At 45.0% G+C, this 240,572-nt stretch overlaps 1 protein-coding gene across 3 annotated transcripts; it reads right to left on the bottom strand.

The window, feature by feature from the left end:
• Nucleotides 1-4,753: 4,753 nt before the first annotated feature.
• Nucleotides 4,754-183,450, bottom strand: Me3 (malic enzyme 3). 3 transcript variants are annotated; one of them, XM_085682983.2, is made up of 15 exons: nucleotides 182,271-183,441; nucleotides 181,911-182,108; nucleotides 107,543-107,676; nucleotides 105,623-105,772; nucleotides 68,666-68,741; nucleotides 59,161-59,322; nucleotides 49,637-49,740; nucleotides 26,003-26,112; nucleotides 10,772-10,869; nucleotides 10,364-10,477; nucleotides 8,367-8,472; nucleotides 7,788-7,930; nucleotides 7,087-7,260; nucleotides 6,438-6,536; nucleotides 4,754-5,125 (listed from the first exon to the last, which is right to left on the bottom strand). In XM_085682983.2, exons 2-15 carry the CDS (start codon nucleotides 182,091-182,093, stop codon nucleotides 4,964-4,966), a joined length of 1,815 nt encoding a protein of 604 aa, XP_085539109.2. In that variant the 5' UTR covers nucleotides 182,094-182,108; nucleotides 182,271-183,441; the 3' UTR covers nucleotides 4,754-4,963. The 3 variants fall into 3 exon arrangements, with proteins under 3 accessions (XP_085539109.2, XP_048291092.3, XP_087757688.1); XM_048435135.3 differs by having other exon boundaries at nucleotides 182,456-183,441; XM_087901562.1 differs by lacking the exon at nucleotides 6,438-6,536 and having other exon boundaries at nucleotides 182,456-183,450.
• Between the last annotated feature and the right edge of the window lie 57,122 nt (nucleotides 183,451-240,572).

Genomic DNA, 240,572 nt, shown 5'->3' with positions numbered 1-240,572 from the left:
GGGCTTTCCACTGGAGACTGGGCATATGTTGCGCGAGTTCTAATTGGTCTTATTAATAAAAATACGGAGCCAGATATCGGGGCAAATGCTAAAAGATCAGAGAAAAGAGCAAGCCACAGCCCACTCTTACTTCTCATTCAAAAAAAAAGGGGGGGCAACCTCATATCTCCTCCCACCTTATAGTCCTCTCTCTGCCCAGCCATATCACTTTCTGTCTGTACAGACCTCCAGACTTCTATGGTTAACTAGTGGCTAACTCCATCCTCTGATCTTCAGGCAAGTTTTATTTGCGTTAGTACAAACAAGATATCACTACAAGCATATCCCCGAGGGAGAATGACTCTTCTTCCCTCAGTAGCCATAACTGCCAATAGCTCCTACGCCAAGGGTAGATCCTCAGGACCCCCCTCATCCATCAGATGCTCCTCTAGAGCCCCGAGCTAGCATCAAGCACGAAATTCTGCCCGTGGCACAGGCCTCAGATCTATTCAGAAGGAAGCTGGTTATCCACAATAGTTAAGCCACCATTGGGTCAGTTGGCACATATTGCTGGGCAGGTTGCTGTTGTGCCGTGCACTGTCCAATGCTGATGGGACCTTCGAGGACTGTTTTTTCCTAGGTAGGCTGCAGACCATCTTCTGACAGAAAAAGTTCAGGTCAATTCCAGCTTAATTCCATCCACTATACCTGCATCTAAAGTGTACTGTATGTTAGCAATGGGAGTCTTACCATCTAGCTATGGTGGGAAATCAAGGGCAATGATGATAGCTTGTGTTGCCTTGGGGTTCTCTGGGACCTCCCCAACCAACCACTTGTAAGAGTTTTCATTTAATAACCTATTATATGTCCACGGCTCTATGGGTGAAGGCACCTGCTGCCAAGCCTGAGGAACTAAGTTTGATTCCCCAGGACCTACACTGCAGAAGGAGAGGACTAAATTATTTTTTTAAAAAAATATCTATCTATCTATCTATCTATCTATCTATCTATCTATCTATCTATTTATTATGTCTACAATATTCTTTCTGCATGTATGCCTGCAGGCCAGAAGAGGGCACCAGGCCTCATTACAGATGGTTGTAAGCCACCATGTGGTTGCTGGGAATTGAACTCAGGACCTTTGAAAGAGCAGGCAATGCTCTTAACCACTGAGCTTAACCGAGGACTGGCTTCTTGTAACTGATCTCCATTTGTTTGTGGTACGGCGATGCACACATACAAACAATAAATGTAATAAACGTGGCAGGCAGGGAAGGGAATGGGGAGAATGAGCATCAGAGGCCAGGGATGTGGCTTGGGTCGGGAGAGTGCTTGCTTAGCATAAGGAAGCCCTGGGTTCCATCTCCAGTACTGCACGGAGTGGAGGACCATGCACGCCTGGAATCTCAGCTCCTGGAAGGTGGAGGCCGTAGAATGAGGGTCTTAAAGCTATCCTTAGCTACAGAGTGAGTTCAAGGCCAGCATGGGGCTGCCAAGACACAACCCAGGACTTGTCTATTTTTAGTAACACAGAATTAAAACTCTAAAAAACTCTAAACATCATTCCAGACCTTATGTTGTTTATCCAGCCATTTCAAACCTGGTCAGTATAGAGCTGCTCTTTGCTTGCTCTCCAGCGTTCACCTCCCCGCATCTGCACTGGTAGACATCAAGTTTGCAGCAGTTGCTTCTGTGAGATTTTAAGTTTCACAGTGATGAATGCATTTCCGTAAATCTCATTTTATGCTGTTTTGAAACCTCTGCTTTGAAAAGTCGGCTTTGCTAGAAGCTTAGACAAGATCCATTTGTATGGAAGCAGCGTGTGTTTAATGCCTTGTCATATCTATGTGTGTTTGGCATACCAGTCGAAGGAGGAGGGCTGAAGACAGGACGGGAGAGAGCACGAAGCAGGATATTGTGTAGGACATAGGGTTTGTAATTTAGAGAGCATTTTGTAAGTGTGCATGTGAACGTGTTGTGTGTGCGTGCCAGAGGTTAACCTCAAATGGCAAGTGGCTTCCTCAGTTGCTCTCCTCGTCAGTGTTTTGAAATAGGGTCTCTCAACCTTTACCTGGTGCTTGCCGACTGAGCTCGGCTGGTTGGTCAGCGAGCCCTGGGGATCACATGTCTCTGTTTTCCCATGCCTGGGATTACAAGTACATCCCACCACTCAGCTTTTTGTTTTGTTTTGTTTTTAAAATAGATTTTAGGGATTGAACTCAGGTCCTCACGCTTGCATGGCAGGCACATTGCTTACTGCACCATCTCCAACCCCTAGTATTTTATAAAAAGTAGAGATGTTTTGCCTTTGTGGCTAAAACAGTGCTATTATCCAATTTCTGAAACCCCTATTTTTTTTTTTTTTGCCAAACATTAGCAATTGCTTACTACCTATTACTTTGGTCGAAAGTATATTTTCCCTCTGTTTTCCCAACCAGAACTGGATTAGTTTCTACTAATCAATTGGACATTTAATAGTTTATGTTTTTTCTTCGAGACATTGTTTCTCTGTACCCTTGACTGTAAACTCGATTTGTAGACCAGGCTGGTCTCGAACTCACAGATAACTGCCTGTCTCTGCCTCCTGAATTGGGATTAAAGGTGCATTGCACCACCACCTGGCAATATTTTTTGTTTTTAAAATTATATGAGTTAAAATTAGGGTTCTTAATAATTATTTTATTATAAAATTGATGAAATGATTCTGTTTTAATGTTAAGCTAACCACATTTTCGCTATAGGAAAGAGTGGTTTAAGTTGTGTGGCAGAAATAACTGGAGAGAGTGCTTGTCATCACCAGGTACGATATGAGTTTAAACATCTAAAGAAATAATGAGGGCAAGAGAGACTTCCAAGATGTTGTCATAGAACAAATGCATTATTAAGAAAATTACAAAGTTTCACAGATTTGAGTTCACTTTACTGTAAATGATAATAATTCTAAACTTCATATACCTGATAACACTGAGTCAAAATATGTGAACTAAATATGGTCAAAACTGCAAGGAAAAAATTATCTTTCAGAAATAGGCCGAGTAGAGAAAAAATCAGTAATATGTAGAATTGAGTAAAGTAAAATAAAAATCCCCAGACAAAGGATATTGTATCCTACCATGTTGGTGCACATATTCTTTTTAAGATGTGAACTTTTTGTTTTTAAAATTTGACCATAGCATTTGAAAAAAAAAAAGATTCCCCAGCAAACTGAAACCTATTTCAACAAGTCATAACAGATTCTCTGGCCATAATTCAGTGATATTAGGAATACATTTGGAATTCTGAAAATCTATGTCTACATGGGATGTGGTAGATGATGGAACCCCAAGACATGACCTACAACAACTAAGGACATATGAAGACTTTCCAAAAGTCGCGTATTAGGAGAGATACGAGAGCGAGGAGAGGAATATGAACTATCAGTAGACGTCTTCCTTGGAGGGAGCCTTTCGGATGGAAGAAACCATTTCCTTCTTTGGGTGCGCTTACTGATTCTGGGCATGGAATAGAAAGGATGAGTTTGGGTCCAGGTAGATGGTTTCTCCTGTGGAAATGAGAAGTTCAGCCAGGCCATTGGTGGTCATGTGGGGCTGATGCAATCGATCAGAACCTTGGAAATCTTAGCCGGTTTCTTCTGTCGTTTGCAACTGTGCTCCCCAGGACACAGGCATTAGATATGAGATTGCCATTAGAGATTTAGTGGTGAATCTCCACAAGGACTCACTGCTCTGTTCTCTTCCAGAAACGTATAGTGTTAGTTTTTATATTTAGGTCTACGCTTTGGGGGCATTGTTGGCTAAGTACTAGTACCAAGGAAGCCGATGCTGGAAGAATAAGACCTGAGCAAGAGATGACTGATTCATGACTCTGCCAGATACTCTTCGTGGAGCTTAAGAGTTCACCTGGATTGCACCGAGAGACAGTCAAATAGTGCACTATATGCAGCGGGAATCCTGGCTGAAGTGGCACCAGGGGTAGGTCTCAAAGCGTGATTTATACAGAGAAAGGAGACTGGAAGCCAATATCCCAAACAGGCCAAGCAGGGGCTCCAAGTCTTTCTTTACTGTTTGCTGTGCATGTGTGCAGTCATGAAAACAGGGGAGGTAAAGGTTTTCACTAAACGTCACCTCCACCAGAAATTTGAATTGCTCCATTACTTCAGGGTGAAGGATGGAGGGGAGAGTGTGTCCCAGGCCTGGGACGTTAAATCAAATCTTCCTTACAAATCAAATCGAAGCCTTCCCTGTGGCTCACGCTCTTTGCTCCTCTTTCTCCTCGTTCTTTGGCATGCAGATCCTTCTCATCCCTATTTCTCTAGTTTTCCTTTTAGTAATGACAACATAAAATGTACAGTACTCAACAACCCAAAGGGCAGGGACCCTTCTTGATGAGCCTCTGGCCACTCAGCCTCCACCCACACCCTACTGAGCCTTGAAGGTAATGTATTCTTCTGAAATGAATTCACTCCCTGATGGGTGGACCACATTTTCTGGCAGGTGGCTTTGTTTACATTCCTTGAGTGCCTATGACGAATCCGCCCTTTAGTCATGGGACAGAGCACAAACACTGCTCTCCTTTTGTGTCTCATGGGAAGCATCCTTTCTTCCCGGAGCTCTATGACTTCCCTGTGAACATTTTCCATGGACACAACACTTCCTCGCTTATGGAAAAGGACTTGAGTTCAAGCTAGACCTTGAGCTCTACAAAGGTGGGTTTCTAAGCAGAATTTCCCACAAGGCTTTGATAATAGCAATTAACAGTAAAAGAACCATTTGGAGAGGATTCAGAGAAGTTTTATAGGAGAGCTTCCAGGGCCTTCAGGAACAAAGCTGACACCCGCTGCATGCCTCAGCATCTCCGCAGAACACACAAAGTAAAACAAATGACAAACGAACAAACAAAAAATCACCATCGTGACAAGGCTGGCCATTTTGGAACGTTTATATTGTATTTCTTCGTCCAGCCCAAACAAGTCCCAGAGCGTGCATCAGACCTTCTGAACATTCATAGCTTCCTTAGGCCAACTGTAGGTGTCTAGTGTGAAGGAGTCATAGTCTGGAGTGTAGATCAGAGATCTTACAAAAGCCTCCTTGTCCTCAGGCTCTGGGTAGCAGGAGGCCAGGTTGTGTTTATAAGCATAGTCGAGGACCTAGGAGAAACAGGTTTGAATGAAAAACTAGATCTATGGGAAAATCGGCCTTAAAAGCCTCTTCCTTGGCAGCCAGGGACAAAGAATATCCCCTAAAGGACTGGTCATGTTTCTCTTCAGTTGCCACCCATGACACCACCGGAAGGGGAGGATTAAAACTTTCTCCCTAGATAGCTTGCTTCTTTCCCAAGGGGCTAGTTGCCCCTCTCTCCAGAGCTCTGGAGACAGATTCATACCCAGTGCCTGGGCCAAGGTCAAAGAGGCCCAGCCCATTATTATCCCCGTTTCTAATTCTCTGCGGGTTTCCAGCCAATGATAAATTTGATGAGTTCTTCAGCTTATGGCCTGGGAAGCAAAATAGTGATCACCTTATTCTAGAGTGATGATGAGAATATAGTTAGTAACAGTCCGCCTGCAACCCATTCCCATGGAGACCGATGTGGTTGAATTGGATGATCATCTTGTGAGCAAATAGTGACCCCATGAAGGAAGAGGAATAGGTGAGCTGAACCGGGATCTGGATTGTTGGACTTCATAATTGCTTTGTAAGGGCGCCTGCACTGGACAACTCACGGGGGCTACTATAGTATCGCTGTGTGGTGTACTTTCTGAGACTGTTGGTTATTCTTACAGAAAAACACACACTAATGGAAAAAATATCATGTACCTATTATCCAGCTTGGATAATTATTGCTTGAAATTGGTCTTTATTATGTTTTCTCTGAAAACTCATTATCTTTGCATAGTCTGGAATGTTCTGTGAACCCGATCACCTCATCCTCCCTTAAAGAGAGAAAGGGGAAAAGTAACTCCCCACTCTGGCCAACAGGAGCTTTTCATCCCTGAAGTTTTGGGAGGGAGGAACTGCTGGGCTCTACAGAGAAGCAGCTAAGGTTGAGGGAAGTGAAGGCATTGGGTCACAGGGACGCCTCTGCTGATTGCCAGAGTGGGGACTCCAAAGCTTGAGTCCTTCCTATGATGTTGTGCAAGCTGGCCTTTTCCATAAATGAGGGGTTATGATTCATTAAAAGAAATTACACCCACATTCTGGTTCCCGAAACCGTGGCCTCTGATGACTTTCCTTCCTATGTTTGTGGGGGAAATGTGGGAGCTTTTCTAGAATGCCTGGGTGGGTGTTTAGAGCGGGACTCAGGCTGTTGAGCAGGCAAGAGTTTCCCACCTAGTCTGTGGGTTACATGCAGTGAGGCTCAAGGAGCACAGGTTTCCAGGGCTGCCGAGCCCTCCTGACGTGTAGGGGTGGGTGGAGCCACAACACCTGTGCTAGAGGGGTACAAGGGAGGACGCCCCTTACTTTGACTGCAATTCTCAGAGACACATCTCGGATGGTGTTGAGGGGTGGGTACAATCTCCCCTGGGACAGGTGCTGCTCAGAGACTTCTTGGGCAATATGCTAGAGAAAGAGAGAGAGAGAGAGAGAGAGAGAGAGAGAGAGAGAGAGAGAGAGAGAGATTGATTTTCCCAAAGCTTGCCCAGGTACTGTGACCTATGCCACACACAGCCCTAAGGAAGCTTAATGCTTAGGCTTAAACAAACACTTATTCTTTCTGTGCTAAGCCTGGCTGGAGTTTAAAACAGCACGAGGTTCCGTGAATTCTAGAAGGAAACCACTAAGACCAACATGGATAAGCTTGTGACCAGCAAACAAAGACTCTGTCTTCTGACAGATCACAGCCTGTTATATAGGAGTCTCTGGGCCCCCTTACTTACTTCTTAGGTCCTAGCCTCCTCCCACATCCTTAGTATCAATCTGGGTGGCCATCTTAGCAAAAAAAATTTCTTGCTTCAAGGTTCCATGAACCTTCCTTTCCTAGGCTTGCTTCTTGTCTGGGGTGAGTGGGTAGTAGATAAGAGAGGACGAATCCAGGGGTCACTGGGCCTAAGGACCTGGTGTTGAGCCACCAACCCTACTAGAAGCATCCTAGGGAGAAAAGCAGTGGTACCTCTGCCGTGAGGAGGAAGATTTCATCTGGGATGTGTCGGATCCCACCGGCAATGACGCCCAGGGCGACCCCAGGAAACACATAGGCATTGTTTCCCTGACCGGGAATGAAGGTCCTGCCATCTTCCAGAGTCACATTCTTAAAGGGACTTCCACTGGCAAAGATCCCTCGGCCCTGGACATAGGAAAAAAATCGGAAGTGGAACTTCAAGACAGGTTTGGGGCAGCCATGGCATTCTATTTTTATCTCTTAAATGTTGGACCCATACCCTCCCCTATGTGTCCAGAATGATGAGAACTTGATAAATACTCTGAGAACGCTTCATTTACTTGAACAGAAGGCTAAGCCTTGCCTCCCTTCAAGTTACTGAGAGAGGGGGCCATGGTGCTTCTTCCCCCAACATCTGGGAGGGCCAGCACGAGATAGTTGCCTCGGGAATAAAGAAACTCTGCTGGACAAAGCTCGGTTGTTTGGGGGAACCCTGAGCAGTCCAGTATCATGGAAGAGCTCTGGCTTTAGGGTTAGATGGAGACTTGAAGGTTAGTTCTATTTATTAGCTCGATGATCTTGGGAAAGCTGGCTCATCTTTCTAAACCTCAGCTTGCTCACGATGACGGGGCACCCTCTGTCACCCTCCTCGGGTTGTTGGTAGTAAGAGCTGCTACTCTCTCAGCTGGGGGCAGGAAGGACTCCCCGCTGACCTCAGTGACCCGGTAGCACTTCTCAGCTGTGCACTCAGCCTTGCTGGTGGGGTTGCTCAGGGCAAAGATGATAGGGCGCTCGTGGAAGGAGGCCATGTCCCTCAGAATCTGCTCCGTGAAGGCTCCTGCGACGGCAGCGACACCTACAGGGAAAACGGGGGCAGCGGAGAATGCCTACTCCGTACGAACAGCTCATTTCCCCTCTTGTGGCACTGGTGAGGGAACTAGGTACCCCATGGCAGACTTGGGAATCCTAGGGATAGAATCTGCTGTTGGGGATGAGGGAATCCTGTTGCTTGAGCTAGCTAAGACCTCTTGTTCGTTTCCGGGAGACCACTGGTCCATTTCCGGTCTCCGATCTTGAAGGTGCACCTGAATGCCATTCCCGAATCTGCGCCCTCATTTCTATGGTTTCTACACAGCAGTCACCCAATAAGTTTATGGCATTGAACCAGGCATGGGATAGGGGAGACAGCTGTGCTTCTGTAGGTGGTTTGTGACTCTTCACTGAGTCTCAGACTATCTATCTGCAAGTGGAGAGGGTTAGCTGGGCTGGGTGGCAGGACTTCTTCTTCCTACCTATAATTGCTGTGGGCTTCACCAGCCTCACTACCTCCTCCAGCGAGTTGACTTCAGGATGGTCTTGGGCAAACATCTCCTTCTCATGGTTCAGGTGGCTCCTACCCTGTAGGAAAAGAAGGAAGATGGAGTAGCAGTGGCGTTGTGGGCCTTCCGAGCAGAGCCTTGATGTGTTAGAATTCAGACAGCGTTTCTGATTGAGCCTTGTGTTTTGATCTGAGCCTTCAGAATAGTGAGGTCCAGACCCTTTATCAGATTTCTTAGTAGAACCTAAGGGAATGCATACATGTGTTTCTTCCTTCCTTCTTCCTTCTTTTTTTTTTCTTAAAAATGTATTTTTATTTTAATTGTGTGGGTATTTTGCTGCTTGTATTTGTGTTCCGCATGCGTGCAGGGTCTCTGGAGGCTAAGGAGGGTACCAGGTTCCTTGTAACTGAAGGTACAAACAGTTGTTAGCCACCATGTGTGTGCTGGGAATCAAATCAAATCTGGGTCCCCCAAAAGAGCAAACAAGTGTTCTTAACTTCTGAGCCATCTTCTGAGCCACATGGAAGAATACATAAGTATTTATTTATTTATAATAAATTATTAAAAATAAAATATTTAAATATTTAGAATAAAAATGATCAATAAATCTTTTATTTTTAATTTTGTTTGTAGCTACTGGGGGTCATGGGTTACAGGGACAGTATAGAAAGACTCTTAGATTCCTTAGCCTCACTGAACATGCTGGTCATATGAAGTGCAGCCTACAGGTTTGCAGAAGGACAGGGCCTGGAGACTTTCAGTACCAGAAAGCTAATGTGAATGGATTTAACAGGATCCATTAGTCCTGGAGTGTCCCTGAGCTGAGTCTAGGATCGGCTGATCATGCCAACCGTGCTTGAGAAGCTCCAGATTTCTTTCCATCTCTTCGAACAGGAGCCCAGGGATGACAGCTTGGCATCAGTGTTGGTAAATGGGTGCACTCATTTTGACGGCTCCAGCTGGCCTCGGGAGTGCCAGAGGGAAGATGCCAAGCCTACAGTTCCTTGACTAGAAGTCAGCTCAATAGAGTGGATCAAATGATGTTGGAAAAAGCACAAGTGAACAGAAGAGTCACCAATGTCTGGTAACCTGCTCAGAGACTGTTCCCTGGATTGATGGGGGGATGGGAAGATGCATACCAGGCCCACGACCCTGTCCACAGTGCTCTGGCTGTGCAAGGTTGTGGAAGAGAGTGAGCCTGTGTCTTTTGGAGGACTATGATTCAATTTGGCTGAGGTAAACTGAGGGTAGGAAGTGGTAGGAGAGAAGGAGGCTGGAAGGGTATTCAGGTACACAAACAGGCACACACTCCTCATAATACCCCCCCCCATACATACACACCATCAAAACTTTTCGGATAACAGCAATTAGAGCTTTTGCTTTAGAATTTCCTTTTTGCTTTTCATCCTGTCTTAGAATTCTGTCCCTTGGAGAGCCCTTCCTTCCTTCCTTCCTTCCTTCCTTCCTTCCTTCCTTCCTTCCTTCCTTCCTTCCTTCCTTCCTTCCTCCTTCCTTCCTCCCTCCCTCCCTCCCTTCCTCCTTACCCTCTCTCTCCCTCTTTCCCTCCCTCCCTTCCTCCTCCTCTTCTTCTTTTTCTGAGACAGGGTTTCTCTGTGTAGCTCTTACTGTCCTGAAACTTGGTAGACCAGAATGACTCAAACTCACAGATCCACCTATTTCTGCTTCCCCAGTGCTAGGATTAAAAGCGTGCACCACAGTGCCTGGCTAGAGGCCTCTTTAGGTTTAGTTCTTGGCAGCTCTATGTGCCAGGAATCTCTAGTTTTTTTTTTCTTTCGAGACAGGGTTTCTCTGTGGCTTTGGAGCCTGTCCTGGAACTAGCTCTTGTAGACCAGGCTGGCCTCAAACTCACAGAGATCCGCCTGCCTCTGCCTCCTGAGTGCTGGGATTCAAGGTGTGCACCACCAGGACCCAGCAAAACCTCTAGGTTTTCAGACTTGAACAATAAATACCTTGACAATCAGGCCCCTGGAGTCCACCATCCAGATCTTCCTTATGGCTTCTGCCTTGGGCACACCTTCCTTTTCCAGGGCCATAACCAGGAGGTGGGCGATGCCCATGGCTGCCTAGGAAGTACCATAAGGATGAGATTTAAGCTCAAAGCACATAGTTATTCAGCATACACCAGATGTTTCACCCAAATGAGCCCTTCTTTTCCTTAGCCCCACAAATCCTAGGAAGCCCAGTTGAATCTTTCCTTTGAGAAACTCAAATATTGAGACTCAAAACGCTGCAACGATCAGAACACACTCATGTGGCTTCCTCTGGCTGGAACCCCAGACCATCTCTCTGCAGAAACACTCCCACACCTGTTCCTCTTCTCAGGATAGCCGCTGGAGAGTTCTCCTGGCGGTACTTACCTCCCCAGCACCTTGGAAAACAAACACATGATTGGAGAGCCTGTTCTTGGTGATTCTCAGAGCGGCCAGGATCCCTGCCACGGCTACAGAGGCTGTGCCTGCAACAGAGTGGACCGAATCAGCTTGTGGCCCCGAGCCCTCAAACCCACAAGTAAAGACTTGGCAGAGTTCGAGAAAAGCAGCTTTTCTTAACTCTTAAAGAAATCATATCTCTGCCAGGTGGTGGTGGCGTGCACCTTTATCCCAGCACTCAGGAGGCAGAGGCAGGCAGATTTCTGAGTTTGAGTTCAGCCTGGATTAGAGCAAGTTCCAGGACAGCCAGGGCTACACAGAAAAACCCTGTGTTAAAAACAAAAGCTAAACCAAACCAACCAAACAACTCCCCCCCGACAAATAACCCCCAAAACAAAAACCAAAACAAACTAAAACAACAAAAACTAAAATTATATCTGGCTCAGAGGTTAAGAGCACTGACTGCTCTTTCAGAGGACACTTCCCAGCACCCACACGGCAGCTCACAACTGTCTGTAACTCCCGTTCCAGGAGACCTGATACCTTCACAAGGACATCCATGCAGGTTAAACACCAAAGCACATGAAATAAAATAAGAAAAATGTTTAAAAAAATTAAAAAAAGCAATGTCTGCAGGTAGGACGATTCAGGACAAACTGATGCCATCTCCTCCCTTCTACTGTTAACAACAGTCTGAAAAATAGTCCCCGGCCTTGCTACTTGTCCATGGGAGACAACCAGCTAGCCAGGTGCTGTTACTGCTATTATATGGCGGGATATTCAATCACACCGTGAACTGAAAGTTTGTATCTGTACTAAATAAAAAAACAAAACAAAACAAAAAAACAACCTTTGGTCAGGAAGCAGAGCCAGCAACTAGTGCACAGAAAGAAATCATAGAGAGAAAGGAGTCTGGCTGGAAGATGGATAGAGAGACGCACAGGAAGTAGTAGGGAGGGACTTTGAGTGTGATGGTCGTTTTGGTTTGGCAGTGCAGAAGAACTCTCTTTCTGCCACTCAGGAAAAAAGGGAAGGTCAGCTAGTTGCTCCTCCACCTCTTCGGGCTAGCCGGTTCTTCACCCCAACTTCGGACTCCCAAGTCTTTATTGGTAAATAGAACAATAGAGATTTAGTTTAAAACTACATTTGGTGGCCGCTGCAGGAGGTGGATATACGAGACCCATCAGGCTGCTACCAGAGAAGCGGACCAGTAACTGGGAGCCGCAATAACTGGCTGAAACAGCAGTAGATTCAGGTGCAGCTGCCGTGTTAGCAGGAAAAAAAACATTTTTATTAACAGACGAAGCCACGGGATAAAGGTAATTAATAGATGCCAAAAAAAAAAAAAAAGAAAGAAAAGAAAAAAAGAAAGCATGGGGAGTGGATAAAATTCTGAGTGACTGTGTATTGTTGATAGGGGCACAGCCATGCCAGGGACCCCAATACCTTAGTCCCATGGGAACGGCCAAAGCCTTTCTTAGTCTGTGGGAATACTGAGTGACTGGGAGGGTACCGAAGGCACCTACTGAGGCTTCCTACCCCAGATGTTTACAGCTGGAGACTCCTCTCTCCTACAGACATGAGCTAACCCCTCCTCCTGTGCCATGACAGGCAGGCAGAGTCCCATTTATTGCGTCGTCCTGGTGTCCTCCATCAGAGGGAGCATGGTGAACCCCACCCTAGCTTCTCTATGTGTGTGTCTGTTATTCCCTCCGTGTCTTTCGTTTCTTCATGACTGTTGTCATCCTTGTCAGGTTTCCCGGACTAAGTCACGCAGGATGCGACACCCGTAGAATTATTCATTGAAGGGATAAAGACATTTAAAAGTCAGGCATGACGGGACCATGAGACGCCAAGTGATTGTGTGTCGTGAGGTTCCCATCTTACCCACCGCATCATAAGATTGCACGTGGCAAGAACATGCAACCTGGGATCCGACTCCGCAAATGATGCACTGTATCCTTTCTTCCACAGCCAGAACACATGTGCCTCCCACAACCCCACCAGATAACCCGCAGAGTTTATGCTTCCCGTGACTTCAAGTTTGTGCCCTGCCTGGTTAGAGATGACCTTCCATTAGGAATCACAGCAGGCTGCTATTGGATTGGGGATTGGGACCGCCACCTGTGTTTTTCTCGGCACTGACCGAGGAACCGAAGAGGACTCATTTGTCTGGCTGTAGGGGTTGATTCTGATAACCAAGAGGAAGATAACCACCAGGAGGAACATGGCTGGAGCTGGGGCATCCTCGGGGGGTATCGATAGTCCCATGCATGCTAGTAAATGTTAAAGGATGTGAAATCTAAAGACAGGCAGGACTGTTGGTGCTCCAGGACCTGCAGAAATGCAGCGATAGGCCACTCTACTGGGTGAGGAACCCTGGCCAGACAAAGTCCTGTCTGAGGACAAGAAAACATGGAATGGCTGAGGAAGAAATTCTGAGCACCACGTGACATTATACGGAAGGAAAATATCAGCTCAGAACCTCCAAGACCAAGTTCTCAGCACAAAGAAGATGTAGGGCAGGGAATAAGAGACAAAGGCAGGAAGAGGAGGACAGGGGAGAGCGGGGAGGGAAAAAGAGAAAGGGGGCAGCGAGATTTGTCCAGGAGGGACAAATGACGGCCTCTGGATAGAGAGGCGGCAGATGCGGCACACTGGAAAATGATGGTTTGTAAAGGCAAACTGAGGTGTTTAATTTTAACTGGGCATGTTAATTAGGTGAGCCAGGGGGAGCTTTCTGATTGCTGGACTTCAATACTTTGATAGCTGGACCTTCGCAGTCAGCCTCGGGGGGGTTGGGGGGAAAGTGGCCAAATAAGGGAACAGATCTTGGTAGCTAGTTTTAGGAATGTAATCTTGGTTTTTAGCAAGGCAGAGGGAATGGCAGAGACGGGCAAGGCCTGCCAGAGCCATGTTTACCCTGCTCAAGTTGGCCAAAGCCCCTTCATTATGACTGGCTAAAGAAACTATCAAGCAGCCATGGAAACTTCTTTCTTGGTTATATCACAATAGACAATGGGAGACATTGGCTAATTCTTTTTCTCCCTTGATCATTTAATAACTTTTTGGAAGCTAATTCTATACTTCAGTCTTGAAGGGGCAAGGTTTTTAACCGTGACTGTGTTTGAAGAGCAAGTGAATTCTTTCCAGCGATGGTTAGTGTAACTCTTGCAAATAACCAATGACTTCAAGACTTGTTTCTTCTCATTTTGGGCAGAAGGCGAGACTGTCTTCACTTGTCGGAGATAGTTCGCTTTCGTTAGAGTTGCTTTTGCCATCTGCAAGTCCAAAGGTGTGGAAATAGGCGCAAGGACGCTGAGTCGGCAAGAGAGTGGACTCTACCAATTAACACATAGTTCCTGAGCTTACACTGAAGAGCAAAAAACCAACAGGGCTCTGTGCCGGGATCTGCCAAAAGGGGGCACTAGAGAGCAACAGAACGGCTCCAGGAGGAGAAAGGAGCACCATATCCAGCATTGTCTCAGTCTTTTAGAAACACAGGTAAACTGTAGGACATTTAATAACATTTGAATAATAATAATAATAATTTGTATGGTCTTATCCTATGAAACATTAGCATAGTCTAAAAAGTGTCATTTATTTGATAACGAGATTTAAAAGACCCAGAGTTTAGCTTTTGCCGCCAGACAATCCCAGACTTGATTCTTCCCTTCCACAGTGGCCACGAACCCCGTCTGCAATTCATACATTGCTGAGCTCACAGCGCGTGCGCACCAGCCAGCTGCCCCCTTCTCTGTTGTTCCTCAGCCCCAGAGGGTGGTAGCAGAGTCTTATTGTCTCTTCTGCGGTTCAGTTCTCACAATTAACACTTTTTATACTGAGTGTTCTTGGTCCCGGTCTCTGGTACAGACCCTGACTTATACTGAGGGCTCACAGCCAAACTACATTCACAGGGTCAACACTAATGCAGTCACAGGAAAGGAAGCTAAGGTGGCATTGTTTATGGTTTGCTCCATTTTCCCCAGTTAGAAAACAATAACAACAAAAAACCCCATGCTGTCCGTGACTGCTGGTGAAACAAAGAAAAGTTGGGAGGTTTCAGTGTTCTTTTCAATATAAAGAACAATTTTTTTTTTTTTTTAAGAAAACGGTTTCCCAACCTACCTCAAGACTCAGCAATACCACTTTTGGGTATATACTCAAAGGTTGCTCAAATCATACCACAAGGACATTCATAGCAGCACTGTTTGTCATAGCCAAAACTTGGAAACAACCTAAATGTCCCTCGACTGAAGAATGGATAAGGAAAATGTGGTATGTTTACACAGCAGCAAAAAATAATGACATCTTGAAATTTGCAGGCAAATGAATGGATCTAGAAAACATCATATTGAGTAAGGTAACTCAGACTCAGAAAGATAATTATCATATGTATTCACTCATACGTGGTTTTTAGACATAACGCAAAGAAAACCAGCCTACAAATCACAACCCCAGAGAACCTAGACAACAATGAGGACCCTAAGAGAGACGTACATGGATGTAATCTACATACATGGGAAGTAGAAAAAGACAAGATCTCCTGGGTAAATTGGGAGCATGGGGACCTTGGGAGAGGGCAGAAGGGGAGGGAAGATGAAAGGAGGGGAGTGGAGAAAAATATATAGCTCAATAAAAACAATTTTAAAAAAAGAAAACGGTTTCTTCCTTTATAAATCTATAAATCTAGAGCATAAGATATTTTTGTCCTTCGACCTTATTATTCTATTTTTGGAAATTGATGGATGGGAAACTCTGAAATATGTATAGCAGAGCACTTAGGACAGTGTTGTTTGTTATACAAAGTGGTGGAAAAATGGCTGAGTAAATCAGCTAGGATAGTCATGCAGGAGAATACTTCAGCCACTGAAAATGGCTACTGTGGGGACTGCAGATAAGGTTCAGACTGGAAAGTGTTTGTGGCTCAGGCATGAGGACCTGAATTTGGGTCCCCAGCACCCATGCGTAGGCTGGGCATGGTGATAGGTGTAACCACAGACTGGAGTCAGGAGGATCCCAGAGGCCCACTCTCCAGCCATGGTAAGCATGGCACTGTGTCTCAAAGAATGAGGTGGGCATCTCAGAGAAGCAGACCCAACCTCTGTTCATATACTTGCGTGAATGGGAGCACACACCTGCACAGAACTCATGCACACATTTTTATTAAAATTTTTTACGATGGTTTCATAGCAACCCAGGGCACGCTCTCAGGAAGTAGCTAACATCGGTATGGATATCTAAAGCCCTCTGGATTTATGTGTGTTCATTCAGGGCTGACAAGCATGGCAGGACAGCTTCTCCCACTGAGGCATCCATCAGCTCTGTCATTGGAATCAGTTTCTGCTCCTCAGAACGCTTTCTGCTCTCAGGGAGGCCATTTGCAAATCATTCACCAGTAGATGGCGCCAAAGATATTTTATGGTAGATGTTTCTTGGGCTAGACAGTCTTCGAGGGCTTTTCTCTGTCTGGCTATCAAGTATCTTTTGAGGTTAGAACCCGAGGGCTGAACAACTGAATTTATCTTCATCACGGAGAGCTGGATGGAGGCTGAATCTGGTCTCCCATAATTGCATGGAGGAGGATACCGACCTCTGCGGGGTACTGAAGGGAGGGTGGATTGGTCTAGGGTCCAGCAGAAAAGCCTTCGGAAGGGTTGGTGTGGTCCACAGCCAACAGCCTTTCCTGGGTAGCCGGAGGCAGCAGAAAAGGCCATGCGGGCTTTGTGGGAGAGAACTGTGGGGGGTATGGTAAAGTGGAGGCTGATGGATGAGAACTTTGGCAGGAGACATCAGTGTTCAGCTGAACGGGGTCAGGACGAAAACCGGCGGCGAGTCTCATAGATTTCACTGCACACCGCAATGAAACAGAACAAAGGCCGCTAACTGCCATTTATTTACTACACCTTTGCTGTGTGTTGTGAGGTATGTGTGTGTGTGATGGGGAAATGCATGTGTGATACATGCATGTAAGGCCAGTGGAGGGTTTCAGGTCTTTTCCTCTGTTGCTGTCAACCTTTCTTCTTCGGGACAGGAAGCCAGAAGCGCACTGTTTAATCCAGGCTGATCAACCGCAAACTCCCAGAGTCTGCCTGTCTCTGACTCCCACCCCCAGTGTTGGGGTTAAAGAAAAGAGCAGTCACACCTGGCTTTTTGTGTGTGACTTGGCCTTGGAGATTCGAACTCAGGTCTTCAGACTGGCACAGCAAATGAACCTCCTCCAAGCTCTGTCAATTAGTCTTATGGTAAACTTGGCGGTGTGCCTTTGCCCACGTAATCTTTATTAAAACGCCATGGAGGAGGTGAGGTATTCTTGTGTTTCCTCTATGGAGGTTTTTAGTTTTAAACTTCCTCTCGGTACAGGGAGGCTCAGAGGAAACAGATGCAGCCAGAAGTTGAACGGATTACGTACGCAGGACTTCACTTCAACGGGTGAAGAAGGATGAAACGTTCCAAGATGTTGTGCATCTTCCCAGCAGGTCTCCAAACCCTCTGCACCCTTTGCCACCCCTGCAGAAGCTGCGGAGGTCCTTTCTGCTCCTAGTCAAAGCTACCTCCATGTGCCCTGGGATCTCCTTCTCATGGACCTGCCAAGTTTTTCTCCCATTCTTACCTCTGTTCTTCGTCCTCAGTTTCCCTCTCTCTTCTGGGTCATCCCCATCAATGAATAAACACACTGTGAAACTTTTATAAGAAAAAGAGTCTTGCCTGTATAGGCCCAACCCTACTCCTTTCTGCCTTCTATAGTCAAACCCTTCAAAGAGTCCAACGTGACCACTGCCTCCATTTATTTTCTTCTCTGTCTCGGGGGAATCCAGTTGACCCAAGGGACCGGTCCACTTCTTGTCGAGGTCACTGAACAGTTCCACCTTGCCAAGCCCGGCAGCCAGTTCTCAGTTTCCTGTCCTTTAGCCTCTCAGCCATACTTGGCACCGCGGCCCGCTGCTGCTCGGGAGAACTCTTCCTGAATATGGCTCCCAGAACCAGACATCTACGGGCCGTCTACTTCAGCTGCCTCTCCATGGTCACCCTTCTGGGACCCACTCTGGAGGCCTCGCTCTAGGGGGGCAAGGTATCTTAAATTCCAGATCAGAACTCAAGGCAGAAAGCAGCAAGTCTTAATTATAAAAAGGGATCTTGGCAAATCAAGTTATTGTCTCCACCGCTAACTCCCGTTGCTGGGTGAGGCAAGGGTTAGTTCTTGGGCGGTGTGCCGGAATTTTAAAATGGAGGGGAGGAAAACTGCTTAGAGTTTTGGAGGTAATCACCCCAAGAAGTCTGAGAGCCTAGGGCTGTGGGAGAACGTGGCTCGTGCCCACAAGTGATGTGAGCTGGTTGTTCCCATTCGTGATGAAAGACAAACTTTCTTCTTCGGTGGGAATGTTTCATAATTACACTTCCTGCAAACAGAATACTTGAGGCTGTAGGTTTAGCAAATGACAAAAAGGGACAAGCTGCGAATATTCCTTTAAACAGTCCCGTTTGACCGAGTTGGACCAGTTTCTCTGAACAGATTTTGGGAGGAAAGGGTGACAGTGTCAGTAACTGGCAGCCAGAAGGATGGGGAGGGGTGGGCTGGGTCAAGGGCTGGTTGAGGTGGTTGTGGATCCTGGGTCTCAGGACTGGATGGCTTCAACAAAGCTAGGCAGACTTTTGCCTGCTCCACTGCAACTCCCTTCCCAGGGCAGCCAGACGCTGTCTTTGTTCACTACTCATTCACAGGCTTCAAGGGCTGACCTGGGGCCATCGAAAGCAGCAGACAGAGCAACTTTTCTCTAGGAGCTGCCAGGACCACTTCAGCAGAGGCCGAGTCCTCTTTCCAGTCCCCTGGCAAGACCTTTGAGACTGCTTCAACATGGCCGTGTCATAAAAGACTTTTCTAGAGCCCCAGGGTGCTCTAGAGTGCAGAAATTAAACTGTGGGATGTAACATCAGCGGTCAAGAGTTTCTGAACGCGCAGTAACAAAAAGCTAGTTTCTAAGCCGAGCACATGGCAGGTCTGAGGTGATCTGGCAGGGCTCGGCTCTGTTGCATTGTGGGGCTCATCTGCAGCCCTGGTTCTGAACATACAACATGCTTGCTTAGCACTGCATGCGTGATACTAGCATGTAACACCAAGCAAGTTTGCCTGAGCTGCCCTGGCTTGGGCTTGAGCCTGGTGTTTGTTGCAAATTACTGTCTCTGCTGTATCCACAAAGTTTTCTGCTCTTATAGATAAATATGGTTTAATTATGGAAGAAAAGATATAATATTTTTATACTGCCATTTCTCAGGTTATAAATACTAAATATGTGCATCTTTGGGTTGTTTTATGTTAGAATGAACGTTTTCCAAATTGCTCTTTGTGTGGTTGCCTTTAGCTTTATAAATCTTTGTTCAGTGAATTTGGGCTTGAGAGTAAGAGAGAATTTCCAACAGTTTCTGACCCAGCCCTAGACACGCTTCCGCTGCTTTGTGCTACATCTGTACATGAAGTGGTGTTCTCAGCATTGATGGCTTTAAAATGAAAATACTTCAACGCCAAAAAATGTTGAAGCTGGCTTATATCCTGCAGTGTCAAATGTTCGCTTGTGATTTGATTTTTACCTTTTTATTTGATTTTAAAATTAATTGTACATGCCTCATTACCATGAAAACTTGCATTCATCTTTAATAAAAGGCAAAAATTACAAGGGTACCAAAGAGTTGTTTTAAAATAAATTTCATATTGATTTGATATCAGTCAATGTTTGATTTGAATACTCAATCTATATACTTTCATGTCCAGGGTCCTGGCAAAGGTTTTCTGAGTTTCCTCTACACGTTCCTCTGAGGGGTGGTGGGTGGGAACAGAGTAAGAAGTCTGCTCTCGGAATAGTTCCAAAGACTAGAGCGGGCCTCTCCTGCCATAGTCTGCAAGGACCTGTGGGGAGGAATTGTCCTTTCTTAGCTTCTCCAGGTCCTCAGTTGCCCGGCTGCTGGAAGAAGAGGTTCCCGAGGAACCACTTTTAGATGTAAGGTCGTGCTGGGATTGGTCCTAGGAGTGAGCAGCCTCAGAACACATGGAGAAAGGAAGGTTGTGGATGCTGGGGAGAAATGAGATGGGAGTGGGGTGCTGAACTTTGTTGTGGGGAAGATCAAGAAATGGCCTGGGACTCTGGATGTGTGTGGTGGGGAGGTGGGACATGAGTCCTTGGTGGCTTTCAGTGACATTGCTGTTTTGCAAACAGGACAAATTAGTGGTTAAAAAAATCTTTGGGGTTCAGCCACTCGTGCTTCTGTCTGTGCACATGGTGGCACCTGTAGCCAACTGTACCCACTGAGGTCATCTTTCAGCTATTGGTAGCTCTGGGGAACATTCTGTGGAGTGGAACTCCATTGCCTAGTCCTCGGTCATGAGAAGAGAGGGGTCACTTGGGTGCCTGTGGCATGGCCTGGATGTAGCATCCCGAGGGAGGTCACACTTGTGCCTTGAAGTATAAAACAAAGTTAGCCAAGATCAGGAGCAAAGTTCTAGGTGGAAGAATCAGCAGGTGCTGAACCATGGAGCTAGTAGAAAATCCACAGACCAGTGAGTTCAGTGCTGTAAGAACAGGCACTGTGGGGTGACGGGGATGGCTCAGTGGGTAAAAGCCCTTACTGTGCAGTCCTCATGACCCAAGTTCAATTCCCCAAACCCACAGTCGAAGGCGAGAACTGACTCCTGCGGGTTGTCCTCTGATCTCCCACGTGCACGATAGTGCGCACACCGTCACACACACACATCATACACACAGCAATAATAAATAAAAAAAATTGAGAAAGGAACAGAGGGCACACAGGAAAGTGGAGAGAAGCACAGTGGCCATGGCTTCCTTTTCAACAGGCTTCGGTAGCATTGTGCTCACACGTTCTCCTCCTTCTTGTCACCACCCTGTTTTGGGTCTTAATACCTCTTCCTCATGCTCGATTTACGCTCTATAAATACTAGTAATAGGTCCCATGACCTGAGCGCAGCTGAGTGGCTGTTCCTGTACACGCCACACACACACACACACACACACACACACACACACACACACACACACCTCAGTTAGTGCAACGTGGGCAATGCCTCAGATACTTGGCAATGAACTGGCAGAGGTTCCAACTCACTGGAGTAGGGGCTGGCTTGAGAAAAACATACAGGTTGCTCTGATATTTGCTGATTCCTAGTCATGGTTATGAGTTCACTTCAGAGGAAAGGTAAAGAATGCTACATATACTACTTGGCTAGAACCACAGAGCAGCCAAGTGAGGGTTGGGAGACCGGTGCCGAAACTTGAAAGTGAGAAAGAGTACGAGGCTTAGGGGCATTTGCTTCTGAGATCCCAAGCAGTAGGAAGGCAGTGGAGGCAGGAAGATCACCTCAAGTTCAAAGGCTAGCCTGGGCTACACAGCAAGACCCTGTCTTAAGAACAAACAAACAGACAAAAAAACCTCAAACAAAAACATAATTGTGAAGGGGTGGCATAGCATACAGGCATCTTGTCAGGTTGTCTATCCTTGAAGATGTATGAGGGCTAGAGGCAAGGGAAAGTTTGGTTGGGTGGAGTGTGTTCTGGAGTTGATGAACCCATTGTTTCTTGCACCCCCAGTCATATTATGTAGTTAACTTGCAGTGGAGGTCAGGGCCCAAGGTCACTAGATCAGCAGCATTCTGTGCCTGATTCCTCTCCTACAAGCTATCCTTCCCAAGGTCAAAGTTAGTCTCTCCCCAGCACAACTACCCCCACGGCCATTCCCCTTCCCCGTCTCTCTCCTCTCCCCCAACAGCAGAGATGTTCCCAGCTGAAACAACAAAAGTCACCTGAGCCTCCTCCGGTCCAGCATTCCTGAAGAGGCTGCCAGCAATGAGTCAGCACATGGGCAGCTCTGTGCGCCAAGAACCAGCCTGGCCCGGGTGGAGGATGTCTATGGGCCAGAGCTGGGGTGAGGACGGAGGAGACAACCAGGAGGAAGTCTCTGTGCCCCGGCTCCAGAGATCAGCCCTGTGGGGTCTGTGGGGTCTATCTATGATTCAGACAGTACAAATAAGGTACTTGATGTTACACACATTGCGGCCCACAGGAAGCTCAGCTTAAGGCTCCTGAGGACTGTGGTGCCATCTCTCCCTGCTCCGCTGAGGATAAGAGGCAGGGCTTATGCCTAAGCAGGCATCGAAGATCTAGTCTCATCTTCATGGGGGCCCCCTGGTTCCAGTTTTTACAGTATGTGGGCCACAGGCAGATTCTGAGACTATTCCTACAGCTTTCTGGGGTGGACTGTGCCTGCCCAAGCTAGTGCTTGTGTGAACAGAGGCAGAGAACGCTATAGAGACTCAGTGTGGACCCTGAAGCCTCAACTAAGCCCACTAGGAGCTCAGGCCAGATGAGGGATGAAATGATTAGACACATTTCGTCATGAGTGCGGCAGGGCAGGACTGTGGGTGAGGGCTTTCTGCAGCTGAGGCTCTGCCTGCATCAGCTGAGGCAACAAGTCTACTCGAAGGAAGATGCAGATGGATCTCCATGACAACCTCTTCCCATTTTGATTAGTTCTAGGGGCACATCTGCATATCAGGCTGTGGTCACGAAGGCTGTGATGATCTTATAGAGTGCCTGTCATTCTTGTTCTGTCTCCTATTTCTTTCCCTGAGTTCTAAATTCATGACTTCTGTCTTAATTTCTGAGAAAAGAATAGGAAATTTATCTCCCTTTTATTTTTTATTTTTTGGTGAGAACCAGAAATTCTCCAGCTGGCTTTGTCTGAGAGTCTATAGATAGGACTCAGAACTCAATGAACTTAAACAAATGAATTGATTTAATTTAAAAAATTGCTCATGCATATGAAATTATACATATGTGCATTCATGTCTAACATCTGAGTATGAGCACCTGTGAGGTGCATTTGTATGTGCACCTCATACATTTGTATGTGTACCTCATACATTTGTATGTGCATCATACATACATGAACATATGTATGATGATCAGGAGAGTGACGGGCTGCAAGGCAGGGGCCAGCACAGTCATTTCTACAGGAAGAGGTGTGATGTGGGAATGTTGTTTGTATGTGTGAGTATCATGCATCCAATGTGCCAATCATTGAGCTGGGAACTGGGGATCAAAAATAAGTAAGCCATGGTTCTTGACTCCAGGCGTTTATCATTTAGTGAGAGGCAGAGAAGGCAATGGAGTCATCCAGAGTGAAATGGTTTGGATAGGATGCACCCTCCCACAGTGCACATGCTGAAATCTTGGCCTACGCTGGTAGATCGGGCCATTGAGAGGTGACTGGATCATGGGGGTTCTGATTTCACCAATTAGTCCATTGAGGGGATCAGAACTTTAGGGTGTTGATGAGAATAAGGGAGTAGGGTCTGGTTGGAGGGAATGGTTGCCAGGGGCGTGCATTTTAAGGATATATCTGGTTCCGAGACCCTTTTGCTCTTTTCTCAGTACTTCCTGTTGCTATCAGGCAATTAGCTTTGCCCCACCTCCTGCCAAGATGCTCAGCCTCATTACAGGCCCCGGCACAATGGACATGCACTGCAACCTCTCCGCAAGTGAGCAACAATAAACCCTGCCTTCTTTAAGCTGTGTTTCTCAGCCGTTTGTTATGACAATGTAGAACTGATTGCTGTAAGAGCAGACGGAGTAGAACACATGGGTGGGTACCCAAGCCAGACAACCTCTGGGCAGGTCACCCACTAAGCTGAGTCTTGGAGGATAAAGGAATTCCTCAGGTGAACGTGATGGGAAATAGCTGGACACAGTGGCACACTCCTGTACCTCCAGCACCGGGGAAGTAGAGGCAAGAGGGATAGGAGGCTGAGACCAGTCCTGGCTATGTAAGACTCTGTCTCCAAAACCAACCAAACAAACTGAAGGGACGATTAGAGGACAGGGAAGAGGTCTTTCTCCCAGGCCATGTATTTCAGCAAATGGGTGTAGAGTTTCTCACAAAGGGATGGAGAACATAGTGAATCATTGTTTCCCTCTTAGGGGACCATTGTGGCATCAGCGTGGGGGAGATGGAGGTGGATGCACAGCAGGACCCTGCTGTGTTCCTGTGCATGTTTATGAGGCTATCATAACCTGTTTGTGTTTACAAGTCTGTCTGTCTGTCTGTGCATCTGGAGCCCGTGTACCAGGTGTGCTGACCATATGGACTTGTTTTCCACTTGGCAGCCCAGGGGACTCTGACCACGGCCGTCCTGTTGCTGACTCATGTGTGAGTGGCATTGCAGGGGAACTGGTCAGCAGGTGCTTCCTCCAGGGCCGCAGGCACACGTTTGCCCGTTAGGTTGGTTGAGAGTTGTGAGTTGACTGGCAGGCAGTGAGAGGATTCTCTTTGCCTCCAGCCAGCTCTCTTGGGCTGTACTGCGGAGCTGCAGAGTACGTGGCTTGTTGGGATGCGGCTGGCACAGCCCACCAATGCCTGTTGCAGGCTTAGGTATTAGCGGGGCGGGGCGGGGGGGCTAGACAGACAGTATGAGAAGCTGAGTTTTCTCTTTGGGTCTTCCCTTCTCTGGGCATCCAGTCCCCAGGCCCTGAAATAATGTTTGACCTCATTGTTCTAATAGTGTGCTCTAACTGCATTGTACCACTCCTTGACATTTACAACAGATCAATGCAAATAATTGATCGTATTCCTATTACTCTCTAATGTGGACCAAAAGAACAGAAGCACTTGGCTGTGTGGTTTTAAACCTGGAGCAGTATGGTAAGTGGTTACGAATGTGGAATTTAGAGTTCAGAAAGCTGAACTCAACTTTCATTTGAACACTGTCTGGGTAGACAAGTTACTTATTCTCTCTGTGGCTTGGTTTCTTCATCCAGAAGATACAGACACTAGTAACTCATAGGATTAAATGGGGGCAGTTCCCAGAACAGCGCCTAGTGTGTCACAGATGTAGCTGGGATATGTTCTCTCGAGTATACCCCTAGCTGTCTTCGTTGTTCTCACTTCTGGAGTGTGAATGCCAGCCAACTTTACTCAACAATAAGATGGTTCCATACCAGTTCATTCTTTTCATCTGACATGCACTGTTGGTTTAACGGGCGTGGCTCACAAGCTTCATCTGTTAAGTAACAAGATATGTGGAGCCATCAAGGTTCCCCCCGGGCCTCACAGAAACCTATGGACCCTTCTCACTGAGAACTCCCGGGCCAGATAAGAACATTGCTGAGAAGCCTCCGTCCTGTTCCAGCTTCAGATACAGGCACCCCCAAAACAAGAAGCAACTTCCTGCAGGGTTTCTAAGACTCTTGAACAGGTGACCAAAGGACATAGTGTCCAAGATGCTTTATACTTACTCTAGAAATGCTCTGTGTCTCCGGTTGCCGGTACCTTTCAACCCTGTAACTTCCAGCCAAGCTTAGGAAAGGACTTGTCATGGCTCTCTGATGGGCGCACCTTGTGTTTGGAAAGGCTATGAGCAAGATATTATGGCTAGAGAAAGCCATTCTTATGAACATTGATGTTTTGATCTGACAAGTCATGGAGTAATATTTTCTGTGTATAAGCTCTCCCCCCCCTCTCAGCATGTATATGTATGTGGTTGTATATGCACGCATGTGTGGCATATGCACATGGTGCCAGTGTGCCTAGAAGCAGAGGAGGACACCGAGTATCACTAGTGTTTTATCTTATGGAAACAGGGCCTCTCATTGAAACAGGAGCTAGTCTGGAGGCCAGAAACCCCCAGTGATCCTCCTGTGTCAGCCACACTGGAGTTGTACGCATGTGCAGTCGGCTTTTGATGTGAGGGTGGAATCCAAACTCAGTCTTCATGCTTGGGCAGCAAGTGCCATTTACCTTGGAAATGGAAGCTTTCAGTCTCCCAGTCCCAGCCCTTGAAATCTTTACAATGCTTTCCTGATATAGTTATTGCAACCTCAGAACAGATAATAAAACCATAGTCAGACACTGATTTTTCAAGTTCAGGTAGCTAATAATTGACAATAGTCTAAAGAATTTCTTATAAATATGAAACCACACAGTTCCTACCTACCTCTGAAGTAGTAATGATTTCCATTTGGTGCTTATGCACACCAAAGCTCAGCCAAGTGGTTCAAGGTCACAGAGCTAAGAATCGGCCAAGTGGAAGCCGACTCCAAGTCTAGCATTGTTTCTTAAACAGGTTCTGGCGGCAAGCCAGCTATGAGATGAGATTTCCACCCCGGCTTTTGGCATGTGTTATTACCCAGCGACTTTGTTAGGTGGGTGACAGTGTACCTTGGATATCATCGTTGAACATGCAGTACTTGTTGCGGTATTTGTTGAGCAGACGGAAGGCATTGGCGTTGGCGAAGTCTTCAAACTGGATGAGGCAATTGATTCCGAACCTTTAGGGCCGAGAAAGACAGAGGAAAGAATGTGTGATTACCTCCTGGAGCGGATCCCATCGGAACTGAATACGGGGGAGGCTCAGGACAAGAGCTGAGGGCAATGTGGGTCCTTCCTCCTATTTTTTTTTTTTTTTTGTCACCGTACTGGATCAGCAACTCCCAGAAGTAGACTTTTGCCTACTCCATGATGTATGTAAATGGAGAGTGTAGGGCCAAGGGCATCACAGTCTACCCATTCAACCTCACTGTATCTAATGGGCTCCCCCCAAACCACCATGCCCACCGTAGGAGCATCACCAAGGCGGAGACAGGTCCTGCCTTCCGTGCAACCTGTGGATCCATGATCCCAGCAGAAAGCTCACTCCAAACGCAACAGTGACTAAATCACTCGGGGTCTGGAAGCTTCCAAGGCCTGCTGTCACCCTCCCCAGACCCAGAGGCTTGGAATCATTCCACTCCTCCACATGCATGTGTTATTCTCCAACAAGACACAGTCAAGGCTGAGAAAGGCCACGCCATGGAGCCACTGTTATCCTGGTAAAGATGTTCCCCACCTTCCCGGATTAGAAGAACAGTTAGTAAACTCAATGAAAGTGTGGATCACTAGGCCCGTCTCACAGATGACTTCAATCAGGGTCCGTGGGACGAGGCTCAGGAATCTGCATCCTCAGCTAGCTCCCTAGACGGCTGTGATTACAGAAGCCTAGAAATCTAAGAAACACAGCCTTGGTGGATGAAGGCAAAGCCCAGAAGGCTGTTTGACATGACTCACTGGAAATCTATGCCTGTTAGACTTCATGGTCTTGATGATAATAATATTGGCTCTGTCAGTATTTCATAATCTCCTTTTCTTTTTAATATGTGCTACCTTCTGGGAAGCCGAGAGAGAAGCTGCTTACTGTTTGTAGAAAGACTCTTCAGCCTAAGACCTTTCTTTGCACGTAAGCTTAGTCTACTGTTTCCCTTTGAGTCTGGTATTTGGTGGCTGCGTCTCCTAGACTTTCTTTACAGGAAGAAACAATAGTCAGCATCCCATGAGTTAATTTGTGATTTCAGGAACAGGTCATGTGCCTTCAGAAGAGGGTCCTGATTGGGCCACGCTGGGTGCATGACAGGCAGAAGGGACCTGTTCTTGCCAAAGCAATGTGGACCACTGTGGGAAGATTTATTACCTTCTAGAAAGGGTGTGTGGGACCTATTTGGTGGCAACTTTCTGATGAGGTCCCTGCCTATGAGGGAGTGAGCAGCAGTGATATGACCCAGAAAACACAGTTCAACCTCCACTTTTTGAGCATGGCTTCCTCTGTTGAATAGAGATGCTGGTGACTGCGTAGACCTGTATATCTGCCATGTGTCTCTGGAGCCTCAGGGATGCTGGTGGGGCACTAGGAGGTCAGTTCATATCACTGAGTCCTTAGTAGAGCACCACCACTGTGGCATGCTGGTGCTAAAGAGCACCAGGCCCGAGGCATGGATTCTCATGGGCCTGGCCTACAGAAGTCATACAGGAGAGGTTAAGGGATTAGGATTCAAAACTCTCAGCTCATGATGGAGAGAAATAACAGATACAATAGATGAAAAGGAGGGTGAACGTGGAAGAAGTCAGAGACTTGAAGGGGTCAGTATGTAAACTGTCTGACAGGGGCTGTTCCTGGGCCAGGGAACATCCTTGGGGATGCATGTCCAAAGAAGGGCAGGCTTGAGAAGGTTCAGAAGTGCTAGGAACGGTTGGGTTATTAGGGCCATGTGGCTTTATATTCTATTCCAAGTAGGAATTAGATTAATCTGAGTTGTGGAGGTTTTGTTCATGGGACCAAGGGGAATTTCTCATGTAAAATTAAACGAAACACGAAACAGAAACACACTGAACAAAAAAAAGATATTTATAATTTTTGCCTTATTGTTTCCTTAGCAAATGAGTGGCAGTATTGCTTCAAGGTCAAGTGTGTGAGTATATGTGTGTGTGTGTGTGTGTGTGTGTGTATGTATGTGTGTGTGTGTGTGTATATATATATATATATATATATATATATATATCAGTATGTGATGGAAAAATACACACCCATCACTTGTTTTGTTGTCTAAGCTTTTCAGAATTTTTGCCCCAGGCTAGTTGTGAAACAACACTGGAAGTCTTATGTATACCAAAATGTCAAGACATTCTGTTCCCTACTCCCAGTCCAAACAGTTGCAATTCATAACCTGAACAAAAAAATTCACAGTAAATTTGGGCTTGACAGGCATGACATTATATTTATGAGTGGGTGGTTTTATTCATTATTTCTATTCATAGTCCAATTGTCCTTCAGTATCCAAGGGAGATTTGTTGTGGAACTCCTCATGGGTACCAAAACTGTGGATAGTCAAGTCCCTTATGTAATATAATCTACATACATTGCCCTGTATAATTATTTGTTGTATATTATTTATCATACCTTATATATTGTAAATTCTGCATGTAAAATGCTTTATGCTATTTAGTCTAATAACAGAAAAGCATATATATAATATATATATTATATATATATATATATATATATATATATATATATATTGGATCTTCTTAAACATTTTCAGCAGGGGATTGGTTGAATCCATGAGTGTAGAATCTACAGCTATGAAGGGCTAACATATTATTAGGCACCCGTGTGTGGGATGTGTACAGCAATGCTTGTTAAAGACTATTAAACCATGGACTGCACTGTTGAAAGAAATTATGGAACTACTTTCTAAGAGGTAGAAAAATATGGTGATCTATATGTAACTATACACAGAGATAGCAGCATGAAATGCTGATCGTCATACCTCATAACACAAGGGAGCTCGAAGAGAAACATTCCACAGCCCTCTCTCCTGCCGTCCCATCGAGCTACAAACCAGTAAGTCTTCTGAGGGTCACGCTGAAGCTCAAGGCCGATGCTGCGCATTTTCCGTCATCCAACCCAGTCCCTTACACCTGTCTTCTCCCCTCTTCTTGAGCCCTCTGGAGCTAGAACTGTGATTGAAAAAGTCCCACTACTCTGACTGCTTCCTCGTCTGACCTGGTTGAAGTTTAGCTTTTCCTCTGAGGCCACTACTTCCCCTACCGCCTTCTGTGTTGTTTCTCACACCTGGGAGTCTGTGACAGCTCCATTTTAAACCAGTTGTGACTCTCTCAAAAACTTACAGGGAAGGAAAAGCAGTCTGAGTGATGGGTTGAGAGGCTCAGAGCCCCTAACCATCTCATCAGTGCTTCCCACTCCGTGAGTGTGGATAAGAACTGCAGCCAGAGGGTTGGGTGGTGGTGGCGCACACCTTTAACCCCAGCACTCGGGAGGCAGAGGCAGGAGGCTCTCTGTGAGTTTGAGGCCAGTCTGGTCTACAAAACAAGTTGTAGGATAGCCAGGGCTTGTTACGCAGAGAAACCTTGTCTTTAAAAAAAAATTGCATCTGAATGAGACTAGGACTTAGCACTTTGCAGTCTAAGCGATACCTGCTGGCTGCAGCTGATAGTGCCATATTTGCTACATAAAAACTTTGATTTGTGTAATTAAAATTTGCTAAGAGACTAAACCTCAAGCTTTTAGACCATACAACACAAAGATGACCACATATGACAGTAAACATGTCAGCCAGCCTAGTCACTTGTTTCACAATATGCATAAATTTCAAGCCATAAAGGTTATATAGTTTAATACAGAGAGCTTTTGTTTATCAGTTACACCTCCATAATACTGAAGAAGAAAGTCACCTTCATCACTTAGTCCTTACAAGAGCCCACATAAGTTGGCAAAAGAGATCTCATTGTGCCTGTGGAACAACCGGGAAGCTACAGCGGGGCCAAGGCAAAGTAAGAATGGCCAAGATCATAAACACTGATGACAACTTATGCTGGAGAGGTTGTGGGGGAAAGGGAACACTTCTGCATTGCTGGTGGGAGTGCAAACTGGTACAGCTGCTTTGGGTATCAGTATGGCGATTTCTCATAAAATTAGGAAACAACCTACCTCAAGTCCCAGCAATACCACTTTTGGGTATATACCCAAAGGATGCTCAATTGTACCACAAGGACATGTGCTCAACTATGTTCATAGTAGCTTTGTTTGTCATAGCCAGAACCTGGAAACAACCTAAATGCCCCTTTAACCAAGAATGGATAAGAAAAATGTGTACATTTACATAATGGAGTACTACACAACAGGGGGAAAAATAATGACATCTTGAAATTTGTGGGAAAATGGATGGATCTAGAAAACAACATACTGAGTGAGGTAACCCATACCCAGAAAGACAATTATCACATGTACTCACACATAAGTGGCTTTCAGACATAAAACAAAGAAAATCCAGCCTACAATTCACAATCCCAGAGAACATAGATAACAAAGAGGACCCTAAGAGAGACATATGGATCTAGTCTACATGGGAAGTAAAAAAAGACAAGATCTCCTGAGTAAATTGGGAGCATGGGGACCATGGTAGAGGGTAGAAAGGGAGGGGAGAGGAAGGGAGGAGAGTGGAGAAAAATATATAGCTGAATAAAAATAATTAAAAAAATCAAATGCTAATTATCAGTTAAGTACTTGTAAAATCCCAAGAACAATGGTAACGAAGCAGTTGCCGTTTACAGGGTGCCAGCGGCTGGGCAGCTCATTGAGTTTAGAATTGCACTGTCTTGCCTTCACCACCGCTTCCAGAGGAGGAATCCTGAGCCGCTTCAATCCAGCTGTATTTAGTGCTAAAGCAACCCATATTTACAAAAGATAAAACTCAACAGGTAGGGGAGCTTGACTTCTTTCTCAGTTAGAATGAAACACGGTGCAGAAAACACTAGTCAGGGAGCTAGAAAAAGAATTTTCTTCTGTTGTCTCTGACCAACACGCACGCATCGTCTTTCTCTCTGGCTCACAGTCCCCTGATCAGAGGCCATTAGAACTGGGCACAGGTTACTTCACGCTTGAGGCTGGATTTGACATCTGGACATTTCCCTCAGACATTTCTTTAAAATGCGGTGGGGGAGGCAGGAGACAGGGGTCCTTCCTACGTAGTTCCTAGTAGGAGTTACACATGGCAAGGAAATTTGGACAGTCAGTCTTAGGGTCCTTTCTGTACTTACACAGGCAGACCAACAGGTGGCCATCCTTCAGGAGCAAACTCAGAAGGACCACCAAGTCTCCTTCAGTCTGGGCCCTGCTCAGAGCCCCTTACTCTGGGCTCCCCTCGACCCCCTTGGCGCCGACAGCCTTTCTACTGCCTTGGCAGAGAAACCCTGACCCCAGAGGCTGCTGCTTATCTGTCCCCATCAGCCCCTTTGAACTCTTCACCCTGCGGCTCTGGCAGCCGCAGAGGAATGTCTAACACTTCTACAGAAAAATCCTGCCTTGGAGAGAGAGGTTCTGTCATGACAAATTGGGGACTCCCAGACTTCTCTACTCTGGGGTGCATCTGGGAAGCGTTCTTTGAACAGGGCTAGGGCTCTCTTATAGGCACAGGATGATGGGCGGATGTCTGATTTCTCCCCCAGGCTGTAAATGGTGACCTGTGTCTGTGAGACAGGTTGCGAAGACCTAAGCCAAAGCCAGCAGAGTTGGGAGTCATCAGGGCCAAGCCTTCCAGGATAGGGCCCTCTGAGGCTCTTCCCCTCATAGGTTGGTCGGAGGTACAGAGTGGGGGTGCTGGAGAGAGCAGAAAGTTCCAGAGGCTGCAAACCATCTCTGTTTTAGGAATCAGGGCCTGTCAGTCTTTGAAACATCTAGTCTGACCCCTTGCAGACCTGAATAAACATGAGGAAGCCAGAAGGAACAGGTGAGCTTGCTTAGCCTGCATCTGAATCCAATGACGAAAAGGTACCACTCATATTCCCAAGGGACTGCGCTCCGCTTTCCCCATGAAAACCACGGGCAGGTCTCCCTTGGCCCAGTGCCTAGTGAAACCATCAGCATCAGTCACCACACCATGGAAAATTACTTCTTTTCTTTTTCTTTTCTTCCTTCCAGAAACTAGAACTGGCAGAATCATGAAACTCGAGGTCTTTAAAACATTTTACACATTCCATTACACTGAATGCCCTTGAAATGCTCTCAGATAAATTTCCCTAGTAAAATAAGTTTGGATAGCTCTTGATATTACATGTACCAGATGTGGTGTGTATTAAAGACTTTGAAAAGTTATGTATGAAGGAAAAGGTTTAACCCCGCAGTTTCTAAACTTATTTGACCACAGGCTTCACCTTGATGTGTCTCTCCTCTCCCACGGCAGTCAGAGTACACTTTGAGAGATGGGACTGCTGCATAAAGAACTTCGTGTTTTGGGGACTGGGGATTCAGGGCAGCACCATCTCTCTCTGGAATCACTGCACTGCTGCCTCTGTCTAGCATCCTAAGGTGACTGCTCTCACCACCTTATGTTGGCTCCCCTCCCCCACGCTTGCTCAGCATCTTTTTGAACACAGACCTGTGTAGGCCACTTAGCCACATGTAACAGCAATAATTAAAGTAAAGGAGTTCATAAATTTGGTGGGGAGGCATAGGAGAGCCAGAGGGGCAAGGGACGGGTGGAGGAGATCTAGCTATGTTCGTGAAATTCTCAAAAAATAATAAAAAAAATTTTAAAGTTCCTCTTGCCAGGTGGTGGCGGCACATGCTTTTAATCTCAGCACTTGGGAGGCAGAGGCAGGAGGATCTCTGTATTCCAGACCAGCATGGTCTATAGAGTTTCAGGAATTCAGAGTTACATAGAGAGACCCTATCTCAAACTAACCACCAAAGCAATGGCAACGACAAAAGCCTCTTAAGGGGCTCCCTCTGTTTTTGGGAGTCAGGTTCATGTTCATAGGCACGCTCACTTTGGCCTTAGTCTAATTGCTCAGCAGCCACTTGTGTCTCCCGACATGCTGGGTACATGTTGCTGCTCCCAAGCCACTGTGAATCATTATACATGGCTTCGCTTCAGCTGATAGTTCTCTCTGCCTAGGTTTCCTTAAGCCTAGGCCAATGCCTATTCAAACTGTAGGGCTTGTCTCCAACACCATCTCCTTTCAGGAACCCTCCCTGACCTATTCTTAGGATAGAGTGAATTCTTTTCTCCTAAGGGAGCACAGGATATGCTGTTTGTCCTAATTAGGGTTTCTATTGTAGTGAAGAGACTCCATGACCACATCAGCTCTGACAAAGGAGACATTTAATTATAGTGGCTGGCTTACAGTTCAGAGGTTCAATCCTTTATCATCATGGCAGGACATGGCAGCATACAGGCAGGCATGGTGCTGGAGAGGCATCAGGAAGTGGACTGACTTACTGGGTATAGCTTGAGCATATCTGAGACCTCAAAGCCCGCCTCCACAGTGAAACACTTCCTCTAATAAGACCACACCTACTCCAACAAAGTCACACCTCCTATTAGTGCCATTCCCTTTGGGGCCATTTTCTCTCTTTCCAACTACCACACTGTTCCTTTCTATAATAACATATCCTATATTGTACGGCATTAATTAAAATTTTATTCTAATTTTATTAGAGTACTATAATGGGCAGGGTATCCTCTATGCCTGGAACTATACACTGAATATGATATAAAAATTCACTTCAGGGCTTGTGAAATGGCTCAGTGGGTAAAGAGGCTCACCACCAACACTAACAACCCAAGTTTAATTCCCCAAACTCACTCAGTGGAAGGAGAGAGCTGACTTCTTCTTTCTCCTTCTCCCCACTACCTCTTTTGTGATCAAGGAATTTTCTTCCTCATGAATTCCATCCTGACCACAGTTTCCCCTCCCTCCAGGCCTCCCAGTTTCTCTTTTCCACCTGCCCTATCTCCAGATCCACTCCTCCCCCATTTCCCTTTAGAAAAGGTCAGGTCTCCCAGGGATAGTAACCAAACATGGCATATCACGGTGCAATAAGAGTAGGCCCATCCCCTCAAATAAAGGCTGGACAGGACAATCCAGGAGGAAAGGGGTCCTAAAAGGAGGCAGAAAGAGTCAGAGACAGCCCGGTTCCCACTGTTAGCTGTCCCGCAAGAATCCAGGAGGAAAGCGGTCCTAAAAGGAGGCAGAAAGAGTCAGAGACAGCCCGGTTCCCACTGTTAGCTGTCCCGCAAGAATCCAGGAGGAAAGCGGTCCTAAAAGGAGGCAGAAAGAGTCAGAGACAGCCCGGTTCCCACTGTTAGCTGTCCTGCAAGAATCCAGGAGGAAAGCGGTCCTAAAAGGAGGCAGAAAGAGTCAGAGACAGCCCCGTTCCCACTGTTAGCTGTCCCACAAGAACACCAAGCTGCATGACCCTAACGTAGAAGTAGAGGACCTGGGCCAGACCCACGCAGGCTCTCTGTCGGTTCAGTCTCTGTGAGCTCCTAGTCACCCTGTTTTCTTGTGATGTCCTTGATCCCTCTGGCTCCTACAACCCTTCCTCCCCCTCTTTCACAGGATTCCCTGGGAGCTGACTTCTACATATTGTGGAAACATTTCAATTCCACAAGCTAGTCTTAATATCCGCGTTGAGCAACGGAACCTGCTAGAATGCCAAGATCGCACAGCTAGAAGGGGGCACCAGAAAACAGAAAAGGGATTGCAGCACACCTTGGGAAGGGCAATAACAAAGGCTGGTGCAGACATGTGGACACGTGGGAAAACTTAGGGAGGGCAGGTAATTCTGCTTTATGTGGGGAGGCAGTAAGGCCTTCAAAGAGCAGGGACTCAGAGTTGGGGCTTAGAAGAAGAGCACAGGTTCCTAGACAGACTGTGTGGGTGTGGATGGGGGAGGAGGGAGGTCTTAGGCAGAGGGAACAACATATACACATAGAAGGGAGTGGAAAATCCATAAAGCTTGATCTCGGGAGAGGGGAGTGCAAAGGGGGTCAGTTTGGGGAAGATGAGGCTGGGTGGAATCCAGACTCACACCTTAAAGTGACTTTACAAAGAGGCAGACATTCTTCAAGAGAGCAGAGACCTGCTGAGGGGTTGCTGGAAGGTTCTGTGTCAACCCCACTCAGACTAGAGACATAGGGAGGGGAGGCAGGCACTTGACTGACACACTGCCTTTATAAGATCTGCCTGTAGGCAAGCCTGTTAGGCATTTTCCTAATTAGTGATTGATGTGTAAAGGCACAGCCCATTGTTGGTGGGGCCACCCTTGGGCTGGTCAAATCCTAGGTTCTAAGAAAGAAGGCTGAGCCAGCCATTAAGCAGCATTACCCCATGGCTTCTGCATCAGCTCCTGCCTCCTGGTTGCTGCCCTGTTTGAGTCCTGTCCCGACTTCCTTTGACGATGAACCGGGAGTGATATGAAAACCTAAACCAGATACACATTCTCTTCCCCAAGTTTTGTTTTGGTTATGTTGTTTCATCACGGCAATAGTAAGTCACCCTAAATGAGACAGAGGAGCATGGGCAGGGAGCAAACATGCGTTTCAGGAGGTTCATCTAGCAGAGTAGATGACAGATAGTTAGCTGGGAGGGCATCCTGGAGACAGCTTCTTGTGCACAGTGGGAGAGGTGAGGGGTTGGTGTCTGACAATGGGGATATGGAGGGGAGAAAGGGATAGAGGAAAAAATGTTCAGAAAGTAAAAGTAATAGTCACAAGGAAGGCAGATTATGGGGAACCAGAGAGGGTTCGGACATCATGAGTCTGGGTCCATCCCTTGCTGCATGTATGACCATAGAGAAGCAATTCGACAAGGATTTCGGTCTTCACTGGCAAGGCAGAGGGATGACAACACCTCTCATAGGTCCTGTTATGGATGTTAAATGAGATAATGCATATAAAGGTCTGACATACTGTAGGCACTGATGGAAACGGGCAGTGTTTGATAACAGGGCAGATGCAGAAGATGAGGAGCTCTGTAAGAGCGGGGCTCTTTCAGATAAAGAATAAGGAAAGAGAGCTCAACTTTCTAAGTCAGACAGCTGAGCCTGGGGTTCTCGGGGCATTTGAACGGACTTGTCTACAACGTAGAGAGCTGTACATGAGGTGCAGGAGGGAGACGTATTCCACTGGGGGGCAGTGTGAATTGTTGAGATCATAGGATTGAATGAGGGTCCTAAGGAAAGTATTTATGCAGCAGGCAGGGAGCAAAGCTGAGGACAAAAATCCCAGGACATCCACAAGATCAGAAAGGGGCACTTAAGAGTTCAGCAAGGGCAGTGAATAGAGAACCACAGTGATGGGGAGCTGCAGAAGCAGAAGCCTACGGGGCAGTTGCTGCAGGACCCATGTGAAGGCTGAGATCCGTAGTGCCACTGGCTGCTGTCAAGTAAAACACGGATCCAGAGTGTCCACTGAGTCACTGTTTGAAAACCACTGGCGAGCCTTGCAGACTGCCATGTTGGGTGGAGTGGTGAAGGGGACCCATGATGCATAGCGTTAATATGGAAAACAGGAGAAAATGATAAAGCATTCTAAAATGTTTGGCTTCCAAGTGTGTGTGGTGGGGCAGCCACCAGGGGGCGAAAGACTGAAGGGTGGATTTGGTTTGGAGATGGGAAGTGTCCACAGGAGGCACATGAGCTGGATTGGAGGAGAGGTAAGAGATAGGAGACGAGGGATGGAACAAAGTAGGATGGATTGGGGGAGATCCTAAGAAGCTGGGAAGGGGCAGGAGCTAGCCCAGCTGAAGTGTGAAGATGTGGTCAGATACCATGGAGCAGACATTAGCTGTCTCATCCCAGTTCACCCACAGGCACTGAGGGCGTGACTGTTCTAAAGTCACGGGGAGGGGACAGAGTTGAAGAGGGATGGATTCACAAGGATGTTAGGGGAACTAATCCATCGGCAAGGATGCAGGAGATCACGGATGAGATAGCGGGCCCACCGAGTCTAAGAAAGAGAAGGCAAAGCAGGGTGAGCACAGTGAACATCTTCAAGCACACGAAGGACCATCCAGTGGCTGGGAGCTGAGCCGAATGTCTTCTGCGCACAGTTAATGGGCAGAAGAAAGAGAGACCCAGATTCTAGTGCTGCGTAAGGTAGAGGTTTCAAATACGGGGCTGACTGTGGTTGCTGGTCACTGGAGGTGATATTGTGGTCACTGTGGCTTCATTTGGTGAGGAACTAGGGGACGGGATTCCAGTCTGGAGTGTGAGGGGGGACCTCAGAGAACTTCTACTTCCCATATCCCAGACTGGGAAAGCTCCTCTTATGCCTGCCTGGAAGCCAGACCAGCAGGCTCCTTACATGACATTCTGACCTCATTGAGGGGAAATCCCAACAACTATCAAGACGGTCTCAGGAAGCAACGATTTCCAGCAAACATGTCAGGATGATGTGGCTACTCCTTCATCATTATGAGGGGGCGAGTCCAGGCCAGACAGAAAACACTTTATGAACAGTTGGATTTCCTCCGGAGTTTCCCTGTTTGTCTCGGTTCCTAGGCAATCACACAAGGCATCAGTAATCTCCATCTAGGAAGAGGGTGGAGGCTAACTGCTGACCTTTCAACCTCTCAAAGGTCAGAGGTCACTCCTGAGCTTTTTTTTTTCCCCCTTCGAAGTTACAGCAACTCAGTCCACACACTCCTGTTCATAAATCTCCCATCCGTTTCTCTCACCTGCCTGGAACTCCACAGACAACGGATCCCATTTTCTTATAGACTGTGTGTGTCGATTGTCATGAGGCCATGGGTACCCTTCACAAAGCCTCTCTGATTATTTGTATATCTCTGTTCAGGGCTGCTACAATCCATGATACAATCACACACTCATCTTCCCCAGAGTCAGAACTTCTCACGGAGAACTAGCTAGGCTCCATGAGGACTTATGGCCTCTGATGATAAAACAGAGAACCAGACCATATTTGGAGACTGTCAGCACACAGTGTGTGAGGACCATCTTGAAATGCTATAGTAAGAACTTAGAGCCAAACAATGCTCTTTCTACAGTCTTTTAAAATGCAAACCCAATCCTTACACTTTCATTGCGGTCTGGATGTCAGAAGCTAAGGGTTTCCCTCGCTTATGTTGTTTTAAAAACTACCAGGAGGAGCCTGAGTACATGTGCTTCGTCCCCTTGGGGTTGAGTTGAGCTGGCTGAGGTTTGAGGTTTGCTGAGAGCTGTGGAAATTGCTCAGCTCTGGTGAGTGACGGGGCAATCGGACAACTGTCGTCAAGAAGGAGAAATTGGAGAGGAAGGGATGACTCACCTGAGTGAGGATGCTTCATTCACCATTGGAAGAAGGACGCTTAAAAGAAATCCCACACTAGCTCAGAATTGAGAATAATAGAGGGTTATTTACTTAGGGGTAGACTCACAAATCAGAATCCTCTGCTGGAATGGGGAACAGCAACCAAATCCTGCAGCCAGAAAAGAGTTCCGATGTGCATTTTACATCGGCATAAATAGTATAAGAGGCCACGCCCAAGTGGGCGGGTAACTTAAAGGCTACTGGCTGTAGGAATTCCTACACCAACCATTGGAAGCTAGAGACTGTCTAGAATAGTAACTGATGTCTAGTCCCTCTACAGTGCCCTTTGGAGAGGATGGGTACACACTAACTTTGTCCTTGACCAAGACAGAGAAAACAGGAGTAAGCTAAGTAGAATAGCTTTAATAATGCGATTTCCCTCTCTTTTGCTTTTTTGGTTTACTAAGGAAGTGTCTGGAGAATGTTAGCTATCATTTCCTTCATGTGAGGGCACAGCAATAGGAAATATCCCATTAGAAAGTGAATTCTGTAGTTAGACCACCTTTATTCGTAATTCAGCTCTGCGGTTAAGTGGGGGGTGTGACCATGAGCAGTTTCCTTCACTTCCTGGGTCTCAGGTCTCTCATCTGATAACCCATGTTGTGGTCAGCATTGTTTTGGATGTGTGAGCTACATCAGGAGATGGAAAAGATATGACAATCCCTTACCATGACTTATATTTTAGTGATATAAGAGAGTCACACACCTAGTTATTAGAATCTGATAGAATTTATAAGAATATGGCCCATGGATTAAGTGTCTAGTCCCCAGATACTGCCAGGACGTGACCATTAGGAGATGGGGACTGTCTCAGGGTTCTATTGATGTGAAGAGACACCATGATCACGGCAACTCTTATAAAGGAAAAACATTTTTTTACATTTTTAGAGGTTTACTGCATTATCATCACAGTGTGACTTGGTGGCACGCAGGCAGACATGGTGCTGGAACTGAGAGTCCCACATCTTGAAAGGCAGGCAACAGGAAGTGGTCTGTGATACTGGGAGTAGTCTGAGCTTTGGAGACCTCAAAGTCTGTCTCCACAGTGACACACTTCCTCCAACAAGGCCACACCACCTAATAGTGTCACCCCTTTGAGGACCACTTTCTGTCAAACCACCATATTCCTCTCCCTGCCCCCCCCAAAGTGTATAACTATATCATAATGCAAAAATGCATTCAATACAACTTTAAAAGTCCCCACAGTCTATAATAGTTTCAAACTTGCTTAAAAGTCTCAAGTTTAAAGTCTCTTCCGAGTCTCACACAATCTCTTAACTCTAATTTCCCCGTCAAATCAAAATAAAAAAAGAGATCACACACTTCCAACATATAAGGGCTCAGGATATACATTACTGTTCCAAAATGTAGGGAAGGGAACAAAGTGAGGAAATACTGGACCAAAGCCACACCAAAAACCAGCTGGGCAAACTCTACACTCTGCATCTCCATGTCTGATGTCAAAACGTTCTTCAGAGCTCCAGCTCCTTTCAGCTTTGCTGACAGCAACAGAACCCCTTTCTCTTGGGTTAGTTCCACTCCCTCTTAACAGCTTTCCTTGGCAGGTATTCCATGGTTGTGGTACCTCCAATATCTCGGGGTCTCTGAGGCAATCCAGGCTTCAACTTCACAGTCTCACACAATGACCTCTCTAGGCCTCCACCCAGGGACATACCTGGCACATGCCTTCCCTCAGCAGCTTTCCTTAGTCACAGGAGAAACTTCTATGGCCCCTTTCTATCCTTATATCTTTAGAACCACATTGCCAAAGTGGCCAAATTCTGCTGCTCTTTGGGGCTGGAATATGCTCCCCTCATTCAATTACATCTTTACCAACTTTCTGTTTTCTAAGTTTCCTTCACTGCCTAAGTTCAGCTGTTTTGGAACTTGCTTCATAGACCAGGCTGTCCTCAAACTCAGAGATGCACAGTCTTTGCCTTTTGAGTCCTGGGATTAAAGGCATGAACCACCACACTCAACTTGAAGCTTTCTTTTAATTCCTTTCACAAGTTGGAAATTTAGCTGGATGGGACCTCTCCTTGAGATCTCCACTCCCTTTATTCCATTTCTTAATCTTTTTGTCTCCTTGAACACAGGATTTCATTCCATTCCACTTCCTGATGTTTCTTTTCTCCTTAAATTTTATATTTTGTAATTTACTCTGCTCAGCTTGTTTCTTTCCATTATAAATCTTCATTAGAGTTACTTCTAATAACCATACAACAGAGCCTATACTAGGCTGTTTTGAGATTTTCTCTGCCAATAGAATTAATCCAAATCTCTTTACTTTAACTCCTGGTAGATTTTTTTGGACAAGGGCAAAAAGCAGCCACATTCTTTACCAAAATATCATAAGAATAATCTCTAGGCAGCGTAATAAAATTCTTCTCCTCTGAAACCTCTTGAACCACCCCCCCCCAGCTCAAGTCATTCTCAGCACCACTGTCTTCCATGCCCCTACTACTATGGCCCATTAAGCAATGCTTAAAGCATTCCACTGCTTTCCTAACCCAAAGTACCAAAGTCCAAATTCCACCAAACAAACACATGGTCAGGCCTATCACACCTACATCCCAGTCCCTGGTACCAACTCCTGCCTTAGGGTTTTTATGGCTGTGAAAAGACATCATGACCACAACTCTTATAACGGGAAACATTTAATTGGGGTGGCTTCCATTTTCAGAGGTTTAGTGCATTGTCATCACGGTGTGACATGGTGGCGTGCAGGCAGACACGGTGCTGGAGCTGAGAGTCCCACATCTTGATAATAGCTTGAGCATAGGAGACCTCAAAGCCCACCCCCACAGTGACACACTTCCTCTAAAAATGCTACATACCCACTCTAACAAAGCTAAACCTCCTAACAGCCCCATTCCCTTTGGGGCTATTTTCTTTCAAACTACCACTGAGGTCCTTAGGAAATGGGGCACTTTCCCTCCAAGGGGGTTATGAGACATGGCTTGACAACACACTCTTTGCTATCATAGTGTCTCCATCAGAGACCACAGCAGTAGATCTTCCTGATGTTGAACTGGAACCTCCCAAACTATTAACTAATAGTTATTATCTTCATCATTAGAGTGATGATGAGCTGACTAATTTAGGGCTGTTGACAATGTTAAATAACTTAAAGCAAATGATTTGCTTATTGGCCTTAGGCATCTAGATTATACCAGTATCTAGTGCACCAAGAAGGGAAATAGATACTTTTTATTAATTATCTTTTTTTTTAATTGAGAAATGTTCTCTGGGTGCTATTTAACTCATTGTGGTAGTTTGAATGTAATTGCCCCCATAAGCTCATAGGGAGTGGCACTAGTAGGAAGTCTGGTTTTGTTGGAGTAGGTGTGTCCTACTTACAGTGACCCAGTTCACTTCCTGTTGCCTGTAAGATGTAGGACTTTCAGCTTCTTCTCCAACACCATGTCTGCCCACATTCTGCTATGTCCCACCATGATGATAATGGACTAAACCTCTGAAACTGTAAGCCATCCTGTTGTGGGACAATGCTCTTGTACACTGTAAAGATTTGTCACTCATATTGGTTTAATTAAACACTGATTGGCCAGTAGCCAGGCAGGAAGTATAGGTGGGGTGACCAGACTAGGAGAATTCTGGGAAGAGGAAATGCAGAGATGCAGTCACAGGCAAGGTGCAGAGGAAGGAAGACGAGAATGCCTCACTAGAAAAGGTACCAAGCCACGTGGCTAGACATAGATAAGAATTATGAGTTAATTTAAGAGCTAGTTAGTAATAAGCCTGATCAATAGGCCAAACAGTTTAATACTAATGTAAGCCCCTATGTGTTTATTTGAGACTGAATAGCTACAGGATTGGGCAGGACAGAAGTTCTGTCTACACCACCCCATTAAATGTTCCTTTATGAGAGTTACTGTGGTCATGCTGCCTCTTACAGCAACAGAAACACTAGGACACTCCTAATTACAGTTTTTTTTAAATTACAAAAGAAGCATCTGTACATAAATAAATAAGCATGAGAAAATGAGTAATTTGGTGAGCCAGATTCCCGGGCAATCTCATTCTGTCATGGCAATTGCTATTAACAATTTGGTGAATATGCATCCAGATAATTCTTTGCTCATGTACTGATTGGTTTCAACTGCTGACTTACCAGAACCTAGAACTGCCTGAGAAGAGAGTCTTAGCTGTGGGATTGTTTAGATCGCATTGGCCTGTGGGCATGTCTGTGGGTGTCTGTGTGCAATTGTCTTCACTGTGACCCAGCCCACTGTCGGTGGGACTATTCCCTATTCAGGGGGGCTTGGGTTGTATAAGAGTGGACACGGCTGGCTGGGCAGTAATGGAGCAAGGGCCCACGAGTTTAGTCTTTATCTGCTCTTGACTGTGGATGTGCTATGTCTGGTTGCTTGAGTTCCTTCCTTGACTTCCTCTGAATGATGGACTGTAAGCCAAATAAACTCCTTTTTCCCCCCTATCCTCTATCTTGCTTTTGGCCAGGATATTTTATCACATCAACAGTGGTGAAACTAGACCACTTTATACCAGAGCTTACAAACACAGATGTTCATGTTTCAACCCAGAGACTCTGAATTCTTTATAAACACCCTTGGTGATTCAGAAGAAAAGTTAGATGTGTTTGGGGGCATGGGGGTTAGTTTGGCATTTATATACCTACTTGATTTAATCCTCTGCTCTGTTCTGCAGTGGATAGGGAGTTGGGGAAGGAGGGGTTGGATATATCCAAGGGAACATAATCCAGCAGGTTTTTGTACACTAGAGGAATCAGTTTCCATTTTATGGAGAGAAAGGAGAGGGGAATAAACTTGGCTTACCTCTGGAAATATTCTGAACACATGGAGAATAGATGGAGGCTGCATCAGCCTCTGACTCGCTATTGAGTGAGAGAAGCTGCAGGACCAGCTGGAGTAAATGCTCATGAACTTAGAAGGCTGGGCCCCAGAGTCCTCACAGATACATTTCATATGTGCTACACACCTTGTCACCTGCTCAGGGAAGACAACGCCACCACAACACTCTTCCCTGTTGAACACAGAATCCTGAACAGATGAGGTTGAACAAGAAATGAGACCTTCTACTTAACCTTCCTCACTGTACCTACCAACAATATCCCAGCCGAATCCTAAAGTTCACAGAGCACTCAGGCACAGTTCAGGAAGTGGTGGAGAGTCACACTCTCTTGTTCCCTCCTTCGGCCTCAGGGGCTGCAAGCAGCCCCCTAACTTTAACATTTATGGGCTGGGAGCTCACAACTTTTTATATTTCCACCAGAGGACCCACTCTTTCTGAACTACTGACTTACATCGACACTGAGCCAAAGAAAGCATGGAAGGTCAGGTTATCCAAACACCAGCAGACACAGATGAAATGTCCTGAATGCAGCAATTTGGAGAACAGGATCAGGATGTTTTGCTACAGGGTCTCATTAAGAAGCCCGGGCTGGTCTTAAATTCATGATCCTTTTGCCTCATCTTCGTGCCTGCTGGGCTCACAGGCATGTGTTCCCATGTCCTTCTGAGAGCAGAGGTCTTTATACAGTTGCAAATTACTTACTAGCCTGGCTTAGTAGCTGGAATATAGCAAATGCTAGGTATGGATGCCTTTCTGTATCACACAGTACATGTCTGTGGAGATATATGTAGTGATGCCATTATTTCCTCTGCTTTTCTACCATTTCTAGAGCATCTTCTATGCTCTTGTCTGTCTCAGGACGATGGGTAACGGTAGTCTTTTCACGGGTGACTTCCAGTGAACCGTGCCTTGTATTTAAACCTTTATATTACCTCCTGCTTCAGAACTCAGGGTGTACCTGTGATTTGACTTAATTAGTATAAATAAGGTGGTGGCAGCTATATTGTACAAGTTTCAGATGTTATTCTTTTTATATTACATTTTCTTGAGTTTTGTCCACGGGTCCCACGAAATATGGTAATATACACCCAACCCTCTAACTTACCCCATATTTACCCAAGGTGTCTCCCTCCTAACTTCACGCTGTCTTCTTTTGTCTAATAATCCACTAATTCCAATCAGTGTTGCCCATATGTATGGTCCCAGGGCTGCGGTCATCCATTAGAGCATGGGAAACCTACCAGTGGCTACAGGCTTAAAAACAAACACAAACCCTGGATGATTCTTCTTCCCCAGCAGCTCTCAGCTGCCAATAGCTCCTCAGTAAGGGGTGGGGCCTGGGGAGCCCCTTCCTCATTTGTGATGGAATTGGCTCTCTGGATCCTGTGTAGGTCTTGTGTAGGTCACCGTAGCTGCGGTGAGTTCATGAGTGGGATAGCCATGTTGTTTATAGAAAATCACCTTTCAGGGCTCTCTTTCTATCCTCTCTGCTAGCTTTTACATTCTTTCTGTCGCCAAGTATCATTATTTTTGAGAAAAAATAACATTTTATGCATATGGTTGTTTTGCTTGCACGTAAGTCTGTGCACTACATGCATTCCTGGTACCCACAAAGTTCAGAAAAGTGTGTCAGATCCTCTGGAGAAACTGGATTTGCAAACAGTTGTGAGCCACCGTATGCATGGTGAGAATCAAATTCCAGACCCCTGGAAGAGCATCCAGTGCTCTTAGTCACCAAAGCGTCTCTCCAGCCCCCAGGTACCATTCTTAAGAAAGCCTGGCAACTTCTACGTGGTGTTCTTGGGAATCCTAGACTGACTGTATTAAAATTTCAGCTCTGTTGTTAGGAGAGGAAGCCACACGAGGCAACCATGGAGGGAGACTGAGCCCCTGAGACCGCGAGGAAAAGCGAAGCTCAACATTTCTAGAGCAGCCGAGCGCAGCCATATTTAGTGATCAGTAGTAAGACCACCAAGTGAGCCACCCAACTAAGTTACCTCAGCTTGCAACAATCAAGAGCCAGTAATGTAAGCAAGAAAAAAAAATGTGAATTAACTCTTCAGCTCTACTAAATTTCAGAATTGCTATGACCATGTTTGGCAGAGTTGGAGACTCAAAGTCAGACCCTCATGACTGCTATGATGAACTCTGCTACCAAACTACCCAGCCCTCCAAAGTGCTCTGGTTGACTCTAGAAATCACTGATTCTGGAGCTCAAGCAGATGAGCAATGCTGCTCCACTGGCTTTGCTGGGGATGACAAGACTGAAGCCACCTGGAGGAAAAACCACTTTTCCATAAAGCTCGCTCTTCACTGCCTTCCCCAGGGAAGCTGCTTTTCCACTCTCTTCCTCTGCCCTCCAATGAAAGACACCTAGCTACAAACTTAGCTCACTGTTTGTTGGGAAGAGATAGAAAGGCACAAGTCATAAGATCTTCCACTCAGTAACTTTAGCTTGAGAGAATTGAGGATGTGTGGACCTTACAGGTGGTAGGATTACTTTTTGTTGTTTGTTTTGTTTTTCATTTGGTGTTTTTTTGAGACTACTCAAAATTTGTGATTCCCTAAGACTTTCTAACTAACCTGGCAGCCATCTTTGCTCTCTCTCTCAGTCTGATCAGGATATTGTGGAGAGAGTAGGCTGTGCTTTCCAGGTATTGGATGAAAAGCTTTAGGTTACCCACCAAACGTAAGGTCAGAAACAAGCAGGATGAACCACAGAGGGGAGCTGGAGTGAGGAGGAACCACTAGATGGAGAGAGTCCTGGGAACGTATGACGGAGCACAGAACGAGGCTCCGGAAGAGCAGGGTGCACATCAAGGTTGAGAGGTAGCGTTAGAGGTGAGCCTGGGCAGTGGCTGGCTTCAGGGCTGAGACATCCAAAGCTGTCTATAAACATAACTTATCTGCAAGGATCGTTAATTGTGAATAGTGATTTCCACTATGCTGTGAACCTTGTGTGTGTGTGTGTGTGTGTGTGTGTGTGTGTGAGAGAGAGAGAGAGAGAGAGAGAGAGAGAGAGAGAGAGAGAGAGAGAGAGAAGATAGCCATGAAGCTAAAAATGAAGATGATTTCCTTCATACAGTAAAGGTCTTTACAATCAGGTGTTTTTCTTATTACTCTAACCCAAGCAGCTTAAAAGTCCTTAGATTTAAAGTTTGTGGGAGTAGGGCTGGGCATGGTGGCACATCTTTAACCTAGTACCCAGAGGCAGAGGTAGGCAGATCTCTGTGAGGCTGAGGCTAGCCTGGTCTACAGAGCAGTTTCAGGACAGCCAGGACTATACAGAAAAACCCTATTTTGAGCCTCCACCCCTCAAAATAAACAAGACTGAGAATTTGTGCAGCTAATAGGAAAGGAGGTGACCTCTTTCATGGCCTGCCTGAAGGCCGAAGCTGCTGGCAATATCAGAAATCTGTTAAAGCGGGCAGATCTCGGTTTCCAGGTGCAATCGCAAACTAGAGCATTCCCTGTTAGTAACTTAAATAAGAAATATAAACAAAAACCATAAAGGAGAACTTGTCCCACCAGGACATGGTACCCAGACACGATGCTTCAGGCCCTACTACACAGGAGAGGAGAGAAGCAAAGACAGAATGACAAGGGCTTGGAAGGTCAATCTGCCTCTGGTTTGACAACCACACTCAGCTTTCTCGTGTGGCTCACAGATTTATTTATTTGCTTATTTATTTATTTATTTATTTTTTGAGACAGGGTTTCGTGTAACCCGTGCTGGCCTAGAATTTGTTACCGGGGCTAACCTGGAGCTTCGTCCACCTCCTAAAACCTGGGGTTGCATCTGTGTGCTGCCGTGCCCAGTGGACATGGCTCTAGGGATTGAACCCAGGACCACTGAGCGTGCTAGGCAAAGCACTTTACTAACTGAGCTGCATCCCAGTCCCTGCGGCTCACAGACTTAACCGGATGTTCCTCTGCTTTGGCGTGTCTTCCTCAGGAACCACCTTCAGGATAGGAATTGAGCCAGAGTGAAATCTTGTCAATACTTCTCTTTTTTACCACCTAGAACCTACGGATGCAGCAGTTAGCAGGGAAGGTAAAAAGAGGAAGCTTTTTATTGGCAGGATGTTTGGGCAGCAATGAGGGCATTGAAGGCAGGAGTCACGATTTCCCAAGGTTCTTTCTTAAAATATAGTGTGTTTGGCTTCAGGGCTTCTGACTCAGCCTCAGGCCAGGCATTCCATCTCGGGGCTAGTCCATTCCCAAGAGTACCTGGGGAGACCAGCTCATTTTCCACCTACAGTGTCGACAGAAACATCTGTTCTAGGTTGTTAGAAAATCAAAACAATGAGCTGTCAACCCATCCATCACCTCTCTGCAGAAGGACACATTCCTGCTGACTGATACACACCCTTCCCTAAGGGTTTACCCCGGACTGCCTGTGTGTCTGTGGAGCTGTGGATTGATTTTGATGATGATTTGAAAACCCTCTTACATCTTAATTTATTTAACCTTCTCCCATGAGTAGCAAGCCTTCTCTTTGGGGAACTGTGGATTGACTACTGACTCATAAGCAGGCGACGGATCCCGGAAACAGCAAGCAAAAAATTGGCTCTCTAAAACAATGCCATTCCCTTTGCTCAGGTCACAAAGCCTTATAAGAAAGAGCGTGTGGGTGGAGTTGGCACACTGAGTTCACCTCACAGTCCTGCATGGTACATCGTGGGTACCTTGTGAACCAAGGACTTTGTGAGCCACGACAGTGACCTTGTCATCTCAGGGCTTCCCTTCTTCTTCCATTAAAGTGAGCAAGATAGTACCTATCCTGCCAGCTCCATGGCCAGACCAGAGTAATGGAGTGGGAAGAAGATACATTCAGGAGGCTGTGCTGCTTGAATCCATTCATAGTGTCACCACCTAAATGCCAAACAACGTATCCTGGCGCTCCTTCCATGACAGAGGACACATAATCAGATTTCAGTGTACTGTGGTGCTTACTCTGGGCCCCAAATGGCCGTTGTTGGCCCTGCAGCCTTCGGCTCTCCTTTGGACATACAGAAACAAGTCCAATTCTCTTCTGGAAGAATAGCTTGCAGATGTCCAGAAGGCACCCTACTCCTTGATCCAGAGTGGCCTCCGAGCCTTCTCACTGCCAAAGCAAGCATTTCTTTCCCTCCACTGTCAGGGCTATTGTTCTTTAAAGGTACGGTTGGTCTGGACTTGGAGGTGGCATTGAGGCCGTCTGAAAGGGGAAGGATGAAGTGGGACGCACCCCCCCCCTTTGTTCCAGATGCTGCTGTGCTTCTGTTAATGCACCAGTTTGTGAATGAGCTTCTTTGGTGACCACATCCCAGCAGTGCATTTCCCTGTGGTCTTGACTGTCAACATGTAACCTTCAGAGCATCGCGCCCCTTCATCCAGTTTGTCCTGCCTGCTACCCAGGGCGCTGGTTCTCAGTTCTGACCAGGACTTGCAGTCTGCCAGTCCTACAGCTTTCCTCATCCCTCCCCTGATTCCTGCTGCTCCAGGTCCTCATTTCCCTTCTTCCTCAGCCTAGACCTTTGGCACACCATTGTGGCAATCCCCCCCAAGTACACTTTCAATTCCCTTCTTGCCTGGAAAAAGACTGAGTCTGATTCATCTGTCTCAGCACCTCTCTTAGCACCTAACTCCCTCTGCGTCGACTCTCTTCCCATGACGCAGTGTGTGTATCAAAGCCTGAACTTCTCCAGGTATGCATTTGGTCCCCGGCTCTCTAGCTTACTCAAATTTCTGCTCCCCATTATTAATTTTCTGTGCCCCATTATTAATTTTCTCTTTTCTGCAGCACCCTTCCCATGAACCACAATACGACTTTATCTATTTTCCAGGGAGAACAAAGAGTCCATAGGTTCCCTGAATCACCGAAGCTCTGGCTTGCCCAGCTTGTGGAGGGCATTACTAGAACTCTGGTAGCATGCCAGTGGGTGTGGGCGGCCATGGTGGCTGGCAGAATAAGCAGGGGAGGAGGGTGGAGCTGCCAGCATTATGCTCTCCAGAGTAGACAAGAGCTCCCACAAATCTAGAAGACTTGGATTTGGGGAGTCTGCTGTACTGGTCTATTAACATTCTCCTAACCTGACCTAACCGTGTGTGTGTGTGTGTGTGTGTGTGTGTGTGTGCATGCACGTGCACATGCATGCGTGCGTGAAGATGAATATGGCGAGCTGCTTTCCAAAGCCATTTTATTAGGAGGCTAACGTCTTTTCACCAGAAGAGCAGAGTCTGTATTCATACAAACTACCCCGAGTGGTTCAGACCCAGAGGGTTTCCCTCCCGGAACAACAGAATCTAGCAATCTCCACATCCCAGTGCCTTCTTGCAGTTATCCTGGAGACAGCCCCATCCCACATGGCTTCCAGACTTTCAGGTGCATGTGTCAAGCTGAAAGTTTCAGACCACCCTCCCCAAAGGATAGAGCCACAGCCTCTTTTGTGAATTCCACTCTCCCAAAGCTAGGCTTGACTTTGGCCATGGCACGACTTAAGAGCTCTCTCCCAAAGGGACAGCACGGCCCACTTACTTATCCGTCACGGCCTGCATGAACTCATCCAGGAGGTCATCGTACGCCTTCCCACCAACACGCCGGTGTTTCAGGCCGATGTACAGAGGGTCTCTGAGAAGCTCCTGGAACAGAGAGCACCCACTTACTGAACCCGCTCCACTCTTCCTGGTTTATCCTCGTTTTCTGTACAGCGAATGTCCAGGGTTAGTGGGAAGGACAGGAGGTAGGAGGAGAGAAGGAAGGAATCTGCCTGGGTTTCCCTACCTCCGCCGAGGGGAAATCTCTGGAATGGTCTGGAGGCTACAACCTGGCTCAGGCTGGATTCCCATGCAACCCCCACTTTAGGAACGAGTAATGCCTCCATCAGACACAGTCTTTCAAGCCCTGGCTATAGGCTCTGGGTTTATTACAGGGTTTCTCAAAAGTGTCTATCCTGACAGCTTGGCTTGAGTAATTCTTTAATCTGAAAGCTGACCTGCATATTATAAGATATTTAGCAGCATCTCCAACCTATGCCCACCAGAATCCAGCAACATCCGCAGTTGTGACCATAAAAATGTCTTTCCATATTGCTAAAGGTATTCTTAAAGGCAGAATGTTCTTGGTTGAGAACTTCTGAGGTTGACTTAAGGTAGCATCTGGATTGGGGAGTGGGGTCTCATCCTCTTTCCCTCAATATAACTTATAAAACATTAATTAATTCAGTAAAATCTTACCTGTCATGTACCTCACACTCTGCTAGGTCTTGGGGATACTAAGTTATAATGATACAACTAGATATTCATCTAAGAACGATGCTCACCTCGTTCCTTAGCCTTGGCAGGTAACTCTCCATTGCCTCTTGCAACAAAACTTTCTGTCACAGTAGCCACATGCATATTGGGTCTTCCTTTTGTTTACACATGGCCTGACCAGCTTCTCCTATTTGGCTTCCTATTTCATCCATACCCCTATGGATCAGTAGACTAATTCATGCATAACACATTTATTTGTTAATTCATTTATTTCAATAATCATAGAAGCTTCATCATATATTTCAATAACCATAGAAACTTCATCATATACGAGGAAAAACACTTGAAAAAATGTATAATGTTCTTAATGGGCAAATCTAGACAAATCTCAAGCTATATGATATGAAAGAAAGCCAACCCCCAAAGATTAAATACCACCTGATCCCATCTACATACCATTCTTGAACTAATAAAGCTATAGAGATAGGGACCAGTCATCAGATATTAGGAAGAGGAAGGGGAACATGGGTATGGTTATAAATGGATAGCATGAGATATCCCTATGATAAAACTGTTCCATAGCTTGACAGCCTTAGTGGTACAGAAATCTACATAAGTCACAGGATTGATAGCAAATAAACACATATGTATACACACACACACACACACACACACACACACACATGAATGTATGCAAAAACTAGTGAATTGTGAATAAGATCCATGGATTGTGTCATGGTCAATTTCCTGGTGGTATATAACATGCTACCATTGAAGAAAACTGGCTCGTTGGTATAGGGACTCGTGGTGGTTTGAATGAGGACTATCCCATATAGACTCACGTATCTGAACACTTAGTCCCCAGTTGGTGGTGACTTTGGGGGTGAGGCTGTGGCTCCTTTAGGAGGTGAACCCTTGCAGGAGAAGGAAGCACATCCTTGGGGCTGGGATTTGAGGTTTTATATCCTTGTTCCTCTTCCTCTCCCTATGCTTCCTGTGTGCAGATAGAATGTGAGCAGCCAGCCTCCTGCTCCTGCTGCCAGGCTGTGTCATGCCATCCCGACATTACGAACTCTAGCCTTCTGGAACAAGTTGCTTTTGGTCATGGTATTTTATCAGAGCAACAAAAAGTGATTAATACAGAACACACTGTATTTTTTTCTGAGAAGTGCATGCTAATCTAGAATAATTCAAAATAAGAGTTCAAAAATAAACAAGACTATCAAAATATGTGCAACGCATGCCATATAAACATCACATATTTATTGAAATCGACACCCCTGCTTGCAGCCTAGAGCAGTGTGACAATAAAGGAGAACAACTGATTCTGCGAGGGTGCTCACGGTGTCCTGAGGGTGTGGACGAGGAAACTAACTGCCACAGAGAAGGATGGCCCTGCTTTGGGAGACAGTGTAGCGTATGAACACATAGAGTGGGAAAGCAGCTGTGCTTGAATGGTGAGTGGGAACTGCATTGTGGGGGAAATGGTCAGGCCTGAAAAGATGGTCAGATCCTAACAGATTAGCTGGGTCTCCAGGCAGACGGGCACAAAAGAAGGTTCGAGGTTGGAGGCAGAGTGCGGGGAAGGTGGCTGGTATGCTTGGGAAACAGGAACTAACCCTCTGCTGCAGCCTCTTGGAAGTTCCCGGAATAAGAGCTCATTGACAAATTCATCGCTGCCGGCCCATCTGAGCTGATGTTGCAAGATGTGAAGATGAAGGCAACGTGACTCAGGTTTTGCCTCCACCGGGACAGGCTGCTGTCCTTGGAGGGAGCGTTTATGGCTTCTCCGATCTTCCTTCTCACGGGTCAGATGAGGATAAAGTGTAGCCACACTGAGTGCTCGTGGTGACCAGTGGAAGATTATGAGAGAGCTTCGTGAATTCCAGCGCCTGGTATAAAGGGCAGCAGGCATTCAGGCTCTGACAGCTTCTGCTGTGCCCTATGCTGAGGCCTTAACTGTGTGGTCACAGCAGCCACGGGAAGAAGACAGAACTCTAAAACCGGAATCTGTTGCAGGAGGGCGGTTTCAGGGCCATCTCCCATCCATATTCTCTCCAGAAGGCTTAATGATGAGAACAGGGGCAGGGACGGTTAGGGCAGAGCATCCTTCCTAAATGAGGTCATTTGATACAGTCTTTGCTCACCAGAGACTCTTCTGGGCTGTCCTGTAGGCAGAGTTCTTACATTCCATCTTTGCTTCCTCTTTCTATGAGAGTCTTGTCAGTACTGTATAGTCTGAAGGTCCTTCCAGCTCCCACCACCTCTCTCTCCCTCCCCTTACGAAGCCGTCACGTACGTATTTCCAGGAGGACTTGCGATATGGGTTTTACTTTTTATTATTCCCCTATGTTATGAACGAAGTAACAAGATACAGAGAGGTGAAGTCACCTGCCCCAAGGCCTTTTGTTGGTAAGAGTAATAATTGGTATTTGAAACCAGAGTCCCTGCTCCTAGCCTGTGGCTTTGGTGGCTCTTCTGCTCATTGGTAAGATTGACATGATGTTTAATCCGCTGAGTCATACTGCAGCCTGATGCAATGTAATATGCCCCTGTCTCACGCCTTTGGTCGTGATGGGCAAGTACCCTTTCAAACAAAGATAAATCCTTCCTCCCTCCCTTCTGCTGCCTCTTCTAGGATCCATACGGCAACAATGAGGGCAATGAGTGCTGGCACCCGAAACCTTTCAAAGACATCTTTGTGTTTGATTTTTATAATACTTGAAGTACTTCAAAGCTAACTACAAAAATGGGAGAAACTTAGGAATAGAGATGACACTAAAGACAAACGCGCTTTACGCTTGCAGAGAGCTTGCGAGAAGAAATTCCCTCGTTGGATCTGGTGCCTGACTGTCCCATTCCTGTTGTACAGATCAGGACATTGGAGGTCAGTGGTTTAAACAAACTGCCCAGAGCCAGGAAGAAGTGGCTCAGACTGGCTCTCAGGGTAGCATCCTCTCTTCCCCATCATTTGATGTTGTGGGGACCAAGGAGCTAAGCCCCAGCTTCTTGTCCTCACTCTCTGTCTGTCCCTGCCGGAAGAGTTGAGCAGTAGCTGGCAAGGTCTAGAAGGTCTGGGTTTCTGGGCTTCGGAATTGGACAGATCTGAGCTTGAATTCACACCCTATCAGTTAAGCTCAGAGACTTTGGGCAAAGAAATATAATCTTGTTTTGTTTCTTCTTCTGTGTCGAAAAAGATTAATAGTGATTCCTGTCACACCATGTGATTTCTTGAAGAAAAGTCTGTTCCTTTCTCACTGACATCTCCTCAGAGGTCACACAGCATCAGCACCAGCAAATCTAGGAACCGGATACCAGCTTCCGGAGCAGGACTGTTGGGCTAAGAGAGATGCCAGCCTAAAAACGTAGATCTTGGAAATCACCTCCTTCAGCTTCTTCCCAATGGATTCCTGAGACTTATAAAGGTGAAGTGAACTGTCTTGGGTCACAAAACCCACTGGTGGGAGTGGAAGGGAAGAAACCATTGTTTTAGAACAGGATAGGGACTGAACTTATTCATTCCCAAGCTCTGGTGTGTACAAGGTACCCTGGTACCTAAGCATTAATTTGATGGCTAAATTTTTTCTCTGTTAGATGGTTACTAAGTTCCCTTTGGAACTAAATAAATAGTGATGAGAATTATAGGTGAAATAAATTTACCCAAAGAAGGCAAACTGGAGCTTCTTCCTTTGCTGTGGGAATTGGGCTGAGTACACCCTCTGGGTTGTTTGCCTAGCTCTGCCTTGCTAAGGTTTTCCTTGGAGACAAAATGTCATGGAAAACAAATAGTTTTTCCTCCTCTTCCCTGGACATATCACGGAATGTTGTATCTAACCCTCTGGTTAAAAAAATATTTACCTTGAGTAGCAACAGGCAGGCTAAGAGGTCACGAAGAACATTGGTGTGTCCAGGTCATGGCATGGGGTCTACCCCATGGCCATAGCACCCTCCCCCAAATCTGTGTAGCCAGGAGGTTATGGCCTGGTATCCACTTTGTGGTCATAGCACCCTCCCCTCAAATTGTAGTTATTTCTATTGCTTGTTTCATGGAAAATTAAGTTAAGCCCAGGAGAAGGCTGCAAAGATTCTGGTGTAGCATCCTCACACGTGCATGCGGAGAGTGGGCTCTCTGGTAGTATCGCACCATGAAGTTGAGTATTCTAGTCTCAGGGACAACAAACTTGCAGAACAGAAGAAACTGCCGACCCCAGCATAGAAACTGACTCCGTTCCTTCTCACTAAGTCTTCGAAGTCTGGGTCTGCGGCCAGTTTTCCCCTGAGTCTGCCCACAGATGTCAGCATCCTCATCAGCCACATAGCGGGTTTCAGAGGGCCACATGGCATTGTCCCAGGAGGTGAACACAGGTTCAGGAGTTCAGGAAATATTAGACTCTCGGGGCTCAGGAGGGCAACCTGAGCACTGCGGGCTGCTCCAAAGAATCTCACTGTAAAGTACCATGTGCGTAGGATTTCAGAACGAATCCTTAGGGAAGACATTTATGCTCTGGGCCTCTTTTCTTACATGGAGCGAAGGGTTTGGTATGAGATACTGCCTCTAGTCCCTTCTTCCTTGGACAATATGACCATCTTGTACTTGGTTTCCTCCACACGCAGCCACGACTCCTCGCCCCGAAGCCTTTGGAACCGAACCCTGGGACATCCCTCCTCTATGGAATCCCTGCTCCATGCGTTTGTTTTTCCAAATGTCCTTGGTGTTGGCGGGTAAAAGTGACTCAGTTTCGGGAATGTAGAAGCAGATGTTTCCTTTCAACAGGAAGCTTAGAAGGGTGTGCTGACACTCATTCAATTGCTGTCACCTCAGGAGAGACACACACAGTGATGGTTTTGCTATTTGGACACAAAAACATCTCACAACAGTGTCCTCCCTGTACTACTATAGGCAGTGGAAGCGATAAGATCCAGCTTCCTCCCCTACAGTCCAGAATCGCTCTCAGCGAAAGTTGTACCCCAAGAGTCCTGGGGAAAATTCTTTGCAAAGAGATGCATTAAAAACATTTATTTTATTTTATTTCATTTTATTATTTTTTAGAATTTTAGACACCAGTATTGTATTGACATCATTTCAACCCATAATCTCCCACCTCCAACACCTCCCATGCCTCTCCAACTTCCTTTGAACTGTCAACTTTAAGAGCCCTTCTTTAATTGTGTGTGTGTGTATACATTATATATATGCATGTGTGTGTTTTCTCCAGTGTTCATTTACTGTTGTGCTCATATGTATATGCATTTAGGACTGACCACTTAGAATTGGATAACCTATCAGAGGGACTGTCCCTGGAGAAAGCTGATTCTCACTCTCTTCACCCAGCAGGGGCCCTGTGACACTTCCTCAGTCCATGCTGGCATCTTACCTGGTGTTGTCCTCATGAAAGACTCACAAACAGATGCGTTTTGAACAAAGAGTCGTACTATGAGGCATGGCATAGCAAACCCATTTGAAGGGGGAGAAACATGGTCTTTGTAACGCTGGTTCATTTGGCAACTCTGAATTCTCATGCTTGGAATCCAGCACTCAGGGGAGAAGCAGACACTCTGAGTGATGATGTAATACATGATCCATTATGTGGCAGTGTTGAAACCCCGACAGCTAGACAGCCCCACCCAGGCCTGGTTCATTTATCTCCCTCAAGCCTACCAGAGTGCCCGACACCTACTAAACACTCAGTAAACTTTGATTAAAGGAGTAAAAAGAAAGGGTTCATAAAATAACCTTGATTGAAAAAAATGAGAACGAAATACAGGTGCATTGTGATTGCAGCAAAGTAACAAATTCATCTATATGTGCGTGTGTCATGAATAAATACTGAAAGGGGCACAAACAGGGAACTGTGGGAGAAATGTCATTTCTTTTAAGAAATGCCTTAAACCCCAGCACTCGGGAGTCAGAACTAGGTCACTGTAAGTGTGAGGCCAGCCTGATTTATAAAGTGAGTTCCAGGATAGCCAGGACTGTCTCACAGCGAAACCCTGTTTAGAAAAACCAAAACAAGAAAACAACAACAACAAACAAATAAAAGAAAAAGAAAAAAGAAAAAAATAATTTGAATAATATTCTGAAGTTCCTTTAGTTATCTTATGGATCAAGAGATGAGGTTGGCTTATCAAACACCAGAATCCCAGCAGGGGTGGGATATGGCAGAGGATCTTGGCTCTGAATAGAATCTCTTTGAGCCAATTAAAGTTTCTGGGCCTCAGTTTTCTGAAGGGGAAAGAGAAGGCAGTGGCAGAGGCTTTCACTCCGTGCTCCTATGAGGCTCAAACTAGGTGAAGGTCCTGGTCCACGACTGCCACTTGTTTGTGGAGATCGATTCTGATGGATTTGTTACAGATCAAGGCCGTGTTGAGCAGCTGTAGGGCTTGTGTTTACCACCCAGCCCTATCTCGTAGGACAGGAGACATAGCAGGGGGAGCGATTTTAGAAACGGCAGTGCTGCTCTGTAGGAGTCAGGTCTAAAGAGGTGAAGTGACTCTCCTGGCCTGTTGGTGGCATGGGGCCAGGGCTCCGCTTCTTAACCCACTTCTCTTGTCCTCTACTGCCTACCCCGTGACCCCATGAGGTTTCTGGCTCTCAAGGAAGGTCTCCTTCTGGATCCCTCAATTCAGGGAGGAGATTTCATCTCAGGGTGGAGCCTGAGGAAGCTGGAAGTTCTTGCTAGGAATTAGAAATCTCATTCTTGTTTAGAAACCCAGACCATTCTGTCTAAAGATGAGGAAATCGGTTTTCCTTGAACTGAATCATTGTGGAATAGCAAATGTGGATCAAGAATCTGAACCACAGGGCTGTGGAGACGGCTCGGTGATTAAAGCATTTGATTCGCAAGCATGAGGATCCAAGTTCAGCCCCCAGCGACCACATGGAAAAAAGCAGTGCACACCCACAATCCCAGCACAGGGGACGCACGCTGGCAAGATCCCCAGAGCTCACTATTTAGCCAACCCATGTGAACCATTAAATCCCAGATCCCAGTGCGAGACTCTGCCTCAAACAGCACAGTGCTGGAGGAGGAAAGGCATTGGAGGTTTTTCTCTGGCTAACACATATTAACTGTTCCCCCAATATGTACGTGTACTCATCCCGCTAATCTAGACGAACACCCACCTCCAATGTGTACCGGTATTTCTGCCTCTAGGAATTTGTCCTAAAGAGACATCAGAGATGAGAACGATGTCTGATCTGCAAAGTGGGGACCGGAGCACAGCTGACCTCTGCAAGAACTTTGGGAACACCTAAATGTGCAGCTGTGTCGGCTTCCCTGCGTGAACTGCGGTACAGCAACCAAATGGAGGAATGGTTGTTAACCCCAGAGGGAACTCCTGACGTATGGCAAACTATAAAGAGCAGGCTTCAGAGTGGTAAGGCAATGCAACTCCAAGTTTGGTATTTGTATGGGTTTGGAGAGAAAAGAGACTGGAAGAAAAAAACTTTAAAAAAATATATTACATATATGCAATATATATGCGATACATATATGTAACATATGTAATTTTATTTAATGCATAAATACATAAAATTTCATTGTATAAATATATAGGGTTGCTTGGTATAAACTCAAACATCTGGCCGGGAGAAGGGAACTTGGTTTGGAGCAATAAGTTCTGCCCTGACTGGGCAGCTATGAGGCTCGTACCACCGGCCCCGTCTCATAGGCCGGTCGGGAGACACAGTAGGAGGAGGAGACTTTAGAAATGGCAGGGCTGCTCTGTAGGTGATCAGGTCTAAAGAGGTGTATATATAAACATACTTTTCATAAGCATATTAAAAACATCAAGATGCTATATCTATAAAAATGTACTGATAATGTGACTAACAGTTTACCTTTCATACATCTCTGAGTTTTGATTGTTAAAAGAAGAACACACACCGATCTTAAATTAAAAAAATAAATGAGATTTAGAAGAAATTCCCTTTACGTATATTATAGACGTGTATGAAAATATCATAATGAGACTCACTTTCACTATTATTCATATATTCCATAAAATTATAATTTGCAAAACGTGACAATTGGATAGAGAAATATTTGCTTCATTTGTGAAAATTACTGAAAGTTTGAATTAAGCAAACAATTTGGAAATGAAGATAAAAAAAGAGAGTCTTTTTGTTTTGTTTTGTTTAGTTTTGAAACTCACTCTATAGACCAGGCTGTGTTTGAATTTGGATTAAAGGCATGAGCCATCACTACCTGTGGAAGCTGCTTTTTTTTTTTTCCTGTCAGTCATAGGACTGAGAATTATAGCCAGAGACAATGTGCCAGCGTGGTCCCAGGAGCAACAAACTCTTGCCTGGGGGTTAATCTCCTTGACAAGGTCCCTGAATCCTACAGGAGGATTGACCTGCATCTTAGCTCAATTTCTCTCACTTGATCTGCAGGACACTTGTCTGCTTGTCCCCAACATCTCAGCCTGGACCTTTCCTTTTGAACTTTAGTTTATACACTGAGGCAAATTGTCTTGAAAATGAAGAACACAGACTAATCTCAGCACTGGCTGCTCTCTCAGAGAGGAGCCCCAAGGAGGATTGCAAACTTGTTGGGTTCATGAAGCAATGGAAGTAGTAAGACCAGGGCATTGTGGGCACAGAGGAGGAAGATGCAGAAGCAAGAGGACTCAGAAGCAAAGGGGCTTGGGAGAGAGAATTCACTACTTTACAACTGTGTGGGAAGAGTGGGGGTCGAGAGCACCCTGGGAACGAAACTGCCCATGTGGATATAATTATTCCGCAAAAGCGCCCCCCACTTCATCTTCCTTTGGGCTCAAAAGCTGCTGACTTGGACAGCCTGTTACCTCATTGTTGGTGCCCACATCGAGCAGGACGGGAAGGCACTGCTGTGGATTGACTCCTCCGCATGCGGTGTACAGGGCCAGCTTGCCCACAGGGATGCCCATGCCGTAGCAGCCCAGGTCTCCCAAGCCCAGTATGCGCTCTCCATCGGTCACCACCACAGCCTGAAAAACACAGCAGGGCACCGCACCCTCAGTCGGGAGCACCCTCAGTCGGGAGCATCACCCCCATGACAAAGTGCTCTTTTCAAAGTCCTAGCAGCCTGGCCTGCCAGCTGGACACCCGCTGACTCTGCTGGGAAGAAAGCAGCCAGTCTGGGACAAGGCCAGAGGGATCCATCAACTGCAGGTGGCTGGTCCTTTCTGGCAAGGGGGCAAGAGAGCTCGCTGAGGCCAAGTAACAGAAAGATAGCATTCCTTGCATTCTGAAGATTGGGTCGGGAGCCGCAGAAACAGCTGGAGAGAAATCACATCTAGTCTTTTTTTTCTCTCTCTCAGAGAAACTGGACAGCCTCAGCCTGAAACCTGGGGCCTGAGACAGGAAGGGAGGGGTATGAGAAAGTTCAGGCCGCCGCTAGAACTGTAGCATCTTGAGGCCAATGTGCAAAGAACAGAGCTTGCAATATTTCTTAGAATCACAAAACACAGAATCAAGCAGATTCTTTGGTTGTCTGAGGATAAGCTGTTGGCAAGGAATCACCGAGGGCCAACTGTGTACTAGACACGGTACTGGTACCAATCGTACATGCATCAGATGTTGACGGAGCTCCTGGTGATGACCGACATGATTATATGGTTATGACGGATGCTCATTTCACTCACTTAATCAATACGCACAAAGCACCTGTTTGCTATTAAGACATATCCTGGGGGAAGGAACTTTAGTTTGATTACCTATGCAGTTAAATACGTGTGAAGTCAAATGAGACAGGGAGCATATTTATCTGCTGTTACAACTTTGGGACAGAGGCCTGAATGCAACAGGACAATGCAGGGGGAGGAGAGATTGAGATGTTCCCGTAGGGTGACTCACTCTTAGAAGTTCTGCACATGAGAGGATGCACACACCAGAATCAGACAAGAAGCAATTGTGAGGGTGCAGGCAGAATCAAAGACCTTTAATGGGTGTTGTGGAATATTGCTTTACCTAGGCAAAAGGGTGTTACATTCTTTTATGCCACAGAATGTTACTGCAACCGTGTATAGGTGTGCTTATTTGTTTTCGTTGCATTTGTTTAATGATGTAAGGATGGGTATTTAATTATGTGAAGATGTGCATTTGTCCCACCTTGCCTCCCTAAAGCACCTGATTGGTGTAATAAAAAGTCGAACAGCCAATAGCTAGGCAGGAGAGGGATGGGTGGACCTGGCAGGTGGAGACAATAAATAGGAGGAGAAATAAAGGCTAGAGAAGGAGAGAAGAGGAGGAGGAGAGAACAAGGGAGGAACAGAGAGACACTCCCGGAGCTGGAAGCCAGGCAGTTACAGTCAAACACGAGAACCAGTGAAAGTCAGATACACAGAAGGGAAAAAAGGAAAAAAACCCAAGGCAAAACATAGATAAAGAGAAACATTAAAATGAGAGCTAAGATAAGGCCAAGCATTCAAAACTAACCAGTCTCTGTGTCATGATTTGGGAGCTGGTTGGTGGCCTGAAAGCAAAATCCTGGTACAAATAGGAAAGAAAGTTAAGGTTCAGGATAGACTTGTGTAAAAGGTGTTGAGAAGCAAGGAGGCGTACTTTATATGAATGGCAGAATAGGGTGGGAGGGACAAGCCAACGAGCATCAGGACAAGGGGAAATCCCCTGGGGTGACAGTGAAGCTGTTTGTATGTCACTGCAACCAGCACACGATCATGGGCTCCCATTGTCTTTGAAAGAGCTAAATCTGTAGGTATCTCATCCATCCATTGAAATCCAGCTTTTTCCAGGACTGAAGGCTCTGAGCGATAGCTGTCCTGCGTGACCCCCGTGGTACAGTGGACATATCAGGGTTTAGTTAGCCTATGCAGGGCAATGCTAGCATAAAGCGATAAAGACCTGTTCTTGCCCTAATTGTGGTTCACTGCACAAAGGCTGCCTTCCCACTTCATTTCTCCAGGGGGTGAAACACATATGGGTGGCTTCTTCTGCTGCCCTTTCTTTCTTTCTTTCTTTCTTTCTTTCTTTCTTTCTTTCTTTCTTTCTTTCTTTCTTTCTTTCTTTCTTTCTTTTTTATTGTAGGTGCAAAAATTCTAAAAGCACTCATCTGCTTCAGAAGTTGAGTTTTGGAGAGTGCAGCAGGCCCGTGGAAACCCCATTTCCCTTTCAGATTGCTCTACAGCTTCTGTAGTGAGTGATCACAGCCCACATCCACACTCCCTCCCTCTCCCCTGCTCTGGGCACAGGTATGGCTATGCTGTTAATTCCACTTCCTAAGTGAGCAAGTCGAAGCTCAAAACCTTCCTGGTCTGTATATACTTGCCGTATGTCAGCCAGATTCCAGTGACTGGGTTGATGGTTCCACATTAGTTATCTTAGAAAGCCTAGATGGCTTGTCAAGGTCACCTTGGCAAGTATGGGACTGCCTCCTGGTCAGGCTTTGGGCTTCTGGGTCAACGGTGTTTTTGCTACTGTATCTTACGGTGACAAAGCACCTGTGTTCTTGGCAAGTTCTGCCCTGCCTTAGCACTCAGTGTCTGTCCCTGCCTCTGGTCTCCACCTGGCAGCATTTCCAGCTAGAGCCTGTACCCTCATGCTGCCTCTGGGCCCCCAAACGACATTTCTGTACCATCTAGCCTGTCCAAATCAAAGATTACTGACTCTGGTTCCCCTCCTGAAGCAATTCTTCGCTCTTTTTAGCAGGAAGCTGCTGTGTATCTATTTCTCTGAATTAAAACATTACCTCCTGTGGAGAGGAGGAGGAAGGCCAAGAAGACTCCTCAGGAAGGAAACACAACACACAAGCCTCAGGGATTAGAGACTTACAGGAAGATCCTGAAAGTTACAGGAACCACAAGATCCATCCCAAAGATTACACAAACAGCGACAGTTGCTGGGGAGAAGAGACCCCTTGGATGGCCAAGCTGCCTGTAAGTTGACCAGGGAGCTCCAGAGATGCAGCTTTCATGTGTTCTCACCATACTGGAGAGGGCTTTTCAGTGTTGCGGCTGCCTAGGCGTCACTTCTGCTCCTGTAAGCAGCCCCTCAACCATTGCCCTCAACAACAAACTCCCCGGTCACTAAGGTATACTTAAGGTATTCTTTTCTCCTTTGACATTTTTTACTTCGTTGCCTTCTTGTCAAGGGCTAGGTAAGGTCAACGGCCCTTTGGGGTTCTGGGCATGGAACAAGGACCTCTGGGCTTTTCTTTCTTGTCATGGCATGCTTGACAAGACCAGCAATGGACTGGCGCCAGGGCTCTGGAGGCACCAAGGCCAGTTTCCCTGTAAAGCTATGGACAAATGTTCCAGACACAGAGATGGGAAATGCTCTGCTTAGTGTACCTGCATGTACCTTGCAAAAGAGAAAGAAGAGTTACTCTCCCCATAATTCTGCTGCCTGATGAACCTTACAGATTTGTGTGCTGCTCCCTCATTTGAGGAGTACATTAGGAACTGTGATGAACAAACTCCCTAGCTTGGGTCACCAGTCCTCACGGTCCTTCTGACCCCCGCTTTGGATTCTTCTTTTCTCGCCCCTGCTCTTCCTCTTGAGAGTTCCAGGAAGAACCGCTGGTCTCATCACCTCCCTTCTTATTTTCCCACATCTTCCACGCTCAAGACCACTCAAACTTCTTTGATTTTTCCTTGAGCTCTGTCAAACTTGTCCAGTTGGCTATCAAGTTCTGCGGACCTTGCCCGCTCCAGTCTTCTGGCATTTGTTCTATGATCCTCACACCGTTTCTATTGCCTTTGACCAGACAATCTGCTTGTCTCTTATACCGCTTCTGTGATTTTCTGGCTGTTCTTTCTACTCTTGGAGTCTCCCCATCCTGTTTTATTTTTTACAGAGCACATCTGGATGTATCAGTTTCTTGCCCCCTTATAAAAAAAACCCAAAGATCAGACATTTATTTTTTTGTCTGATCTTTAGGATTTCCACGGGCTAGGTCCACTCTGCCTTTTGGAGTTTCCTGTCTTTTCCTTGCTCCTTCCTAACTAAAATATTTCCGGTTCTGTGTGGGACGTGCACTTCCTGCAGTACGTGGTGTTTTACCCATCTGCTTTTTCATGTCCTTGACTGAAATTCTGCTATTTTGTGTGTGGTTCAAGGAACAATGCAAAATTCACTTGTCTTGCCAGGTGATAGTGGTACACCCCTTTAATCCCAGCACTCGGGAGGCAGAGGCAGGCGGATCTTGGAGTTTGAGGTAGCCTGGTCTACAGAGCTAGTTCCAGGCCAGCCAGGGCTACAGGGAGAAACCCTGTAAAGCAGTTCACTCGTCTCCACGAAGCTTCCCTCCTGGGCTTCTCACTCTTCCTTTGCACTCCCAGAACATTTTTCCTTGCGCCAAGCAGCCAACAGTCTTTTCCGTGTACTATAAATATTCATGTTTCCACGTATTTCATAAAAGCTGTAAGCTTTTTAGGGGCAATATCAGGTTGTGTTATTTTTGATTCCTTAGTTGTTGGCTCTGAGGCCAGCAATGTGACACATAGTCCATTAGCCAGGCAAACCATCTCTCCAACAGTGTGGAAACAGCTTCTCGGCTGGGCAGAATTCAAAGCCAGTATCGTTAAATTTGGAGAGAAGGTATTGCCTCTCACTGTTCCTGATAGCAATCCGATTAATGCTGGAACCACTTAATTTGTTCAGGGGGTTGCCAAGGGCTTAGGGAAAGTCTGGGCAGTGTCTTTGGGTTTGAAAAGCCAGCAGCAATTTCTGGAATGACAGAACTCCAATTTCCTTATTTGGCTGTTGGAAAAGTCACTACACCCCTGTTTCTTAGACAAATGGAGAGGTTTGAAGGATAGTATGCTATGTTCCTTCTTGCCTGCCTTTCTCAGACCTATGATCTTATCTGACTTGTTGGATATGGTCCTTAGCTTAACTAACCAGAGGCTGATCGGAAGACCGTGAGTCCTGGCTTGCTCGCGGGCCGTTTCAGATTTATTAGTGGGATTATGGGCTGCCGGCAAGAGTTCTCAAGCCACTTTTTCTTCTTCCTCTCGCTTCACCCTTTGGTCTCATCACCCCTCCTTCCTTCCCCCCACTTCATAGCACAAATAGCACACATTCCTTAGTTTCAAATCTTGGTTCCACTCCTCACAAAGAACCCAGTCTTTCAGTTCCCTTGTCTCTAGAACAAAGACAGCAAGAAGCCCTGTGGATGTCAACAGAATTCGATGCATCGTTCTGTGCAAGGCACTTGTATAGTACGGCATGAAGGGGCTGGAGAGGTCTGCCCAAGGTTGTTCCTTATTCACGAGTGAGGGACTCTCTTCCCTACTGCTGTTCTTAGTCACCAGCCTATCTGGAGAAATTTCTTTACCTGACCTTGCCCAGAGGTCTTAACTCTTCCCCAAGATCAGCCTACAGCCGATGACTGACCACACCAGGAGTACACAGACACCCTGCCTCAGTGTCCTCCCCTCTTTTAGGAAGTACAGTTGTTGAACCAAGAGCTCTTCCTGACAAGTGGATTTTGGTCTCAGAAAGTTTCAGCAAGCCCTATCTCTGACACCAACACCGAAGGTGTTCACCACACCGTCGGCCTGTGCATGGTAGACAGGCACATGGTGCTGGCACTCTGGACCATGCTTTAACACCTGTGTGGCGGGTGTCTCATGGTGGAAGTTGCTGCTTTGGCTCCACCACACAGAGTTCTCTCTCCTCAGGAGTGTTGTTACTGGGTTGGGAGAGATGATTAGGAGTCTAGGGAGCTGACAGGGAGAGAAGTTCTCAGTTGAACCTTTCTCCTGCTGGAGGCAATGGGCACTCCGAGAAGAAGACAGGACACGGTGCTCACTCCTCTGTATGATTTACAAGGGACAACTTTTTTCCTCCTTGGAGAAGAAAGGCCTCAAAGCTTCGAGAGTCCTGGCCTTGAGTCATAGGTTCCTCATGGTTTTCTTCTCCTGGACTTCAGGTTTCTGACTCTTCAGCTGGGAAACCACAGAAAGTTAATTTTTCATCTTCCAAATCGATTCAGAAGGTCTTCTGAAATGAATCCCCCTCTCTAGCCAAGCAGCCAGCAACACTAGGTTCCAAAGACTTCCTAGGCCTCGAGAAACTGCCTCTCTGAATCAACCATTGAGGGCGGGGTGGGGTGGCAGAGCTCAGCCACAAGATGTGGTTTAGACACCAGCATTCACCTGTGGGTGACCTTGTGAGTACCTTGCATGCTCCTCTGAGCAATGTCCCCTCCTCCTGCCCATCCTCCAGGGCCCAGCTTGGGGCTTTCAGGAGGAATTCTTTCTGAGCTGAGACACTCCGTGCCTGTGTTAGCTGTGAAGGGGTGATGAGCAGAGTCCCTGTGGAAGTGGACAGATTTTTACCCTCTCTTTTTTAGCGAACAAGAAGGTCTGCAGGTCGGAACATTCCGAACTTCTGAAGGGGTACCTTGGGTGATGGGGGAGGAAGCCTTCAGAGCCGGGCTGGTGAGTGGGGCAGGGTAGAGCGTGGGGTGGGTTAGGCAAAGTCCCGTCAGCTACCGTTAGTTTGTTTACACACCATGATTCAGGCTCTATATTCAGAGGGCCCAGTTTTTCCAGAGAAGCCAAAAAAATCCAAGTGCTTTTATATTTATTGTTTTAAACGAACTATGCTTTAAAAAATAGTGCCTATAAATTCAAAAATTTTAACAGGCGCTAAGGGCCAAACCAAGTACTTCTGGGTACAAGGCATATGGCGACGCATCTGTGGTCTCTGATTCCCAGAAGAAACCTCTGTCTCCCTGTCTGCCCTTTGACCCTCCGTAGCCACAGATGCTACAACAGCTTCCAATACCTCCTGTAAAGACAATGTTCATTTGCATGCGCTTCAGTGTCCCCCAGTGCTATCATGCCTAAACCACAACAGGAATGTGAACCTGGGGATGCCTATCCGCGCGTACAGTAGGCAAGGGGGATTTTCACGATCAGAAGCCCTGTGTGTCTGCTTGCAAAATCAGCGCCGTTTCCTCTAGGTGGTCACTGGAACCTCTCAAAAGTGAGACAGAAATAAAGGGTGGGGATTGTCCGAGGCCTTTACCTGTCCCCTTTGGAGCCTCCAGGGGAGGGAGGCTGGACAGCTGGTACTGCCTGTCTACACCTCACCCTGCAAGTTCCTCTCCTTGGCAGCAGAGGCATGGTATTCCGCCCTTGTTTCCAGGTAAGTCATCTAACCAGAACGTGAATTGTTTGAATTTGGTCCTGCCCATCTTTATCACAGAGCTTCCGGGAGCTTCCGTAGAGGAGATGCTTCCTGAAGGGTGGTCAGATGCAATTGAGTTACATGGCTCTCACCAGACTTGATCAGCTCACGCATCTTACACCCTTCTTAAGAGGTCTGGATGTCTACCTGGGGCCTACTTTAGGCTCTCTTCCTCCAGAATGTGTAAAGTCCCTGTTTCTGTCCCTCTGGTCACTGTTACTGCCCCTCTGGGAGTTAGTAGTCAGTATTTAGAAGGGGCTTAAGATACGTTTATTGAAGTCAATAGTCACTTAGCTCCTATGCTTCTATTTTGAATTTATATCCTGAGTTTTTAACCATGGCATGAAGAATTTGGAGACAAGGTGTCTTTCAGTTTTATTTTGATTTTTTTTTTCAGAGACAGGGTTTCTCTGTGTAACAGTCCTGGCAATTCTGGAACTCATTTTGTAGATCAGGCTGGCCTCAAACTCACTGAAATCTGCCTGCCTCTGCCTCCCAAGTGCTGGGCAGTTTGAAACTTTTGTAGAAGGACCTAATACTAATCATGAATATTGGGCCCAGCCAAGGAAACAACTGAGGTTCGATTCCTGTGCCAACCTGGAGGAAGAGGTATCTTTTCATTTCCAGTTGAAGAAGAGGAATTTCCTTTAGATGTTCCAATTGCTCACAGTTTGCCTGGTCGGACTGTATGCATTATCTCTCTGCCTGACACAGTGCCTGCACACGGAAGATGCTCAGTGCGTCTGTTGACCGAGGCTATTCACCTGGGTGGGCACCTGCTGGGAGCCCGTTGATGCATGAGGCTTCTCTGTGGTTGAGCTGTCCAGGCCTACGGAACAGATTAGTGTGCAGGACTTCAGCACTGTGCCTGCCCAGGTTCGCCCAAAGTTAACTCTCCACTAAGTGGGCTGGCTCCCCTTAACGTCCTCAATATTTTATAGAGTATCATCCTAACACACTCGGGAACTATGCTTTCCTGGGATAGAGGCCAGGACTTTCAAGGCCAAGGCCTTACACATAACTGGAGTCCAGGCGGATAACCCAGGGCAAAGTCACACCCAGAGGGAGAAGTGAGGACAAATTATTTCCCGTGGCCAGTACTGAACTTTGGCTGTAGCTCAGACCTGGCTGCAGGGAGCTGAGGTCCTAACCCTTTTCTGCTCTTGTTCCAAATTCTCACACTGCCTAGAGAGAGCCTGGTATGGGCGGAAAACCATTAGAGGCCCTATTTGGTATCTTCTGGTGAGGAATGGGCTCAGGGAACCAGCAGGGGTGAAAGAAGCAGACCCCGCAGAGATCCACACCTGCCAGGGGAGCCAGGGTAAAGCGAACAGCTGGCCCCAGGGTTACACTGTGTTTACCTCCAGTACGTTCCTGGGCTGGAAATTCTCTCACGAAGGAGAGAATTAGTCTCACTTACGTTACTTCCAGTGAAGATAATTACCTCAGATGCGCCCCTCCACGGGCAGCACCATACAGTCTGCAGCCCATATTGTCGGCTCATCCTCCCCCTCCCCCCGACATGCTTTGAGGAGACTGGATATTTGGGAAGCAGTGTCAGCTTGGCTTTGTCACTCTGCGCATCTCTCTGCTCAGTGCTACTTGGGCACACCGACCCAAGCCCGCTTGCTGTAAGCTTTCCATGCAGCAAGTCCTCACCGGTGTCTGCATAACCCTCAACCTAAGGCCCTGTTCCGAAGTCATTTCCCCGCGACGTCACCTCAGAGCTCTCGGAGATGAAAGTCCTCCTACCTCTGTGATCAGCTGCAGCTCCCTCTGTGCGGTTCACTTGGCTCTGATCACCTTCCACCTGGCTGGTCTGCTGTGTTACTGTCCTGTTTTCATTACGAGGTATCCGTTACTCCGGAAGAGGGCCATGCTTGGTTCCTGTCTACATCCACAGTGCATTCAGCAGGAGCTCAACGCATGCAAACATTTCTTTGGACTAATATGAACTAAGAACAATTTTGCCTAGCTGTGCAGTTAAGGCAAATCTCTTCTGTGATGCATTTGTGGTGGTTCTAGCTGGTGTGCGATCAGGGCCTGGGAAGGGCGGGAAGTATCCTGCCTTCGGTGTCATAATGGCTCGTTTCATAGGTAGAAATAGCACCAATACAGATGGCGATGATTCCTCCAACACGCAGGGTAATAGCAATAAAAGCAGGATCATACCTTGATATTGTCCTCTGGCCAGGAGTTCAGCATGGTTGCAAGGTGGCCCTTGTCATGAATGGTGATGAACAGCCCACTAGGAAACAGAAGCATGCACACAAAGAGAAGCCAGGCAGTCAGTATGGAAACAAAGCAAAGACCCTGAGCACCAGCATCAACTGCATTGCCCACTTTTGCCCCCAGCCACGCGGAAGATGGATTTTGTCTCAATGCTCTGGAGGGTCCTGGTGTCTTTCCCAATCGCTTCTCTCCATAGAATCAGGAGTGCGCGGGTCAAGGGCATGCCTGCCTGGAGCCATCTTCTCTAGAGAATGCATCTTCTCTTCTTTTTTCTCTACATCCGGTACCAGAATCCCCTGACTCACTAGCCCCACAACTCCCTTAGCTGCGATGGGTCTGCTCTCCAGGTACTTGCTTCAGAGCACAGACCACATGGCCAGGACCAGAAATTGGACATGTGGGTTGGGATGTTCAGATATGTGTGCACCAGGCTCTGAGATGTAGCTGGGAAGGGAAGCGGGGGAGGGGTGCTTATGAAATATTTTTCTCTGTCTGCATGAGAGTCAATACCAAATTTAGACTTAGCCTTCCAGTCCAGCAGAGGGCGCAGTTGCAAATGTAAGCTAATAGAGCATGCTATGCTTCATAGCTTGCTACTTAGAATGTTTAATACAGACTTCAAAGGCGTGGATATGAATCTTCTGTTTTAGGGCTAGAGATGAGAGAATGTGTACATTTGCAAGTTCCCTCCTCGCTCTTTCTCACATTAGTAGATAACCTGTAAAATTTACACACTCAAGTCTTTATCATTTTAGAAGTGCAACAAGGTTTCCTGGCTTCTGGGAGTGACATAGGATAACCCTTCTGAAGACAATTATTATAAAGTCACTCATATATAAACAATTTATATTACCGCTACGCTATGAAATATGTGTTTTTGGTTTACAGCCAAATGGTGCTAGAAGCGGCAAGAGCATCTGCCTTTGAAAGCAGGAGCTATTCTTTGCAGCTTTCTGCCTGGATGCAAGCCTATCTCAAACGACTCAGAACAACAGAAGGCCGACTTACAGAAGGCCCGAGAACAGGGTTGGGGTTAGGAAGAGCAGCTGGGCAGTGCAGGGGAAATCGGAAGGGAAGAAACTTCAGGGACCCTCAAGTCTGGGTATAAAAAGCCCTGCCGTTGGATGGCTGTGAGTAGCAGGGGCACTGACACAATTGGTTGTAGCAAGAAGCCCAAAGAACTGAGCAGAGGCCTCAGTTTTGGGCAGACGGAGCTTGGAATTTGAATTCAGTTTAGTTAACTCTCTTAGAACAAAGCATAATCCAGCATCTATAGAAGACAGGATACCAGGGGAGATATCCATTATAATGACGTGCTTATATCATTTATGTTTAGGTTTTCAAGATAAAATGTGTGTGTGTGTGTGTGTGTGTGTGTGTGTGTGTGTGTGTGTGATGTCCTCACACACATGCCGGTCACCCATGCATGTGAAAGTCAGAGGTTGAAATCGTGAATTTTCTACCTTATTTTTTTTGAGACAGTGTTTGGCTGAGCTGGGTGACCGGCAAGCCCCAGAGCTAGCCTTGCCTATTCCTCCCTATTGCTAGGATAGCAGCTGTGCATTGCTGCCCTCAGCTTGTTTTAAATGTAGGTGTTGGGTATCACACTGGGGCCCTCACGTGTTCATGGAAAGTGCTGTTTCCCACTGAGCTATGTCTGCAGCCCCCATAAAGAGTCCTGAACGCCATCCATTTTCAGAACGATTCTTCCTTCTCTCTTCTATCACTAAACTGAAAACAAACAACCAACCAAACCAAACCAAAATGAAAGCCCAGCTTGTCTTCAGAGTTGCTGCATGCCGTTCCTCCCTCTAATTCTCCACCCACAGTAGTGTGTTTTTTATTAGCTTTGTATGACTAAACTTTCAATAGCTTCACCATTTTAAAAGCAATGAACACTTTCCAGCTTTTATCTCCTCTGGTTTATTTTTTTTTTTAAGAATTATTTGTTTTTATTTTACATGTTTAAGTGTTTTGTCTGCATGTGTGTATGTGCTCTGTGTGTGTGCAGTACCCCTGGAAGCCAGATGAGGGTGCTGGGATTCTCTGGAGCTAGAGTTACAGGCAGTTGTGAGCTGTCTGTTGAAGGTGCTGAGAACTGAACTCTAGCCTCTGCCAAAGCAGCAAGCTGTTTCTCCAGTCCCTCCTCCGACTCCTTGATAGAATCTGATACTTTTGCTAATTCCCTGTCCCCAAATGTTGGCTTCCCCAGTCTCCATTTTTTGAGTTTTCCTCCTTGTCTGACTACTCTTGTTTATTCTTTTAAACTGGCCATCCAGCCGTATTTGTGCTAACATTTCTCAATATTTCCCCTCAGTCTTCCACTTTCAGTATTCTGTGTGATCTCATCAACGCCAAAAGCGTTTGGACATGGACCTTCGGATATCTCCACTAGAATTTCTCATTTTAGGTGCTATTGACATTTTGGGTTAGAGAATTCTTTGCTGTGTGGGTGAGGTTGTCCTGAGCCCTGCAGGGTTTTTGGTATCATCTTTTGCCTCTACCCACTATATGCCAGAAACTCTACCCTCTACTCTGCTGTAACAACAACAGCAGCAACAGCAACAACAACACAACAACAACATAGAAACAGCAACAACAGCAACAGCACAACAACAACAACATCTCCAGTTATTAGCAAGTATCCCCAGAGGGGACAAGTGTCATTACAAACTTGGAAGGAATTGCTCTAGACTTCTATTAACTGCCGGTCTGATGTATGTCAAGGGCACTTAAATTTAACATGTCTACGACCAAATTTAAGATGGAGGCTCTCACCAACAGTGACTGAAAGGCAAGATAAAGCTGACTCATTCTTTTCATTCACAAGTCTCAGTCACACCGGCTTCCTTTCCAGACCCTGTGCGGCCATGTCCAGGCTGCTCTGCCACTATGCTTCCTCACTTTTCCTGCAGTTAACTCCTTCGCATTATTCTGGAAATTTCCAAGTCCAGGTAGAAGGTTCTTGGTATGAGTTCACGGTCTGTCAGCCTTGCAGGCACAGTCGTGTTTACTGTGTGGCTCCTTGGCTAACGTGCCCTCATGAGACTGTAAGCATCACAGAAACAAACCGTGTGTCTGTTTTTGTTGTCGTTCAACACCTTCCCCTCCAGCTTAGTTTGTAACCCGTGCTGGGCACATCGCCTTTGGACACATGGAGCTGTAAGCCAACAGGTGATGATGGTCCAGCAACAAAGGGGAAAACCGTTGGATGAAACTAGGTGAGTCGGCACTAAGGCGAGGTGTGTGTGCCCTGAAGGGACCCTGTGGGTGGTGCTGGGCGCTGCTAGTCAGAGCACAGAGGATGGTGAATGGGCCAGGGGAAGGAAATACACTGAAGAGTTGGGGGTTCAGGTTCTATTTTTGAAGCGGGCAGTGTAAGCATCTGAGTTAACTTACTCATTAAGCTTGATAGCTTCCAGGTGAAGAAGACTAGACTAGCCCTCCCCCCAGGATAGGCCTCTTCCACTCAGACTGTTTCGAGCTGTTTCATTGTCAGCTGAGGTTCTCAGGAAAACGAGAAGCCACACCTGTGTTCTACAAGCTGATTAAAACGGTGATTACGGAGGGTTGGAATGCTGCCAGATCATCTTCCGCTATCTTTAGTTCTCTGTGTCTGACCTAACATCCTCTGATTTTTTTTTTTTAGGCAAATACTTTGGGGCGTATTAACAGATCTCTTATTCCACTGAAAGCTAAGAATGCTATCAGATAACATCGGAAGCCTGTAGCAGATGAAGAAGAATATTTGTTTTTCTGTGCTGTACCCTGCCCACCTGAGTACAGTGAAAATTCCTGATAACCCTTGCTGACCTCACCTGTGGACATCACGTCCCCTCTTTCCTTTAGAACCCTCCTCCCCTTCCTTTTGTTTTATTGAAAACCATATTTGAGCTCGAAGTCCTCACCACTCCTTAGGCTATACTTGTTAAATTCCATTTTTTGCTTGCTAATCTGTCTTTTGCGAAAGGGCTTATTCCAGCAGAGAACTATGAAGGGCAGGCAGGCCTCTCTCTGTAGGAGAGTGCTTCTCTCCTGCACTAACAAGGAGGCTGCTTCGCACTAGGAAAACCAGGTGCCAGCCCCAGATTTATTGATGTCTCACTTAGGGGAATCATCTCACCCACAGCAATGCCCGTGGCACGTTTCTGGCTTCGTGGCTTTACTTTGGAAAGGTCTGAGGCCCCGTAGGATGTTTGGTGGGGGTGGGGTGGAGGAGCACGTGTGTGGATGGGTACCAGTCATGCTCTGGTGTAGAGCTAAGTGGAGCGAGTGGTGTGCAGCTAATTGCAAACACAGGCAAAGTGTGATTACTAAAATTATATGGTGCGTTAAAATCAGTCCTCTTTATTGATAATAAGAGGGAGAAGGGGGCGGGGTGAACAATTTTACATTTAAACTTCCGACCTGATGAAATGTTGAGGGCTCATTCATTCTCTTTCTCTTAAAGCGTATTTATTGGGGCTGCAGAGATCAGCTGTAACATTTCCCCCTTCTGAAATGTATTAAGAGTTTTTAAAATGTTCTTATAAACTATGTAGCAAAGGACTGCTCTGGATGTGGGTTTCGAGGTTTTCTTCTTTCTGTGACTCTTGTTGGCAAGGGAGTGTGCTAATCCAGAGAAGGATTGTAGGCCCCAGAAGGATTCTCGAGAGTTTGTAGGCAGAGAGTGAAATCCCGAGTGAATGTATCTTGTTGACAAGGCAGGGCCATGCTGAGGACCCCGCGTGTGTTGGATCCTGGGACTGGGCAAAGCCTTCCCGAGGAAGGCTCAGAGGAAGTGCAAAGCATCCTGGGGTCTGAGTGAGTGCTGAGGGTGGTGCAGGAAAGTTCCTGAAGCTTTCTTTCTCTACCAGCTACAGCCTGAGGACTGCCCCTTAGAGAGACTGCTCATGCAGGGAGGGCCTGAAGCTGCCTCTCTGCTCGTGTGTATAACAAACGGGGGCTGCAGCTTTGCCCTCCAAGTTTCCTGTGTCCTCAGGGCTTTCATTTCTCCATCCCTCCCCTGCTCCAGTTAGGTCAGTCCCTGGAGTTGGAAGCAGATAGGGAGGTAGGGGTATTTTCATTCTCTGCCTGAAGAGCATCCAGACCAGCTCAGAAAGAATCGCCTGTAAAATGTCCCCAGTAAACTATTTTCAGTTCTAGCGACTTCGCACTCAGGGGAAATAAATGTTTCCAACAGTAAAGGGTGATGGGATGGTTCCTCCCATTTCCATAAGATGTTGCTAGCCGAGGAATGCATTCCTCCTCAATGACCTCAGAGAGAGTACCTCGGTGCCTTGGTGCTTTGGGAAGCTCCCTTTTCAGTCCTGCTTGGCTGCATCTGGAAAGCGTAATCACATGGTAGTGATCGCAGCTGGTCCGATGGTCGGAGGATTTAAAACACGGCACCGCCTAAGGAGGCTGCCTGTGGCTGAATAGGCATATGAGAGGGCTTCTGGAGGGAGGGTAGCACAGACAAGGGGTTAATATGCCTGCTTTGCAGCCACAGCACCTGGGCTCAAGGCCTGACGCTGCCAGTCCCTGGTAACACACTTGTGCACATGTTACTTTTCTGTTCCTAAGTCATCTGGTCTTCACATGCAAAATGGAAGAAGTGGTCCCACGTGCTGTCTATCTTGGCTATAACGTGGTGTAGGGGGTCCTTTTGTTTATGTGTTGCTTTCATTGGTTAATCAATAAAGAAACTGCTAGGCCTGATAGGGCAGAACTTAGGTAGGCGAAGACAGAACTGAATTCTGGGAGGAAAGAAGTAGAGTCAGAGAAAGCCACCATGGAGCTGCCAGGTCAGACATGCTGAATCTTTCCTGGTAAGCCACGACCTCATGGTGACATACAGATTATTAGAAATGGGTTAAATCAAGATGTGAGAATTAGCCAATAGGAGGTTAGGGATAATGGGCCAGGCAGTTTTTAAATGAATACAGTTTCTGTGTGGTTATTTCGGGTGTAAGCTAGCCGGGCGGCCGGGACAACAAGCAGCCTCCTCCTCCTGTTACAATAATAGTTAAAGAGGACAGACCATATTTAAATAGTGTCTTACAGTGTCTCCTATACACTGGTCTATCGTGTCTGGTATGACTCAACAAACGGTAGCTCTTCCTGTTGCTGGCCATGTAGGCTCACGGGTCAGCTTGTCTGGCCTCAAATGCTGGCACAACATTCTGGAGGCATAACGCTCATACCAAATGCCTGGCAAATGCTAGAATCTGATTATGAGCATGCCTTTTGGTTAGAGTGACAGCCTGTCTGTCCCAAACCGTGATTGGCAGTTGCAGGGCCTTTTACTGATGTCAGAGGAAGATCGTCAGAAATAAAGTATGGTGGGCAGAAAATCTCTCATGTAGAGGTCATTGCCTGGTGGGGACAATGTGGTGGTTTGAAAGAAAATGGTCCCCAAAGGGAGTGGCACTATTAGGAGGTGTGGCCTTGGTGGAGTAGGCGTGGCCTTGCTGGAGGAAGAGTGTTACTGTTGAGTGTAGTCAAGCTCCAATCACAACCAGTGAGGCAGACCCCTTCCTGTTGCCTATGGGTCAAGATGTAGGACTCTCAGCTCCTTCTTCACCACCATGTCTGCCTGCAGGCCACTGTGCTGGTAATGGACTAAATCTTTGAAAATATAAGCCATCCCATAAATGATTTTCCTTTATAAGGGTGGCTGTGGTCATGGTGTCTCTCTTTACAGCAATAGGAACCCAACTAAGGCAAAAGTTGATACCGGAGATAAGGGTATTGCTGTGATGGGCCCGACCATGTTTGTTCGGAGGAATATGGACTTTGGTACTTTGGGTTAGAAAAGCAATTGAAAGTCTTAAGTGCTCCTTAATGGGCATCTTAGTAAGAACATGGCAGACAATGGTGCTGAGTGTGACTGGAGCTGTGGGGGCCTGGTTCAGGAGGTTTCAGAGGAGAATAATATTAGTATGTGACCTAGAAACCAGTCTTATGATATTTTGGTGAAGAATGTGGCTGCTTTTTGCCCTTGTCTGTCAAGTCAAGAGTTTTGGATTCATTCCTACGGCAGATGAAAACTCTAAACGGCCTCATATAGACTCTGTTGTGTGGTTATTTGTGGTAACGCTTGTTGCGTAGCTTTGGCCAGCAAAGAAAACGCAACACCGGATTCTTCTCAATTACAGTTTAATCAAGAAACCTTGAATAATCTTCTGACCCCGGGGAAAGCCAGCCCACATCTAAAATAGCCCCTGGGTAGCCAACTCGAGCAAGCCACGTGGGAAATACGGATAGGCCCAGGTACACAGAAACAAGCCAGATCCTTAGCTTTAGCCATGTATGGAGTTATTTACAACTGAAAGCACATTCCACCCAGGGGGTGGGGTGTAGAGGTCAGCGCCATCTTTAAGGTGTGGCACAAAGCAGCTCACTACAAATGCTAATGAAGATTTATAATGAAAAGGAGCAAGTTGAGCTAGGAAAATTACAAAATGTACAAGCTGAGGAGAGAAGTAATAGCAGGAGTGGAGTTGAGTGGAATGGAGCTACATCTTGTTTTGAATGAGATAAATGGGTTAAGAAATGGAATAAAGGGAGCAGAGACCTCAGGGCTAGATCCCAACTTGTGAAAAGGAATTAAAGAAAAGTTTAGAGTTGGGTGTGATATGACACCTTCAAACCTAGCACTCAGAAGGCAGAGGCTGGCAGATCTTGTAGTCAGAGTCCAGCCTGGTCTACAGAGAAAGTCCCAGAATAGTCACACCTAGGCAGTGAAGTGAACCATGGAGACTAGAAAGCTGGTGAAGACGGAATTAGACAAGGGGGCTATGTTCTAGCCCCAGTAAGCAGCAGGACTTGGCAGCTTTGGTCATGTGGTTCTGACTTTAAGGAGAGAAAAAAACAGGTTATGGAACATTTCTCCATGACTAAGGAAAGCATCTGAGGACCAGGCCTCTGTCAGGATGTCCCTGAATGGAGACCCAGAGAGGCCACTGTGTGAAGCTGTGAAGGAGAAGCCTGGATTGCCTTGGAGCCCCCAAGATGTCAGCGATTCCAAAGTCGTGGGATATCTGCCAAGGAAAGCAGGTATTTCCCCAGTATACTCCCTTCCCCATATCATGTACCATTATACGCTGGAAGTATGTGATTGTTTTTTTCCCTTAATTTTGATTTTAGAGGGAATTACAGTTAAGAGATGGTATGAACCTCAGAAGACATTTTAAATTTTGGACTTTTAAATATTGTTGAAACTGTGACAGACAATGGGGACTTTTAAAGTTGTACTGGATGCATTTTTGCATTATGATATGGTTATAATTCTTTAGGGGCCAGGGAGTGGAATGCGGTAGTGTGAATGTGATTGGCCCCCATAAGCTCATAGGGAGTGGTGCTATTAGGAGGTGTGGCTTTGTTGGAGTAGGTGTGGCCTTGTCAGTGCATATGGAGGAAATGTGTCACTGTGGATATGGACTTTGAGGTCTCCTGTAGTCATGCTATACCCGTGGGACAGACCACTTCCTGTTGCCTCTGAGTCAAGATGTAGGACTCTCAGCTCCTTCTCCAGCACCACATCTGCCTGCATGCCGCCATGTTGTGCCACGATGATAATGGACTGACCCTCTGAAAATGTAAACCACCCCAAAGAAATGTTTTCCTTTATAGGGGTTGCTGTGGTCACGGTGTCTCTTCACAGCAGTAGAACACTGACTAAGACAGAATAAAAGGTTGTTTGGTGATACACAGCTGGGATTAAACATTGTCTAGGATCCCCGAAAGAGCTAATGTTCAATGAGGGTGAGATTAAAGGCATCTTGGGAGGAAGCATAAATCACAAAAGGACAACATCCACTCGGAGCTTTGGAGTAAGGGTGCAGAGAGAGGAAGGAATAAACACATGTTCAACGAACGTGCACTGAGCACCTAAGCTACTCCTCTACCTACTTCATCAATGAGATCTGAAAGGAATTTTTGTTATTGACCACTCATCTTGTCATAAAGCCAAAAGTCTTCTTTCTATCCATGTATGAAAGTATTGTTTCTGTTCCCCCAGTGCAGCCTCTGCTATCTCTTCCAGGCACAAGGATTTGCCAATAGGAAGAACAGCCTGGTGGTGACTGTGGCTAAACAATAAAACAGAAGCGGACATAACCAACCTGTCTAAGAGCCAGTGTGTGATTTATCCTCTTTATCTCTCTTTGCCACAGCAACCCATACAGTTCTAGATAAAGCTACTTCCGGAGCCTGGGACCTGGAGTGAGGGAGACACAGAGTTCAGCATGAGGTGGTTATTGGAGTGTGTGTGTGTGTGTGTGTGTTTACATAAGCATAAAGTGAAGTACAGAATGGTGACGTGGGATTTCCCTCTGTATGCTATGAATACCATCGCTTAATAAAGAATCTGCTATGGACCTATTGCAGTGCAAAATAGGGCAAGGTAGGAATTCTAAACAGATAGAAGACTCAGAGATGCCATGTAGCCTCCACAAGAGACAGATGCTGGACACTGGAAGGAACCTTACTGGTAGGCCACAACCACAGGGTGATACACAGATTAATAGAAATGGGTTAATTTAAGATGTAAGAGCTAGCTGGGAATACAGTAGAATTATTGGCCAAACAGTGTTTTAATTAATACAGTTTCTGTGTGGTTATTTCTCATCTAGGCGACCAGGAAATGAACGAGTACCCTCCAGCTACAGAATAAAGCCTATTTTAAAGTTTATTTTACATGTGTGTGTCTGTGTCTGTGTGATTGCATGTGTACACATATGTGCTCACAGAGTCCAGAAGAGGGCATAAAGTCCCTTGGAGCTGAACTTACATGCATTTGTGCACCATCTGATGTGGATGCTGTGATTTGACCACGGGTCCTCAAGACCGAGTAGCAAGTGCTCTTAACTATAGAGCCACCTCTTCAGTCCCATTGAGATTTTAGAATTGTTTGTTGGAAAGCATGACATCACCATGGTCCACTTTGATCAGCAACCTTCCCCCAGGGATGTCTCACACACAAAACATGGACACTCTGGCGAAAGCAGAAGGGAGAGGCCGACCCCTTTGAGGGGGTTCCCAGTTTCTTTCCCTCAGCTAGAACTCCGACGATGACAGCCATGGAAGAAGATTCCATTCCTGAAAATATGCTTTGGGAGTAAATGACGGCTTGGAAATTATAGATTTCAAATTACATCTCATTTGATGAGACCATTTGCTGTTTAGGAAGGGTTGGGCTGCATCTGTCTTATTCATTGTGGTAAAATTGTCGTATGGCACGGTGCCATGCACACAACAGGTACTCTCTAGTCTGTACATGCATTGGGAACAAGGAGGGTGCATGATGAGTGTGCACAATGTAGCACCAAAATGACATTAATCTGGGCCTTGAATTTCACACTTACAAACCGAGTGCGTACCATCTCAGGATGTTTATGTGAAGGCCTCCACCAAGCAACATGGATTGTGTGGCCCCCCTACTTAGATGTTAAAATCTTAACCCCACACATCCGTGGCTTTACTTAGAGATAATGTCCTCATGGGACAGCCAGTTAGGATGATGTCATTAGGGTGGAACTTCTTTTCAGAAGGGTGCTGGCCTCGGAAGAAGGGAAGACGGTGCCATATAAAGATGATTGATGGTGACGGATGGAGGCTGAGGAGACCAGACTGCCATGTCTGAGACAAGGACGGCAAAGGTTTACCAATGAACAATAGAGGCCTGGGAGGGCGAAGGGGGATTGTTTCCTTCAGCGGTCAGAGAGTCCTAGGCCCTGCCTTCAGACCTGTTTCAGAGTGACAAATTCATTCCTGTTGTTCCAAGCCACCCAGCTTGTGCTAACTTGTTCCAGCAGCAATAGCAGTTGAAGAAGCCAGCTCTCCAATTCTTGTGTGGTAGCCCCGAGGAGCTGGTCAGCACAATTCCTTCTCTATATGTTTCCCAATTCTAAACTAATTTTTCTCATTCGTATTTTTATTTTTTATTAAGTGAGTTCTTCGATCATTTCATACGAATTTGTGATACAGCCTGGTTACTCTCTTCCTCTACCCTCTCCTACCGTCACCCAGCTTTTGTCGAGATGCACCCCACCAATCTTTCTCAGATGAAGGACTCTTAGTTTACTGTGTGACTCACTTGGTTTAATCAGGGCCACCTGTATGATCATCAGGTGACTCTCCATGGGAGCTTGGTGGGGGTCACCAGTGGGCTCACCATTGAAGGCAGTCACTCCCCCTGTCCTGACTACCAACAGGAAACAGTTTAGCCTCAACAGGCAGGGCAAGCAGGCTCACTTCTCTCTCCTTGTCTGGCTGTTCTTGTGTAACCACTGCAGCTGTCTAGAGTTCATGGAGGCAGTGGCTCTGTGTTGCCCATACGATGGCACGTCACACCTCTTTCCCCCATCCTCTGGTTCTGGGAGCACAATGTTCTCGGAGCCCTGGAGGGGTGATTTAAGTACCTTGTTTAGGGCTGAGCAGCCAATCAGCACTTACGCTCTGCATCTGGTAAAGTCCTAGGTCTCTGCCCTCATTGCAGTTCACAAAATAGAGGAGAGGCTTCCCTGATTAAGGTCAGGAGCGATGACTGGTGTTAGAGGCCAAATTAGCTGAAAGTCTTCATGAAATGTCCTGAAGTGGCATGGGCAGGACTAAAGTGAGTCCGTGTAGCCCAGGCTAGCCTCAAACTTGTTGTGCAGCTGAGGATGACCTTGGCTCCTGATCCTCCTACCACACTACCCTCTGTGTGCTGGGATTACAGACTTATACCCCAAGGCTCAGTTCATGTGATGCTGGAGGACAAACTCAGGGCTTCATAGAGAACAGGTAAGCACTTGACTACTGAGCTACATCAAGTTCAATGTCTGTTTTCCTAAATTCAGGGGTGGTGTGGGAGGTCCTTCTGTCTATGTGTTATTTTCATCGGTTAAAGAATAAAGAAACTGTCTTGGCCTGTGATAGGGCAAAAGAACAGAGTTAGGCAGGGAAAACTAAAGTGAATGCTGGGAAAAAAGGAGGCAGGGTCCGAGAGTCGCCAGAGTCAGACATGCTGAAACTTTGCTGGTAAGCCACTGTCATGTGGCGATACACAGATTAATGGAGATGGGTTAAATTAATATGTAAGAGTTAGCCAGTAAGAAGCGAGAGCTAACAGGCTAAGCAATGATTTAAGTAATATGGTTCTGTGTGACTATTTCGGGGCTGAGCAGCCAGGGACCAACAAGAGGCTCTCCCACTACACAGGGGCAGCCTCCCCCATCCAATAGAGGCCTGTGAATGACATCACTGTCTCCAGTCTCCATCAGGAGGCAGAAAATTATTCTTGACTTTGAGAATTCAATGACACCGGAGAGAAAGCAAAACAAAGATAATGTTCACTCTTGAGAATGTTATTGCTTTTTTGAGAAAAAGTCTCTTAACCCTTATCTTGAGGGTCTGCCAGGGAGTGACCCTTCGACGGGTCTTCAAATAGAACTGGAAAGAAATGACAACCCAGACCAACAAAACCCATTGAAATTCACAGCATTTGTTTAGACTTCTTGGCACCAAGTCCAACATAAAAGGAAGACTTAATTAAAACAGGGTCAATTGCATTGGGGGAACCTCTGCAGCACACGCAGGAGGAGAGGCCTGCCCTTTCAACCCCATAACAAAGACTCGCTGTTGACAGAGAACCGCCATTCCCCACAGTTTTGGCTGGAAGGCAACCCATTCTTTGAAAAAGCCACGTGAAGCTATTTTAAAAGCCCACCAGCACTTTCCCTAAAATCAGTAGCGCTCAGGAGAAACAGTCTAAGTGTAGGAAGTAGACTGAAGCATCCTCTAGGCTCTGCAGGCCACAGACCTAGAGAGTATGAAGTGAAACCAATGCCCATGGTCTGTGGGGGCATGACGAACATGCCCACAGACAGGGTAGGTGTCAGTGGTGCGTCACGTTGGCTTTACTTTCTCTCCTGCGGAACAGTTTGATTATTTAAGCACACAGAAGCACCACAGCTTAGTTCCTGTATACTGGACAACCCATCCTGTTTGGACTCTACTTCCTTCTGAGGTGGGCTGCTACAAAGGGAGTGGATGGGTCTGTGCTCTTCACCACCCTCTGGGGGTCCCCTTTCTTCTGACCTTCTTAGATGACAGTGAACTTCCAGTGGGCTTGCTTTTGGAGAGAGGCTTACAGTTGGGGCAATGATTTTTATCTAGGTGACACCAACTGGACGTTGGGGCGCAGAGGGATCTCTTGATCTCAGACCTGTAAGGTGAATCATCACCTTCAGCCAGCATAGCTTCATGTATTATGTTTTGTGGTAGACATGGTGCTGGGCACATGGGACACAGGGACAGATGGAATCGGCTCTGGTCCAGAGGCCATTCTGAGTTAGGATCAGAAAACAAACAAACAAACGAAAAGTCCAAACCAGCACAATAGAGTATGTAACAACACCATTATTGGAGAATTACAGATAAGCATTAATAGCACAGCTATATCTCAGCATGGAAGAGCAGAGCTGGCTCAGGAAGCCCACTGGCCATCTCCTCTCTCCGTCACCTCCTGGCTAGTGTAGTGTGGGCTTCCCTAGGTAGACTGAGCATCACAAAAGGAGGCACCATCCCCTCCCCTCCCAGTGATTCCCATGGGTGTGCACTTATGCAGCTGTCTAAACACAGTTCAGCTGGCAGATGCAGGCCAATTTCATTCACTCTTTCCTTGAATGTGGGAATGGGGCAGTGAAGCCAGGGCTGTAGGAATTTCCCACCGGCTGCGGGATTATGAGATTATCAGACCTTTCCCAATCTGCTTCCCAGCAAAGGCAGTAGAACAGAAAACTACTGAGACCCTAGACTCTTTGCTTGTAATCCAGCTCACAGAAATCCCTGGAATCACGGCAATAACTTGGATTTGAAACCAGACAGAGCTGGGTTTCAACTCCAGATCCACTGAAACCTGGATGGGTCATCACTAGAATGAAGCTGGGATCATTATGTCCATCCCACTCAGCCCATGTGAGTGTACCCATGCACAGCAACACGATGCCATCAAAACAGCCTCTTGGTACGTTCCAAGTTGGGTTAGAAATGTTTGCCAAAAAAATATAGGTCAGATCCCCCAAGGGACCCTGAATTTCCTGCCTTGGTTCAAAAACGGGGCAACTGCAAATTCTGGTTTCCACGTGCCCTGATGCAATCACTGTTTGCTTTCCATTTTGTTCTGCAGAACTTGCTGATCTGCAGATCTAGCACACTACAAACACTGAACGCCCACTATGAAAACTCAAGGTTTTTTTTTTGTTTCAATTTTAATTGTTATGGGGGTGCATGTGCGGAGGTCAAAGGTCAATTTTCATGGAGTCTATTCTCCTTTTTCGTCTTTGTGTGGGTTCTGGGGCTCAAGTTAAGATTGTCAGGCATTTGCAGCAGCATCTTTACCCACTGAGACATCGTGCCAGCTCCACCCCCACATTTTTTTTAAAAGGTCATTTTTTTAGTTGTATTTTTTTTTTTTGGATTCTTCTCCATATAGTCATTGAGATCCAAATAATAAGGGGCTTGAAAGATGGCTCAGTGGTTAAGAGCGTTAGTTGCTCTTTCAGAGGATCTGGGCTCAATTCCTAGCACCCATGTGGTGGACCATAACCATCTGTAACTTCAGTTGCAGGAGATCTGATGCTTCCTGCCAATCTCCATGGCACCAGACATGCAAGTGGTACACAGACACATATGTGGGCAAAACAAACACACATTAAAAAAAATGCCCTGGCAACAACAACAACGTAATAAAACAAGCAAACTCAAACATGCCGAATGAGATACTTGATTTGCAGATGGTACAGCATCCACTCAATGTCACAAGTCTGGGAGCCAAGTGTAACTGTCCCTTTACAACCAGGAGCTGTGATGACATTGCTGCCATAAGAAGGAATCAGAGCTGGGGAGAGGGTCAGGGCGTAAAGTGCTTGCTGCACAACCTGAGTCTGGATCCCCAGCTGAGTCTGGATCCCCAGCACTATGTTTTGTAGACGTTAGCATGGCCAGGCACATCTGTAACCCTGGTGCAGAGACAAGCAGGTCCCGAAGCCTTTTTCGCCAGTTGCCTTAGACAAAGTGGTGAGCTTCAGGTTCAGGGAAGACACCGGTCTTAAAAAAATCAGATGAACAACAACCGAGGGAGATACCTGGTATTAACATTTGGTATTCACATGTACCTGCATATACACAGCACACACATACTATACACACACCACACTACCACACCCCTCACATACACCACAGACACACACCACACTCCTCACATACACCACACCACACATACACACCACACACACACACACCAAACACACACAGATCACACATAGCACACACCACACACACAGACACCATATATACACATATACCACACACATACCACATGATACACACACCAAACACATACCCACACCACATACACTCATATAAACACAGCACACACTCACACACACACCAAACACAACACTACGCACACACACACCACACACTCATACCCATACCACATATATGCACAGCACACACTCACACACATACCACACACTCACACACAGACACATATACCACACACACACACACACACACACACACATATCACACACACACACACCACATACACACAAATACACCCAACAACAAAAAGGAGTCAGAGCAATGTACAAAAGCAGATGAGAAGCTACTTTGCTTCCTGTATCTGGCTGAAGTTTAGATATGCTTCTCTTAACACAGAGAAAACTCCTAAGAAGTTTGCAATTATTTTATAAAATTAATTTTTGGCCTTCCTGGATTTTGCAAATAGAATATATTTCTCTAGCCTCTGGGTGATTATGAGGTGGATCTGGCAGCAGAAAATTGCTGACTTGAATTCCCCAGGTTGGGGAGGAATGTCTCCATCCACATTCTCTGAGTGAGACGGTTCCGAGGAGGTACGGAAGGTATGCAAACACTAACGACCGCAGGATTTCATAAAAAGCCTCCACACGGAAGCCAGCAGACTGCCCTGCACGTCTATTGCATTGTCTGCCCCCTCCGTGGTCAGCAGGGAGGAAAAGGCCACACAGGTGGCATTTCAGCTCAGTCCACATAGAAAATGACCATGGAATCGGAAAATGCCAACCCTGCAGCTCCCAGATGCTTTCAATTAGACCCGAGAAGGTTAATATAGTTTCAAACATGACTGGAAACATTCAGATATGCCAAGGAACCCAGGAAGAGTGGGTACAAAGGAGTTTCTTTACCTATTGTAATATTTACTCTTCCAGAAATAATTACCACAGACCCCAGAGCCCCTTTATTCCAAGAAGTCACACTGCACGCTTATTGCTTGCTTTCCTGGCCACGAACGTGGCAAAGGCTCACACATGTCTCTACTTTATAAACCAAACTCCTCGCTGTCTCCTTTCGGCTGCTGGCGAATCGGATTCTCTGGGAAATAAGGTTTTGGAATGCGTTCTAACTCAGAATTTTGATATCCGAAGCAAATACTCATCAACCCGTGATCGCTGTCCTGACTCAGAGGCGGCTAGTGAGTCAGTTGTTTACACATCTGTGTGAGATGGAGAAAAACATCCTCTCTGCTCGCTTTCCCAAGGCAGGTTGAAGAAGTCCTCACACAGACCTTTTTCCACTGGCTCATAAATCTCTGCAGTTTCCCAGCCCTCACCAGCACGTGGAGACACCCTGACACAACAGGCCCCTGTGCAAAAGCTATAAAAACTCAAATGCATTTCATGTGAGCATTTCTGAGCAATCCTAAGAGTAGGCATTGGAGGCCTATCTTGAAGCAATTTGTAAGCGGAAGTCCCAAACCTCTTTCGTTTATCATATGAGTGTTTCTGGGGCTGCCACTGCAAATTAGTCATGAAAGCTGGAATTTAATAAGAGACAGAGGAACACAGTTTCCAAGAGGACAAAAGTTCACCGGGAACACATACAGTTGAATCCCAGAGACCTTCCACACTCGAAGCAAATGTTAGAGACAGCAAAGCGCCTGGAACTATTGTCTCCAAAACACCACTCAGCTGGTGCTGTTAATCAGGAAGGACACGTTTGACCCACTTTGTGGTTTTGACCAAGTTTAGCCTTCAAACTACTCATATCATTAAAGGAAGAAATCCCAGAACACTCAGATCAGATTAGTCAGTGGCCAAGAAAGGATGTGCTTTGAAATGACGAGAATGTCTGCATCCCAGGGATAACAGGCCTCGCGGAAAGCACTACATCTGTGAGACGCTGGAGAGCACAGGTTCAGAGGGGCTTTCCCAATGTTTCAGACTTTGCTGTAGCAGCGGCATCACCTTGGCAACCAGTCATGTTTGAGCCTTAGTTTTCTTACCTATAAAGTAATAGCAACAAACAAACAACACACATACAAAACAAAAAACAAAAATCAAATTGAGAACAATACAATTATATATGGTGATGTGGGAGGTCCTTCTGTCTATGTGTTGCTTTTATTGGTTAGTGAATAAAGAAAGTGCCTTAGTCTGTTGGCAGAACTTAGGTAAACGGGGAAAACTGGACTGAATGCTGGGGAAGGAAGGTGGAGAGGGAGACACTATGGAGCTAGAAATGCTGAAACTTTGCTGGTTGGCCACAGCCTCGTGGTGATACACAGATGAATAGAAATGGGTTAAATTAGTATGTAAGAGTTAGCCAATAAGAAGCTAGAGCTAATGGGCCAAGCAGTGATTTAATTAATACAGTTTCTGTGTGGTTATTTTGGTTCTGGGTGGCCAGGACAAACAGGCAGCTCTCCTCCAACAATATGGAAACCAAAGGAGAATTCATAGAAAACAGTGAACACACTGCTTGTTGCATTTGGAGTCAAAGAATAAAATTCCTTGGAGAAAAGACTTAAAGCATTTCAATATTAAAAAAAAAGCTATCAAACCACGTGGGCATGATGAGATAGCACAAATCTTTGATCTCAGCACTTGGGAGGCAGAAGCAGATGGATCTCCATGAGTCTGAGGCCCTTCTGGTCTACATAACATGTTTCAGGCCAGTCAAGGAAACACAGTGAGACCCTGTCTCAAAACTAAACAAAACAAAACCAAATAAACAAAACCACAGATAAAAACCAAACAAACAAAACAAAAAAGCTATCAGAATCTGGGCAGTGGTGGCACATGCCTTTAATCTCAGTGCTCTGTGAGTTTAAGGCCAGCCCGGACTACAGAGCAAGTTCTAGGACATCTAGAAACCTTGTCTAGAAACCCACCCCCACAAAAACAAAGACAAATGAACCCCCCAAAAAAACTAGCAGAGTACAGGAGGCAATAGTAAGGTATACAAGAAAGGAACAAAGAGGTCATAACTACCAGAACACTGTTAGCAAAATGGTAGCAGTCCTTACTCATTGATAATTATTTTAAACGTAAATACATTAAATTTGCTAATCAAAAGTTAGAGAATTTCTGAATATATAAAGTACAAAGAAATCAGACATATGCTTCTAACTAGCGACTCACTGTATTTGTGAGGAAACAGGCTGAAAGTGAGAGAGGAGAAAAACTATTCTATACAAATGGACATCAAAAAGGAGAGGTAGCTATACTGAACATCAGAAAAAGTAAACTGTAAGTCAAAAATTATATAAAAGAGATACAGAAGGTTATTATATGATGGTAGAGGAATCAATTCATCAAGAAGGCTTAATGATTATTACTCCAAAATTAGAATTATGAATTAATTCAGTAAGGTTGAAGAACACAAAATGGTTATAAAATCAGTATTATTTCCATAAATAACAATGAGCTATGTAGAAAAAGAAATTAGGAAAAGTCCTATTTACAAGAGTTCCACGAAGAGTCCTTGGGCTAGGTGTTATGGTGTTTGCTTACACTCTAGTCTTAGGGAGGTGGAGGCAGGAGGATCAGGAGTTTGAAAGACAGGGAATGCAAGGCCAGCCTGGGCTACATAACAAGACCTTGTTTCTTAAAAAAGTCAGACAAATTAAATTGAACAAATAATAATCATGGATTAAATGTTAATGAGGTAAAAGATAAGTATGCAAAGTTGATCTGATACAAAAAAGTGCTGTATTTAGCAAATTTTCAGTAAGTAAAGTTATTTTTATAATTCTTATTTCATGTAAGCTAGCCTCCAGGAGTCTCCGCGTCTGGCCTCTACCATCAGTGGAGGAATGTTGTGACCAGGGCTACATACCATGGGGCTTGTTCTAAATTCTGCACACACAAGCCAAATGCTTGCAACCTTCCTCTTTTGTCCCTGTGTTAGAATATCTTAGGTTCACACAGCTAACCTTCAGTCTCATGACGGGCAACTATCTAACAGCGTTCTCAACTTTCACCTGCTTCGGAAGCTACTATGAAAAGTCAAACTATGGTGTTGGGAGACACAGCAGGCTTATTCTTTTTGTTTCTTGTCCTTAATTACGCTTATAAATTATTTCAAGAATTATTTACTGAACCCTCTATGAAAACACTTGAGATATTTATCTCAATGTGTGAAACAGACAAAACCTTATTCTTATAGAACATACTTGCACTCCATCCAACCATCCATCCATCTATTCATCATATCCAACCATTCAATCCATCCATCCATTTATCCTATCCTATCCACCCATCCATCCATCCATCCATCCATCCATCCATCCATCCATCCATCCATCCTTTCAGTTCTCTCATACGGTGAAGAGCACAGGAGATGTTAAAGAAAGAGAAAAAAAATATACACAAATGAAGAAGACACAGTGCTCCCTGGGCGGCATGGCAGATCTGAGAGGAGGCGCTGGGCTCTCACAGTGATTTCTGCAGCAGAGAATTCCAGAGGACACTGTCTACAGATTCAGAATGGGGAACAAAGCATTTTTACAAATGAGCTTGGAGGCTAGAGACCGAGGCTGGTAAAGGACAGATGTTTGAGGTAGATTTCCGCGTAAGCAGAGACCTATCGGGATAAGAAGAGAAGGTAGTTGGGCATAGAAAACTTCTGTGAATTTTCATCCATTAATAAAATATATGACAGATGGTCAGATTAAATGAAAATACTACAGACTAACTAAAGGTGTTGATTCAGAGAGGGGGAAAACTTATCAATCACCTAGTAATCAAACTTTGCTTTTGTTTTGCTTTAAAACTTAGGCTTAAGGAGAAAATAGTCTTGATTATTTTCCCGTGAGGTGCCAGCAGTGGAGTGGGCTCCTGCTTGGGTCAGCTGTCTGATGCTCTGTATTGAGCCGGAGCAGTGTTTATAATTCACAGCCCGTAAGCTTCCTGCAGCAGGGTTGATTGTGGGTCATTGTGGGTCCTCTCCTGATACCGTGGACTGGGATTTTGAGAGAGACGACTGGAGTGTGTAATCTTTATAAGTAGTTTCGTAGGAAACCTTAAACCAGGCTCAGGTCATTCACTCTCAAGCACCTTCTCGCTTTGATGATAACAATAATTTAATTGCTTATCATCTTCATTATTTTACACAGCCCCCTTTCTGTTTTTCTTCTACCACTACTTGAATTTAAACTCTTTGTACTTTCTCTGATTGGAGATATCTCTTTTTCTGCTCCTCACCCCTGGACACCCCTCCTTCTATCCCCACTGAGTCTGGAGGGTCTTTCGGCTTCATCTATTCTTCCATTAAGTAAAAGGGTCACCATGACAACCTCACATCTATGTCTCTCTGCTTGACTGCACATGAGAGGCACTGATTGGCTCGCCCGGGGTCTACCCTGTACTGGGAGACAAGGACAATTTTTTCAAGCTCACTTGTGATGAGCATTGGACATTGTTATTAGACCTCCAGAACCAAGGGTTTGGGACACGTGGGTCATGATCTTCCACTCCGGCAGTTTATTTCTCTCCAACTGATTGAGCGAGATTTGAGGACCTCATTATTTTGCCAACAATGGAGAAAGTCTATTCTCTAATTATCCCTCTAACACAGAAACTTTTTGTGATTACGGCAATGTTCTTTTTCTAGTGCTTAAATATAACTAAATCACAGGAATACTTAGTGACAACTGACCACGCCCTGTGCAAGCATTCTTCCTGAAAATTCTTAAATGAATGAAGCCACATTTTATGTTCATGTTAAACAAATTTAAGACTGAATTATTCAAAGTTACAGTTAAAGCTCTTTGGGTTTAAGGAGCTATAACAGCAACCCACACCTCTGTTTCTATCAGAAGTTATCAGGAAAAGAAGATTCTGTATATCTTCCAGCTCCTAAGTATCATAAAGAAGGACCAATGGGGCGTAGGATGTTGATTTTTGCCCATTAGCAAACAAATATGGCTCCCCCGATGGAATTCTAAGATCCATTTATGGCTGAATGGCAAATAGAAAGCTATAAATCCTAGACCTGGGCTCAGTTCTTTCCTTTTGTTATTTGTACAGCTTTGGGAGAAGGCACTTACTGTCTTGAGTTCTTTATTTCCCTGTGTGAAAGTGGGTTTCCCTGCTTCACAGGGCAGTTTAAAGGACTGTATTTGGGTCCACCCTAAAGCCTTGATGTACTATATACGAACACATATGGCTACAATTCATAGACAGCATCTATCTATATAGAATTTGAGGGCAGAAAAGGTTTAGAAGAGGTGTCCAGCCGCTTGCCCTGACTTGCACCACTGGTAATCAGGGCGTCACTTCCTCTCTTAGTCATAGTTTAAGCTGTTTGATTTATGGATCTGCAACCCTGCCATTGTATGCTGTGCAGGGAGAAAAAGCTACAGACATGCAGAACTCACAGGGCTTGTAAGAGCTAATCAATTCCAACCAATCTGTTCTCAGCCAGGGTTCTACCTACAGCTTCCTGGAGAGATCTGAGTCTCCTATTCAAAGACCTCTTAGGAGGCTAATTCCACATCCTCTTCTGGAACCTTGAGTTGGGGAGTTGCTTGACAGTGTTTAGAATGGGCTGCAGGGGCACATAGGGAAGGTTTATGTTGGTCAGAGGTGGATTTTAAAATGCAAAGGCTGGTAAATACTCGGATCCTAGCTCAGTGTGGGAGCAGAAGGCCCCTGAAGGCCTTGCTGTGTGCTCTGCCTGTGCGGCTGGGAAGAACCTGGACTTTCTTTCCGAGGTTGTATAACCAAGCACCTTGACACTGTAATTTACAGCCCTACCCCACCCTGCTTCATCATATGGGACAGCAGCCTGAGACTCACAAGCATGGACTCCTGTAGGTACCTGCTACTAATTTCCTTTAGCCTAGGGAAGTGTTTGCTTTGTTGTTAGGGATAGAAGGGGTTGACCGTATTTTTTTTAAGAATACAGATTGAGAAACACTGGATTTTAGCAATGCAGGACTAGTGGAGGGAGGCCTTAGGACAGTACCCACACAGGTTTGAGACCAGCAACTTGCTAGCACACGGTCTTGGGTGTGCCTCCCTCTACCTCTGGGTCTCTTCTCTTGGAAGCACAATATCCTCTGACTTCTCAGGGGCTGTTGTGGGATTCAGAGATAATGAAGGCAACTTGGCCATCACAGGACCAGCCAGTGGATAATAACACATGAATTCAGGAGTGTTAGTTATGATCCAGCTCAGTGTTGTGTTTCAGGGGCCCGAGCTCTGCTTCCCACACTGTCAAGTACATCAGAAAACAGCCCACAGTCTGACAGCCCCCATTTCCACCTGCATGGACGGTAGATCCCCACTTCTCAGGGCCTCGGTTTCCATCGCTTTATCCCAGACCCGAGGCATTCTCAGGTACTTTGGTTTTCCGTGTTCTCTTTGGGTTCTCGGGGAAATCTTTCCGAGATACACTTGTCTTCTAGGGTTCCCCCACTCAGCTGTCCATCACCTCCTTCCCCTCAATAGCCCCAGCCAAAGTCCTCACATCTGTACGCTCATTCTTGCTGCCCCTATCCTGGCAACAGACTGATCTTGTAAAAATCTTTTGTTCAGGGCAGGCTGACTCAGTGGGCAGTTTCCTGTCCTGGAGATAGATGTTCAATGACCAGAGAGAAGCAGCCCCAGAAGTGTGAGAAAGGATAGTGAGCTGATATGGGCGGGCGCTGTCTCTGGAGCCTGGTGTGAACCGTGCCTCTACTGGACAGTAGATGGCTAAGCCTTCTCGGGGTTATTCAGCTGTTTCACTTTCTTCCTCCTGAAAACAGGGTCAGTACACAACGCTTGGGGTTAGCTTTGTCAACTTGACCCAGTCTAGAATCACCTGAGCAGGGAGTCACAATGAGGATCTGTCTAGATTAAGCCGGCTGTGGGCATGCTTGTGAGGGATCTTCCTAACTGAGTTAACAGAGGTGGGGAGAGCCATCCTGAATGGGGCTGGCTCTGGGCTAAGGGAAAAGGAGACGTGAACCGAGTACCAGCATGCACCTGTCTTCACCGTGGATGCAGTGTGGCTAACTGCCTCAAGCGCCTGCCACTGAGAGACGATAACCTTGAGCCGTGACCTTTCTCCCTTCAGGTGTTTTTGGCAGAGCATTTGGTCACAGTGACACGAAAGGAAATGACGCACACCGTGTCAGAGCCCTTGCTGTCAGTTTAACCCAAGTCCAGAGTCTCCTGGGAAAAGAGAAACTCAACTGAAGAGTTTCCTTGGTCAGACTGGCCTGTGACCATGTCTGTGAGGCATTTTCTTAGTTGCTATTAGATGTAAGAACGACCAGCCCACTCTAGATGTGCCATTCCGAGGCAGACAGGCCTGGGTTGCATAAGGAAGCTAGCTGAGCGAGCCAGGTAGAGCAAGCCAGAAAGCAGCATTCCTCCGTGACCTCTGCCTGCATTCCTTCCTCAGCCTCTCGTGGTGGACTGTGTCCTGGAAATCTAAACTGAGGTAAACAGTTTCCTCCCCAAGCTGCTCTTGCTCATGGTTTTTATTGCAGTAACTTTGATAAGGCAATTCATGCTATTCCATAGGAAATACTGTGGGATCTGAATGAGAAGTATTTGCAAGAGTACCTGGGTCATTGGATGCTTTGTATACAGAGATAAAAGCTACTTCCACCAGTCAAGGGGATAATCCAAGCATCCCACCAGGAAGGGCAATTGTTTACAACTAAAGAAACAGAGGCCTTTGATTTAACTAGTTAAGAAGAGGACATTTACTTTATATAACAAGAAATCCAGAGGTACACACTTCCCGGATTTGTTTGGTGTCTGAAGACTGTCCATGTTTCCACTCTGCTGTCCCTGCATTAAAATTATAGAAGGGGTTGCATTCATCATGGCTGTGGAATGACTGTTGCAGTCATTTACAGACATCCAAGATAGTTGTCAGAATGTCTAGAAATGTCTAGAGACTCCCTTCTGAAGTTAAATCCCTCTGGTAGATCACTTACGACATTTTTGGTCAGAGTTCAGTCAGTATCTATATCTGAATCAGTCACTGACAAGGAACCAGAGTATTAGGATAACTTGAGAATAATTAAGACCCACTGCTTGGTTCTTGGAGGGTCAAGGCACTTTTAATGCTTACAACAATTTGGAGGACGAAAGAAAACTGGAAAACTTGGCGATGTTAAGAAGGAGGCAGAAGCAGCTGACAAAGCCCCCCACATGTCCTGCCTATGCAGTTTAGAGAACTCATCCAGTTAATCTTTGTGTGCCACGACCTAGGCTGGACCATCTTCCCAAATTACATAAAGATCCTTTCAAGGCATATATTAGAACCAATAATACACAGAGAATTTCTTCACCATAATGAGTTATCTTAGTACTAGTATCTAGTAAAGTAGATAATCCAAACCATACATTATTTATTGGCTTATATGGCCTTAGAATCATTCCTAGTTGGGCTATAAACTCTTTAAGGAAATATATCAGGAATCCACGAATAAACAAACACCCTATTCCATTTGGAACTTTATGTGTTTATGATGACTGACCATAAAGATGATGCTTAGTCAATGCTTGTTGAATTTCATCAAAAGAGTCTCTCTCTCTGTCTCTCTCCTTCGTCCCTCTTTCACCTCTTCTTGTGTCTTTTTTTTGGAAGCTTGAGTTTGAACTAAGGGTTTTGTGCATCCTAATTGCACGACTCTTTCACTGAGATGCGCTCTTAGTTGCCGAAACCCTTGTATAAGTGCTCTCTCTGGTAAGGGCTTCAAGACAAGTTGCTCAGGAGATCCAGGAAAATATCATATCTGGTTCTTTTCTTAGAAGCCTTTGATCCAGGAGGAGAGAAAATCCAAGTGTGTCCATCTTCGACCCCAGCTATCTTCCGCCTGTTAGCTTCCTGGAACCGTTTGCACCATGCTGCTGATAACCACATCTGGTCTTGCTCTAGTGTGCATCTCAGTTGCTGTGGTAACCACCATGGCACAGAGCAATTTGGGAGGTGTGCTGCCTAGTTTATGTTAGGTTGACACAAGCTAGAGTCGTTTGGAAAGAGGGAAGGTCAATTGAGAAAATGTTCCCATCAGACTGGCCCACAGGCAAGCATGTGGAGCATTTTCTTAATGAATGACTGATGTGGGCGGGCCAAGACCACGGCAGGTGGTGCCACCCCTGGGCTGGAAAACCACAAGGAGCAAGCCAGTAAGCAGTTTTCCTTTAAGGGTTCTGCTTCCATCCTGCCCCGACTTCCCTCAGTGATGGAGTGTGACTGACAGTTGTAAGATGAAATGAACCCTTTCCTTCCCAAATTGCATTTGGTAATGCTATTTTATCACAGCAATAGGAAGCGAACTATCACAGGAAGAAAGGGTTTATTTCACAATCCATCCCTGAGAGAAGCCAGGACAGGAACTCGGGCAGGGGCCAAGGTAGGAACCATCAAGAAAAACTGGTTCCTAGCTGTTTCTAGGCTCTTGTTCAGTTACTTTTCTCTGACAGCTAGGTCCACCTACTTAGGGATGGTACTGCCCACAGTGGGCTGGGTCCTCCAACATCAGTTAGCAATCAAGCAAATGCCCTACATACATGTCCACAAGCAATGTGAGGGAGGCAGTTCTTCAGCTGAGGTTCCCGTGTGTCAGGTTGACACACCCAGATTAGTCACCACAAGTCTTGAGTTTTGTTTTTGTTTCTAGCACTTTAGACGTGCCCTTCTTAATGCATGCCTTTCGTTTCCCACATTACCTATCCTTTCTAATTTCTGATCCTTACAGACCTGAGAAAAGACAGTTTAAGAGTTTGTAAGAGGGGCTGGAGAGATGGCTCAGTGGTTTAAGAGCACTGGCTGCTCTTCCAAAGGACCCAGATTCAATTCCCAGCACCCGCATGGCAGTTCACAACTGTCTGTAACTCTAGTTCTAGGGCACCCTCACAGACAAGCAGGCAAAACCCAGTGTACACACACACACACACACACACACACACACACACACACACACACTAAATTTAAAAAACAACATCTCTAAGAAACACATTCAAAAAGTTTACCGTTACCCATGAAGACAAGGGGATTTCTAGAGATCTGCATAGCTGTGATGGTCTAATGCCAGGAAATAAAATAATAATAGCTCTGGGAGTGGGCTAAGTGAGGGGGGGGTTCTTTTCTTGTTTTTCTTTTTCTTTCTTTTGTTTTTCTCTTTCTTTCTTTCTTTCTTTCTTTCTTTCTTTCTTTCTTTCTTTCTTTCTTTCTTTCTTTCTTAGGCAAGGTTTCTCTGTGTAATAGCTCTGACTGTACTCTAACTTGTTTTGTAGACCAGGCTGGCCACCTGCCTCTGCCTCCTAAATACTGGGATTATAGTCATGTGCCACCACTGCCCAGCAAAGGTGGGCTCTTTATGACAAAGCAACTTTTAATTTTCTTCGAAAAGTTTTATGCTAGTAATTGGCTAGTCCTCGTCTAGCCTAGAACCTTCCAGAACATTTGCACTGCTTGAGACTCTTTTTGAACTAAACTTAGTGTGAGTCAACACAGCCTTTAGTACATTTTACAGGTCAATGGGAGATCAAGGTTGTTCGAAGAAAGGTTTGCTCAAGTCCTGTTTGTCTGTACGTATTTCCTGGTTTGACTGAGGAAATCCCCCCCCCCCCCCCATAATAACTCTTTGATCACCGTGGCAGGGATTGCCAGGGACAAAGGAGGAAGAGGACAGAGCCAGTCAAAGAGAAACAAAATCAGTTTGTTTAAATGGTCAAGGAAATCTGCCTTTGGCCAAAGGAAGTCAAAGCGAGAACACCCCGTTCTACTTAATGAATGTCTCCAGTCTAAGTAAGGAGAATGTGATGTTTGTGTCTACATGGGTCCGCCCCATGGTTCCCACCTCCACGCCCAGCCTCCTACAGTCAAACTCACAGATGGCTAAGTAGTACCTTCAGTCCTGTCCACAGAGCAAGCTGCTCCTTTGGAGGTGAAACTCCTAGGCAGGTCACATACAATTAAGCATGTAGTCCCTTTAAAAATGCAAATCTTGAAACCGGTAAAAAGAATGAGTCAATTCTCTCTACGACTGAAGTCCATGTCATTTAGACACGCAGTAATTTTTCTTTCTCTCCCCCACCTCTCTGCTTCAGACTGTTTCAGTCACGTGGTATGGATGAACTATTTAGTGTACTCCTTGAGACATTTGTGTCAAATAATAGCTAAACAATGTACCTTGGAGAGGCTCCCCAGGCCTTATATCCATTCCAGCAGGGATTTCCAAGTCACAGCACCAAACCGAACTTAACAATCCTGGTGTGCCCAGCTGGTCTGTTTGGAAAAGTGCCCACTTGTGGATCAGAGCTCTCAGCGAAAATGACATGTCTGCAGATAAGCCTGCAAGCTTTCTCCTGTCAGAAAATGAAAAGAATGTGTTTTCACCTGCTTTCCGTTTTTATCTCAAATACCACAAACCTGAGTGGTAACTTTATCGTTCCAATGCTCCAGTCTGCTCCACAAACTGGAGATGGCCAGGGTAAAGATTAACACTCGAAATCCTCAGTAAAACGTCTCCTTCTGCAGATGAAGAAATTGAGGTCTGAGAAGGGGTGGGAGACTTCCAGAAGGTTACACTGTGGGTGACAGGCACTGGGGTGGGAATCCATGTTCATGACTCTCAGTTCTTTGTTGGAGTAGGTTGTTTGTTTGTTTCCTGGCTGCCCAGAAACCGAAATAATCACATAGAAACTGTATTAATTTAATCACGGCTTGGCCCATTAGATCTAGCTTCTGACTGACTAACTCTTACATCTTAATTTAACCCATCTCCATTAATCTGCGCATCATCATGAGGTCGTGGCCTACCAGCAAAGTTTCAGCACGTCTGTCTCTGGCAGTGGCTCCATAGCGTCTCTTTGCCTCTGCCTCCTTTCTCCCAGCATTCAGTTTAGTTTTCCCTGCCTACCTAAGTTCTGCCCTATCAACAGGCCAAGGCAGTTTCTTTATTCACCAATAGTATTCATAGCATACAGAGGGAAATCCCACATCAGTTCTTTCTCCCAGTGTGCAGTGGGGATCTGGAAGTACCTACTCCTGCTTCCTTTAAATGATCTCTATTCATTTTGCTGTGAGCTGCCTTTCACCTGCCCTTAGCTCAGTGGTTCTAGCAGCAGCAGCAGCAGCAGCAGCAGCAGCATCATCATCATCATCTCTGGACCTTGTTAGGTATGGACATTTCCTGGCCCCCTTCTGGACATGTGGAATGTGTATCTTAACAAAGTCCTCCTGATTGTTTTCATGCATGCCAAAGATGGCGATACTTTGATGCTGGTGCCAGTCAATCCACCAAGGGCATTGGATCCATCTGAGTGCAGAACTCCTCCTCAGTTTGGCTCCTCTCATGGCAGATCCACTCAATTTACCTCCGGAGAAAAGGGGGTGCCTTGCCAATTGGTGAACTGGAATGAGTGTGGAAAATGGCATCCACTCAGGCAGCTCTAGGGACCAATCACTGACACATCTTTCTCTCTCCCATTTTCCCTAGTTTCTTTCCCTGGACCCTGTGAGCTGCTGCTCTGTTTCCTGTTCCGTTATAGCTGGCATTGTCTTTGACTCACCCTGACCCTGCTCTAAGATCCATAGCATCCTTTCCAAACTACAGAGTTCTTTCTATAAAATTATTATTTTTTCCAGGTTAAAATCCTGGATAGGATGTCAACGGGCCCGGCTTATCTTTGGAGCCAGGCTACACTAGCCATGACTCACTGAAATGATTCTGTTGAACATGGCATTTGTTACCTGCTGACATCAGCTGAGTGGGCACCTATGACTACAAGGTGGCTAATGTCACAGGGGTGTCGTGAGAATGCCACTGCATCTTGGAAGAGCACTGACCCCCTCCTGGCCCAGCAGCCCTGTGAGGCGTGAGAGAACTCAGCACTGGAGATCAACAGCTTGATTTACTGAGGACTCAGAGGTAAGTCCTGTTATATTGTGACCTTAGTCTCCAAGTCTACGTCCAGACTGGGATGGCTTACAAGGTAAAAGACACGGGCTATTGACTCTGAAAGTCATGGCAGTTCCAACTAGAAGGGATCACCCAGCTTGGTGGTTTAGCAGCTGTGGCTCCTGTTAGAACTTCCGGAGAGCCTTTGAAACTCTAAGGGCCTTTTTCTAACTCAGGGATTTTAATGAATGCTCCCCAGGTATTTTTTTTAATGTGCTTTGAGGACCGAGAGCAGCTGGCCAGACACAAGTCTCTTCACTTCACAGGTGGGAAAAATTAATCTCATCTGCATAATTTAGACTATTTACTTCAAGATCTTGTCGCCAGCTTGATTATAGAATTTCAGTAATTAGATCAGAAGTCGTTAGAACTGGAAGATGGTCTAGAAGTCAGGTCCCTAACTCTGACACTTTACTTAGTAAGAATGAGGGCGATGACTTGCCCTAGGGTTTACAGCCCAGAAGGGGATCATATGCAAAGAGCCCAGACCTCATGATTCCTAAGACGAAGACCAGGAGGGCCAAAGGAGAAGCCGAGGAGACCCAGGGGCAGACTTCACCTGTTCTCCAGGGAGCCTTCCCAGCAGTGCAGCTCTGATGTTTTTGTGAAGGAGTCTGGGTGGAGCATGGTACGGAATAGTCTTGGCAAATGGAATCTCTGCTCTAGCGCCTTGGGGGTAGAGGTGAGGTGTATCCAATGATCATCTTTGCTTTCCACCTGCCTTCTTCTGGTTGTGACAGGAATGCATGTGCGCGTATGCGTGTGTGTGTGTGTGCGTGTGTGTGTGTGAATCAAAACTGACAGTTGGGTTTAAATCCAGATTGTCATATGCTCAAAGACTATGTCCTGTATCGGGGTCTCCCCATTTGCTGGGGTGACTTTGCTGTTGTTTTCCACACTAACTTTGTTTAGGATATTGATACCCATTTTTCCTGTTTGATTAGAAACGGACTCCGGGGCACATTTAGAAAGCAGAGGTTCTCTTTGTATATGTGAAGATAAAAATGTTTCAGTGTGAGAAAACAGGGCACATTAGGTGTATTGAGCAGGAAGCAAGAAACTGCAAGCCGAATGAAACTTAGCCACAACTTTTTATGGGGAGTGGGGTGAGGAAGGAGAGATGAAGCATTAATGCCCCTTTTAGTTAGCGGGGAACTTTACCATCAGTAAAGCATTTAGCATCTCTGACCTTCACAACAGGCCCCAAGACGTGCACAGTTTCTGTGATGTAAGCTTGGAGGTGGGGTAGCTGGGGGCTAGGGATGTCTGGCTATTATTACGGTTGGGAGGCTGACACTCTTGTGGACTCCAACCCCATTGCTCTGCCCATCCTGGCATACTGCTCCTTCCACCTGTGGCTTTTCATGCGCATTCATACCTCTCTCTTCTAGGCCAGTACATTGTGCATACAAGAAGGCAGGTGTTTATCTATCAAGCATCGCATTTACCATGGCTATGGGAAGCTGGCCTGCAGGTCCAGAAAGAGCACAGAGAACGGCTTCCGAGTTAGCTGTAAGATCTCGGTCAGGCTAATTCCAGTCTCTTTCTCAGTAAAATAGCAAGTGCTTTGTGGGAGTTCCTAGCCTAGGGCCCAATCAAAGACATTGTAAGCATCCAATAAATGACAGCTCTTCATATCCTGTGTGTATAGAATACTGGCCTGGGTGCAGAAACAGATCTGTTTGCAGAGGAGGATGGTGGCTTGGCTCAGGGCCAAGGGATGTCATCTTTTTTAAAAAATCAAATAAATCTTTAGGTGTTTTCCACAGAGCATCCAACTTTTTTTTTTTTTTAACTCAGCCCTCCTTTTTCTCTTAGTCCTTGTAGGTACTTGCTAATGAATTTGTTACTTAAAACTACAGATAATTTTGTTTAGCATCTGGACCAAACCACGGAGTAAAGTGGTGTTTCAGAGGACAGAGATGCCCACATTCTGAGTGAGTGGTGTCTTAGTTAAGGTTACCATTGCTGTGATAAAACACCATGACCAAAGCACCTTGGAGAGGAAAGGGTTTCTCCAGCTTCTGCTTCCACATCATAGTTCATCACCAAAGGAAGTCAGGACAGGAACTCAAGCGAGGCAAGGACTTAGGGGAGGGGACTGATGCGGAAGCCACGGAGGAGTGCTGCTTACTGGCTTCCTCCTCGTGGTTTGTTCATTCAACTTGCTTTCTTATAGAACCCAGGACCACCAACCCAGGGATGACACAACCCACGATGGGCTGGGCCCTTCCCCATGAATCCCGGAAATGAAGAGAATGTCCTACAGGCTTGCCTACAGCCAGGTCTTAGAGAGGCATTTCTCAATTAAGTGTCTCCCTCCCCGCTCCCCGTCCCTCTGCTATGATTCCAATTTGTGTCAAGCTGACCTAAAACTAGCTGGTACGGAGAGGGTGACTGAGTCAGACGACGTATCCTAGGCGAGCCGGGGAGCTCCCAGTACTGCGTATGACCAGGCCCTTTCCAATGAAATCTCAAAATCTTCCCATGCAGCATAAGCATCGCTCTTCTTTCAGACAGAAAAGGCGCGCGTGGGGCGGGGTGGGGTGGGGGCGGCGGCGGCGGCGGCGGCGGCGGGCGGGGTGGGGGCGGCGGCGGCGGCGGTGGCGGCGGTGGTGTCGCTATGCTAATTATCAGGGTTATCAGGACCTGAAACTGGAGGTCAAGATTGTCCAACTTTAAAGTCTGAGCTATTTCCACTTTCCATAATCCAGCTCTCTGATAGATTTGCCTTCAACCCAACCATGAGTCTGGCTCCTCAGTCTCTTCTGATAGGCCAGGAAGTGGAACCCACTCTGAGCAAGAATCCTGCCAAATGGCTTTAGCGAAAGTTTTTAGCTTTGATGTCCAATCACCTTGAAACCTTATTACCACCCCCCACCACTCTACTTCTTGGCTATCATCCCCAGTTTTCATTGTTAGAATTGAGTCTAATCTTGTCCGTTGGGGCAAGAGTCTGCACAGCAGTCCCTATACCTATGACGATGTCCTCCATTAGAACAAAGTCTGCTGTACTGTCTTAAGTATCATGATAACTTTTTCATTAACACCTGCATCCATCCACCCAGGCACACCGAGACTCAAAATGCTATAGCCACAACTGTGTGTGCGCCAGCTGGAGTCTAAGAGAATGAGGAAGGTACAGAAACGTTGATGAAGGGTGGGTAGTTTGGGAGAAGAGCACTCATGGACCCTGGCTGCCATATTGGCTTCCTCTTGACACCTATCTTTTGGGTTGAAATCTGTCCTGGCCTCCCTCCAGCTTTCACTTGTTCCCAGTAACCATTAGTGGGTTCCCCTGCCAGTCAGACCAATGGAAGCCCAGGCAGAGGTTGTTCCAGGGAAAAGCAAGTAAGGGATGAGGGAGAACCACTCTCCTTATAGAGTTAATCAAGGTTTTTAGGTCCCCTGAGATACTCTTTTCCTTCTTTCCAGGTTCTGGGGTGATGTGGAGTCGAGGTGTGTTAGAAGCCTCATTTCTAGTGTTGGCTGGACCTAATCAGCTTTGGTGCAGGACCAGGTCCTTCCACAGAGCGTTTCTTTGTTAACAGCAACCTGGCAGGACTATTTATCATTTAAGAAACTGAGAGGGCCTGGCTCTCCTCCTCTGGGCCCTGGGGCTGTCCTTCCCTCAGATGTTAATCTACAAAGTCATCCTAGGCCAGGTCTCAGATGAGGCTCAGGGCTAGGGCAGAACCCGAAGTCTCTGCTCCCTTGGAAGCTTGGCTGGTGTGAAATCGACACCTGGAAAGAGGCCAGATGGAAACCCAGGGCAACAACTCAGGGTGTCCCACGTCAAATCACTTCATTGGGCAGTCATCTGAAGAAGGGTTTGTGGAAAACACACCGTGCTAGGTGTGAAGGACTAATCCAAGAAGACACTTCAGTCTGCCTGAACCTGCCTTAACCTCGGCCAGCTGCAAGCCAGGGGCCTGACAGGATCTTTCCTCTGGGGAGAGGCTCTGAAAATGGCATCTAGATAATCGTCACCTCACGCCCTGGGCAGCCAATCATTGCTCGAACTGCAGTGGTGCCCCACCCTGAATGCCCATCGTGTGTGCCCAGTCCTCAACTATAAGGCGGTGTAGTGAACAGCGGGGCAGCTTCTTGCTCACACTCTGGTTCCCAGCACACAGGTCCAGTCTTGGCTTCACCGTGTGACTTTGGGTAACTTATTTCTCTGTGTCTCAGCTTCCTTGGTCTATGGAAGATAACAGTGCCTACCCCCTGAGGGTGTGATGATAATTAATAGATGTGTAAAGATTTGAGGATAGTATCTGACCTTACAGTTATAATTTTCTCCACATCCAGTTCATTTTTTTTCCTGGTTACCTATTTTCTCTCTCACGCTGTGTCCCCCACTGCAGCACCCTCACTACCTGTATCTAGAGATGTTTTCTGTGTGGAGGTGGTTCAGGATCCTGGTTCTGCACACATGGAGCCCCACCTTGCTACCTCTGCTTTGTTTATTAGAGAACCACAAGTCTGGTTTGACCTGAGCCAGGAAGCGCTCCCCGTCAATCCAACTCCCCTGACCATGTGAAAGAGACTTCATTTTTAGGCAGAAATCTTTGTCTGTTCTACCCAGACCCTCAGAGCTCCGATTTAGCTGCCACGGGGAGCCAGATCGCTCGCCTTCTAACAAAGCCTGGTAGCGAGACAAATAAAGTGACAAATTTCATACATTTTCTTGGTAGAGGCAAACACACACAGAGGTCTTAGAGATAGGAACGGGGGCTACAAAGAGAATAAAACAATATAATGATCAGGACCAGAGGGCAACACAGAGCTGAGCAGGAAAGATGAGAAGGAAGCAGCCGTCGGACATTTGCCAGCAAGACTGCTCCAGCCTGCCTCATGTCAGAACACACCAAGGAAGGACACAGTCCTCTTGATCCACATTTCTTCCTGAGTTTCCAACAACTACGACAACAACGCAACTTTTCAAAAGAGTGGCATGTTCTTTTCTGTTTCCCTTTCCCATTCCCCGGTGAAACATTCATAAATTCCACCAAAATGGTCCTTTCTTAGGTCTGTCAGGTCCAAAGGAAACTTCATGTCCCCAGAATCTGGTGGTTAGACAACAGTCAGCCTTCTTCAGGTACTAGGCAAAGGGGCCATTTTCCCTCTCCCTGGCCGAAGAGTCAAATGACATCTAAGATGCTATCAGCGTATCAAAGCTCATGCTGGCCTCCTGGCTCCCTCAATATCACAAGTACTTGTTACTCATTTCAGGTCCATGCTGACATCCTGGTTCTTCTCAGCGCTCCTCCCACCCTACACTTGCTCCTGCCTGTTTCCCCAGTGACTAATTTCTCCGTATAGTCCTGCTATTTCGGCTATGCTTCTCCCTCCCTCGCTCCCCTCCTTTCTTCCTCTCTGCTCGGCTCCTGTTTTCTCTCACAGCCAGGCCCTGTCTGCTGGCATGTCCACTTGACTTTCTCTCTGCTCTGGACTCTTCCAGATGCCTCTGGCTGTTTTCTTCCCCATCTTTATAATAAAAACCTCCCCCTTCACCATATCACAGTTTATACCAGGTCAGCACCAGCCTTCCTCATGTCCCCTATTGACCCAGGGAAATCTAGTCATCTTAGTGGCTGGAAAGGCTACCATTTCTGTCGTTTCTTGACCTTAATTTGTTTTCTTTTGATTCCATGGGCCCCCGATATGCGCCCCCTTTCCTTAGCTAGATTGTTTTGTTTCTACTATTTATGCTTTAGCGATTTCAGACACGGATATTCTGAACTTCTGCTCACGTCATCCCTGTGATTCTCATGTCTCTGTCTCCCTTGGAAACTCTTTCTTTCCTCCAACTTCGATGTCTTTTCCTTCTTTTTGACTCACTGAGTTTAACTGAAGTTATTTGCAAAGGTACTACTTGGGGTTATTTACTGGAATGTGGGCATCTTATCAGTGGCTGCCACTGAAGAAAATGATGCACCCCCAGCACCCATTACCTGCCCGTAGTTCCTCAGTGATGGGTGGAGCCCCATGAGCTCCTTCTATGTGTATGACACAAAGTCATGGCCCAGCTACTGCAGCTACAGTGAGCTCATGAAGAAAACGTCCCTGTCACGCCCAGAAAATGCTTTTTGCAACCCTCCTCCCAAGCGTCTGGCTCATATGTTCTTTCCACTCTCTCCTCTGGATGTTTCCTGAGCCTTGGAGCAGTTGACAAAAGATGTCTCTCCTAGGCACAGCCTATAGACAACTCTTTCAAATCCCAGTCCTTTGCTATCATCTGTCCCAGCCCAGCAGCAATGAGAAGAAGCAGTCGCAGTCTACGATTACATGTTCCCTGTATAACACAGGCTTTCAAAAGTGGTCTGTCGTCAGTCAGGGGTGGTGGCAAGGGGTGGAAGCTAGGGGAGCAGGAGAGCACAGCTTTGCTGAATCGTGAGTTTCCAGGCCAGCCCGGGCCACCGGAGAACCTGTCTTCAGACACTCAGCCGCACCGGGAGGTTGTGGCGCACTCCTGAAATCCCAGCACTCGAGAGGCAGAGCTCTGTGAATTCGAGGCCAGCCGAGGCCAGCCGCATCTACAGAGTGAATTCCAGGGCAACTAGGGCTACCCAGAGAGAAACCCTGTCTCAAGAAAACAAACAAACCCCAGGAAACAAACAAGCAATAAAATGAAAAATTAAATCATAACAAATGAAAACAAAGCAAAACAAGAAATCTAATTTATAACTACTCTATAAATGTCAATCATGCAGTGGTTTTGCAGTGGTTATCAACCTGTGGGTCGCAACCCCTTAGTGGTCAAACGACCCTTTCACAGGGGTCACCTAAGCCATTGGAAAACACAGATATTTATGTTACAGTTCACAGCAGTAGCAAAATTACAGTTATGAAGTAGCAACGAAAATAACTTTGTGGTTGGGAGTCACCACAACATGAGGAACTGTATTAAAGGGTTGTAGCATTAGGAAGGTTGACAACTACTGGTTTTGCAGGATACTGTACATTTATAATGGCTTTCCTATGATATCCTATTACATATAACATATCTAGACCCTTCTTTTATTGTTAATACAAGAACTATGTCATTACAATGATCAGGTACCTTGCACTGAGAATCACTGAGACCATTCCTATTTTTCTGGCACAAACAGATTTATACATGTATTTTTTTTCAGTACTAAAAGTGAAAATAAAAACTATTTCTTTAGAAAACTTCTCTCAAATCCTTTGGCTTTAGGAGACAATGTGATGCACTAATTTTTGCTTATAGAGTGACATTTTCTATTGAATCTAAGTCAACTCCAGATGGAGGGATAGTGATTTAAGGGCTGGGAAGAGAGCATGTGTTTGGTGTTCAGGGCTATTTATTTGTCCTCAATTACCCAGAGGTCTGTAGCTTATGTTGGAGATGAACAGGAACAGGGGAAGGACATGGAGAGGTGACAGGTGGGGACTGAAAACTGTAGGAACGACTCCTCTGAGCAACATGTTGAACGCTTATCGTTCGGAGGTGGCGAAGATCCAATATCCCCTTGCTAAAGTCTCTCTCAGTTCATTTCCAGGCTGGTGATGTTTTTTTTTACCGAACACATGCTTAAAATCAAATGTCTCCTTGTTGGGCCATTGACTCTAACGTAGCCTCAAACAGGTAAGAAAGGACACTGGAAAGGATTTCCCACCCTCTACGGGCCAGCCTCTCTGTGGTCCCCTTAGTAGGTACTCACCGAGGACGGCGGAAGGTCAGGCCATATTGCTGACAGGCGAGCCCCACCGTGGGTGTGTACACAATGGGCATGAATTTCTCCACGTCTGAGGTCAGTACGCGGTAGAAGAGCTTCTCATTGCGGTCTTGGAGAGTCATGAGAATGATGTACCTTGGAAAGGAAAGAAAACGCCTGCTGATCCCAGGGACACCACTACTTGGCCGACACCCCCCCATGACGTCATTGTGATTCAGAATGGAGGCCTTGCTCCAGGAAGGAGTTACACTCGGCGGCAGCCACGCCTTCAACCCACCGCCACTGTAGGGCATTCCATTTTCCTAGCCATTTGTGTACGTTGTTTCTCTCTAATTCTGGACTCTACTCCCCTCCTCCTGGAACCCTTACCAGCATACCACAGTCCGTACGGCTGGGGAGCCTTCTTAGCCTTCCTCCCAATCACCTGTTGCAACGAGAGTCTCTTGGGAGCGAGTGTGTGAAAGTAGCGAGCCAGGAGTAAGGCCCCCCCAGCTCTCAGGAATATGCGCACTCATCTCTTCCTGATCCTAGAGCATCATTTCAGGCAAGTGAGAGACCCATGAAGTTGGAAAGCTTTGAGAAGGCCAGCATTAGAGCGTAGTTTTGGACGCTCATTCTTTTTGGTACATTTAGCGGGAGTTTCTGATGGTTCAAAGCTCGGGCACGGATCGGTTTGCTGGGATAATCTGCTGCTTAACTTCTGGTTTGCTCTTCAGGATGAGGTGGCTGGATGGACCAAAGGGAGAGAATGTTTGACTTGGTGGCAACGTGGTCTTGGGGTTAATGTGAGCAGTAGCCGTGAGCTTAGTGCTTTAGGAGTGGGGACGTGGATGTGGGCAGGGACATGCTTGCTTCCTGCTTCTCAGAAGGTATGGGTGACTGGAGGAGATACGGGGAGCTAGGTGCAGTATGACCCTCACATGCTACTGAACTTTGCCCTTCGTGGGCAGTTAGCTGTATGGATGTAGAGAGAACCATTATATTTTTAATATATATCTGCTAAAGTCCATAGCAAGATGACACTTTTTTTTTTAAAAAAAAAAAAAACAAACTTACACAGAGTTTACTATGCCCCAGGCAACATTCTAAGTACATCATAAACACATGCATTTAATTCTCATAAAATCCAATGAGTCAGATACCATTGGCACAGTCATTATACAGGGGAAGGACAGAGTTGGCAGAGTAACTTTCATTATTCAATGCAGGGAGGTGGGTTTCACCCATTCTAGAATCGGTCTTACATCAACTAGGCTTTGCCATCTCTGAACTATGTATAGCAGAGAGTTAAATTCATAGACGCTGAAGTCAGTGGCATTTAAATCTGATGCCGACTCATGGTGGGTACCTGGGTGGTGACTACCACCTTAGTAACGCTGAACATTGACTCAAAGACTCTGAAACGGGATCTTCGTGGTTGTGTCTCCACTGAGGAGTATTCAGAGGGAACAGTGCTCTTATTTGCTGCCCACGACCTTCAACACAGCATCTAGATCCTTCTGAAGGCATCCTCTCTCCACGACCCCTTTCTCCACTGTTCCTCTTGCTGTCTTCCTTAACAGCCCCATCTCCAGGTTTTTGCCCCAACTCCGGCTTAGTGAGCTGCCCTCCCGCAAGTGCCTGCTGACTGCTGAGTTGTTTCAGCAAGGCTTCTGGGACTGACTCATCTGTGTGATCGCTCAGATGGCCTCCCAGACTCCGCTGGTCGAACCCTGGCTCATTTTAGCTGTGCTTCTGCTCTAAGCCTCATCTCTAGGGAGACCGTAACGCTTTTTAGAGACAGAGCTGGATCTGAAGTCTCTCCGGTTTTCCTAGTTACAGAGAATTTAGAAACCCTTTGGGAGCCTCAAGGCAGAGCAGCTCAGCCTCAGGACTGGGCACAGAGAACAGACTTCAGCTACTGACTTGTCCAGGTCGCTCGGCTGCTTCTCATAGTATCTCATGATGCGGAGGAGCTGGACATCCTGGCTGAGGAAGCAGGGCGGGATCAGTCCATGGATGCCGAGCTGCAGTCTTTCTTCAAGGGTAAAGGCCATGCCCTGGAGAAGAAGAAAGGAACACACTTTTAACGTAGGTCCAGGAAGCCAAGGGATGGATGTTCCATCTGTAGAAGCTGAAGTTAGTGCGGATTAGCAAAAAGGGATGGACCCAGATCTCACCTCTGCTGTTTCAAAGGGGGCTGTCTTGTGTTGTATTCAGGCCTCCTGACGAGACAAACGAGGAAGGCAGATACTTCAGCAACACTAGATTTTGCTTTTTTTTTTTTTAAAAAAAAAAAGAAGCTGAGGTCCATAGAACACCAGACTGTAGAATAATGCTCCTTCTATGCCTCTTCCTCTGAATCCTCCCTCTTTTTTAAACAATAATTTAGCATATATATCAAAGTTAATGAATAGACAGAGTGGCCCACCATACAGCTAATCCTTTTAGCTTATTCAGAGCTCCTTGATTTTTATCATGCCCACGTGTTATCCAGGATTCCACCCAAGCAAGCCACATTATATCTAATCATTTCCTTAGGCTAGAGTTAGCTAAGACGATCCTCAGGTTCCCTTAGCGTCTTACGACCTTGATCTTTAGGAGAGTGTTTGTCAGGTCTTTTGGACAATACTTCTCTGCTAGCACAAGTTGAGCCTATCTCACAATTATGGTGGGGCTGTAGGCTTTCAAGGAAAGACCACAGGAAGAGAGGGCATGGTCTCCGCTGGTGTGGATCACAGCCATCAAGCTGAGGTAGTGCTTGCCAGCGTCTCCCGCTTTGGAATTACTCTGCCCTGGGAATTTGTGTGTCCGAATTGGTACGTATCAGGATAGACTCATGCACGTTTGGTTCCCACTTTGGCTTATGGTCCAGTGTTGCCTTATTTACGTTATTGCTTGTATTACTCCAGCTTTGGCTTTTGGGAAATCTTTCAGTTGATTTCAGTATCTTTTGACACACTCCCAAAATACAGTTTTGTTTGTGTTAAGTAATCCCTTACTTTCTGGTACTCCAGGGATGCTCATCTTGTATATTGCCTGCTCTGGTTCTAGAACCATCCATTTCTTCTAAGATCCTCGAGTCATTTTACTGTAGTTTGCTGTTAGAAACCAAGGTCTGGCCGGGCAGCAGTGGTGCACGCTTTTAATCCCAGCATGCTTTTAAATCCAGCAGAGGTAGGCAAATCTCTGTGGGTTCGAGGCCAGCATGGTCTACAGAGTGAGTTCCAGGACAGCCAGGACTGTTTCACAGAGAAACCCTGTCTTGGGAAAACGAAAATAAAAGAAACCAAGGTTTGGGCATTTTTTCTTTTTTCTTTTCTTTCTTTCCTTCCTTACTTCCTTTCTTATTTTTATTTCTTTGTGAGGCAGGCTTTCTCTGTGTAACAGCCCTGGCTGTCTTGAAACGCGCTTTGTAGACCAGACTGACCTTGGATTCATGGAGATCCACCTGCCTCTGTTTCCCAAGTGCTGGGATGAAAGGCATGCACCACCATTGCCCGGTTTGGGCATTATTTTTATTGTGCTTCTTGCTCTGAGGTTTCCTAGTTTGCATTTTCTCTCAGCTTATAGAGCAAGGACATATAGGCATGCATTATAAAATGTGCATCATGCATATTTGCAGATATTTCTATAATTCCTTTTTTGAGCCTAGGTAATATTCGTACCTAAGCCTGTAAATCTGACCCATACCACTTGGGTCATTCTAGTCTCATTCCCTTGCTGATCTGGAAATTCTCACTCAGTCGTGCATTCGCCTCCCAACATCTGCCATCTGTTTATTTAATCTCTTAGCTCCAGCAGGCTGATGCAGTAAGGTAAAAACCCTTAACTTGGACCACTTTGGGAAACAACTTTATAAGATAGAGTCTATAGAATAGATGAAATTTCTTTGCCTTTAGACTTACAAACTTCATTCATTTCCAAAGCTACCTAAACAGACGCTTCCCCCTCCTCCATATTCGTGGAAATTGTTCTGTAAATTTATAATGTGTATGAAATCCCATGGGCTTTACCTGTTCGTCCCTTCTTCTTTGGCAAACCTCTGGTGGCCACCGATCTTCTTTTGCTCTCTCTACAGCGCCACCCTTTCTAGAATGCCGTGCAATTGGCGAATGAGAATATCCAGGCTTCCTAGGCTAGCTTCTTTCACTTAGGAACCCAACTAACATAAACCCAGTTTAAGTTGTTAAACTTAGGCACTTTAAGGCTTTTGTGCCTTTTCATGACCACAGTTCATTCATTTTATCAAGTAACATCCCATTTGCATTTGTGCCATAGCTCATCTCTAAATATACACAATTATATTCTATATTTACTTACAGCCACTCTGTGAGGGACATTTAAAGATGTCCACTTTACAGACAAGAGGGCTCAAGCAGAGAGGTTACCTAACTTGCTTCGTGCTGAACTGCCTCTCAAAAGCAGGGTGTATCCTGCAGCCTGTGAGGACATTTGGCAAGGTAGTTTTGCTATGATTTTTCTAGGTTAGAAGGTAGTCGATCTGATCAAAGGAAGAGAATTGGAGTGGAGGAAGCATGAAAGGCACATTCTAATTTCCTCTTTGTATGTGGTTTGAAGGCCAGGACTCTCTGAGACTGGGCTCCCCATAGATTTATAGAGCAGTAGCAACAGATCAACCCCAGCTTGTCTTGAAGACCATTTCTTCTCTGGGAAGTACAGGAACTGTGCAAAAGGCCTACCGTAGATAGGACACTTTGCTTGAGAAGATGACACACAGGGACATCTTCAAAGTATTCCACACAAATCCAAAATCTGCTTTATCAAAGATTTTCCAAAGTTACTGAAAGGTTGGAGATGTGGGATTCGGAGGAGACACGAGGCAGAATGGGGATGTGTGATTCAGAGGGGCCGCTGAGACAGGAATTCTTTTTGGATAAGAGATTTACTAGAAGAGTTATTAATGGCATAGGTGTACATACAAATAGAGAGACAGCATGTCAGGGACATATGGTAGGCAGTGGACCCATGAGGCAGAGTGAAATTCCTCTTTAAAAAAATGGTTTTAATGTTATAATCACACAATTTCCCCTTCTCTTTCCTCCCTCCAAAACTTCCCATATATCCCCCTTACTCTCTTTCAAATCCATAGCCTCTTAAAAATTGTGTTACAATATGTTTTTGTGTATTATATATATATGTATATATATACACACACATATATATCCCTAAATATATAAATACAACTTATTCAGTTCATATACTATTATTTGTATGTATATGTTTTTACGACTGAGGCTTCTTCTTTTTCTTTTTATAAATCTCAGAGAAGTGGAGAGGTTTATGCAGTCTGTCTCTGACTTCCGGGGTGTCAGGGGAGGGAAGGGAATTCTGGAAGGGATATGCTATTCAGACGATGTGGGAGAAGAAGGGCACATTTAGTTATGATAGACCCTTGCACTGGTTGGCGATATGCCTGCTAATGGTGGCCTTGTGTTATCCTGGAGCTTGGCAACTTGAACCTGTAACTTGCTTGGAAACATGACAATGGCATGTGCCATTCTAATGAAATCTAGATACCTGAAGATTCTGTTAGAGGGTTCGAGAGTCAGAGACAGGCTCCTGGTGGCCACACTGCCCTTTCCTCTACAGCAGTCCTGAAAAAGAGGTTGCTGCAGGTGGGTACGGCCTGATCAGCCTGTAGTCTCAGGCCCAGCAGTTACCAGTTTCAAACACCCCTGGTGCTTGCCAACAGCTTTGCAAGCAGGGGGCACCATGCCAGTTCCCAGATTCCCTTGGAAGGAACAACCTTGCACACAGATTGGTCATCTTTATATTTTTCTTCCCCAAGACAGGGTCTCACCATATAGACCTGGCTGTCCTAGAACTCATTATGTGGACCAGGTTGACCTCGAACTCACAGAGATCTGCCTGCCTCTGCTCCCCAAGTGCTGGGATTAAAAGTGTGCACCAGTAAGCCTAGCCAGACTGGTGACTCTTACCAAACACCATTAGGTAGGTGTCTCTTAACTGATTTGGAAAGACTGCGGTTGCCTCTCCTTGGCAGCAGGGATCCCAGGGATTCCACACATTTAATTATGACATCATCTTTGCTAATAGCCACCGTGGCTTTTACTAACAGCCTGCTTCTCTCTACAGGCTTAAGTGTTTCTCTTGGCTGACTTCCACCAACTTCTTTTGTATTTGAGGAAAACGAATGACTGTTTATCAATGGGTAATTTTAAGGGTTTAAAGAAATTATTTCTAGAAGCTCTAGATTTATAAACTGGCAAAGCGGAAAGACAAGTTAGCAGTTCCGTGGCTCTAAAAGGGAAAAGCATTCTTTTTTGCAGGGGGTACGGAGGATTGGATCCATAGCCTCGCGCAGGCTAGAAAACACTCCTCTCCTGAGTTATATTCCCAGCCTTCTTTTCATTTTAACTTTGGGACAAGGTCCCACTAAATTGCCCCAGCTGACCCGCAAGTCTCTAAGTAGGTTAGGTTCACTTAAACTTCTGATCTTGCCTTGGTCTCCAGTACCAGGGTAATATGGCGCCTTAAAGACCATTCACTATAGCAGAGGGGAAATGTACTAGGACTTGCATTGATCTGTAAGAGGAATACATTTTGCTAAGCGGCGCTCAGACTCTTGGTCTGCATGTCAGAAAGTCAATTTCCATAAAGTCTACTTGAGATCTTGTGGTAAAAGTGGGGATTGTACAATGTGGAGGGATCAGTAATCGGTCACCTACCAATCCTTGTCACACTGAGAAATTACAGCTTTCCTGCACTTTGTAAACAGAGCAACAGATGATATCATCTAGTTTCAACAAGGCCCTCAAAATCAGACAGATGGATTTTGAAAAATGACTACTTTCATAATTAAATTGAACCTCATTGGGGCTGGAGAGCTGGCTCCGTGGTAGGAGTACTCACAGAGGACCCAAGTTCAGTTCCCAGCACCCACATTCACCTGTAACTTTAGTTCCACGGTATCTGATGCCCTCTTCTGACCTCCGAGGGCACCAGACACATATATGGCACACATTCATGCAGTTAAAACACTTATACACATAAAATTTACAAAAGATTGACCTCATACCTGAGCAGCATTCCTTAGCTAAGATCTGTATGTGGGGACCTACCAATTTGTTACTGGTTTGAAATGTTTCAGCTGTTTGGGCATTCCCATTCAGTCATTCACCACCTGCTCTGACTTTTCCCAGGGGACCACTAGACTGTTGCGAGACCCAACAATGGACAGGCTGTCACCTGCTTAATAATCGAAGGCTTGCAGCCACTCGACTGTCAGTGACTAGACTGAGTCTGTTTTAATGTTTCTCTTACTGTCCCTGACTTTGTCTTGTCCATCACCTCCCTTCCAGTCCAGGCCCTGAGCTCTATCTATTTGCTAACCTGCCCATGTTCTCAGGACAGAGCTTACTGGTACCAGAGAGAGAATGTTTGCATAGATCTCACCATCAAACGCAGCGCTCAGAGGCAGCAGCCCATCAGATAGAACCCCATCCTATCTCCTGCTGTTCTGAGATCCAGGCTTCCTAGCGCCCCTGCTCCCGACGACCGAGCTTCTCCGGTTTTCTTTGGCCATCTGCCTCGTGTCTCTGGACCCACAGCGATGCCATTCCTCCGGCCACATCGTCTTGTTTATTTCACAAGCGTCGGTTAATTCCTACCTGTGCCAGGCCTGCCGTACAAGGCACCGGGGCCTCAAATAGAAATAGTCTCTGGTCTCTGTCCTCACGAATTTACTTAGGCAGACACATGGCTCAACATGAAATAACAATGAAGGCCCCCTGCCATGGTGGGTGAGGCTTTTCCCCCACCTAGAGGATAGTGCTGCTATTTCATGTGTTGTGGGATTAACCAATAAGGCATGCGAAAGGCTTAGCACAGACATGTGCACATAAAAACACTCCGTGAGCAGTAGTTTCTCTTATCACTATTATCATTTTGTTCAGGGGAGGTGACACAAGTAAGCTCCCTAGCAGACGCTGGAGATGAGCCTTCAGGGGCTCTTCAGAGTTAGGCCGGAATCAGGGCTAGAAATGACATCACCACAGTACGGCGGCTTGTCCATCGGCTCTGACAGGGCCGCCGCACCTGCCACTCCAGGCATTTCCCTCCCACGGTCACATGCATTCTGCCTGTCTCGACTGGACACACCCCAGTGCCCCTGTCCAGCACACTCTGACTACTTCCTGGTGTTGGCTTTCCAAATCCTAGTCAGGTCTTCCCAGGAGCTTCATATAGATACGCTAAGGGTCTATGACTCTTCGACTGGTCCATGGCCTTGTGCAGATGGGTGTGTCTGCACTTGTGAATTTATACGTATGGACCACAATGTACACATAGCTTTTCCCTTTCACCAACCATCATTAGAAGGAAGCATTAGCAGACACACATGCCACAGGCTTTCTGACCCACGCGTCATTACGTCATGCTCTTTGCTGACTGCTTATGTGATAGGCAGCCTCCTTCATCAATAAGTTATAAAGCACAGACCATAGCCTAGCTGAGACAGGGCTGTGCACTCCGCCCTGAGGCATAGTTAAAGCTGATTAGCTGTTAGAGGACCGCACGGCATTTCCTCCTCCTTTCGCACATTACTTCTGGACTCCATTTGTCTGAGACTTTTAAGACGTAGGGTGATGATTTCTGGCTGGATCAGGAAGTGGGGTTAGCAAGGCTGCCGTTCTCTCGCTGTTCATCACGTTTATGAGGGTTCTTAGCTCACTCCTGGGATAGATAGATGGAGTCTCAGAAATGCAAGCTTTGGGAAGTCTCTGTAGACAAAGCCCGGAGAATGGCCTTTTTCCCAGACATACTTTTGTTCTCAGGTATAGAATTACATATCCAGAGAACTGTTGCATGTTCCCAAGAGGGGAGTTGAGGAGAGGGCTCAGGGCTGGACTCTGCTACTTCCTGCTGCTCTTATATACAGGAGGCACGTGACTTCCCGGCTACAATATACCTGGAAATTAATGCTCTAGTTTGTCGATACAGACGGGGCATGGAGGTGTTGCCGTCACACAGGCAGTATGGGGAGCAGGAGAGAATCTGAAAGATGAAAACTCTCCATTCAGTTTCTACGGGCTGTGCGATCCTACGGAAGTCACTTCAGCTCTGAGCTCACTTGTTGCTTTGGGCGGTAGAAGCAGACTGGAATACGGAAGTTAAACTCACTTTAGATCAAGTGTTTTTAGGTTGTGGTTGGTGAAGTTTCATACTGTTTCTTGTTAAGGACTACAGGCAATAACTATTTAGTATAACTAGAAAAAAAACCACTTTGGTGTTTATTTCCTTTCGAAGCAGAACAATAAATTCTTTCACGACAGAGACTATACATAAAGAGCAATCATTAAATAAATACACGGATGGGGGAATGAACGTTATATGACAAACACTAGTTTAGATCCTGTGGAGTCTGAATGAGAAGAGAACATTCCAGATACCTATAGGCCCTAGGTGACTCATTCTTACAGCAAACCTCACTAATATTTCAAAACACCAGTCTGTTCAGTGTTGTTGTGAGAAACATGCTGTACAGCAGTCCAGACAATACAGTGGTCACTGGACACACATAAGAACTGGGTACTTGAAATTTGGCTAATGTAAATGAGAAATAGGATTTTAAGGTTCCTTTTATTTTAATTAACTTAGTATAGAGGTGCGTACTCCTTTGGACAGGGCAGACCTTTCTCACATTGAAGGTCATTCCCAGCCAGGCCTAGTAGAAAGGATGGGAACTGAGTTCTGGGAGGTTCTGAATCTCTATATATGTGCTGAAAAGCGAGGGACTGAGACATCAGACCCTTGGCCTTGTATCCTGCCTCAGTTGCACGGAGATGCTCGAATCCAGTACCATTCAGAGTAGTGGTTTGCTGTGTAGAGCAGGCCGAGAGAGCTGGGGGACTTAGAGCCAGAGGCAAACTTGGTAACAGGTCAGCACCCTGAGGGCTTCAGCTGCACCTGGGTGGCAATGTCAGAAGAGACGTCTAAAGGAATATGGGATCTTGCCTTGGCCAGCCTGGTGATGTGGAAGCTTCAAGAAAGGTAGCCCGTTTTTTTTTTGTTTTTTTTTTTTATGATGGATGTTTTAAAAATTAAGGAAATTAACTTAAAAGCTATTAAGTATGAATCCATGCAATTAAAACCTATGAGGGGGCAGAAACTTTTATAGAAAATAACCGTTCTTTCCAAGAGCCTAAATGGGTATGCTTTGCAAATATCACAAACAATTGGCGTGTCTCATGATGGAGCTCTGTGGTTTCCGGTATGTTCTTACACAAGTAGGAGTGTTCTGAAAGAGTTTACTACCTGGTCTATGGCTCTGTTGAAGTGTGGCCACGGAGAGGGGAAGTAAAAAGAGTCAATACAGGAACTGGGGAGGCTCAGTGGTTAAGAGTACTTGTTCTTCCAGAGGACTGGGGCTCAGCTTCCAGAGCACAGATGCTGATCTATAACCATCTGTAACTGCATTTCCAGGGAATCTGACGCCGATGCCCGCCTCTTACCCCCATAGGTACCACTCATGCATGTGGTGCCCAGACCTCCATGAAGGCAAACAAAATGGATAAACCTAAAGAAAATTTGGATACAAGTCTTTAAGACACCATTAGGGATGCTCTCTTCTTAAGCCACAGGCTTTGAAGGAGGGCCTCAGTAAGAGACGTTTGCACCAACGTATCTTGACAACCTAGAGATATAATGCTGACTGTCTGTAAAACTCGGGGCAGCACCTAAGCCTGACTGTGTTCCAGCTCAGCTGGAGCCTATTTTGTTTCAGACTTTACAAGGTGGCAGTGTGGTTGGGGCTCCCAAGTGCCTGGAAAGTAGTCACACCTCTCTTTGCCCTTGAAGCATCTCAAGATCTTCAGCTTCCTCTAATGTTTTAAAAGCGTGTTCTGAATAGCCGCGATACCAATAGAACCAGCTACTACAGAGAAGCCAGTTTGGAGAGCGTACTCCAGGAGTGTGCTTCTCAGCTCAGTTTCCAGTGCTGAGTCTCTAGGACTTACCAGAGACACACTGCACTGCAGCTGATCTTTTCCCGTCTTCATGGAACATCACATAAGCGAGCTGTGTTTTTCCAGGCCCTAGTTTCACCTATTTTGGCGAAGTGCCCAATTTATGCTTCCTCCCTTTCGTGGGAATGTAGATGGCTCAGCAAAAATAATATGCCAGGACATAATGAGAGTATAAGGGCTAGGGCTGTCAGTAGCTACAGGAGGAACAGAGATGGCTCCACTCACTCCTTTTGCCAAGATAAAAACTGTATCTAAACCTGTTGGTTTGGGGGGGGGTGATGTAAGTCTTGTGGATAGGGGAATTTCAGAAAACAGAGACAAATAGTGGTCTATGCCAGCCTGGGATCCCCACTGGCTAGGTTCTGAGCCTCGTGTTCCTATAGAATCCAATGTATTTCTTGCAAGCTTCAACCTCCTGCCTTCAAAGAACCATTTGCTAGTCCATCTTCCTAGGAGACAAGGGCTTGACTTGATCTTAATGTCTTTGACTTGCAGCACAGGTCTAGGTTTTTATAACTCACACAAGAAGCACGAGCAGATGAACACAGTCTAGGAATCCCACATGACAGGGAAAGCTGTGTGGGGAAACCTGTTCTTACCCATCCCGTGTGTCACCAACGGACACCACTGTCACAAATTTCCCAGCAAGGGATTTCCTCAAATTTCAAGTAAGACTAGTTTTGTGAACACAGTTTAGTGAGTACCCAACAAGAGGCAGCTAAGCCTAGTCATTCTTAAAAACAAAGGCAATGATGTAGCTACCTCTGTGGGATGCTTAGAGATATCAGTGGATGGGGAGGCAGACAGCCAAGGATCTTTCAAGGTGAATACTCAGCAAGGTGACCATGGAGAGAAAGAGTGATAGAATTTGCTATACAAACACTATGCCAATCAATACTCTAAAGCCCTCCCATCCTCAACACAGCTCTAATAGCGAGGGTCAGGGGAGGCCACGGGTGGAGAGAAGGAAAAGAGTGGTGTCCTTGCTTGGAAACTTTCTTGCCTGCTCTACTTCACTTACCCTTTTCTCCCAGGACCTCTTCAGTTGAAGACTCAAGTCAACTTCCCTCCCCATGCCATGCCTACCTGATTGAGCCAGTACAGTTATAAATTATTTGTGGCCTCCGGTCTCCTTCCTTTGTGTTTTTATCAGAAGCCATGATAAGAAACATCTTTTTTTCTCTCTACTGCTGCACCACCGTGAGTTTTCTTCAGTGTAGCCCAGGCAGTTCCCATTGGCTGTCCTCCCCGGCCCCTCTTTATCCCAGGCCCATTTACTCACGTTTGTCTCAGTGTGGTAGACCAGTAGTCTCTGACTGGTAGATAGACAGACAATAAGAATCACGTATGTCTCTTCAAAAGCTAGCATTATGTCTGGAAGACCAGAGAACCATAAGTCTTTGTAAATTCTTTATGTGATTCTGATACTATTCAGATTTGGAAGCTGCTGTCCTAGGACTTTTTTCTATCTGAGTTTTTTTTAAAAGAAAATGAAGGAGGTAAACGCCACAAATAAGAGCTTCAGGGACAATGTAAGCTTTCCCTGATCTACCCTGGCTCAGTCCAGTAGCTAATGCTAGTCATTCCTTAAAAATAAAGGCAATGATGTGGCTAATTCTATGAGATGCTTAGAGATAAGTGGATGGGGAGGAGGTGGTTGCTCAACATCCAGTCCTGCCATCTTTTCCTTCAAATTGTCGGCCAAGCTTCCTAGATTCCTGTTGTGGTAGAGCCTAGGTTTCCATCCCAACACTAAGTGGTCAATATTGCCACTCGAAGTTACTCTAAATTTGGCTTTAACCTTTAGTGGACACACCTGTGATTTGGAACAGACAAAAGGTTGCTTGCTCCTGTGGAGAAACAAGATTGCTTAGGAAGCCCTGGGTTCGTTTTAATTAATGGAAACTACATATGCAGGGGATTGGGAAAGGAACATCAAGTGAGACCCTAGGGCTCCACATACAGCGCTGTTGGAGCCCTCTCCATAGTCTACCGAATCAGAATGAGAAGCCTGGATCCTCTACATCTGAGGCCTAGAGTGCTGTGCTCATCAATGTCCACCTCCCTTAGATGAGAGAAGACCATTTTATTCTTCTACTCATTTATTAAACAAATGCCAGGCTCCTCTTCTGTACCAAGTGCTTCGCTAGATGCTTGAGTGGCCACTATTTACCCTCATCTGTGCGGAAAGGTCCTAAATCTTTGCTTAATATTGGTATTAAGGTTGGGCCTCATGTTAAACATTAATTTAGATGGATTTACTGCTTGAGAGGTGAAAGGAATCTTGACCCAGTATCTTTGTTAATGATAAAAAAATGCCTTACATATTTTAATGCTTTATTGTGTTAAAAATGTTCCCATCTGGATTATGCCAATTGAACCTAGACAGGGCAGGTGTTATTATCCCCATTTACAGAAGAAAAAAATGAAGCCTAAATGGGTCATGAGGATGTGATTCCCAAGGGACATTCAAAGTCACATGAAAATAATAGCTATTTCTTTTGGAAGACTAGCTTCTGCAAAAATGTTGATAAGAAGCACCATGGGAAAAGAATGGAAGAATCTGCTCCCGAAGTACTTGACAACTCTGAAATTTTGTCCCCACTGCACAGGACGTGAATAGATAGAAAGATTCTGCACAATTCTCTTGGGAAAAGTCAGTGGCAGTCTGGATGCTGCACAACCCTGTATCCCCAAGAGTTTATTATTTAAATTTTTGACCATGTTATTCTTGGCTCCCTGATGCCTCTCACTCAGCTGAACCTCACCAAGATAACAGCAGAGGAGCAGCCGAGAACAAAGGGGGCAGCTTCCCTCCTCCAACAACGTAACTGCGCCTTGATGGGTCCAAGCCTGGGAGGATTGGTTCATAAAGGGGACTATAACTAGAGTAATGAAACAAACAGTCATGCCTTGAGAGGGGCTCAGAATAGACCTTGTACATGCATACCTGGTGTGTGTGTGTGTGGATGGGGGTGAAGGTGCCAGCATGTGAGATAACACAATTAAAGACAAGCTATCAATAGTGCTTTTCTCTAGCTGTTGATGAAGCTTCTAGGCCTTCCATGGACCTAATCCTCATTCCCCTGGGTCCTGACTAGCTCTGTTATCTGCCCATGTGAACCAGGAAGGAGGTCATTTTTCAAGAGACAAATGACCATTGTGTGTCACAGATAAGGGTAACCAGTCTCTGTCTTGTCCCCAGCAGGCACCAGTGCAAGATCGAGCACCCATTGGGGAGTGGGTTTATAACAACTGCCCACATCTAAGTTCATTGTCGGCGATCTGGTTAGCTTTTCCTCAGCCTGACACAAGATGGAATCATGTGAGAAGCGGGAATCTCAGTTGAGAAACTACCTCCATCACACTGACCTGTGGGCACGTCTGTGGGAGCCTTTTCTTGCTTATTGCTTGATGGAGGGGATCTAGTGCCACACTCGTGAAGGTAGTCCTGGAGTACGTAAGGAAACAAGATGAGCAAGTCACGGGAGCAAGCTAATAAGCAGTGTTCCCCCAGCATCTCCGCTGCAGTTCAAGCCTCCAGTTCCTCCCCTGAGCTCCTGTTTTGGCATGGCGGTCTGAATGAAAACGGGCCCTACAGGCTCATATAGCTGAGTATTGTCCCCAGTTGGTGAAACTGTTTTGGGGATGATTAGGACCTGAGGCCTTCTTAGAAGAAGTCTTGAGATTCCAAAAGACTTGTGCCATTTCAGATGTGTTCTCTGCGTCCTGCTTGTGAGTTAGATATGAGGCTCGTAGTGGCTATGTCTGCTGCCTATTGCTTGCTGCCTTTGCTTGGCCGTCATGTACTCTAATCTTCTGAAATGTAAGCCTAGTTCAACACTTTCCTTTATAAGTGGCCTTGGTCAGGTTGTTTTTTTCAGAGCAATAGAAAAGTAACTAAGACCCTTGGCTTCCCATTGATGATGGACTGGAACCTGTAAGTCACATCAACTCTTTTCTCCCTGAGTTGCTTTTGGTCACGGTGTTTATTACAGCCATGGGAAGAAAAGTAGGAGCGTCAACATCTGCAAAGAATTCCTATTTCTCATGAGAAGTGGCTTCCAAACCTTCCTATCTAATTTATTGTGTGTTGGGGTTTATTTGTTCCTGGTTGCTTGGCTCTGAAATAATCACATAGAAACTACATTATTTAAATAACTGCTGGGCCCATTATTTTAACCCTTTCCTAGTAATCTGTGTATCGCCACATGGTTGTGGCTTTTGGCATCTGTCTCTGGCAGGGTGACATAGCTTCTCTTTAACTCCTCTTTCTTTCTCCCAGCATTCAGTTTAGTTTTCCCCGCCTATCTAAGTTCTACCCTATAAACAGACCAAGGCAGTTTCTTTATTCACCAATGATATTCACAGCATACAGAGGGGGAATCCCACATCAGTCAGATCCAAAGGAGACTCCAATTCCCTAAACTCTAAAAGGCAGTCCAAATATCCGGAAATGGACTCAATCTGCATTACAGGAGGATTTCTTGCAGTTAGATAAGCTTCAGTATTTCTCGGGAACTTTTGGATCCCGTTCCCCTCTACCAAAAGGAGTCATTTTCCATGGGACATATGGACTTGTGCCTATTAGATACCAAAGCTCATGCTGGCCTCTAGGCTCCCTCAGTATCACAAGTTCCTGTTACACCCCTCAAGGCCCATGCTGGCATCCTGGCTCTTCTCAGCACTTCCCACCCCTCCCCTGCCCTAAACTTGTCCAGATTATGGGCTTCCCTCTCCCAGCTCTTCATTATCCTTATAACTCTGCTCGTTTCACCTCTCTCTCTCTCTCTCTCTCTCTCTCTCCATCTCTTTCCCTCTGCTGGCTATGTCTTTCTCTGCTCTGGACTCTTTCAAATGCCTTTGTCTATTCCCTCTGTCATATCTACAATAAAAACATTCTACTTTACCACACTATAGAGTGGTCATGTCATCAATTTATACAACTACCACTACATAAGGAAGACCTTGAAAATATCCCCATTCTGCAGATCAGAAAGCTAAGGCAGAGACAGTCCCAAACTGTGGCCCCCAACAAGGTACAGAAATGAATCCCGAGTCTCAATTCTATTTCAGCATGCTGACTCTTTAATTCATTTAAACATTCATGCCTTTAACAATCGCGCTTTGAATAGTAGATTTATCCCAGGTAGTTGTTGTTTGAGAGTGTGTGTGTGTGTGTGTGTATGTATGAATGTATATATATATATATATACACATATATATGTATATGTAGACATACATACATACAGCCTTTGCCTTTATGTATCACCAGTCTAGGCATCTTTTAATTCAAACCAGTTTCCTTTACAGTCTTCTTATTTTAGAAGTAATTTAGATTTTTGTGGTCTGGTTTAGAGCCTGAAAAGTTGGGTGATCAGTAGAAAAGCACAGGGTCCCTTCATGTGGACACAGAATAATTTTCCCATAAGAGGCAGGGGCCAACCAGCAAGGGAGAACTGATCTGGAAGTTAGTTCCTGGGTTCAAATGGTGACTCAGCCTCACCTGTTGTGATCATGGATAACTTTCCTAATTTTTTTGAGCTTCAATTTTTATATCAATAGAATGAAGACTGTAATATCCACTTCAAAGGATCGTCAGGAGACTTGCTTGGAGGCCCCTATGTGATATGCCTGGCTAGTTAGTCCTTAGTCCTTGAGATAAACACAGCAGTGGCTGGGCAGTAGCTGGGCCCTTTCTAAACGCCCTGGGGAACGTGTGGGTTCCCTAGCCAACTACTTATTTGTTTTAAAAATAATGTTCATCCTTTCAGCCTTTACCCTCTGTTGGTTCTACTTATTCCTTGGTTCTCAGAGTTTAGATACTACTTATTTGGGAAATATGAGTTGGTGCTCAATAAATTTTAACTGGTAGCCTATCCATACCTAAGTGGATGAAATAAACTCAAAGGGGACTGGACTGAAAGTCAAAGGTTCAAGATCGCCTTTGGAAGGACATTCCATGTTTCATTAGATTTATTTTTAAAAAAAGGAGGTGGGGTCTCAAGCCACGTCAGTCTTTGTTTTCATCAGCATTTGGCTTCTATAACCAACATCGAGCTGTTTTTTTTTTTTTTTTGTTTCCTCCTGAGATAAAATCTGATCCTTGTACTTGATGAATTAATTTAGTATCCCTTTCTGTTAATTCCTCATTTCATAAACTTGGTTGGCCCTGAGGTCTGTGGGTCTAGGGACTTTCTGTACATGGTAAAACACTCTTGTGTGTCCGTGTTTTCCAGGAGTGCCACTGGAACGCCTACACATGTGGCTGGGCTCTCCCGGAGTAACATCTCCTGCTCTGAAGGAGGTCATGTTGACGTCCTCTGAGACCCACGGGCTGACCTCTCCTCTGACTGCTCCAAGGAAAACAGCCCCATGCCAGAAGCTATGTTTAGTGTCATTAGGCTAAGAGAGTCTTCTAAAACCTATATCCTGTGATAAGTAAAGTCAACATTTGAAATCTCCTTTAATGACTTCAGCTACCCCTCAGAGGCAGTGAATTCAACATAGTGAACAGCTTTACCATTCTCAGAGCAAGCAAGCTTTCCCATGCCTGTGTGTGTGGATATGGGAGCCCCTCTGTGGGAATGCCTTCCCAGGCCTGTCTGCCCATCACTAGAGTGGGTTTAAGGCGAGGGCATGAACTCACATTTAATGAAATATTGATTCTCAAAATTCAGTGTGCAGCAGGAGCACCTTAGTGACTGACTTTTATTTCAAGTCTAAACATTATGACCTCAGCAGGATTACCTGCATCAGAATTGAAAGTTTTGATTAAGACATCAGCCTCAACTCTCAAGTTCAGGAGTCAAGTTGACTCCCTCAGTCTTTGAGAAGCACCTGAGTTGACATAATTGATTAGGACAATTTACCAAGGAGAAAAGATATGTGAAGATGCACCTTTTGAACGAGAAAAAAAATTGCAAGAAAGGGAAAACACTGTTATTTGATATAACTATTAAGATAATTGACTTAAGATAAGAAAATTGCATTTTTCAAAAGCACAGTGATGTCACTGTTGTGCCATGGTTTATGAAGGAGATGCATCAAGGAGGAGAAGAAGCAGGAAGAGAAGATAAAGACCAGGAAGAAGAAGCTGGGTAGGGGTTGTTCAAGTCAAGTAACTTTGCCTTTTTGCAGTTAAACCTTGGTGAGAAACCAAGACTAGAGATTGACTTTTTATAGAGAACAAATCTCTGAGCCATACCCCTCTCCCTCCCTTACAGCATTTTAATGGTTGAAGATTACTGTGAACCCGACAACCTAAGGTTTATAAATAAGGTTTATAACCTCTTAGAACAGGTTCCTCACTGCTCTTTTGCTGATTGGAACCATCCTGCCCACCCTGCTTAATCAATTTTATCATTGTTTCTTCTTCATTTCCTTTACTCATTCATTTATCCATTCATTCACACTCACTCAATCATTCTTTTCAGGGAGTACATACTGTGTAGGTTGAATGATGGTCGATCCAAGAAAAAAAAGGAAAGGTCCCAAAATATTACTCATTCAGGTAGAACTCACTCACAAAATGCAAGGTCAAGTGATTTGTCATTCAGAACAAAATGATACCATTTTTTACACAGAAAGTTGTGGAGTGACTATATTCTTTGTATTAGATAGTAGAGGAGGCAGTGGGAATGCAGTTGGAAAAAACAGAAGTGTGATTTCAAAATGGGGTGACAGAACTATAAAATTACCCATACAATATTAAAAGGGGTGGCAGTACTATAAAATTACCCATACAATATTAAAAGGGGGTGGCAGTACTATAAAATTACCCATACAATGTTAAAAGGGGGTGGCAGAACTATAAAATCACCCATACAATGTTAAAAGGGGGTAGCAGTACTATAAAATCACCCATATAATTACTGTAGGAGAAGAAATACTACACAGCAGTTGTAGGCAGTGCAATAACAATATGTAAAGAGCTGGAAGCCCGGATGTGGGTGGCTTTGGAGGTGTGTGCGTGTGTGCGTGTGTGTGTTCATGTGTGTGTGTGTGTGTGTGTGTGTGTGTGTGTGTGTGTGTGTATGTTCTGTGATTAGATGAGGCTTCCACGAAGGAGCGATATTTGAAATAATACCTGGAAGATAAAGAGTTAATTAACTTCAACAAGAGTGTTAGGGAAACTGGATATATACATGCAAAAATTAATACTGGATTCTTATGCACAGAAATGGATTAAAGAATTAAGACATTAGACTGGAGACTAATATTTCCCAGGGAAAAAGCTTTACATCTTTGGTCTGGAAAATGATTTTTTAAAATTGGCATGAAATCTCGGGAAACAAAAACTTAACAAGTGGAATGACAGCAACTCAAAGCCCTGGGCACAGCCAAGTTAGTGGGCAGCGCAATGACTGGCGATCTGAAGAACCAAAGAAAATATTTGTAAACCACACAGCTTAAAATATAAAGAGAACTTGACTCAGTGGAAATGCTAATAACAAGACAAAAAAAAACCCCAAATCAAAACAGCACCAAACCTAACTTGGCCCTTGGGATATTCGTCCGTTGGTGAGATGTTTGCTTGCTACACATAAAGCCATGCTTAGTGCTCCAGCACCATAGAAACCGAGTGCATAGACATACATTTCTAATCCCAGTGATCCAGATAGGCACTGAAGTTCAAGAGCTTCTGTGGTAGTTTGAATGTCATTGGTCCCCACAATCTCTCAAATCTTATAATAAGGAGTGGCACTGTTAGGAGGTGTGGCTTTGCTTGGGTAGGTGTGGCCTTGTAGGAGAAAGCATGTCACTGTGGAGACAGGCATTGTGGTCTCATATATGCTCAAGCCATGCCCAGTGTCTCAGTTCACTTCCTGTTGCCTGCAGAACAAAGATGTAGAATTCTCAGCTCTTTCTCCAGCACCGTATCTGCCTGAATGCCGTCATATCTCACCGTGATGATAATGAACTGAACCTCTGCACTGTAAGCCACACCATTAGACGTTTTCCTGTGTAAGAGTTGCCGTGGTCATGGTGTCTCTTCACAGCCACAGAAACCCTCACGAAGATGAGAAATGAGGACAGTTATCCCAAGTTCACAGTTTTAGGGGTGGCTCACCCACACTTCCGCTAACAGGGTTGGATCTGTTGTGCTGCCCTGGTGGGTGCAGAGTCTGCTCTCTAGAGCGTTGCAGTTGGTGGGGATTGGGGATGGTTCTCCCACTCTTATGCCTACAGGCATAAGCTCAGGTTGAGAATTTTAACACGTCATGAAGGGATCTTGATGTTTTGGAGACTTTCTTAAAAGTACCACATGATACAGTTATAGTAAGACAAAAAATATCAACCAATGCTCCCTACTCTGGCTTTATGCTTAATACTTTACAAGACAACACTGTGGTTTATAACATGTGAGTCCCACACAGGCTTTGAGACTCAACACACAGCTACCAAGCTTTGGAACTGGATTATGAGCCCTTTGCCGTGTTTCTAAGTTTAGCAGAATTCCTGAGTTTAAAGATAAAATATACTAAACACATACTAGAAAAAAAAGAAGTCTTCACTCATCATCTAGAGATAACCGTGGTATCATTTTGATCTATTTTCTTTCAGTCCTTTTTCCATGCCTATTTAAAGAGACCATAAAGGCAAAATCTTCGCTTAAACCAAGTCCAGATCATCCAGCATGGGAAATTCAGAGTCACTCTTTTCTCTACTTAGAATGACATAGTTCATACTTTCCCATGTTAAAACTCAAATCATCATTAAAAACCAAAACCAAAACTAAACCAAAAACCACAAAACAAAACAAAATAAAAACTAAACATGTCACCTAAGTCTGTAGCATGTAACCCAAGTGACTTTGCTTTCTAGATATGTGTATACAGAGCCTATTATATATGGGATACTGTTTTAGGCACTTGTGTCTTATGAGTAGATACAATCATTATCCTCCCTTGACAGATAACGAAATTGAGCCTAGAGAATTGGACGCTCAAGATATGACCCCATGGAGTCTGCCCTTAGAGTCCATACACTGAATACTATAGGAAGAGAACTTAATTATGGCCAGAACAGTACTTCCTTGGTTCAATGGGTTGGGTCAAGAGAGACTTCGTGAGTGACTTTTATGAATCAGATCCTGTGCTGGCCCAAAGTCACCAAACTGTGAGTGGGAAATCAGGAGTTCAGATGTGGCTGCAAGTCTGCCAGACTGAAGGCCTTGCTCCATCTACTGTATCCTACGTCACAAGTATTTTCTCCTTGGAACTGATGTTTTAGGGGCAAGGTTGCATAGGACATGGCTTTCTTGGAACCCAAAGTAACAATTAGAACCCTTCTCTCTGGTGAGGGCACACGTGCCAGGGCTGTCTCTGATCTGACCCCTCTTTGCACCTTCCCGGTCCCAGACAGTGTAATGTGGTCCAGGTGACTCAGGATTTGCCTCTTGGATTCAGAAGCCTGTAGGTAACAAACGACTGTCTTTATGAATTCCACCAAGTGTTCTTAGAACCCCAGGCTTGGGCATTAGAATTCACTGAACTTTTAGCTATTGGAAACTCCTTTACGGTTTTTTCCCTTGACAATTCACACCGTACCTCAGACTGCTTTGGTAGCTCCCCTAATAGTCGCTTTCATGTTTCAAAACCTATGAAATGACATTTTTGAAGGGAATATTCATTTTTCCCCCCAATGGAAAGTACGTATACCTCATAATGCTTTAGTAATAGTTACCAGATGGATTAAGGGGGATCTGATGAAGGTTTTCTTTAGCTAATTTGAGAACACACTGAATTTCAGTCTCTTTTGACTACTATTAAAATGGGCAGAATAAAAAGTGCTTTATACATTTTCTACTTGTGTAGTTTTAATGTGTTCATCATGGTTAGTGACATATATTAAAAGTTAACTCTCCTTTTTTTCCATTTTAGAAGTGAAGGTTCCAGGAAATCCCTAGAAAATGTTTAACTGTTAGGACTAGATGCTTCAAAATAATAATAGTTTCCACTTAAAATTTTGGCAAAATACTTCCTAGTCAGTACGCATGCTCTGGCTTTCCTCTCTCTGATTCTCAAAGGAGCCTAAAAGACTTTACACAGAGTTGTTATCTACTTAGAACATCAGCCATGCTTTGTGCAAGCCCATGGGAGGCCTGTCCCTTTCTGAATGGAGACAGAGGAGTGGATGGGGAGGGGAGTAAGTGGGAGTGGGAATGGGACAGGAGAAAAGGAGGGATGGGAACCTGTGGTTGGTCCATAAAACAAATGAAAAAATGTTAATTAAGTAAAAAAATTAATAAAGTAAAATCATACATTACAATTGATGGAAAGGTTCTGAATGTCCATCTGGTCTACCTTATTCATACTGTAGATGAAGAAACAGAAATTTCAAAAAGTGACTTTTAGACATAAATCTCGTTCCACATGTAACATAAACTCCTTGTATCACTGTGTCTTTATTTCACCTTACTCTCTCTGAATTTTCCCATTTCTGTCACTTTTCCAATTTCCCTTTTCAGACCCAGATCCTTTTGGTAGTGGGAGTAGACCAGGTTGTGAACAGCCAAATCTGGCAAAGGAGAACAGAAACTAGGGGGAAGGTTCTGGAGTCAGCCAGGAAAAACATAGTCAACGAGTCCCGAGAAGGCACGAAGCCAGGTTATTTCTGCAGCATATTTCTCCAGAGGACAGAGTCTGTGATCAGATTACAGAAGTGCCGTAAGCAGATAAGGGGAGCCTTGGTAACAGGCGCTCAGAGGAACTGCACTCAGTAACAGTGCTCCCCATCACAGGCACTGAAGTTCAGAGTCAGGGCAAGAATGTGACCATGAGGGCCCCCCGGAACTGGAATACAAAGTCTGGAGCACAGTTCCAAGGAACACATTTATAAGGTCAAGGCAGAACGAGAAGTGACCTTCTGGCCCGGAGTTCTTTGGGCTAATGTGGAGCCATATGGAGGAAGCAAGGACTATCTAAGGACATCATACAATCCCATGTGTTTCCAGCTTTCTGTGTGTCCTGACTGAGGTCATGTGACTGTTTCCAGTCAAATGGCTGTGATGGGAAGCAGAGACTGCAGTAACCACATATGTTGTTAATGAGGCAGGGAGGGTACTGGATGTCTTAGAGAACAAACCTATTGTCACTTCTGTTCTGTGACGGATACTTCTGGAACGTGTACAGCCTTAGTTAGACATTGCAAGGTTTTTTTTTTCTTAGTCTAAGGACTTAATACTTTTCTTTGATCAAGAAAGTATACCTTGCTACATAGGTACTGCTCTGAGAACAAAGAGAGAACAAAGACATTTCCTCTATAAAACCAATGCTATCCGCTATAAAGCAGCTTGTCTTGTTGGACAACTGAAATGGAAAAATGAACAACAGTTGGGATTTTATAAATTAATACCCTAAGGCTGGGGATTTAGCTCAAGGATATGGAACCTGTCTAGTAGGCCCAGGAAAAAATGTGATAGAATTGGCAAACATGTTTACATGATCTAAAGTCGGTACATTGACATTTATACTTAATACTATACCAATGAGTGAGGCTAATGTTATTCTTCCCATTTGACAGAACAGGAAACTGAGGTACAACAAGTACAGACAATTCCAGGCAGAGGAGATGGCCGAGTGGACAACGCATTTGTCACACAAGCCTGCATGCTGGAGTTTGGATCCCTAGAACCCGTGTGAAAGCTAGGTAGGTGAAGCAGATGTCTGTAACGCCAGCCCCTGAGAGGCAGGGGCAGGGCATCTCAGCGACACTGGCTGGGATCATCAGATCTGAGTTCAGTGAGCGCTCCTGCCTCAGTTTTAGAGGCAGAGGGCAACTTAAGAAGATTCCTGAACCAAAGTGTCCCTCTAAATGCACGTGTACACATATATGTGCCCCCACACATGCAAACATGCATATACACGTGTACATATATGACAGACATACATGCCAAGAAGAAAGAATGACATGTTTGAGGATATTAGCACAAATATTGGCATGAATATTCTGAATAGACGAACCTCTAGGTTTGCAATGAATTGTTAAGAAATTATTTTTTAAACATAATATTTTATTGATTCTTTGGGAGTTTCACAGCATGTGCCCCAATTTCACTCATTTCCCTGTCCCTCCATATCAGCCCTTCCTTTACCCTTGTAGTGCCCTCCCCAAAGGAAAATGAAAAAAGAAATAGTAAAAATAAAAAATAATTAAAAAACAAACAATCCCCCTCTAAACAAAACAAACAAACAAACAAAAGCACCCGTTTCACTCTCCCGTCTTTCTGGCCTCTCCGTTCTTCTTGATGTCTTTGGGAACTGCAACATGTCACACAGTAGACCCTTTGTGCAAACAGCTTTATTTGTGAATGTTCATTGTGTAATGAGTTGCTGCTCAGGTTCAAGGCCTCTGGCTTCCGTTAACACCACCAAAACTGACCCTCACAGAGACTCCTTCCTGATATCCCACCATTGCCCTGAGTCATAGAGATCCTTTGGCCTTCATTTCATAGGATCAGTCCTTTTACATGCTCCAGCAGGTCATAGATGTTGGGGATTGCCAACTCAAAGCCCTGGACATGGGGTGTCTGGGTGGTAGCTGAGTTGGTCAGTTCGGGTCACTGGGACAACCCCTCTCATGTGAGGGGAGGAGCTAGTGTTCCCAAGTGTGTGGTGGGGGAAGCTCTCCTATCAGGGGTGGGACCAGCTCTCAGAAGGGGGTGTCGACAGAGGCTGCGTGTTGGTTTCCCTGCTGCCCAACCCCCCAAAAAATCACACAGAAACTGTAATAATTACCACGTTGTTTGGCCAATGGTTCAAGCGTATTCTTAGCTAGCTCTTATATCTTAAATTAACCCATTTCTATTAATCTATGTATTGCCACGAGGCTGTGGCCTACCAGTAAGGTTCTGACATCTTTCTCCTCCAGCAACTCCATGGCATCTCCCTGACTCTGCCTTTTTTCTCCCAGCATTAAGTTTAGTTTTCCACCTAGCTCTATTCTGCCCTGCCATAGGCCAAAGTAGGTTCTTTATTAGCCAATGGTAATGTAACATATTCACAGCATACAGAGGAGAATCCCACATCACTGGGGGGACAGCTCTCCTGAGGCCAGTGAGGGGGCATGGTCAGCTCAGCATGGTCCTCATACTTCAACACGCTGTTCATACCTCAAACACATGGTTTGCATGGGCCCCTGTGACAGCAGAGGCAACAGACATCAACACAGACCCCTAGCCATGGCAGTACCACAAACCCAGGCATAGTCAGTAGCAGCAGCTTGGCTGACACCAAGGCCAGGGGTGGAAGCATAGCCCACTCAGATTGGTATCATCCTGGCTGCAGGGGTGGTTCTCAGACACCAACATGGCCCCAGGTGGGGGCTCAGATCCAGATATTCACGTGGCCTTCCGTGGTAACAGGTGCCATGAGTATCAACACAGACCTTGACTGTGGTAGGGCCACAGACCTGGCTGCAGCTCAAGCCTGGAGGTCTCCATGGTCCTGGGTGGCCTCACAGGTCACTCAGCTTGGAATGACTCCTGTAGTGGCATGGCCCTTGGGCACCAACGTGGTCACATGTGGCAGCCCAGACCCTGAGCATCCTCACAGCCTTTGGTGATAACAGGAGCCATGGGCATCAACACAGACCCGGCTGTGATAGTACCACAGACCCAGACATTGCCCTTGGCAGCAGCCCAGATCTGGATGCCACCCCGGGTGGCAAGCAGGTCTCCCACATCAGCCCATTCCTCATGGCCTTCACCTCTGCAGATCTGCATCTCTCCACAGGACACGAACCATTCTGCCTCTCTCCTCCATCATGTATCTGCTCACCGTAATGAGACCAGGCAATTCAGGGCAGGCCTGTGGTTTCTTATTCCTACCTATGCCAAGTGGTCCTGAGTGGGTATGTGTGTGTCCTCCACCTTCCCAGCCCCCAAGAAATTATTGTTTTTATGTATCAGCTACTACAGTTAAAGCAAAACCAATTCATTGCATCTTATGTATTTTTAACATAAAATGAACCACCTTACAGTTAATGTTTGAAAACATGAAGTACATTCACAACTGTGCAGTCAGTTATCTCTGTCAGATTCCAAAATACTTTCCTTACCCCCAAAGAAACCCTATACCCACAAAACATTTGCTTCTTATTCCCCCTATTCCCTGGACCCCAAGCAAATTCCAGCTCTGAGCAAGCAGTAATTACTTTCTATGTCTACAGATTCCTTGTATTGGATGTTTCATATGAATGAAATTGTATAATATACAGCCTTTTATATTGTATTGTATATTTATAGTTATTGTATTATATGTATTGTATTATATCTATATTGTATATCGGTTCTTTTGCTCAGCATGATGTATTGAAGTTTATTCATGTTTTATCATGTGTCTGTGTGCCATTTCTTCTTATGGTATATCAATATTTTATTTGTGTCAGCAAACTATTTATTCTTCTATCTGTTGATGAATACCTAAGCTGTTGATCCATCCATCTGTTGATGGTCAGGGCCTGATGTCCAGTTTGCCAGCCTGGATTCCGGTGTGCACCACCAACTCTCCCCAGGGCATCTCCAGGCTACACAAGCTTCTAAGTCCTGAGGTTTTTGTTCTGGGAGTTCATGACCATGAACTAGTCCTAGGAAGTTGCTTAGGACAAGGCAATTAGATGAAGATTTTTGCCAGGGTTCCCTTTATCACTGGTAGCAGTGTGACTACTAGCCAAGCTTAGGACTCAGCCACCCAACATATTCGTTCTAGAGAGCTCTGAGGCCTTTCTTGCCCTGGTGGACAGTGACCTGTATTTTCATGATGTGTTACATTTTGTTGTGTTACCGTGAAGTTAGTTCCCTTCCCCGAAGAATGGTTGCTTTTCACTAATAGTTTCTATTTTCAGCTCTGTTTATCTATACTATTTTGAATCTGTGTAACGACCCTTTAAATCAGGCTTATTTAGATTTATGCCCATTTTACAGATGGACTGGACAAGAGGCATTCAGAGGAGAAGGAGTAAGGGTTTAAATACAGACAGCAGAAATCCAAAGACCACAATTATTTTTCTTCCAGTTTCTGACATTAGTGCTCTTTCAGAATCTTGTGTTTACTGATAATTTTACCTTTTCCAACACCACCAGCTCCACGTGTCTCCCACAGCTTCCCAAATCATTGACTATCTTTGTATCCTACTGAATTATTACCACCCCTTTCTTACTTTCCTTCTCCTCTTCTCTGTATGTGTGTATGGCATGTATGTACATGTTGTGTGTGTTTACAAGTACCTGGTCATGTGCACATGTACATGCACGTGAAGCCCAGAGTTTGGCACTCAGTATCTCCCTTGATTACTATCTCCCTTATGTAAGATAGGGTCTCTTGCTGAACCCAGGGTTCAGCCTGGTTAGCAAGCTTCCCTTAAAGATTCCCTGTCTTGGGATACACTCTGAGATTACAAGCAGCCTCCCCCTCCACCCAGCTTTTTTTTTTTTTGTGGATTCTGGTCTTTGGCCTTACACAATAAGTATTTCACTGACTGATCCTCTCCCCCAAGCCCCGTCCCAGCTCCATCTTGTTTCTGAGAGCTTTTGAAGCCCATTCTCCAATGGCAGCCCCTGGAAATTCACTTTGCAGAGGGAAGACTCTGCTGTTCCTCCCTCCCAGGGCTGCCTGCACCAACAAGAATAACAACATTGCCACAGGACCCTCACACAGCAATTATCAGTTCATCAACCCATTGCTCCCTAATGCCTTAGGGGACCATGACGGCAGCCATAAGTTAGAAGAGGACCTGCTTACACAGACATTGAGACTGAGGGGGTCACTTGCCCCTAGTCAGATTCCTGGCTCCAAATGTACCATTCACTCCCTAGGCCTTTGACATGCTGTGTGCCTTGGAGTTAGGGAAGCATCTCAAAACCTGGCTTAGAAGACTCTTTCTAACTGGGGTCAGCTTTGCCAGCAATAGCTCACTACAAAAGAACGAAGGCATCTCTGGCCACTTGCAGCTAAACATAGAACTGACACCCAGAACACTGGTCCAGGCTAAAGGTTCCCCAGTGGCCTGTCCCTGGAAGCCATCTCAGGGTGCTTTGGATGTTGTCACATTCCTCTACAAAGGCACGCCATTATGCCCTAGGAGTTTGACAACACACATCTCTGACTATCTACTGACTGATGGTCCCAGAGTTGCTCAGGCCTTAACTCCCTCTTTGGGTCTAATGCAAATCCTTCACTGCACACTGGGAACAGACCCTTCATCCACAGTGCTGATGACTCTCCTGCCAAAAGAGTAGAAGAATTTTGGTCCGGCGACACGGTGCCTCTGCTCCGTGATCACTTGACTTGGAGGTCATTTGTCTGGAAAAATCTTGCTTTAAATTAACTGATGTTAACCTTCCTGTCTTGGCCAGCCTGTGTGTCACCAGGAAAAGGAAGTATAAATAGGTGAGCTGCTATTTGTGGTAAATAAACTCAGCAGTCAGTGCCAAGCCAGGCTTTGCCTGAAAGTCACTCTGGCACCAACGACAAGGAAAGGCGATAAGCTTTGTTTCTTGTAAGCCAAAGGTTTGATTTTTGTTCTGGCATACTGTGGGCTTTAATACTGCGGCTGCTACTGCTGCTGCCACCCTGGATTGCTGTATAGACTTCTTCCCATAGCTGGGGGTGGGACTCCAATCAGCATCGTGTTTTAAAACGACTTGCTAAGTACATGCTATCAGCTTCACACAATCACAGCCATTAAGACATCTAGCAACCCAGCCTCCCGTAAGGGGTGATCTCAATTGCCAATGTTATGGTACTTCTCCTCACTTAGAATAATCCTGCCAGAAACTACTTCTCAGGTTTACTGGCAGATCAGTTGGTGGCCTGGCACTTCACAGGGATCTGAATTGGCCGGCCTCTATTTCACTTGGTTTGGAGCCATGCCATACTCGGTATTCAATAGTTGGGAAATCACCTTTATTGATGGACCTCTATATCTACCATTACCCTGATGGCTCTAAGTCAGGCCATTCCAGGACACACATTACGTATTCAGTGAACCAAGCCCTTCTGTGTCCTCACACCCTTGGGGCCCTCCTGCCCATTTCTTCTTATCACTCAGGAGTCTGTGCAGACTTCCCGAACCTCATCTCCTCTCCCACCATACACACACATCGTTAATTATTTCCTCCTGAGTTCATAGCAGTGTTTGCAAACCAGTGAGTTGAGACATGGGCCTTTTGTTTCTCTAGAGGGAAACACTATCCACAAAGAGCCAAATCGACAGCTTAAGAAAGTACATCAGGAAATAAGTTTTTATGAGAGATCTGCAGAGCATTAGAGGTGAGACATTTTCTCCCTTCTGGGCTGTTCTTGATAGAAGGTTTTCAGTTTCCAGTTGAGTATGTCCAGAGAAATAGAAGTCAGTGGTTTTTAAATTTATTCTCTTATTTTTATGATTTATCCGTATACATAATGTATTTTGCTAATAACCAACCACATTACCTCTTCTAATCTCCCCACTTCTACTGAACCCCTTATTTCCAATAAGTTCCCCATACTTTCATGTCTTTTATGTGTAATGCTAAGATTACTAGTTAAGGTTGCTTGAGGAGCATGGGTGTGGGCCTGTATCCTGATGCATGGGCAATGTACCAGTGGGTACACCACTGATGTCAGTGACTTTTAACAAAGAATTTTTTTTTCATTACTGAGTCAAAGTTGAACTTTTAATAAACTCAGTGTGCCCTTGGTCTGACTTTGAGAACAGTGCCAGGCCAAATCTCTACCCTATTCAAAGAGCCTTCATCAATGCTCTCATTTGCTGTCTGTCCTTCAGAAAGAGAATGGCGTTCTGGAATCATTCTCTCGGTGGCTGGGAAAGAGGAGTGTGGGGGAGGGGCGTGATCAAGCTACATCATACACTTGTGTGGAAATGGCTGTGTAACATTGCGTCTCTTATGCTAGTGAGGATAAAAGACCCGGATAAATCCAGACCCCTCTAGCAGGAAAAATAGAGCCAAAAATCTAAGCAGGGAGAGAAGAATCAAAAATCTAGATGAGTCGGTTCAGTGACTCTGTTTCAGGAACTAGCTGAAGATAAAGTTAGATTATAATCTTGAGAAACAGGGAGTACCCTTGTGATTATCACTGGTATTTTCGGAATTTTCCAATGACGCCTTCCTTACCCCATTTGGATTATTGGGTTATGGTTTCTTCCCTTAAATACCCCTTCTCCCAGCTACTTGGAGCTGAACTCTCTACCCCTGTATGGGAAATGAGTTTTGGCCCCAGTGCATTGGTTCCTGTCCTGTCAATAAACCTCGTGTGATTTCAGCAAAGACTGTCTCTCGTGAGTTCCTGGGGGATCATATTATCCTGAGACTTGAGTGAGAGTCTCCCCACACCGGGGGTCTTTCAAGGGCAGTGCACAGACTCTGCCCACAAGCTGCAGGTGCCTATTGGTTATTTCTCAACTGCTTGGCAGGAGGTAGTAATTTGGGGGATATAAACACATTCCAACACAGAATTGAGTCCAGTATAACCATAAGCAGTATGCTCCTTAAATATAAGTTCACTGTTTAAAATGAAAGAACCAAAGAACCCAGAGGGTGTTCATCAGATAAGGAAGGTTCCAGAAATTCTACAGTGAACCTAATTCTAAAGTTCAGCTGCAGCAAAGAGTTCAAGAGACATGGGCTGTCTCTCTCTGTGAATCTATGTACTACTTGCTCAATTTAGGAACAATTCTTAGGAGGGGCCACTGTGGAGAGCTGAGGGCCACTCTACAATGAAATCCAGTTCTAGCAAAATTGTTACTGTTATTATTGTTATTATTATTATTATTATTGATTCAAACAGTCCGGGCTGTGTGTGAATGGAATTTGAGAAATGATCCTGAGAGTTTTGTTTGAGGATCCCTTGCTATAACAATGTCTGCGGGTGGGGATTCCACAGTTTTTCCTGGAAGTCAGAGCAATGGACTCAAGCACCCTGTAGGCGCCTTCTAGAGGTGGGAGCGAGAAGCTGCCTGTGGAATTCTGGGGCATGGCTCCTGCTCCAAATTGAAGAGCCAAAACGAATGGGACTGGTTAGGCAGGAAGGCTGTGGGGGATGGGCATGCTCAAGGTACAACAGACACTTGTGTGGAAATGACCTTGTAACACTGCATTGTTATAGCAGCCGTCATAATAACAACAAATAAAATGAACACTGGGAGTTATCGATTCTTTTCCTCCACCATAGAAAATTTTATTGATTAAAAAAAATTAAACTGGGCAGTGGTGGCACACGCCTTTAATCTCAGCACTCAGGGAGGCAGAGGCAGGCAAATCTCTGTGAGTTTAAGGTCAGCCTGATCTACAGAGTGAGTTCCAGAACAGCCAGAGATATACAGAGAGACCCTGTCTCAGAAACAAACAAAACAAACAAAAGAATTAAAACTGTATTTTATACATGAGTGAAATTCTTGGAATGAATAGAAAGAATGAACAATAATGTACTAAAAAAAGGACTTCAAAAATTTAAACACCATAAACGTTTTCTTATTTTCTACCCAGCAAAGCTGAGATCAAACATGCCGTGAGTCCATGTCTTATGAAAGAGGCAGGAGCCTGTAGTGGAAGACTGCAAATGAGAGAATTTGATTATAACTGCTGGGTTTTGGAACAGTGGAAAGAAGGAAGACGTTCCATAACGTCTCCCTTGCTATGTTGATCCCTGAAACGGCGCCCATCTTGGCTCAAGGGTGTCATCATGGCCACTGCCCTCCCTGAATCATCAATCACCGAACAGTTATCCCCTGTCTAGGACTGTAAACCTTGTGTTTTCTCATGAAGCTTCTCCTGGGTAGATACTAAAATAGCACTAAGTTACAGACCACGAGACAGGAATCTGTAGTTTTTCTTTCTTTTTTTACTTGGTGAGTGGGGGGGGCACCACCCAGCTCCCAAATAAATACACAAAGACTTACTCTTACTTAAGAATGCCTGGCCTTACAATTTCTCAGAAAATCAGGGAAAAAACTACCCCAAGAACTAGTAATAACACTTTTGGGCATATACTCAAAGCATTATTTGTCATAACCAGAACCTGGAAGCAACCTAAATGCCCCTTGACTGAAGAATGGATAAGGAAAATGTGATACATTTACACAATGGAGTACTACAGAGAAGAAAAAAAAATAATGACATCTTGAAATTTGCAGGCAAATGGATGGAGCTAGAAAACAACATATTGAGTGAGGCAACCCAGACCCAGAAAGACAAATATAATATGTACTCATTCATAAATGGCTTTTAGACATAAAGCAAACAAAAATCAGCCTACAATTCATAATTCCAGAGAACCTAGACAACAATGAGGACCCTAAGAGAGACATACATGGATCTAATCTACATGGGAAGTAGAAAATAACATGATCTCCTGAGTAAATTGGGAGCATGGGGACCATGGGAGAGAAAAAGGGGAGGGGAGAGGAACGGAGAGGAGCAGAGAAAAATATATATAGCTCAATAAAAGCAATAAAAAATTAAAAAATAAATGTTATATTTAAATCCAAGTAAACGTATTTCTATATTGAAATGGTAATTTCAAGGAAAAAAAAGAATACATGGCTTTAGCTTGGCTTGTTTCTAGCCAGCTTTTCGTAACTTAGGTAGGTGATCTCGTCTACCCTTTGCCTCTAGGCTTTTGCTTTCCTCTTCTTTCCTTCTTACTCCATGGCTGGCTGTGAGGCTAGGGCCCTTGGTGTCCTCCTTTCCTTCTTCTTTTTTCATTCCTCCCCCTTCTCTTCCCCTCCTCCTCTTTACGCTCTCTGCCCGGCAGCCCTGCCTAGCCCTCTCCTGCCTAGGTATTGGCCATTCAGCTCTTTATTAAACCACTCAGGTGTTTCAGGCAGGCAATGTGGCACAGCTTCACAGAGTTAAACAAACACCACATAAAAGAACACAGCACATCTTTGCACCATTAAACAAATATTCCACAGCACAAATGGATGAAATACATCTTAAACAAATATTCCACAACAAGAATCTATTAAAGCTAACTCATTTGTGCAAGGTCATACGTTTATCATGGGGTGATTTTTAGGAATCTGAATTTGGTTCTCATCACTTAAACACAAAAAAAACCAGTGCTTTCTCTTTAGATATAATTGGATTCAGTGAGATAAACAGTGAGCGCAACTAGCAAGTAGGCTATTAGTATTTGTTGGAATGAAAGTACACATTGAATAATTAATTCAACATGAACACTCAATGAAAATCTGCCCCTAACCTCACAAAAGACCATGGTTCTGACCTTGCAATCTATGTTTTCACAAGCACACAGCTGCTGCTATTTAATATTTGAATTTTGTTGCCTTGACCTGCATGCTGCCTATACAAGGGCAGAATGAACATGTCTTAAACTAACTATTGAATGCCTAAATTCTACTAGAATTTTCTCTAAGAAGCTTAAAATGAGTTTGGAATGATGAAAATCTGTGCACACAAATGCACACACCTTATATATACCCACCAATACATAAAAGTAAACTAGTATTTATTTAAGAATACATATTGTCCATTCCTCACTATAAACCAGTAAGATTTGCCTTTGCATAAGGAAACGTTTGGAAAACTATTGATCACAAAACAGTTTGCAGGAGCAGAATGTTAGGAACAATATAAAAGTTCATCCGTGCAAGCCTGGGAAGGACATTTGAGTTTAGTGATACAAGGAGATTAAAATAAGTTGATAAAACTAAATGCATAACATGGATGGGTTCCAAAATACAATTAGCAAAAATAATGGTAATGCTAGTTCACACATGTTATGCTAGGCATTATATTGTTTATATGTATTAACTCATTTTGTCCTTATAACAATCTTGTCAACCCACCCAAGACATGAGGATGTTGAAGAATTTGACATGTTTTAAAATGTTTAAACACGACCAAAGAGATTTAAAATCTGTTTATCCTCATATGTAGTAAAAGCATGCAAACAAACATGGGAATCAAAAAAACATAAAAATGGGGAATGTTTGATCAGAGAGGAGAATAGTGGGGGGACAGATGCAATGATAATTGTAAGGGGCTGCCAGGATGTCGCCATGGTGAGTTGGTGCCAGTGGTCCTACAGCCTGGAGGTATACAGATCCTTTGGTGCTGCAGCGTGGGCCAGAGTGCCTGGGGCCTGTGTTTTGCATTTCAGAGCCTTGGTTCCCTGACCTGTCCTGAGGCCTCGGGCCCTAGCAAAATGGCATCAACCAATCAGCATTCGAGCCTCTCCACCCTAGAAAAGCGGCTGCCTTTCGGTTTCTCTCTAGTCCCTGCGCTTTCCCTCTCTCATCCCCCTTCTCCTGCTCCTTCCCTCTTTCGTCCACCATTCTCCCTTCAACCGAGTGGCTCCAATAAAGGCGTGATATGGGAAGGATTCTCGATTTCGTGGTCGTCCATTCCTGCTGGTCAGGAAGCGCGCCGCAGATAATCTTCCACTTTTTAAGCCTCATGATTTGTGTGTGTACAGATGCACCAGTGTGTGGTCAGTGCGTGGTCAGTGCATGGTCAGTGCATGGTCAAATGTGTGGTCACAGTGTGTGGTCACAGTGTGTGGTCAGTGCGTGGTCAGTTCGTGGTCAGTATGTGGTCAGTGTGTGGTCACAGTGTGTGGTCAGTGCGTGGTCAGTACATGGTCAAATGTGTGGTCACAGTGTGTGGTCACAGTGTGTGGTCAGTGCGTGGTCACAGTGTGTGGTCAGTGCGTGGTCACAGTGTGTGGTCAGTGTGTGGTCAGTGCGTGGTCACAGTGTGTGGTCAGTGTGTGGTCAGTGCGTGGTCAGTGCATGGTCAAATGTGTGGTCACAGTGTGTGGTCACAGTGTGTGGTCAGTGCGTGGTCAGTTCGTGGTCAGTATGTGGTCAGTGTGTGGTCAGTGCGTGGTCACAGTGTGTGGTCAGTGCGTGGTCACAGTGTGTGGTCAGTGCGTGGTCACAGTGTGTGGTCACAGTGTGTGATCACAGTGCGTGGTCAGTGTGTGGTCAAGTGTGTGGTTACAGGAAGGTCTTGCATGTTGTTCCTCAGGTGCCTCCATCTTATTTGTTTTAATCACAGGCGCAACCACTGAGCTACACTCACAGCTTTGTTTCTGTTTATTTTGCCTTGGAGGCGGTGTCCTTTACTGGCCTACAACTTGCCACGTGGGTTATACTAACTGCAGCTGCAGGAACACATGCCTCTGTCTTCTCAGGGCTGAGATTACGAGCATGCACCTTCTTGACTGGCTTTTTTTTTTAACCCCCATGAATTCTGGGGATCAAATTCATATCTTGGTGCTTGCAAGGTAGGCACTTTACCAACTGACTTATCTCCAAAGCCTAGTAATCAGGGTTTTAAAAGTTATACTTCTTTCCCTGTGTCTGAACTATTTCATAATTAGGAAAGTGATCTGTAAGTAGAAACTAAACACCTTGAGGGCCCAATGGAAGGAAATATTATCCCAGTTATCTCACGGATAATGAGGATAAAGGATCACGTGTCCTGAGTCTGCTCATGAAAAGGACAATGTGGGAATTTAGCAAATGTGAAATCAGGGCTAACAGCACGTGGATGGAGCTGTGCACACAGTGGGAATGAAGCGAGGCTCAGAGCGAGAAGAGAACGTCCATTTCCCATCCCAAGACCCCGGGGAGACTGGCTCAGGTCCTGCACAACACTCTGCCTTTTCTCTGTCCTCATTTCTGGGAAAATGGGAGACAGTAGTTAGGAAGCTGCCCTTTCTGGTCCTGGTGACCGAATAAATAATTCAGTGGGTCACCTGTGGTTTTCTTTCAGACTGTGGCTGTGCTGGGGCCATAGTCTGCTACTCAGAGGCAGCCTGGTTGCCAGGGAGGATCTGTGTTGGCAACAGTGCATAACAACTGAGATTTGGGAAAAGGATGAGCATTTGATGCTACTCAAAACTGAGATAGAGACTGGCTGATGGGAAGCAGGTGGTATGTGCGGTACGTATTTTGCTGCTGAGAATCCAGCCAACTGTTTTTCAGAAATGCTGGCTCTTAGGCAGCCTTGGTATTGGGTTGGTACAGCCCCAAACTCCAGCTGCTGCTTCAAAGAAGAGTCCTCCAATAGTTGTTGATCTTGCCCCCAATCTCTTTCCCACTGTCTATTCTTCCTAGAACACACTGTAGTTGTAGAACATACTGCTGTATTGTAGAACTGTTTCGCTGGTTGTTTGACTAAGCATCTATACTTAGGATCAGAAAGTCTGTGATGGCCTAACTTAGAGCCCAAACTGTTGTTCACCAGAGACTCTGTGGGCAATAGTGGTGACCCCTTGGTTCCCCCACTATACACACAAGAGAACAGCAACAACCATGTCTGAAAAAAAGTGAGCATCCTATATCGAAGTGCCTGTTGATGGATGTGGACAGATACACACACTCTCTTTCACACACACACACACACACACACACACACACACACACACACACACACGTAGACAGAGACTGCACCTTCATTTCCTAGATGCTCAGACCCGAATAATTACACAGAAACTATATTAATTGCCATATTTCTTGGCCAATGGCTCAGGCGTATATCTAGCTAGCTCTTACATCTTAAATTCACCCATTTCTATTAAGTTTATGTATTGCCACATCTCCGTGGCATTATCTCATTTTCTACGTGTCTTGTTCCCTCGACGGCTGACCAGTGGCTGCTTGACTCTGCCTACCCTCTCTCTCTATTTCTGTTCATATTTCCCCCGTCTTTACTCTGCTAAGCCATTGGCCAAAGCAGCTTCTTTACTGATCAATGGCAATAGAATATATTCATAGCATATAGAGGGGAATCCCACATCACACACACATGCAGAGTGTATGTGTGCATATGTTAGTATTTACATATAAATATTATTCAGCTAAAGGAAGTCTTGTGATTTATAACAATGTTGGTGAACCTGGAGGACATTCCTTTGAGTGAACTATGTCAGATACAGGAAGATAAATACTGGATGATCTAGTCACAGAAACTAAAAGTATAACTGCAGCTGCCAGAGGTGGGAGCTGGATAGACATTGTTAGGAAGGCACAAACTTAGAAGACAAGGAACCACTTGCACATAGGAAGGCGACAGGAGTTGGGAAGCCTTGTATGCCTGATACTTTGGAAGAGGGTATATATTAATGTTCTTACCATGGTAAGGCAGGGATGGGTAACCATGCGAGGGGATGCAGAGGTCATTTGATAGTGGCCCTTACATCATAATGTATTACATGTACCCAATACAGCGTAGACCGTCAGTATAGATAATTACTATTGGTCAATTGTGCCTCAATAAACCTGGGGGTAATAGAAGAGGGATGAGGGTCTGGACAGCGCTGCATTGAGAGAAAATAATAAAATAGTTTTCTAAAAGGATTCAGGACAATAATAAAAAGAGTTTTGCCCCATCAGGGAACAGGGACACTTGGGAGTTGAGATTGCAGCAAAAGCCTGGAGTCTTGGCTCACCCTCTGGCTCTACAGGTTGGATTTTGGAAAACCCACTTAGCTTTCTAGAACAGTTTTCTCACCTGAAATGCAGAGGCAATGTTGGGCACCATCTCTCTTCCAGCTACTGAGTATTCACTGTGTGCCTAGCCCTGTGTTCGGGAATCTGAAATAGAATCCCACATTTTAAAATCTCTTACCTCTAAGAAGGAACTGGGGAAAAGAGAGTTTGAATAAGTTGTCCCAGTGATTCTGTTAATAAATTGTGGGGTGGGAATTCCAATGCAGGTTGCCATTTTTTGAACTGACTTGCTGTGGGATTAATAGACAGAATTGGATTATGCTTTTGCCGTGAGTCCAGGAGCCCCTTGTGTTATATATGCAGATTGGGGACTCATTTCCTGTCTGTCTGAGTCATCAGTAGGATGAGTAGATAGCAAAGGCTCCCTGAAGGAAAAGCAGCCATCTGTGAGAGATACAGGTCTCCCACGTTCCACGGTTGGCGCTCTTACCCAAGCATCTTGACTTTCTGCTTCTTGACAATGGTCACTGTCTTGGGGTTTCAACTCTGTGCTAACCTCTCTCTCTTGATGGGTGCAGAAATAGAGGTTTTCAGGTAGAATGACTCATTCAAAATCACAGAGCAAGGAAGAGGACACTTCTGTCTGGGAGTGTCCTTGCCTTTGTGAGGTGGTGTGGGGATCCGATGGTGTATGAGTGCCGATGGTGTGAGAGTGTGTGAGGGCCTCTGTTTGAGTAGCACTCTCCCTACTCAAGAAATGTTAGCATCTTGCTCTTGGTGCTGCTGTGGTTTGGGAGTTGAAACTGGACCTAACTCTTAGGTCTTACTCTCCAGGATTCTTTTATGAAATCACCTGTTGTAGCAACCAAATGTTCTTGTAGTAGCTTAAGAGCAAATTCTTGGAGCGTGTTTTTGTTTTCCTTTCCCTCCCTCCCTTCTTTTTTTCTTTTCTTACAATACGCACTCAGAAACATCTTAATGGCATGGAATGTCAGAGAATTAGAACAAAGTAGAAGGGCAAATCTGGCCACCGCAGACTGCCATTGTTGACATTTTCTGTGTTTGCCTCTGGTGACTTTGGGACAAAGCTTGTGTTGTTAGCTGTGACAGAAAGGAATGCCCTATTATATCTTTCCCTCGCCTAAATTGTATCCATGTTATGACCCGCTTTCGTAAATGTCCTTTTAAGACGCTGATAATACATCATTTTGCACATGTTCTATAATTTACTTAACTGCGTCCCTGTCGTTAGGCATTTGTGTGAGTTTTAAGTGTTTCATCATCGTAAATAACAGTCCATTTTTCCCCCCTTAATAAGCCCTTTGTGATATTTAGGCTTACTTCTCTTAGAACAATTTTCAACATGAAAATGCTGGAACTTCTTTATATTGAAAACATTATTTCATTAAGAATTTAGTTCTGGCTCCAGTTCTCAGGTTGATATTATCATTACAGAAATATTCAAGCCATCTTGGGGGTTTTAATTAAATTAGTGTCTTAAATAAACTTTTTCTTTCTTTCTTTCTTTCTTTCTTTCTTTCTTTCTTTTTCTTTCTTTCTTTCTTTTTTTTTTTTAAAGCCGTGTCAAGGTTCTATTTCATACACTGATAGGATCCACAATGGAATAGCAAATAGAAACTTACAATATAAGTAGGTCAAAAGTGACAGCGACTAGAACAAAAGTCACAAGTCAGGAATGTGGTGCGTGCCTGCAATCCCAGCACTTGGGAAAACAAGGCAGAACTAACTGCTAGGCCAGCCTAAGCTACACAGTGAGAACCTGCCCCCCATAATAGCTCAGTCTACTTGTGAGGAAACTGAAAGGAGGCAAACACAGTTAGGGGACACTCTACAGGACAGTCTGAGCAATGGGGGCCTCAACATTGTGAAAAATCAGAAAATGTAAGGACACCATTGCAGATGGTGAAACCCACTGAGGTCTTTTGCGTGGAGTCCTAGAACAGAAAAACAGTTGAGAAACGTTGAAATGCAGCTAAGTCTGGGTTTTAGTTCACAACAACAGGGCAACATTGCTTTCTTAGCTCCGACCCCTGTGCCAGGGAAGCATTGCACACTAAAGATGGGCGAGAGGTGCTGTGGGCTCTCCGTGCTATGGGGACAAGTTCTCTATAAAGCTAAAGTTTGCAAAAGATGAACAAGAATGCCACCGCCTGTTTGGAGTCCCGAAACCAGCGTTTGCTACAGCTGACTAATCTTGAACAGTTGTCTCTTTCAGCTTCAGTTCATCTATTATATAGGAACAGAATCATCGACATCACACCGGTAAGGACCTAGATATAATTAGCATTGTGACGGGCACAAATAAGCACTCACTGATTTATATTGGGAGTGCCTCTTTCCAGTTCTTAGTTTCTTTATGACAACAAAGAATTTTATAAAATAGAAATGCGGGGTTATGTAAAAAGTGGGAAAGTAAAATGCCTCATTCAAAATCTAGATTCAATATAAAGGATCCATTGCTCGAGTCTGGAAATGGAAACTGACGTGGGACTTGGTGTCATCGCCCTCGTTTTTCTATGTAGCTATTGGGTTATTCCCTAAGAGTAAGCGTAGTGAGAGTATGCAAGACGGTAAGGAGACCCCACGTCCTAGCCCTGGCTGCCCAAACGCCAGACTTAACAAATGTCCATTGTAAGACATTGTGGACATTCCTTCATTTGGGCTGCTCAGAAAAACAGTCTGGCCGAGTGCTGAACACGGCCTGGGCTTGGCCCCTATCCAGAGGCAAATTATTTTAGTACGAAAGTCTAAGGAAAATAACTCAACCACAAGCTATGTGAGCAGGAAAGGGAAAATAACCAAAGAGTAAAGGAAAACATACACTGACTTTCTCACATATACAAGTCTTTTCTTCTGGGCGCTAAACGGCGGCACAGATGCGTAACCTGATCCACAAGTTAGACTCGAAATGACAAGGGCAAGGCAAAGAACTCAGAACGTCAGAAATCGCCCTGAGCTTTGATAGTAGACTCTAGCAGAAGCCCACGGATGGACACAGTTGAAACAAGCTATTTAAGGCCACCAGCCTAGAGGGTAGGGAATGTGCGACTTTTCCTGGGGACTATTTTTTATTCACCGTGGCGAGAGAAGACAATAGCAGACCAAAGAAAAGGTTTGGTGCATGTCCAGCCTGGTGAACCAGCGGGTTTGCTGGCATTACAGGAGCACAGAGTTACATCACCAGAAAACCCCACTCCTGCATAGGTGAGCACTCGTGAAAGCTGCATTACTGGAGCCCCTTGCACAAGCTTCACGCTGCTACACCGAGAGGTCTCCTCTCTCATAGCCGCTCATTCCTATGGCACCTCTGCAAAGGGCTTTGGGAGCATTTTGAGTTTCCCGAGCCTCTGGCATCTCTCCATGAGGGAAGGTTTCGGCTTACAAGAAAGAGCTACAACAGAGGATTTAAGCCTCGGTCTACTCAAAGGATGTAGCGTCACGGGCTATCTAATTAAGATATATCATATATCTCCAGTTTTCTTATTCTAAAAATTCTGGTGCCAGCCACATAGCAAGAGTCTACAGAGTTACTACAAAGATTAAACGAGGTAATGCATGTGAAGAATGTCCATGCCAAGCTCGCCTAAAGGGAGCCATGAAGAAACACCAAGACTGGAGAGATGGCTCAGTGCAATTCTTTCAGGGGACCCGAGTTTAGTACCCAACACTCCCAGCAGGCAGTTCACAATCACCCAGGAAATCCAGCTTCAGAGGATCCAACACTCTTCTGGCCCCCACAGCTAAGTGCATTATGGTGAAAATGTCTACATGCCGACATACACACATACACTACATTTTTTCCCCAAATAAAGACCACCAGTGACATCTGACTTATCACTGACCTGGTTAAAAACATGCCTTTGTCAAATAACTATCTTACTATTTCTGTTAGTACAAAAGTTTATGGGCTAATACTGAAGCCGCATTCTTAATTATTACACCGAGGGGCAAACACATGGCACTGATTAACTTCAGCTTCTTTCTGGCTGCAAAATTTGACCTTGCGTTTTAATGTGATCTTTTCTGGAAATGAAGAGAGAGGAAGGGTGTGACCCGAGCATCATACACTAATTAGGGGCAGCAAATTCATCTTTGGGGCGTGAGCCTGTTTAGCTGATTAATGTTTTTCATAGAAGCACATTTTCTGATATAATTATATAACATCAAGAGTGCTAAATTTTGATATTTTTGGATAAAAATTGAAAAATACAGCACTTTGTTATCTGTTTCCTGTTCTGTATTATCTTCCCTTGAATCAAGAGTCCTGAGCACAATACCAGGTGTTTGCAAGGCATCCCGTAAACGTTTTGTTAAGGTGAAGGGAGTGACTCAGATTCATGACCTTAAGCAGAGGTTATAGATGCGATCAGCCTTATCAGGAGAGTGCAGTCATTGGGCAGAGTGTAATAGCCATGCGTCCTTTCATGCCAGTGAAGTCCTCTGAGACAATTTGCTCTCATAAAATGGTCTAAGATGTGATTTTAGGTTTCTTTCCAGCTTGCTTATCAAAAAGGCTTCAGCCCTCGTAGCTAGCTATCCTGTGGGGGTTTGCTATTTTCTCACATGCTGTACCTTGTGATACCAGGAACTTAACTGCTTAGGATCCTATCTAAAAGTAAGAGAGGATATAAGCATCCTGCCAGGGTGGGCAGAGCTAGATCTGAACTCAGATCTCTGTGTTGCCATGACTTCTTTAAGGAGAGATGACAGGCACCGCCCACAGGCATCCCCTGGAGAGTTAATTTCAGCTACTCATTTATGTTAATATATACATTGATTTTTTTTCTGATCAGAAGTTTTAAATTCCAGCACTTTGGTAAATATGCCAACCTCTGTCCTCCACAGCCTCAGCTCAAGAGTTTTTACCAGGCTGGCTTCACGCCAGTCTCCTGTCTCACAGTGTTTCCCATCCGAGGGTGAGCTTTCCCATGCTTGTGATTGGTTAAAAAACACAGCTCTGCCCAAGTTCCTGGAGAGACAGTCTACTTCCAAGCAAAGACTGGGTTGGGATCTCCAGGGGTCAGCTGACATCAGGGAGTTCTTCCAGGTCTCTTGGAGACATGCTCAAACCATAATACTTCTGTGTGGAGTCTAGATCCAAAATTAAAAACAAAACAAACCAACAACAAAACCAACAAACACCTATTCTCACCATCTCCAAATTTCTCCATGATGGTTTTGGGAAAAATTCTTGGCCTATTTGATATATTCATATTCTATCTTGATACAATGTTCTATGGGGTTAATAGAAAGAGAAATAACCAACACTTTCAGCAATTTCTACCCAGCTCTAAAGTCAGTAGGAAGAAATACTGTTTTTATTGGCGTCAAATTCGTGACCCTTAGAAACAATGAAGGTTAATTTCACTCTCTTAGAAGAAAACAAAACAAAAGAAACTACTCAGTGCCCTTGGACTTAGCTAACTTCTAAGTAGAATTCTCTTAAGTAACCTTCGTAAGTAGATTTTTTTAAACAAAAATGCGGAACTTTGAATTCCTGACACTTGACCTGGAGCAATCCACAGGGCAGGACTGATTTCATGACTTTGAAAAAAATGTATTTATACTTTTTTTCCTTAAAGTCTTTTTATTTATTTATCTATTTTCTCAACCACATTCATTGCTGCTTTATTAATAATAGCCACAAACTGGAGACATCCTAGATGTTCCTCAATGGAAAACTGGATAAAGAAAATGCCGTACATTTACACAACGAAGTACAACTCAGCTGTTAAAAACAAGGACATTATGAAATCTGAAGGCAAATGGATAGAACTAGGAAAATCATTCTGAATGAGGTAACCCAGATGCAGAAAGATAATATAGTATATATTCACTCACATGTGAAAGTTAACCGTTAATTAACTAAATGATTGCCAGGATTCTATCCATAGACCCAGAGAGGTTAGGTATAAAGGAAGAGATTAGGATGCACACATAAATCTCCAAGGTAGGGGGAAACAGAACAAACTTTACAGGTGGACTGGGGGTGGGGGAGGGTGGGAGGCTAAGGATCAGATTGGGAGGGTGAGGGAGGACAAGGTGGAGGGAGAGAATCCAGACACTGGAATTGAGGGGCATCTGAGGGATGATGTGGAAACCTAGCACAGTGGAAACTTCCTAAAATACAGAAACGTGATTCTAATGAGGTCTCCTCCCATTTGGATGACGGGTGTGGTGGTCTCTGTCTCCCTCCTAGGCCCTGGTAGATGTTATGGAAGAGAAACTGGGCGCTGAGTAGGCAGAGGGCTACTGCAGGACTCAGAGGGAGGTGGGAGAAGGGTGCTCCAGAAGAGGGACAAAGGTGTGCAAATGTCATCACTGAAAGAGAACGAGGCTCACAGTGGTGGAGAGGAAAGAACCACGGAGCCCGTGGAAGACCTCAGAGGCCATGCTGGATTTCGTTGTCTACTTTCCAAGTCAGATGGAATGCAGGCTCATGCTTGGGCTTGGAGAACATCTTCGTGAGGGAAATCAAGCATGGCAAGGACTAAGTGGGCTAACGTTTACAAAATGACTTACACAAACCCAACAAATGCTCAACAAATCTTAGCGCCCCCACTTCAGAACCCTGGCTGTGAGGACCCTGCAACCAGATCTGCTTGGCTCTGGTGGTGGTCAAGACTGAAAAGATGCCCTTTCCAAACAGTGTAAGAGGTCTCTCTGCCAATACGCAAATCAGTATTAAGTATAATTCTTTTGTTCTTACACGGCCCAACCACAAATATAATTTCTCAGTCAGACTTACAGTGAAATTACCAAAGGTTCTGAGAATTATGTTCATGGCCACTTGGCAAACATCCTTGGCAGCTTTTTCTGCTGACTGGTGAAGGATTTAGTATCAACCTCAAAATCACAGCCCTTAGGGCTCAGCGAGTGTTCCAGCGTCTCCTCTGACAAGGCAGATTGAGTGTTCGGCAGAAGGGTGGGCACCTGGAGCAAAGAGAGAGCTCCTGACACTGAACCCGGACCCAGAGGCCTGCAGACTCAGCCAGCTTTCCTGGGAGCCTGAACTACACTGCACAAAAGCATGTTCTTGGTTTTAGATGAGAGAAAATAGAGTCTGGAATGAAGAAACTGAAAATGTCACCTTCTCAGTAATGTTTGTGCTCAGTCACCATTTGCTAAGCCATGTGCTGTGCTGTCCGGGAGATAGTAATGAGGAGTTAATGTAAGATAATGGTGATGATGACAGATATCTTTGGGTGCCAGAATCTCACTCTGAAGAAACTGACTTTAGTAGGAGAGTTGAGATGCAAGCACATAGAATATCTCCAAGCTAGCAGATATATAAGAATGACCACCTTTTGGCTCCTACGATTATCACCACAGACCGTGGCTGTGACGGGGCTGCTCCCCGGCATTGGAGAGCTGTACTGTCTGCTCCTGTCACCAGCATCCTCCCATTATTGCTGTGCCCATGGAAACTTCTGGGAACAGCTCCTGAGGCAGCAGCTCCTAAGTGGATCCAGGCCCACAGGCTGAGATACAATGCCTGTTCTTAGCAGCCCTTCTCGACTCCACTGTTCCGGCTACACATGTAAACTACTCGGCAAGCTGAAATTCTGATGCCCAGGCCACATTCAGACCAATAATCAGAATCTCTGGAGTGACAGATGAAACTACTATTTTAAGAAATCCTAGCAGTAATTCAAAAAAAGATCACTAAAGCAAGTTTGAGGTGGAGAGCCTGTGTTCTACGATGCATCTGATTTGACATTGCGGAATATTTGAAGACATTTCTCTCTCTTCCCGTACTTCATAAGGATGACTTTTGAATTTTGTATTCCTCCTGTCCTGGTCACCTGAGTATGAGAATTATAGGTATGTTTTACCATCAGGGTCACAGGTGTGTGCAACCATCAGGGTCACAGGTGTGTGCAACCATCAGGGTCACAGGTGTGTGCAACCATCAGGGTCACAGGTGTGTGCAACCATCAAGATTACATATATGTGCAACCATCAGGATCACAGAAGTGTGCAACCATCAGGATTACAGATGTGTGCTATTATCAAAATTACAGGTGTGTGCTATCATCAGGATTACAGGTGTGTGCAACCGTCAGGATTACAGGTGTGTGTTACCGTCAGGATTACAGGCGTGTATTACTGTCAGGATTACAGGCGTGTATTACTGTCAGGATTACAGGTGTGTGCTACCGTCAGGATTACAGGTGTGTGCAACCATCAGGATTACAGGTGTGTATTACTGTCAGGATTACAGGTGTGTGCTACTGTCAGGATTACATGTGTGCCATCATCAGGATTACATGTGTGCCATCATCAGGATTACAGGTGTGTGCAACCATCAGGATTACATGTGTGCCATCATCAGGATTACGTGTGTGCCATCATCAGGACCACAGGTGTGTCTCGCCATCAGGGTTACAGCTACCATGCTAGTTTCAGGGTCTGTGTACCGTCTTTCCTGGAAGCTCTTAGTGTTTCTCTGCTGGGTCACCTGTCCAGGAATCGTATTTCATTTTAGGAAACAGTTGAGGGAACCAAGTTAGGAAATGGATTTGCAGACTGATGCAAGCCCCTCCGATGTAAGGGAGGGGACAGAATTCTGCAGTCTCTTACCTTAGTGCCATTCACCTGCTTTCGGGCAAGTATAACCTCACACAGAGAGGAGCCTTCAGATCTCATTCTCTCTGCCCTTGACAAATAGGGGATGAAAAAGACGACAGTGCCGACTGTGGCCTCCATCTGATAATCCAGCGAGCTTCATTAATGACTTGTCTTTGGGGAAAGGAAACCCGGCCTGGAAACTGGAGCCACCCTATCTTTCTCACCAGGTCATGAGAATGTCTAGGGTCCAAGTTCATGTCCTTTGTTGTAGCACTTGGAGCGGCTGGGGTGTGTATTCCCAGGGGCATGCCTCTGTCTGTGGGGCTTCAAAACGCATTTCAGGAGAAGGGCAGAATTTGCATTCACTTGTTTGTTTTCTTAAAGAAGTTTTTCAGCTAAAAACAACAAACACTGACACAGTCTTTTCAGTTCAAGAAAGGAGACTGACTAAATACCAAATTTTAGACCAGACCCTCCCGTTTCCTCCATGGGTAGAGATGCCAAATTTCTATTACCTGGAATTTATACTGGCTACGACATTTTTCATCATTTGAGGCGTAGGAATGCAAAAGGAGAACTACTTTTTTGTTGTTGTTGTTGTTGATAGAACACCAGCCATCTTGGTTAGAGTTCCCATTGCTGTGATAAGCCCATTGCTGTGACAAGACCCGAAGCAATCTGGGCAGAAAGGATCTATTTGGCTTACATGTCTCCGTTATAGTCCATCATGAAGGGAAGCCAGGGCAGGGGCCGAAGCAGAGGCCCTGGAGGAACACTACTTAATAGGTTGCTAAACTTGCTTTCCTATACAGCCCAAGACCCCTGGACAGGGATGATAACCACCCACAGTGAGCTTCCACATCAGTCAAGAAAATGCCCCACCCTCCTGTCTTTAGGCCAATGTAATGGAGCCAATACATCCACCAAGAGCCTCTCTTCTCAACTAACACTTGGCTTGTTTCAAGTTGACAGAAATCAGTCAGTTACTAGCCTTCAAATATAAGCACAGACTGACTATCTTGGTTATTTTTGTATTTCAAAGGTGGCTCCCAGGAGTCAGGACTGACTTTAAAGTCACAGGCCCGGGACCTTCAAGGTGTGAGCCCTGCAGTCATTCTGACCTTGGAGTTAGCCTCAGAGCTTACCCTGCCGCCATCCTCTACCCAGTACCGCCAGTTGTCTCCTAACAAGTTTTGCCGCGTGAAAAGTCATGACTGAAATTAGATATGAATAACAAAGTGGGTTTTAACTGCTAAGTTTTAATTCTGCTAAGCCTGACTGAGGGGTAGTATGAAGCATTGAAGAAGAAATGGAGCCTGACAAATGGAGTCTAAGATGCTTCAGCACCCCACTTTGCTTGGAATGTTTTGCAAAGACAGATGCACTTGGAAGGCTTGGGCCACCCACCAGTGAAATATCCAGGGCCTGAGGGAGGCAGCTCAGTGGCTTTTGTTTATATTATCCTTCTGTCTCTCATAACATCGTGGGCTGTGCTGTTTCAGAGGCAGATTATTGGGGAGGTCTTCGTAGGCCATTCTGGCCTCTGTGGACAGAGGTTTTGTTTCTCTTTGTGGTGCTGGTGATCAAACCAGGGCTTCTGTATGCTACAGTACCAGCCTCAGTGAGACTCTCCCTTCTTCCCTTTCTCCCTCCCTCCCTCCCTCCCTCTCTCCCTCCCTCCCTCCCTCCCTCCCTCCATCTCTCCCTCCCTCTCCCCTCTTGCTCTCTGCTATGTGTTCATGCTTGTGTGCACATACATGAATATGGGTATTGGTACATGTGTGCACATTTGTGTGGAGGCCAGACGTGGATGCTGGATGCAAGTTAGCTATCTTTCATTGTGACTCCTCATGCTTCTACTTCTGCTTCTGCTCCCCCCCTCCTCCCCTCCTCCTCCTCCTTCTCCTCCTCCTCTTCCTCCTTCTTTTTGACAAGATTTCTCACTGAACCTGGAGCTCACTGATTTAGGTAGACTGACTGGCCAGTGAGCTCCAGGAACCCTCCCCCTCCCCAGCAGGAAGCTTATAGAAGAGAGCCACTACACCCGGCTTATTTTGAGAAACACAAGTTGAACACCGCATCCACATTTTCCAGAGCAGCGCAGTTTTAGATTAAAAACCAAGCCCCCTGCAATGTTTGCCTCAGACAAGTTCCAAGCGCCAAGAAACACCAAGAGAACGAAGCGCATTTAAGGAATCAGCCCATGGCCTGGAGGAAACCCATTCCTTGGCATCTTCCCTGAGTGTCCACCTGCAGCGTTTCTCTGCAGAAACTGCTGCTTTGGGAATAGACATGTATGAGGTATGAGTCACGCTGGAGACCCAAGCCAGGATAGTTGAAGGCTGAAAGTCTTGCTTCTTAGAGCCACATAGGTCAGTGGGAAGCTATGCAGGTAAACAAGCCTGAGCTGTTAATCATGCTGATAGGGGCCACCCCGGACCTGGGAAAGAGTGAGCCAGAGTCTGGAAGACAGCTGGAAGGTGGTGTGGAAATCTCATTGCTAGCACAGGCAGCAGGAGGGTAGAAATGCCTGAGGAGGACAGAAGCTGGGGTGAGAGACTGACCAAGTCAGCAGAGCACCCCAGGGTTAGAGCCTTGAGGTTCTGGACCATCAGAGGTAGGGGGACAGTGGGATTTGGCATGAGAATGCGATATGTCAAATTGCAGGGTTGGGCTGAACAAAATCTTTTAAAAGTCAGTTTGAAAACTGTGGTCCTGCAGCTTGGCTTGGGGAGAATAAACAATCTGCTAAAGGTCATGGTGGAACCAGGATTTGAACCCAGAGATTTCCAGTTCTGACGTCCAGCTTTTCAGTCTCCGTGCTCCCCCACAGTCCTCTCTTCCCACGTTAATATCTTGGTGGCACGTAGCTCCTTAACAGGGACCCACAACTTAGAGACACAGGTGAGAGTTTTCCTACACTAACGTTAGCCCACTTACGAAACTGCCTTCAGCCTGTGAGCAGTGAAACAGGGTGAGGGACCAGAGCCACGCTCACAACAGAGAAACTGTTGAACACAGCCACACTCACAACAGGGAAACAGAACAGAGCCACGCTCACAGCAGGGAAACAGACCAGAGCCACGCTCACAACAGTGAAGCTGTAGAACACAGCCACACTCATAATAGAGAAGTCATAGAATAGAGATCCTCACTCACAACGGCCATAGACCATGAGGAAAGTTAGCTCCCCAAACCAGTTGTAAATTCAAATCTTCTTGGTAAACTCCTAAAAAACCTCCAGCACCTTCCCCAACCTACCAAATCAGAGTCTTGCTTTCAGACAGTGGTTCTCAATCTTCAACACAGTTCCTCACGTGGGGGTGACCCCCAACCATAAAATTATTTTCACTGCTACTCCTTAACTCTAATTTTGCTACTGTAATGAATCATAATGTAGATATCTGTTATGCATGATGGTCTTAGGGGACCCCTGTGACAGGGGTTGAGAGCCACGTGTCGGAACCACTGTTTGCAGCACTTCTCTGTGAATTCTGGACCTCATGGCAAAATACTCCAATCTGAGAGAGCTTTTGTGATCACCGGTACTACTGCTAACCACGGGCCCTGCACTCCCCACTGGTTGCGTGTTCTGTGAGAGAGCTAGTAACTATGTCATCATCTCTTTAACGCAGAACATTGAAGATGAAGAACGGAGGCTCAGAAAGGCTGAGGACCCGCCCATAGCCATACCGTGGCTGTGGTTCATGCTCAGACACACGGCTGATTCTACAGCTACAGTAGAATGAACTGAGTAGCTGGGAAAGTGTCGTGTTTAGAAGATGCTGGGAGAAAAGTCCTCCATGCTCTTCTGGGACAGCATCAACACTTCAGCCTCACACGTTGCTTGGGAAGCAATGAGAGACTGGCTAAGGCCAGAAGCAAATGGAGGCACTCAGAGGTCAGCTCGGCTGCTGTGTGGGGAGCTGAGTAGCAGTCTTTGCTGGGCGTTATACCGCAGCTTGCTTCCCTGGGCTTGTGTCTGCCTGGGCCTCATACGAAAGCCAGGCAGAGGCATTGAAAAGGTTTCCTGGAAAGCACGGGGACTTGGGAGTTGGTCCTCAGGCCTTCACTTCTCCTGCTTTCCGTCAGTCAGTCTTCACGTTTATAAATAACGAGTTTCCATATACCCCACAGTTGGAAGATTGAGGCTCCCTCCAACACCATAGGCATCAATTCTCTAGCCACGCACTGGACAGCCGGCCAAATCTATGACAATCTCACATCGACTCTGACGAGGGCCTTGAGGTAGTCACAGAACTGCCATGCTGGGCCTTAGGTAGTAGGGAAACTGGCTGACCCAGGTGGTGAGTAACAGGAAAGGCAAAAGCGTCCCTCAAGATCACCTGAATGGCTGTGGATAAACCCCAGGGGCATAGCTTCTCACACAGTGCAGACCACAGGTCATGGCTGTATCGACAGGAAACATATGGGAAGGAAGGGTTGTCAGAATTCCTCTCCCTCAGCCCTCCTATTCATGAGTCAGCCACCACAGCTGAGCCACAATTTGTCACTCTCCTCTGAAGCACCCCGCAGCTCCGGATTCCAGGGACACAGTCAGGATGCCGAGGGTTCCCACAGGAAAATACTGTGTGCTTCAGTGCTGGCCACGAAGTCCCCACCAAGCCTGGCTGAGCGTTTGCTTTCTTTCTTTCTGACCACAGCCACTTCCCCAAAGACATTTAAAACCACTTCATCATCTCCATTCAGCTTACGGTCTCAGCAGAGGGATGGCACCGAGGATACAGCACAGCGAAAGCTAGACATTTAGTTACTTCCGGTACATGGGATGCTGATCTGGGAGCTTGGGGAGGATTCAGCTCATTTAATTCTTCCAATGGCTCCATTATTGATCTTGTTTTGTAGGTTAAGAAATTGAGCATAGCATGCTTACAAAATCTTCCCAAGCACTCATGGTTTGGCAGGACAAGGCCAGAATTCGAAACTACAGCAAGGTTTGTGCCAGGGCCCCTCTGGCTAATGCCGTATTCTATCATAGCATTAAAACACTAGGCAGGAACAGCATGGGGAAGGAAGATAAATGGAAGAGAAATGAGAGGGTATAGGTGGCATTGAGGATGCTGAGATTTGGGGGGGTTGTAGTGTTGGATGTTGAGATTTTGGGGGGTTGTAGTGATGGAGAAGGAGTATACAGAGGTGTCTGGCTTGCGGATCAAGATTACTCCTGAACCCAGGGGTGAGAGAGGACAGTGCTTAGGGGACCCAGAGGGAAAGACTGTGTCTGTCTATCTGTTGCAGTCACTCAGGGGTTCATGAATTGAATGTGTTTACCAGGAGCTTTAGGACTCTCTAGGCACCAGGAGGTGTAGTTCTTGGGGTCCTTAGAAAGGAAGACTATCTCAGGGTAAAAGCAAAAAAGCATAGAATTGATAGTGAGGGGTTGTGCTTTCTTCAGTTACAGGCCAAAGGAAACAGTCGGAGAGCCAGACTGGAGAAGTCTGATTAAAGAAGACTCTCGGCAGCCTACAATGAAAACAGACTAAGATATAAAGCAGGCAGTAGTTGTGACTCTTCCAGAGAGCACAGTGTGTAGCAGATAAAAGCCTTTGGAAGCTGTCTCAGGGTAGGGCATGGGGGCTGGCTGGTATAGGAAGAGAGAAGCAAGCAGCAAGGCCAGGGAGTGGGTGTGGGACTTGCAGGCAGTTCACAGAGAGACACATGAACTGCAATAGATGTACCCTGGGGAGGCAGGTTTGACAGGGTGTTGGGACAGAGACCAAGTGGGCAGGCAGAAAGTATAGGAGTCATAAGCACAGAGGTGCCCATCCGGTTGGGTTGGAAAACAGGCTGACAGGAGGCAGATTATACTTTTTCACAGTTTAGGAGCCTTGGCCTTGGAACAGACACCAGGGATGAGCCAGATAAGGTGGACTTCACACAGGCTGTTGGGGACCAATGGAACAGCCTGCGGCCATCACACAGAAGGAAGCCATGACATCATGAGGACACCTAAGCAGTAATTCTTCACTCTAGAAAGGATCGTGCAGTTTTCTCTTGTGTGGTTGTGAAGGGTATTCAGAGGAGACGGGTGAAGAGTACAGACCCTGGAGCCTGAGCGCTCCACTCTGAGACCCTGCTGTGCAGCCGCGCTTGAACAACTTTCTCCATCTCTCTAGGCCTTAACTTCAAGATAGCGACAATAATAGCACCCGACTCCCAAAATGGTCGTGAGTTGTGAAATGCTAACACGCATACAAAACTCAGGGTGGTGCTTGGAACACAGGAAGCCGTACAGCACGAGGCGGTGTCGTGATTGCCCATGCGCACGATGCGTTTCTGTCGTCAAGCCGGGCTCACGTGCTTGCATTTCCTGTCTACCGCGGTGATGGGTAGAGCTGCACGTTCACTGTCTAGGCTGGGAAGTCTAAGCGCCACACAGTTAAGCAGTTGGCTTACATTTGGTGGCGTAGCTGGGAAGAGAGCAGGCCATCAGATCTCTGACCCCTCGTTACCTTTGGAGGACGGACAGGAGGAGAAAGAACAACTTGCTCTGGTACTCCTGGTATATTGTTAGATGGGTCCCTACATCCTGCTCCCAATATACTCCCTCATATCAAAAGCCATCTTGGGCATGAAGAATAGAAGGAGGGAAATAAGAGGAGAGAAAAAAAATCAGGAGAAAGACATACAATGTGAAAGAGACGGATGTTTCCACTACCCCAATAAGAATGGTGGCTTTTATTCAAATCTTCCTCGACTGGGTTTATGGAGACAAAGCCCAGGGTCCCTGCCTCACTGCCAGTCCTGTCAGGATGGTCTTGTCGCTTCTAACCTGCCAGCAGCCTGAGCAGCTCCCAGGCTCCCAGGCTCCGTGCTGACATCCTGAGAGCGGGAATCCTGCCAGCTAACGGATACATGGCCCCTGAGGACCGCATCTAAAACCTTTGGCCTCTTCTAATTAGTTCACAAACCATAGGATGTTCTGTCTTACTCCACACTCCACTTACCTGTCTCACAACAAAGCTGTGCACTTCGGTTTAAAATTAACTTACTGTGCCTTCTAAAATAAAATAACTAAATAAACCACCTGCCAAGCAAAGGATGTCTGGGAGTGTTTTAGTCCTGCGCCCTGGGCATTGTCTACCACACAGAGAGCCAGAGTTAGAGAGGATCACATTCCCACGCTGGGAAATGGTTCTGGGTCTTTTGTTTGCTTCCTCTATTTTGTTTCTTATTCTGAAGAGGAAAAAGAAAAGATAGCAGCTGGTTTGTCTATTGTCTTCTTGGGGAACGTCTCCTAGGTCCCTTTGAACATAATACTCCTAGCTAACTCTTGGAGAACAAGCTTAAATTAAAGTTGCTGATAAGGGACAATAAAAGTTCATTTCGGCAGAATTCTCCATTTTTATTGACTTGCAGTCATGAGACGAAAATGATCAAAACCCGAGGAACCTCAAATGACTATTTATGAGGGGGCAAGATAGTATTGCTGGCTCTGGATGTCACCAGGCACTGTTAAAAAAAAACTGGAAACGTCTCATGGAGTTTGGAGTGTTGTAGGTTACTTTAACGTGTCCCCAAAGCTGTGAAACCATGGCGACAGATCCTACACTCCACTTTTAACCAACAACTGGACCCCTCTGCCCTCTCTTCATTAACATAACGAAGACAAATACCGCCATGCTAAAGATTTTTGAGGCGGAATATCTGTAGTCCTCTAATTCACCTGCGGCACCCTGATTCTTCTTGTGATGGCAACAGGAACAGGGTTTTGGGTGATAATGGGGCTAAGATGAAAGCAGACTTTGCTTTGGGATTTGTATCCTTACAAGGTGATGGAGTTCTCTGCACATCTGCACATACCAGAGGAAGGCCACATGAGGACATAGTGAGAGGGATCTAGGAGGAGGACCCTTGCTCACACTCAGCCATGTAGACACCCCGATCCCACACGCCAGTCTGTTGGTTTGCCCACCAAGGCTGTGGCCCGATATTCCATTATAGTAGTTGAATCGAGATACAAGAACCTGTGTCACTGGCCAAAATGTGTCATTTGCCAAAGAAGGTGGATGATGCTATGCTCAGCCAGGAACAAGGATTCCTTTACAGAGGCTGAAGATGGGCACAATCTGCTAATTGACAGAGCGTGGAACTGGAAACTCTGGTCTTTGGCTTGATAATTTTTCTCCCTGGGTCTTCCAGGTCTGTCTTGCCATAAATGGTCTTGTATGTGGGGAATGCTTGGAGCTACAATATACACGGTGTCAGACATGGATGGCAAAGACCAGTTGGGAACCTGGGACCCCGAAAGCCCAGAACTCAAGCATTCGAGGGTGGGAGGAATGGGTTGAGCTTCATGGCTGGGGCTTACGATGCCTGATCTGAGACCTACAGGGTTGAAATCTCTGTACCACCCAGGAACGCATGGCTTCTCTGTGTCTCAGGGGAGTATTTAACCTGTAACATGGGAGCAATTACTGCATATTCCCCTTGTGGATTTTATAAGCTGTAAAACGAGATAACATCTGTGAAGTGCTTTCAGGGCACCGTGCGGCTCCGAGTAAACACTTGTAAGGAGAAGGACCAAGGTCATGGCCTGAATGGGCTCGGGGTAGCAGAGCCTTGCCTGACTATGCTGCCGATGCTGATCACAGACTCCAGTGAAAGACCACAGTGACAGCAGCCCCCACACCCGGAGCCGCCTGCAACAGCCACGGTTCTCTACCCCCTGTGAGGTTTCAGAAAGGGAAACTGAGGCTCAGAGAGGATATAGTTCAGCAGAATATACACACATTTTGAACTCAGAGCTACTTGTCTGTACTTTGGCATTTCTGTTTGCTGTGTGTGTAAGATCTTGGGAAAGTTTTAACTTTTCAGATCCTGAACCTTCTCGTTCTAAAAAAGAAAAGTTGAAATGGCAAATGACTGCCTTAAAAGGGGGATTAGGTGAAAAAGATGACCGGAAGGCGTTCCTAAGAATGTTATGTTTTCCTTTAATTACTCTTCCCGTAAGCTACGCAGGCATTGACAAACGGTAGAGTGTTCTCCAACAAGGCTGTTGGAGAAACCAGAGGGGTGGGTTTCAGAGAGAGGGAGAAGTTAACAATGTGGACGAGGTGCACAAAGAACTTATTGCTGGCCTTCCTTTGTCCTCAATATATGGAAGGAGGAAAGAAGTAGGAAATGGGGTAGAAACGAAAATGGAAAGTCAACCCTGGCGTCTCTATCTAGAACCTCCAATCCGTTTCAAGACTGACCAAGGGTAAGTGTTGTATGGAATAAGAATCTCTACAGGGACATTTAGGGAGGCCTCATTATTTCATCCAATCCTCAGCAAGCTTGTACAGTCTGCCATGAGCATGAAGCCACTGGCCAGATCTGTAGGGCTGCAAAATGCTATAGAAATGGCATTCTCTTTAGGGCATAAGACAAAAATAAAAGGAAAAAATGCTTCTCAGAAGTGCAATAAGGGTCGCTGTAGTGGGGCGCACACGGATACAAGGTGCAAAACCCCAGGTATTTGATCCGGGGCTGTCAGCTTAAGAGAAGGAAGGAGATGGAAGAAACTGTGAGTTTGGTGTGCCCAGGAACTAGGAATACACAGAGACATCAGCTAGATTGAGCCTCCGCTTCAGACGAGCCATGGGTGGTATCGAGGGCTCTGTCTTTTGTAGTATAGGAGGAAGAGAGTCACAGAAACCTTTCTTAGAAGGTGAGGTGTTTTGAAGAGCGTATCTGGTAGAGCACCCTCTAACCGGAAGTTGCTAGAGATAAGTAGAAGTTGGACCATGAAGTGCGAGAAACTGGAGACAAGGAAATGAGTATGAAGACCCTGGACACGCCCACAGGAAGAAAGGAGAGGGTTCCGAATCTTTCTAGGCAAGCCCTAAGTGAGGAGTCTGATGATACCAGAGGCTGGGCTTGAGATGCAGAGATGGTAGTGAATTCACGTGCGAATGCGTGAACACATACAGGTGTGCACAGGTGTAAACACACACACAGAACCTGCTCATTCACTCAGTGTCGCCTGTGACACCGTGGTCTGTGTCCTGACAGGAGCCTCCCTGGCCTGGCTCCGGCTGCCAACAGGTCGTCTCTTAGGTATGTCGTGCCCTCTTGTTTCTCTGACGCAGCAAACCCAAGTGGCTTCGCATTTCCAGGATAACCTCAAACCCAGAGCTAGAGGTGATGAAGTATATATAGCCTGCGAGGTGGTGCCACTGGGAACTTCCTCTTCCTCCCAAACACTGTAAGTGCAGGCTGTGTAGCTTTGCCTGGACCCAGGCAGCATAGCCAGGCAGGAAGCTTGGGAGCAGGACAACTGTGTTCCCTTCTGTAAACAGACTTCTAAATTAACACGTGAAAGGAAATTAGCATTTACTGTGGATTTCTTTTGAAAAGAAAAGAAAAAAAAAAAGAAAGAAGAACGGTAATGATTCACAGCACACATCGCAAGGAATAAAAACAAATTAAATGTTTATGGCTTTTATTTTATTATTATTTTTTTGAAGCTGTTCTTCAAAAAAGGACAGAAATGCTTGGAATGATGGGGAGAGCTCATGTAGGGTAGACTGCCTCTGACTCACAGTGCAGCTGCTGATGACGTTGGACCTCTGATTGTCCAGGCTCTGCCTCCTGGGTGCTAGGACTGCTGGCAAGTGGTACTGTGGATTAAAGCCAGGACCTTGTGTGTGCTAGGCAAGCATCCTACCCACTAAGCTACTCTCCTAACTTAGAGTTCCCAAAACGCTTACTAATATAGTGTCAATGTCTGTAAAAGGACCAGAGGTTAAATCAGACTCATTAGGAGCCCGCTGTCCTTTAGATACTCTGAGTGAGCATTTCAGACAGATGTCACTACTTTAGGAGGCTGGGGTTGTCCAACTTCTTCACAGACAGGAAAGTTTGGACAGGAACGATCAGGTAGTTCTTCCCAAGCCCACAAAACCAGGATGTAGCCTGTCAGGATACAAGCCCAGAACCCCTGGATTTCACAGCCTGGGCAGCCTCTCTTGCTTAGCCCACTTCACTCCATCAGAATATGAGAGGCTGTGCTCCCAAATGTGGCTGGAAAGCCCCCAGGAAGTCGCTAGCAGAGTGCATTCCCTATCTCTAAGAGAACTTTAGATTGAAAGGAGCCTTGGCCAGGACTAGCCTGCCACCAGCACCGACGTCCCCAGGTGAGCCTGAGAGTCAGCCCACTCATCCATAATTAGTGTTTTCTTTCTCTACTGCTTAGCACGGTGTCTTGGAGATCAGCTGCATCCTAAAGCAGTCTGTTGCTATTGTTTTCTTAATCATAAAATTCCCATTCTTGCTGAGCTTGAAAGAGAGCTGAAGAATGAAGACCTTTCCTTTAGCAGTGGAAACACTTGCGCGGAGTTTCCCTAGATAATCTATATCAGGAGGAGAAATAAGGAACAATCCAACCACAGCAGAGTGCTTCTATTTATAATTAGTGCTCAGTGGCTTGAGGCACGAAGCTCCCACCCAAGGATAAACATGTCCCCACAGGTTGTTGTTCTCCCGCTGGCCAAATAGACATCTCAGCATCTGAATCTGGACTATAAGGGAAGCCTGCACAGCAAAGGCTCAGGAACACTGTTTGGGAGGAGCCTATCCTGGAAACGGAATCTGAGCTTTGGACCGGTCTGCACTCAGGTGAATGTCCTTTCAAAGGAGCAAGTGCCTTACAGTCTCGTTTACATGAGTCTTCATGATTCTCAACAGAAACCTGTTGTTCTCTTTAAATCGAGAGTCTAAAGGGATTCAAAACCAAGCTCCACACTTAGGCAGGAGGCTTCCTTAAGAGGAACCAGGATATTCTCTTCCGAAGTATGCAATAAGCAGTTTCTCAGTTTTACATAGCTCTAATCGCTACAGCACCAGGGTAGTCCGGGAGAGCTTGCAGTTAGTGGATGTGGAGAAAATGGACTGAGCTGACCTGATTCTAATCAGAATTCCCCTCTAGATAATGTGACCAGAATTTGGATTTGGGCAGAAAGAGTCGGGGAGGCCAGAATTGACCTGAAGCCACAGGCCCAACCTCTGCCAAGAATAGGTTTCCATCATCCCCTCACTAGCAAGAGATGGGCAGGGTGAACTATAATCACCCGACAGGCCCTTGCTGGAGGGAAAAGGGACAGCAGTCAGACCATGTGATAGCCCTCCAGGGCTCAGTCCAATTCCTTCTAAGTTGTCTCCTGGTTCAGAGGAGAATTTACGCTTGGTGACATCCTGGAGCATGTTGGATTCTAGTGTAAAAGGCAACCAGAGTGGATGGAGGAGAGAGGCTAGGGAGCTTTTACCCCAGTGCATGCTTTTCCACACTGACTGTGCAGGCTACAATCTCTGTGTGTGTGTGCATGTGTGTGTGTGTGTGTGTTTTTAAAGAAGTTGTCTTACGCTCGTACAGGTCAAGATGCACTAAAGCAACAAGCTCACATTCATACTCCACAGTCCCTTGTTCTGACCCTGGTTGGCTGCAGGTCTTACACCTCATTCTTATCCCTCTTCCTCTCTCACTGTCGGACATGCTTTACCTTCAGTTACGCTTCCAATATGATAGGCAGCCCAACACTTCTTAGCTTATACCACTGACATACCTTTTTGCTCAGCTTCTTTTCTTGTCTCCATCAGTGACTAATAGTTCCAGATACATCATTCTCTCTCACCCAGTCCCAGGATCTCATCGCCAGGATGGTACCCCTTTCCTCAGCTTCCCATTGGGAAACATGGTGATTTTATAGTTCCCCAGAGATGGACATCATCATATTAACAATTAGGGCATTGGTAAGACACACGTAATGACCCATTCTCTATTTTATTGGTGTCAATGGAAGCAGATGTGGAAAATACACAGAATGCATGATGTCATATGCCTATAATCACAGTACTTGGAAAGCTGAGACAGGAGGATAGTGGGTTGAGGCTAGCTTGGGCTACACAGTGAGCCCACAACTTTCCATCCTCAATTAATGTATGTACATATATATACATATATATATTTATATACACACACAAATAGGGAAAGAGAACATAATTTTTAGTAATCTTGATGCAATTTTCTGGACTAAATACTATGTCCTTGCATTAAGTAGAAAATATGAAAGTAAAAGAAAATTTTTATTTTGACTCTCCTGATAAGAAAACAATAGTAAAACTAATGAAATAGTGTAGACTATTATAAAAGAGAATATAACACAAAAATAAAGGGGACTGCTATGGAGAAGGTTATTTAACAAAAATATTAGTATAGCATCTCTTTCTGAGTGGGCTGATGAAAACTACACTTCTCAGGCAAGCTATAAAAGAAGCATTTCCCTGTGTACAGAATGAACCCATGGGTCTTTCACATCTGAAGACCATCAGCTAAATGGAAGCAAACACGTTTACAGATTTCCTTATTTGAAGCCACAATGTCATGAAATGTTTATAGTGTTAGATTCCATTATAAAATGTTCTTTTGAAGCGGGGGATGAGTTAAAGTCAACCACAACAGTCTTATTGTACAGTGAGTTATACACTATCAAAGACTTTGGAACCCGTGGGGTTTTTTAAAATCAAAGATCTTGTGCAATTGTACAAAGTTTGTAAGACTAAAACACCAGAGTATTTTATTCTGGGAAATGTTTCATTGTTGAACTTTTTGTGTTGTCTAGGCACAGTGGTTAGAATCACACCATGTGACATACAACCGTTCCTAGATAATACCAAAAAAAAAATGCATGGAAAAACAGGGATGGGATCTCTATTGCTCGTTCTCTTAAAATTTGACTTACAAAAAAATCTTTAAGCAGTTTTTTACTTAGCCAAGTAGCTGATACTTGGTCAATGTCGCCAAGAAAATCATTCCTGCAAGCTTCTGACTTTCTATTTTTGTTCTCCAGGAACCGTGGTTCATAAAGACAAGCTAGAACTTGGCAAAGAGTAAGACAAGCTAAACTTCAATCCAATGGAGGACGTGACAACACTCTGCCTGTGGAGGCCTAAATTTGTGAAAGGTTCATATTGCATGAGCCCTAAGTCCGTTTATTATACCAGAGTCCTCTGAAAAAATAGAGAGAAGTTGTGGAGGGGGGACTGTACTTTTAATTATGAACATTCTTTCCATTTTCTTTTGTCTTTGTGTACATGCATGTAGATGTCTATCTCTTTCTCTTTCTCTGTGTGTGTGCATGTGTGTAGTCTAGAAGTCAGCTTGGTGTATCATTCCTTGTGTACCACCCATCTTGTGCTTTGAGACAGTCTTTTATTGTCCGGGAGCTTGCCTGTAACATTAGGCTAGATGACCATAGAGCCCCAGAGAGTCTCCTGTCTCCACCTTCCCGTTGCTGGGACTACAGCAGCACTTTACTGGGACACTATGATGGGCTACAAGAACACACCCATATGCTGGATCTTTTCTTTTAATATGGGTTCTGGGGATGGATCTCAGGTGCTCATGCCTGCATCTTAAATACTTTCTCAAGTGAGCTGTCACCTTAGCTCTTCATTCTCAGGGAAAGGAATTGTTTTGTTTTTCTCTCCAGTAGCTTGAGAAAAAGAAGGAAAGTTTGTAAACAGAGATTGCACTTTGGTTTTGCAACTGCCCAGACCCGAATAATGACACAGGAACTATATTAATTACAACACTGCTTGACCAATGACCTACTCACTATTTCTACCACCAACATAAAGGTTACTTGGACACAATATTAATTATACATTTTAATATAACACAGAACACATCATACTGTTGTACCTTTATGAACTTGCAAGCGTGTTTCTTCCCTGAACTCCAAGCTCCTTGAGACTAACTGTCATGAACCCCGCACAGTGCTGGTAATATTTCAAGTGGTCCACAAGTGATGGTTGAATTTATCAGCAAATGATCTCAGGAAATTTGGAGTGGAGTCTTTCCTGATTTTGTGGGAGATCAGGGATGTTGTATAGCTATTTCTTTTTTTAATTGAAACCTTTTTCTCCTAGATGAAAGTGAGGCTACGAAGACTCAAGAACTAAATGAAATATACAAGGCTCAGAAAGCTCCTGAAATTTACAAGATCCACAAGGCCCCTCCCCATGATTATATAAATGGTAAATAATTGTGTGTGTGGGGAGAGTCTCTGATTGGCTAAGCTGCCTGAAAGTTGTGCAGGGACACAGCTGTTGTTGATCATTACCCATTCTGGGGTGGGCTTTTTAATGATGCAGCTTCCTTTGAGGCATCCATGTGCCTCTATACAGGTTTTTTTTTATTATTTTACATGTTTATCTTCCAATGTTTCTGTTTTGCTTTGCACTAATGAGATCTCAAAGACAGTCCACAAACTATCAGACAGCTGAGAGCTCATGTCAATCTCTTCAGTGTCTTTTCAGATTTAAGTTTGTTCTTTTCTTTTCCATGGTTGTTTTGATTGATAACCATTCCTATAGGTAGACTCCCACGTGTGCTTCTGTAAGTAACTCCAACAAATTCACTGCTTTGCTAAGCTATGTTTAGGTGAAATAATTCCTTTGGTCTGTCAGGGTTCTATCTGAAGAGTGCTGGTTTGAGTGAAGTTCTCCCCATAGGCTCATATATTTGAATAATTGGTCTCCTGTTGGTAGAACTGTTTGGGAAAGATTGGGAGATTTGGCCTTGTTGGAGGAGGTCCATCACTAGGGGTGGGTTTGAAGTTTTGAGGTTTCAAAAGACTCATGCAATTTCAGGTGTGTTCTCCACCCTAACTGTGGATCAAGATGTGAGCTTTGAGCTGTCGCTATTGCCATGTCTTTGTTCTACCATCATGGACTCGAAACCCCTGGGACCATAAGCCCAGCTAAACCCTTTCTTTTGTAAGTTGCCTTGGCTATGGTGTTTTATCACAGCAACTGAAAAGTAACTAAGACACTGAAAGGACTGGATTTTCTTTCACTTGTCATCAGGAAACTCACACAAGGGACAGCTCCTTCTTCTGGGTCCTAATGTCTTCCCTAGAAAGCAAGGATAATGCACCTTACTCAGTGGCACTTCTGTAGGAATCAAATGAAATGACCAGTCAGGAATCTCTTCATGAGCTCTAAGCTGGGACAAAGCACAAATGTACTATTTCCTTATTAGTATGGACTACGTATGTTGATGAAGGAAGGGGAGCAACTGCAATAGATGGTAGTAGTTACTGGGTGGAGAGTGAGGGGATATAGATCAAGTCCTGGTGAGTTAGGACACAGGGCATTGCCCTGTCTGTCCTACCTTCCAACTCTATTTCTAACCTGACCCCTCTTTTCTTCTTGCTTGGCATCCCGCATTGCGGTCCCCATCCTCTCTTGCTTCTAGCACTGCCCTGGCCTCTAACAAGTTAGTTCTTCTTCCCTTCCCTCACCATCCTCCAATCTCACACAGCAACTAGGAAAATCTTTTATTGGTATAAATCATACCATGCTCCTTCTTGACTAGAAGCATCTAGTGATGATTTATTGCAAGGACTCCTAGCTCACATCCCACACACGCCAGCCTTCTCCGACCTGATCTTTTGCAGTTTCTCCTTTCTCATTATACTCTTACTGGTCTGTCTGTTGTTAATTTTCAGAATCTACCATGTGAAGCCACTTGGCACCTCCAGATTCTATAGGACCTGTTGCTTCTGTCCAAAACACATTAATCCCGGCTTCACGTTTGAATAGCTTTCTTTTCTTGATCTCTTATTAAATATCACTTCTTTCAAATTTCTCCCTTGCCATCTAAAGGGAATTCTTTATTATTTTCCCACGCATTATGGTTTAGATATGAAGTACCTCCCCTCTGCCCAATCTCATGTATTGAAGGATTGATGGCCTGCTGATGGCACTATTGCAAAGTAATCTCATCAATGGATTATTTCATCAATCAATTCATTCATTATTAATGAATTTCATAGCTGAATTCATTATTAGGCAGTTGGGCCTAGTGGAAGAAGGAAATCAATGAGCGTGTGACTTTGAAGGCTAGTTTTTATCCTTACACACACACACACACACACACACACACACACGTGCACATGTCCACATGCACATATGTCCCCTGGCACACATGTAGTGATCAAAAGACAACTTGAGGCAATTTCTGTTGGACTATCCTCACAGACCTTGGGCAGTGTCTGTGGTGCCAGAGACATGCAAGGAGAAGCTCCTCCCACTCTTGTGAGAGCAGGGGTGATATGGGATTCCACTTTGTATGCTATGAATATGTTTTATTACCATTAGTTAATAAAGAAGCTGCTTTAGCCTATGATAGGGTAGGTGGGAAGACTAAACTGAATGTAGAGAGAAAGAAGACAGAGTCAAGCAGACGACATGTAGCTGCCCAAGGGACAAGATGTGAGGTAACAAACCATGAGTCTTACAGTGAAATATAAAATAGTAGAAATGGGTTAACTTAAGATGTAAGAGCTAGCTAGGAATACCCCTGAACAGCTGGTCAAACAGTGTTGCAATTAATAAAAAGTTTGTGTGATTATTTGGGTCTGTGTGGCCAGCAAACTAAAGAGCAGTCTCCTGTTACACTGTGGATGACTTAACTCTGATGGGTGGTTTTCAAAGCCTGTTTCTAAAAATGGCTGTTAATGGGTTTTTCTCAACACCAATCCTGCCTCCTCCTATTTCACCAAGCAGCAGCTGTGTTGCTATTTGCTGTCCCTGTGACCTCAAATGGTTTTACCAGTCAAAACAAATTGCTATGGGCGAGAAGAGATCAAAAATAAAATGAAAGAGATAAGAAAAGAGCTTCTGACAGGAGGGCTCAGCTTTTGGACAGTCGTTTGTGCTCTGTCTTTTAGGTCATGTTAGTACAGAGAAAAATAGAAATACAGAAAGAGTTACAGTTGGGAGCAGGCTAATTCATCAGGGCAAAGTCTGAGGAGTGGCAGCGAGAGCCGTGCCAGCAGGTGCTTCAGTGTGAAGTGCATGGTGATGATTAATATTAATGTATTCCTTGGAAATGGAGACTATAAAGTACTTCTGTGTATGTCAACAAAGACTTGGTCCAAGGTGGTGTTTTAGGATGGCAGGCAAAATGCTCCTTTTTTTTTTTTTTTAAAGGAGAGGGTTTGAGTTTGATCCCTAGAAGTCATATAAGAATTTCAAGCACATGGACGCATTCCTCTAATTCTAGTGCTAGCGAGGGAGAGACAGGGGCATCCCTGGGTTTCCTCTCTAGTTGGTCTGCCTGAACTAAGGAGCTCAAGGAGGGACCCTGCCTCAGAAAATCAGGGGTAGAGCAACTGAGGAGGACACCAAGTGTCAACCTTGGCCTTCACACACATGTTCATTTAGCTCCCTTACACATACACATATATACAAGTACACACACACACACACACACACACACACACACACACACACACCCAGAGAAAGAGAGAGAGAGAGAGAGAGAGAGAGAGAGAGAGAGAGATTAAAGGAAACAAAGAGACAGCTCTAGCTTGTGTCCCTGTCTACCGCTCACACCCTAAGCAGGATGAACGTGGACTCCTCTCCTCTAGAACTTCATCTGAAAAATGATCAACAAGGCTAGAACAGTGTCTTCCCAAACACAAAGTTCCGAATACAATGGCCACTCACTATTTTTAAAAAATTCTCATCCTGAATTCTAACAGAGGGAAATGACCACTTAAACACACATGCACGCACACACACATTTTATTACCCACAGCAGAGCATATGTAGACTCTCCTAGGATGGAACAATTCCCAAACTCTCTGTGTTAGTAAGGTAACTTGGGCCAGTTGGGCCCAATTTATCTGAGTTTGAGGCAATATTTCGACTTTTATGTCTCTGAACTGACATCACAAACATTCTCTTATCTGTTGTCTTACTGTTATTATCTCCTGAGACTGGGAATGTTATAGTAACAAGGAAATAGAGATCCACTCGAACTTGAACTTTGAAAATTTGAATTTGTTTATAAAATGCTGCTTCTCAGGTGCCCAAACATTGGGATCAAAGTTTTAAAATTGCTGGAGGCAGCACCATCTTCAACACCAGACTCAATTGCCAGAAAGAACATCTATTTGAATGACACTAGAATTTCTACTTCTAGAGACATTTTTACCTAAGTTTCTTTCAGACAAATGCCTAGCTTATGGATACATAGGCTTCACAAAGTACAAAGAAATTATCAGTGAATGATCTCGTCTAGCCCGCCCCTTCCCTGACCCACTTCTCTTCCAAGAAGTCTGTTACGCCTCTGAGAATGGGTTTGCTGCTTTAACCTTCCCCTCTTCTGGGTTGAATTCTCTACACAGGCAGGGGCCAGGTCTTGACTCTTTCGGGATCTGTGTTGCACAGAGAACTTGCATTGTGTTAGACATGCTAAAGATGAGGGTTACCTGAGAATTAACTGAAGGCTTACAATTCTCTTTAGATACGGTGTTTCCTTTAATCATTAGAACAACCTATCAAGAGGGTACATTTTATTGGCATTCCCATCATAGATGAGGAAACGGTCTCAAATAAAAGATTTCCAAAGCCCCTGAATCTAGTAAACAGCAGTACTGGATTAGAATTGTATTCATCCATTTTTTAACTGCTATACCGAAACACCCGAGGCTGGGCACACATAACCTTATGGAGTTTTATTTGGGATCCAACATATGGGGGTCATATATGGTGGATTTCTTATTAAATTGGTCCTCAGGTAGCACGAGGCATCATGTGTCAAGAGACGTGTGTGTGCTTGCATGCACATGCAAGTATTTGTATCCTTACGTATCTGTCCATCTTCTTATGAAGACATCAGTTTTCAGTTCTGCAGGCTCCACCATGACCGTCTTATCTAATTCTAGTCACCCCCCAATGTCCCTAACTCTTGATATCACATGGAGTATGCTAAGTATACTGTGTGGTTTTGTGTGTCAACTTGACCCAAGTTAGAGTTATTGGAGGAAGGAGCCTCAGATGGGAAAATGCTTTGATGAGATCCAGCTGTAAGGCATTTTCTCTATTAGTGATCAATGGAAGAGGGCCCAGCCCATGGTGGGTGGTGCCATCCTTGGGCTTCTGGTCCTGGGTTCTATAAGAAGGTAGCCTGAGCAAGCCAGGAGAAGCAAGCTATTAGGTGACTCCCCTCCATGACCTCTGCATCAGCTCCTGCCTCTGGGCTCCTGCCCTGTTTGAGTTCCTGTCCTGACTTCCTTCAGTGATGAACAGAAATGCTGAAGTGGAAGCCAAAAAACCCCTTTCCTCCTCAATTTGCCTTTTCGTCATGGTGTTTTGTCTCAGTGATAGAGACCCTAACTAAGACACTATCTGCCATCTAAATATAATAATTAAATTTCATCATACGACTTCTCAAGGAATGTATTCAAATCATATTGGAAAGAAGGGGATTTTCTGGTCCCAAGTCTCCCAGATTTCTGGCTCTGTGCTCTTCTGCCCAATGCTTGGTTACAGTAATACTGTATTACTACTGTAGTAATCAGGATGATGGATCAAACATAACTGATTTTAACTGACTGTTTTCCTTTACCCCCTATTGCTAGTTACAGCACTAAATTCAGTGTCTCTGCATCAGCCCCAGAGACAAATAAATGCGGTATTCTTTAGCCATTGCATGCAAAATTCTCCAAGTCTCATGGACAAATGTAAAAATCAGTTATATTTTTGTATCAAGTTTTTCACTATTTTTTTTTCTCAGAAAAGCCGTAATATGAAGGCATATTATTTGCCTTCATTTGAGCTGTTCCTGATCTGCTGAGGTACAGGGAATGGGATTTAAGTAGTGTTTATAGTGTGTGCTATGCATGTCATATCTTGGATCTACATATAATGCGAATTATGGAGACCGGCACATGACTAGTAAGCGAACACTGAGACCAAACTGGAAAAGAGCCAGGACCGCCTACGTACCCTAAATGCAGAAAGAATGCAGAGGATGAACAAATGGCTTTGGAGTGGCCCTAAGAAGGAAAGGGGTGTGGCAGAGGAGATGCTGAGTCCTGAAGCGTGCTGGAGGTTTTGGTAAGTGACCTGGTGTAAATGGTACTTCCATCTTTGTGCAGCGTGAAAGCGTCAACTATGGACAAGCAAACGAATAAGTGCAAAGACCATATCCAAGTGCTGGGGACATTAACTCTGTTCGTCAAATCAAAGATCTTAAAACTGTGATGGTTTTGATGTGAAATGTCCCCCGCGGGCTCATGTAGATCTCTTGATCTCTGATTGGTAGTGTCTGTTTAAGAGGTGAGGCCTCAGTGGAGAAAGTGGGTCATAGTGGGTAAGTCTTGAGTCGTGGCCAGGCTCCACTTCCTCTTCTCTCCTGCTTCCTGAATATGGATCCAATGTGACTCGCTGCCCCCTGCTCATTTGCTGTCCCTTCCCTGTGGTGACGGTAACGGACTACATCCCCATGAACTGTAAGATCAAATAGACCCTTCTTTCATTAAGTTGCTTCTGGTCAGGTGTTTTGTTACAGCAGGGAGGAAAACAGCCGATACAATACTGTCGCACAGTTCTCTTGAAATAGGGCCCATTACAGGCTACCCAGTGTCTGTCCATCCCATCCCGACAGTAATGCGTGGCCAGTCCCTTAGGGTCTCATTTAACTGGCTTGCCCTCCATCACCTTCACCGGCCAACTCTGAGGCGTCCCTTCACACCAGCCCCCCAAACGCTGCCAGGAGAGCACTGCTGCACCCCCTTTCACACTCTGTACAGATGCCCCCCTCATTACACTTACCCAGCCGACTGAAACTGTCTATGAGTCCTCCCTGCTCCTCACCTGCACCTGTCTTATCCTGTAAACTCTACAAAGGCAGCAGCAGAAGAAGGGCTGTATTTACCATGACTCACTCACTGTTTAAAGTGGAAATAGGACTCATAAAACGACTAATGTTGAATCTAATATGTAAAAAGTAAGTTTGAGTAGAAAGACAATTTATCACATGTACTCACTCATAAGTGGTTTTTAAACATAAAGCAAAGAAACCAGCCCACAAATCACAATCCCAGAGAGCCTAGACAACAATGAGGACCCTAAGAGAGACAAACATGGATCTAATCTACATGGGAAATAGAAAAAGACAAGATCTCCTGAGTAAACTGGGAGCATGGGGACCTTGTAGGAGGACTGAAGAGGAGGGGAGAGGCAGGGAGGGGAGCAGAGAAAAATGTAGAGCTCAATAAAAATATAAAAAAGTAAGTTTGAGTAGAATTACACATCCTGGAAGAATAGAAGACACTTAGTGATGTTTAAAGCCCCCTCCAACTTCAGGATTCCCTATTTCGAACCAAACAAATAGAAGTAATAACAACCTAGTGGCCCCATAAGGGAACAGGCACTGCATTTGTTATTACCATGGGAAGGCCGCAGCTCGTTAGGCTGCTTACAGTAAGCCCCAAGTAAGAGGGATCTTGTATGCTGGAAGTCTGGGGCACACACTGGGCGCAGGTGTCGGCCCTGAACTACATAGCCTGGGTTTGAGCAGCCCTGTGCCACACTGAGCAGAGAGCATGGAGCGGTTCCTTATCTGCCATTTCGTATCTTTCCCCTCTTCTCTGTAACATAAGAATAATAACCATGTATACCTCAAAGGGTTGAGATAATGCAGTAAATGAGTTAATACCTATGAACACTGCTTGGAAGAATTCTGGGTACCATATGTGTCCCGAAACTGTTAACTGTTGTAATTGTTGTCTGGATCCTCTCCATGACAGTACTAAAGGAAAACTGGCATACTTGCCATCTAAACTGGAATCCACAGGGAGAAGGGACAGGGACAATGAACCAAGCTGGAGTTGGCCTACAATGCCTGCCTGGTGGTTTCAGGCACTCAGCAGACCAATAGCTCTGAAGAGATGCTGATTTGGGTGGGTGAGAAGGGCATCTTTCTGTTTTGCAAAAGGACTCAATCGAGCCCATTTTCTCCAGACTTCTACCTTGTAGAGAATGCGGTGAAGACAGTTCGTGTGGATGCTCCGTAGTTCACAAGCAAACAAAACCATCAAATGAGACAAAAAAACCTATCTCGAGTTGCCAGCCATTCAGCTGTTTACTGAATTGTGCCTCCAGTTTCCACTCCTAGGAAAAGCAAACAGAGCCTTGATTTTCTTTTATTCAAGCCCTTCAAAAGCTGATGATCTTTCTATCAAAAACCCCTCTCCTCAAATGACTGGGTATATTTTCCCCTTTTCTCTGTCCTTGCGGGAAGAACTGTGTCTTAACCAGGCTGCCTGGCAACCCTTTGCGCACAGAATGAAAGCGTGCTTTTAGCCACTGACCCCAGCACCTCCACTTGTAGGATTTTCATCACGCAATCATAGAGTGTCCTTTGTGTTCTGCTCAGAAAGGCAGTCAAACGCCACCCCAAAGGACTGCCCGACGTACTTTCTCCACATCAAAGGGAAGGGATTGTAAGTAAGCCCTGTCTGCAAACACAAGTGCTCACATTGGTGTCCTGCAATGGCCGACAGATCAGCAGGCCACTTTCCCACCCTCGCTGCATGACTGGCATTTAGAAAGTGGAGGGCGGATAATAAAAGAAATCTTAGGTTGAAGTGGCAAAAACGTCGTCAAATAAAACCAATCAGATCATAAACCTCAGAGGGTACCAAGGCCAAGGGCAACCAAGAGAAACTGATGTAGGGAAACTAGAGATGATCTTGAAAACATGACCATAGACACTTTACATCTAGCCAAGACTTAGAACCATTTAAGAGGCCAGCTGGCCCGGGTCGGAGGCAGGCAGCACATACTTCTGCAAAGGATGTGCCAGCCATGCAGCTGCTTACATACTCTAGATATTGCCGTTGACAACTACTTGTAATGCTGGCAGCAGAAGATAGCTAATTATAAAAGACTGAAATGAGACGACCACCGAGAGAGAGAGAGAGATTTCCACTCATAAATTCCAGATGCACCGACTTCTAAAGGTTAAGTTGAATATTGTCTACTTGGTTCTAGAAACTTTGCCTCAATAAAAACCATCGAAACAATAATGGGACATTAAGGAATTAACACAGAGAAAAGATAAAATTCTTAATATACCTCTGTTACAAAACAGGCATTTTCAGGCGATTACCTCCCAGCCATTTTCCAGACTTGCGTGTTTCTCTTGCATAGCAACAGCCAAGGCTATAGAGTCTACTTAGCATTGTGCATTGTTGGCAGTGGGTTCTGAAGTCTTCAGGATGAATATACAGATGCCCATTTAGCATATGTTCTATGTTCTCTAGAGAATGAGTCACCTATTTATAGCCACGTGCTTATGAGAAAGCATTTTACAAATCAGCTTCAGGTTCCAGGAACGGTCAAGCTTCTTCCAGAGCCTCTGGCACCTGTCCCATACTTTTTCCATTTTCAGGTATTTGGAACTGAGGCTCTGCCTGATGTGGTGCCCTTGAACTCCCATCCTCCACTTTTGAGACCTTAGACCAGTGGTTCTCATTAATGCTGTGACCCTCATGTTGTGGTGACCCCCCTCACCATAAGATGATTTCATTGCTACTTCATAACTGTAATGTTGCAACTCTTATGAATTGTAATGCAAATATTTGAAAGGCAGGCTATCTGAGATGTAGCCCCCAAAGCGGTCATGACCTACAGGTTGAGAACAAGTGTCTCAGAGCTTTCCTTCCTACATGAATCCCTCTGCCTCCCCTGCCTGTCTCAGCAGCAATGGAAGCTCTAAGGCATCAGAAGTGGAGGATGAGGATTCAAGGATACCGGAGGTACTGACTGAAACAGGATTGCCTTTCTCTGATCCATGGATCTGGGGGCAGGGGTGATGCACTGAAGAAGAGTCCTTTGGTAGAAAGAGAGATGAAGGAATAGGAGCAATTTAGGGAACCAGGCAGAAGTCGCTCTGAATGATTCATTTAGTTTGTAGCCATCTTGGCAGAAACAATATAAACAGAACTTCTAAAGTGAGATGCTGTGTCTTTTCCTTGGGCTGTTAAGATTATGGAGACCTCACTTAAAAGGATGTTTTCTACCACAATCCATTTTCCTGCAAAATTCAAGATATGCTTTTTTTCTGCTGTGTAGTACTCCATTGTGTAAATGTAGCATATTTTCCTTATCCATTTTTTGGTCGAGGGGCATTTAGGTTGTTTCCAGGTTCTGGCTATGACAAACAATGCTGCTATGGACATAGTTGAGCACATGTCCAGAAAGACAATTATTACATGTACTCACTCATAGGTGGTTTTTAAACATAAAGCAAAGAAAACAAGGCCACAAATCACAATCCCAGAGAATCTAGACAACAATGAGGACCCTAAGAGAGACATACATGGATCTAATCTACATGGGAAGTAGAAAAAGACAAGACTCCTGAGTAAATTGGGAGCATGGGGACCTTGGGAGAGAGTTGAAGGGAAGGGGAGAAGCAGGAAGGGGAGCAGAGAAAAATGTAGAGCTCAAAAAAAAAAAAAACCAATAAAAAAAAAGATCATGGAGACAAGGGATTCCTAGGAATTAGAATTTTCTAAGTACTCTCATTCTGAGAAAGGAAAAAATATTGAGGTCCTGGTGCCAGCCAGAAGGGTGCTCATCTCCCAGCCAGAGATTTCACCCAGTGCTGACCACTTGCAGGGCAGACCAAGGACCAGGAGACACTGATGTGTCTGTGATGGGACAAGGAGAGACAGGAACACACCTCACCCAGGGTTGCTGTGTTACACTTTTGTTCTCTTTTTACACGCTGGTATCTGGAGCATGGAGCAGAGGGTATCACTGGATCTATTTATTTGTTCCCTTCTCACTATAGCCATCCTTGATAAACACCTCTTCTCTGATTCTCACTGTTACTTGCATCTTTTATTGGCCTACCGTGTAACTAGGCCATTCTGTCAGGCTGGCAGTGACCAAGTTTGATGCTAACAACTCTGGTAACAATTTGACTCCTTCATTCATTCTGTCTATTAACTGTGAGTTAAATACCCGAGCTACATCAGCCCCAAATCAAGCAAAGGAGGGCTAGATCTATAGCTCAGTAGCAGAACGGTTGTCTACCTTACAGCAGCTAACCATGATGAGATATGTAGGAACAAAGCTGGCATTGGTGGGAATGTAGAGAAACAGACTTTAGACGGCGATGAAAAATTGACAGACTAAAAGAATGATAGTTTCAGATCAATATTGTCTGACAGGTTCCCAAAATATCCTCTCTTTCATAGTGGAGAATTTTTAACTGAAACCCTGGTGCTCAGCCAAACAATTCCCCAGCCCTATTCTGTTAGAGCTAAGTGTGCATGTTACCAAGTTCCAGCCAAGTGGGTTGGAACTAGAAGTGATAATTAAGTCTTCTGAATGGTGCCCTTAAAAGCAGTGTTTCCTCTTACCCTTGGAGTCTGTGGAATTAAAGATATGGCTGGAGTCACCATTTTGGACCATCACACATATAAAGCACAGTGAAGACTACCGAGCAAGAAGATCACGCTTCCTGCCAACTCACAAACTCTCTCCCAGACTCATTTATCTGGTTTGTAATTCTATCTGGTTTAAGTCTCTGTATTTGCAGCTCATTTTGTCAGAGTGGCCTGACCTAGTCTAACTAGTCCAAATTCTTTTCGCTGTTCTAAGCACATAGCCCTAATATTTCTCAGCTGTTTGAGCACATAACCATAGCAGGCTCATGAAGACAAGGCAGTATTCGATAGGGAAAGACTGACTTTCGAACTGGTTTTGCTCGTTTCGTCTTGAAATATTCAAACAGTATTTGAATTTCTACTCCCTGTACCAGCAAGCCAGAGACTTAGATCTAGGGCAAACTGCATATGAACTTATGTCTAGTTAGTGACCCACTGTTTCTCTTTCAATCCTGAAGCCTGATTCTCTCTTATATCTAACGCTGAGTTCTCAGGAAAACATATTATTCACGTCACCAATAAACCTCTGCTTCTTCATCCGACCCAGCCAGCATCTCCTGAACATGATGAAGCAAGTCTGTGAGGAGATACTTCCCTCATTCAAGGAGAGCGAAGGTCAAAGTCTGTGCTGCTGCTAAGTTAAAAAAAAAAAGGCACTTCAAACAAATATATGTAGGAGTCTAATAAATCCCCCACTGAATCAGCTGAAGTGATTTTGCTGAAACCTGCGTGTCCCCGGAATCTCAACCCCTGCTGCAGTGTTGGTCGCCACCCTTCATACCTTCCTGGACTGAAATATGCCAACTCTGCATGGAAGGCAGGCTGCTTCTGATCTGTCCTGAAGTATCTCAAGGTCCACTGTGCGGAATGTGCCAATCAACAACCAGTGGTTTAAACACCCACTTCATCCATTGCTTCCCTAAACATTAAGCTCAGGAGATCAAAAACAACAGCAAACAACAAAAACAACAAGCAAAAGAAAAACTTCAGAAGCAGCAGGTGACTGGTCCAGTAGCATATTGTGAACGAAAAAAAAAATTGCTGGTATTATGTCGAAGAGGGAGGCTGATGCACTCTAGGAAATAACAGACTGCCTTGTGAAAAGACTGAAAATCTTGGACTATTAGTATTAAGTAAGTATGTTGCTTCCACAAAAGGCCTTAGTCAATGAGAACGTAGTCAGCGAGAACTTGGTTGTCAAATTACCACATTAACGTTAACACTGTTGAGGGAAAGGGTGGAGACTCAAGATTACTCAAGAGCAAATAGTTACCGACTGTCAAATCAGGCAGAGAGACCATTGTCTGACCGGCCAGTCTCTGTCTTCAAGAACACCATGGTCTACTGTGGAAAAGAATTTAGTCTGCCACTGTAGAAGTATGCCCAGTGCCGAAGGAAAGGGCACAAAGGCAAACGCCAAGAGGCTCACATTTAGAATGAGAGATGAGGACGGTCTTACACCAGCCACCGAGATGCCAGTGAGACCCAGCACAGACAGCATGGCCAGGACACAACAGCCCCAGATCCAGAAGACGGTCATCACGTGACCGCCATGGTGTCTACCCCATCCAGTGAGAAGCCCGTCTTCTCTCTACAGCTCCACTTCCCATTTACCCCCCAGTTTCAATGTAAGGCCTTTGTGATCTGCCAGGAATGAACACACAGTACTACGGATGCAGAGCTAGTGCTGCATTGCGAGATCCCCGAGAAGCTTCTCTAGAGTAGTGCATTCTGGGCACACGCTCACAGAACACTGTCAGTCTTGGCTCTCCAAGAGCTTGCATGCTAGAAAAACATCCACCCACAGACCTGCGTGCTAACCACAGCACGAAGGACCTTTCGAAGATTCCCATTTTATTGTTTTGGTTTGTCGATTTTTCCATTTTGGGAACCTTGTTGCTTTGTCTAACCTCATCACAACTGTCCCATCTGATGGAGAAAAATCCTGAAGCCTTCCGTGGAAACACCAAATGTTGGGGTCACCAGAGGGAACAGAAGGACTTGTGAGCGGCTCCCCGGAAGTCTGTTTCTTCACAGCAGGAGAGGGCTACACCTGGCCCTGAGCAGCATTCCGGATATCCTCCACATCTCTAACCAGTGCCAAGCATCTTCCAATATGCCTGACTTTATGAAAATGGCAGACCGCATGCATCTATGAATAACATTCCATCTTCGGTACTTGGGAAGGCAAGTCACTAGGACAACTTCCATAGGGGACTCGAATGTTTTTAGGGGTACAAAACCCAGGACTAAAAACATTATTTTCTTAACTACTTATGAACCAATAACTGCTTGTTGGTAATGTACACATACATCTAAGGCAATTGTTGTAATAACTGAAGCCTATGGTAGTAATGTATTACTTTGCTCACCAGAATTCTGTCTCTTATATTTTATGACATATACAAGTTTATGGTGGGGGAAATGTATCTCTTCTATTCTGAGGTAATTGGTGTGTTATGGTGTAGAAATGAACCTTTTGTTCATTTCCAAGTGGAGGTTCCAACTGGCTTAAGTTACTGGTGGTTGTCTTGGAACTAGGAGGAAAACCCAAGCAGAATCTGTAAGTAGAAGTGGCCTCCTATGACTTCATGTAAGGGCTGCTGTTGAAGCTGACATTGCAGAGTCAGGGTCTACCAGAGCACGGCTGCACCATTCGGGAGTCCTCTCGGTGACTCCATCAAGTCTTACCTGCAGCCCGTCCTCTAGGTTTTGTTTCTGTAAAGGATTGTCTAAAGTAGTTTACACCTTCTAACCCAACAGAAGTCATGCAGACTGATGTAGATACCTTCTGTGCTTAGAAAAGGAGCGTGTTCAGAGAAACCAGCGTCTCCTTGGAGAGCAGAGGGTCAGTGGACAGGCAAAAGACTGAGCCAAAAGATTTTTTTCCCTTAGTTTCTATTAACGCTGCAGGAAAACCCCATAGCATAGAGCGATTGGCCCCACCCCTTAAAATCACATTTTCCATCCAGGTTGCCTCATATGAATTTCACCATCCTGAACCACAGAAACTTAACTTTTTTTTTTTTGAGTACTTCATACATGAGGATCATTACATTTTTATTGGCAGGAATTGCTTAGCCAGCACTCGGAAGTTATAGTTTAAAATAGTACTTCAAGTCCTGTGGTTCTCAGAATTTTCACACTAAGCCAATGGGGTTGGAATGCCGAATCTAGCATTCATTTTAGACTGAAGAAAGTTGAGCCTCCTAGTTAAAAGTGAAAAGGTGGGGGTGGGAGACTGGCGCTAGTCTTGATTTCTGGGCTCCTGTCCATCACAATCCTCTGAACCAAAGATACGAACTCCTTCCTGGAGGAAGAACATGTGCGTATTTCTAGGTTAATACTCAAGTGTTTGCTGTGGGCTGAACATGCCAAAACCTTACAGATCTGAATTTGGTCACCTTGGTCAAGCCCCCTTGGTTGTATATCCTGCTCTAGGACCGGTTTGAACGCAGTTCTCGGATGTTCCTTCCAGTCCTAAAATGTTCTACAATTCTAGACCTTTCTTCCAGATTTGCGTTCCTAAAATAATCACCATAACTTCGACTGATACTTCTTATCTCACTGGTGCCGGAGTGTGTGCTAAGAACTCTGCCTCCATTTTCCTTACATGGTTTCCTGTAAACCATGCAGTCCTCCTACGAAATCTTTCTCTAACAGATACAGAAACTTTAATTCCCAGGGTCAAAGGAACTGCCCTCAAGGTCTGCTGGCAATCTGACTCTAGGTCAGAGAGACCTTTGTGGACCTTCACTGGGTCTGTATTAGTTTCGCTGAAGAAATTAATGTCCGCATAACCTATCACCTCTCTCCGTGTCAAAAGGGAGAGAGGAAGGGGACGGAAAAAGCCAAAACAAATAATAAAGCAATCTCTGCTAGGCAAAACCAGAAGGGCCATGGAAGGACTCCAGAGGCTTCTTCCCAGGCCCAGGGGGGCGGGGCGTCCTTCCCTCCAGTCACAGGATCCAAAGCCCTACCCTTCCAGACCCGGACCATTACCTTGTTGAGATGAGGGTTCCTGGTGACATCGTATCCGCGCTTCTTCAGGGGCACAGGGCGAGGTGGGCCGGACTTGGAGTGGCAGCCCTGGGCGGGCGCGGAGGGTGCCTGGCGCCGGAGGGTGCCGCAGGCCATGCGTGGCAGGGAGGTCAGCCGCGGGCCAGTGACCAGCGCGGCGCCCATGGTCCTGGCGCAGATCTGGAACGAGGGAGAGACCAAGGTCAGGGGGTGCCCTCTAGCCAAGCCAGGTCCTGCGCGCCAGCAGAGCGCGGTGGCCTGAGTCAGGACTCGTATTAATGGAGAGGCAGGGGGCTCCCGAAGGGTTCAAGGGGCCAACCTCCGCCCCTCCTCCGAGGCCACCTGCTTCGGGTTCGGTAGCGATGCTCCAAGCCTCACCGGGCACCCAGCAAAGCGAAAGCAAGCTCAGAAGGCAGATTCTATGCGGATGACAGCGGGTGCCATCCCCGCCCCCATGCAGAAGAATGGTCGACTGCGCGTTCCGAGGGGTCCCCGCATTCTCCTTGGTTCCTCCTTCCTCTGCTCACCTGTCTAACTAAAACCTATGCAGTCCCACTGCGGGCAGGTGGGGCAAGGTGCTCTTGTCCCCTGTCACTCTCTCGTCAAAGGCTGCACCGCATAGGCAGCATGAGCTGGTGGCACAGGCAGCGTGAGCTGGCGGTACTGGTGCGTTCAGGAAAAGCAGTCCCTAAACCTTCCACGGTGGCACCAGACTTCTCTTGACGATGCGCGTGCGGCTCTTCCTAACAAGACAAAATGAAGCTGGGTTTCTTCCCACCTTAGAGCGTTTGCACATTTTCTCCCTGGTATTCTCCATCCAGAGAGGACTGGATCGCAATGTTGGGTGAGCACATAAGGATCAGTAGTCCCTCTTCTGCTTCCACCTTTTGAGCAAGATCCTGAACAATCCAATCTAATAACCATAAGCTTCATGTGGCTGTAAGTTTTCAATACTTTCCTCTAAATAAAATACAATTTACAACCCATTTCCTCAGTCACGGCAAGCACCTTGTTGGCAGTTGAGAGCCCCGGTGTTTGTGCACAAATTCAAAATGCTTGCAGCTTTGCGGAAAGCCGCTCCATCCCTAAGTGGGCTCCTAGGAAGCTCACGCTGCTGGTGGCCACAGGTGTTAAAGTTACACCTGCACCTTGATGTCCCCCTGTCCCTGAATTTAAATGTGTACTTCCTCCACACAGTGGTCAAGAGAGTCCTTCCATGGTCAGTATTTCACTGCGTGTGTGTGAGCTAACATTCACGTCTTCAGGAGGCCTTTTGGCCAACCACAGGCTGGCTCCTGCCAACTTCTCACGTTCACCTCGCTCCCCTCTGCCTTACCCTTGAGGTCCCCTGTCCCTTGCTTTGTTTCTCCACCTTCCTCAGTTCCCAGCCTCCACCTGAGGGCCTCTGCGTCTGCTATTGCTTCATGTGGAATGACATCCTCCGACCTTCCAAAGAGCTTGCAATCTCATCTCTCAGGTTGCCCCTAATTTGTCAACTTGGAGGCCGTTATTCTAGGTATTCCACTCAGCATTGGCCATCACCAGGAGATACACAAGGGTTTCCCCTACATATAGATTAACAAGAGAGCTGTTAGCTCATTGCTCTGGTGGTTTAGTGTTTGCTTCCCACCCTTAAAATACAGGCTTCACTGGGCTATCGTCTTTGCCTGTAAATCCACTTGTCCTTGGGGCCTGGCAGGTCTCTGTACAATAAAAAAAAAAAAGTTGTTTGGTGAACAAAGGTGAGTGAGCACTCTGTTCTTCGGGGCTGCGGACTCTCAGAACGACTGCCAGGTGTATGGTGCGCTTCTCTCAGCCTCCTCTTCAAACCTCCCCCTACTCTCATGCCCCAAGTGCCAAGCAGGCATGATGGTGCTGTCGGGGTCCTCCAGCCTGGGCTCGGGAGCTCGTCTCCTCAAGAATGATGGTCTTCCTTTGAAGCTGTTCTCTTCTCTGTTTCAATTTTCAGTTCTCGATCGGAATGGTCTGTATTAAACTGTGTTGCTGAGAGCAGCCTCAGAACGCCCTATTGAAAGGACAGAGGCAGGGTCAACAGTACAGAGTTTTCAGGTCCCATCTACAGATTCATTCAAAAGAGGTTAAATGCCTGGTTAGGATTATTCTTGGGCTGGATACTTACACAAGCCTATCAGTGGCATTTTAATTAATAAAGGAAATTTGAGTTAGAGTTTTTACATAGTCTGTAACCGAGAGCATTTGCTTCTTTCAATACTGTTTTGATATCTGCACATATCGCCACCAATTGTCAAGCATCTTGAGGACAGAGATTGCATATGCACGCTTCTTTCTTCAGTAGCTAGTAAAGAGCAAGTCAGCGGAAGCTGTTTGTTCAATGATTACGCCCTTGTTCAACACAATGATCTTTTCCTTGCTCGGGTGTAGACCCAGTCCTTCGAAACCAAGCCAGAGACACAGATGCAAATAACAGAAGGGTTCAAACTAGTAAATATAATTTTGTTTTGTTCTGTTTTTGAAACAGGTTTTCTCTGCAGCTTTAGAGCCTGTCCCCAAGCTAGCACTTATAGACCAGGCTGGACTTCAACTCACAGAGATCTGCCAGCCTCTACCTCCCAAGTGCTAGGATTAAAGACATGCACCACCACCGCCCGGCTTCAGTAAATACAATTTTTACACTGTCCATTCACCAAAGCTTATAAAGTTTGCTTGGAAGTCTTTCATGTGCCATAACCTATGGCTGAAACCCTCTCTGCCCAGTCACAACTCTAACAATGCTACCATGCTGGTCACAGTGATGTGCTAAGCACAAGTCATGGGGTGCGTGGCAAGTCCTCTGAGGTGATTTGGTCAGCTCCTCAGGAGCACTAACACCACTTCAGCATCCCATTTCTTCCCTGGGGAAAGGCAGAGAGGAACTGGAAAGAAAGTGGTTCTTTCTGCCAAGGGAAATGGGATGAATATTGTAGTCAGTTGGCATCTGATCATAGTGTTTTTTGGGGGGGACGAGTGACATTCATCACATAGTCACATTGCTCTCTGCATATCACATTGTTATCTGCCATAAAATCATGGGTGCTTTCCTGAGGCTCCCCAGGGTTGTCTATTACTGAAAGGAAGAAACTAGAAACTGTACTTAGGGACTGACTGAACAAGATGTCTAACTATAATACTCATTTTGTGGTGAGGGAGCTTGGTATACAGGGTAGGCTCTGAAGCTGCCATCTGTAACTGCTCTGTGTGTTCTATCTATGCTTTATAGTAACCCCTTTACTTTTCAAAATGAACATAAGATTTCTGAGACAAAGTTGAGAAGCAAGGGAACATTCTAGAAGTTTCCCAATTCCATAAAAAAATAAACATCAGCAAGAAACCTTAACGAGCCAGTACGGCAGTCTGTTCCAGCATTAGATAAAACTAGCGACGCTCCCTGATCTGCCTCGCCTTTCACATCCCATCAACTGACTCTGCTGCCTTTGTAATGTTGCTTCCTGAGGTGACAGGGTAGGAATCTCATTCTATCCCCTTTACCAAAGGCTGCATTTCCAAATTCACTTAAGACCTTTGCTTTTCTAGTTAGTATAAGCATGGGGATTTGAGTATTTATGTGCTACCTTACTGAATCGTGACTTCCTGAAAGTCTGAAACCACCACCCTACAATGGGGAACAATACTCTAGCTAGAAATCATATCTTACAAAATAAAACCCTAGTGCCAGGAAGGAGTTACCTATTTCTGAGTTGGTGGCTAATGGGGCCCCTAAGACCCCCCAAACATTACATGTTATTGCCAGAACTTGACAGTAAGACCTCATTGCTAAAGATACCATGTGCTTAAGTCACAGAGCATCAAGAAAACTAGGGGGTACTCATATACCCCCTTTGTTTATATCAGTTGGCATTACAGTTTCAGAAGGTTAACTCTGCGAGATACAGTGGTGATCTACCTGGTAAGGTATGTCCCATGGTGCAATAGTGGTGTAAATGTTATGGGAGGGATCCATTACTTTTTGATTGTTATTAAAGTCTGCTCCATGAGATGGATCCTATACCAGATACTATCAATGAGACCGGTAACCAGAGACTAGATAGATCATGGGTCCCAGAAGGAAACCTGCTTGTGTTATTCTGCTAAAGGCACGTAATAAAATGACTCTTGATGACATAATGCTTATTATATTCTTAGATCAGCAAGTCCATCACTCAACCTTCGTCAGAGACGCTTCTTCTTGCCATAGATGGCAATTCAGAGACCCACAATTGATCAATATACAGAGAATGAGAGACTTTGGAATTCTCAGTCGTAAATGGGATGTCTATCACACCCCTCTTATCGAGGCTCAGGGATCTATGTGGAAGATGAGGTGGAAAGACTATAAGAGCCAGAGGTGGTGGATAACTTCAAGGAAGCAGTGTTTTCCAGACTCAACAGGGCAGATGTACACACAAACTCACAAAGACTGTGGCATCACGCATAAGACCCTCATAAGCAAATGTCAGACAAAATTCCCAGGAGAGAGGAGGGTAGATGGGCATAAAGACCAACCCCTGGGCTAGGAGCTTTAGGCAATTGATTGCATGTATGTGAGGAAGGGTCAGTTTTCTTCAATGGAGTGATATTTGATATATGGGTCACTTTCCAGGGCAGGTCCCATGCCCAGGAGTAGTTGACCACTTGACCAACTCAGACTGGATTCCATGAGGTTTGTTTCTTGGTTTTGAGACAGGAAAAAAAAATCATAAAGTTGGGTGAGTAGAAAAGAGGGAGGATGTGGGAGGGGTGGCAGAGGGGATGAATATGATCAAATACATTGTGTGAAACTCTCAAAGGATGCACAAAAATATTACTTAAAAAAGATTGCAGAAGCCATTCACAAGTCTTTGCACCTTCAGCATCTGGAATGGCACCTGGCTGGCACAGAGAGTACACCTGGATTGTTGAATTTACTTTGGGCATCTGTCACGCAAGGCCTTTCCCCACCTTCACTTCTGCTTAAATACCATCGTCACCAGCAAGTCTCTCATGATCCCCAAATGTCTCCATGTGTTTCTACTACACTGTTGAAGCCAGTCTTTCTTGCATGTGGTTTATTTATATGCCCGGCTTCTCTGGGTCTTGTGGAGGCAAACAGCTTTAGAGTCCAATGGTCTGGATTCCATACTGAATAGTTCATGGGACCTGGAGCATTTTAAGAGACCTTTTACAATCTCACCCTCTTCATGTCAGAACTGAGATCCCACTGCTATTCCTAGCATTTTGTGGTTTGATTTGCATATTCGAAGCACTTTACAATGCCCTGACGTGATGCCAAACGCAGTTCTCAACACTCAAGGCCTCCACTTGAGATTAGAAACTGGAAGGTAGTTCCATGGAAACAATGATGTACGATCCACTCTCCATACGCTGGCTAGCAGCAGTAAACTCAGGTTCCCAATTGCTAAACCATGAGAATAAATGACTGGTATTTTGGCAGTACACTGGCTGCCAAACTCTGATATTTGGGAGGTTGGGCATTGTCTTAGTCAGGGATTCTATTGCTGTGAAGACACACCACGACCATGGGAACTTGTTTGAGGGAAAACATTTAATTGGGCTCACTTACAGTTCAGAGGTTTAGTCCATTATCATCATGGCAGAACAAGGTGGCGTGCAGGCAGACATGATGCTGGAGAAGGGGCTCTACAAGTTGATCCGCAGGCAGCAGGAAGTGAACTGTGCCTCTCAGTATAGCTTAAGGAGAAGAGACCTCGAAGCCCACCCGCCACAGTGGCACACTTCCTCCAACAAGGTCACATCTACCCCAACAAAGTCACACCTCCTAATAGTGCCACTCCCTATGGGGGGGCATTTTCTTTCAAACCACCAGAGATATAGTGAATGTATTTTCAACCAATAAGATTCCTAACTCAAAATGGACTTACAGGCCATAAGCCAATTAATTAGTTAGAAGTCAAAGAGCACCTGTCGTAGCTCATTTAATCTTACAGTAGTTCTGTAATCAGTCCTTTACAGAACTATCTTTCTGACTTACGCCTGAAGCAGGCATCTTGCAAGCCAATTCTTCAGCAGCGGGTTTCCCAATAATTTCTGTCAGTGGGGACAACAGAGGGACACCGAAGGCTGGAGAGGGCAAACGTCCTTTACTCTGTCTTCAGCTGGTCACTTTCAGTTCAAGAGTTCAGTCGTAGCCCATTGCCGGGCATCAGTCACTGGTCCCAGAGCTCAGCCTCCTTCCTTGGCAGATGTAGCCTCACCAGGTCCTTGCACACTACTAGTTGGTCTCCTGCTCAAGTGTTCATGAATCCAGCAGCTCCTTTCTTTCTCCTTCTTTAAGCTTCTTCCAGTGGTTTCTTGTACCAGGCTTTTTCTTTTAGGCCACCATCCAGTGCCCAAATCATGACACAGAGACTTATTAGTTTTGAATGCCTGGCCTTCGCTTAGCTCTTTTCTGGTTAGCTCTTTTAACGTAAATTAACCTGTGTCTCCTCATCTACCTTTTACCTTGGGGCTTTTTACCTTCTTTCTGTATACCTTGCTCAGTGCCTGCCTGGCTTCTGGCCCCAGGTGCCTCCCTCGCTCTCTTCTCCTTCTTCCTCTTCTTCTTGAGTTTAGATTTCTCCTCCTATTTATTCTCTCTGGCTGCCAGCCCTGCTTGTCCTTTCTCTGCCTAGCTATTGGCCATTCAGCTCTTTATTGGACCCGTTGGGTGCCTTAGGCGGGCAAGATGAAACAGATGCAACCTATCTTTACAGAATTAAACAAACGCAGCATAAACAACACAGTTAAAGTAATATTCTGCATCATAAGCAAATATGGCACATCTTTGTCTAGCTATAATAATATTCCACAAGTTTCTAGTGGCTGCCCCGGCAGTCCCCGCCTCCTCCTTCAGTCCCCTAGCACAGACGAAAACTGTTCTTTATCTTGAATTCATAGTTTGGTTCTGTTTACCCCGCTTAGTCCAGCCTGGCGTGACTTGGAAATTGATGCTACCCTGAGTGTTCAAGCCAGGAAACAAACCAGAGACACTGCTTTGCTCGAGTGGTCTGGGATTTAAGTCTGGACTCCAGATGCCATCGCGGTTCTAGGACACCGAAGGCTTAGATCTGTGAAGTGCGCCACCAGGCCTGACATGTGAGAAACCGATGTGACAGTTCCCTGATCCAGTCAGCTCCTCATCACCTTTGCAGCCCTGCATCGTACCCAAGCCCGCTCACGCGGTTGTGTAACAACCACCTAGGATGGGAGCACAGAGCCTCGCCCATTCCTTTCCCTCCCATCTCCTTTGTGTGAAGCGTCTCCAGGGAAACGGCCTCTCTCCATCTCTTCTCCCTTTCTCACTTCTCGGCTGTCCCGCACGACTCATCCTAACTCGGTTTCTCGTTGGTTTTTAAAGGAAAAGAACCAGCTGTTAGACAGTCTGCAACACAGCAAAGAAAGATGAAGCAGTGGTTTTTGTTTTTTTTTTTTAGCAGAAGAAAACCTCTTTATTTTTGTTGTGTGTGCACCTCTCTGTTCTATTTCGTTGTCATAACTACAAGAGTTGACTTTAAGAAGAAAAGAATATACTTTTAACTAATCGCACTTATAACAGAGACCCGCCCAAACTCATCTATCCCTGCATTGTTACCGCAAGAACACTTTGGAATCTTTGTTTATAACCCCCGCAGCCTTCCTAAGTAATTGTTCCAGCAGGTGTAATTGCTCCCAGATAGGAGAACATGATCCATTGCCTTTCTCAACAGGCTTTCTGCTTCATTCTCGTTTTGTTCGGCAGTTAGATCTCAGCAGGCCTGCTTGGAGTCCTACCCTGCCTGCACCATGGCCCTTCTTTCCATGACTCGTTTAAGCCCAAACAATGCAGAGGCCATTTCATACATGGCTCTGCTTCCACTCCGTGATATAAGTTCTGAAAAGAAACGTTGTCTTTAGTCGGAGTAATCAGTACTTTCTGTGTGTTTTTCAGGCCGGTAGATTTCCCAGAGGTTGTTTAAGGGGAGGGGGAAAAAAATCTATTTTCTGCACCTCTTGAAATACTCTATTCAAACACTCCCCACTCTGCCAGCCACTAGGCCATGTTTCCATTATGTTCCGGCCTCCCCACCTCCTCTTCCCTCACACAAAAGTTAGACAAAAAGGCAACTGTTGGGGAAACTTGGGCTTCGGAAACAGAAACTCAGGGCAGCAGCTGCTGAGCCGCCCAGCTGATAAGGGGAACAAATCTGTGGCCTCCTGGTTTGTTTGGAGGTCAGAGCAGCAACCCAGTAGGGCGAGGGGCGGGCTCTTTGTCCACGGTGTGATTTGACCATCTGGCCCATTCAGCATCCCCTGGACCAGCTGACCCTGGCCACTGGCTGCTTCCATGGCTCCTTCACAGTCTCCAAACTTGTTGAGCTGTAATGAGCATGTCGCCCCATTTCCTAATTGACTTTGCAACAGTCCCCATGCTGTTCCACAAAAGAGGGGCCAAAGGAGAGGTCCCCTCACCCCCCGCCGCGACGATCTTTTTTTCTCCCTGGGACAAAGCTCATCTGCTAGCTGAAGGAATCCCGAGTTTTCACTGGAGAGTTGGGGTTATTTCCGTTCGAAGTGTTTTTAAAGGCGTGTTTTTTCTCTGTGTAATTGGTGAGATTAAGGCAGACTGTTGTTTCTAGAGAACTCGGGCTCTCCTCGGCTCTTTACCGCCTCAATTAGTTTTTGCGTTCCCTTCTCACAAGGCTTAGCCACTCGACCCCTCTCTCAGCTGGTATTCAGCTTCAAATCCCTTTGCCTGATTCACCGAGCCTTCCCCCAAGGAGATGTAATTTGTTTCCTTTGTGGATTCAGGGCTCTTGAGTTTAGCTTGTGTGCAGGGTGTTATCGCGATGCCGCCTTTAGGCGGCATTCACTGGGCTGTGAGAGCCAGTGTGGATTTTGACTGAGAAGCCAGAGTTTCTCCCTTGAAGGCTCCCAGTTGTCCAGTCGCAGGTTTCTTACCTGGAGTATCCCTGCTTCTAAGGGCTGGTGGATTTCCATTGCCTTAGCTTTGAGCTTGTCCCAAAAGTTGCAAGAATGTCTTAGCAAGGGGAAAGTGGAGACAAAACCAGCCCTATAGAAATGCTATGGACCAAGAGATGCTGTTTTGCTTTCAGGCTTCACAACGAGCTGGAGATCTTATTTATCTTTGATTTTATTTTAAACAGGCTCTGTGCTGTGGTTTCAAAGCAGATTCCAAGGTCTAAGCATTGCTGGCATGCTATCCAATGCTTTTACTTGCACGATAAAAGAAAGCATGTGAGCCAAGGGTGCTATTTCAGGTCATGACCTTAGATTCTTGCCCAGTATAAATGTATATTGTATAGTAACTCAGAGCTTTCTCTTTGGAATCACAACATGTGGAGTCGGATCCTGGTTCAGGCAAGATCACTGGCGTAGGATCCTGAGGGACTTGGCTTAATCCTTCTGAAAGCCTATGTTGTCTATAAAGCAAGCCTGGTCCTAGTAGTAATTAGCTCACACAATGGCTCTGAGGATTAAATGACTGTACATAGTAAACCTTGGGTAAATGTTCAGTATCATTTCCATACTGCGTCTGTATTCCCATGAAACAGCCCCGAGCATGTGATGCTGAGTAAACATTGGTTAAATTGGCCTTGACTGATTTTTTTTTTTATAGGCTCAAATTTCAAAAGCTCTGTAAGAGATATTTGCATATCTCCAGAGCAGGTATATCCCTGGGCAGAGGCTGAATACTCAGAGTTTTGTTGCTGCTAACGGATGACAATCACAAATACACTGTTAGATACTATGCCAGTTCCTATTAAAATGGGAGTTCGATGACCTCATGGGCCCCAACTCCCTCATGTCCCAGGTGAGGTCATTATCCCATATACCCTTTGCTTTTCTGGATCGACTTCCATGCCAACAACTTCAAACACAAGGACCTCAGCTCCCCCATAGTGTGTGCGTATCTAGGAGCCCATCTGGCAGAGGAGAAGGCAGGTTTATTATCTACTTAGAAGAGTCAGGTGCTATGATTTGAGCCACACCTCTGACTGCTTTGTTCCTCTCTTGCAGTGAGGTTGTGTGTGTGTGTGTGTGTGTGTGTGTGTGTGTGTACTAACTAGTAATTGCTGAAACTCTGCTTCTATTTCTCTTGAGTCACTAGTCACCATAACTTCTGAAGCCCCGTGGCTGGCTGCTTTCTTTGCTGTTGCTTCCTGAAACTGTGGGTTCTCTCCTGATGGGGCAGAGGAAGGCAGGGATGGATGCCCAGCACTTTCCTTGGCTGGTGCAGATGTACCAGCTCCAGGAAGAAAGCAAGTCTCCGGAAGAGAGCTGTGCATCCCTAAGGGTTTGGTTGCTGTGCCTCCCCTCCCTTCGGTGCACACCAAGTGGTGTCCCTGCTTCTAATTCAAGTCTATCCTGAAAATATTTTCTTTTGTTTGTTTGTTTAATTTGATATCCTGAAGGAGAGGCATGTGTTCAGGTCTTGTAGACCCATCAATCAAGTCAAATAGACATAAAATCAGCCAACTGTAATTATGTGCAAGTTCTTCACGAGGCTTCCTGTGTAAATCAGTAATATACGCAGGCATCCAAATAAATGTCTAAGAACCCCCATCACACCTAAGATCTTTGTCGGTCTCGAATGTACAGGAACACTGTGTAATACAGCACACTTAACCATGATACATCCATATAGCTTTAAAAATACTTTCCTTAAATAAGATTTAATAATGGAGGGAAGGATTAGAGTTTCCTTATGAGTCAGAAGGTTTGAAGCTTAGTTGGAAACTGTCTACAACCTCCAGTAATTATAGAGCACATGAAATTACATAATTCTAAAGTTAGAAGGGTCTCAGGAATCACTTAGGCTTTATAACTAATGGAAGATGGCGCCAAGATTCGAACCTTTTCTCCCTGAGAAGGTTTCTGGAGGGAGAAGGTTTCTGGATGCCAGAGGTTACTCAGTAGGTCATCACTTGCAAGGTACTGTTGGGATGGGAGTAGACCCTCCCGTGAGAAGTGTCGCTTATGAATAAATCAGAATAGTTACAAGCTCAGGTTTGGGAGAAGAATCTTGGAAATGCATGTGAGGCTGTAACTTTAGGATGCACTTAACTAAGCTTCAATTAACCTAAAGTAACTTTGAAGTCGTGAGATCTGCCTTGATTTCCTCATGGCCAGGCATATCAGAAAGCCATGATGGAACAGGGTAAGACAGAATTTCTTATCACAATCCGTCAAGTTTGGCATTTTTAATAAACCGGTTAACAGTAGTTAATGATTCATTTTCTTCTAGTAGGAGAACGCTTGTTGGTTCTTTTTATTTTCATAAGAAAAACATAATTAAGAAGGAGACTTGCCAATACATGGATTCTTAGTGTTGTACTGAAAAGGGATTGACTGTTGGGGATAAACTATCATAGAACTCTAAACTAGAAGACTGTATTAAATGTCCATCGCTTGAGTGGAAAGACTAAGAATGCATTCTTTTAATAACAGGCATTCTAGGCATTCAGTTAACTACCAGCTCCTGATGTGGTCAGATTAGGGAGGTACACTGGGTCTCCCAGCTACCCCAACCCATGGTATTCTAGTACCACAACTCAATCAGTGGGAGCTCTGCCGCGATGCTGCTCACACTGAGTTGCTACTGGAGGGAACATAAAAGCCAGAGAGGCATTTCTAAAGAGACAGCCATCTCCTTGACAAGTATTAGCCATGTGCTCATGGGCCAGATGCCATTCCTCTCAGTAACGGTTTTAGCCTAAACAAAAAACGCTGCCTAACCAGAAAGCTGGAGTCTGTAATTACCTGCTTGACACCTTCGTTCTGCACTGTGGCCCCCACAGGTGTGGATCAATTTATTTACCTTTGGGAAGAAAGAGAATTCTGTCATCTGATTTGGCACCCTGTCAATACTACATCATCATAAGCAGAGCTGTGAAGAATTACTGAATATAGAAAACACAGCTCTGAATTAAGTTTTCCTGTGAATATAATTTCACGCCTGCATCCTGTTTGGAACTTTATGCCAGACCTGCATCCTTTCAGTTCATCATTGTTATTGGCAGACATTTACTGTGAAGCCTGGTGACCTGAGTTTGGGCCTCAGGACCCATATGGTGGAAGGGAGAATTGGGAAATTTGTCTTCTGACCTCCACATATGCCAGACACACAGACACACATGCGCACACACACACATAGACACACACACACACACACACACACATGCACACACACACTGGAGCATGCATGTGCACACACAAGCTTGAGTTGTGCTTCAAACAAATGAATTTACAAATCTTGAAACCGACACATTTTTCTTCCTTTAGGCTTTGAAAAAAATGTTACCCAGGTAAACAGCATTTATCAAGAAAAAGTTCTTCTGTTTGTCAGAGCTTTCTTAGGGGCAGTTTTTATGTAGCTGTTAGCAATGTGATTTCTGTTTAGTGTTACGAGCTGTGTACTCACAGGAGTCACGGTCCAGACACCGTCCTGATGAAGGAAACACTAGGACTTCGGCTGCTGTATAACACTGATGTCCAGGATCATGCGTGCTCTGGCTATGTTCCATCGGAAGACTGAAGCCACAAGTGAGTATGTGAAACTGAGTTACCCACTCAGTTTATCCTCAATATTCTACAGTGTTGACACATAACCGCAGCTATCGGTGAGCAAAAGCTAAGCTGTGTTAACAGAGCTGATGCAATTTTTACCCTAAAGAAACTTGACCTTCGGGGCTGGAGAGATGGCCCTGTGGTCAAAGCACTGGCTGCTTACCCAGAGCGTTTGATTCCCAGCACCCACATAGCTCCTAACCCTCTGCAACAACTGTTCTAGTAGATCCGATGCCCTCTTCTGGTGTCTGTGGGCACACATGTGCTGCAAGACATACATGCAAACAACACACTAGTACACATCAAAACAAACAAACAAATAATAAAGATTATGGAAGTTACATTTAAAAGGTAACCTGCCCCTTTATTTTAGCTGATGTAATCAATGTTGAGTTTCTGTAAAGTTGTTTTCTATTTTTGAACTTGAGGCATTACCTTCTGAGACCCCCAAGGTTTAGGGAGCCTGATGGGGCAGTGAGGAACCTCTGTTCTAAGATTCCTTGGCTCTCTGACCAACCCTCAACTGCATCCCACAGAATCTCCACTGCTTTCATCTTGGGGCTCCTTGTGCCTTGACAAACATGCCCAGGGTTCCTTTTGCTGCACTTTTCTTGTTCCCTCCAGGTTCTTGCCTCGGTGTCTTCCTCAGCTCAGACAGTCATAACCAAAGTACCACGGGATGGGAGGTTTAGGGGTGCACCATTGCTCACTGTCCTGAAGCCAGGAAGTCTAAGATCACATAAGAGAGCCCTCTACTTCACAAGTGTTCTGTCTTTCCACAATGAAGGGAGTGGCTGTGAAGCAGGCTCTCGTCAACTTCTTTTTATCAGTCTATTAAATGTCACCTGGGAGGCTCCACCTTCATGACCTAACGACGACCCAGAGACTCCTGAGACACTACCACACTGGGAATTGAGGTTTCACCCTGTGCAAGGAGTAATGCAAGCCTGAGCCTGGCGACCTGCATTCTACTTCCGAATGTCAACTGCACATGCCTTGAAGCAGAGATCCACTGCAACGTTCTGCCTTTTGTCTTCAACGTTTCAACAGCTTGCCAATTCTGATAGATAAATACCTCACGAGAAATGGTGCAGGATGCTGTCCACTTAAAGATGTGTCTCTTCTCTCTAGGGCTGTAATGCTGGGCCTTGTTACTAGCTCCCTTATAGCTCTTGTATGCCTTCAATCAAGCTTGCTTTGTTTTAAGAGACATCCAGCTCTTTGAAGCAATCCCTAGAAAGGTATTTGTTTTAATGCCTCCACAGGCAGAAATTCACGTGAGAATAGTTGAGTAGAATGTGACGGGGAACGTGTCTTTTAACTAGGACTTCTGCGAGCCTGTGGGATCTATAGCTCTCGGTGTTTCTCAGCACTGTCTCCTTTCTTCTGCCGAGATCAACCTAGAAATCGCACCTGCTGATGGGAAACTCAAGGCCCAGCGCTAGCTGGTAGGCCACAGTTGCAAACGATGACCTTTACTTCATATTAGAGAGTCAACTTTTTGAGCGTTCATCTCACGGGAGAGAGGAGCGGAGTGGGTGGTTCCTAGGAGGAAGATGGTTTCCACACTGATACTCCATGATGGCCACAAAAACCCTTACAGAAGTAGCTCTCGAATGTCTGAGTGAAGCTCCCATAGCATTGTAGGACCTTGCCTTTGGGTCCTCATAAGAGAGGGCAGGTGATGCTAAAGAAAACCAGGCTGTCTATAGCTTTACCCTATTGACTTAGGCTTTGGTGGATTTCCATCTGCAGTTATTTTGCCATAACAGGAGGGAGGTAAACACGGCATTGGAGACCACCTCCCTGCACCCATTTCTAACTCAACTGGAAGGAAAGATGCTTGGGAATCAATTGACTTCACAAAGCATTTTTCTGCTTTAACTATTTTGTATTGACTCACACAAGATAAAGGTGAGAGTTTTCTATGATACGATGCTTAATAGGTATTCAATATTATCAATAATACTTATATCTATAATAGATAATTTCATGTGTTCTTGTTTAAAGGCTCAGATTTAGAACTGGACAACTCTATAAAATGATTTTCATATTCAAGACCCCAACATTTTCTCAGTCCCTGCCTACTAAGCTCAGGTTGTCAAGGCTGCAGCATGAAAAGGTGCAATCACATAAATCTGAAATCCAATAAGCTTCAGGTTATCAGCACTGCTACACATCTGCCCGACTTTGTCTTAGCCCTGCAACCAATGATCAACTGAGTGACAGGCTGGTAGCTTGTCTGCTTGCACGTTTTCCTTCATTATTTAATATCTTCTTTCCACCAGGTACTGTTGTAGAGTTTCTAGGCATCACCCCTTTCAATCCTCAGAATAGCACTTAGGGTTAGATAGTAGCATTGTCTGTTTTGCAGATGAAGAAACTGAAACCCTAAGAGGTAAGCTTTAGTAACAGAATTCTCTCTTATCTGTCTGTCTCTCCCTCTGTCTCTCACTTTCTCTCTCCCCTCCCTTTTCCAGGAAGTGAGCCCACATCTGAGTTGGATCTGAGTTGGGGGTATTGGCCTCTAAAAATTAGTTTTGGAGGCAACTTTGCTTTCATTATTATTCTTGATCAGAACCAGTGATGAATATTCCCACGTTGAACCAATCAGAGTAGTCTTCTTAGAAACTTGAAACAAGAATTTAGTCTGTTCTTACGGCTGAGACACTTGCGGAAGAGGATTCCAGCGATGTGGCTGGAGAAATGGAGAGGTGAGAAACAGACATGCGTGCATTCTAACTCCTGGGTTCTTGAGCTCTAGCTGTTACCTCCACCCAGAATTAAAAAAAAAACCAAAAAATAAAAGTCTCTATCCTTATAACAAATCCCCCCATTTTATCAAAAGCTTATTCAACCTTGTCTCCATTGTGTGCATTTTGATAGTCTTAATACAGACAGCGCATGCTAGAACTTAACAAAGCTGTAACTCCGGGATGTTCAGAGACAACACACTGCATTGACTCTGTAGACAAATAATTTCTTTTTTTTTGACAAATAATTTCTTAACTTATGGGCAGTTTACTAATTCTGAGTGAGTATTTGAGAATCATGCTATTGATCAGTTATCAGCAACTTATTCCAATGGTAAAGAAAAGATCTCATGAATTTATATACTCATTGCCATAAGAGAAGCAAAATAACTGAACAAACTTTGGTGGTGAGACCACTAGCTCATCAGTTAGTCTTTGCTGTATCAACAGGCCCTGCGCTCTTCACTTTCATGACGGGTTCAATAAGCTGAACTCTATTGGCTCTCCCGGGAGAGCTGCAGGTACTTTGCAAATTGTACACCTATTTACCGCGACTTCAGTCCCTGCAGAGTGGTATCAGACACGATAGAGTAAGGACACCCATTACCTATTCCTCTCTGTCAGTTCCATGACATTTCCCAGGCTCTTTTGGAGTTAGGGTAGCCAAGATATATACCAGGATATAACCAAATGAATGTTACAAAAATATTCTGAGCTACTTGAAGGCCTGGCCCCTAGAAACTCCCAACTGTCATCCTCGGGGTTCATTCCTTACAGGAAAACTCTTGGAAGTCATATATCGAAGATGGATGGGCTCCAATATGGAAGAAGCCTGGGCTCCTTAATTATTGCTAAGGGCAGAGCTAACTGCCAAGCAGCAATACACGCTTCAGAGATGAGAAATACAGTTAGCATTGTTAAACTGCTAGCATTCTAGTTCACATGTTGTAGCAATTATAGTCACCTTAAGAGGGACCGTCACCTCAGTTTGCAACTAGCTAGCACACCTTCCAGGGCAGAGTTATATCAATAAGACATAAAGCTCGCATACAGAGGACACACTTTAGTGCCAACGGTTCATGCTTGGAATTTCCCCTTTAGAGTCTTGACTCCGTGCCAGGTCTGCCACAGAAAAAGATGACTTTGGTTGATTAACGTCCCAAGCATTTGCCTTATGAAAGAGGCCAGTGTTTTCCAGTCTTTAATTGGTGAATCACATTTCTAGCCATTAGCACTGCAGAAAAAAAATATTCTTTGGTTTCTGGCACACACTGCCACCACAGAAGAGAACCTCCCCATGACAGCACCCTTATTAGCTGATTTTGCAAGGATGGAATTTCTTCAAAGATTTATTTAGAGGTCAGGTCATAACTACTTAAGCAAAAATGCCCAGATGTGATCAGTGACAGAGAAATCCTCAAAGGGACGGAATGGTGCAGTTCTGTGGCTAGCCCATTTAATCACGCAGGCCTACACTCCAGATAACTTAGGGTACACACTGGATTGCTACTGCTGCTGCCATACTGATAATCTGTAATTTATATGTTACAGAGAGTATTAGGGTTCTCTAGAGGAACAGAATTTACACACACACACACACACACACACACACACAATTTAGTAGAATGGCTTACAGGCTGTGATATAGCCAGTCCAACAATGGTTGTCTACCAACGGAGGGTCCAAGAATCCAGTAATTTTTCTGTCAATTACTGGCTTGTCTCAGATGATCTTTAGTATACACCAGAATCCTGAAGACGTAGGCTCGATGCCAGTTAAGGAACGAACTTGCCGGTGAGAGCAAGGGGTAGCAGGCAAAAGCAAAGAGTGAAAGTTTCCTTCTTCATTGTCCCTTATCCAGGCTTCCGTCAGAAGGTGTGGCCCAGATTAAAGGTGGATCTCATTACCTTGAAAGATCTGGATTAATCTTCCCACCTGGAAAGATTGATATTAAAAATGGATTCACCCACTCCAAATGATTTATTTAAGAAAAAAATCCCCTACAGGTGTGCCCAGGCACTTGGGTTTTAGTTAATTTCAGATATAGTCAAGTTGACGTCTGAGAGTAGCCATCAAAATGAGTTCAAATGGAGTAGGCAGTCCACACACCAGGAAAAGTTCCTGTCTTTTTCTTGTCCACTGTCTCCTTTACTTACAGTCAGAATGAACTTGACTGATTGTGTGTGTAAGGGCAGAAAGACACGATACCTGTCCTGGACCTGATGCATGAATGTCATAGCTTTTATTCTTGTCACAGAAGATGTGAGCCTGGTAAGCCTGTAACAGATAGATTTAACTCAAGTTTTGTATGTGTCATTTCCAGAGACTGAAAAGCCCAGGGAGGCTATCCATTTCTGTTTGGAGTCCATGAGAATGACCTGATCTTAAGAGTCTGAGAAAGGAAAGACAACAAATCCTACTGGGAGTCTTCTGGGGGTATTCATTTCCGTGTGCTATTCTTTCTTAGAAGGAGGGCAAGACCCGCTGTAGAGGGAGGGCCTAATGGTCCATTAGCAAGGTCCGTGAGATAATTCTTTGTATCAAGAATTTACACAGGAAACCTAGATCTATTTCTAGGTTTCACAACTGGCTTTGGTGAGATGAGTCCTGAGCTTCTCTGACTTGCTCTGGGGAGAGGAATTCTGAATTTTATGGACTTTCTTGAGAGGAGGACAAAAGCAGAGAAGGGCGGGATAAGTCTTCTCTCACAACCTCTGCTTCTGATGGTTTCCAACATCCTTCAAGTTATTCACATGCAGAAGCAGTAAACTGTGGGGTACCATTTTGTGAATCCTGTTATACACATGGCATTGTTGTTGATGAGCACACTGTGTCTGGCTCTACTCCATTCCACCATTCTTGTTCAGGATAAGATGCTGCAAATAAAGTCAGGGAAAGACTATGAGTCACACGTTGGATTACAACATCTTAGGTGGTATTGGAAAGCCAAGACTCAAGTTGACCTAGACTGAGAGCCTAGGTGAACTGTTGGGAAAAGAGCAAAGATCACCTGGCAGCTTATTTCAGGACCGTTGTTTCATGCAGTGGGTTGTTAGACTTGCAAGTAGACTTCAGAGAAGCAGGTGTTTAGTCCTAGGGAGGTGTGGAGAGGCGAACCCTTAAACAAGAAGGCAGTCACTGGGACAGAGCCTCTTCAACTGCCCTAGAACCCTGCCCTCCCTCTCTCCTGGATCTCACCTTATGGTGTTGTGGTCGCTGCTGTTTCCTTTTGGAGATTCTCTATGAGAATGTAGAACATAGACTTCATGAGAGTCAATCGGGTTTAAAACATGTTTGCAGCTCATGCCAAACAACCCAGTGAAAGAAGAATAGGATTTTCAGCAAATCATGTAGGAATAACTGGAGATCTCCAGGTTGAAAACACCTGAATTCAGCCTAAACTTTCTATCATGCATAAAAATTAGTTACAAAATTCGCCATAGAATATTAAGTTACATAAAAGTTTTGAGAAACAAGCAGTCTACTCATATATGAGCGCACTGTATTTACATTATTTTATTCCCCCCCTCTATTTCCTCCCTCCAACTCTTCTCCTGTCTCCAACCCCCTCTCAAGTTCATGACCTCTTCTATAATTATTATTAGACACAAAAATCCTACTGAGTCCCAGGACCCTCTAATGGAGGTTGAAAAGGAAAGCTAGAGAAGGAAAAAAAAATTTACAAATCATTTATCTGATAAAAAAATCACATCTTTTTATAGACGTATTTAAAACTGATAGACCCCAAAACTCTAAAACCACAACATTAAAAATCTAGTTAAGGAATAGGACAAAGGATCTATGGTTGGGAAAAAAAAAAACAAAGGAAAGATGTTCAACGTCCTTACTCACTTGGGAAATGCAAACTAAACTACCAGGTTTCACTATCAACCTGCAAGAACAGCTAAAATAAGAAATAATAATAATAATAAATGCAGAAGAGGTGTTGAAAAATTAGACCCCGAATGCACTGAGAGTGGTCGTGTGAGATGATGCAGCCTCTCAAAGAGTTTGGCAGATAAATACACTCTTGGTGTGGGAGGTCCTTCTGTCTATGTGTTGCTTTTATTGGTTACTGAATAAAGAAACTGCCTTGGCCTGTTGATAGGGCAGAACTTAGGTAGGTGGGGAAGATGGAACCGAATGCTGGGAGAAAGAAGGACAGAGTCAGGGAGATGCTATGAAGCCACCACCAGTCAGACATACTGGAACTTTGCTGGTAGGCCACGACCTCATGGTGATATACAGATGAATAGAAATGGGTTAAATTAAGATGTAAGAGTTAACCAATAAGAAGCTAGAGCTAATGGACCAAGTAGTGATTTAATTAATACAGTTTCTATGTGGTTATTTTGGTTCTGGGCTGCTGGGACAAACAAGCGACACCTCCCTCCTACATATTCTGGAGTATTTATCCCAGATATTTAGACATATGTTCATGCACAGCCTGTGCACAGATGTTTATGGCAGCTCTATTCCTCATAGAGGAAAGCTGAAAATAAAAAAAAGCAACCATCCAATAAATGGATGGTTGAACACACCGTGGTGCATGATGCCATGTAATACTACTGTGTAACAAAAGAGAACAAGGGATACTGAATCATGCAGTAAACTTAACTTCATGAGAGAAATGGGTAGGTAAGAAACCCTGCACTGGGGGGATCATGAAATACAATCTCCTTGGGGCATGAACTTTCAGTTCCTGGTTACTTTCCTGCACACCCCTAGCTCCTGATTAAGTACCTAACTTCTTTACTGCATGAGTGAATGACAAGACAAAGGAATCAGAACAACACTGAGCAATAGCAGGGGGTTACCTTACTGCTACAGGGAACACTGCCATAGGCATGGGACATTTCATTATGCTAAAGTTTTATAAAGTTGTAGCTACATGCAAGCGAGAGTCATGGAACTTATGTGTAACCATCAGGAACAAAGGCACAGAACAATAGAAAGCCAGGCAAATTTCACATTTTTACACCATTTCTGTGTTCTACATTGAGCAGGTTTTTGGTTGTTGTTTAAATGTCTGACTTTTATTCTCATCTCAGTGTCAACCAGGTCTGACCCTGTTTAGCTTGCCAGGTCAGGTGAGGTTGGGCGCACTCAGGGTGGTACGGTGCTAGATATGGCTACTGTTTTTAAGAGTGTGTTCCAGCCAGAAACCTGCTAACCATAACATATACTAGACTGTCACATTCTGGTTCATCCATTATTTCATCATACGGGTTCAGGAACCTCCTCTTGCTAGCTAGGTTGGAACCCCTTGTGGAAAGAAGTATTTTTGTTTTGCTTCTGTAACTTATTTATCATAGAGTGTGTACCATGTTGCCTCTGGGGAGGATGGAGGACAACGGTGCCAATGGGGAGAATGGAGGACAATGATGTCTCTGGGGAGGATGGAGGACAACGTTGCCTCTGGGGAGGATGGAGGACAACGGTGCCAATGGGGAGAATGGAGGACAATGATGTCTCTGGGGAGGATGGAGGACAACGGTGCCTATAGGGAGGATGGAGGACCATGATGCCTCTGGGGAAGATGGAGGACCATGATGCCTCTGGGGAGGCTGGAGAACAATGATGCCTCTGGGGAGGATGGAGAACAATAATGCCTCTGGGGAGGATGAAGAACAATGATGCATCTGGGGAGGCTGGAGGACAACGGTGCCTGTGGGGAGGATGGAGGACAGCTTGTGGAGTGAGTTTTCTCTTCTGACACATTGATTCCAGGGATCAATCTCAGGTCATCATACCCAGCAGTAAGCTCCTTTAGTTGCTAACCTATCTTGCTTGCCCACTGTTTTGTTTTTTAAATGTTTTTGACACAGAGCTTCTTGTGTATATTCAGTTTGTAAACACAGGCACACATGTGAAGCTGGATTACATTTTAGGAGATAATTTTTACCACCACCTACGCTCCCACTTTGTAGCACCTTGATCCAGGAACTACACCAGCCATGCATCCTCTTACAAGAATTTTCCATGTTCATTGACTCAAAATGAGGGCCTCACAGGTGCTATATTTGAGTTAGAAACTATCTTCAAGGCCACGATGACACACAGTGTGAATGGCATATAAGTAAAGAGCTGTCTCCCAATGCCCAGTCTAGTAGTCTATGACCCGAAGGTAGCTTTCTCTATTGATACTCCTCAGCTCCCGTGGACGTACCCACTGTGGAAGATTCTGTCCACAGTAGGTGACGTGTGAAGTTTATGTTGCTTTTAACTTCTGAAGGAAAGTTTCGGAAAGATATTTATGGTTTTTGCTCTCCTTGTTTTTAAAACCCAGCAGGTTTCAGCAGGGATCATTCCTGGGATTACAGGCTTTTGAGAGCACAGCCTACCACATCCTCAAATCCGTGTGTGAGCATGCCTACAGCCTCATGTCAGGTGACACAGAGGGCTGCCTCATTGTGGGAACAAAGACTTCTTTGATTTACATTTACCAACATACCTGGCTCCACCTGCCTTCTATGACATTTCCCCTGGAGGTTTGTTTTCCAGATTTCGGTGGAGAAATAAAAGAGAACTAAATAATTACAGGACTTTGGATGTGTCAACCTTTCACTGGGGCAGAGTTGTTTTTATGCAAATTATTTCCCCACTTGCCTGTGGCTTAAAATGTTTCCTTCCTGGACCAGGGACTTGGAAAAATATCATTCGATTAAATTGTGTGTTACATATAGTGAATTAATTTCTTGAATACAATCCAAAGCAACTATGTGCTGGCACGTACAAGCAATTCATTTTAACAGATTAAAATGGGTGTGAACAGTTTAAAGGGACAGGTTAATCAATAAAGACATATCTAACTTGAAGTTTCTTCGCTCTTAAATGTGCCTGCTTTCCTTAACAGCGGTTTTGGGGACCAAAAGAAATGAGTTACAAATGTAAATTTCTTCCCAGCTGCCAGTCCCACCCGAGACGAGTTTCTCGCTTGCTGGATCTGCTCAAAGAAGTTGGGAAGTGAGGGATGCTTTGGAATAATTTAATGCACAATTAAAAATATAAGACAGAGAGACTCAGTTGACCTACATAATACAGAATTCACAAGCACACGGAGATGTAGGACCTCAAGTTGGATGGGGGCGCTTAGAATTGTTGGGGTGTGGATGAAAGATACAGGGAGTAGTTGCCGTGTTTAAGAGGAGGTAAAGGTGTGTGAGACGGAACAGGAAAATGCCAAATGGTCTTTGCCTTTCATTGTCAGCCATCTAATGTTTTCTGAAAAAAATTTAATAGGTTTAAACTTTATCTGACTTACCTTAGATTCAGGGTTAAATTTCTTTGCTGTGAAACTATGCCACAATGCAGTCCGTAGATAACTGAGACTTACATGTTTATTTGCTGAATGTCAAAAAGTGTGCATTTTAAATGTTAACTACCAATTACATCCGCACCTGCTTTTATGGCCAAGCACATTTACCTAGCCTATTCAGTTATCTCGTTAATATTTTCTCATAGTCAAGAGGAATGGAAGCTGTGTGGGACTCTGTTGGGCAAATCTGTCCTCCCTATTGGTGGAAAATCAAACTGCCACTTTGCCACCAAATTACAGCAAACAAAAGACCATATTCTCATACAGTGTTAAGGGTACACAAAGCACATTGTTGACAAAGGGATAAAAAAATTTAAAAGAGAGAAAAACATGTGAATCACAAGCCTGGATCATCTTTTCATACTTTCACGTTATTATTATTTATAACTTGGTAATTTCATATATGAATACAATGTTTGGACATATTCAATTGCTACTTCTCCTGGACGCCCTTCACATCCTCTTATTCCCTACTTCATATTTTCGTTTTTCTTACCTACTGTGTGCAATTAATGCTCTCCATATGAGAATGAATGTCGGGTCATCCAGTGGTTCATGGGCAACCCACGGTGGGCCACACCCTTGAAGACACTGACTCTTATTCTTTCAGCAACCGTCACCCGACAAAAGCTCCTAGGTTAGTGGTGGGTCTCATGTACCCCTCCCCTGTCCTGTTGGAGTGTTGGCTAGCTTGATTTTGTGTAGGTCCTACTCAGGCAACCAGAGTTACAGTGCATTCATAAATGTGAACTAGGGGCATTTCATTTGTATTTTAATAAATAAATAAAACTTACCTGAAGATGAGAGAGTAAATCAGCCTCACTGGTCAGCCTTACAGACCAAGCAGTGGACACACACCTTTAATCGCAGTAGCCACACTAGTTGCCATAGAAACCAGGAGGTGCATGCATTTAATCCCAGTCATGGAGAGGAATATAAAATGGGAGGAGACAGCTCTCAGTCAGTCTCATTCTGAGATTTCTGGAGGCAGGGTCGCCATTTCGGACTGAGGAAGAGGTAAGAGCTAGTGGCTGGCTGTTTTGTTTTCCAAGCTTCAGGTTGAACCCCAATTTCTCTGTCTGAGCTTTTATTACTTGTGCTTCATAAATTGAATGTAGCCTAGCTATGTCCATAAGATATTACTTCTCTCCAACTCCTGACTCTTAAAATCCTTCTGCCCCCTTTTTTATGATTTCCCTCAGCCTTGGACAGGAGATGGGATACAGATACCCCCGTTAGGATTGATCACTCCACAGTCACGTATTCTCTGCCCTTCGGTCAGTTGTGAGTCTCTATACTGGTCATCATCAATTGCAAAAAGAAGCTTTTCTAATGGTGGTGGGGAGGGATGCACTGATTTGGCATCACACATGGCTCAGGGTTGGAGGGGAGTTGGGTTCGTTTCACGCTCATAAGAAGTGTATCGTTCCATCACACCATGCCTTTCATTGAGTATCATTTCCTAGCGACTTCTACAGCAGTGATCTTAACCATTGATAGGATAAAGAGCATCCTTGAGAATCTGATGAAGGCTAAAGACTTGCCTTAAAAAATGCACCTGTGTGATGTATATATCACTTATACTCTCACTCGTAAGTCCTCTGGATGTTTGTGTCCAAATCCCTACATCTTTCATGTCTTTCAAAGACTTTTAAGGGAAATGCCTGTGTGTTGGGTAATATTACATTAATGGGGCAAAGATGTGTCACATTTGTTTATTCTGTACTTATTTAACAATGTAAGGATGTGTGTTTAATTAAGTAAAGATGTGCTGCATTTGTTTCACCTTGCCTGCCTAAAACACCTGATTGGTCTAATAAAGAGCTGGCCAGCCAATAGGAAGGCTGAGAAAGGATAGGCAGGGCTTGCAGGCAGAAAGAATAAATAGGAGAAATCTAGGTGAGAGAGAGAGAGAGAGAGAGAGAGAGAGAGAGAGAGGAAGAGAGAGAAGAAAGAGGAAAGAACAAAGGACACACTAGAGTAAGAAACCAGGCAGACACCAGTCAGACATCGAGAAGCAGTAAAAGTAAGATATACAGAAGTAAGAAAGGTAAGAAGTCCCAAGGCAAAAGGTAGATAAAGAGAAAAAGTTTAAGTGAAATGAGCTAGCCAAAAATGTACCTAAGCTAGACTGAGCATTCAAAACTAATAATAAGTCTCTATGTCATGATTTGGGAGCTGGTTGTTGGCCTAAAAGAAGAAGCTTGGTTCACCCTTATCCTAGCATGAGCCATGAGCTGACAGAACTGAGATTCTTCCATTATAACAATGCCACTCTGCACAAGTCAGATAGGAGAGAAACTACTGGTCATCATGGACCCAACATAAATAATGTATAAAATAAAAGGTGCTGTTTCTGTAGTAAAAGCACCTCTACTTAAAAAAAAAGGACATCTTAACACTCTTAGATGATTGAAAATGAAAATGTGCTGTTTTCCCTACCCCACACGAAGAAGAGACAGAATTTGTAAAATAACATTTGTACATCGTTGGAATTGCAATTCATTATTTCACTGAAGTTTTAAAATGCATACCTCGTTGCTCCATAGCCTTGGGGAATTCTTAAGCAAACTCTAGTGTTATAGATCAAACTACAAATTAGCGGTGAGATTACTTTTCTTCAACTAAATTTAAACATAGCCTGTTTAATGGAAAAAGGCAAGCTTTTTTTCTGAAGTCTAAATGTATGGCCCTCTTTTTAGAATGTACTCCTTGGATTCTATTACATATGCTTGACTGTAATGGATTGTGTATCTACTGGCTCTGTTACTAGAGACTGTTTGCCGTAGGATTTAAGGGATCCTTTATGCAAAGCTTTTGAGAGGCCTTTCCAAGGTGGCAGGGTATTTTACCTCTGCTCTGCAGCTGTCCTCACCAGGGCAGATGGTTTTCCTGGTGACTTGGCTTTCCAGCACAGCCTGTGGCCATGGCTAAACAAAAGGAGACACGGAACAGAGGAGAGACCAGAGACCTCTCCTGCTAAACAGGATATCACTCTGCATATCTGAGGTGAACATGACCACTTGCCCAGGAGATGAATAAGACAATGGGTTCTTTAATTCTCTAGAAAAATAGGCTGAACTAAAGTTTAAAGCATAGAAATACTAAAGACAATAGAAAACTTAAGAAAAATCATGGGACAAGTTTGAGATTGGCTATTCTCCATGTAGGTGGCAGGACTAAGCAGTTAGTCAGACAAGTCTGGAGGTCAAGAGAAAATATGAGACTCAAATTAAAATTTGGTAAAAACAGATGAACATTTAGTTGGATATTTGGGAAAGGTAGCAATAGCAGGTAAGAGTGGATATATAGGGTGAGAAAAAAACAAAATAAAAGATTTCAGTAGAAAATACATCATAAGGCTTTTGGATGGTTAGGCTAAGGACTGTAGGGTCAGCTGGGACAGACGTGTGAGAGTCTAGAACTCACAGTGCAAAGGTAAGTGTCTACGTCCATGAGCCCTCAGGGTTGGCAAGGTCAAACCTCAATGAGTTGTAGACGCCTACAGACCTTGGAAAACAGCAGGTGGAAAGGAGAACACAAACACGGCTCCCTGCACAGTCTAACTCCAACCTGGAAGAAAGCAAATAGGAAATTTATCGTGTAAAAAAAAAAGCAAATACATTATAAGCAATTGTATCAGAGGGACGGATACCCGTTCTCTCAACCAGAGATGAGGTGCTGAAAGACATGGATTCTGTGCCTGCTGTGACGTAAACACCAAGAAGTAGGGATAAATTGCGTGCTGGACTGTATAATTTACTTGGAATACTTGCCCCCTTCAACAGCTGATCAACTCAGCTCAGCGTTCATCATCTTGTGCCTCAGATACTTACTTTAATGCCAATTCTGTCCCATCATCCATGTGAGAAGATGCCACTGTACTTGTGGACCAGGGTCTTGACCCTTAGGAACTATAAACAATAATCGAGGAACTTGTATAGTAAAATGTAAACTAATAAGTGAAGTTTCAAAATGTGGTTAGCAAAAAGAAGTGAGAGATGATATATTATTAGTGTTTCTGGGATCATGGGAACTGTTTAGATTCTTTCAATATGGTTCATCTGCAGGCAAACATCCCAGTTCCTATACCCCACCACTTCTACAGATGACCACTATTAGTTTCTTAGCATTTAGGGAGCATGTAATGTGCATTCACCATCTGTGATTTGCCAGAGATTTAGGAAATCATACATTTTCTGTATATTTAATCTCTGTGTTTCTGCTGCCAAAATTCCAAGCCAGCTTCCTCCGCCTCCATCTGTTTCCAATCTGGGTTGGATTACTTAAAAGTCCTTCTTGGGCTCTTAGGGAGTTCTTCCCATCCCTGTTCACTAGCATGTTGTCAAATTATTTGTTGCATCGGGTTTTTGAGTACTAAATTTTCTTATTCAAGTTATTTGACATTCTCTCCCTGATTCCTGGGATGATACCCTCTATACTCTTTTTTCTGAATTTAAGTCTCACCCAGTAAGCTTTATATATATATATATATATATATATATATATATATATATATATATATATGCAACTATATGCAACTTATATATACATGTTTATAGCAATATATGTATGTAGGTATATATACATACATACACACATATGTATGGTGTACTTGACTTGGATTGGGCCCATCAAGGAATGCCAGTTTTATATAGTATGATGTGGGAGTCCCCTCTGTGTGCTGTGTTTACGATTAATGAATAAAGAAACTGCCTTGGCCTGTTTATAGGGCAGAACTTAGGTAGGCGGAGAAAACAGGACTGAATGCTGGGAGAAAGGAGGACAGAGTCAGAGAGGTGCCATGGAGCCGCCGCTGCTAGAGATAGACATGCTGAAACTTTGCTGGTAGGCCACGACCTCATGGTGATGCACGGATTAATGGAAATGGGTTAAATTAAGATGTAAGAGTTAGCCAATAAGACATTAGCACTAATGGGCCAAGCAGTGTTTAAATAATACAGTTTTTGTGTGGTTATTTTGGTTCTGGGTGGCCGGGACAAACAAGTATCCTCTTCTTCTACACTAATATTCTTCTGAAGTATTCCAGCCAGTATTGGTGACATATGTATATATACATACACAAATATATTTCAGAAATTCTACATTCTGTAAGATGTTACCTGAGTACAAATCATACTGAAATATGCCACTGTCTAAGTGTGTTATCCTTGCTGAATGTCATTAGTTGTATCATTTCAGATGTATAATTGTACCACATCACCCTATCTTGATTTTACCCTTGGTTTACTGATAAGGTTTGCCATGGTTGAATTCCTCCAACCTGGTACATCTTCTTATACAGGCTTGTCTACAGAGGATGTGGTCAGGTGAGGTGTCTCTGACCTCTCCATTGTATGTTCCCACAGTGTCCGTGTTTTTCCTTCATGGCGCATTGCCTGCCTGAAGCCATTTGATTTATTACTGTGCATATAAAAATATGTTTGTAGGTCACCATTGTTGCCAGACTTGAATCCTGTGACAGATAAGGATTGTGTTTCTAGCTGCATCTGCAGGACCAAATAAACTCCCTGAAGCCAAGTAAATGTGTAGCCATTTATACAAGGGAATCAGTGACTGGTTGTCTTAAGCCTTCACGTCACGAAATAACCATGACAGCGGATGGCACTGGCCACGCTAAGAGAGTACATCGCTGTTGTGGAGATCGTATCTGGGAATTTATGATTTTTCATGTCATTGTTCACCAGCTCCTAAATTCCAATGACTTGAAAGACCAGACACACATGTTGGATCTTAAAACACGGTGTCTGTAGGGTCTTGCAGCCTCACACCACACTCTTGCCTCTGCCGTTTGGGGAGCTATGAAATTAGCTTTTCATAGACGCTTTATCAGAAATGTCTGCCACACGCCACGTTAGATCAAGGCTATAGGGATTTCTTTCCCTTGGAATTCCTCCAGCTCAGCAGAACACAAGTCAGTAATCCACTGCCGGGGCACAGCTGAAGGAGAGCTTTCCGACCCTTCACGGCCCCACCCTGTCAGCGCCACCATTCCTGGGTTTGCTCTCTTCACCTGGGTTATCTCCTCAGCCACTCCTAGGCGTCCTGCTCTGGAATTGGCAACTGCTTTCTGGTCTCTCTGCATTCTCTATTTTTAAACCTTTAAAATGGCCTTTATCTACTTGTCGGTGGTGAACCTCCCAAAGCACACACGTGGAGGTGAAGGTCAATTTGCACGAGTCTGTCTTCTCTTTCTGCCCTGCGGCTTTCAGGGATCAATGGTGCTATCGGACTCAGTTTCAAGCTCCTTTACTCACTGAGTCACATCCTCCCCACATCCCTCTCCTGATGTCTCCTCCAGACGGCGAATCCAGGCCTCACCAATCACAGAGCCACTGGCAGTCACTAAGAACTAAAGCGCTGCCCAGCTGAGTGATGTCAGGATGAAGGCCAGGCGGAGTCCTCCCTGCAATTATTGGTCTTGTTAACAAAACAAAACGAAGCAAAAGCTAGGAATGGACATGGAAGGAAACTCAAAGCCAATTTTATTGGCATGAGAGAGAGCTGGTAAGGCAGGGCCACCTGGGATCTTAGAAGCTGCATGGGAGGAGATGACAAGAAGAGAAAAAGAAACGCTAGAGATTTATGGGCTGCCAGGAACAAGATGCACCTAGGAGAAGAACGCGGGCACGCAAGGAAAGGCGAAAGGATCCCGAGATGGGGGTCAAAAGTGCCCACCGGCTCCTGCATTGTGGCCTTCAGGAGCGCGTCTAACGCTCTGTTCTTCCACATCAAAGGGGGAAATATTTAACCATAATATCATTTGGGTTAGCTTTGTAGTCGGTTAGCATTCAGGTTATAGCTAAGATAAAAAGAATAATTAACTGATTTATTGTTGCCAGCTTGGACTTTACCTTTATGAGTAGCATGAAGGCCCTGCACGGATGTTTTGCCTCTCAGTTAGCTCCCAGTCATCTGGGGATCTTCACTCTTTATTGAAAGGATGGCACTGGTTAATGTTTTCCCTTTTATTGAAAATAGATTTTTTTTCCCTCACATAACATATCATGATTATGGTCTCTTCTCCCTCTGTTCCTCTTGGTTCTTCTGCACCTCCCTTCCCATCTGGATCCATCCCTTTTCTGTCTCTCATTAGAAAATCAACAGGCTTCTAAGGAATAATAATAACATATAACAAAATAAAATGTAATAGATAAAACAAAAACTATCGCATCAGCGTTGGACAAGATAAACAGAAGAAAAAGAGGCAAAAGAAGGTACAATGGAGTATTACTCAATTTTTAATTGCTGGGCAGTGGTGGTTCATGCCTTTAATTTTAGCACTTAGGAGGCAGAGGAAGGTGAATCTCTGTGAGTCTGAGGCCAGTCTAGACAACAAAGTGAGCTCCAGGATAGCCAGGACTATTTCACAGAGAAACCTGTTGACTGAGGTTTCTGTCCCACCCAGTCCTGAAGTCATTCAGTCCCAAAGAAACACACAGAGGTCTACATTAATCATAAACTGGTTGGCCTAGTAGCTCAGGCTTCTTATTAACTCTTATAACTTATATTAGCCCATAATTCTTGTCTGTGTTAGCCACGTGGCTTGGTACTTTTTCTGGCAAGGCAATCATATCGTGCATCCTCTGTGTCTGGGTGACAACTGCAGACTGACTCTTTCCTCTTCCCAGAATTCTCTTGTTCTCTTTGCCTCGCCTCTATTTTCTGCCTGGTTGTCCTGCCAACCAGGCTACTGACCAATCAGCATTTTATTAAACAAGTACAAGAAACAAATCTTTACAGGGTAAAGCCATTGTCCCACAGCAGAAAGCCTATTTCAAAACAAACAAACAAATGACATCATGAAGTTTCCAGGCAAATGGATGAAACTAGAAAAAAAAATCATCCTGAGTGAGATAACCCAGACTCAGAAAGACAAACATGGTATGGACTCATTTATATGTGGATATTATCTGTGAAGGCAATGATAACCAAGCTACAGTCCATAGGATCACAGAAGACAGGTATAGACTAAAGGATTAGGGGGAACAGATAGATGTCCTCAGAAGGGCAAACAGAATAGACAATTATGGATGGAATGGAAGGATCAAGCAGTGAGGGGGAGGGGTGAAGTGGATGAGGGAGAGAATACAGAGAGTTAAAATTAAGGGTAGTTTGAGGGGTAGTATGGAATCCTAATGAAGTAGAAGCTTCCTAAACTATATACATATGTGAAGGTGATCCAAATGAGCATGTTAAAAAATGAGGATGCAGAGTTTCAATTGGCCATCTTATGTCACCAAATGAAGCTCCCAGCACCAGGATTGGGTTACATCCAGTTAAGTTGTTGGCCAAAGGGATCCCATGGGAGTCCCCAAACAACTATAGGCACTGGTTTATTTTTAAACTATTGATGAAACGCCAGCAATTTACAATGTGTTAAGATCAACTTGGAGAGTTAATACAATGCTTGATAGCTGTCCCCTTCTATATTATTTAATCCCCTCGCTACCAATGCTTTGCTGACCACGGATTGGGCCATTTGTCATATTCTATCTTCATATGCCTGTGAAACTAATAGCTACGCGGGTTCTTCATTCCTTGCTGTCCTGTTAATGTTTCCTATCAACAAGGTTCTGTTTTGTGAGGACTTAGGCCAACATAGAATAACCCAGGTAATTGGCTTGACAGGTGAGAGTTTCAGGATTCCAGGATAAAGAAGGATGCATAGGTATGGGACCCTGCAGGAGTCAGGATGGAACAAGAGAGATGTCCTTGTAAACACAGTGGAGCCTGACAGATTTGGAGTGGGGAAAACTCCTCTACTACTCTTGGACACCATAACTTAATATTCTCTTCTATACAAAAAATTGCAGTAAATAGCTTTAAGTTATTTTACTATTTATCATATAATAAACATTTCATCCACATGAAATTAGTTCAGAGAACTTCTTGCGGTATCATAATAGGTCACGTTCATTTAAGCACACTTTTAGTGCAGTTCACACTTCCAGCCTGTGTGTGTGTATGCTTTCGTGAGTGCATGTTCACACGTCAGTATATAGGCCAGTGGTTGATGTCAGGTATCTTTCTTGGTCATTTTCTAACTTACTTCCTGAGACAGTCTCTCATTGGAGCTCACTGATTTGGGAAGACTGATGTGGGATTCCCCTCTGTATGCTGTGAATCCCATTGAGGGTAGAATAGAGCTAGGTGAGGAAAACTAAACTGAATGCTGGGAGAAAGGAGGTGGAGTCAGGGTGAAGCCATGTCGCCCTGCCAGAGACAGACACCAGAACTTTACCTGGTAAGCCACAGGCTCGTGGTGATACACAGATTAATGGAGATGGGTTAAATTAAGATGTAAAAGTTAGCCAATTAGAAGCTAGAGCTAATTGGCCCAGCAGTGGTTTAAATAATACAGTTTCTGTGTAACTATTTCAGGAGTCTGGGTGGCCAGGAAACTAACAAGCAGCCTTCTACTACAGTAGACCAGTTAGCCAGCAAGTCCCACGCACCTTGCTGTGCCTACCTCCCAAACTCTGATACTACAAATGCATGCCACCTTGCCCAGATTTTTGTATGTGTTCTGGAGATCAAGTGCAGATACAGATGTTCGCATGGAAAGCACTTCAACAACCGAACCACCTCCCCAGCTCTCTACTCCCTCCTTGAAACAATAAAAAGAACTTGTAATCACACACCGATTGAAAAGTCAATGGGATAGAACTTGAGGCATGTAACACATGTTACACTGTGTGCTTATTTCGATATTTATCTGCTCAAGACATAAAACCAGGGAGACAGTGTTGCTAAAGTGATTATTTGACAATGATGTACAACTGAATATGACCCAGGGGAGCCTCTCTAGTTTATAATGTGTTTATGGGTTTAAAATATATCATTGAAAATCAACAGTAACCATGCAGTGCTGCTTTGGAATTCTTAGACCAAACGAAGATATTTGAGGGAGGATACTTTGACATTGTTTTGAATTCTCTAGGCTTCACAATAGTAAAAAGCAGGTCAACTTTTTTTTTTTCAGTTTTACTGGAATTTTAAATGTTTTAACTGCGCCTCCCTTTCTTGCCAGCACCCAGGAGAGATCACTTCACCATTACCCTGGGGACTCTCTGGGTCTCCATTGGGACACTTTCTGTGTGCCTGGAACAAAATCATGTAGTTTTTAAATGTGTGTGTGTGTGTGTGTGTGTGTGTGTGTGTGTGTGTGTAAGTGTACATCACTACAGTTGCCTTTAGAGGCCATAAAGGGCATGAGATGCCTTGGAGTTGGGGTTATAGGAGACTGTGAGCCACCTGCCATGGGTCCTGGGAACTGAAGCTCTCTGCATTCTTAACAGTTGAGCCATAGCCACAGTCCTCATATTATGTAGATTTAAAAGTAAATGTCTACCATATAGATTTCTATCATTCACACGTACTTATGACATTCTGCGCCCATTTCAAAGCTTTGCACACGATCCCCTGTTTAATCCTCCCAAATCTCTAGTTTCCAGGTGACTGAATGGGGCTCCAAGAACTCCTATTACCTGTGTATGTACAACGGCTTTCAGGCCTCAGACTCGGCTCCTGCTTTTAAGTGGCAGGCTTTTGATCTAACATCTTCAAGTCTCGCTCCCTCCTCCCCTGCATAGGATAAGAGTGTCTGCCTCTCACACACATCTGTTACCTGTTTCCTTTTCATCTCATCCCCAGCTGGGCAAGACCTCTATTGCGCCCTTAATTCCCCAGACTCACTTGCCTCTCTCCTTCTTACTCTTTAAGACCATTTTAGAAATTACCAGGATGTGTTTCTCAACGCTTCTCTTCACCAAAGCTCACACCAACACTAAGCCAACCCTCCCTTGTGCTCCCTTAAGTCCTGACTTCACTTTTATCTAGACCCTAATATGCTCAACTGAAGTATTCTGTCTATGTGTTTGTCCCCCAAACCATCCTAGATCTATTTGGAAGGATTTTATTTTCACCTTTATGCCCCTAAAAGCCAGCACCATGCCTGAAATACAGAGTAGAAGCTCAAAACATATCTCAGAACGATTTAGAAAAAAAAAACAAAAACAAAAACAAACAAACAACAAAAAAAACGGGATCTCAGAGTGTAACATGACGGGGCCAGCTTGTTGGGGTTTCTGTCCCGCCCGGTACCCCACAACTGGCAACTCCCAAAGAGAAATCACACACAGGACTCCATAAGGTTATAAACTGATTGGCCCATTAGGTCAGGCTTCTTGTTAACTCTTATAACATATATTACCCCATTATCCTTATCTATGTTAGCCACATGGGCTCAGTACCTTTCTCAGTGTGACAGCTTACATGTTGCCTCTTCGGTGTTCTACGCAGGAATGGCTGAGTGCTTCCTGTGTCCCAGAATACTCCCAGTCTCTTTGCTCCACCCTTACGTCCTGTCTGGCTTTCCCGCCTCTACTGCCTGCCTGACCAATCAGCGTTTTATTAAAATATGATTGACAGAATACAGACAATTCTCCTGCACCATCAGAGCTGGCACAATACCCGAAGTTCAAAAGGCTCACTAACTCATTCATCACGCGCATGGCTCTCTGCCCTGTGTGTCCCAATCCTTTCCTGTACCACATGTCTCCAGACTGCAGAAAGGGCTGTGTGTGATGAGCTTCACCTTGCTTCTCAGCTTCCTGAAGAATTAGCCTTTTTGTTGGTTTTGTTTTGTTTTTTTGAGACAGGTTTTCTCTATATAGCTTTGGCTGTCCTGGAACTCACTCTGTAGACCAGGCTGACCTTGAACTCACAGAGTTCTGCCTGCCTCTGCCTCCCAAGTGCTGGGATTAAAGGTGTTTGCCATCACTGCAAGGCACTATAATTAGCCTTTTGTATATGTGACCATTGAAGTAATTGGTTGTTGTCAAGAGTTCCAGTGCTGTCCACAAATGTATTTTATGAATACATGGACAATGCCATTTTATATTTTAATAAACAAAATATCAGGGCGCTTGAGGGACCTATCTCAGTGAATAGCCAACTACACTCAACATTTTAGTGCTGATTAACAGTCTCTGAAGAAGCCGTCTTGCATATGGTGACAGTACATAGTTTGGCTGAGTGGAAAGACCATAGAGGAGGGATGTGGGGGTGGGGGGGTTTTCTCCATGGAGACCCCCACTGGAGACAGTCTATCTAAAGAGGTTCCTTTACCAACTGTCACTATGGAAACGTCCTGAACAAAGGACCCCTGAGTTCTTAGTCCGAATTTCATCTGAGTTTTGTTAGTCCAGAGCCAGCCACTCTGATGTCTGCCTTTTTATTTTTAATTTAGCTGGGACAAATGTCTACATCCAAGAAGTTTTCAACCCGAATGAAATATGGTGTGGGCTAGTAAGATGCCTTCCAAAAAGCTTTTGCCGCCTAAGTTAAGAGTAGGTTAAATGACTTTGACAAGTGTCTTAAAGAGGCAGATAGGGGCCTATCGGGTTTCTCCCTGTCCCTCCACCTGGAATGATTGTGCTGGGCTTGTGGAGATCTGCAGACTTTTGGCATGAAGCACACATTCCATGAATGATAGTTGGAATCATAATTACTGATTTTTTTCCTTTGGTCAATTGACTAGACTCAGTTTTACTTCTTAGGTTTAGACTAGTGATGCGTTGGAAATATTCTTGAGTCTTTCTGGGTGTTAGTCATGAACTTCCTCTGTCTATCCATGAAGAGTGAGCTTAGGGATTGTGATATGAATCGGACAAGGGAGAATAAACCTTCAAAGTCAGGGCATTGAACTGAGGGGAAGGAGAGAGACAGAGGGAGTGGACTTGACTGTTCAGCGTTCTCTTTCCTTCCAGCGATGCATATTTTGTGTCTGATGCATACTTTGGTGTTGTTTCTAGCTTCCTTAATAAGACAACTCCGGTTCCTATCTGTTACTGGTATCTAAACAGAATGAGTATGATTATCATCCATGAGTAATTAGCAATCAATTTAATTTTTAAATTATTTTAAATTTTCATTCCAAATAGTCACAGAAGGGTTGTAAATTGTTCACAGACTATCTCTCTGATAACTACACAACATTAAATATGTGCATTTTCAGTCTATACTGTGCATTTTCTCAGTCTTTCCCGACCTATCTACTTTTTGAGCCCTATTCTTAGTATAAATCAAAGTAGGATCAGATTGACATAACCATGTCACCGGCCGAATTCGGGGTGGCCTTGAAGTTTTTTCTGCTATGCTGTCTAGTCACTTTTAAATTCATCCCCATGCAAAGTCTCAGGACAGAAACAAAATGTGGAGACATCCTTTAGCAGAATATAACATGGGAGCCTCTGTTCCAAGACCCAAGAAAGTCATGTTGCCCCCCAAGCCTCATAAAGACAATCTGATTACCTGAGTCCTTCTCTACAGTCTGGTCTTCTGAGTACCCGCAAGGACCTCTCATTGCTCTGCGTACAGCTTTCCAGGCATTTGCTAGACCACTTCAAGTTTTTCCACATTCCTCTTGAGAACCAGTTCCCAAAGGAGTCAATACCACGTTGTTAGATGTGGTCAGTGTAATGACCCCATTCTCTGGTACCGATTTTCCATGTCAAGCAAGCGTTCATTGCTGTGGGAAATGCCCAACAGAGATAAGCTACAGGGAAGGAAGGTTTATGATGGCTCTTGGGTTCCGATATTTCAGTCCATCACGGTGGAGGGGCAGGGTAAGGCAGAGCCGTTCACATCATGGCCATCAGAAAGCAGACACAAACATTCCTCTGCTCTCTGAGCCTCCGGTCTGTGGGACAGGACAACTTCCATTTAAAATAGTACTTCATCTATCCTCTCTGGAAACTTCAGAGATGTATCTTCGTTTTCTTCTAGGTGCTTCTGAATCTATTCAAGTTGACAAGATTAAACAACGTGAGTTTTATGACAAGTGCCAGTCATGTGGAAATGTGATTTTAAAAGCTAAGGGCTGTAAATGTTGGAGGACCTAGGAAGTCCTGTTCGTCAGTCTATTCTTAGCCTTTCCATAATAATATTTTCCTCAGGCATAAACCAAGACATCTATTGCGTGAACGGATTTAGAGGAAAGTGAGACTGTAGTGAATGGCATTTTTAACTTTTTGACTTGGCTGGGAGGAGAGGAATTCAAGTTTCTATTACCTATTTCTGGGGGAAAATGTAGGAGGGAAAAGGGGGAGTGAGAGAGAAAACTGGACAAGAGATACTTTCTAGCTTCTGAAACCACTTAGTCTCCTTAAGTTCAAACTACTCACAAATGCCAAAGCATCAGACTTCAGGGTATCATATACTGAACTCCAATAGCAGGGAGCACACATTGAAGAATGGGCTCTGGTTAAATATTAACACCCAGGTGACTTTGTAAATCATTCACCTGCTTTGAGTCCTCCTTTTTCATTTGTGTATAGTAAAGAGATGTATCACAGGATAAGAGGAAAGTGAACAGCATGTCGCTAAACCAAACATAATAACTGGCAAGGCGTTCACAGAACAGTTTTCTTCATTCTAAATGCATCACTGAAAGAGGTAAATAAAAAAAGAACAAGGAAAGAGGTAAATAATATATTAAAATTTACAGCAGAAGCACTAAAATATTATGGGGATGTTTAAAACTTAATTTAACTTAATTTAACTCAAATGCCCCTATTTCCATCAACTTGAAGGAATCAATACATGCTCACTACTCCCAGGTTTTGGTCCATGACCTCACCTGAAGGACCTCGTTCTCGAAGGTCTTCTCAGTCATTTGGTAGAGCTCCTGTCTCACCATCACCCAGGAATAAGTTCGGCTTCTCCTATTCGCCTGCCTGCTAGTTAATGTCCCCTGCCCTGGGCACGTTCTGTTCCTCCACTGCTAATGTTTTGGCTGCCAAGTCTCTTTCACAGTTTGATTCTCCAACGTTAACCCCCAAATCCATGCTGTGTCAATGTCTCCCTGGACCAGTGTTATACATCCACCATTATGACGCACAAGATCAGAAAGAGAGCCCTTGTAATATCCCTTCTTCATACTGTGTTCATTCCCTGGAAGATGGTATTGATAATGAGACATTTAAAAAAGCATCAGACAAAATAGAGCACTGGATCCTGAACTCACCTTTGTCCTACCCTGCCACTACTCTGACTCTCCTCACCCTCCCAATCCATCCACCCACCCTTTCCCTCACCCATCCATCACCTCCATAGTCTCCAAAACCTAGTTTCCAACCACATACACAAAAATCCCTTCTCTCCCAGCCCCATGCGTTTCTCTAGCCCTTGTAAACCCCCTACAGCTCAAAATGCTCTGAATACTAAACACATATATAAGGTCTTTATTCCGTACTTTACATATATTTTCTCTTATAACTTTACAACAACAATCTAAGGCAAGTACTATACTAAAAATCATAGGACAATTGGGAAATAGACACACGCATGAGGGCGTTTGCTTGTTTTGGAATGGGTGATTGATGACAGAGCCAAGATTTGAACCTGCATTTTATATTTATTTCTTTAGGTCTAGATCCCTTAATCACTCCATAATCTTGCTTCTTTAAGAAAAACCAACTATTATATTGTAGGATAGCTATAGTTTTACTCTTAACTCTCCCCTAAATTATGAGTTCATATAACTTAATCTGATGATATTTACTTAATAGGCATTTTTTTTAACTGCTCTTGTGGTCTTCCTTCCTCTTTGAGACCTGATTGTTTGACTTTTTCATAGTCCCAGATCCCACCACTGCACAAAACTTATAGTGTCTTTGATTATCAACGGCAAAATCACTAAGGACATTAATACCAATAAGAAAGCAAGGGCAAGGAAAGAAATTAATGAAATATAAAAATACTAAGTAATTTGGGTATATACCCAAAGGATGCTCAATCATACCATAAAGACATGTGCTCAACTATGTTCACAGCAGCATTATTTGTCATAGCCAGAAGCTGTAAACAACCTAGATGTCCCTCCGCCAAAGAATGGATAAGGAAAATGTGGTACATTTACACAATGGAGTACTTCACAGCAGAAAAAAATAACGACTTCTTGAAATTTGTGGGCAACTGGATCTAGGAAACATCATATTGAGTGAGGTAACCCAGTCTCAGAAAGACAATTATCATATGTACTCACTCACAAGTGGTTTTTAGACATAAAGCAAAGAAAAACCAGCCTACAAATCACAATCCCAGAGAACCTAGACAACAAAGAGGACCCTAAGAGAAACATACATGGATCTGATCTACATGGGAAGTAGGAAAAGATAAGATCTCCTGAGTAAATTGGGAGCATGGGGACCTTGGAAAAGTGTAGAAGGGGAGGGAAGAGGAATGTGTAGCTCAATAAAAACAATTTTAAAAGATAAATAAAAAGGTTTATCATTGAAATAAAACTAAGCATTATTATAAGTATTATAAGACTATTCTCTTGTTTCTTTCTTTCTTTCTTTCTTTCTTTCTTTCTTTCTTTCTTTCTTTCTTTTCTTCCTTCCTTCCTTCCTTTTCTTCTTTCTTTCATTTCTTCTTTCTTCCTTCCTTTTTACCAGCCATCATAGGTCTTTTTAAGAAGGGTCCATCCTTTTTTCTTAGGTAGAAGAGAAAAAACATGCTTTATGTTTGTCAGTTTTTTGTTTTGTTTTTTATTTCAGTAGGGTATTGAATTCCAAGCTGCCTGGATAAAATCCTGCAAGCACCAACAGCACCGTCTGCCTCAAGTGATTCACTGCCTTTAATCCTGAACTCAAGTTGATTAATGCACCAGTACTTGTGGGGACATGCTTGACATCAGAGCAAAACAGCTTGCTTTGTACAGAAGAATGGCCTAGGAGACTACTGCTGTAGTTCATGGGACGCCTAGGCTACAAAAACAATGGCAATACGTGTCCTTCCGAGAACGTACAGCCATCTCTACGAAGAGACTCACAAGGTCCCTGTGATGCTCCACAGACACTCCCTCGTTACCTGCCTGAGTTCAGGATTTAAAAACTTGAGCACCCAACAGAGTTGAATAGAAATGAGGCTGAAGGATATATCATGAAAGTCCCTGGGTGGGCTCTAAGCAAATCTAGTGTTTCCATGGCAAACACAGAACTTAGGGAGACACCAAATATTTCTGTCTGCCCCATAAATGAAGCGGTGGCCATAGATTTGTCAGGAAGCTCATAGCGGTTTTAGGACTGCTCAATTCTGTGATCCCTTTTAAGGCTCTGTTGCTACTTTTAAACTTGTAAATTCTGTATTAATTTTCCTAAGGAGCTATTTCCCATTACATTATCTAGTTTTCAGGACTGAAAGAACCTGAATTGGTCTCAGCTCTAAGCAGATTATTCTGCAAGATGTGGCCCAATCTTTCCAGATGACTCAGGGGTGGATGATTTAACTTCATCCCCTGGCTTTCTTCTTCCTCACCCTTTTTTGGTGCTGGCATGGATTTCAGGAGCTGTCTACTATGGTCCCCAAGAAAAAAATGAAACCCAGGCAGGAGAACTCTTTCCCACACTGAAGGGTCAACTAAGGGATACATTTCCTGCCATTTTCTTAGTAAAGACTTTCCCGGACTCTCTGTGCCATCAACTCGTACCCCAAAGTCATCCCAGGCATGCTAGAAATGAACCACAGAGGTAGGAAGGATTCTGCACATTCTTTACACTGAGAACAGAATTTTACCCCCACATTCTTAAAATCCATACTTAAAAAAAAAAAAGAAAAACAGTCCTTACGTATAACTTGGAGAAAAAGAAGTACATCGTACTCATCCCTGAACCAGTAGTGTGTCTGTTATAGGCATTTAACCAATTTTAGCCTCATAAATGGACAAATCATCTATGAAATGTGAGAGGTGAAATATTAGGAGAGGAAAAGAAACCTGTAATAAGTAGAGGAGAGAGAGAGAGAGAGAGAGAGAGAGAGAGAGAGAGAGAGAGAGAGAGAATGATGCCAGGGCATGTAACTTTGAACAGTGTGAGCGAAATCTACTGCAAACATTAAGTAGCTGTAACCCCTGTTCTGTCTGAGTTATAAGAAATTAGAGATTTCTCAAGAAGGGGTTCTTGCTACCCTGGAAGGAGGTCACCTCCTTATCTTGCAGTTTTCAATGGCCCAAGGGGTTTTGGCGCTCAAAGGAAAATTGCCAAATAAGGAAAGGTCAATATTGACCTCGAGATATGTTTGTTTTCCCTTCTGCCTGGAAATTGCTCCAATCGCATTGAATTCGTGGGTGACCATAAAGCTCTGAGAATTAGTTCAAAGAAATTGCTTACAGGGAATGATAGCTACCTCAGTGCAAATACCAACAGGATAAAAGTAGCTTTGTTTCTTCAGTTCCTCTACTCGGCGCAGCACCAGGGACAGCAGATCCAAACACTCTTCACTTTGTATTTTATACTCACAGTCTCTAAAATCGGCACATCCACCTGATCAGGTTTCTTAGCCTCCACACAGAGATTTGAGCGGCGCGCTGTACTTTACAATGCAGTTCCTTTACCCAGAAATGTCCTAATGTGCCCTGAATTACTTCTCCAATCTCTCTTGCTTCTAAGGCTCTTTGACCCAACTCTGGGCAATCCGTGTGGAGCTGCGTACTGAGAGCTGTGCACCCAGCAGAGAACGCAGACCAGGCTCTGGGTCTGGATGATGCTGAAAGTGGCTGGATGCTAAGGGAAGCACCCCGGGCCTGGAAAGTCCGCAACACAGCTGGGGATTGGTTCACAGCACAGCGGGGCAGTGACAAAGATCACAGGCAGGAGCTTGTGCCAACTGGTGAGGCTGGTGCACTTCATCCTGCATTCCTGTTCCCTGACCTGTCCTCCGTCACAATAGTGTGATTACTCATACGTTATTTCTTTTTCTGTTGTTTTTGCTTTTGTTTTGTGTTGGGGAGGTATGAGACAAGGCCTGAAGCTATAGCCCAGGCTAGCCTGGAACATTGGGAGATTCTATTCTCTTAGCCTTTCTTGTGCTGGGACCATCACAACTGCGAGCTATCACGCCTAGATTTCACACACACACACACACACACACACACACACAAGCAAAGCTAAAATGCAAACTTGTGCTTGCAGCTGCAGCGATGCCATGTTTAAAAAACCCACATGACAGAGTCAGCCGAGACTGTTCTAAGGAACGCAAGTTGCTTTTCCTCTCTTGAAAACATTGTGATGTACACGGGCCTTTCAAATTGATCATACTTGTCATTATGCACCTATTTTCATGACCACTTGGTTAAGATTTATCCCACTAAATTGCAAGAAGTGTGAGTGAAGGAAATATGTTCAATTTTAACATTGATGTTGATGTTTTATGCAAAATTTGCCACGTAACAAGTTCTGGAAACATTATTTGTATATATGAGTAGATAACTGAAACATTTTAAATGATTAATGTTTTCTCATTGTGTATGTAAGGTGTCTTACTTGCATCTGTGTCTGTGCACTAGGTGTGTGCTTGGTACTGACAGAGTCTAGAGATGGAGCCCTGGAACTGGAATTATAGCTGCTATGCTATCGAATTAAGCTGCTATGCTAGGAATTGAATCCGAGTCCTCTGAAAGAGCAGCCAGCACTCTTAGCCGCTGAGCCATCCCTCCAGCTTGAAGCATCTTTAAAGCACTATATCTCTTCTACGCTGTGGCTAAAACTGGGTAGGAGAGAAAATATGTCATCTAGATAGAACTGGGCACTGTATTTGGTGTTTATCAATTTTCTCTTAGTAACATTGAATTCCCATGCTAACATTTCTGGGGTTTGGGATCCAGAGGTATCACTTAATCTATAGGATTTTGATGAAATTAAAATAACACAGCAGATGATAAAAGGCAGGAGGCAAGCTCTGTGACGGTAACATGTTAGCTCTGTGACGGTAACATGTTAGCACTGTGACGGTAACATGTTAGCCCTGTGACGGTAACCATGTTAGCCCTGTGACGGTAACCATGTTAGCCCTGTGACGGTAACATGTTAGCCCTGTGACGGTAACATGTTAGCTCTGTGACGGTAGCATGTTAGCCCTGTGACGGTAACCATGTTAGACCTGTGACGGTAACCATGTTAGTCCTGTGACAGTAACCATGTTAGCCCTGTGACGGTAACCATGTTAGACCTGTGACGGTAACCATGTTAGCTCTGTGACGGTAACCGTGTTAGCTCTGTGACATTAACCCATGTTAGCTCTGTGACAGTTACCCACGTTAGCTCTGTGACAGTTACCCACGTTAGCTCTGTGACAGTACCCCATGTTAGCTCTGTGAGAGTTACTCACGTTAGCTCTGTGACAGTACCCCATGTTAGCTCTGTGACAGTTACTCACGTTAGCTCTGTGACAGTACCCCATGTTAGCTCTGTGACAGTTACTCACGTTAGCTCTGTGACAGTACCCCATGTTAGCTCTGTGACAGTACCCCATGTTAGCTCTGTGACAGTACCCCATGTTAGCTCTGTGACAGTACCCCATGTTAGCTCTGTGACGGTTACCCACGTTAGTTCTGTGACGGTAACCCACGTTAGCTCTGTGACATTAACCCATGTTAGCTCTGTGACGGTAACCCGTGTGAAACCACTCACTGTTGAGAGTCAGCAGCTGGAGAATGTGCCAGAAGGCTTTCTTCCCTCAAGGACTATGCTTCTCTTGAGCTTTTGAAGCACACATGTCCAGATTATAGAAGCAGTCATAACACACATCCATACACACAATAGCTGCAATAGTTACAGGCGGTGTGGTTTTTAAACTGTGGGTTATGCGGTGCTTAGGGGGTGTATCTTAGTGTGTCTGGAAGCCATGTGACAGTGGCTTTGGCCTCTAACCCCTTGTTTCCCACTTAGAGGACCGATAGTCTAATTCCAACCCTGCTATTTACTAGCTTGATAACCTTGCATAAAAATCTCGGCCAATTTCCAAGGTGATCCTAGTCTCCTAAACTGTTGCTGCAAAACTTCACAAGGATTGTAAATTCCTACATTAAAACAAGAATAAAGACCTGAAATCAACAGCCTGAAAAAATAATTTACTCAATTCAAGAGTAAATTAATCCCAAACACAAGGAAGGAAATAATATAGGGCAGCATAGAAACAAATTAAATACAGAATGCAAAATTAGTAGAGAAAAGTCAATAAAGCAAAAGTGCCCTCTCTGAAATGCTCAACAAGACCAAGAAGCCTGTTACGATGAAAAGAGGAAAAGGAGGAAGAGAAGGAGGAAGAGAAGGAGGAGGAGGGAGGGAGGGCAGGCAAGAGAGCCCATAAATTAAAACCATCAGGAATAAAAGACAGAATAACATCAGAATACGTTGAAAATAAACAAAGAGATTATTAATGACCAAAGATGTCTCTCAAAAAAAAAAAAAGACCTAAGCTTGGTTGATTCCCTAGTGCCACAGGATCTTTGAGTAAGAATTTACATAAAATCTTCACAAGTTTTTCCCTAAAGTGGAGAATACTTCCCAGCTGATTTTTGAGACTGGCATACCCTGTTAGCAAAGGCAAAATAAAGATAACACAGAAAGAAAGCAATTACCAATTGTCTATCTTCTACTATAAAAGGTAGAATGTTAACATGTAAAGAAGATCACATACGATGTGGGGCAGGATTGACAACCTGAGTACACACAGAATGGCATCCCAAATGCAAATGGGCAAAGGGGTCGCTTTAGCATTTCTTCAGAGAAGGGCTGCACACCATTTCCACCCGGCACCTGCCTGGACCCAACCCTAGGGGACTGAGAGGCAGGGCTCAGTGCAGCAGGAGAGGCACAGGATTTTAGTGGAGATTTAGGGTCGGCCTCAGGGTGACTTCAGCCTGGTCACATGACTAGCTTCAAAGCAGAAAACCTGCAGGATCTGCTCTGCCTCAGGGCCACTGCCATTTGATTAGGCTCATCTTTGGCTTCTCTGTGATCAGGTTGTCATTCTGTCCCCAAAGAGCAGAAGCTCTCTCACCCCAAGTGTTTCCCATATGGAATATGCAAACTTAGATTCAAAATGTGTGTGTGTGTGTGTGTGTGTGTGTGTGTGTTTGTGTTGTATCATTTGCACATAAGGCATTTCCTGTCTTGGCCTCTGTGAGACTAATGAATGACATTACTTTTCTCCCTAAATACTCTCCATGCTTTGTGTGCCAAAGTGAAAAGAACCAGCTCCTTCGCTGTCGGATGTGAGTGTATGCAAATGGCATGTCTTCCCTTAATTATGCTCCTTGATTCATGGCAGCATGTGGTGACAGTATCTCCCCTCCATGTTCAGAAGAGAAGCCTGGGTGGTTGGGGGAAGGATAGGAATGCCAAGCAGTTTGGTTATCCCAGGATTAGTGAGCTAGGTGACGATAACAGGGCAAAGAACTGACCCCCATCTCCAAAGGGTCAAGTGCTCAGCATGTTACTCTATTTGTAGGATGAGGGATTACCAACCACATTTAACCCCACTCCTCCCCCAGCAATAAAACTGGTTTCCTGCAGTCAGCAAAAGAATGGTCATTGCGACTGCAAACTTCTTTGCAATTTTCTAAGTATCTTTCTGCTACCACATGGCAGGACACGGCTTCCCGCACTCATTTAATGCGGACAAGGCACTTTCTTAGGCAATGTGTTTATTTCTGTTGCTCATGAAGAACTTGAGGCTGAGACACATAGTTTGCTCATAGTCAAGGGTGGTGAGGTTGGGACATTTGTGTGTGTGCATGAATATGTGTGTATACATGTATGTGGGTATGTGTGCATACATATGTATATGTGTGCATGCATATGCGTATGTGTGCATGTATATGTGTATGTGTATATATGTATGTATATGTGTATGTGTGTGCATACACGTGTATGTGCGTTTGTGTATGTGTGTACATGTGTGTGTGTGTGTGTGTGTGTGTATTTGAGCATGTGTTTAGGTCAGAGGGCAACCCCTTGGGTGTTGTAGTTTAGACACCATCCAGTTTTTTTCTCTTATCAGCCTGGAGCTCTCCATGTAGGCTTGGTTGGCTTGCCAGAAAGACCCAGAGATCCGTCTGTCTCACCTTTCCCGCACTAGGATCAGGAGCTCTGCCTCAATGCTTGGCTTCTTAATATTTTAAATCAATATTAAGTTATAAGAGAAATTAAGTATTCACAGGCATCACGCCAAGCAACAGACACTGTGTTACCTATTCCTCATTTAAACGTCAGTCTTGTGAATAGATGTTTCCCCCTTTCACAGATGGAGTTAAGGCTCAGAGAAGTCAGGATGCTTAATTCCTAGCATCTGCATGCAGCAGAGCTGAAGGCTGTACTTAGTTCTGACTAGGACCAGCTCTCCATCTTCATGACACTGCGACTGTTCTTTGACCAGTGCTGTTTGGCTGTATCTAAGAGACTCTCCCTCTCCTTGATCTCCCAGACGTTTCAATTGTTGACACCTGTTACCAGAGCATCTCTCTAAAGGGCCCTCCTGTTTGAAGGAGGGGGCTGCTTTTTGGTTCCTGGCCATTTAGCCCCGAAATAATCACACAGAAACTATATTAATTAAATCACTGCTTGGCCCATTAGCTCTAGCTTCTTATTAACTAACTCTTACATATGAATTTAACCCATTTCTATTCATCTGTGTATCGCCACATGGCAGTGACTGACCAGCAAAATTTCGGCATGTCTGACTGTGGCGGCTCCATGGCTTCTCTCTGATGCCGCCTCCTTTCTCCCAGCATTCACTTTAATTTTCCCTGCCTAGCTCTTGCTATATGCCCAAAGCAGTTCCTTTATTTATCAATGGTAATCACAGCATACAGAGGGACATCCCACATCACCCTACTGTGTGAAGAACATCACTCTGAATACCCTTCAGTGCACAGCCATCACGGCAAGTGGATGCCCCAGTCTTGACCATTAGCAGTGGATCACTGGTCTTTGATTCTATTTGGTTCTAAAGGCACTGGATGGCTACCCTTGCTTTCTTCTTTCTTAACCAGAAGGAATCTGCCCATCATCTTCTCTTCAGTCTTCCTTCTGGCTTTAATGAAGTCCTGGGTTAAATTCTCCCCAGCCAATACCATTAACATGATTTCTAAGGTACCTTGAAACATTAAAACGCTTCTTCCTGAAATAATGATTAAGAATTCCAAAATGACCACTGCGAAGCCTGACAGCGAGCATGGGGCTCTTCTGATCGTGTGATCCTGTACATCCGCACAGGTCACATACCCCTGGGACCAGGCTGGTACCTGGCATTATTTTGACTAGAATTTTGGAATGGGCATATTTTTACTGCTGGTATTTTTCTGTTTCAAGCAGTGCCTCCCTGCCCTACCCTGAGCAGGCTAGTCTTCACAGCAGCTCCATGAAGACTTGGCCCCTGTCTGTTGACTCCCACCCTTTCCGCAGTCCTTTCTCTAATACCCCGAGGCTGCAGCAGACTGCTTCCCCAGATCGGTGCTTGCCCTCTTGACTCTCAGACATCCCACCCACTCAGCTCTCCAGTCAGAGACCTCGCGATGCACCCGGATGTGTGTGTTTGGCAAAGCATTTGTTTATAACAATTTCTGGCATCTGGAATGATTTTTGCTTTTTATTAAATATATATTTGCATTCTTGAGTTGACTTTCCACTTGTCCTGGGCTTCTTGAGAGAAATCTCAGGGTTTTTCTTGCCAAGTCATACCAGAGATCTTCATGTATATGATGCTATAGAAGCTAGCAGCGTCACCACAGCCCACTTCCTTCGCTGAAGCAAGCTTACAAAGCAGACATCACAACCCCGGTCCCTGCAGTAAGCCACACCCTCCCCTCCCCTCCTTTAGTGTAATTGATAACAGCAGGGTAAAGTATGCAAGCCACTTCCAAATGAAAAGCAGTGACTCCCAAGCCTCCCATTGTGAAATCCTGGAGCCTGGACATGGGATCGCAGTGCTGATAGCAAGACAAGAATGAAGAACTATCAAGAGGAGAGGAGAAATTTTCCCAATGGAGAAAGACCGCAGAGAGAAGTTCAAAGGGTCACAAGTCAGAAGAGGTTATAGATGCTTGACATTTGGAGTCTCCTGAAATGATATTAAGTTGGTAAGAGTGAAAATTTGTTAGGCCTTTGCCATCAATTCACGATGTATCTACCACATCGTCTCAACAATTTTGTGAGTTGGTATCACTGCCCTTCTTTCATAGACCAGGAACGTAACACTCAGAGGTGGAAGAAACTAAAATCAAATCCTACGTCTTGTAAGTCAAATCTCAAATCTGTGTCTCCTCCCTTCAGAGGGGCTGTGGTCTGGACTCCCCGTGCCTGTGGTCACAGAGGACTAGATAAGTCCTGGACACGTGTCACAGAGAGGATAACCTATTGGGAGGATACCAGACTCATTCACGTGGATAGGATCTGAAACGTGATTCGAGCTGACTTTGGTTCTTTTTCATAGCTCATCTATCTGGAAACAAGGTGATCTTTCAGCCTCAGGAGCCAAGCTAAAGCGGGTGAAAGGTAGACTCAGGACATGAGGGACCACGGAGTGAGCCATGCTCAAATGAAGACAAGGAAGAATAAAGGTAGCAATAGAGGAAGCCAGAACATGGCGAGATCAAGAGAAAGTGAGTGAGGAAGTAGAGAGACACAGAAAGGCATGGCAGATACAGAGGGAGGTTGGGACCACTGACGGAGACACAGAGCTCACGAGAATGGCACCCAGAGTCCACCATGCAGCTCCTAACAAGATCCTGGATATGTCGTGGCACACATGCTTAGGGGACGTCTTTGTTACCTCATGACAGGCTTTTCCACTCAGAAGGGATTGGGTCCCCATGCAACCTCTTAAATTCTGGCCATCAAAAGCCACATTTATCTTGCCTCCTGATCATGTGAGACCCCTCTATTGGTTACAATGATAGCATCCGCTATGTGTCACAAATAACTGACAAGTTACCAAATGAATGGCCTTCTGCATACTGCATGAAAAAGGAACTAAACAACAGAAAGAAAATGGCAACAAAATTGCCTTCTAAATATTTATATTTATCTCCTTAGACCCAGGCTTCTCTCCACCTTCATCAGAGAAGCTGTAGTGGCCAGCAGTCAGTGAGAGACTCATAACCAACGGGGCAATGTGCTGAGCGCCATGCCGAGGCTCAGAGAGCATCACAGAAGAGAAGGTGGAAAGATTGTGAGTGGAATGACGGGGACACATGCTGTGAGATGTCCTCTGGACACACCATGACCCACTGCGCTCATGACCTCATACCAGCTGTGCCGACCTGCACGAGACCTGTACAAGACTGAGCCTGCCAAAATTCCCAGATACAGGAGAAGATCTTCACCCTCAACCCCTACTGAGGGTGTTGGCAGTTGGTAGCTACCCGGAAGGGGGAATCATTCTTTGTGGAGGATGTGACTGCTGGTGGGTACCCAATACTCCAGTGGATGCCCCTGACCCATGCACATACGGACAGCACTAATTGGGCTCAGTGCATTCATTTTTAAAAACACACAGTCATGTTCAAGAGATGTTGGGAAGGATATGGGGAAGTTGGACGGAAGGAGTGAGGAATGGGGGATCTATATGACCAATTTTCATTTAGACATATATGAAAGTCTCAGAGAATAAAAGACATAAAACATAAGACAAGGATGGCAAGAAACTAACTGAAGGTTTGAAAAGACAGGCAGGGATCTCACATCTGAGAGAGGATGTTGTGGAATATTCCTGTGCATTTTTTTTTTTTTTTGTGAGCTGGAGGCCTAAAGAAAAAGCCGTTTACAAGAAGACTTGTCTCACAGTCCCAAGAACTTGTGGGTAATGGTGTGAACAGCAGAGGAGCAAGGGTGTGGGCTCTGCTGACTTAGCAAATTCTAATGCATGTCTCACAGCGGGCTGGGCTTGTAGGCTTTATTTAGGTAAAACTCCCATTGAGCTGGGGCACCCGGGGCCTGTATTATTCAGAGCTTCAGAATGTTGGCCTGCAGTTCCATGAGTCATGCTGATGAAATTTCAAGAGACGAGGACATTCTTAAAATTAGCTTGGAGACAACAACTGGCTCTGCCCTTGCCCTGCCAGCACCTTCTTGAGGTTATTGCAGTTTGACTCTCCTTTAAGGAGACCTGCAATGGCGGACTTCTGTTGGTCTGTCTTCTGGCCAGTGAGCCCCCAGATGTCCTCAAATCCAGAGCCTCTCTGAACTTGCAGGGAAGCAATCAAAGACTGGGACGCTTGCCCTCAGGCCTGCTTCTTCCACAGTTCTCCTTGAGATTCCAAGAGAAGACGGAGTGCTCTAAGCAGCCCTGAGGCTACCGGAGCACTGGGCTGGGCTGACCACTAGACAAAGATTGAGTGTGACCAACTTAGTTCTCTGACTGCCCAGGCCCACTCTGTGCCTTTTGACCAAGCCTCCTCTGGGGCAGGAAATCAAAGCTGACACTGACTTTGCAGTCAGAACATTTCCATCAGGAGGAGATTTTATGTAGATGAACAATTTCGCTACTGTTCTCTGCAGAACAGAGGGGTCTGTTAAATCTGCAGTCATGGCTCCGTTCCCCTTTTTTTATTTGCTCTGATGGAAAACTTGTTGTCTTCTGCGTCTCCATTTCTTCTCCATGGGGACACGCTGCGTCTTGGGTATAATTGGGATTGCCTTGAACAAACCTAAATGGGTTACCCAGGACCCAGGGATTGAAGCTTTAAGTAAGATTGTGAGTGCCCAGTTGGTGAGATGCAAGACACCTCCAAAGATTGAAATTGCTCTTGATGCCTTCCCATCAATATGGCTCCATTTATAGTTATTCATCTAGTGAGAGTTGATCACAAGCAAACCAAATGCCTTACAGTGCTGAGTCCATGGAATATTAATATTCCACGGAATATTAATATGATTCTTAGGCACTGTCCTGAGACTTCATCTTTTTATTTGGGGATACTGGCAGGCCACCATTGACACGTGCTATTAAAATCAAAGGCAGAGTATGAGTTCCAGCAAGAAGGTATGGAAATGCAGGGATGTGGTCAGGCGCCAGAAGAAAGGTGAACATATTCATTAGTAATTAGGAAAATTAAGCAAGATCTATTCCGGCTTCTGTAAATAGTGTACTGAGAAAGTGTAACTCACACCATGGCAGAAATCCAGTTTATAATTGTCCCCTCCTCCATTCCACTCCCTCATTCTGCTATTTCCGAGTCATCGTGATTATATCCATGGGGGAACAGAGAGTAAGGGGATTGAACAGTTTTAACTTGACCTTAGCCTCTGGCTGAAGAAAGCATCCGGGGAGAACTATAGCGGCCCAGGGCAGGACTCTTCTCTTGGGGCCATGCCTGGGGTACGTCAAACATCCCTTTTTAGGGCTTCTGTCTCCTAGTTCCCTTGACCCCGGCAGATGTGTTCCTATTCCTGGTGTCACTTGTCGCCCTGAGAAGCAGATTATCCCCAGTCTTCCTGTCAGATCCCCCTTGCCCCCATTCCTTCAGCAGGCACTTTCAGACCAGATCGAGGATAACCCTGCCGTGCAATGGTTCTTTCCCGCTGTTCTCTACTTCCGGTGCCTGGCAGATGATTGTATCTTCAACAGTGAAACAATTCTCGACATGCGGTCCAAACCCACCCAGACTGCCCTGGCTCTTCCACCTTCTCACTGCCTGTCAGGAGCAGGAGCCAGAACCTAGTCCTGGTCCTGGTCTACTTTCACAAGTATGCGTCTGGCTTCTCTGCCCTCCCACCTGGAAGGAATGTCTCGGTGCCTTCACCGCTCCTCTCAGAGATAAATAAATAAAGACTGGAGCTATAAAAGGCCCCATCCCAGCATCTTAGGGTATTCTTTTATACCTATTTTTTGAGTCAATATTTATTATATTAGAGTCTGAGATAAACCAGCCACTCAAAGAATCCCATTTCAAACATTTTAATATTCGCTCTTGTGGTACGACCTCAGATTGAGAAGAGAGTGTCCCAAGGGATGGTGAAATGAACTATGTTCTGCAAGCGAGCAAAAACTGAGGATGCCTTAAAAGCCAAATGATTCTTCAGATCCAATCTACAGTACTTTTAAAGTAAGCATCTGAGCTTATGGCTCACATTCCCAGTGATTTTCTTTTTTATCTCAGAGTTTACAGTAATGTGGTCAACACTTAAGCTAGGAATGCGAAGTTGTATCCATTTTCTCAGGATAGTTGAGAAAAGACAGGTTCAGGGAGGAGCCATGTTTCTTCACACAGAGATTTTTTTTTTCCATCTGCATACAAGATGGTACCCCACTAGCACTAGCACAAAGGTGATACACACACTGGCTTCTTGTGCATCACAGGAAACAATGAGAATGTTGGTGAGTCTAACGTAGGTTGCGTTTATTTTATTTTCATAAGTCAAAGGAGAAAGGTGTGACTCAGGACTCCTGGCCCTCCAGAACGTCATTGGTCTTTGGCTGCCACCATATAAAGCCATGCCCAGGGTCTCAGCAGTCAAGCTCCGAGCCCTGCGTGGGATGTAAACTCTGAGTCACATGGTGGTGACTCACTGGCTTGAGACCACACAATGAGTCAGACAAGAAAGTCCCAGGGATACTCTTTTTTAAAAAATCAAATTGTCCTGACTGTCTCTTAGAGAACCACCCTTGAAGGAGAGACGGCTCCATGGTAAATGAGTGGGAAGACTTGTCAAAACAACCATCCCCGACATCTGAAACCTCTGCAGTTCCTGCAGTGGATTCTAATGTTGCTTTGCAATCTTTGACCCTAGTTATTGATAGCAAATCATTATTCCCTTAACTCCACTGGTGGCCCCTACTGACTGAGCCCTGTTCGTTGCCATTCACCAGCTGCTCGTGCTTCAGTGCTTAGGAAACCCCAAGCACAGCCAGTCTCAGGGTACAGTAGAGGCACCACAGCAAGCACAGGGTTAGCAGAGCCTTGGTGAGCAGAGCTGCATTTGGTGAGGTCTTGAGAAAATCATTTACACCATTAGGAAAAAATAACAACAGAAACAACGGTGCACTTAAAAGGTTGCATGGACAATAACTGAGATGCTATTTGTAAATAATTTGGAATGTAGGCTATGTTTTATCATCATCAAACACATATATTATTCTTTAAAAACGTGCAAGGTACTTGGAGAGAGAACATTCACCCACTAGAGACAGGTTGAGGGTCCTGGGTTTTCATCAACTACAGCTTAGCTGAAGAGGCATATTTGACTTTGTCTTCTTCTGGGCTTGAAAAAGATGAGTAAGAGGTAGCAGAGGCCCTACTGGTAGGGTATTTTATGATCTTGGTCCAAGCTCATCTGCTTCCTGAGTTTGAGGTTCCTCACCGATGTCCTATGTGGATTGATGTGAGCTCAGCTGTTACATCTCCGTGTGCAGATGAGCAGTGTGGGGCATGAATTTGAAATTCAGATCCGGGGGCTCCTCTGTCAGGTAGAGAGCCCGAGTTGGGGGTGGATTTTACAACCTTCCCTGAAATGCAAGGTTAGAGTTACGGCTTTGCAAACTATGAATATGAGGGTATATTTTATGTCAATTAATTTTAAGACACTTCTTCATGAGTATAAATGCATTTTATGCTTTTAGTTCGAAAAATAAAACTGAAAACTTCCTATGAATGTGGTAAATTTTTGAAATTCATTTATAGTCTACCACTTTTACAGTCTCCAGTACGAAACATTCTATGAGCAAAGCTATGTGCTACTAATTTCAGGACAGTGTGTAAATTTGAGAAATAGTGTTATATACAGGTAGGAAGCCATACTATTTATTAATAATCTAGACAGTATTTGACATCCTTTGCATTGATTATAATCCATTGCTCCTGGGCATGTGGCTCACAAGTCCTCTGTAAATTCCTACCTCATGACTAATCATTTATCATCGTTAGCATTGGAGACCTTTTGGCCAGTTGGCTAGACACTGGTCCCTTTGCTTGTACTTTAAATCTTAAAAAGGAATCTTGGCTGTGCAAGAACCAGGGCTTCAGGAAATCCTGGCCCTGCTTCTGGTCCCAAAGGGGACACTGCATCCCCTGATTTGGGAGAAGGCTGGAGAATCTGTTAAGAGGGGGAAGAGAGGTTGAAGCTGTTTACTAGTAGAGTTTAAATATATTTTACACAGATTGTCAAAAGGCAACTTTGTGAAAAGAAGCTGTATTCTTCTATGACTGAATCACACACCAGTGGCGAAGGGTCCACCAGCTGCCAGGCACCCCTTAGGTCAGGGCTACAGGGCAGGTCACATGTCCAGATATACTTCGTTAAGGCCATAACTTGTGCCAGCTGTAATACACTGCTAGAAGAGGAACTTGTGTGAGTGAACTGAGGGTGACAGGCAGGAGCTTGCCCTCTGTCCCCTGGCATATGGAATCATCCCGCTTTCAGCAGCAGGTACAGTATCTGGGGAGAAAGCCGCCATCTTGATTCTCAGGTGTGGGTTGTAGGAACGCATTCCTGAGATGTCTCATATGTGACTGGCCTGGAGTTCGAATGGACTTGTTCTACCTCCCAGTCAGTGCAGGCTCTTTATCGTAACATGGGCTCTGGGCTCTACACGCTAACATGCTTACCTTTGCAATACCTCCGATGCTCCAAGAGTAGAAAGTAAGTAAGTCAGAGGACAAAGATGATCGAACAGCTAATCATCGGTCGCTCCTTTGTGTTTTGTGGGGATTCATTGGGTTCACAACTGTTTACTTTCGTGCTAACTGATCTGAAAACAAGAACTTGATTCTCCTCACGGACAGCGAAGCACTCGCCACTGCCATCTCTTTGTATCATCCAATCTCATCTCCGGGCAGAGGAGTATCTCACTGGGAACCTCCCATCCCTGGAGTCCTTGCCCTCCACAGGTGTCTTCTCATTTCCTGGGTGACAGTAGATGTTTAGCTACAGAATTGGAGGAAAGACCTGGGGTTGACTTCAGGGAATTCCTCAGAGGCATTCCTCTGTGACTCTGCCAAGCAGGCTGCGGAGAGGGCAGCTGCAAAGTGGGCAGCACGGCTTCAGAGTGTTCTAAAACTCCTGTCGCAAGGGTGTCGCCGTAGCAGCGCAGAACCAGGCGAATGAGCTTTATGGAGCACCAGTCACTTCACCTCCCTTAGCCCCACCTTTCTCACGTGTAAAGTAGACTTGAAACATCCTGGGGTTGCTAAAGGATTAGCATTAGGGTATGTAAGATGCCTATCACTTACACTTACAGAGAGTCACTGCTCTGGCGAGCCAGGGCTGCTACACGATGGGGAGCGGATTTCAAAGCCTGCTTCACAGGCCTCTCCGTACCCATCCCATCCCAATCTTCCAGACACTGGCTTGGTCGCTTGATTATAGCGATGGTCAAAACACTTTGGCTCCTGCTACCACACCAAGAGCTCAGTCTAGAGACCACCTGGTTTCCTTCTCAATGGCTCAGGCCGTCCAGATTTCTTACTTTCTCTGTGCAGAGGGCCCATTTGGATGCTCCCACCGGGATGATGGGAACAGAGGGAGCAGGAAACGTGTCCATGGGGATATGAAAGTGCAGTGTTGGCTGAGTAGCTCTGGCAAATATTCTCCAAGCATTCCTCCTTGGCTCTTGGGGTGAAAAGGAAGCACATTCACCCCAGACTGTGGGGGTGGGGAAATCTGCTCTTCATTAGGGGGTATTGTGTGCAGTGGGATCAGCCCTGAGCAGCACAGTGTTCGCAGCCTGGGTGCTAACAAGAAGAGGCCAGCTCTTGCCAGCATTCAGAGCCAGGCTCCAGAGACTGGGAGGATGAATTGTCAGTACCAGCTCTTAGTTCTTTCTGTCCTTCTCTTTTAACCAAAAGCATGTTTCCTATTACAGAATTTGTCTGTAAGTAGGAGAGGAACAATCCCCTGTGTCAGGGACACAAGTTATTGAAAATTCATTCACCAGTTATTAAGCTGCGAAACCCTGTAACTGTAATGGGCACCTCTAGCCAGTCTTTCCTACAAGCTCCTGATCTCTATTCCTCTTCTTTTGCTTCAGTATTCACAGAGAAGATCTATTGCATGAATCAAGTCCGTTTCACTCACTGACACTTAAGGTAAGGCAGTAAAAGCATCCCTAAGTATTTAAAACAGAGAGAACCCATTACTAGAAAAATGCTGGAAAGAAAAATGGAAGATAGAAGAAACCGAACAGGAAGTGATGAAATGCCTCAAAATTATCCTCAGCAAGAGGCTCCAGGCACTTGAGGCTCAGAGGAGAAAGAAAGGAGGTGATGTCACCAGCTGAGATTTTAGGCTCTCTGACTGAAACCAGACAGTCAACAACAGCATGACTGTAGGCATCAAGGCCCACGGGGGAGAAGAGGCACCTGCTAGGTTCAGGACAGGAAAGGAACACCCCTTGCCTTCCTTCCTCCCATCCTACACTCCCCTTCAGCACTTCCCACTTACCAGCCCAGACAGAATCGAGGTGGCACAGGGCAAGCAGCCTACAGCCCCTGGTAAGCAGAATAAGGCAGGGGAGCATGGGGATATTTCTAAGGCTGTCTATTCACATTCGATCTGCCCAAAATCAGTTCTCAGATAGAATATATATATATTCTATTATATATATAGAATATAGTTGCCAAACACTAGATGAAACCAGGGCAACGCTGCAGAAGAGGGAGAAGAAGGATTGTAGGAGCAGGAGGGGTCCTGGACATCATGAAAACACAGCCAATAGAATCAATTAAGCAGACTCATAGGGGCTCATAGGGGTGACAAACAGATCATATATGAGTCTGAGATAGGTCCTGCAGCTATGTTACGGTTGTGAAGCTAGGTGTTCTTGTGGGACTCCCAACAATGGGAATCCTTCTCTTGGGACCCTTTATCTCCTACTGGATTGTCACATACAGCCATGATTTAAGAGTTTGTGCCCAATCTTACTGAATCTTGTTATGCCATGTTCAGTGGATATCACTGGGAAGCCTGCTCCCTCCCTCCCTCCCTCTCTCTCTCTCTCTCTCTCTCTCTCTCTCTCTCATAAATAACATCTTTATTTATCATTTTATTGTTTTTAATTGAGCTATATAATTTTCTCTGCTCCCCTCCCTTCTTCACCCCTCTCCCTTTACCCTCTCCCATGGTCCCCATGTTCACAATTTACTCAGATCTTGTCTTTTTCAACTTCCCATGTAGATTAGATCCATGTATGTCTCTCTTAGGGCCTGCTTTGTTGTTTAGGTTCTCTGGAATTGTGAATTGTAGGCTGTTTTTTTTGTTATGTCTAAAAGCCATTTATGAATGAGTACATATGATATTTGTCTTTCAGGATCTGGGTTGCCTCACTCAATATGATGTTTTTAGATCCATCCATTTGCCTGCAAATTTCAAGATGTCATTGTTTATTTTTTTTTCCACTGTGCAGTACTCCATTGTGTAAATGTAACACGTTAGCCTTGTCAGTTGTGGAGCATTTTGGTTATTTCCAGGGTCTGGCTATGACAAACAATGCTGCTATGAATATAGTTGAGTACATGTCCTTGTGGCATGATTGAGCATCCTTTGAGTATATACCCAAAGGTGCTATTGCTGGGTCTTGAAGTAGGTTGTTTCCTAATTTTCTGAGAAATCACCACACTGGTATCCAAAGAGGCTATGCAAGTTTGCATTCCCACCAGCAATGCAGGAGTGTTCCCTTTACCCCACAACCTCCAGCATAAGTTGTCATCAGTGGTTTTGATCTTGGTCATTCCTACAGGTGTAAGATGGAATCTCAGAGTTGTTTTGATTTGCATTTCTCTGATGGCTAAGGATGTTGAGCATTTCCTTAAGTGTCTTTCAGCCATTTTAGATTTCTCTGTTGAGAGTTCTCTGTTTAGATCTGTACTCCATTTTTTATTGCATTATGTGTTCTTTTGATGACCAAGTTCTTGAGTTCTTTGTATATTTTGGAGATCAGTCCTCTGTCTGATGTGGGGTTAGTGAAGATCTTTTGTTGTTCTGTAGGCTGCCGTTTCGTCTTGTTGACCATGTCCTCCTTTGCTTTAGAGAAGCTTCTCAATTTCAGGAGGTCCCATTTATTTAATTGTTGCTTTCAGTGTATGTGCTACTGGGGTTATATTTAGGAAGTGGTCTCCTGTGCCAATGCGTTCAAGTGTACTTCCCACTTTCTATTCTGTGAGGTTCAGTGTGGCTGGCTTTATGTTGAGGTCTTTGGTCCATTTGGACTTGAGTTTTGTGCATAGTGATAGATATGGATCTATTTTCATTCTTTTACATGTTGATATCCAGTTATGCCAGCACCATTTGTTGAATATGCTTTCTTTTTCTCTACTGTATATTTTTTTGCTTCTTTGTCAAAAATTAGGTGTTCATAGATGTGAGGATTAATATCTGGGTCTTCGATTTGGTTCTATTGGTCCTTCTATCTGTTTTGTTTTTAAGGATAATGGAGGAGTGGATTTGGGGGAGAAGGGAGTTGAGGAAGGGAATTGGAGGAGGAGGAAAATTGTGGTAAATATGTAATGTATGAGAGAAGAATAAGAATTTAAAAACATATATACATATATTTGTACTGTGTTTTTTTTTTTAATTACGAGACTGAAGCTTGGAACATATACACACACACACATCACAATTTGATATCCTTCCTAATCTAAGCTTTGCCTGAGAATTAAAATCTCAACTTTCTTTTCCTCCCCCCTCTGATAGGAAACCTGGGAAGCTTTAAGTTTTAACCAAGATCAATCTTGGAATCATATCAAAGGGCTTTTATTTGACTTTTGAAAGCTGCAATTAATAGGAAACATATTTGATGCAAAGAGTCAATAGGCAAACAGAACAATTCTTTGGCCTACTGGAACTTGATGGCCAATCATTGGAAAATGAGCAAGGAGCCGGTAGGGGAACATGCTGTGGCTTGGCAACGGGGACAAGGTTCTGCGAGGTCAGCGCTCAGTCTGGTAAAGATGCCTGCAGTCCTGTGGAGATGTGAACATTTTGCCAGTGGCCCTGTCTGGCAGCCCTGCTCTGAAGATCCTCCAAATGTATCAGTGGCCATGTAGCCAGTAGGAGTCCCTACCTCCGGCCAGCCTTCTGTGACCACCAGGTCTGGTCATCTGTGGTCTCCCTTTACCATCCCCACAGAATCCTGTGCTGTTTTCCTCACGGACTTCATGTTCTTACTCATCTGCCCCAGCTCCGTGAGGGT

The sequence above is a fragment of the Myodes glareolus genome, chromosome 24 (assembly GCF_982192425.1).
Source record: "Myodes glareolus chromosome 24, mMyoGla1.1, whole genome shotgun sequence".
NCBI lineage: Eukaryota > Metazoa > Chordata > Mammalia > Rodentia > Cricetidae > Myodes > Myodes glareolus.
Note: the sequence above shows the minus strand (reverse complement) of the source record. Positions and strands in the feature narration are given on the sequence as shown.

What these genes read in the sequence shown, in the direction of transcription:
- Me3 (XM_085682983.2), bottom strand. Translation starts at nt 182,093, where the DNA reads ATGGGCGCCGCGCTGGTCACTGGCCCGCGGCTGACCTCCCTGCCACGC. An exon ending in GGCCAGAGGACAATATCAAG is followed by an intron (nt 59,323 to 68,665) that starts GTATGATCCTGC and finishes TGTGTTTTTCAG; the next exon opens with GCTGTGGTGGTGACCGATGG. An exon ending in ATGCAGGCCGTGACGGATAA is followed by an intron (nt 26,113 to 49,636) that starts GTAAGTGGGCCG and finishes TCGGCCCTAAAG; the next exon opens with GTTCGGAATCAATTGCCTCA.